Raw genomic sequence first — 243,793 nt, 5'->3', positions numbered from 1 at the left:
CTCACCAACAGAAGTTGGTCCAAAGATATTACGTCACCCATCTTGTTTCCAACATGGTTAAAATAACACTGCAAACATCAACAGAACTGGAAGAATAACTAGCAAAGATTATACACCAATATTTTTAATTTCATTAAGTTTACAGATGTTCAATTTCTCTTCCAGATCCCTAACCAAAGTAAACATGAAAAAAAAATTTGAAAAGCTGTCTTAAAAATGCAAAAAATAAAACCTGACTATTTGAATGGTTGTAATCAAAAAGGCTCCATCAAATGCAATAGGTAATAGAAAGATATACAATATGAATAGCTGTTTTTCTAATGCTAACTTGGCTGTTTGAAAATTACACCATATAAAAAACCTGTTCTCCATGTTGTGAACTGATGATTGTCGAAATTTTATTTCAACAAACAAAACTTTATAGAGTTCAAGACAATGACCTTTATGCGACAACTGCTCCTACTCTGGGATGCATGTGGTGAGGGATTGGTGTAATGTATCATTTTCCAGTTTGAGCCACCAGACATGCTACAAAGGTTCAAATCCTAGGCTCTTGAAGCGACAATTTTTACTGAGTCCGTACTCAGGAAACACTGCCAGTGATTCAATGAGAGTTTTTGCCTGAGTAAGGCCTTTATGATCTGGCCTTAAGTGTTTAGTTATTCTGTCAATAATGAGTGAAGTCTTTTCTGTTCTTGCTGGTGCCTCAGTTCTTTGAAGAAACCAGCACAAAGAGTGATTCCAGCAGACACTTTAGGAGTGAAGGAGAGCAGCTTTCAGGTATTGCTTCCCAGTAATCCCACACAAAGAGTGGGGCATGATTTGAAAATGTTTTGTTTGAAGATGCACTCTGAGGTGGTGACCTAAAAGAATGAATTGAAACCAAAAAACCCAAATGACTTTCTAAACTAAAGGACCAAGAAAGTGAAAGATGATTTGGTTTTCCTGATAACCAGCAAAGGGGAAGAACAGTGAACCCATAAAAAAGATGCCAAAGGTCGTTAGGGCCAATGTCCATGCCAGTTCCATTATTTAATAAAAGAAATGCAGCATCACTTGTTGAAGCAGAGATCTGTTATGAACTGTGCTATGGATGGGTAATTATTTATGTTGGATTGCTATGGTACTTCTTGGCATAACCAAAAACCTGTACCTTCCTGAAATGGAAGCTGTTAAGGTGAATTGGGAAGGGCTAGGACAGAAACGTTTATAACATTGAAAAAGTTACTTGTATGCAAAATTTCAAGATTTCACAGCGTCCCTCGCCCTTCCCATCAGCTCACAAAGTGCAGGCTAAGAAATTGGATGAGTGTCACAGTGTGTCCAAGTAGCTTTACAGCACTAGAAACGGGAAAAGACTTTGAAAGATGCCTGAATGCACAAGAAAAATGCTTAGAAATTCTCCTAAGACCAGGAAAATACAGCTACAGCCTCCCTCTGCTACACTAATCTTTGCATTAGTGCAGAAGCCTATCTAGCTTCTTATACAAGTTTCTACCATGCAGTGCCACAACATGGATGGCATAATGGAAGTCAATGTGAATTTCTACACTGATTTCAAGGACAGCAGGATCAGAGCCAAAATGGACTGTCATATCCAGCACTTTGAATATTCATCTAACTCTTCTATAGTTATGGAATGCTGTGGATGTGCTGTGTGCTATTTTAAACATCCCTACTAATCCCTTTTATCCCTGTTATTCATAACCACACTTGTTCTTATATGGCAAAAGGCACCATGCCTCATTCTGAAGGCATGGCAAGTCTTAAGTCTTTTTGTTTTAAAACATGAAAATGACTTTTTAAATTTTGTACAACGCAATTTAACTTATTGAATCAGAATTCAGGATCTGAGTAAAATTTCCTTTGATCTGAAAACTTTCTTAATAGGCAAGAAGCCTTTTTTTGTTCCTGTCTAGATAACTCCAAAATTGCTGAACTAATTTTTAAGAAACTCCATTAACCCCCTTTTACCTTAAAAAAACACAGAACAAAATACTCCTGGGCAGTAATCATGAGAAATTTTGGACCAAAATCTGAAAACTAGAAGTTTATGAATGACTGAGAATAGCGATTTAAAAAGGAAGTATCATACCAATTTGAATTTGCATATAGAACATCACAACTGATGATTATATATGTACATTATGGTTGAAAAAAATTGTCTCTGTGCAGGGGGCCAGCACAAAGGCCGATGCATTTAAGTCTTAGGTGAGCCCAAAAACAGCCTAAATGGAACTTGAATGATGCATAGGCCATTGTGCTGGCCCTCTGCACAAGGGTGAAATTCATCTTATCTCATACATCTCACTGGTATATACCATTGCAACAGAAATGTTTATATATTTAAATTTAATAAACAATATATATATATTTCCATTTGCTTAAAAAGTTAGTTTTTTCTTTTCTCTTTTTTCCCCATGATTAATTACAATGTGTTAGCTTTGGGTTTGGGAAAGATACAGTACTATACCGCATACCTTTCTCTACTCAAAATTAGATTAGACATATCCAACAAATCCTGTGATTGATGTGCCTGACCATTACTTAATACTCCATCATAGTGGCAGATTGCTGAAGTTGAAGTAGAACTGTACAGTAAATGTATAATGACCTACTTTTCATAATGTAGAGCAGGCGCCTCTTTTGCAAGACCAGAAAATGCTTTGATTTCTATTTGCAGGCAGAAGAAAGAGCACTTGTTGAATTACAGATAATTGCTCCTTCTATCAAAGAAACGTTGTAAGGTTTGTGAACCATGTGCTCTAATGGAATGGTGTAAGGAGAAAAAAAGAAGTAGTTTTTATATGTGAGTGCAGCTCTGGGTGAGCTTTTTCATCTGTACTTAAAGAGAAATCAGTGTGCTATGATTATTACTATGATCAAGATATGTGTCTTCTAATATCAACATTTCCCCCTCTAATTCTCAGCTGATGGAGATTGAACTAACCGTGTCCAGGGTTATAGTGGAAGAGGGTAATGGCCTGCATGGTAGGGGTAATTAATGTATAAGCATCCTGGGGTGAAACTCTCAGTAGAAATTGTTGAAGATACTGTACAGTAGCCATGCTCAGAGAGTTCTTAAGCAGCGCTGTGTGGGTTATAGCTAAGCTTGGAAGGATTAGATTGTTCTTGATAAATGTTGGTAAGTGGCAATTTTACCATACACACACAAACCAAAGAAATATTTTCATCAATAACTGAAATTTACAGAAAGGCAAAGTAAGAAAAATGCTATTTGAAAATTTATCAGTGTTTGAATTAAGGATATTAATTTTGACATGCGATTTTCACAATTTGCGTTTTAACTTTTTGAATCTCAATGTCTACTGTAATTAAATAATTATTGTCTAACCCCCACCCCCATAATTTCCTGCAACTGTGAAAATGTAGAGTTGTATGACACCTTAAAGAAAAACAGAAATGCAAGATAGCTGCTTTTGTGGATGGGACAGAAATTCTTTTGTGAGACTTCTGCAAGAGGGTGATGCTATGTGTTGTTTATTTCCACCCCCTTGGAGGAAACAAGAATTGTGTACATTTGGTAAATAAACAAATTGCCCTGCATCACTGATTTCTGTTCCAAACAGGAAACTGACCTGAATTCTTCTACCACTCAGCAAAGCCACAACACTACATTATATCTGAGACACAGATGTGGTGTCAAACTTACACTGCTGCTACCCATGTGTACCTGTCCAATGGAGAAACAGGACTTCAGTTTCTGAAGGTGTTTGTTAATTTGGTATTTTTCATGAACACAAGACTCAGACACAAACAAAACTAAAAATTATTAGTAAAGTTATAATTAACTTAGAATTGTGAAAAGTAAAGGATGTGTCTAATAAAGCACTAGTCAAAGCCATGTGTGAATATCATACAAACTAACCCCTCATCTATTAGAGATGTCAGTAGTGACTCCATAGGTAAGGTTACAATGAGATTTGCACTTAAGCAGGGCTAAAATCCCTCTTTCACACTTTAATGATTGAAAGTCTCCAAATTTGGCACAATAACTCTCTAGAGCAGTGGTTCCCAAACTTGTTCCGCTGCTTGTGCAGGGAAAGACTGTGGCGGGCTGGGCCGGTTTATCTACTGCGTCCGCAGGTTTGGCCGATTGCGGCTCCCAGTGGCCACGGTTCGCTGCTCCAGGCCAAGGGGAGCTGCTGGAAGCGGCGGCCAGTATGCCAGCCCTGAGCCTCTCCCACACCCAAACCCCTCATCCCCATCCCAGAGCCTGCACCCCCAGCCCAGAGCCCTGATCCCCTCCTACACCTCAACCACCCGCCCCAGCCCAGAGCCCCCTCCACACCCTGAACCCCTCATTCCTGGCTCCACCCCACAGCCCTCACCTCCGCACCCTAAACCTCTGCCCCAGCCCTGAGCCCCCTACCCACACCCTAAACCGCTCATCCCCAGCTCTGTTGCATTGCGGGCATCAACCATTTTATTCAACTGGGTCTCCAGAAAAAGAGCTTGAAAACCACAGTTCTAGATAATACTTAGCTCTGCTATGAGATCAGGGCACTAGGATAAATGACCTCTCGAGGTCCCTTCTAGTCTTATGATTATTTCCATTTTAAGGATGGGGAAGTGAGGCACAAAGAGACTAGATGACTTACCCAAGGTTATACAAAAAGTCTGCAGCAGAAAAGTGAATTGAACCCGAGTCCCAGGCTTGTACTGTCATGAAAGAACCACAGGTGCCTTGTCTCCACTAGGCTTTTACAATGGGATAGTTAACATGTGTTAGTTACAACACTGTAAAAAACCACTTTTTTTGGGTAGAGAAATAGCTCTTAGACTAGAGACTCTGTGAGGAAGGATATTTTTTTACAGCCAGGGAGCTTGTATAGGTCAACACTATACCACTGTCTGTGATTGACCTTGCCTAGTCTACCTCACGAGAAAATTTAGGAAAATTTTACAGGTTTGAAGGGCAGAGAAAGGGGTATAATGAGGGGTTTGAAGGAGAGTCTCATTAAACTTGGAAGGTGTGTGGGGAGCAGCAGGAGGGTCTAGAGGTGACCTGATGAAATTAATAAGCAGCAGGTTTAAAACAAACAAGAGGAAATACTTCATAACATGCACAGTCCACCTGTGGAACTCATTGCCAGGGGATGTTGTGAAGGCCAACAAATATAACTGGGCTCAAAAAAAGAACTAGGCAAGTTCCTAGCGGATCGGTCCAGCAGCAGCTAATAGCCAGGATGGGCAGGGATGCAACCTCATGCTCCCAGCATCCTTTAGTCCTTTAACCTCTGACTGCTGGAGGCTGGGACTGGAGGACCAGCGATGGCTGAGTGAACAGCACGGGTTGCCAACCGCCCACGATTGCCCGGGAGTCTCCAGGAACGAAAGACTGCCGTGTGATGAAATCTCCAGGATCAGTCCAATCAAAATTGGCACCCCGAGAAACAGTCCTGTTCATTCCCGCTGAAGCACCGGGCAGCGGCCACTGTGGGCAGACCGGACACCAGGCTGGACAGGCCGCTGGCCCGAGCCAGCACCGCCGGGCTCCTGAGGGAACAGGGGTCCAGGGGCAGAGGGAGCGGAGCCCCCTGCACCGGGCTGGGAGCGGGAAGGACGAGCCGCTGAGCGGGAAAGGAAAGGGCGAGAGGACGGCGAGTGAGACAACAAGGGCGGGGCGATGCCGTGAGACCTGCGCCCCCTCCCCCGCCCAGAGCCGGCCCGCCTCCGACAGGCAGCAGCATCACGTCATCCCATCCGCTCAGAGCGCACGCGCAGCATTGCGGTTTCTCTCTTCCCCCGCCCCCTCAGGAACAGCTGGGGGCCGTACCCACAATGCCGTGCGGCGCTGCCCGCTCCGCTCCGTCATGGAGGCAGCGGCCGCCGCCGCCGCAGCTGGAACAGCTGGAGCAGCCCGGGCGATGGCCGCCTCCCCCCGGGCGCGCTGAGCCCCCCGCACCCCTCGGGCTCCAGCATGAGCGGAGGCGGCTCCTCGGCACCCGGCCGCTTCGCCGACTACTTCGTGATCTGCGGGCTGGACACCGAGACCGGGCTGGAGCCGGACGAGCTCTCGGGTGAGGGGCGCCGGGGGAGGTGCCTTTGTCCCCAGCGGTGCGCAGCCCCTGCGGGAGGGGATGGCTCGCAGTTGGCCCCGTTCCCCCGGGAGAGGCGCTTCGCCGGGGGGGTTGCTTGCCGTGGTTGTGGAGCGTGTTGCGGGCATTTGCGGTTGCCCTGGAGGATGCCCGGCTCCCGGTGGGGATAAAGCGCGGGGCCGGGGTGCGCTGCGAACCGCTCCCGCGGCTTGCTTCGTGCACACGCTGGATCGGGGGCATAGGGCGTCAGTAAAAGGTCCCTGGAAGCTGCTTTGTTGTGGCAGCAACAGGGCGCCCTGGCGCTGTAAGACCCCGAGTTGCGGCTGCTGGCCCTAGTAGGGGCCGCTGGGGGGGCTGAAATGCTCTGTCGCTCTCCCCTGGCGTAGGACGGAGGGTGGAGGAGGGTGCTGGCGGCAGCTCTGAACAGCTGGAGGGGAGGGCCGCACAGAAACGCCTATCGTGGCCCTTCTCCGGATTAACGGCCTTCTGGCCGCGCTCGTGCTTGGGGAGGTGTGTTTTGTTTCAGGCGATGTAAGCAGTTTAGAAACAACCTCTAAAAAGAGCTGGGCAGCGTAGGGGTGTCTTTCCAAGAAGAAACAACAAATAAAGCCAGGAGGAGCTTTCAAACCTAATGGAAATGTTACACGTATCAGTTATCATAACTAGGGTGCTGGTGAGTATAGGAGTGCAGTAATTAGGCATGTTGGGATGGTACAGTATGTCCCAAACACATTCATAATGGTCAGTATCTTACATCTTAAGGTCACTGTACATAGGAGATCACTGTTCTGGTTTGAGGCCAGGGAATTAACAGGTTCAGTTAGGCATTGAAAATATTCTAGATAAGTACATCACTTTTAAAATTCTTCTGTACATGGCTACACTTTTTTGGAGCTTTTTATCTGTGCTTAAAACAAGGTTAATGCCCTTTTTAAAAGTAGGGTGTGTATACTTACATGTGTGGTGTTGTTATATCTCTACTGTGGCTGCTTCTGTCAATTGATGTGAGATTCCTGGAGGCTTTTAAAATAACGTTTTAAAATAAATTATTAAAATTATGTTTAGAGTTAAAAAAATCATATGCTGCCTTTTTAGAGAGAGATTATATTCTGCATGTTTGTATTATCTTGAGTTACAACAAAAGTTAAGAACAATAAAAATGTTAAGAGAACAGTTTTGTTATTTCTAAGATATTAGTTTATTTCCTTTAACTGGATTCAATAGTGTGTCTTAGAAGCTGTGTCATTCTTATCTGACACATGCATTTTTTTTGGCTTCTGGTTAGGAGGTGTGTCTTACAATATCATTACAATCCTCCTATGCTTATATTAAGTTTACAGGGCCAGATTCTGATATGTTTTTCTCTGGTTTAGTAGCACCTTGCTTCACAAGTAGTTCCATTGACTTCAGTTGGACTATTCATGGAGTAAGACCCTTTTCCGTCCAAACACTGTATCAGAATCTGGCATAACATCACTGAAGTCAGTGGAGTTATTCTGTATATACACTAGTATAGCTGAGCTCAGAATCTGGCCCACAATTTGCATTTTCTTGCTTCCTTAAATGTGTTTCATAATGTGCGGTGGGTGTTACTGTCTTAGTAATATTGACTGGAAATTCTTGACTTTTTTTTTACGTTCGCTGTAGAGTGAAATTTGTATAGAGGAGTACTCATTCTATTGACTAAATTTACATAATTTTGGCTGTGACTGAAACTTTTTCATATTAATCACTTTGGGCCAGATTTTTTCACCCTTACTCATGCAGAGTAACAACTTACTGTATAATGAGTCCTTTTCAATTTCAACAGGAATGACTGTAAAGTACGACATCAGTCTGAATGAGTGAGTAAGGATGGCACAATCTGGTACTTTAAAGTACATTATAAAATTTAGTTTTAAGGATATGAATAGTTAAATGTATTTGGGGTAAAAAGTTTGCTGCTTTAATAAAAGCTAGGAGTGAACAAGACTTGTATGCTGAAAATAGTGGATTCTTCCTAGTGTTATTTTTGTCACTCCTATTATTTTTTGCCTTGTCCTGAATTCCACAAATTGCTGCACAATAGTTCTTCCCTCTGTTGCATGTGAATAGCTCCTCCTCCCATAATAAATGTTACTTTGAGAAACTATCTAATATTTAGGAAACTGAAAGATTGTTGTATGATATTACCTTAATTTTATGTCTGAATTTGAAATAATAAAGACTGGAGTATGCTGTTTTGTACGTCCTTTTCTTGCTAAAGGAAATTTGTGGAAATATAGGCCCCGATCCTCCAGACTGTTCCGTGTGGGTGCCAGGTCTACCTGCGTATAGTAACTTGCAGAATTGGGATCATATTTTGCTAGTGTGATATGCACTCTGTTTAAAGAGATTCTGTATTCCTTGAGGGGAAAAAAAAATGAGGATTTTGGAGCAAAGTGAAACAATTGAGAGGAAAAAACATTTGATATAACTTCACTGAATATAAATTTAACTGGAGTTTCAGTACAGTTGGATGAGTTTAGTGTAAGAAACTAGTATTAGTTATGCATGAAAATGTGTTGGCAGATGTTGCTTTTTAAGTCTTAAGCAGACTCTCTGAACAAACTAAGCTAAGATCCTGATCCAAAGCCCATTGAAGTAAATGGAAATGGCTCTTAAATGTTTTTTGCTTCCTGGAAGATTCATTTATTTGAATGAAAGGAGCATTGTGTAGCTTTTCCTCTTCCTTCTGTATTTAAAAAATCCATTCTGTATTCTTGAACTGTTGAAGCAATTTGCTTAATAAGTGGCCATTGTTGGAACTGAGGCATTGGCACTATTGCTGTGTGCGGTGGAGGGGGAAGCAGAATTCTTAAAATAAAGCAAAGCTAAACACAAACGATCCCTTGATTGGAGCACACTGAGATTCCCTTCAGGGCTTTTCTGCATCAGGTCTGCTTTGAGCAAAGCCCCCAAATGATGTCATAGTAACTTTAAACTTGCTTCAGGAAATTGACAATGGCTGCCAGAACCCCTAGGGATGCTGTAAGCATATTTTGTTATAGCCAAGCTAATGAAATCTGATACTTCAGGTGTTTCACAATAATATTGATCATATAGCATTTTGTTGGAGTTTTGTAAATAAACTATAAACTCACAAACAGTTCGATTTTCTTTCTGATTATTTTTGCTTAAAAGGTGGCTTCTGTTTCCACTTTCCTCTATCTACATAAAAAGTTTACTAAATGTCATAACGTTTTACAAAACTTCATGATTGGCATTTACGCTCAGAGTGGTTTAAGGATAATATATTCTCTACCTCCAAGTTACTTTTTTTGATCCAGAAATTTATACAGCATGGTTATTTGGACTTCAGTGAAGTAATGAAAACTGTTCTTACTGGATGTCTTGGTGACAAGCAGCTAGAAAGTTTTTATTTGCTAGTAGTTGATCGAGTCATACTGTCATATCTTAAAAACTCTCCCTGGGGTGGTTGGAGTGGGGAACAAGTGAGGGAGTGAGATGTGTTTCCATGGGTTCTGTAGAATCCCCAGAAGACTGTGGTAGAATTTTTGTAGTTTAGCAAGTCTGTATTACAAACATTTTTACTTAATAGATGAAATAATGAAGTGCATCTATTACTAAGGGCTAGTTTACACTGGCAGCGCTTTTATGTTGCTTGTGAAGGCACCTCCACGAGGGGTGTGGCTCCCAGCACTGGTGCACTGTCTACATTGGCTCTTCACAGCGCTGAAACTTGCTGCGCTCAGGGGTGTATTTTTTCACACCCCTGAGCGAGAAAGTTGCAGCGCTGTAACGTGCCAATGTAGACAAGCCCTAAGACAAATCTATATTTATAGTGTAACTTACTGTTGCAGCAGTATGGATAGGATTTCTGAATTTAGGTCTCATGTCTGCATCTTGTAAATGTAATGAGAAGTGTGTAGTGCCTCTTATTTTTCAATCAGAGCTATAAATGGGTTTTTCAAAAATAGTCTGAAAACTGGGGCAAAAAACAAACTAGTTTCATCATAAAATTATTAAGTTTGTGGCAATAGTGTATTTTATATTCTTTTACACTAAAGACGTGTATTTTTGTTCTAATTCTTAACTCAGTTTTATTAACAAAATCCTATGGACAGCATTTGTTTACTATATAGTTAAAAACAAAGAATGAATCAGTTTATTGTGTTGCTTAGGTGCAAGATGAGTTGGGGAAATAAGAAACTCACCACTATATAATGTGAAATTGCGGTTTCACAAATCTGATCATCAGTTTATAATCCAATATAGTCTATCACTTACAGAATTTGAGTGTACTTGGAAATAACTTCCATCTCATAATGACAAATAGGTAATGAATGTTTTTCCAAAATTACAGTGTACAATGGAGAAATGCTTAATGGAATGCAAATGTCTAAAATTAACTTGTGCTGTGAAGTAAAGATCCTGATGATTTTACAATAAACCAATAAAAAACAATAGTTGCTCTTTACTATGGTTTGGTTAAACATTTAACTGATGGCATATCTTAGGGATTGATCATGATAGTATTTAAATATTGCTCTGACCACATCACCTTCCTCTTTTAATCTTCACCTGGGCTCCCCATTTTCCACTGTGTCAAATTCAAGCTTCTTGTCCTCACCTTCGATGACTTTTAGCAACTCTGCCCCTCTCTACTTTATTTCCCCTTGTGTTATAGGATCTGATCTGCAAATCACTGAAGTCGATGGAAAGACTCCCACTGACTCTGGATGAAGGTCCATATTGTGTTATCCCTTTGCTCTGTCAAACAAGCCAGGCTTGAATGCCTGCTGTCAGCTTTCTCTGTTAACACCTCTGTACTTTCTTCCATGTTGCCGTGTTATATGTCGAACACCATCCCTGAATGGATGTGTAAGACCTCCTTCCAGAGCCTCCTCAAGACGCACTTATGCTTTGACCCCTGCAAGAAATCATCTAACTAAGGATGGCTAGGTTTTGCAGCAGTCGGGGATAGCTGACTGTTGATTTTGGTTTAGGAAAAAACAACCTCAACTTTCAGATGTATTGGAACCATCAAGTTGAGCAATAAATAACTTGTGTAGTTTGACCTTATTTTTGTAACTCTTTTCTTCTCCCTTCTCCACACTTTTTTGTATCTTGTTTGTAATTGGAGTGTAATTGTGTAGGAGAAGGACTGTGCCCACTCAGGTGTTCATATAACACCTAGCACAATGAGGCCTTGATACTGATTCGGGCTCCTGGCCCCCTACCATACATAATAAATACTTTTATAGTATTGATGCATGAAATCAGAAAGGAAAATAACTAGAATTGGAACAAGTGAAATGACTTACAAATTATGCAAGCTCAATTGCTGTCCTCCCCTGTGTGACACTGTATGTGTTAGCAAGGTAATGGGAAAATAGTGGTCTAAATTAATCCTAATAAAACTCCATTGACTTCAGTGGAGCTACACCTAAATGAGTTTGGCCTATTGTTTCTAGAACCAGAAGTGTTTCTCTTGAGCAATAATGTAGCAATATTGTTTCCCCTCTGTCTCTTTACATTTGGAGGCTCTATTCCTGGCTCCTTCAGTCTTCCAATACACCTGTATTTTTTTTTGTTTCTTAGCATTAAGTTTAGAATAGAAGATGATCTTCACATAGTCCCTGGTTTTAGGGTTTTTCCCCACACAGAACTTCCCTTTTCCTTTTAAGAGGTTTTTAAGTATTATTCAGATAAACTGAAGTACTTGAAGGACTTGTCAGATAAGTCAAGTGATACATTGCTCATTGTATTAGAGCATCAGAAATATAGTTTTCCTTCTTTTTGGTGGCTAATAGAATAATACTGTTGCCAGCAATTGTTTGAATGATGTTGGGCATGACTTTTACACACTAGGAAACTGTTGTAGCCTTTATCTTATTAAAAGGGTATGAGTAAGGTATTTTTTTCTTTTTAATTCTTTAACTAGAAAGTTTGAGGAGGAAAACATTGTAATGCTTAACTTTGATTAATGCTTTCCCTCTTAACTACTGATATTTTCCTTTTGTTTTGTATTTTCTTCCTCTGTGGATGAAGGATGAGCTTGTGATTAAGATACAGGATTGGGAGTCAGACCTGTGGCCTCTTCCTGTAATAGACTTCTGCAGCACACTGTTTACATTTACTCATTGAATAAATAAATGTTCCTTTATCTGTAAGGTGGGGCTAATATGTATCCCTTTTGGCAAAGATGAATGTGTTAGTGGGAGGTGCTGGCTTGACTTCCCCAGAGATTGAAGTAGTGTTGCCTTTTTTTGGGAATAACAGCAGTGCTGGCTTCCCACACTGCCCTGACAGTGTGCCTCTATTCTGACACGAGGATTAATTCTAAAGACGAAAGGGTATTTTGATCTCCTTGGCTTTGCTAACAAAGGTGCTGATTCTGTTATGGGGGCTTGTCTAGTAGGACTTGAACTGAGGCCACTCACTCTGAACAGGCATCAGATGATAACTTTAGGCTGCATTTGAACTGGCCTCTGTGGAAAGCTCTAGGTCTCATTAGCAGTTCCTCTTCCTCCCTCCAATCTTCCTTTCCCCAAGAAGCCTGAGTTGCTTTCTGTGTTTTAGAGTGCCAAAGAGATCTTTTGTGTCATTGGGAACGGAGGCAGACGTGCTGTGGTAGCTGATATACAGAATAAAGAATGGGAGGTCTGATGTAAGGAAAAGCAGCTGTACTCCATTAATAGCATTTGGAGCTACAATTTATTAAGCTGTTTCTATAATACCAAACTTTTGATTGTCATGTCTGTGGTGTAGGTTAAATTACAAGTTGTGTCTTCCAAAATCTCCATTATAGAAAATGAATGACTTCTTTTCCCCCAGTACATTTTTAAAAATCCCTGTCTTAGGTGTTCAACTTCTTTGTAAAGGAAGGAGCATGCTCCATAACAAGGTGCTGGGAGTCAGGGTTTCTAGGTTCTCTTCCAAGTGCTGCAGTGGACTCATGATTTATTTATTTTTAAATTAATATTTTAAAAGTCTAGTTTCTGGAGCCTACTTTAAATAACATGTCATATCATACTCCCCTTCTCTCTACCCTTGCTCCCCTTCCTCCCCCACCAATGTATGAAACATTGTGTAAGTGTGTTTCTGCTCCCTTGTTGATCTTTTTAAGGACCGGCCTTCCTAAAAGCGAGCAATTACAATGCTGTTGTATGCACAAACTAAAACTAAGAGCAAAGGTTATTCTCTTCTAAACTTTCAAACTGTAGCAAACTTGAGGGGAGTTTCTTGTAATGACTGTAGGTACCAAATGTTTGGACAACTATGGCTTTTCAAGTTGGTATTGTCCCTCTTCACTGCTCTTAGGGACTTTTCATATTAGTGCCTTTTAGTTCTCTCTCGCCCACAGGGTTCATGTGGCAGCAATAATGCATATGAAGTGACATTGTCGGAATCAGTTATTTTTTACTGTATACAAAAAGTATTCCTCTGATATTTGTCATAAGAGCTTCCTGGATTTGTGGCTTGCAGTCAAGTTTACAGCTATCTAAAGCAGTGGTCTCCAAACTGGGGTGCGGGAGATGATCCCAGGGGGTGCACGGCAGTAGTAGCACCGCCGGATGGCACTCCGCCGTTTTTCTCTTTGGCGGCAGCTCTGCACGTCTGCAGCAGGTCTTCTGGTCCTCTTCCGTCGGCGGCGTGCCTGTGGCAGATCACCCTGGGGGTGCGTGAGCCAAAAAGTTTGGAGACCACTGATCTAGAGTATGAAATGTTACTAAATACAGAAAAACTGTCTTAACATTGACACAAACGGTCTCAGGTGGGGAATTTGCTTGGAAAGCTGTCACATCAGGCTTATTTCCTCCTCTTTCCAGGGAAGAGCTTTCCCCAGATGGCTATTTCTCGGGTGACTGTCGTTTTATCGGGGTGTATGGCAGGATGGCCTCCACAGCACCCTCTTGTCAACCGCTGTGGCACTATTTACCTAGCCTCGTTTTCTCTCCTGGAGAAACTCTTGCAGCCAGTCGTGTCTCTTGGCACCATCCTGTGAGGTGCTGGTAACAAACAAACAATCGTCACAAGTAGAATATAAACAAAAAGGGGTCTGAAAGTGCTAGAGTGACTTAAGAGCTAGGTCTCCTGGGAAGTCTGTGGGTCTTAGGTTCATAAGTGCCTCAGTAACTTTAGAAAATAGGACATAGGCTCCTAAGTCACTTTTAAGTGTTTTAGAAAATTTGATCCTTTTGTGTTCACATCTGTCTGTAAGGAGAGCGGTGGTGGGAAGTTAAGAGCTACAGAAAAGCAAATTACTGTCAGTGTTGGCTACCATATGGATTTCTGCCTAGCACTGCAGTGGAGTGTGCCACGTAGGCCTAGTGTGCACTGGTTAAATTTCTCCCAGAACTTGAAATGGTTTTAAAACCAGTTCAGCTCAACCATTTTAAACCCATTTGGAACGATAGTATAAACCAGCTGCAGATGGCCTGAACTGATTTCAAAGGCAGCGTCAGCAGAGTTTGAACCAGTCCAGCTGAAATGGTTCAGTTTGCCTGGGCCTTGGGTGGCATTATGGCTGCAACAGGTTTTAAAATTGGATAGGATTCTTGATGCAGCTCCCTCAGGGGCATGTCTACATTACAAAATTAAGTCAACCTAAGTTATGTCTGCATACAGATGCCACAGTAATTATATCGCTTGAGTGTGTCTACACTTTGCTCCTTGTGTTGGCATTGCACATCCTCACTAGGAACCCTCACATCAATTGAACTGTCAGTGTGGGACATTGTAGGATAACTTTTGACAGTCAGCAACAGTTGATGTAAGCAATACAGTGTCCTCACTGACACTACATTGACGCTGACTCTATGCCTCTTGTGGAGGTAGAGTTATTAAGTTGGTGTTACAGGTGAGTTACATCAGTGGAGCAAAATTTTAGTGTAAACACATAGGTTAACACAAGACCTCTTAGGTCAACCTAACTCTGTACTGTAGACCAGGCCTGAGTATTGATCATGCTGTAGAGTGGTGGAGTCTTTTGGGAGGGTTAGAATAAAGAACCAATCTGTGCAGCGTTCACATGGATGGTTTCCCCTGGCTCCTTGCTGTAGAGCTGCTGTTGTCCTAACCTCCATGTGTTGTGAGTTATTTTTGCTGGGATTTTCTGACTCCCTTCCAAACTGCATAGGAAAGGGGAACACCTGAGCCATAGTACTTACAACTTCCCCTCCATTTTCAGCTGGAGATGGTATTCTTCACTTTCTTTCCTAGAAACTCAGTGCTGTTGCTGTCTTAGGATGGCTGCCATATTGCAACTCTGTAGGTGGATGGCTGCTTTACACACTGGGCCTAATCCTGGCGAAGGTGGAAAAGTAAGGACATCAGCCCTTGGATAAGGGGTGAGTCAGACACTGAATGAGTGATCTTGCTTTCTTGTGAGAGTGTAAGCAGGGCCACCAAAGGGAACTGTTTTTCCCTAATTCAGTTTATGAACCAGCCCCAAACTGAGTGGCTATAGTGTGCCTGCCTCTTGGTTATTGCAGAGGCACAGTGACCCCTGCACTGTTTTGCACCATGGAACTGTCCCTGGCGTCTACCATTGTGCCTGATATTATGGTATACCTTGTTCTCTGATACAGCTGAAGGAGGGGTTTAGCTCATAGTCTGTTAGTTCTTTAGGAGGGTAACTGTCATGGCTCTTACCTAGAGGATGCTAGGTTCTTATGGGAAGTGTATTCATACTTTTCTTGTGGTGATGGGGGAGGAGGAGAAAGAGCAGTGAAGTTTAATTATTAATATTTCTGTGGGTAGTTCTGAGTATTTCATCCCTAAAAGCATTTTCCAAATGCTAATCCTTACAAACATCTCTTTGAGGGGGGAGAGACACGTTAACTTCATTGCACAAGCAAGATAACCAAGCTTGAGATTAAGTGGTTTGTCCAAGGCCACAGGGGAATGTCTGTATCAGAGTTAGTAGTGTATTAGAATTTGGCAGTTCCTGGCTCCCAGTCCTATGCTTGGACCAAACCACTTTGAGAAATACAGGACTAGAATGTCCAACTTGCAACTAAGCTCTTACAGGGTCTTCTAAAAATAAACACAGTTTTAAATGCGTGTTTAAAAGAAAAAAAAGTCAGGTAATTCAGTGAGTTTCCTGAAAAAATTATTTTGGGGCCTTACATAACCTCATGACTGACTAAGGCAAAAGTACTCTTATCTTGGTCAAGAGCACTTCCACTTCCCTTTTTAAATACTGAAGTGAAATTGACCTGCTTTGGCTATCTGTGGTGCATTGCAGGTGTGCTAGAGGGACTCAATTGCTGAGATAATCTTATCTGTAACTTTTCTATGTGTTGGGGGCTGGAGATGGGATATTGAAACTGCGGCTCTTGATTGTAGAATTTGTTTCTAACACTGCTCCAACTAAACTGGAGTTTGTTGACCTACATGAAATGCTCCAAGGATTTTCTATTCAGGCTTTTCCTAGGTAAGTAGAGTCCTTTGTGTCTGGGATGGGTAGTTGGAGGATGTCACAGTTTCAGTGTTTACTGCAGCTGTATTCCTCCTCCCTGGTCCCTTAAGGGCACCAGCTTAAGGCTTCCATCTCCCAGAAATCACCTCTCTTGGGTGGAGACATGGGTTCTGTTCTTTCTGGGGTTTTAAAGCTGCACAGCTGCCTGCTTTACATTGATATATCTCCAGTAAGTCTAACCGTCAGCACCTCTGCATTGCTTTCCTTTTGAGGACTATGAACAGCGTATTGCTAGCAGTTACAAGTTACCATGCAGCTTTTTTTAAGCAAAGAGGTAAAAGCATTACAGAGAGAACCTGTTTAGCTCCCCCCCCCCCCCCCCAAAAAAAAACCAATAAGAGTTCCTATATGCCAGCTAAAGAGTTTACCAGCAGTCCTGTGGGGCCCCAGTATGTCAAAACCTTTCTAATCCTTGCCCAAGGGTTGGCACCCCCCTTATACAGAAGGGCCTGTCTGTTTGCTGGATCAGAAAGAAGGCCCTGAATCAGTTTAAACCCAGCCGTTTTATAACAAAGGCCCTTTCTTTGTCTGTTAGTCTTTGGAAAACCCAGTTTGAACCAGTATATTAAAGCCTCTGCAGGGGGCGTACCTCTCCGGAGGAGTGGCAATAAACCTCCCTGCTGGAATTTCATAAAATTCCCGGCCTGCAATGATACACAAGCTTCATACAATATGGTCCCCGAAGATATTACATGCTGTTGCAATAGCTGTCGTTTGCGGGGCGATGACTCACCAGGGCGGGGCCTCCTGTCTGTCATTCTGGGAATTAGCTCTTCCAGCCAGGAACACCCTCTGCAGGCCGGTGTCCCTCCCAGACCCCGGTGCCCTTTTAGATTAGGGTTCTGCCCCTGGCAGTACCCCCTCAGTCTGAGTCTCCCATCCCAGGGGAACCCCCAACCCCCTATCCCTCCCTTGCCTCAGTGGCTACTGTCAGTCATCATCTAGCCCCTGCTCCCTAGGGCAGACTGCAGTCTATGAACCACTCATCATGGGCTGCCACTGCCTATCTCTGGGTTGCCCCTCTGCAGCCCCAGTATCTTTTATAGGCCTTTAACTAGGCCTGCAGTTTTGCTAGGCTGGAGCTCCACAGCTCCCTCTGCCCTTCCCCAGCACTGCTCTAAGCTAGGTACCCTTCTCAGGTCCCTGGCAGCCAGGTCCTTCTCTCCCAAGGAGAGAGAGAGACTGAATCCTTCTTGCCCACTGCCCTCTTATAAGGGTCAGCTGAGCCCTGATTGCACTGGCTACAGCTGTGGCTGCTTTCCCAATTAGCCCAGCTTTCCTTGCTGCAGCTCTCTCTGGGGGTGCTTTATTCCCTTCCAGCAGGAGCAGGGTTACCACCACACTATACTGTCACAGGGGGCACGGGGAAAGTTTTGTACATGCTTAAAAGAATTGTGACACTTACTGTAGATGTGTATAGAAATCATCATTACCTCCAGGAAATGGAAATCAGGTGGTTTCTGTTCTGAAGATATTAACTCTGTTTAACATTGACTGACTTTGGGTTAGTTTGTAGAACTGAGCTAAAAGGAAGGTCTCTAATAGCAGTGCTGATATATTCTTGCCCATAGCTAGGGCTCTACCAAATTCACAGCCATGAAAAATGTGTCACGGACCGTGAAATCTAGTTTTCCCCCCATGAAATCTGGTCTTTTGTATGTTTTTACCCTATTCTATACCAATTTCATGGGGGAGACCAGAGTTTCTCAAATTGAGGGTCGTGACCCAAAAGGGAATTGCAGGGGGCTCACAAGATTATTTTAGGGGGGATTGTGGTATTGCCACCCTTACGTCTGTGCTGTCTTCAGAGCTGGGCAGCCAGAGAGCGGCGGCTGTTGGCCGGGCGCCCAGCTCTGAAGGCAGTGCCTCTGCCAGCAGCAGTGCAGAAGTAGGGTGGCGATCCCGTACCATGCCACCCTTACTTCTGCGCTGCTGCCTGCAGAGCTGGGTGGCCGGAAAGTGGCGGCTGTTGGCTGGGCGCCCAGCTCTGCAGGCAACAGCATAGAAGTAAAGGTGGCAATACCATGCCAGGCCATCCTTACTTCTGTGCTGCTGCTGGCGGTGGTTCTTCCTTCAGAGCTGGGCTCCCGGTCGTCAGTCACCACTCTCCAGCTGCCCAGCTCTGAAAGCAGCACTGCCGTCTGCAGCGGCACAGAAGTAAGGGTAGCAGTATTGCAGACCCCCCTACAATAACCTTGCAACCCCCCACTACTCCTTTTTGGGTCAGGACCCCTACAATTACAGCACTGTGAAATTTCAGATTTAAATAGCTGAAATCATGAAATTTGCTATTTTTAAAATCCTAGCACCATGAAATTGACCAAAATGGATCGTGAATTTGGTAGGGCCCTACCCATAGTGGAGGAAAAAGGATGCCACTATAATCAGAATGTAGAAATGGTAACAGAAGCTGCATACAGTTCTCAGGATTCTTTTGATTTAAAACCCTTTGCCTTGGTAAAGACAGGTTCCAGTGTCTCCATCTAAAGAACTCAAACTTTTAAATCCCTCCCTAAAAATAAACATTTCTACAAAACGTAGATTTTAAGTTTTTAAATTTTTTTTTATAAAAGTGCCCATTCACTGCTGTGGGTGCTGTGCAAGCAATGAAAAACTGTTTCAGAACAACCCACCATCCTCAAAAACATAGTTCTTCATATAGTCGCTCCAGAACCTAGTCAACTTCTTCTTGTTTGCTGACTGGCTGCCTCTCTGTTTCCTTGAAACTATACAGGAAAATGTAACAAAACCCCCTTTTCTGATCTTGTGCTATAAGTAAGCAGATGTGTGTTCTAGTCTAGTCTTTTCTATGTAGATTCTTATACTGTGGTCTTCACTATAGTGTCAGCCTTCCAGTAACATATTAAGCAATGTGAATAACATCTAACATGTTTGTTCTCTCATCCTTTCCCCAGGGGGAGAAGTATGTGCAGGGGTGTGTTTTTTATTTAGGAGGGTTTTTTTATACTGTACACATGTTACTATATGTTTGTTAGAGAAGACAAGGTCAAAGCAATGTCCCTAGCACTTAAAGTGGAAGTTGGTGAGGTTTGTGATGGTCCTTAGTTCTTAGAGGATTTCATTCCACAGTCGTGGGCCGGCTCCTGAGAAAGGTCTGTCTCCCGCACAAATTCACAACTGTATCCTTATAGTAGAGACTTCCGTTGTGTCAGAGGAGTCATGTTGTCAGCCACAGTGATCATCTCTCATCAGGCCAGATTCTGATACCTTTACTTATTCTGCAAGTAATCCTATTGACTTCATTAGGACTATTTGCAGAATGAGTTACCCTGAATCTCAGTTCATAGCATCAGAACAGCATATATTTGTGCCAATTTTTTTTGAAAAAGTCACTTCCTCGAAAAGAAAACTCTCTAGCGATTAAGTAAACAGGTGAAAAAGTATACAAAATCAGTTAAAATGGCAATGATTAATACTTAAAGCTTCAACTTTTCTATTACTCTTAATGTCTGAATTTATGTAACCTCCCTCCAACCACTGAGCCAAAGAGGAAAGGAGCTAGCAGATGTGAATTGTGTGCACTACAGCAAGCATGCTCAATATACTAGAGTCAAGATTCCCTGGTAGTTGGAGGCAGGAGGAGCTGTCAGTCAGTTGGTTGAGCTCTCCCAGAGCCCCGTCATCTTAGAGATCCTTGCAAAGACAGAGGACTAGTTTGGATATATGGGAAAGTATATTTCTGGTTTTGTTTTTATGATCTACTATGAAAGTACTGAAACTTATGACAATGCACTGATTAGCTGTTGAGTTTGAAGTGATTTCTTTGGATCACACTATAGCGGAAAACCTTAACTATGACCTCAGAAATATAGACCAACGTTTAGTCAGTTTCCTAGTATGCAGGTATCCATATTCCAAATTAGCACTCTTGTTGGCTGCACACATAAGGACTATGTTTTAACTTTGGGCTGCTTGGTCAGGGTTAAGTGACAGTGGGGCAGGATTACTATTACAGTCATTAGGATGCAAAAAATTCCAGGTATTAAGTTACAAATATGAGATTCATACAGTAGATGAGACCTTAATAGTCAGTAATAAAACCAAGGCTGTTATAATAAAATGAGTACCTGTGGTCCTTAATAAAATATTCAAATATAAATAATATGTTGCTGTTCTTCTGAAGACTGGGGCTGGAGTTTTTCAAAGAGGCCTAAATCCCAGTCTCGGTACTTAACTAATTGATCTGATTTTATTGTTACCAGTTCAAAGTTTATTAGACTTAATGATTTCCCAAAAGGAGGAATAACTACAAGCATAGAATGTGAGTGTTCTAGGGTAAAAATTGAAAGAATTAGTTTTTTTAGCATGTCCAGGGTGAATGAGAGAGGAGGAGGAAAAAAGTGTTGAATGAAAGATAGATGTGGTTCTGTCTGAGGAGAAAGGGTTGAAGGAAGGAAGGAAACGAGTCATAATTTGGACCCAAAGTTGTCCGTCACTGTAATGGCTCTTCATTTACAGATCTGGCAGCTGCAACTTTGGTTGAATCTTGGTTTTGTTCCATGAATCCTTGTTTAACAGTTGCATTTCTTACTCCAGCTACTGCCAAGCCTTGGATGCTGTTTCCTGTTTTTATAGCTTTCACAATAACATTGCTAAAGAAATAAGCAAAGGATCTTGCTAGTCTTTCAGAAGCAGGTGTGAGCTTGGCTGTGTATCAGTAAGGGCTTCTTCTAACTATAATGCTAGACTGTGTTAAAACACAACCCTGAGGAGTCATTTTAACTAACATGTTAAACTTGACTTTGCAGCCAGTGTAGGCAGGGACCAGTTATGTTTAACATTGTGCCAGCTGGTCATGGTAAACCTGTGCTACCATTAATATGACTCCAAGGTAATGTTTTAGCACAACTTAATTTACTAAAGAAGATAGACCTTAAATGACTTAAACCTTGCTACTGATAGTTTTTTATGTCCACCCTTTTCCCCCCCCGCCCCACAAAAAAAAAAGAGTAACTTGCTGAGTGAATCAAACATATTAGTGACCTGATCATCAGGTTTGAAATGATCATAAAGCCTGGAACCACAGGTTCAAATCCCGTCAGGATCTTCTCTGACTGTTATTCTTCTGAGGGCTGGGCAATACAGATGAACATGGTTTTGTTGTGTGGGACTTTCTGATAAGACCTCTAACAGAGGTACTGTCTGCTTGGGTCTGAGAGAATATGTGTCCTGTTCTGGCCAGAATATCCCTTCTCCTTGTGTAGTGGGCTGTGCCCTTGGGCCCCACCAATTATTGGAAACCTTTTAAAACACACCAAAGGGTGTTTGACAATATCCATACTATACATATATGCTAATTCATAATTCTGGACAAGAACCTCTGAGCTTCTATCTTCAGAGACTTTATCATACAAGGAAGTTAAAATAGTAGAAAGGGTTTGGTGAATATAAAATTATTAGACCTATATTTAGAAATTATTTTCTAATGTAGGGACCTGATCCTATAAAGATTTATGTACATACTTAATCCTACATGAGTAAATCTTATTGAAGTCAGTGGGAGTACTTTGTGCTTAACATTGCACTTTTATGTAGCCCTGTTGACTTGATTGCATAAAATTAAGTCTGTGCATAAGTGTTTTGCAGACTTGGGGCTTAAGTTCCTGCGACATGCCAGGGCACAGTCAAGACCAGTGCGGGCGGTGTCACGCCCACCCAGCAACTTCAGATACCTTACAATGCCTTGCTGAAGTAGCTCCCACCTGGGCTGATCACAAACAGCCTTCCAGCATGCAGGCCACACCCTGAGTGTCTGTGTGTAACTGCAGCGTGCCAGCTACATCCTGGCTCTCAACAGCCTGGGTTATGCTGCAGGGTTACCCCAACACACCCCGAGTGCTGGATCTGTATGTGCTATGCTGCCCAGCTCTCTCCTGAGCAGGACAAATGTATTAAGTCTGTTAAGGGAATAATATGCCAGTTTATTACTTAAATGAAGTTATCCAGACAATTAAACACATTGGATTAGATAAAACAATAAAACAAGTTTATTAACTACAAAGAGATTTTAAGTGAATACAAGTAATGAGGCATAAAAATCAGAAACAGGTACAAGAAAAATAAAGATAAAACACTTACTAGTGTCTAACCTAACTATATCAGATTCAAGCAAAATTTCTTACCACATGCTTTTGGTAAGGTTATTGACCAAACTCTTCATGTCAGGGCCCTACCCAAAGTCCAATGGTTGTTTTCCTTTTTCTTAGGTGCAATGCCAGAGATACAGAGGAGTGAGAGGGGGTGTCTTGGGGTGTTTGCCCCTTCTTTTTATAGTTTCAATCCCCCTCTTGAAAAACATTTCCAACTGGGAACTAGAAGACAGAGTCTGTGTGGAAGGATATTCCCTGAGATTTTTTCCCACGTATTTGAGCTTCCTTTGTTTTTCCTTCCTGGTTGATTACTCTGTTTAAATGTTTAAATGCAAATTAAGAGAAACATACATTCCTTTGTTCAAGACAGGCCTGTTTGATCAGTTTGGTGCTGCGTGAGTTTTGAACATGTACTCTTGACATCATACGGGGGAATCTTAAAACTTCACATTACAGTGTTGCCACACACATTTTATCTGGACAATACAGACCAACAAATTATGAATTTTCAGATGATACCTCACATGGCATACCTTGTACAAAGATTTACAGTAGTGTGTAGGGTGTGAATACAGAGATGTATTCAGTCACAGTTCTTACCTATGCAGAAGTAATGAGTTGAACCTATACATGCTGATCAACAAAACTGAGCTAGAAGGAAGGTTAGCTGGGTCTGTGTTTAAAGAGGGTAACTAGGTGTGCTTTATGCCCTCTGTTGAATTTAGCTTGGATTTACTTGTATCTGAGTGGCTTCTAGTTAGTTTAATGCTCCTTGAAAAATCTTTTCTTATAGACATTCCGATAGATTCAAACAGGCCTGATGCTTGGTTAGCAAAAGCTTGAAAACGAGATACAGGATTTTAAGTATATCTGAAACCTAACATTGGTTGTTCTTTTCGGGGGATTAGAAGAAAACTTTCTGGGGGCTGTCTTTGAAAACACCTGAAAGCGAGTTTTAAATTCACTTAACCAGTTAGCAAAGACAGGACCTATCTTAAACCTGGACTAAACTAGGAAATTAGGTCAGTATAACTACATCACTCCGGGATGTGAAAATCCCCACCCTGTATGACACAGTTAAATCAACCTTACCTCTTGTGTAGACAGCACTATGTAGATGGGAGAATTCTCCCATTGACTTAGCCATCGCCTCTCGGGGAGGTGGAGTACCTACCTTGACAGGAGAAGCCCTTCTGTTGGCATAGGTATTGTCTTCACTGCAGTGTTTTAGGTGTAAACAAGACTTTAGGGTTTTATACTGCTGCCTATCACCATAGCATCTGAGTACCTTTGAGTAAAATCAGTAGCAATTCTGAAGTCCATAGTGGACTTCATGGAGCCTCTGGCAGTCTCCTTTTTGTAGTAAAAAATCAGTTTGGGGATAGGACTTTGTATGTGTTAGATTTTATTAAGTTCCTTTAATATGTTGGCGGGGGGGGGGGGGAGCGGGATTGGTTGGGTTTTTTTTTTTTTGAGTAGAAGTGGGGAGGTGTCATGGGGGGGCATTCTTATGGTTGGGACAGGCTTCTTTGAAGAGGAACATACTACTAGAAAATCTCACATGTTTACAAATTGCATTTGATCCCAAAATTCTTCAAACATATGCAGCACCTCTGAAATCTAACTGCTTCTGGAAGAAAACCAAATAGTACAGCTTACAATTGATTTTTTTTTTAAAGACAAAAATGGACCATTAGATCATCTAGTCTGACCAGCTGTATAATACAGGCCATAGAATTTCATCCAGTTACTTCTGTATTGAGCCCAATAACTTGTTTGAGTAAAGCATATCTTCCAGAAAAGGTATCCCGTTTTGGTTTGAAGACCTTAAGAGACAGAAAATGCACCACTTCCCTTAGCAGTTTGTTCCAATGGTTAATCAACCTTAGTGTTAAACATCTGTGCCTTATTTCCAACTGAACTTGTCTGACTTTAACTTCCAGCCACTGGTTCTTGTTATACCTTTCTCTGCTGGATTAAAGAGCCCTTTAGTACCTGGTATTTTCTCACCATGAAGATTACTTGTATACTGTAGACACTTCTTGGTCTTTTTAATAAACTGGGACTGGATATCTGGAGGGGCCACACTGAAAATGCCACGCTCAGGGCAGACTGCAAGAAATAGGGCAGACAATCCCCCAAAATGGTGGTTTATTCTATAATTAGATTCACCAAGCCAGTAATAAAAGTGCTTCTGCAGTACCACACTGGTTAACCAGAAGCCAAACAGTCCCCTTTTGGCATTCCAGTCCCTGGCTCCCATCTAGGCAAAGAGATCTAACGTAGTGATAGGTTACCGAAAACCCTGTTCACCAGACTTAAAGTTCTGCCAATTCCAAAGCATCAGACGCTTACGTTCAGGTCAATATATTTTTCAGATCTTACCCAAATATTACACTGTCATGCAATCCTTAGGAAACTCACTAGAGATTTATTAAGAAAAGAAAAGAGTTATTGAATGGTTAAGGAATCGTATACATATAAGTGATTTTCATTGTTCATAAATCAGGGTCATAGCAGTAATGTGTTATCTGCTGGCTTGTAAAAGTCTCTTTGGAATTATCCCAACAGTTCAGAATCCAAAGGCAGCTTAGATGTAAAGTCTGTTAGTCTTTCCGTATTTTTTCTAGGGTATTCCAAATAATACTTGGAAGATCTCAATCCCACGGCTTGAACTTTCCCAGTTCAAAGCTCAGCAGATGAGAGATGACAGGATCATGCCCCAGATCCAGTATTTATAGCTCTCTAGCAGGCTGACAAGCCTCCTCACAATAATTGTCACAGCAGGGCTTTCCTCCTCGGAAGAATAGGCAATGCAGATAGTTTGTGGACCTTTGCTTTGAAGTTAATCTTCTATTTCCTATTCATACACAGGTAAACTAGTTACTCATTTACATAGGGCAATTAGCCGGTCCTCCATTATAACAGATAGTTGAGCTGAAGACAGTCTAGATATGGGTACCCGCATGGCCCCACAATATGCCAACATTTTTATGTCTGACTTAGAACAATGCTTCCTCAGTTCTCTTCCCCTAACATCCCTACTCTACTTACGCTACACTGATGACATCATCATCTGTACCCATGGAAAAGAAGCCTTTGAGGAATTCCACCATGATTTCAACAAATTTCCATCCCACCATCAACCTCAGCTTGGACCAGTCCACAAAAGAGATCCACTTCCTGGACACTAAGGTGCTAATAAGCGATGGCCACATAAACACCACCCTGTACTGGAAACCTACTGACCGCTATACTTACCTACATGCCTCCAGCTTTCATCCAGACCACATCACACGATCCGTTGTCTACAGCCAAGCTCTAAGATACAATAGCATTTGCTCCAATCCCTCAGACAGAGACAAACACCTAAAAGAACTCTATCAAGCGTTCTTAAAAATACCCACCTTCTGAAGAAACAGCAGTGAAGAAACAGATTGACAGAGCCAGAAGAATACCCAGAAGTCACCAACTCCAGGACAGGCCCAACAAAGAAAGTAACAGAACGCCACTAGCTGTCACTTTCAGCCCCCAACTAAAACCTCTCCAGTGCATCATCAAGGATCTACAACAGAGGTGGGCAAACTATTGCCCATGGGCCACATCCGGCCCGCGGGATCCTCCTGCCCAGCTCCTGAGCTCCTGGCCCGGGAGGCTCACCCCCAGCCCGTCCCCCGCTGTTCTCCCTCCCCCACAGCCTCAGCGCGCCATGCTGTCGGTGTAGTGTATTAACCTGCTCTGCGTAGGAATGAGATACTGGTAGCAGTTACGGAGAGCAATTTACTACACTACACTGGCGCAATGCTCTGGGCGGCCGGGAACGCTCTGGGCGGTGCAGCTGTAGTGCTGCCAGCCACCGGTGCTCTGTGCTGTGCAGTAAGGGGGCAGGGGGGATTGGATAGAGGGCAGGGGAGTTCAGGGTGGTGGTCAGGGAGTGGGGGTGTGGATGGGGTCAGGGTGGTCAGAGGGTGGGGAATGGGGGCAGGGATCCCGGGGGGGCAGTCAGGATGGGGGGGTTAGATGGGGTGTTGGGGGACAGTCAGGGGACAGGGAGCGTGGGGGTGTGTGTGGATGGGGTGGGAGTCCTGGGGAGGGGGGGCCGTCAGGAGGCGAGAAGCAAGCGGGGGTAGATGGGGGTGGGGGCACAGCCTCCCCTAACCTGCCCTCCATACAATTTCTGAAACCTGATGTGGCCCTCAGGCCAAAAAAAGTTTGCCTGCCCCTGATCTACAACTTATCCTGAAGGACGATCCCTCACTCTCACAGATCTTGGGAGACAGGCCAGTCCTTGCTTATAGACAGCCCCCCAACCTGAAGCAAATACTCACCAGCAACCACACACCGCACAACAGAACCACTATCCCAGGAACCTATCCTTGCAACAAAGCCTGTTGCCAACTGTGTCCACGTATCTATTCACTGGACACCATCATAGGGCCTAATCACATCAGCCACACTATCAGAGGCTCGTTCACCTGCACATCTACCAATGTGATATATGCCATCATGTGCCAGCAATGCCCCTCTGCCATGTACATTGGTCAAACTGGACAGTCTCTATGTAAAAGATTAAATGGACACAAATTGGACGTCAAGAATTATAACATTCAAAAACCAGTGGGAGAACACTTCAGTCTCTCTGGTCACTCAATTACAGACCTAAAAGTCGCAATTCTCCAACAAAAAAACTTCAAAAACAGACTCCAACGAGAGACTGCTGAATTGGAATTAATTTGCAAACTGGACACCATTAAATTAGGCTTGAATAAAGACTAGGAGTGGATGGGTCATTACACAAAGTAAACACTATTTCCCCATGCTAATTTTTTTCCCCTACTGTTACTCACACCTTCTTGTCAACTGTTTGAAATGGGCCATCCTGATGATCACTACAAAAGTTTTTTTTCTCTCCTGCTTATAATAGCCCACCTTAATTGATTAGTCTTGTTACAGTCTGTATGGCAACACCCATTTTTTCATGTTCTCTGTGTATATATATCTTCCTACTGTATTTTCCACTGAATGCATCCAATGAAGTGGGTTTTAGCCCATGAAAGCTTATGCCCAAATAGATTTGTTAGTCTCTAAGGTGCCACAAGTACTCCTTTTTTTTTTGTTTTTGTTTTTTGTTTAGGTAATATTAGTTTTCTGCAGTGTCTCACATCTTTGATTTTCAGGTTAACTGAACACGGTGGCACACAATATAAGGCAATTAAGACAGTAAAAGGATTTAGCATCTAAAAGCTAATTGGATTACATTGGTAAACTTTTCTAACAAGATATAGGTAAACTCAGACAAATACACTTAGCAGCTATTCTTTGATTCTTACCAATACAAAGTGATTGAGTTGGGGATTGCTAGCCTAATGAACATTTCTTTGATGCTCATACATAAGTGGATTGTCTCGATTACAATTGCAATGCCTCATGTTAAATTTTGATGGAGTCATTCATACATTAGTTTATGTGACACTGACAGATCAGCTAACTGAACAGAGTAAAGTCCTTAAATCTTTCACTGTAAAGTGTTTTCTCCAGGTCTTGCATCACTTTTGTGGTTCTTCTCTGCACCCCCTCCATTTTTTCAACATCCTTTTAAAAATGTTGACACCAGAAGTGGATGCAATATTCCAGTATCTGTCTTGCAAGCCATCTGTAACTATATTTGGTCTGTGGATTATAGGGCAGGAGCAGTTTGTAGGTTTATTACTTATAATAATCTTATGGGGTTGCAATTATTCTCCCTTTATGGGAAGAATTTAAGTCTTTTTGTATGTTCTCTGAATTCTATTGTGGGTTGAATCAAGACTCCCACTATCATTCTTGCCTGAAGCTGAATTTAGAATAAGTACTTCATTGTTAACTGCCAGTTACCCATACAATACATTATCTGCATTTTGGAAGTAATTTTGATATTCATATTGGATACCTGTGTGTAATCCTGTTTGACTGTGCAGCATGTTATTATAGAATGCAGTTTCCACCCAAGAACAAGAATTAAGAAATCAGAAGGGAGTTATTTTTATGTTTACTTTCATTTAAATATGTTCATGTACACTGCACTGCAGTTTCTTGGAAGCAGGCTAGAATTAAAGTAGAACATATGATAAATTAGTGTATTTGAAATTATCTTAACTTTTATGAGTAGTATTTGTTTTTATAGATTGCTTTGAATTAATGTGTGCATTGCTGAGAGGTGTTCTCTCTAGCACTCAGACACTAAGGGCTAGCTTGTGACATAAATTGCATGGTGCCATGGGTGAGGAAGACTACCATCCCTACATCCTTGCACAGGTTCCCTGGCCTAGACTTTGGGTTTGGAAATGAAGTAGTAAGTGGGTGTGTAGAGTGTGTAAGGGGAGTTGATGGAGCCTCAGCTCTACTCTGCCAGTGTGCTGGCCAGCACAGCTGAGCCAGCATTAGGGGTGTCATTTGCTGCTGCTGCAGACCACCAGCAAATCACTCCAGGTTCTTGTTTAATTTGTTGCATTATATTTAGTCAAAGCTTAACAGCTAGGGTGGATAACAATCAATGATCTAAAATAATTAAAAAGGCTGATTTTTTTAAATTTAAATTGGATTTTTTTGATAAAAGTTTTTTCCCTCAAAAAGCATATCTAAAGATAGCTACATTATAAATCAAAGATATCTCATCATGGAATAGGGATTATAAATTCTAATTCTATAGTATGAGACAATATATTCATGTAATGTTTAAGAAAAGTTTTGTAAATGAGTTTCAATAGTTCATGGATTAGGGACCCAATTTTATGGGGTTCCACGGGCTTCTGTATAGATTATTTAGGTTAATCTTTCTATCTATCTAGTGGGACTCAGTGCTCAGTCTAGAAGATACTATGCAATGCTTAGTTTTGCAGTTCTCAGACTGTGGATTTGTGTCTCCAGAAGTAACATGCTTAACAGCAAAAATGTTTTTAAATAAAATATATAGAAGTGAGAAGTAACAGACCTCAACTCTATTGTCCCTCTGCAAATTTGTGTACACAGAATCAATCCCTTACCTCTCTCTCTAAAAGTGCAAAGTTTTGAAAAGTTCAATGAATAGAAGATTGTTGGGAGTGGAATAGATCTGGACAAGGAGAAGTCTGGAGATAAATGTGAGAAGCGAGGGACATATGCTTGTTTTGTGAATATATTATATGTTTGCTGTTGAAGAAAAAAAATTCAGAATACGTAATGTTGTTTACTTAAATAAAACATTTCAGAAATGTCTATCTGGTGATGTTCTCCTCCTAATACAGCATGGCAAGAAAATCCTCCAAAATATTAATGATTAACCTGTTGAATTGGAGATATTTATGAAGTCATTGGGAGCTGAACTATCTGCTTCAATTACCTTTGGTAAATGAAATAACCAACCAACCATTCATTTAGCTGTAAAACTAATCTGAAAAGTTTTGCAAATAAATCACTGTTTAAAAATGGTATAGTGTGTACCTTCTAAAAATGAAACCTACATCTATCGCCGAGTTATGAAGAATATGTATTAAGGTTATAACAACCAACAAGAATGTACGTTTATGTAGAAAACCATGATTAAATCAAGTCTTCCCAACTAGTGATTTAAATCACTATTTAAATCAAATCCACCCTGTTAACAGCCTTTAAGATTTTTGCATAGTTAATCTATTTTAATATCTGATGTCTTAATGAGGGGAGCATCGGTCTTTACACCACATAGGATTCATATAAGCATATGTCAAAATATAAACTTGATGTTTCGATAACCTGCTACATTCAGTATGACTTATTAAAAAATGGAGTACATAATGTAAATGTACATCAAGATTGAATGAGGTGGATCAATAATATCCTGTATCATGGCCATTTAAGAAAAGAAATGATGCTTGGCAGATAGCAAAAAGCGACAAATTATTGAATCAAAATCAATATGCTTAGTTTCTGGCTGTCTTTGTAATTGTTTTGAGCAGCTCAGACTCTGTACTGGAGCCAATAAACAAATGAAGGTGGCACTGTTAATGATTCTTTAAGGTCAGTGTATCATGATCAGTCAAATTTGCTTGTATTTTTACAGGCTTCTTTTGGTTAATAAAGGTCTCCTCTCCAAGTTTGCTGTTCCTGCAGTCGGGGGTGACAATGGAGCTTTACGATGCTTCCTCTCATATCCCCTGCAGAGGTTGTTCTGAGTACTATGTTCCTGTGCAGTTTTCACAGTCTTGCACAATTTAAGTACAAGAATAGTAGCTCTGCACTAAAAGGCTTTTATAAATTCCTCAAGGTGGAAATTGTTGACTAACAAGTTGGTTTGTGTGGTTTTTTTAAAGGCAGTTTTCCTGTTTACTTACAAACATTTTTAACGTTTCCTTTCATCCTCACCCTGTTTAAAGACAAATGTGCTCTATGAAAATCGACTATTTTTTATAATATCTAGTGTTGAAAACAGGACCCGAAACCTGCCAGGGTAGCATGTGGGCTGCAAAGATTAAGTAATTGTGGTAAAAGCAGGAAAGAACCCCCTTGCGAACATATTTTCATTTTTTTAAAAAGAAAAACAAATGGTTAGGAAAAAACAGATCCGTAAAACCATAAAGTTTTCCTTGGAAGGGATTGGCACTGGAAAAGGTACAGGTAATAATTCCTGTCCAGATTATAACTGGACCCATATAAGTTACCTAGATGCATTTAATATAATTAGCATGGTTCAGATATACTGTATACAATTTAGGCTTTTCTGCATTATAATTAACTAATTTTGTAACCATCTAGTCACAGGGTTGTCACAAATGAATTGTGCCCATATACAAAATAGTTAATGTACTGTACAGTTAATAATAGTGGCTGCTAACCATGCAAGGTCCTAGCCAATGACTTCCTGTAAATAGGTGGTAACTGGAACTGTTGGAAAAATGAATTGGTGAAAATGTTTGAAGTTTTCCGTTTGCAAGGTTTGAAATAGACTCATTGTCCATTAATGTGATTAAAAAAAGATTAAATTTGTCACTTACCAAAAAAAAATAAAATCCAGTTTTCAGTAAATATGTGGTTTTCAGTAAGCTATTTGACAACTATGTCAATTAAGATTCATGAAACGCGTCATAGAAAATTTGTCACATTGACCATTTTCCCCACAAACTGTGTTTTAGAAAAGTTTTTTTTCTATGATGAAATGTGTGCAAAAGATTTTAATCCATTTTACTTGTAACATTGTTCTTTTGGGGTATAGCTGGGGACCTTTTACTGTGCCTATCTCATTTACTTAGCTGGTATTCCTTCCTCCCAGCTTTTTGTGAAAATAGGACATCTTTTGTGGGATTGTTGATGTAGCTGCAACCTTATATAATTATGGACTCATACTTGAGACTTGCTGATAAGCAGGCCAGGTGGGAGACAGGAAAAAGCCTTCCCCTACAGTATCCAGAGAAGTCCTGAAGGCTCATCAGGACATGATCAGAGAGAACCAATTACTAAAGACTTGAGATCTTTTTCTCTAAGTTACAAATCTAAGGGAAGCTTAGTTGACAGGACTTTACAAAGTACTGAAATGAGGTATCACCTGCAGAACACTTTTTCAAATTGCCTTTGTCATAAATATAAAGGGAAGGGTAAACCCCTTTGAAATCCTTCCTGGTCAGGGGAAAGCTCCTCTCTCCTGTAAAGGGTTAAGAAGCTAAAGGTAACCTCGCTGGCACCTGACCAAAATGACCAATGAGGAGACAAGATACTTTCAAAAGCTGGGAGGAGGGAGAGAAACAAAGGGTCTGTGTGTCTGTCTATATGCTGGTTTTCTGCCGGGGATAGACCAGGAATGGAGTCTTAGAACTTTTAGTAAGTAATCTAGCTAGGTATGTGTTAGATTATGATTTCTTTAAATGGCTGAGAAAAGAATTGTGCTGAATAGAATAACTATTTCTGTCTGTGTATCTTTTTTGTAACTTAAGGTTTTGCCTAGAGGGGTTCTCTATGTTTTTTGAATCTAATTACCCTGTAAGATATCTACCATCCTGATTTTACAGGGGAGATTTCTTTATTTCTATTTACTTCTATTTTTATTAAAAGTCTTCTTGTAAGAAGCTGAATGCTTTTTCATTGTTCTCAGATCCAAGGGTTTGGGTCTGTGGTCACCTATGCAAATAGGTGAGGCTTTTTTATCCAACATTTCCCAGGAAAGGGGGGGTGCAAGTGTTGGGAGGATTGTTCATTGTTCTTAAGATCCAAGGGTCTGGGTCTGTAGTCACCTAGGCAAATTGGTGAGGCTTTTTACCAAACCTTGTCCAGGAAGTGGGGTGCAAGGTTTTGGGAAGTATTTTGGGGGGAAAGATGCGTCCAAACAGCTCTTCCCCAGTAACCACTATTAGTTTGGTGTTGGTAGCGGCCAATCCAAGAACAACGGGTGGAATATTTTGTACCTTGGGGAAGTTTTGACCTAAGCTGGTAAAGATAAGCTTAGGAGGTTTTTCATGCAGGTCCCCACATCTGTACCCTAGAGTTCAGAGTGGGGGAGGAACCTTGACAGCCTTCTTAAGAAGATTACTGTTGTGTGGGTAATTTCATTCCCAAAGAAGACTCAAATCTTGCAATTCTGAGGAGAGTTGCTGAAGGGAAAGGAGTTTATGGGGCCTAAACCTTATTAATCATCTCAATCAGACAGGGCTTAGCTGTAGGCGTCCTCTCCCATTAAGGTGTACCACCCAGGATTACTGTGGGCGAACACAGAGGAGAATCCTAAACGCAAGAGAGGAGATGTGGTTTGGCAGGGGTGCAGGTGACACACATCATAACATGGTCTGCTTCCAACTTTCAAAAGAAACCTTGTGGCTTGTTGTTTGTCAGATTAAATGCAGTTGGTTGTTTGAATATGGGATATTCTAAATACAGCAGTTGTACTGAATGTGCCATGAGTAAATTCAAATAAACAGATGCATGGCTAAGCCCTTAATGCTATCTGAATTGAAGTGCAGTCATTTCATAGTAAGTATAAACAAGATCAGGATTGATTGGCTAGTTCCTTACCTTGTCTTGTGAGTCCATGCAACACAAAGAGTATGTCTTGGTTACTAGAGGTGTGGCATGAAGTCTAATTAGGCTGTGAAAACAAGTTAATTTTATCAGTTATCCACTAGAAATCATGTTAAATTAAAGGGTTCTTGAAACCTGTTTAACTTTGTTCTAGAATGGACAAGTTCTTAGTTTCCTTTACATTTGTAAGGTCTGGTCTCCACTACAGACCTATATTGGTATGACTGTTGCTCAGGGGGTGAAAAAGCACACCTGAGCAGTGATGAGCTGCCAAAATCTGAAGAACCAGTTCCTTCAGTTGCTCCAGGTCTTCGGCGGCACTTCGGCAGCGGGTCCTTCACTTGCTCTGGGTCTTTGGTGGCACTGAGGGACCTGCCACCGAAGTGCCGCCTAAGACGCGGAGTGACTGAAGGACCCGCCGCCAAAGTGTTGCCAAAGACCGGGAGCAAGTAGAGGACCCACCACCAGAGTGCTGCCAAAGACCCGGAGCGCCACCGGGTGAGTAAAAAGGGATTCTCAAGGGGAGCCTTCCCAGCCAGGAGCTGAGGCGGGTCGGACAGGATGGTCCTGCGGGCCAGATGTGGCCTGCAGGCCGGAGTTTGCCCAACCCTTTAACAACCGGTTCTAAACTGGCTTCAAAATTTTTAACAACTGGTTCGCACGAACCGGCTCCAGCTCACCACTGCCCTGAGTGACATTGTTATATTGACCTACCCCCTGTGTAGACAGCTCTGTCAGTGGGAGAGCTTTTCCTGCCAACATAGCTACTGCCTCTCAGGGAGGTGGATTAACTACGCCGATGGGAGAGCTCTCCTGTCATCTTAGAGCGTCTTAATTAAAGCGTTACAGTGGCGCCGATGCAGCATTTTAAGTGTGGACTTGCCCCAAGACAGCTCATCAGCTGAGCTTATTTAAAGCTCAGGCAGAAGGGAGGTATTGAGCAACATCTCGTGAACTGCATCAGTTAATGAGCTCAATATTGAACTTTGATGCTTCCTGCCAGTGTAAGTTTGTATTTGATACTTTTCTGTGATATGCCTCACGGTCGGCATTACGAATGGGGGTGGGAATTGAAATCTTGGGATTCTATCTGTGTGTGCAAAGGATCCTGGGAAGAGGAGGAGATTATAGTAACTTTCTATGTCAGGCAGGTCTTCCCCAAGAATTTTCAATCTAGTTTAAGAGGAGATGCAAGTACCTTTATCAAACAAATAAAAGTAAAGTGTCAAAGGATGGGAACTATAATAAACACAAACTTCACTTGTGTTCCTAACTATTCAAACTTTATATCTTAACCTTATTCCTGCTTACAGTATTTTCATTTAAAACCCACCAATTTCTGTGGCTTCTTTTCCACTTTGTTGATATTGTGGGGACTGTGGAAAAATGGGGAAAAGATAAGGTAGAATGAGGGAAGCATGAAGCATAGTGAGATAAAACAAGTAAACTTTTCCCTCCCTGGCTGCTGTGAGTCCCCCCATCTGTGCTGGGACTCTCTGTGAGAGGAGGAGCTTTTAAGCTATGTCTTCAGAACCTATGTATGGGCTGAATAATTGATTGACAATACCTACCTTGAGTTAAAACTCCAGTGTAGACAAACCCTTTCTGTGTGATGGTTCAATACCTTGCACAGTGGGAGCTCCAATCTCAGCAGGGATCTCCGCATGCTGCTGTAATACAAATAGTAATGTAATACTATAAAATTGGCTCATTATATTGAGGCATGCACCAATATGTTCAGAAATATGCTGGCCTGAAGTAAAATACTGGAAAACAGTGTTGCCAACCCTGAAGATTCAAAAAGTCATGAGACTAAAAATAATAATAAATGTTTTTTGGGGTCTGGTGTTTTTAGTTCTTAACTCCCCTCTCCTCCCGCTGAGTGTGCGCGTGACGGTGTGTGTTGCCTACTCCCACATTTATAGGGTACGGTGATTTTTGGTCACCTCCTGCAGCCGCTCTTTCCCCCAACGCCCAAATCAATCCTGTTCCCTGTCCCCCACCTCAGTTCAGCCCTGTCCCAGCCTCATTTCTGCTCTTCCTGGGGTTCTTCCTCCCTCCCCTACCCCGACCTGTGGGGGTGGCTGCATGGGGGGCAGCTCCATGGATGTTGCTTCCCTCTTCTCCCCATCCACTTCCCAGGCTGAGTGTTGGAGGGAGGGGAGTGGAGGTGCCATCCCATTGCTCACAGGACGGGTAGGGGGAGCAGAGACATCCTGAGCTGCTGGGTTCTTCCTTCATCCTCTTCCCCCCTGCCCCTCCTATGAGAATTGTATCCCCGGAGGGGGAGCAGGGAAGAGCCTTGCCTGGCTCCTGCAGCAGCAGCGATTGGCTGCTCTACCCTAGTGGGCAGGCCAGTGGAGAAAGCAGCCAATCGGGGAGGCTTCCCCTGTGTTTCCCTGCCCCCTGGCAGGGTGAAATTCACTAGACGGCTGGAGCATCTGGACTCATCACAAGATGAACACCAGCCCTGGCTGAAATCTGTCCCTTGGAACAAAAAACAAAATAAAACAGACAAACAAAAAAATCTCAAGAGTTGGCAACACTGAACTTATTGGACACATCAGATTTTTACAGAACTTTTCTTTTCTCTTCCATCCTCATCTTCTTAAGTTTAGAGAAACTGTTACTGGTGTTTTCCAATATTCAATTTACTGTGTCTGTTAAACTTGATCTTCCCTTCTTTATTGAAGCCTTTGAGGTCAGCAGTAAATGAAGAGATATCAAGATGATTTGTTTTCTCCATAAGCCACGTGGTCCTGTAATCTGCCGATTGGCAATGCCAGAAACATAGTTAACACCTTATTTGCTTTTATCTGCACTTTGAGATAAACAATGCCCACAAGCAATATATGATCAAATTTCTCTTTTCCTTGGTAGATGTGTTCAGCAGCACTAAAACCTGCAGTTGTTGAATATCTTCCTTTGGCAGTTACAGGAAAAGTGTGTCTCGGGGGTGGATTTTTGGACTCAAGAGGCCACATCTTGGTTTTCAGCCTGAACTTTGCATTAAGCCTTTTCTACATAACTTGCCTTTTGAAATGTCCTAATGGAACCCACCCGTTTTCTTTTGAAGGCAAGATTGCTCATTCTGAAGGCCCACTTGCCAAGGCTGGTAAGAGACACCTATAAGGTGAAAAGACATACTGTGGTGAAAGGAAAGATGAGCACTGTTAACTTGGAAAGATAATAGGACAAATCTGAAATCAGGAAATAGCATCAGTTCTCCCAGATGCTGATGAAGACTGAGCATGATGGCTGTATGTACAGAAGAACAGTATCAAGGCAATGTTGAACATAGCCTACTCATACAACAGTGGCACATGTGCACTAGTTTGATTTCTGCTAACTTTACAGGATGGTATGTGAGTTTTGTTTTGTATTTCCACCTGGGCCGTGGATTGACTTAAAAGGGAAAAAAACAAAAACTGTTGACTTCTAGGGGTCAAGTCAGTATTTTTGGCTTAACTTTGACAGTGTCATTTTAAAAGGTTTTAACTTGTAGACACAGCTATAACAACCTCTGATTTCACCTATACTGCAGAGCCACACTTTCTTTGCTTGCTGCAGGTTCTTAAATATATTTCAGACAGCTTCTCTTCAGTGATATCACAATGTTACTCTTAATTGCAGAGTTAAAATGGTCTCAGCAAACATGTACTTTGAAATTGATCATCATAATGAAACATCTTGTTAAAAGAAGGTTCCTAACCCAGGGAATATTTGTGTTTTCTTTTCTTTTAAAGATCTGCTGATAATTGTGGTTTTGGGAACCTGGTGATTGAAACCACCTACCACAAAGTATAGGAGAGAAGTTGGCATGCAAGTGTTTACTTCCATCTGAAATACCATGGAAGAAAAACAACAAACTAACTTAGTGAATGTCTATCTTTTTCTGAATTGATTAAAGCTGACATTACATCATTCTAGACTGACACAGTATAGAAAACAGTATGTGTTTTAAATCTCATGACTTGTTTCTAAAAGCCTGTACTACAGAGGTCTCTGGGGTTTTTCCTTGGAGTCTGTGTGAAAGTTGAGAGATCTGGGGTGGATGTGTGGAATGTCATTTATTTTTCTTTGCCCATTTTTGACAGTGGTAGCTTGCATCTAGGACAGTGGTTTTCAAACTTTTTTTTCTGGCTACCCAGTTGAAGAAAATTGTTGATACCCGCGACCCAACAGAGCTGGGGATGAGGGGTTTGGAGTGTGGGAGGGGCTCAGGGCTGGGGCAGAGGGTTGGAGTGCAGGAGGGAGTCAGGGCTGGGGGTGCAGGCTCTGGGGTGGGGCTGGGGATGAGGGGTTCGGCGTGCAGGAGGGGGCTCCGGGTTTGAGGGGGGGCTCAGGGCTGGGGCAAGGGATTGGGGCGTAGGGCTGGGGTGTGGGCTTACCTCCGGCAACTCCTGGTCAGTGGTGCAGCTGGGGTGCAGAGGCAGGCTTCCTGCCTGTCCTGGCACTGCAGATCATGCGGCTCCCCGGAAGCAGCCAGCAGCAGGTCCGACTCTTAAGCAGAGGTGCGCAAGCGGCTCCACATGGCTTTCGTCCACAGGCACCGCTCCTCCAGCTCCCATTGGCTGGTTCCCAGCCAACGGGAGTGCAGAGCTGGTGCTTGGGGTGTGGCCTGTCCCCCCTGCTTAGGAGGTGGGCCTGCTGCTGTCTGCTTCCAGGGCACAGCACAGTGTCAAAACGGGTAGGAACTAGTCTGCCTTAGCCAGGCAGCACTGCCAATGGCCCAGTCGGCGGTGCTGACCAGAACTGCCACGACCCAGTGCTTTCCATTCCGTGACCCATTACTGGGTCGTGAACCACAGTTTGAAAACCACTGGTCTAGGCTGTTGGGTTCACTTTTCGTTTAATTATTTCATTTTAAACTGTTCCATAAATGTCATTGTTACTAAATGGTCCTTTTTGTTGACTCTGACCCTCCAAATGATCTCGTTAGTTACATTTTAGAGGAGTTATATGTGGTCCTTATTTTCTTTTTAATACCCAAATGTTCTATTAATAGATTTCAAATTTTTCCAAATAGGCTCTTGCACAGTAACTAGATATAGCTTATCAGTACCATATAAAGATGTACATAATTACAAAAGCAGCTGAAAAAAGCTGCATGGCGATCAGATACATTTACAGAAAAAAGGTGGATGTGCAAACTAAACTCATGAAAGTGAAAATTGGGGGCTCTTTTTTAAATATGGGGGATTAAATATGTCAGATCCAGCATGGTCTCTGTTAGGTTCTGATTCAGGAAAAAGTCACTGTTCAGTACAGCATTTAAAGATGATTAACTTTGAAGTATGTGCTTAAGTGATTTCCTGAATTGGAGCCCTTGTTAGGGATTTTCACGTTAAGAACCCCATTAAAAGAGTTGGTAGAGTTTGCTGCTGTGTCCCCTCAGAAAGCTATATTTGGGAATGTGGGGACATTTTGCAGAACCTAATGTTGTGCAGCGCAAAGATTTTAAGCTGTTTCAGTCAATATAGAAGTGTAATTTTAAATATGACTGTAGAAGAACAGAACAAACCCAACAAATTCCAAATCAACTTCCTTTGCTGCTTAATTATTATGTACAAGATAATAAATGAGGGGTTGAAATGTGGTGGGGTTTTGTTTTGTTTTTTTTTCCTTTTGCAGGTGTTGCTGAAGTCTCTAGATTTATTTAAAGCATGTGATTTCATGTAATTCTGCCCAATTGTTACAGCAGCTGTTACCAACTGCATGCGTGCTACCACATTCTAGTAAGAAGGCAAAGGTTATTTTGGGAGGCAAATTTTGTTTGCCTTTTAAAAAAAAAACCAAAAACCAAGTATTAAAAATTGCAGTTGGTGAAGTGAGCTACAGCAGCAAGACCCATGATGGTTGAATTTTATACTCTGGAAATTAAATACATTCCAGCACAGAGGCTCCAAATGAGGCTTTATGGGCCATATGGGCTTTAGGCCTCCCATTACTCAATGGGGGAAGTCAGCACCATGTCCATGCACCACTTAAATCTCACTTAAACCCTATTTTGAGGGTTTATGTAGGTCTTAACTGGTGCATAGGTCTTGGCCTGGGCCCTTGCATGGGGTGAATTTCATCATCTCCTCTTAAGGGAATTTTAGAATATGGCTTTTAAAGAAGGCATTAGTTTAACATGTAGTTAATTACCACTGCAGTGGTGTCTTGGCCAAGGAGAACTGTTGTGCAAGAATTCCCGTCCTCTGAAGTGTATTTATTGCTGACATTTCTGATGGCTTATTAATGCTCCATTTTTATAGCTATTAATATGCTTAAGTAGTATGTGTTAGGAAAATATGGAATCAAATCTATTGTGCCGGCTAATTTTGTATGACATATTGTGCATTGGTCACTTCTAGCTGTATAATTACTGAATAGTTCACATTATTAAATTGTAATGCAGTGTTGTTTTTATTTGTTATATAGCACTATGCCAGTATATACAGGCCTCTAAAACCCGAGATGGTGCCGGCTGTTTCATTGCAAGTGCAGTAGAAGGTAAAAGGAAAAAAAAGAAAAACAGCACAGACTTTCTAGCTCTTTCAATATCTTTTGTGCCCTTTGACCTCTTAACTTCCTAGATTCTCTCTTCACAGCTGACTTTTTTTTTTAAGTAGGGGGTGGATTTCCAGACTGTCAGTCTCCAAGAAGAAAATTTGAGGAGATTTTTAAGTGATGTCACTTGTGTCTGTCTCAAGCTCTGTCTTAAGCTTTTCGCTTCACCTTTGCATCTCGTCTATTTGTGCTTTTCATGGGTAATACAATTCAGATTATGTTCTGCAATGTATTCTATTGCTGTGCTCCAAACAGAATTTGAAATAACCCAAATGCAGCTTCTACAGTTGCTGCTAAAAAATAAAGACAAAACAGTAACTGTAGACTGCCTCTAGCATATTCACGTTTCAAGAAAAGCACAGATAAATAATGGTGTATAAATGTTACCAGTGCTAATACTTTTCAGTCTAATTATATGCTATCTTGCATTTTCTGTTTCTGTTAAAGGGAATGTCTGTACTTAATCCACTTATCTTCACGTTTGCCTACTGACATTTTGCTTTCTGGCCTTACGTGAAAGAGCTTGGAAAGAGAATGAAATGATTGATTTGATATTTTTTTCACTTTTTCAGGTGAAAATTTTGAACAGACTCCATTAAGACGCACATTTAAGTCCAAAGTTCTTGCTCGTTATCCTGAGAATGTAGAATGGAATCCTTTTGACCAGGATGCAGTGGGAATGGTCAGTATGACCTAAGGTGCTCTTTGTTTTTGTTGGGTTTTTAAGACTAGTGCTCCCTTTACTATAATTGCCCAACTGGATTCTTTCAAGAAATTATCTTTTGATAATGGCAAAATAAAAAGCTGTAGTACAAAATGTTAAATACTGATTGACAGGTTGCTCTAAATTTTGCAGATTAGTTTAAATGAAACAATTCCCATTTGATTTTATACTTGGAGAATATAAAAAAGGCTTTTTCCCCTAAAATAACTGATTTTCATATTATCATGCAATTTTAGGGCCAGAAGTGACCTCAGGAGGTCATCTAGTTCATCCCCCTGTGCTGAGGCAGGACTCATGATGAATAATTTTTTTACCCTTATGCTGCAGTATGCCAAAGAGTAGACTGTTGGAGTAGAAGTGAGGGAAAATTAGTCTTTTGTGGTTAATGATTAGTTGTTCCGTCTACATCTATTTTTCTTTTTCAGGGAATGGAATTTAACTTCTTACCTCACCTTGTATTTTTACTGTGCTTTAAATAAAACATATGTTCTTCTTTTAAAAGCAAAAATCATGATCAAAACATTTTTTCTTCCACTATTTTTGTAGTGTGTAATTCTGTTCATATGAAGCCAGTGATAAAGTTTCCTGTGAACTTCAGTGAAAAATCAGATGTGGGCCTTATGCTGCATGCCTTTGTTCTGTGTAATAACTCTTAGTTTTAATGTGTTTGTGTTTAAGACACTACCTAATGTAATAATGTCTTACAAAATCTATTTAGAGAGAAATGAAATGTAATGTCAGTCCTCAGCATTCTCAAATGCTGTCTGTTATTGCCAAAAAATTTGAAAGAAGCAAAATGTAATTTAGTATTTATTTAACTTTTCCCACTTTTTTTGTTTTCTTTTATAGCTGTGTATGCCTAAAGGGCTTGCTTTCAAGACCCAATCTGATTCCAGAGACCCTCAGTTCCATTCGTTTATAATCACCCGTGAAGATGGCTCGCGGACATTTGGGTTTTCTCTCACATTTTATGAGGAAGTTACAAGCAAGCAAATCTGTAGTGCAATGCAGACATTATATCATATGCACAATGCTGAATATGACATTCTGCATATTCCACCCACAAATGACAAAGATAGCTGTAGCAGCATGGAAGACTGTAATGTAACTTCTGTATCAAAGCTACAGCGTTTTAACTCCTATGATATTAGCAGAGACACACTGTATGTCTCTAAGTGCATTTGTCTGATTACCCCAATGTCTTTCATGAAGGCTTGTAAGAAAGTACTTGAGCAACTTCACCAAGCTGTAACTTCTCTTCAACCGCCACCGTTACCTTTGGAAAGTTACATCTACAATATTCTCTATGAGGTTCCTCTTCCTCCGGCAGGGAGATCCTTAAAATTTTCAGGTGTTTATGGACCAATTATCTGCCAGAGACCAAGCACCAGTGAACTGCCATTATTTGACTTTCCAGTTAAAGAAGTTTTTGAATTACTTGGAGTGGAAAATGTGGTTCAGCTCTTTACTTGTGCTCTTCTGGAATTCCAGATACTGCTTTATTCACAGCGTGAGTACTCTTGTTTTGTCCTGTGTAACTAATGGCATGAGTTTTTTTTAATAGAGATTAAAAAAAATAAATAGCTGTAATAAACTACTATTGGCATGTCACTGCTGTCAGTGTGTTGCTGCTGTCAGAGTGATTTAAATCAGACCTCACTGGAAAGTGAAGGCCCTCAGCAACTCTGAAAATCATAGTACCTAACTTCAGGCACTTGAGTTTGAAAATGTTGGCCTTACTTTAATATTCTGTATGCATATAATGACATGAGACAGGACAAGAAAGCTGGCCGTCTTCTTTCTTTGCAAAATCACCATTAATTAGGGGAGTAAATGGATGGTTTCTCCCTAGCTTGCTGAATTCCTGCTCTGCCTTCACTCAACGAGGGGCATCTTAGGTGTGGTCTACACATAAATTAGGTCAACACAGCTATGGCACTCGGTGGTATAAAAAATTCACAGCCCTGAGCGCTGTAGTTGTGCTGACCTAATCTCTGATATAGATGCAGCTAGGTCGATGGAAGAATGCTTCTGTCAGCCTTGCTGCTGCCTTTCCTTGGAGATGTGTAGTTCCTACACTGATGGAAAAAGCTCTTCTGTCATTGTAGGAAGTGTCCACGCTACAGAGCTACAGCAGCACAGCTATGGTGCTATAGCTATGTCACTAGACTGCCTATAATGTAGTATATACAGTTGTAAACAGGGTGGATTAAAAAAAATCCATGATTTAAAAAAAAAATCAATTTTTTAAATTTAAATCTGTTTTTTTATAAAGGTATTTTTAATTAAGATCCATGATGCGATATAATGTAATAGGGATTATACATTCTCATTCTATAGTCTGAGACAATATATTCATGTAATGTTTAATAGTTCATGGATTAGGAACCCAATCTCATGGGGTTCCAGGGCTTCTGTATAGATTATTTAGGTTAATCTTTCTATCTACCTAATGGGACTCAGTGCTCAGTCTAGAAGATATCAGAGATGCTTAGTTTTTCAATTCTCAAACTGTGGATTTGTGTCTTCAGAGATAACATGCTTGTTAATAGCAAAAAATGTTTTAAAATAAATTAAGTATATAGAGGTGAGAAATAACAGACCTCAACCCTATTGTCCCTCTGCAAGTTTGTGTTCACAGTCAATCCCTTACCTCTCTCTAAAGGTGCAAAGTTTCAAAAAGTTCAATGAATGGAAGATTGGTGGGGGCGGAATAGTTCTGGACAAGGAGAAGAAGTCTGGAGATAAATATGAGAAGGGAGGGACAGGCAGTAGAAACAAATGTGAAACTGTTTGAGCAGCATATTTCAGAAGTCTTGAGGTCTTTCTGAGTGTAGCCTTCATTGGTTTGAGATCTACCATACCATTCTCTCATTAGAAGGGAAAACCTATAACGGCAGCAGGCCGTAACAGAGACCCAGAGAAATATTTTAATGAAGTTTCTCTACCTGTGGGTAAGACAGGCATGCGTGCAAAATGCAAATAGTGCAACAAAGAAATGCAAGGCCTGGTTTCATAGAATATCAGGGTTGGAAGGGACTTCAGGAGGTCATCTAGTCCAACCCCTTGCTCAAAGCAGGACCAATCCCCAATTTTTGCCCTCAATCCCTAAATGGCCCCCTCCAGGACTGAACTCACAACCCTGGGTTTAGCAGGCCAATGCTCAAACCACTGAGCTGTCCCTCCCCCTAAATTGTTGTTTCCTGAATGAAACAACATCATGAGAAGTGTTCCTTCTTTGGAGGAAGCTGCGTTGAAGATGATGAAAGGAACATGACTGAACATGCAGGATCTTCAGGTTGGTAAACTTTATTTTATACTTCTTTCTTAAGGACTGCCTGTCTTCCTTCTGGACTATTCTTGAATTCTCATGTTTGAGCAAAAAAATACAGTTGTTACTCTATGGTACTATCAATTTAGATGCAGTTGTGATAAAAAAAATAGCTGAAATAGGCAGATCTTCCTTTTACAATTTCACCTTTAAAGTAGTACCAAGTGTCAGTGAATGCAATGACTAATACTAAATGAGCAGTATGGTAATAATAAATAAATAACTGCATTGACTTACTTTGCTTAGGAGAATCTGTCCTCAACATACAGGATTCTGAAGACGATCCACCTTCCAGATCACCATCATTTTCTATAGTTTCAGCATTATCTGCCAGTGATAGTGTTCCAGTCACACCATGTATGTCACATAGCCACAGTATATCACTTGTAGCAAAAAGAAAAAAAATCTCCATCATCCAGAAACAACCATAGATAAGTTTGTGTTAAGAACCAGCAGATTACAAAAAGAGGTAATTGATGAAAAAATTGCCTGGTTTGTTTATACAACAAACTCTCCTTTCCACATGATTGAGCGCCCACACTTCATTATCATGGTTCAGTCATTAAGACCAGGATACAGTCCACCCAACAGAGCAGATGTCTCAGGCAAATTGCTGGATAAAGTGTATGAAAGAGAAATTGAGAAGTGTGCCAAAGGTCTAGAGGATGAAATTGTTAACCTGAGTCTTGGTGGGTGGAGCAACGTCCACAGTGATCCTGTTGTATGTGCTTGTGTGACAACAGAAGAGAATGTCTTCCTTACAGAAACAATTGATGCATCAGGAAATACACACACAGCAGAATACTTACAAGAAGTAGCAGTAAAAGCTATAACAAACTGTGGGGAAAAAATTCAAATGTCTAGTACGCAGCTTGGTCACAGACAAGGTTGCAAAAGTATCCAAGATGAGAAGAAATTATTTAGAAGAGAGTCCCAAGCTAATAACATACGGTTGCAGTGCTCATTTGATGCACCTCCTAGCCAAAGACTTCAGTGTTCCAGAAATAAAGGCTAATGTTGTTGAAATTGCAAAATACTTCCGTAACAACCGCTTTGCAGCAGCTGCTCTGAAAAAAGTGGGAAGAACCAAGCTAACTCTCCCACAAGAAATGTGATGGAACTTAGTAGTGGACTGTTTTGAGCACTATAGCAAGAACTGGCCTAATCTGATGATAGTTTGTGAACAAAATCGTGAAAAAATAGATGGCACTGTCACAGCCAAAGTTCTCAACACTGGGCTTAAGAGAAATGCTGAACACATGCTGAGTACCCTGAAGCCCATTTCTGAAGCCTTGAACAAAATGCAGGGAAATAGCTGTTTTATTGCTGATGCTGTTAAAATTTGGAAGGAACTGAGTGAGATCTTAAAAAGAGAGATATGCAATGACAGAGTTAAATTACAAGCATTAAAAAACGAATGGGACAAGCACTATCTCCAGCTCATTTTCTTGCAAATATTCTCCATACTCGGTACCAGGGTCAAATCTTAACTCCTGAAGAAGAGGAGTTGGCTACGACATGGACATCCAGCAATCATCCCTCCATAATGCCAACTACAATAAACTTCAGCGCTAAAGGTGAACCATTCAAGAAATATATGTTTGCTGATGATGTTTTAAAGAAAGTCACACCTGTGAACTGGTGGAAGTCACTTAAGCCCTTGGATTCAGAGACTGTTGAAGTGATAATCTCACTTTTAACAGCAGTAGCTTCTTCTGCCAGCATAGAAAGAATATTTTCTTCCTTTGGACTAATTCATTCCAAATTGAGAAATCGTTTGGGACCTGAAAAAGCAGGAAAGCTTGTTTTCTTTTTCCAGATTATGAGCAAACAGGAAAACAAAGGTGAAGACGACTTCTGAGTTAGCTGCAGAAGCCAATATTTTAAGTTTCTCATGTTGACCTGGCTGACATAGTCTATTTAATTTTTGTTTTGTTAATTATTTCATTTAACTATTTTAGTTTAAAAACATTTTAACAAAAACAAACCTGATTTTAAACAACTTGAACGTTTAACTAAATTCAAAAACTCATATGTTTTGATAAAATATTATGTTTGCTGTTGAAGAAAAAAATCCAGAATACATAACGTTGTTGTTTTAGTTACATAAAACAATTTAAATGTCTCTCTGGTGGTGATCTCCTCCTAATACAGCATGGCAAGAAAATCCTCCAAATATTAATGATTAACCTGTTGAAATGGAGATAGTTCACCTCCCAATGACTTCATAAATATCTGCTTCAATTATCTTTGGTAAATGAAATAACCAAACAATCATTCATGTTCTGATATAGCTGTAAAACTAATCTGAAAAGTTTTCAAAATAAATCACTTTACAAATGTATAGTGTGTACCTTCTAAAAATGAAACCTACGTCTGAGCTGTGAAGCGTAACGGGTTGTTAACTCACCACCATGGTGCCCCCTGCTGGTTGCTCCGGGAATTAGCTCTATCCAGCTGTGGAGTGCCCTCTGCAGGTGGTGTCCTGCCCATCGCTGTGCTCTGCAGTGCTGTCTGGGACCTGCATTGCTCCCTGGCTTGTGGCGTCCTCTTCTGGACACAGCTCTCCGGCTGTGCCCCACTCAGTTTTCTCCCCTTCCAGGGGTATCTGCAGTCCTCAGTCTCCACCTGCCCTTGTGACCAGCTGCAGCCCAAAGTCCCTTCCCTCAGGGCAAGCCACAGTCTGTATCAGGCCAGGCTCCTCCACGGCCAGGTGCATGGAAGAGGGGGACCTAGGCCCACCCACTACTCTGGGTCCCTGCCCAGGGTCCCTCTGGCAGCAGCCATGTCCTGCCCTCCTTCTCTCCCATCTACTGCTCGTGCTCCCTGGGCCACTTCCCCTTTGGCCCTTGCACCTTCTCAGCCCTTTCTTTCACGGGCCTCAGCCTGGCAGGTATCAGGCTGGAGCTTTCCCTCCATTCTCCTGAGGCTGCTCTATCTAAGGTGCTATCCCTGGGAGCCTGTCCTCCTCCCTTGCTTGTCAGGGAGAGATTCCTGTCTCCTCTGCTTTGTAGCCTTTATATGGAGCTCAGCCTGGCCCTGTTTGGCTGCTTCTAAGCCTTCTGTGATTGGCCGGGTTCTGCGCAGCCGCTCCAAGGGCTGCTATTAACCCTTTGTCTGCCAAAGTGGGGCAACTGCCCCACTACATGAAGAATATGTATTAAGGTTATTACAACCAACAAGAATGCACTTTTATGTAGAAATACATGATTGAGTTGAGTCTTCCTAAATCAGATCCACCCTGGTTGTAAACATACAATGAACTGTATGCCCCAGGTTGTATTTCAAGAGGCATTGTTCCCTTAATTCCCTTCAAGTTCTTTACCCAGAAGTATCTTATGTCCAACCATTGTTTGGTTTCCTCCTTACTCCTTGTATCAGACCCTTTTGATTTAATTCCCTTTAGCCAGTCTTAACAGTATCAAGTAGGTAAAATGAGGTACACATAATATTTATAAAAATGATTCTCTCCTGTTCTTCACATATAGGTATATCTGTTCACTAACAAAAGAAGCTTTATATAGAAGCTTGTTAACTTCTTTGATTGTAGTTGTCCTGTAGTGTTTTAGTTTGCCTCAAGTGGTCATACTAAATTGCTAACATAAGTTGCTACTTGACTTTGCTAGAGTTGCCAATGGTCCAGGAGATTGCACTGGTTCCTTTCTGTTCTATTAAAATGCTCCAGACACAACTGAACTTTCTTTGATATTTGTCTTGAAAAGGAACTGGGAAGTACTTTGAAGTAATTTGAAAGTTTGCTTTATTTTATTCTAGCTCCTGTGAGTGCTCCTGTATCGTTTGGTGAAATGCTCTTTTTTTAAAATTTACTACAGCAAAACCTCTAGGAAAATTGCAACAGATATCCCTACTCTGTTTCTAGCATCAGCATAGTTAATAATGTTTGTTTTTCCTCTTTCAGAAGGGGAAGAACACCGCTGTAATAAAACTGTGGCCACTTATTTTGGTACTTACAATGACACACTCAATCTAAAAATTGTCTGAAGTTTTTTTATATAATCAAAGATGTTACTGGTAACATTTACCACTGGGACTAGAGAAAAAGTTTTTTTTTTTTTTTCCAGCTTGTTTACTTTATATACTTAACTATACCTTGTATATAATTTTCACTGTTTCCCATATATGATCAGTTTGATTTCCTGTTTTGCTTATGTGGGGTTTTTCAAACAGCAAAAAGGGAAAACACTTTTAAAACAGGGAAGTTTGATTAAAAAACCTCAAAATTTGGCAGGGGAACTCCGAGGCAAATAGAATGTGAAATCATTTTAACTAATTTTTAGCATGGTCTAGATTTTGTTGACAGTTGTGTCTGAGCATGGATCTAGGTGCTGAACTTTAAACACCCAAATTTGAAATTTTTGCTCTAAAAACTTAACTTTTTTTTTAAATCAGTCATGAAACCTGATTTTTCCAATTATGTGACAACGTAATTGGTTAGAACAATTTCTTTTATGCTCTTTGGGTCAGATCAGATCACTGTACTAGTTCAGTAGAGCTTGACTAACAAGCATACAGATCTGAAAATCTAAAAAGTTAGGGTGCTTGTCTACACAGGATGCTATGTTGCTTTAACTTCAGTTTTCAGAGTAGCAGCCGTGTTAGTCTGTATTCGCAAAAAGAAAAGGAGTACTTGTGGCACCTTAGAGGCTAACCAATTTATTTGAGCATAAGCACCTTAACTTCAGTTTGTTCACCTAGCCTTGTGTCTAGACGTGAACTTTTTAAAAATTAAATTATTTCGCATCTTAAATTGCAGTAAGTCATCCTCCCTGGAACAGGAGTAAGTCCACTTCCCAGTGAGTTTGTTTACTTTAAAGTTTGCATGGACTAATTAAGTACTTCACTTCTGACAGTCCTCCAACTAGTATCCCACACTGCATTTATTCACTCCTGGATTGGCCTGTCTTCGTACCTTTGTGCCCTCTACTGCTCTGGGTCATCTTGATTGGATGTCACGTCTCTGTTTAAATGCTGTATCAGGTAGTGGTAGTGAGTTCCCATGCCGAGAGTAATGTACCCATTATAGCAGCCGGGGTGCTCCAGGCTTCCACATGGATCTCTTTAGAGATCCTGGACTTGTTTGCCCTCTCTGGAGAGCTGTGTGTCTAGCCCCATCTAGAGAAGAGTCACCAGAATGTAGAAACCTGCAAAAGCAAATGAAGGTGAAGGGGTGCTGGCCAAGTCAAAGCTAAGGTGCTATAGCAGAACTCCCTGAAGAAAATGAAGGACATGTTCAAGGAACTTGTGACTGCATCCCAAGAGAGGACTGCTAAGGCAAAAGTGTGGAGGGATGATTTCCTGGATAACTCTCAAAGGTTTGTAAGTGAGCGCATAGCCCTGGAGAAGGACATAATGCAGACAGTACAAACAGCTGTGATAGAGCAGGTTTTGTTATGAAGATCCTGCATTGCGTGCCAACCTTACAATAGCCTGCAAACTATGGAGAACGCACCATACTGGGACCATCATTTCCATCATCCTAATTACAGGCCTTTCCCACAACAGTCAATTATATTGGAGATGGAGAACACTTTTGAGCACATCGCATACAGGAGTTTGAACGCTTCATGGTTTGGCCATGCCTTGGTTCCTTTAGTTTTAAGCTTTCGCTAAGTTCTTGGTTAACTATGTACTTGGTTAACACAATAAAAATCTTTGTTAAACTTGGCTGCAGAACTTCATTGAGGTATAGTTCCACCTATACATTACGTAACATTTCCCCAAGTGGTATCAGTTCCTAATCAAATAAAAATACACAAACACATTTCAGTCATTTCCTTGACTACAGTACATTCATTACTCACAACTATTGGCTTCAGAGTAGGAGTACAATGCATCCCTGATCCTGTCTTGTTGGCTGCTGGGGTCATTTTTCAGAGATGCCACCTCTGGCTGTCCATAAAATTCAGAAAGTTTCTTCATCCCTTCCTCTCACCCACCCGCCATGTGCTCTCATTGCTCTCAGATGTTTTGCAAAATATCATAGTACTTATTACATGTGGATGAGAAGCATCCAGCCTTGTCATGTAGCACCCTCCACCTTCATTTCCTTCTTCCAAATGCACACTCCTCTATCATTCTGCAGCTAATCGGGGTATAGTTAAACAGGTCTTTTCTCTTATCCAAGTGTCCAGTAAAAGGCTTCAAAAGCCAGGAAAACAGAGGGTAAGCTGGTCTCCCAGAATAACTCCATTAATGTCCAGGGTGGTATGGGGAGCAAAAACTCTCTTGCTTGCTTCAGAAACAGGCCAGAGTTTCTAAAGATCCTGGCATGATGGACCTTTCCAGATCACACCACACTAGTATTTGTGAACCTTCCGCAGTGATCAACCAGGCCTTGCAGCACCATGGAGAAATACCCTTTCCTGTTTATAAAGTCTCAGACCTGGTGTGGAGGGCAAAGAAAAGGCATGAGAGTCCCATCAGTAGCTCCAAAACAGTTCAGGAACCTTATCCATGGAAAACTGTCAATAACCTCTCCTGTACTGCAACACTTTGTGACCCAGCATAGCTGCACCCCCTGAATAGCATTACAAACTTCCATGAGGTCAGCACTGACAACTGATCTACCAATACCAAACTGGTTAGCTGCTGACTAGTAGCAATCAGGGGTGGCAAGCTTCCAGATGGTGATGGCCTCTCACTTCTAGCCTAGATGAACCTACTACCAGGATGCACAACTGGGTGGAAAACTGTACTCAGAGTAGTTATCAGTGGTTCAGAGTCAAACTGGAAGGGCGTATTGAGTAGGGTCCCACAGGAATCTCTCCTGAGTCTGATTCTATTCGGTATCTTCATAAATGATTTGGATAATGGCATAGACAGTACATGTATAAAGTCTGTGGATGATACAAAGCTGGGAGGGTTTGCAAGCGCTTTGAAGAATAGGATTAGAGTTCACAATCATCTTGCCAAACTGGAGAAATGGTTGGAATTAATTAGGATGAAATTTAGTAAGGACAGATGCGAATTACTGCACTTAGGAGGGAATAATCAGTTGCACAAATACAAAATAGGAAATAATTGCCTACGAAGGAGTACTGCAGATAAAGATCTGGCAGTTGTATTGGATCACAAACTAAATGAGTCAACAATGTAATACTGTTAGGAGCCCCTGGCTGCCCTAGCCAGGGGCTCCAAGCTACTAGTCCCGGCTGGGCTGGGGAGGCACAGGATTTGCTCTTCCCCTGCACGGCTGCGCCTGGGGGGAGATCAGACCCACTTCCACCTCTGGCAACCTCCTGTTAACTCATTTAGTTTGTGTCAACAATGTAATACATAAGTCAATAATGTAATACTGTTGGGGGGAATGTATTAGCAGGAGTGTTGTAAGCAAGACACAAAATGTAATTCTTTCACTCTACTTAGCACTGATAAGGCCTCAACTGGATTACTGTGTCTAGTTCAGGGACCATGCTTCAGGAAACATGTAGACGAATTGGAGAGAGCCCAGAGGAGAGCAACAAAATTAATTAAAGGGATAGTAAACATGACCTATGAGGAAAGATTAAAAAAAAAAAAAAGCCGGGGGGGGGGGCGTTGGTTTTGTCTGGAGAAGAGAAGACCGGGGGTGGGAAGGGTGGAGGGGTAGAGGGAGTACAGGGGATACATGATAGTAGTCTTCAAGTATGTAAAAGGTTGTTATAAAAAAGAGGGTGATAAATTGTTCTCCTTATCCACCGACGAGAGGACTAGAAGTAATGGGATTAAGTTACAGCAAGGGAGATTTAAGTTAGGTGCTAGAAAAAACTTCCTAACTATAAGGGCAGTTAAACACTGGCACAAATTACCTAGGGAGGTTGTGGAATCTCCATGATTGGAGGTTTGTAAGAGCAGGTTAGACAAACACCTGTCAGGGAAGGTCTAGATGATACTTAGTTCTCCCTGAGTGCAGGGGACTGGACTAGATGACCTAACAGTGTTCCTTCAAGTCCTGCATCTCTGTGATTCTCCATGCTGAGGGGAACTCATGTTGGTGTTCTGCTGTTGCAGGTCCAGGGTGAGTTCTGCGCTGCTTTCTGGGAAAGCAGTCTGTGTCGTCCCTGTTCTAATCACCGCTCTCTCCTGCCACTCATTGCAAGGTGACCGAGCCCAGAAGCAGTACTCTGCTGAGTCAAACTGCTCCAGATAAATGCCCTGCAGAAGTAACTGTTCAACTTCCTCCTCCTCTTGTAGTCATATTCCTACAGCATCCAAATCCGTACAGTTGGAAGACTGCCAATACACGTGCGTTATCCTGTTCCTTTTAATGACTGCCATGATGGTGGCGCTCATCAGGCCCTCCCTGGTGCCTCACAGCAGTTCGAAAACAGCACTGACAAAATACAGATGTATTAAGGGAAGCCAGGAGAGGAATTACATGAGTTTTTAGACTCCACGTCCCAAAATTCCTGTAGGTTCCAGTATGCATCTCTGCCCAATGCACTGCAAGAAAAAGTAGACCACAGAGCTGAGTGGCAGAACATTGCACCATGAGATCTGCCCAGAATGCTGTGTACTTGATTTGAAAAAGCACAGAGCCATGTGGATGCTATGAGTAACAAGGAAACTACCTGCTAGCTGGCATTACAAAACAGTGTGGATGCACTTCTGTTTGATATAGTTAAATGGCTGCACATAGGGCAAACAAACTAATCTGATTGATCATCGTCATGTAGACAAAACTTTAAAGTATAAAAACATTCAAGTGATCAAAAAATATAACAAGTTAGTTTTTTAAGTCCGAATGCTTGCTTTTTCTGTTTGCCAGAAGCTGGGAATGGGTGACGGGATGAATCACTTGATGATTACCTGTTCTGTTCATTCCTTCTGAGGCACCTGGCATTGGCCACCATCAGAAGACAGGATACTGGGCTAGAGGAACCTTTGGTCTGACCCAGTATTGCCATTCTTATGTTCTTAAATACAAAATAACACCCTTGTATTTGTTGATAATTGTTGCCTCAATTCATGTTTGTTAGAAGATATATTTTTATTCAATGACTGGAGCAGTTATTTTTTCTTCAGATATTGTCAGTAAATTCTTAGCTTGAGTCAAAAATAATCAGTAACTATTGAAAAAGGTTTGTCCAACACTACTGTTCAGATGAGGCCTAGAAATGACTTTTTAAAAAAATGACGACAAGGTGGGTGAGTTAGTATCTTTTATTGGACCATCTTCTGTTAATGCAAGATAAGCTTTTGAGGTATGCAGAGCTTTTCTTCAGGTCTGGAAAAGGTATTCAGTATGTCACAGCTAAATGCAAGGTGGAACAGATTGTTTAGTATAGGTAGTTAACACTTTCTAGGAGACCATTCTAGGTGAAGTGGCTTTTTAACGTGTCTGCAGTCATAGGACAAAAAAGGGGGATTAGTGGGTTACAGATTATTGTAATAAGCCATAAATACCATGTCTTTGAGACCAGGATTTTTAGTGTCCAGCGAAGTTAGGAATTTAAGCTCACAGGCTCATCTTTTGAAGGTGTTGTGCAGGTTTTCTTTGAAGATGAGGACTAAGAGGTCAGGTATGGAGTGCTTGTTCTGTGAAGCGTTCGCCCGCAGGTGACATGAGGTTTTCGTGTCTCATCATTTTTCTGGGAGAGAGACTGGAGTGATTGTCTGACTTCACCCTGGGGTCGGTTTGTGGGAGATGAGGTTGTAAAGTTTCTCTTGGAGTTGCTTGGGGAAAGATTTGATGATATCCTTAAATTCCTGAGTGAATTGTGGCGTGGGATGCTCTTTGAGTTCTTTGAGTTCTAGGTGTAAGTTGGCTGGCCTTGTTGATGTAGTCATCATGGTTGAGAACTATGATGGCATCCCCTTTGTCTGCTGGTTTGATGGTTATCGGGTGATTGGATATCAGAGATCATATAGGTGTCCTCTCAGCAGTGGAAAGGTTGTGGTGGATGTGATGTTTAGGGATTTCAAGTCCAAAACAACTTACTCAAGTTTTTAAGTAAGGATAAGCTACATCAGTGCCAGTCACTTCTTTTTCTACCCAGTGCAGTGCATCTATGCTAGGATGTGCTACACTGGTGAAATAAAAATCTCTGTGTAGCAACGCCTTTCCACAACTTTTTGTTTAGTACTGTGAGTATGCTTGGTATTCCAGATTTTTCTTCGTTTGGTGTGTGCTCTTTGGAAACTTTTCACCAGAAAATGGAGGAAGGTGATGGGAAGTGATGCAAATGTCAAATACTTCCCTCTTCCACAAACGTATTTTTTATGTATCTGGTTGAATGAATTAATAAGTTACATGCCACTTATGCAGAAAGCGTACCAAATACATATTTATGAATCACTGCATGTATGATGTGGAATATGGCAGAGATTTTTTCCCCCCCTCACTCAATTTTTTTAGACCAACTTTAGTCTATCTAAACCTCTTCTTTTTCATCTTTCTTCTGGCATAATTGATAAACAGAAATAATTAACAAAGGTAAATGGGTTTTTGGTTACATGCAAGTCCTGTAAATAGTTTAGTCCACTAAACAGTAAATAAAGTAAAAACCATACAAAAGTAATACCTTCGGGTTAGGGCTTTTCCACAATGCGTCTGTCAGTCAGGCTATGGGAAAGCAGAGCCAAGTGTGGAAGATATACTAGCAGGGTTGATTTAAACATCCTCTTAATTAAATTTAGAGATCAAAGGGGAAATATGTAAAAATAATATGAAACAGATGTAGATTGGAGTTTCTGTTCTGTGGCAGCTCATTGTGGATTACTATTTATAGGAATAATATCAGTTTCCAGATAAAAATATTGAAGACATGTAAAAAAGGTCAGTTATTTATGGGATGAAAAGAGATGCACAAAATATTGCATTTGTTAAACAAATACGATAGGCCAAATTCAGCCTTGCATAAGTGTGTGCAACTCTACTGAAGTCACTGAAGACTGAATTTCACCCTGGAAAGTCAGGAAATAACAATCTTTTAAAAAGCCATACATTTTGGAAAATGTACAGTTAGGGTTACAGAACCATTTTAATTATGCAGTCAGCACACCTGCAAGATATATCAGTTGTGATCCTCACAACTTGATCTCTGGTTGCAGGCTTCTTAAATCCAATATTTTTTGGAGGTAGCTCTAACTTAGTGAAGCCTGGAGCATGTGGCTGCAGTTACTTGAAGATATGAACAGTACTACAGTTTAAGTAGCTAGGAATAGCTTGACTATCCAGGATGAAAGGTGACTGCATCCCTAGGTATCTAGGCAGCTGTGGCTGCTAAAGAAATAAAAATATTAACTATGGAGATACTGGTGTGTCTCCATAGTTAAACTAATTGGGAAGGTGAATGCTAAGCATCAGGTAACAGAGAGAAAACCCACTTAATTAAGCAGCAAGATTTTTTTATAGACTCATTATTTTGTATATTAGGAAATCAATGTTTTTAATTTGAGACTTGTTCTTTCAGATTAACATTCCCTCTCTGCAACTGCTGGACTCTTCAGTATATATGTGCCTGGCTGCTTTTAAAAATTCCCTTTAAAATGCAAAACATTAAATGGTAGAATGAAGTGGGGGTTTTTTGGGTTTTTTTTTCCAAACCCTCTCCCCGCCCATCTCTTGGTCACTACCTATTTGTCACTCTCCCTTGCAGTGAAGGTTTGATTAAGGTAAAGATCTGCAAGTAACTTTGTGCAGGCAGACAGACCCCAGTACCCAGACAGAAGCTGCAGAATCAGTATCTAAGATAGTAAAAAATGCATTACATTTCCCTTGTAATCATGGAATGCACAATTAAGTCAGCAACTTTGTCCTTAACATACATCACAAGTTTTGCTTAGGAATCACATTGGTCTTTAAGCAGCTTTATATTCTGCAGTTTGAACATTGAATAGGGCTGATAAGGATGGAATTGCAGCCATAACTTTGAATGCATCCGATGAAGTGAGCTGTAGCTCATGAAAGCTTATGTTCAAATAAATTTGTTAGTCTCTAAGGTGCCACTAGTCCTCCTTTTCTTTTTGCGAATACAGACTAACACAGCTGCTACTCTGAAACCTTGAATTTATGGACACTCAGTGTCTTAAAAAAAAAAAAAAAAGATTCTTACTCTCTCCCTTTTGCCAGCTCCTTCCTCAACATAATGAGACTTGACACAGTGTGTAGCAATTTTTGAAACCATAATGATGGGCTGTGTATTCAGATGCATTTCAAAATTTATATTTACTAGGTTTTGTAAACAGGTTGAGAAGAAGAAAAACCTCTTCTCTGAGGTTGGGGGGAAGAGAGAACTATTTTTTCCTCTTTCCTCATTATTCATTTTTTAAAATGCAGCTTCTGGCTAGAATCAGACATTGCTGAGGTGCCTTGAGAAGACTATTCTTGTGTTTCCAGCTTGACTGGAAGTGAGGATTATCTTAAGTCTTGAAAGCTTGTTGGTGCAGTCTTTGCCAGCCCAGTTTACAGAGCAAGAAGTTTAGACAGATCAGCTAAACCATCTGAACTTTCCGATGCTTATCTGCGTTGAACCACTGGACCTTCTGAGATTCTTCCATTGCTAATACCTGATCAGTTGTGTAAGGGTTTCAGAGCTATTAGGAATGATTAAAATCTCTTCCGTAAAAAGTATTTGCTTTGGCACAGTTTTGTAGTATGAATGCTTAATAACTGTCTAGTAAAAAATCCTTTAGAAATAGCTGTCAACAGCAGCATACTGGACATGTGTGGTTAATCACCTTTTAAAATCTCTCAGCCTTGAATGTTTAACTTAAACTTCTGGCAAGAACTAGTGCTATATAATAATCAGCTGCAAATTCAAATGAAGCTGTTCCTGATCTCTGACCCAATTATTTGTTCACCATCAATGTTGTGCTTCTTGCTGTGCAAAATGGATTGCAGCAGTTTTTAATGAACACATTTAAAAAAAGAAAGTTGTTGCAGAGATACCAAGTATGTTGGGTTTCAGCCTGGTGCTAGCTTTTATAGTGAAGTTATAGACCCACAGCAGGTGGGAATTCGACTGGAAATACTGGAAATATTTGACTGGACTGGAAATATCTTATCCTGCAGTAAAACTACTTCCGTGCTCAAAGTGGTGTCCTGGTATCTGCCATTTTGGTTTCAATAGCAGAGAGTGACGAGATGAATGCCAGGACCAGCTTTTCTCATTGCTGTATGACTTTTAGCAGGACCAACATTTTTGTGTTAAGCCCTTTCTTAATCAACCATGTTGAACTCGTATCTGCAGAATGCACTGAGGTACAGAAGAATCTGTGCATTAGCATAAGAACTTGTGTAGATCAGTGATACTCAGACTGAAACTCAGGAGCTGCAAGTGGCTCTTTAATGTGCCTCCTGCGTCTCACGTGATATACAATCACCATGTGATTTATTTATTAACCAATCTTAAGTTATTAACCAAACAGGATGCTTTTACTCTGTTATTAACCAATTGCAGAATACTTGGTCAGTTATTTTGCTGTGAGAATTATTTATATAGAATACACACAAAGGCACACACACACATTTATACATAGAGAAGGAAATAATGAATTTAACCTCTGAACCACTGAGGGCCGAGTATCACTGGTGTAGATAATACACTGTGGGCTCTATGTGTCACCTTTTAGACAAACTGTTACACTTGGACTTTCTAATTCAAACTATATAGCATCCCATCAATTTGTTGCCTTGAGTTTAAGTGTATTTCTTTCACAAACATCTTTCTTTATTGTTTGACTTTTAGATTACCAGAGATTGATGACTGTGGCAGAGACCATCACAGCTCTAATGTTTCCATTCCAATGGCAGCACGTATATGTTCCCATCCTGCCAGCCTCTCTCCTTCATTTCCTAGATGCCCCTGTCCCTTATTTGATGGGCTTGCACTCCAATGGACTGGATGACAGGTCTAAGCTGGAACTGCCTCAAGAGGTGAGAGAAACATGGCTGGATTGATAGATATTTTACAGGGCTACTAGGTTATTTTGGTAGAAGTGAGAGAGAAACTGAGTGAACAATGAAATCTGTAATAGGGAGTGTAAGGTGGAAACACACATTATGGGCATTCCTATTTGCACTGACCTGGTGGATTTCATTGGGGATATCAGATAAAATCCATTCCAATGAAAGAGAGAAGTAAAACTCACTGTTTTGGGAACTTTCTTCTGTAGTAAAGTTAAACCTTGTAATCTACCAGCTATAGTGTATTAATGCAGTAAAGGTACTTGAAGAAAAAATACAATTTGACCTACAGAAAAGTCCATGTTTATTTGTTGCTAGTTGACAGTAATTGTGTGGTAGACACTATACAGTCACAGAACAAAAAAGATGATCCCTACCCAAAGGAGATGACAGTCTAAATATGGATTTGGGGCCGCACAAATGGCTGCATTACATTTATTTTGTCCCCTTTACCCGCCTACCACCAGTTTACAAGCTCAACAGGAAAGGGTGGCATGGCTGGCTGTAGAAATCAGGGTGTGCTGTGACAGGATGGCCTTAAAAACTGTCTGAGACAGCACAGGGGAATGGCTGCAGGAGCAGGTAGCTGTCATCCTGAGGCTCCTAAACCAAATAGGAGCAGAGCTCCACTTCTGGTAGACTTGAACTTAACATACAGCAGGTACCTTCCCATGCTGTTCAATTCCAAAATCCTCAAGGGGATCTCCACCTCTGAGGTGTGGGAGAGCACCAGCCTGGCCGATGTCTGCTCCAGCTTGGGAGCCGTGTTGCATATTGGATCATATTTTAATCAATTAGTGCCATATAATTCATTCTCAAAAGTACTGGGAGTTTTGAACCCTAAAACTACATGCAAGGTGGTTCCAGAAAGTGTTTGGCCATCCATCCTGCTCTCATATGACTAATATATGGAAGCAATATGGAAGTCTGAACATATTGGCACGCGAGAGCACGTTACAGTAAAATAGAGACTTTCCAGCATTAATGAAAGTGTCTAAATGTCTTCTTAAATCATCTTGGTTTGGATGAACTGATTTTGGAAAAAGGCCTTGTGGCAGGGCAGGGGTAAAACCCCTTGAATGCCCTGCCAAAATGCTGGCTATGCCCTGCTTTCTGGTAGGGAAGCCAGGTGCAGGAGCCCAGGCAGTCAGCAGAGAGCCCAGCTGCAAGCCCTAACCAGGGCCTGCTCACAGCAATGACTTGAGCTAAGTAGCGGCAGCTGGGCTGAGGAAGGGAAGGGCTATAAAAGCCCCGGAAAAAGCTCAGTCAGGAGGCTAGCCTAGGAGGAGGTAGAAGGCTTACAGCTCTGTCTCCTCACCAAAGGCAAGGAGCCGTATGGGCCAGGAGACCCTGGGAAGGGTCTGAATTGGGATAGCTGTTGGGGGAATAAAAGGGACTACACGTTTGCACTGTAAATAAAGACACGAGGGTGAAGCACCAAAGAAGGCGTTGGGACTCTTTATTTGGCCGGCCAACACAGGGCACAGGCACGAGGAGGTGGAAGCCTGTGCGGACCCTGTGACAAGGCCTATTGATGTAAGAACATTTCGTTGTTTTATTCGTGCGATTTCTTTACCCTTTTGCTAACAATGACCATCAATATTTTCTTTAGTGATAGAGGCATCTAGCCTTTTTCAGTAGACTGTTGCTTTCAGAATTAATACCTGTGAAGTGCAACTTGGACACTATGATCCAACTGGTGTTTAAATGCTAGTGTAGGCAGGACAAATCCATCCTCAACACTAGCTGAGTAGGGAATAGAAAAACACTGGTTATGGAATATTAATGATGAACAAAGAAAAGGGCCACGAGTTTATGGACATCTAGCTGCCTCTTTCTATTTTCATTTTAACTTACGTTTTTTCAACATGATAAAAGAGAAATCAGCAAGAATTTGGCAGAAAAATGCATGCTTTTCATTATCCATCAGTGCAGAAACACAGCTTGGCATAGAAAACTTCCTAAAAAGGCCTCTTGATATTCGAGGGGCGATTCTTCTGTAAATCTCCACTTCAGTCACCATGCCAACCCTTTGTTATTTTTATTCAAATCCATATGTCAACTAGTGTTTATAATAGTTTATTTTCAGTTGTTTATCTTAGGAACTGAAAAGTTAAATCTTTCCCTTCAGATACTGTCACATTCTTTTTAATAAACATTGAGTGATTTGTGTTTTTTTTCTAGTACAGCTAAGCCTATATTGATCTGTCTATTTTTGTTTACTCCTTGTTTATGCATCAGCATCATTAATGACACCAGCAGGAACATGCAGAACTTTGAGAATGGTCAATTACTTCAGCTTACTTCTGCTAGCAGATGTTGCTCTTGGTTTTGTTGGGCCCAATGAATATAGCTAATACTGATTTTTTTTTCTTTTAGTTTTTTTTAGCTGCCAGCTGGAGTGAAATGAATGTGTGAGTCTGCATATGTGTATTAGTAATATATATTATTTATTAGTACATGGACTTTTTATTTATACAATAACCTAAAAGTCAATGGTCCATAACAGGTGAAAAAAATATAGTCCCTTCACAATAGAGGAGGAGAGCTTGTCTTTAGAATCTGGAGAAAATTTCCCAACAACTTAACGTTAATAATTTTTAATTTCACATTTTGAATCTAAACTGTTTGACAAGTAAATGGCTTTCTGAAGGGCTTTCTCAATATTCCTAAAAGACCTAAATAGGAATATATCCACTCCCTATATGCTCAAAGTAATCCTTCTAGCACCTACATTTGGGAAGTTTTGTTACAAATAACTTTTGCAGAATTAAAAGTTGGTTTTCTATAGCAGCTCATAGATAAAACAGAATCTTCTGAGGAAAATGTAGTGTTGAAAGGGGTGCTCCAATGTAATTAAACCAGAGTTTGGAATAGCCTGGACTAAAACCTGGCTCCTCTGAAGCTTAAATGGTTCAAATTCTTGTTCACTCTTACACCCAATGAATGGACAGTACTTCATTCTGAGAAGTCCCACTGTGGAAGTACAGATAGACTGAATCTGAACTGAGTTTTATCACTTTGCCTCTACTGCTTCACTAGTTAGCTAATATTTTCTTAGCAGAAAGGAAGTTATGCCTCATCGGATGACTGGAACAAGTCAGTGTGGTCTCCACATTCCAAAAATATTTTTTCCAAATTAAGAAAAGCTGCAGTCAGTCCCAAAGTATGGCAGGTTTCCTCACCTCTTCTCCTGTTTAGCTGTGAGGCAGTACCATGTGGATATTTATAGGATTTTTGATATTCAGGTTCCATCTGAGAGTTTGGCTGCCTTTACAATTGTATTTTTAACTGCTCTGTCTGCAATCAAAATGTTCTCAGGTTTAAAAGAGGAAATAGATTTTTCTTGAAGGTAAACTGCTGGCAGATAGGAGGGAAGCTGAGGGGCCAAAACACTTTAGCCTTAAATATTTTTGCAGCTTCCTTCCTCCACGTTCTCCATTTCCCTCTCCCCCTAGCAAACCATAAATTGGAGCTTCTTATTTTGTTCTCTGACTGTTTCCTCTTATTTTGGAAAAGCTTTGTTTCCAGCTGTCCTGCCCTGTGGCTTTATGTTCAAGGTTTGTAACATGAGTGGCCACTCCAAGTAATTGACTGGAAATATTTTCTGCGTTACTTTCAATACTATCGTGAGTTTTTTACATCACTGTTTTTCTAATGTACTAGATCTAGTGCTCACCTCTGGTGATTTCGTACTTTAGGTCTTACAGGGTTGCTCCCCATCCAGGGTTGGCTGTGCTGCTCCATGTATGGAATCTAACTTCTGTAGTTTGCAAGAAGGCTTTTTATTTTGAGACTTGTTTTGGAGCTTGTTTGGGTTTTTCCTGAATTACCAGGAGTATTCTAAAGGTACTGCAAACTTCTATGGTACAAATATACAACAGATAATATGAGTTGGGGGAAAGTAAACCAAGTTATACTCAGGTGGACCTGCAGAGCTCAATAACATGCATCTGTGTCCTCTCCCACTTGTTATGAATGAACGCTACATATAAAAGCAAACCTTGGTCTTTGGGTACAATGTAGTTTTGATGTGCCCCAAACTGGGGAAAGAGCTACCCATGTATGTGAGTGAATTTGGAGATCTGCCAAGGTAAATCTACAGAATAACCTTATTCTGTATGAATACATGTGCCTGCCCAAGAGGTGAAATTGAGAAGAAAAAGAGATCCATACTAAGGGTATGTCTACACTATGAAATTAGGTCGATTTTATAGAAGTCGATTTTTCAGAAGCAGTTTTATACAGTCGATTGCGTGCGTCCCCACTAAGTGCATTAAGTCGGCGGAGTGCGTCTACAGTACCGTGGATAGCGTAGACTTTCGAAGCAGTGCACTGTGGGTAGCTATCCCACAGTTTCCGCAGTCTCCATTGCCCATTGGAGTTCTGGGTTGAACTCCCAATGCCTGATGGGCCAAAAACATTGTTGCAGGTGGTTTTGGGTACATGTTGTCAGTCGCCCCTCCCCCTCTCCCTCCCTCCATGAAAGCAACGGCAGACAATCGTTTCACAGCTTTTTTTCCTGGGTTAACCGCCCAGACGCCATAGCACTGCAAGTGGGAGCCCACTCAGCTCACCGTCACCACTGCTGTTGTGGGCAAGTCTACTGTGAGGGCTGCTGTGATCCAAGTAGCCAATGCAATCATTGACATTCTGTTACCAAGGGTAGTGACTCTGGGAAATGTGCAGGCCTTTTTAGATTTTAGGTGCATCATATTCCTGTCCTTTGTCACTGGTGAAGAAGTCTTGCAGGCGCACATTCCACAGGAAACAGCTCCAGGGCTCTTGCTCTTTTGCCTTGGCCAAACAGCAGCAGCTCCTGGGTGCCTTCACATCAATGGTGAACAGCTCCACTGCTTCCGCTGCAACTCTGCAGCAGATAGTGCAGTAGGGCTGCTAGCCGTCCTCATCAATGGTCTTTTGCTCGCTCCACCGCTTCCGCTGCAACTCTGCTATCCTGATCTCCTGTGAGCTGGAGGCTTCTGCCTCAGGCTGCTCTCCCAACCGGCAGCACCATGCAGTTTCACCTACCCCAGCCTACTCCTTGCTCCCATGGCTCATGAAGCCTGGACAGTAGTAAGGAGCAGTTCAACTGTAGGCTGAGCAAGTGCAGAATGGTGGTAGAATATGCCTTTGAACGTTTAAAAGCTCGCTGGTGTTGTTGGTCAGACCCGAGCGCAACCAACATTCCCATTGTTATTGCTGCTTGCTGTGTGCTTCATAATATCTGTGAGAGTAAGGGGGGGACATTTATGGCAGGGTGGGAGGTTGAGGCAAATTGCCTGGCATCCGATTTTGAGCAGCCAGACACTGATTAGAAGAGCACAGCAAGGCACACTGCATATCACAAGAGACTTTGAAAACTAGTTTTGTGACTGGCCAGGCTACGGTGTGACAGTTGTGCGTTTCTCCTTGATGTAAACCCGCCCCCTTTGTTGATTTTAATTCCCTGTAAGCCAACCACCCTCCCCCCTTCAAAATCAAGTAACTATTGTTTTGAAAACATGCATTCTTTATTAATTAAAAAAAATTGAGATAACAGACAAGGAAACCGCCAGTGGTTTTGGGTACATGTCATCAGTGACCATTCCCTTGCTCCCTCCCTCCGTGAAAGCAATGGCAGACAATAATTTCTCACCCTGTTTCCTGGATTGCCCGCGCATATGCCATAGCATGGCAAGTGGGAGCCCACTCCATTCACCACTGCAATTGTGAGCATTGTAAACATCTCACATTTGCCCTTGGAGATTTTGGCATATATATTGGCATTACGTCTTTTGGAACGGAGTTCTGATAGCACGGATTCGTCTCCCCATACAGCGATCAGATCCAGTTCCCCCTGCTTTCGGGGGACTGCATGGTCACCTGTGCTGATGAGCTCGCCATGCTGGCCAAACAGGAAATGAAATTCAAAAGCTCCCGGGGCTTTTCCTGTGTACCTGACTAGTGCATCTGAGTTGAAAGTGCTGTCCAGAGTGGTCACAATGGAGCACTCTGGGATAGCTCCCAGAGGCCAATACCATTGAATTGCGTCCACACTACCCCAAATTCGACCCAGTGATGTCGATTTTAGCGCTAATCCCCTTGTTGGGGAGGAGTACCAAAATCGATTTGGAGCCCTTTAAGTCAACAAAAATCGCTTCATCATGTGGACGGGTGCAGGGTTAAATCGACCTAATGCTGCTAAATTTGACCTAAACTCGTAGTGTAGACCAGGGCTAAGAAAATGTTCATGCAGCTTAATGTGATCATTTATTTTGGAGTTTCTCGCCTATTTTTAAAATGTGTTGTCATTTTCTGTTTGGCACAGCAGGTGAGAGTTTTTTGCCATGGATTCTATTAATTCAATCACAAAGATCAGTATCTGTTATCAGTATTTTTGGTACCAGTAATACCAGCAGTCAGCTTTAATATATTTGGAAATGCAGCTGCAGGCTGATATCAAAACTATGCTTTACTGTGAACATATACTGTCCAATATGCTCAGTTTTAAAACAAATAAAATAAAAAATACTTCTGCTTTTCAGTTCATACAACAGTGGAAACGTAAAGCAACTAAAAAATGGCACCATGCAGCAATACAAAAAGCCTTGTAGGTCCCAATTGTTGTATTGCGGCAAAAGCAAACTATTAATATCAGTAACAAAAGCAGTGGTGTAGCATCATCTGTTAGCTCAAAGTTTGGAACACTTTTCATATTGTACAGAGATCAGAATGATTACATCTAGGAGCTTATTTCCAAATCCTGCCTTTCCTTGACTTTTGAGAGTAGAAATCAAAATTTGTCTTACACCATGTGTGAGTCAAGAGGCGTCTTACCCATTCATCAATTCATTGTTTTTTGAGTTGATCACAAAAAACAGATTGACACACAGTTTGTGGAATTACAAGACTCAGCCTTTTATCTCTAACTCTTTTACCCATAGAAAGAGAGAGTTCAGGTAAGAAATATGAAGTACCTAATTTAGACAATGGAAGAGAACTGAGTTTTAAGAACTAGCTAGTCAGTGGTTTTCAAATGGAGGACATTTAAGAATAGAATCTTGCTATTGTAAACACAGTAGGAATGTCTACACTGGAGTTTTGAACTCTAGATTTCAGTTGTTTTCAACACTTCTGTGTCCAGGCTGGAACAGATGTTTGTGGAGTGTCCAGACTAGTGTTTACAAACATATTGGCTAACTCAAGTTAATTGGCAGTTAGCTTGAGTTAAGTCTAAAGGAGACAGACCTTGAAGATTATATTGGTATAGTTAAAGCAGTATAGCCCCCAGCTTTGTTCCAATATAGCTATTCTCGTACAGAGGTGCCAGTATAAATGTGCCCACTTTAGAACTTTTACTGGTTTAACTATTTTAGTTATTAAATCACAGTCCTAACTGCAGTAGTTTCAGTAGTACACAACTGGTGTGTAGACAAGGCCTTGGGTACATTGGAAAGTCAGCTGCAGAGGGTGAAATTCATTCAAGTTCCATAGGGTCTTGAAAGAGCCTGAATTCAGCAAAATCAAATAAAAGGAATTAAGGCTTTGAAGCTGTGTATATGGGGCTTAGACCAGCAATGTGCCAATAGTGCTATGCAGTTGCATAAAGCTGAGCATATGTGCTTAAATATTTTGCTTTATTGGAGACAGAGTGCTCAGCATTTTTGCAGGATTGTGCCCATGGTGGGGGCATGGCGCTAGTGGTTGCATCACAGGCCTCTAAGGAAACCAGAGAAGGAAAGGGGAGGGGCTGTACAGGAAGACGCTTCTAAAAATTGAAGTGGAGGGAAGGACAATCCAGTTTACTGTAAATATTTTTACTGTTAGTGCTAAGAGTGTGGTTTGTTTATCAGTAATGTAGATCAGAGTGCTGGCTACACAAGCAAATCATAAAAACCTAGCATGCAAAAGCATCTGAATGTTTTCTGTGTTTCCTTTAATTTATCTTTTAAAGTAATTTGCTTGCTCAGCTAAATTGTGAGAATATTGCAAGAGTTTATCTGGGGCATTTCATAGTACAGGCTTAATTTGTATATTTCTTTCTGTGAAAAGAAATGCAGGGTGGAAAAGCACAGTGGCCATTCAAATAGTAATCATTTTGAAATTTCTGATGAGGTTGAGCAGGGCTGTTCAGTAAGTGCTGGGAGAGTCAAACACAAGTAGTGTTTGCTAAAACGCTTGTTTGGAATGATGTGGTGGTCCCTGTGATCTTGGGCAGATGTCGTTTCCTTTTCTGGTCATGTCAGAATGCGGAAAAGAAGATGACATTTTCACATTTGAAGGTGAAGTTGTGCCTTAGGCCAAAGCTTCTCCCTCCGCCGCCGGTGTAATGCTTGTGTCCATCGGCATTTAATCCCAACCATTGCAAAAATCTCACTTCTCAAACTGGATCTTAACAAGGGCCTTGTTTTGTTTTTTGTTTTTGTTTTACCATTCCAAAACAAAGCTCTTTGTTTCTATGAATTCCAACACATTAGATCATCTTGACCAAGAGCATTACTTTGAATGCTAATGGCTGCTTTGTGTGTTTTTCCTATTCATTGATCGGATGATTTCTTGAGGATGCTGCACATTCATTTAGGACCCTGATTAGGTTGTGATGATGACCAATTTAAAGTCATTCCTTCCTCTCAGCTTTAAGACAGCCATTTGCAGAGTTAATTTCTTCAAGCTGCTGCCACCAGTAATTTTCCCCTGCAGATTCTGATTTGGCATAAAGAGCAGCAGCACTGTGAATCAGTGTAAATGGTCATCATGGATACTTGCAGGAATGGAAGAGAAACTTTCCTTGAAGCATAGAACCCATAAAAATGTTCTCTAGGCAAGACAACCTTTATGGGGCCAAGTTCTGCCCTCAGTCATACCATTGCAGTTAGCCTTTTAAATGGCTTCCCTTGTGTTGTAAGCATATTCAGTCTCTCTCATGTCTATGCAGAGACACCTGGGTGTAAGTGGCCTGATCTTGCATCTGCTATGCATGTGCTTAGTTCCATTGACTTGGGTGCATAAGGCTAAGCACATGAGTTTTTGCAGGATAGAGACCTTGGATACCAAGGTGAGAGGTGCCTTAAAAATGCTTCAGGCTACTCCTTCTGAACTTTCTTCATACTGTAACCCCATGTTGCCACAGAAGTATTTTTTTTGGACCTTCTTCCTATCTAGCCACAATAGGAGGGGGCAAAGCAAATCTCTGAAGCCTGCTTGTGACCTCCCCTCCCCTCTTCCCTTGAGAGCCTGTGTTAGACAGATCCCCTGCTGTACACAGGCTTTGACTCTGTTTTATGTAGATACAGGAGAGGAGTCTGAGTAACATATGCACATTGTATGAAATGTTCAAAATAGAAGTATTTTTTTCTACTTTCAGCATAATGACAGGGTGGGAAGTTACTAATTGTTAAGTGAATGAGCTATTTTCTCTGCCTTTTAAGTGTCTTTTTAGGAAACATTGATGCATTTTCCTCCTCTGTTTTTAAATGAAACTGAAGGAAAGATATAGGCTTGATGCAGGAATTACTGAGTGAGATTTTTGGCTTGTATTCTATAGAAGAACAGTGGTCCCTCCTGGTTTTAAAATGAGTTTTGCCATTTACTTAATGAGGCTAGGATTTCACCATATGAATCTATGAAAATTGATTTACCCATCACACTCATAAGATTAATAGACTTGAAGCCCTATTTATTTTGGTCCATAAAAGTTTGATTACACTGTAGGCTGGACATTAAACTATAACATTCAAACCATATAACATTTTAGTGCTTCAGAGCATAGTATGATTGATTACTGCAGGAGGCTGGGAAGAACCTTTTTATTGGACAGTTGGGTGCAACGTTGGGTATGATGAAAAAAACCATGGCACTGAATCTCAGAGCCTGGGTTAGCTGACTCAGGCTCATAGGGCTTGGGCTTCAGGGCTAAAAATTGCAGTGTAGACTTTTGGGTTCAGGCTGGAGCCTGGGCTCTGAGACGCTCCTCCTAGTGAGACTAGAATCTGGGCTCTGGGACCTGAGGCCAAATTACGCTGCCATGTTGTATCCTTTGGAGCCAGCCGTGGCCATGCCAGGGGTCTTTTTATTGTAATGTAGACGTACCCTAAGTGAGCTTTTTTTTTTTAGTTGTCTTTTGAAGCATGAGGTAGTGGCTGAAGCTAGAGGCAAGATACTTGACAAAATAAACCAATAGTATGGCAAAGTAAATATGTTTGTGTGCTTAGTCTCTGAAAGCAGAGACTAACTTTGTGATGCCCTGTCAACAATTTTGCTAAGACAGATAATATCTTTCCATTATTTAAACTGAACTTCTAAAAGTTAGTTTTGACTTTAGAAGTACATGTGTGCGTGTGTGTGTATGTGTGCATAGCAAAGCAAGAGATGGCCCATGCATTAATTTCTGGAGGCTGGCATTGTTCACAACCCAGTCAGGCTATGCTCCCATGAGTAGGTCATCAGAGCTCTTTGAATGAATGGTGAAAACCTCTGTACACTTTTTAATTTTTCATTCTATAGAACATATCCAACTCTTAATGCACGTATAATTAAAAAAAGGGGGAAATCAAGTAACTACAAATGGATACAATGTCAGTTAATGGACTCACTGCCTCTTCTCTCCCACACCCTTACAAATTGAAAAATCAGCACTTTGCTAAAGATCCTACAAATGCATCAGTCTTGCAACACAGGGTGGATTGATTTAAATAAAGACAATTGAAGTCAGGAAGTGAAAAGTCTTGATTTTAATCATCGATTTTTAATCAACTTTTCCATTTGTATTTCTGTTACTTTCTAAAGGTGCATTCTCATTGGTTGATGAAATAAGAAGCGATGGAATGGGTAAGACAGAGTCCCTCTGGGCAAAAATTACATTGGGCAAGAAAGCTATTGGAGCCTCCCCTGGGATAGTGCTTGGGGTGTGCTATAGACCGCCGGGATCTAATTTGGATATGGATAGAGCCCTTTTTAATGTTTTTAATAAAGTAAATACTAACGGAAACTGTGTGATCATGGGAGAGTTTAACTTCCCAGATATAGACTGGAGGACGAGTGCAAGTAATAATAATAATAGGGCTCAGATTTTCCTAGATGCGATAGCTGATGGATTCCTTCATCAAGTAGCTGCTGAACCGACTAGAGGGGATGCCATTTTAGATTTGGTTTTGGTGAGTAGTGAGGACTTTATAGAAGAAATGATTGTAGGGGATAATCTTGGCTCAAGTGATCATGAGCTAATTCAATTCAACCTGAAAGGAAGGATTAACAAAAATAAATCTACAACTAGGGTTTTTGATTTCAAAAGGGCTGACTTTCAAAAATTAAGGAAATTAGTTAGGGAAGAGGATTGGACTGAAGAATGTATGGATCTAAAGGTAGAGGAGGCCTGGGATTATTTTAAATCAAAGCTACATAAGCTATTGGAAGCCTGCATCCCAAGATCCGGGAAAAAATTCATAGGCAGGAGTTGTAGACCAAGCTGGATGAGCAAGCATCTCAGAGAGGTGATTAAGAAAAAGCAGAAAGCATACAGGGAGTGGAAGAAGGGAGGGATCAGCAAGGAAAGCTACTTTATTGAGGTCAGAACATGTAGGGATAAAGTGAGACAGGCTAAAAGTCAAGTAGAGTTGGACCTTGCAAAGGGAATTAAAACCAATAGTAAACGGTTCTATAACCATATAAATAAGAAGAAAACAAAGAAAGAAGAAGTGGGACCGCTAAACACTGAGGATGGAGTGGAGGTCAAGGATAATCTAGGCATGGCCCAATATCTAAACAAATACTTTGCCTCAGTCTTTAATAAGACTAAAGAGGATCTTAGGGATAATGGTAGCATGACAAATGGGAATGGGGATATGGAGGTAGATATTACCATATCTGAGGTAGAAGTGAAACTCAAACAGCTTAATGGGACTAAATCGGGGGGCCCAGATAATCTTCATCCAAGAATATTAAAAGAATTGGCACATGAAATTGCAAGCCCATTAGCAAGAATTTTTAATGAATCTGTAAACTCAGGGGTTGTACTGTATGATTGGAGAATTGCTAACATAGTTCCCATTTTTAAGAAAGGGAAAAAAAGTGATCTGGGTAACTATAGGCCTGTTAGTTTGACATCTGTAGTATGCAAGGTCTTGGAAAAAATTTTGAAGGAGAAGGTAGTTAAGGACATTGAAGTCAATGGTAAATGGGACAAAATACAACGTGGTTTTACTAAAGGTAGATCGTGCCAAACCAACCTGATCTCCTTCTTTGAGAAAGTAACAGATTTTTTAGACAAAGGAAACGCAGTGGATCTAATTTAACTAGATTTCAGTAAGGCATTTGATACCGTGCCACATGGGGAATTATTAGTTACATTGGATAAGATATGGATCAATAGGAAAATTGAAAGGTGGATAAGGAATTGGTTAAAGGGGAGACTACAATGAGTCCTACTAAAAGGTGAACTGTCAGGCTGGAGGGAGGTTACCAGTGGAGTTCCTCAAGGATCGGTTTTGGGACCAATCTTATTTAATCTTTTTAGTACTGACCTCGGCACAAAAAGTGGGAGTGTGCTAATAAAGGTTGCAGATGGTACAAAGCTGGGAGGTATTGCCAATTTAGAGAAGGACTGGGATATCCTACAGGAGGATCTGGATGACCTTGTAAACTGGAGTAACAGTAAGGGATGAAATTTAATAGTGAGAAGTGTAAAGTCATGCATTTAGGGGTTAATAACAAGAATTTTAGTTATAAGCTGAGGATGTATCGATTAGAAGTAATGGAGGAGGAGAAGAACCTTGGAGTATTGGTTGATCATAGGATGACTGTGAGCCGCCAATGTGATATGGCCGTGAAAAAAGCTAATGCGGTCTTGGGATGCATCAGGAGAGAGATTTCCAGTAGGGATAAGGAGGTTTTAGTACTGTTATACAAGGCACTGGTGTGACCTCACCTGGAATACTGTGTGCAGTTCTGGTCTCCCATGTTTAAGAAGGATGAATTCAAACTGGAACAGGTACAGAGAAGGGCTACTAGGATGATCCGAGGAATGGAAAACTTGTCTTATGAAAGGAGACTCAAGGAGCTTGGCTTGTTTAGCCTAACTAAAAGAAGGTTGAGGGGAGATATGATTGCCCTCTATAAATATATCAGAGGGATAAATACCGGAGAGGGAGAGGAATTATTTAAGCTCAGTACCAATGTGGACACAAGAACAAAAGGATGTAAACTGGCCACCAGGAAGTTTAGACTTGAAATTAGATGAAGGTTTCTAACCATCAGAGGAGTGAAGTTTTGGAATAGTCTTCCAAGGGAAGCAGTGGGGGCAAAAGATCTATCTGGCTTTAAGATTAAACTCGATAAGTTTATGGAGGAGATGGTATGATGGGATAACATGATTTTGGTAATTAAATATTCATGGTAAATAGGCCCAATGGCCTGTGATGAGATATTAGATGGGATGGGATCTGAGTTACCCAGGAAAGAATTTTCTGTAGTATCTGGCTGGTGAATCTTGCCCATATGCTCAGGGTTTAGCTGATGGCCATATTTGAGGTCGGGAAGGAATTTTTCTCCAGGGCAGATAGGAAGAGGCCCTGGAGGTTTTTCGCCTTCCTCTGTAGCATGGGGCTTGGGTCACTTGCTGGAGGATTCTCTGCTCCTTGAAGTCTTTAAACAATGATTTGAGGACTTCAATAGCTCAGACATAGATGAGAGGTTTTTTGCAGGAGTGGCTGGGTGAAATTCTGTGGCCTGCGTTGTGCAGGAGGTCAGACTAGATGATCATAATGGTCCCTTCTGACCTTAGTATCTATGAATCTATGAACATGTTTTAATGGTTATAACTAAATTTGCGCTAGATTTGGTACATCTTTTTGCTACTACATTATATCTATATAATTACTGAAGCCATTTTATAGTTTAATATTTTCAGACTCTAACTGTACATTTTTAGTGTAAAGCGTAAAGCTTGACCTAAAAGATTAGATGTTTTTCCCTGATTGTTTCTTTATATGGAAAAGCAGCCTTTAACTGAAAAGGTTTAAAAGAAGCTCATGGATTCAGCATATCTATTTTTTGTTTTTATGGTTAAGAGATTATAAGTCTAGGCCTTAGTGTATTTTTAAAAATAATCTAAAAAAGTATTGTTAAAATATCCATAAAAATCAGATTTAAATAAAAATTCAAATTTTTCACTTTGATTTTTACCCATCCTATTGCAACATGATCTGAAGACTGCTTGAGGCTATTATACCTACCTTGATTCTGGCATATGACAGTTTTTTCAATTTCTAGCTATTTTCTTTCTGCAGTGAAATTTGAATCTAGTATCTTTAAAAGGCTTTTAAAATAGGGAAAACTGCCTTTCCTGTTTACTTTGAGGAATATGGCTCTGATTCCGGAAGGCATCCCTGTATAAGAAGGGCTCTTAACCAGTTGTTTAACTTGAAGCCTGTGTTCAAGTCTCCTTGATTTCAATGACACGTAAGTGCTATCCTGAATGAGGACCTAAATTACTACTACTTATTACTTGCATTGCTGTAGCACCTGGGAGCATTGTTCATTAATCAGGACCCCATTGTGCTAGAAGCTGGAGAGAAACAGAACAAAAATCGGGAGAAATATTTGTTCCCTTTGAATAGAGTAATGCAAATATTATACAACGCATGTTTAAGCATGAGCAAGCAGAAGTACTAGTATGGTAAATATTAAATGGCATAGTAACAACTGGTTGTGTGATAACCAGCCACCTCTGTGGCTTGCATGTAGGCTGTGTGTATAGTACTCTGAAGAGAGCCTAATTTCTATACAGCAGTTTGACTAGAAGAAGAAAATGTTTGCGAGATGAGCCAAACACTGGGCTTCCCTTGTGAAGAAAACTTCACATCTGGTTTGGCTTTTCCTTTATTGGCAAAAGGTTTTATTTTCTGGATTATGCAGGCACTCTGGTCTCTCTGTAATTAGGCTGAAGCTAGCAGTCCATTATAAACCAAATATTTGTCCAATTCTCCTCCAAATACCCCAAATAAATCTTTCCCATACTGAACCAAGCCAATGTAAATGTCACATAGAGAATCTTTTGCTAGGGTGAAATATTGCTGAGAAGCGTAAGGAAAATTGGATGAGGCTTTTGTGAAATGAGGGGTAAAAGAAAAAAGTATTATTTTTTGTAAGTGGCTTCTCACTGATTAAACAACTTGACAGAAATTAAATATTTTTTGTTCTGTTGTCCTGAGCAATTACAGGTAAAGTGGACTGGTTCTGAGGTTTAATTATTTGTTCAGTACCCTGTGTTGCAAATACTTGTACTCTGCTTGGTAGGTATTTGCAGGATCGGGCCTTTAGTTGTTAAAACCTCTGATGCATATATGAGGATCACTGGGAAATTCCTAAATTCAGTCTTCTACTTAAAATACAAGAGCTTCCTAAATAATGCATCTGGGCCATGCTACATGGTTTCAAAGAAGCACATGGGAGCTGCTCTGCTGTCTACCCCTTCGGATGTAAACAGCTGCAGTTTGCATGTGTCTTAAGGCTAGCACTGGAGGCACTGTAGTGTGCACACCTAACGTTTATTGTGTTAAAACGACATTGGTACTGAACATAAGTCCAAACCAACACATGTGCCATTTAAAAATTGCTTTTAAGGGCTGGAGGATGAACCCACACTAAACTTCATGGTACTCAGTTTATTTACTGCAGAATAACTATTTTGAGTCCATTGAAACACAAAAATCTTTATTGTGGAATCAAAGTGAGGGATCCTGACCATTACCCTGTGCACCTCTCACTGAAGATGGGATCTTAATTCCTTAACAACTCAAGTGTTAGAAAACCAGAAAATGTGGAGTTAGGGGTTCTCCACATACCCATTCTTTGTTTTATTATTTGTTAGGTAGGACTTAGGGGCCAAATGAGAATGGAAACCAATTATGCTAAGCTCTGTTCAAACCTAGGATAATACAGTCCTAGCCTCAAAGAGCTTACCTCTTAGAAGAAGGTTAGTTTACAATATAAAAAACCCTACAAATGTTTTAAAAAAAAATCCAGGAAATAAGAAACATTTCCTTCATAACATAACCACACAAACTTAACTCTGTCCCATGGATGTCAAGAGGAACTGGGACTATCATAGTACGGAAGGGACAGCATTAATTCACGTGATTGGGATCAGTGCGTGAGCAGCCACTATGCAAAGCCACACATGAGTTAGTGTCCTCACTGGTGTGTCGCCAGGACTTCTCAGGGCACATACTATGGCCATCTTGTCAAAAGCTTGGGAAACCATGCCTTGCAGTGTGCTCTTAAGGCCAACAGATTCAGGCTGTGTTAACCCAAGGAGTGTATGTGGAGTAGAGGTACATTTAAGAGTCCATATACAATATGTAAAATGTATCTTTATAAAACATTTAAATTCCATGTTTGAAGCTTAATGTTATGCTATCCTGACTTAATTTTGCAGGCTAACCTGTGTTTTGTGGACGTAGACAACCATTTCATTGAGCTTCCAGAGGATTTGCCCCAATTCCCTAATAAACTCGAATTCATTCAGGAAATCTCTGAGATCCTAATGGCATTTGGAATTCCACCTGAGGGAAACCTGCACTGTAGTGAAAGTGCCTCAAAGATGAAAAACCTCCGAGCATGTGACATAGTTTCTGATAAAAGAAATGGGAACATAGCAGGATCACCTTTAAATTCATATGAACTGCTAAAGGAAAATGAGACCATAGCAAGGCTTCAAGCACTTGTTAAAAGAACGGGTGTGAGCCTAGAAAAGGTAAGTTATGGAATTGCATATAATCTCTTTGGGAGTTGTATTACAGAATTGCAGTATCTGCTGAGTGAGTGAAAGATTTACGGAGTGGTGGTCTGAATGCTTGGGCCTTACCCTCACTAGAAAAAAGTGTATTTTTAATACGTGTTTGCTAACCCATATTAACATGGTAGTATAGACAAAGGCAAGTTGTTGTGGTTTGGTCGAGGTTAATCCCTTGGCTCCACCTAGTGTTTATTTTTCTCTGTTGACATGTTAAAAATACTTGCTTTGCCTACACTAGGGTCTTAACTTATGTTAGATAATCAGTGTTTTAAAAACATACTTTTATTTTTCTTATGTAGACATGGCAAGAACTGGCATACAGTTATTTGTGGAGATTAATCTTAGCTTTCACATAAATTGGTGTGTTGGCATTTTTCTGTCTCAGTTTCTCCACCTGTTGAATGTGGAAAATAATGTGCCCGCCTCAGCGATGCTGTGAGGCTTTATTCGTTAATGTTTGTAAAGTGTTTAGGGCCTGGTTTTCAGAGATACTGAGCACATATGGCTTTCTTTGTTCTCAACTGTGGGTTCTCAGCACCTTTGAAAATTGGGCCCTACCTGCATAAGTGGGGTTATTGAAAGTTCTCCAAGGTTTGTTTTACATTTCTAATATGGAGGGAAGATTTTCTCAAAAAGGTTTGCTTGTTTGTCTTGGATGTTTGTTTGCCTTGCATGTTTAAATTGCTCCCCACAGACCTCCCCTTTGGTAAGGCTGATTCTTGCTTGTTTTGCCGAAGTTAGTGCTACAAGAGGGGAGATTAAATGAAGGAACTGACTTACTGCTCTAGGGAGTAGAGCTGCTTTAAGGAAAGAAAACTGTGTGAGGATAGTAAGGGTGAGCATTCAGTTACTAGATATGAGACTCTCTCAAATCAACTGTGTTTCTTTTAGGCTTTTCTTTTGCATTGTTTTCTTTCTCTTCAGAGGGAAATTGGGAAGAAGCTTTTGTTTTGCTTATTGCATTAGAAAATAGTGGGGAGAAATACAGGTGTCTGTCTCCTGTGAGTTTCTATGCACTCTGGCCTCTCTGCACTCTCCTCCATTTTAGATTAGAAAACAGTTTCCAAACTCCCCTTTATTAACTTTCTGTAGAAATGTCTGTGATTGTGTATGTGGACAGGGCATAACTTTGTTAGGTTTTTGGGTTTTTTTTAAACTGTTTGAGAAAAGAAAACTGCTCCTGAAGTAGCTATCCTTTAGTGCCTGGCTCTGAAGCTAGAAGTAATTTGAAAATTTGAAACACTACCTGTCTAGGATAGAGTTGGAAAGAACTGTTGAATGTTGCAGCTGTCTGCACTGGAGAGAAGTCATTGTAGAATCCATGGGTACAGCTGGTTCTTGGCTAAGGCCTTTGTACCAGGCACTGCAGCCAGCTAGTATAACCAATGTGGCTTAAAATGCATTGGTTAGCTGTTGTGTGTGGGTGCAAGTCATGAAGCATATGTGGAAAGCTCAAGATATTGCATCCAATTACTTTTTTCAGTGGCATGTCCCATAATTGAGGCAGGAGATATGAATATGCACCATTTTGGATATTTTACATAGTTAATTATGGCTGAGATTTTCATAGCTACCTAATGAACTGGACACCCAATTCCTGTTAAAATTAATAGGAACCAAACATCCAGATCCTCTGTGTAGCTTTGAAAACCTCAGTCCACGTCCTTTTTAAAATTACATTTTAAAGCATTGTTTTGGCTGTTTAGAGAAGTGTGTGGTTTTTAAATAAAGCTTGCCACTGAGGACTTCTGATCTTGGAAGAATGCCTACTCTACTTGGATAGCAACTTTCTTTTGATTATGCACATCGATATTAATATGAATGTCAATACATAATGACTTGGAACAGTAATAAATATGGATTTATGATACACCTGAGAGAAAAGCATATTCACCTAGTGTGCCTGAATAGTAAAGTCTCTTGTGACCTCATAAACGTGTTGTTTTTTTGTTTGTTTAAGGACCAAAGAAAGTAAATGGTGTCTCTGTGTATTCTATATATTATCTATCTTTTAAAAAATGCCTATTTTTAGTGTCCTGAATATCCAGTTTATTATTGGAGCTGTAATCTCTTATAGGAACAGTCTTTTCAGCTGAGTTATTAAATGCTGCTCTCCGTGATAGTGCTGTGAAACCTTGTGGGTTATAGGTTAGAATGTTGATTAGAGGAATGACAATTGGATAACAAACAGGGCCTGAATGTGGGCCTACATTCCCTGTGTACTTAAACCTCCCATAAAGGAAGGGACACATTTGGTTCTAGTATGTTCCCTTACTCTCTCAGCTGGAAGTGCGAGAGGAGACCAGTAGCAACAAGGATCTCAAAGTTCAGTGCGACGAAGAAGAGTTCCGGGTTTATCAGCTGAACATTCAAATCCGAGAAGCTTTTGCCAACCGTTTTACGCAGATGTTCGCAGACTATGAAGTATTTGTCATTCAGCCAAGTCAGGACAAGGAGTCTTGGTTTACCAACAGGGAGCAGATGCAGAACTTTGATAAAGTAAGTTTGAAAAGAAGTGCAAAACTGAGTCATGTTTGTTTAAATAATTACTAATCAAACCTGAAAGTACAAGTTATCAGAGGTGGTCAGAAAATGGAGGTGGGGTGGAGAAGGAATGTTGTGAAAATTTTAATTTCTTCTTTGAAACCTTCCAATCAGTTGTAAAAGAGATGCATATTATTATACATATAGTGATATTTATATTTGAAGACATTCTAGTGCTTGTGGTAGAGAACAAAATTATGTAGATGACAATAGGCTCTCCCCCGACGTCCCTTCAGGCTCAGATCCAGAGAACCAGCCCATGCTACAGTATCTGCACAGCTGTTTTTAGAGCCGTAGCATGAGACTGTGTCTGTCGACTTGGGCTCAAAGGCTCGCTGCTGTGGGCTGTGAAGACATACCTTCTGGGACTGATCCAACACCCACTGAAGTCAGTGAAAAGACTCCTGTTGACTTCAGTGCGCTTTGGATCTGACCATAAGTACATAATGTGTATATCGAGTGTTGTTTTTGCCACTGGGGGAGCTTAGCTGAGCTAAAATTTCAAAATGTTGGGTTTTTCTAAAGTCCTTTATATTTTTTTGTTTATAAATGAAGTGCTAAAAATAGTTGATTGCCAGGCAAACTAAAAAGTTTGCATAGTATATTTTTCAAGATGGAGTTGACATCCACAGTAAAATGAAATGTTGTTTGCAAAAAAACCAACCTCCCCCAAAAACAGAAGGCTTTGGATCTCTCTAAAACTCTTCAATATGTCCGTGGTTAGAAATACTTCCACTTTGCTATAGTTCTGTATATAGTTAAGGCATTATATAGACTTTATATAAAGTCACTTGTCTATTTGTTCACTAGGCATCTTTCTTGTCGGACCAGCCTGAACCTTACTTGCCTTTTCTCTCAAGATTTCTGGAGACACAGATGTTTGCATCTTTTATCGACAATAAGATTATGTGCCATGACGAAGATGACAAAGACCCAATTTTGAGAGTGTTTGATTCTAGAGTAGATAAAATTAGACTGTTAAATGTTAGGACACCAACTCTGCGCACATCTATGTATCAAAAGTGCACTACCATTGATGAGGCAGGTAAGAGTAACAAGAACATTTCTTTCAGATGTAATGAGTTATAGCCGTTGTCACCAGCACCTTCAAAGTTAGACTACTTGTTCAAATAAGATATTTTACCAGCCATAACATGAATCTAAATGTCTTAGTGTTTCAAAAACAAATTAGAAGAGCTGGAAATTGAGGCTCTGGTGGAGAAATAAATTCTATACTGGAAAGGGCAGTGCAAGAATCTGAGACAGTGAGCTAACTCTGTGAGATATCTGTAAAAGGGAATTCCGCTCAGCTCTCCTCTTCACCTGCCTGAGGGTGGGACGTTCCAGATAAGATGAGCATCTTGCTGCCATTGGTAGCAGTCCTTGGATACAGTACAGACTTGTACATAAGCCTCCCTGTTCAGATATTGGTCAATATGGGGATTCCCCTATCCCCTTAAATTACAGATTTGGTGGGTTTGGTGGGTTTTTGTTTTTTTTAGTATATATGGTAACTTGAAAAAGGAAGGTTATCTGCAGTGCTTAAAGTGGTTTGAAAAGTGCGTGTGTGTGTGTGTGTGTGTGTGTAGAGGTGTCTGTCATAATCTGGGAGAAGCAGCTTTGGTAAGGCAGTGCTTATAGTGCACCTCTCAGTGACCCAACTTGATTAAAACTTCTCCCCCACCCCTACACTTAGCGCACTGGTTATCTGTAAAGTTACATGCTTAAGAGAGTTTTTTTTTTTTTTAAACATTCAGAGAAAGCTATTGAATTAAGGCTTGTAAAAATAGATCACACTGCAATCCACCCACACTTATTAGATATGAAGATTGGACAAGGGAAGTATGAACTTGGGTTTTTCCCCAAGCTTCAGTCTGACGTACTCTCCATAGGACCAGCAAGCAACAAGTGAGTACACAAACTTCATTGTGCATTATGGAGTGGCACTGGATCTTGGTGAGATCTAAAGCATAAGACCAAATTTGTGATGTCAAAATGCAAATTTAAACACTTCTAAATGACACTTTAGAATGTGGTGGACTCTTAAGGATTCTTTTAGTAACAAAGTGAAGCAAGGAGGCCAGTATTGCAATGGGGACAGAGTTAAGGTTTTTGAGTGACTTTATTTGATACTGGTTAAAAGAGAGAGCCCTGTGCCAGAGGTCAGTTAAGAGGTAATGGCTTAAAATAATGGACCACCTTGTAAAAAGTGGGAGGAAAGAGGAAGAAGAGGATAGTAGCTGCAAAGGTGACTAAGAAGCCGAAAAGATGTGGAAACTAGAAACCAAGTGCACGAGATTGTGTTTTTGCTTTTTTTCCTAAGAACTATGGACAGATTTTCCAGACAGATTTTATTTTCAAACAGTACAGGCTCTCTGCTTACAAAGAGATGCTAAACAAGTCAAGTGTTACACAAGTGTTCTTGCAGCTAACTCGTGTTTGGCACTGGTTTTGGCTCATCTGTTGTCAGTGGGTGTTTTTTGTAATGTGGGCAGGCCCTGTGACCAATCCAAGATGGAAACCTTTGCTCCTGCTTTTCGCTCCTCTTCAGCTGACTCTTGGTATCTAATGAATAATCTTGTTTGATCTGTAGATGGACAAAGAGAAATGCACCTGCGCAGTGGAGGCGGAAAGACAGACAAAAACAACACACAGAGCACCTGCGTCTTGACAATGATCAGAGAGAGGTGAAAGCTGTTCAGTAACTGTAGAATATGATTTTCATTACAGAAATCACACTGTCTTCCCTACAAAATGTCAAATCAGTTATTCCACAGTAAACCTCAGCTGTTCCTTACTCTGGCCTTTCAAAAATAAAGAGCAGATCCTCAGCTAGTGTAAAATGTCATAGATCCATTGACGTTAAAGGAGCTATGCCAGTCAGGATCTGTCTCAGGAGTGTGAAACCAATGGTAAAAAAAGGTAACTAAGTTGCAGTGTTTAAATGTGCCAAAAGTCAGATACCAGTATGCAGGTAGACATGCGCTGTCTGATCTGAGTATTGGGCTGCGCTTGAAGGCTGAATTGTTCAAAGTGCTGATTTTCAGCTCTAAATCTACTATGGATCCTATATGCTTTGGGAGGATTCAAAATAGTTCCTTTTGTAAAAAGTGATGTTCCTTTGATAAGTATACATCTGTGTTTTGAGGAGGGGGCCTGGCTAGAAAGAAAGAAAAACTCCAAGAATCCCCATGTGAACCTTTTAAAGTGACATTAGTTGGGTCATATGATGCCAGCTACTTTGCAGTTACTTAAGCAAGAACAAAATGGTGGGTTAGTTCTCTGACCATCCATTGCACAAAAAATATAGTGGTTAAATGTAATATGAGAATCATTTTTCCAGTGTTCTGATTTCTTTTTAAAATATTTGAATGGATATGTGCTTATATATAAACAAAAAATAAAGCTTTGGGATACATTATTTTATGTTTGGGTGAAGAATCTTTTAACCTTGTTCTCTTTAAAGTTTATACCAAGATGCTTGCAGGAAATTTTTTTTGAAATATATTTTCTTGTTCATTCATTCCATCATTATATGTGAACAATGATATAAAAGGTTGAACTGCACTTTCCATTGTAAACCCTATTTTCCAGGATTTTGTGACTTGGTTGTAAAAATTGTAGTTGGAGATAAAATTAGATGTCATCTCTTTTGTAACTATATTAAAAAAGAAAAAGGGGTTTGTGCACTTTGATTGTACAAATAAGGAACATTTACTTCTTTCACATGCTCTTTATGGTGCTGTGTCTCAGTAACATCTTCCATTTAGGAGAAGAAAGAGAAAGTGAGTAGTAGTTAGTCAATAATCTGACATTGTTTTTGACAAATATGGTGCTAGCAGGTGTGAACCGTTGAGGTATCAAACTGTAATTATACATGTAAATAGTCACTTTCCATTTTTCAGAAAGATTTTTTTTAACGAAAGCTGAATATACTTAGCAAATGGTTAATTATTGGAGAGCAGCTACCTTAGTATGTGAGGTAAATAATATATCTTATGAACCATATTGCAAAAATGTGTTCAGCAGATGGAGCTATTCTTGTCCGTAGGGTTAACTTATTTTAGATATTTATTTAGAGTGGTACCAAAATCTGTTGGGTACTTTATCCACGGGGAACCCCACCCACATAATTCCAGATTTTCCCCATTAGTCTGTCACAGCTGTAAGGGAGTAATTTTGAGGGTTTTTGAGTGGAGAAGTGAAAATCCTTGTGGCTGGTAGGCAGGGATTGGTAAAAATAAAAATTAAATTGATGGTCTGAGGCAATTGTCTAGAACAGTGGTTCGCAAACTTGTTCCGCTGCTTGTGCAGGGAAAGCCCCTGGCGGGCTGGGCCAGTTTGTTTACCTGCCGTGTCTGTAGATTCAGCCGATCGCGGCTTTTACTGGCCGCGGTTCACTGCTCCAGGCCAATGGGAGCTGCTGGAAGCAGCCCGGGCCGAGGGATGTACTGGCCACTGCTTCCAGCAGCTCCCATTGGTCAGGCACAGCAAACCGCGGCCACTGGGAGCCATGATCAGCCGAACCTGCAGACATGGCAGGTAAACAAACTGGCTCGGCCCGCAAGGGGCTTTCCCTGCACAAGGGGCAGAACAAGTCTGGGAACCACTGGTCTAGAAAGAAACTTTGAAGTTGAGATTTGACAACTCTTAAGACTCTTGTGAAATTTTATCACAAGTATGCAGTAAAGGACATAGTTCATTTTAATTCTTTGTTTAATCTCATCACAATTATAGTGTTTAAATGCTTTATTTGCTCTTTCCTTTATATAAGCTTTCATTATTTACGGGTTTTATGTTGCATATTTATTTATTAGTCTGAGCTTTAAATGGCATTGAGTTCTGTCTTAATTGTTTTCTTTTCTGTTTTTGCATGCACGCTTTTATCATATCTGCTTACCGTACTTTTGCTTAACATGGGCTGTCTGATTGTTTGCTACAAACCTCTCCTGCCAGCATCTGGATTTTTCCTTGCCAGAGCTTCATTTGCGATTATATTTAGACTGGGACCAGCATGACTGGCTTTTCAGACCCTCTATAAAATCTGTGTCAGAGCTTTACCTGGTATGTCATATGTATAACATGACCTGTAGTCATGACATCAAAGATGCATAGTTAAATATATGTACTTCATAGTTCTTTAGACTGTTTCAGAAGGCAGATAAAGCGTGGATTTTTTGGTTTTTTTTTTTTTTTGGCAAAAGATGAACACTTTATTCATTATGATGTAGCAAGAGTAGGATTTCAGTCAGTCACAATCCAGAACAATCAAATGCTGCCCTCTCACAAGTGTCACTGAAATACATATTGATCCATCCATCAGAATGCAGCAACATTAGCAGCACAGATCTTTCATGAGTCAAGGAAATCATTTTTCCTCTAAAATGTTGATGGTTCTTTTTTAGATTTGTAATATTGGAGCCTATTCACAATAAACTGCTGCTTCAGTTATCACACTCCTTCGCTTAGCTTCTGTCTTTAATCACCTGACAAAGCCATTTAGGGTATGTATGCATTGCAGTTAGATGCCCGCAGCTGGTCTGTGCCAGCTGGCTTGGACTCGGGCTAATGGGCTAATTAAGTGCCATGTAGATGTTCAGGCTCAGGCAGACTGTACTCTGGGACCCTCTCTCGGTGCAGCCCGAGCCAAAATGTCTACATTGCGGGTAAACAGCCCCTTAGCCCAAGCCAGCTGGCACGGGCCAGCTGCAGGTGTCTGATTGCAGTAGAGACATACCTTTACTGTCACACTTGTTCCTCCACCAAAAGCGTCATTACTTACCTGCAAAATAATCACATTTGGAAGGACTGTTTCACTTTGACAGTAATATCAGGTATGTATAGCTATAATTACACGCCTTTTTTAGAGGAGAAAAAGGAAAGACTCTGTAGTAGTGGAGGGAGAAATGAAAACTCTATGCATCCAAACGGGTTTGTGTTTGTGTTAATCAAAGACTCAACTGCATGCTGATGCTAGCTGGACAGTTTATATGGGATCTTAACTCAGTTAAATAATACAGTAAATCTCTTTATCCTTTTTAAAGGAGCATTCTTTTGAAAGATTGTGTGATCTTTTTCCCTTCTGGGCATGGGGGCAGCAAAGACAGATTGTTTGACACTGTGATTCGTAGCTACTGTATACCATTTTGTCACTCTTGTTTTTGGGTACATTTGTTTTTTCTATCTTTGTACAGAAGTATATCCAAGAAGCCAGGAATCTGGGCAGCACCATTCGTCAGCCTAAGCTGTCTAACCTCTCTCCATCGGTAATTGCACAAACAAACTGGAAATTTGTTGAAGGCTTACTGAAGGAATGCCGAAATAAGGTAACGTAGAGAACATGACTTCTCATCCCCACACCTTGCTGGTCTATAGTTAGTAAAACTAAACTCACTTTTTATACACACACGCGCACACCCTCAGATGTATGCATAATCTGAAACTGGTCTACACTGTCTCTTTTGGGGATTGTATGTCCCTTTAATAAATAAATGGATGTGGTTTAGATATCCTGAAAAGATTGGAGACTTTTCCTGTTTGGAGACGTACTATAAAAACAAAATTATAGAAGTAAGAAAGATCAGATGCTCTGGTAGGTCTCTGTTTTCCTGCCAGTCTAGGATTGTTCCCAGCCATACATTTTCTGGTGTATTGTCCAATCTAGTTTTGAATGGTTCATTCTGAGAATATTTTTAAAATGTCCTACAAGAGAGAAAATACAGTGAAAATCTAGACACTGTATTTAATTGTTAAAATGAAGTGAGTTAACGAACTGCAGAAAACACCTTTTTCCTAAGAAATCTGGTCCCAGTTTGTAGAATTATTTTGACTGATATATTTGAGTAAACATCATCAAAGTTGCTTTGCTGTTTCATATAACATTAAAGAGAATAACTCTTCCATAAACTCTTACTTAAATTCTTCCCTGAAGTCAGAGTTAATTTGGACTATCATATATAATGCCTGGTAAAATCTATACATTTTCGTTATTCTGACTTACAAAAACAGAAATTGTGAATATGTAGGCACTCCAGATAATCTGTCTCTGTGCTTTGTTCTTTGTAGACCTTCACTTGGTATAAACTGGCATATCTCCATTGAAATAAATGGAAATACATTGATTTACACCAGCTGAGGATATGGCCCTTTGATTTTAACTCTTCCATTATGGGAGTAAGGCACCATTGGATGTGAAAAGTTTGCAAGTAATAGAGATGTTGTTAGAGTGTCCGGGAAAGAGGGGGGAAATGTATGAATCATAGAATCATAGAATATCAGGGTTGGAAGGGACCCCTGAAGGTCATCTAGTCCAACCCCCTGCTCGAAGCAGGACCAATTCCCAGTTAAATCATCCCAGCCAGGGCTTTGTCAAGCCTGACCTTAAAAACTTCCAAGGAAGGAGATTCCACCACCTCCCTAGGCAACGCATTCCAGTGTTTCACCACCCTCTTAGTGAAAAAGTTTTTCCTAATATCCAATCTAAACCTCCCCCACTGCAACTTGAGGCCATTACTCCTCGTTCTGTCATCTGCTACCATTGAGAACAGTCTAGAGCCATCCTCTTTGGAACCCCCTTTCAGGTAGTTGAAAGCAGCTATCAGATCCCCCCTCATTCTTCTCTTCTGCAGGCTAAACAATCCCAGCTCCCTCAGCCTCTCCTCATAAGTCATGTGTTCTAGACCCCTAATCATTTTTGTTGCCCTTCGCTGGACTCTCTCCAATTTATCCACATCCTTCTTGTAGTGTGGGGCCCAAAACTGGACACAGTACTCCAGATGAGGCCTCACCAATGTCGAATAGAGGGGGACGATCACGTCCCTCGATCTGCTCGCTATGCCCCTACTTATACATCCCAAAATGCCATTGGCCTTCTTGGCAACAAGGGCACACTGCTGACTCATATCCAGCTTCTCGTCCACTGTCACCCCTAGGTCCTTTTCCGCAGAACTGCTGCCTAGCCATTCGGTCCCTAGTCTGTAGCGGTGCATTGGATTCTTCCGTCCTAAGTGCAGGACCCTGCACTTATCCTTATTGAACCTCATCAGATTTCTTTTGGCCCAATCCTCCAATTTGTCTAGGTCCTTCTGTATCCTATCCCTCCCCTCCAGCGTATCTACCACTCCTCCCAGTTTAGTATCGTCCGCAAATTTGCTGAGAGTGCAATCCACACCATCCTCCAGATCATTTATGAAGATATTGAACAAAACCGGCCCCAGGACAGACCCCTGGGGCACTCCACTTGACACCGGCTGCCAACTAGACATGGAGCCATTGATCACTACCCGTTGAGCCCGACAATCTAGCCAGCTTTCTACCCACCCTATAGTGCATTCATCCAGCCCATACTTCCTTAACTTGCTGACAAGAATACTGTGGGAGACCGTGTCAAAAGCTTTGCTAAAGTCAAGAAACAATACATCCACTGCTTTCCCTTCATCCACAGAACCAGTAATCTCATGATAAAAGGTGATTAGATTAGTCAGGCATGACCTTCCCTTGGTGAATCCATGCTGGCTGTTCCTGATCACTTTCCTCTCATGCAAGTACTTCAAGATTGATTCTTTGAGGACCTGCTCCATGATTTTTCCAGGGACTGAGGTGAGGCTGACTGGCCTGTAGTTCCCAGGATCCTCCTTCTTCCCTTTTTTAAAGATTGGCACTACATTAGCCTTTTTCCAGTCATCCGGGACTTCCCCGGTTCGCCACGAGTTTTCAAAGATAATGGCCAATGGCTCTGCAATCACAGCCGCCAATTCCTTCAGCACTCTCGGATGCAACTCGTCCGGCCCCATGGACTTGTGCACGTCCAGCTTTTCTAAATAGTCCCTAACCACCTCTATCTCCACAGAGGGCTGGCCATCTCTTCCCCATTTTGAGATGCTTATGACTGTTGGCATGAGATACTTGCAACATTTCAGATGAGCCCATTAATTAGCTCTCCTTAGACATGGATGAATTAGAAAGATGCTTAAGAATAGCAGCAAAAATTATGAAAAATGATCTACGGTAAGAGATTAGGAGAAATGGATACATCCATAGAGAAAAGATGACATAAGAAGCATATGGTAAATGTCAGTGCTTGGGAGGTCATAACATAAAAAGGGTGAGGACTTTTCTGAAGGTGGTTAAGGACAGTGTATAAAGAAGTGATAGTTTGAAACTAAAAATAGAAAATGTAATTTGGTTTATTAGGATTGATTTTTAGCTGCTGTTGCATTGTTGGTATGTGCCCTGTGAATAATAGCAGTGAGGTCAATTAGACAATGAAATAACTTGCACTGGGCATACTGAGAGGATAACTTGGCAATACCAGGTCACTGACAAACCATTTTCAGAGAGGTTCAAAAACAGACTATGGTAGATAAAACAGATTAATGTAATATACTGTTACATCAAATGGATTAGATACCTAGAGCTGAAAAGTGATGCCTAGTTTCTAGGATGTGACAGGATTACGGTAGTTCCCAAGGTCAGTTTGAAGCAGGTAATGAAAATTAAAGCATGGCTTTACTCTGCAAAGTGACTGTGTAAAAATGGCACTTCTCTTTTATTCAATAGATCTGTTCCTTTCGAATATTTGGTTATCCGATTTCTTTTTAACTGCACTGGATTCTATTTTATCTTTTGCATCATCAACATACTTGTTAAGAGCCAGATTGTGGACTCTCAGTCATGAATAAAAATTTAGTTAATTACTGTGCTCATTTAGTCTAATACACAGTCTGTTGAAATCCATCGAAAAGCTCTCACTGATTTCAGTAGGTTTTGGATCAGGCCTGTTCTTCCACTGACTGCAATGGGACTATATGCAGCTTATGGTACTGCTCTTCATGATAGACTGCCCCTAAATTCCATTCGTTTACACCTGTGTAAACCCTTGGAAGGAAAGAGTTGCCTAGATAACGCTGAGGACATAAGTCAAAGACCATGGCGTTGCCCAGGTGTAAATGAGGGCCTAATTTGGTCTGCAGAACTTGATTACTTGAAAAGGTGCATGAGCTAGAAAAGAGACAACTAGAGTCTCAGATCTCTGGACAAGTTTTTCGTAGGAGGTATTTTCAAAAGCACTTATTAAAACTCGCTGACTTTCAAAGTGGATTTTCAGGGGCGCTTGTGTAACTAAGAGACTTATGTACTTTTAAAAATCCCACTCTCAATATTTTTATGATTGAACGGAGAACATTTGATACATGAATCACTGAGAGGCAATAAATATGGATGCTTATATTTTATAAATGCATATAAAATACTTAGCTTTTATCATCTCTAGCTCTCACTCAAAGCACTGTCAAACCTGGCTAAATTATTATCTCTGCTTTATAGATAGGCAGATTGAGGAAGTGAGAAATTTAAGTGACTTTCCCACAGTCTCACTAAATCTGACAGATCTAGAAATAGAAACCAGGAGAGCTGGGTTCTAATATTCTATCCACAAGGCTACACAATGTTCGGCATATACATATTCTAAAGTACAGCCTCTCATATAACTCTGTTCTAGCCTATTGCAGTGAATAAATTATCCATTGCAAGGACTGTCTCATTATTTATGACTGTCATAGAACCCAGCACAGGGGCCCTGATCCTGACTGGCGACTTCGGAAGCTACCATAGTTCAAACGTTTAATAATAAACCTGTTTAAAAACCTGTTCATGAGGACAACTTCATATAGATATTGTTAGAATGGTAAAGTAAACCTGTTACAAGAATACATCTTTTCTGTGATGTGGCTGCCACCTGGCTGGATGAATGTGAGTTGTCTTCATCTGCTTGTGCCTCTATCCCTGCATCCACAGACAGCAGGTTCATTCTGACCCCTCCCCACCACTGCTATATCAGACGGAACTGCCGTTATCAGTCCATAGCAAGGGCAGGAGTGGCTGTGAACCTGGTCACTGCAGGGGAGACAGCAGCATGCATGACACCCACAGACCACTACAGCAGCCACCTGCAGACTCCAGGGACAAGTAGGACAGATTATATGTCCTCCTGGATACCCAGGAAAGGATTCCTCTTGGAAAAACAACATTCAGATGGGGGCTCACAGGAACAGCATGCTGACGGTAGGGTGTTCCCAAGTCTTTCTCAGCTTCACCCAGAGGAGACATAGCCTGGATAAATAGGACCATTCCTGTCTATCACAGAGAGTCCTTACAGCAGGGGTGGCCAACATGAGCCTGAGAAGGAGCCAGAATTTACCAATGTACATTGCCAAAGAGCCACAGTAATATGTCAGCAGCCCCATGTTAGCTCCCCCCTCCCCTGCTCCCAGCGCCTCCCACCCACCGATCAGCACCTGCCCGCACCTCCCAATCAGCTGTTTTGTGGGGTGCAGGAGGCTCTGGCAGGGATGGGGGAGGAACGAGGGCACAGCAGGCTCAGGGGAGGGGGCGGGAAGGGATGGAGTGGGGACAGGGCCTGTGGCAGAGCCAGGGGTGGAGCAATGAGCACCCCCCAGCACATTGGAAAATTGGAGCCTGTCGCTCTAGCCCCAGAGTCGGTGCTTATACAAGGAGCCGCATATTAACCTCTGAAGAGCTGCATGTGGCTCCGGAGCCAGAGGTTGGCCACCCCTGCCTTACACCTTCCTTTCTCAGTGAGAGGGCTCCCTGGCTACCTTCTCTGTTTTAGGGGACTGTGCCACAGCTAGAGGGTAGCAAGAGCCTCATTCTTTTCACTGTCTCCATTTCAGATAGGGAGCTTTCTGAAGAGAACAAGCTAATTTTGAATCTGGACTAGTTTGCTCTTCCCTGTCCACCTTGCTACTGCTCAGGAACCCCCAGGAGGGTCACTCTAGAGGAATAGGATTACTTAAAGGCTGTCAGGTGATCAATACTGGTGATGCCACATAATGGAGGACTATTAGTGAAATAAGAGAAATGTGTTTCGGCACTAGCTTGTCAAGGGTACAGTATAAGCCCAATTGTATTATCACTCTGTTACTATTGTAAAGGAATTTAAAGACTGTGAAGGATCGTAGCAGTTCCTGGTGTGTAAGAATAACTTTTTTTTGCCATCTTCTTTTCAAGACCAAGAGGATGCTGGTTGAAAAAATGGGTCGAGAAGCTGTGGAACTAGGTCATGGTGAGGTGAACATCACAGGTGTAGAAGAGAATACGTTAATAGCCAGTCTTTGTGATCTCTTAGAAAGGATATGGAGTCATGGTCTACAGGTCAAACAGGTAAATAATGGTATTTCACAGAATTTACAACTTTACAGCCATTTTTTCACTGTTTCTTTTTTAATTTAATTTTTTTCAATTCTATTCTATACTCTTAAAATTCAACAATTCTGGTACCGAGCTAATCCCCCCCTGCTCAAAGTATAGTATACAATTGTACTCTCAGGGATGACTTTCTGAATGCCTGCTTACTATTTTATTTGTCTGTTTACAGAATAATAGTTTTTATCTATTTATCTATCCATTTTTAATGTTCTCTCTTACTGTAGCTGTGCGGACTTAAGAGCTTGCAGTTTGTCATGCTATTAACTGGTTATGTGATGTGGGGATTTGTCCTCAAGCACGGTAGCTTAATTTACAAAACTATAAACCCCCTTTTTTCCCCTTTCTTTTGTTTGTTCTCACTAAGCATGGTACATATTTAGAGGTGGTCAATTGACGTTTACAAGGCCTCTAGCTAGCCACTTTCCTTTTATTATAGAGCTCCAGCTGTTTGGGCTCTCCTGTGAGAGTAGACAGCATGGGAGATGTTGTTTCTTCCTCCTTTCCCCTGTGTGTGTGGGGAGGGGGAAAGGGACTTGAATGCTGATTTGTTTAAAGGAAGTATTTTGCAGAGTAAATACGTTTAATCCAGGCAGCCTTAATCCAATTGCTCTGTCCTCTGCATCCGTGCCGCCATTGCCTAAATCTGCTCTCATTCAGACTATAACAGTAGTTTCTCTATGTGAAGGTATATCGTCTGACTCTCCCCTTCCCTCTTGTATACTACTTAGGATAGAAGCTGTACTACTTTCATCCTAGAAGACAGAGCATCAGTATACTCTGCTTCAACTCAGATTTGGGCCTTTCAGACAACCAGGCGGCCAACCCCACATAAGGTTAATGCTTTGGATTGATTGCAGATGTTGGCAAACAGTGCTGAACGGTCTGTTGTGGTAGAATAATTGGAGGTCTGATGCAGGAAGTGCAGTGCATCTAACGCTGTGATCCAAAGTAAAAAGCACTACTAATCCGACATGTACTCTGGCCTCTATTAAAATTGTGAAAGTCTATTTATAAATTGATTTGTCCAATAATGAGCCAATTCCTTCTCAGCAGACCATAGTAATGAAGATGGCTTCCCTCCCCCACCCCATGCTTTTGCCTGTTTCCCTGCTGATCGATCTGTTTCGTTCCACATAGCTACCAACTGGTTCTTTCATGTGTTGTTAAACTCTACACCCATCAACTGACCAAAGCCCACCTCCTGCCTCAACTGATCCAGTATGATCATGCAATGTAGGATCTAGTGACCTTGTCAGTCTGGTCCAGCCTAAACGTATATGAAGACCTTGATTTTTTCCCCTCCTTCCTTTGTGCTGTCTCCTTCTCCTCTTTATACTTGTAACTTGCATCATCATTACTCTCCTCTAACTGTCCAAATAGTAACGTGCTGGTGAAAGAAACAGGCAGATGCGTACAGTATGATTTCTTCTCAGTACTCACTGGTATTGCTGTTTCCATATTCTGTAGAGACCTTTGCTTATTTGCCTTCTTCAGAGGTGTTCCAGCACTGGGAGCATATGCTATCCTCGGCAGTTGCTGTACTGAGTTGCCAGAACGTATCTGAGTATGCATTTGTTTCCCCCCAGAAATAGTATTTTGGCTGTGACCATCTCCCTGAATGATTTTCATACCCGTCCTTTTGCAAGGCCCATTGTACATTTCGGTTTCCACAATGGACCTTCCAGATACACTAATGAGAAAACAGACTTCTTGGGGGCAGGGGGAGGAAGGGATGACTTTTTGTTACGTTCTCAGGAAACACATTTTTGAAAGCAGATTTCCTTACACTGTCATAACTGAGACATATTTACTGCTTTATATTTTAGAAACCTACCACCATAATTTGTGTGGGAATAATACCTTGGAATAAATCCCTTGTAGGTCTGTATATCAGAGACACTAATTCTCCCTGTCCACATTACTTGCAGAACTGAACAAGTTGGGCTAGATTTTTAAAGTCGACTTTTCTTTTTGCACCTGCAGAATTCACCCCTCAATTATTTGCACCCTGACAATAAGCTGTTTAGATGTTTTAAATGACATCAGTGGTGCCTACTCACTGCAGGTGCAAATAGGTAACCCCCCAATAAAGCCAAGGTTTGACAGCCCTTTTGCTGTACAAACAGCTTCTCTTTTTGAACAACAATAATATCCTTATAAATATGCAAAAAACTTTCTAATCTACTCATTTAGCAGAAACATATGATTCCCAATCCTTTCCTGGAATTCCCAATTAACTGTTAGCTTCCTAAAGGAATCTGTTACTTACAAATCATTTACTGAGGAAGTGCATCCAATCAATGTACTGGATAGTCCCTATTTGGTTATTGGTGCCTTCTGTGACTTCAGTAGCACTTGATTTGTCATTCACAAATAGCTTTAGGGTGAACTTGAGAATCTCTGTTTGTGATGAGTCTGTGATAAATCTCACCACCTCATCTTTTAGCGTTTCCTGACCCTTTTTAGGAAGCCAGCATATTGACTAAAAGTATATATTTTACCTTTGGCTTACAGTGTCCTAAATACTGCATTCTGAATGTTGTCCTTTAAAATTTCTTTACTATCTATAAAAACAGCTTCAAACTTTATTTGAAATTCTTTATTTTCCTGCATGTGGGGTTTTGTTTTGTTTTGTTTTGTTTGTTTTTACATTTGTGATGAGGCCCTTCGCTCTCTTTGCTAGAGGAACTTGGAAAAATCTTTGGAGGATCTGAAAAAGTAGCTTTCAAACTCCACCATCAGCTTGGGTAGACTGTTGTAGACTCAGGGCTGCGGTAGACTGAAAAGTTCCACTGGTATAGCTACATCTCTCAGGGATGTGAAAAATTTACACCCCTGCGAGACGTATCTATGCCCACCTAGCCCCTGGTGTAGACAGCACTAGGTTGATGGAAAAAATCTTCCTTTGACCTAGCTATTGTTTCTTGGGGTGGTTGGTTAACTACAGTGACGGAAGGGTTCTCCCGTTGCGGTAGTGAGTGTCTACACTGAATAGCTATGGCAGTGCAACTGCAGCTGTGCTGCTGTAGTGTTTTAAGTGTAGACATAGCCAAAGAGTCTGCCCTGTCCGATTGTGCATCTCTTCCCCATTCGGTGGGTGAGATAGCTACAAACTCAGGTTACAGGGTCATGAGACATCACTCTGTAGTACACATCACTTTGTAGTATGTATTTAAATAAATGTTTTGGTCACATCTTGATAAACAATGAGAAGTGACGCTCAGCTGATTTGTTCAGTTACCGGAATCTGTAGGTCCAGCTAGTTTCTTTCTTTAAAAAAACACCAAGAGCGGATATGCAGGACAGTTCCTTTTACAAATCATTTACACTTCTCCTTTTGTTCTACTGTCCTTTTTCCAGCTTTTTACCTCCTCCTACCTCTTTGGTTTCTTGTTTTTTTTTCTTTTTTATCAATGATATCGATAGGGAAAACAAAACATCTTTAGAACAAACTGTTGTTGTAAATGTTACTTTTAGTGTTTTTTAATTTTCAGTTTTTATTAAACTCAACAGACATTCATTTATTTGCATTGTTAAATACAATGTTACCAATCAATTTTTTTTTAATTTTAGGGAAAATCCGCTTTGTGGTCTCACTTATTACATTACCAAGAAAATAGGCAGAGAAAGCCCACTTCAGGTAGCTTCAGTACCTCAGGTAACGTTGGCTTATATTACAGAAGGGTTTTCAGAAGTACTAGTTGAACACCTCTAAAAATGGTCAAAATGTCCAAATTACTAGGTTTTAGTCTCTTCAAACCAATTCCAAATTATGCACATCAAGCAGAATACTATAATTCTCCACTGCTCCAGGTTTTAGAGGATGAGATTTACTATGATGATGATGTCATTTTCACATAACTGTTGAGACTGATTTGTTGACTGCAGTATTTACATGGGGTAGACTTGTTTTCCAATTGTTTTGTGTAGGATTTCTTGTTCAAGACTGGTATCCTGTTAACTGGTGCTTGGTGTCCTACCAATACATGATGTTTCAGAGACAGGCCAAAAATAAATCTGTTTGATACACCTAGCCAATCATGCAGTGATGTACATAAGGTGGAAGATCCCTTTCTAACCCATGAAATAGTCATCCTCTGCTGTGAAGCATGATTTTTCTTTACCCCTTCTTAAACATGCGTAGATTCATTACTGAGTATGAAATTATCCATCCTGTTTTAAAATCCAAACACAACATAAATAGGGTTTCAGTAATATGCTGTATGTATAACTTTTACTGGTGGTACCTAATATGTAGTTAAATATAATTAACTATACTTATAGGTAGGAACACATGGGAAGCTTATAATTTCTTTCATATTAATAGAGTGGGGAACTAAGTATTTCTTCCTCTACAACGGGTGTTCTCAACTGGGGGTCGGGACCCCTCTGGGGGTCACAAGGGTATTACATGGTGGGGCGCGAGCTGTCAGCCTCCACCCTAAACCCTGCTTTGGCTCCAGCATTTATAATGGTGTTAAGTTTATAAACCAGTGTTTTTAATTTATAAGGGGGGGGTGCACTCAGAGGCTTGCTATGTGAAAGGGGTCACCAGTACAATAGTTTGAGGACCACTGCTCTACAATATAAGTTCCCTTATGCAGTGTAAATACCCTCCATTTAGTGTAAAATTTGCTTTCATCAAACAGGTGTCTTTTGAAAAAAAAAAAAGAGAAAGTACAATAATACACTTAAGTCAGTGCATTACAAATGTGGGTAAAGCTCTTTAGTTACCATTTTACCGAAGGAGAAACTGAGGCACAGACAGCTGTTAGGGCCAAATTCTTTGCCCAAATTCAGTCGGTATGCCAGCAGAGAATTTGACCCTTAGTAACCCGTCCGTGCATGGTCATTCAGGTAGTCAAAGGCAGAGCAGTGAATAGAACCTAGGTCTCCTGATTCCCATTCTGGTGCCCTGGGTTCGAAAGTAACTGCTGATCCTGTGCTCTCCAGCTTGAGACTGAGAGCAGGTGATTGCTCACAGTATAGTGTTTGAAGTATGATATAGAGGTGGCATTGTTTGTTTAGCATTTAAATTGCAGATTTTTGGGTTCTTGTATTACCCATTTCTGTGTTTTAAGACTGTGATGCATTGGATATATTGTATGCATATCATTTAACCCCGAATTCTCCAATGTCAATAATGCCAACTTGTTTTAGCTCATTTGGGAAGGAAGTGAAGAACTCGTTTTAGAAAATAATACTTCAGTGATAAATAGTCTGTTTAGATCCCACTCTTTGGTCTCACGCCAATCCTGGATATGTCAAAGCTTATTAATATGTCCTAGTGCTGAGCATATTATGAGTTGCCTGAACATCTCAGTATACAGACAGTCAATGTTTTTCCATGGATTTAATATACTGCCATAGTCAGCACTGATTTGTGCCATATTGTTTTCACAAAACCATGTGTCACTGACAACAGAAAAGTATGCGGCCAGGTACCATTTCTGGATTCGAGGGAAAACCATTTCTCTCAAGATGTTATTAAATACTTCCGTTGTGTTACGGGCACAAAGTGTTGTTTAAATATTACTTTTAAATCTTTGAATTATTTTTCCATTGATTAAAAAAATATTCTGCTCGCTTTAGGAGTACTTCTCGATTCAGAAAGGAGGAAGTCGGATGCCAGCCCAGCCATGTCGCCCCTGAGGATCTCTCTCATTCAGGATATGAGGTTAGTGTGGGGCAGAAAAAGAAATCCTAAATATCTGTGTGTTCATTCCTATGTAAGTAACTAGTGTAAAAGGTTTACTTCAATAACATTGGAAGAAAGTATAATTCTGAATGGCTCATGTGAGTTTTGTATGGTCACTATCTTCATTCTGAGTGAACCTGAGCTCTGCCACAAAATAGGCTCAATTAATGTAAATAATGAAAATCACCCTCTCTTATTGTCCTCCATAAAGTCTGTTATGAAAGAAAAGGGGATGAAAGGACTTTCATCAATAATCCTTGGAAAGACTAAGATAATTTCATGATATGAAGAACTGTGGATTATAAAGGCCAACTTTGGTATATCAAGGCTCAAACTTGCTTGGTTGTAGTTCCTGGTTGTGCAGTTGATGTGTTTTAACTGGAAGAGATGCTTGCTCAACTGGAAAAGCAATGTGCTTCAGCTGGAAGAAATTGCTAAGTTATTTACCAAAGATTATAGTGAAACCCTTTCAATGGCCTGAGTGAAAACTTGCTTCACACTGAGGGAACCATACGCCTACAGTATCTCCACTGTAATACTCATTGGCTTATAACTATAGCTGGACACTTTTTAAAAAATCTCCTTCCTTGTCTGTCTTCTGAGCTGTCTCTGTGGTATCTTATCTCTGAGATCGGGGGACAGGGTCATATCTACCCAATCACTATGGAACTGGTTGGGCAGTTCTGAACTCCTCCCTATTTCCTGATGAACCTCAACAACCTCTGAACCTTAGAGTGTTTTGGCTGGGCATTGGCCATTGCATGTACTTAGAGTGTGAAAGCCAGTGCCAGAAAAATATGAAACTCAAAACTGAAAATACATCTTTTTTGTACTTGCCATTTTCTAGTAACAGACACCTTTTCAGACTTGAAGATGGATTAATTCTGAGGCCTGGTAGCTCTATCGATTTCCTCTGTGGTGTTGGCAGATAACTTAGCTTCTCTGTGTCTGTGTATCCCTCTCTGTAAAATTGGTATGATCCCTACCACAGAGTTCTAGGAGTTAGTTGTTTGATCTCTTCAGTTGAAAAGCATGATGTAATGCAGATTCCCATAATTTCTTCTCTTAATCATGATTAGTTCAAAGTCTCCACTGCACTTGCACCTGATTCATACTTGAATATTTTCAGTTTAAATTTATCAGCGTGCAATGCTAATGCATAAGGCTTATTGAACAACTGAAATGGACTAAATACTTTGGAACAGGGTCTATAAAATATGGGAGATAATTTTGCAATTAATAAATCTAGTGACAGGAGTTGTGTATTTAAGCAAATAATAAGGTTTTACATTTTTAATATAGATATTTATAGTTTCCTCTGGACTGTTTAAAGAAAAAAAAAAGTTTGAAACCTGGATTGACCAGCAATCAGAAGATGCTCTTTAATAAAGCTGCATGGATTGGATGTTTCTGTGAAATGCTATTTGTCTGACTGCAGCTCATACTGTTTTTTTTTCTTTTTAAACAAAACAAAACTTTAATTTATTCATTTTTTTTTAAAGGTTTTCCTTTCCTTGGAGTTTTTCCAGGTTAACCTTAACATTTTGGAGAGGGGGAAGTAAACTGAATTTATTCAAGGAACGTGATCTTACCTGTAATATGTATGTAAAATATGGGCACAAAGCATTGTGACTGCAGTTTTAGAGGACAAGCTGAAACTCTCTTCAGAGTTTGCCCTGAAGTTATTTATTTTTTTGTGTTGTGGTAGCACCTAGAGTCTCCAGTCAGGATCAAGACTGCATTGTGCCAGGCTCTGTAGGTGAGGCATGGGTCACTTGCAGGTTTAAACTAGTATAAATGGTGAATTCTTTCTGAAGTCTTTAAACCATGATTTGAGAATGGCAGTAACTCAGCCAGAGGTTATGAGTCTATTACAGGAGTGGTGTGCAGGAGGTCAGACTAGATGATCAAGAGGGGGGAGGGATAGCTCAGTGGTTTGAGCATTGGCCTGCTAAACCCAGGGTTGTGAGTTCAATCCCTGAGGGGACCATTTAGGGATCTGGGCCAAAAATTGGGGATTGGTCTTGCTTTGAGCAGGAGGTTGGACTAGATGACTTCCTGAGGTCCATTCCAACCCTGATATTCTATGGTTCTTCTGACCTTAAAGTCTGAGTCTGTAAGGACAGGAGTGAGCCTTAAATCATTGTGAGGTAATGGGATGGTCTAGAATCCTGAAAATAGGCCACTGCAGTACAGATACTTCTCTTTCTGTCTTGCATTCCTCTTTAACCAGAGGACTTAGATAATGAATTATATTAATTTATGGCCCTCTCTTTTTTCCAGCAGTTGTCAAGATATGAAATATTGTAAGGCAAAATTCCTTCCCCAGCCCTGCTTGATGTGAAAAATCTGAAAGGATGATGTGGAGATACTATTAATCAACATCTGATTATCTTTGTTTTCCTTTTTAGGCATATCCAGAATATTGGTGAGATCAAAACAGACGTTGGCAAGGCGAGGGCCTGGGTTCGACTGTCCATGGAAAAGAAGTTACTCTCCAGACATTTAAAGCAGCTTCTTTCAGATCTTGAACTTACAAAGTAAGTCTACTTATCCTAAATAGAACTTTTAAAAATCAAACCTGTTTTATAATTGTTCAGCTTTAAAAACGCAAACTTGTCCAGACTCGTATCTGTTTAACAGTGCAATCAGGTGTTACAGTGATGGAGCTAACAAGCCATTCATAGCACCAGACATGTTTTGAGAGGAAGGAAGGTCTGTGGCTAAGGCCCTGGACTGGGACTTAGGAGAGCTGCGTGCAGTTCTCAGCTCTGCTATAGACTTCCTGTGACCTTAGACAGTCACTTAGGCCACGGTCTCCAAATGTAACTAGTGATTTTGGGTGCCCAACCTGAGACATCCTGAGTGGTTAAATCAATTGGGACTCAAGTGTGTGCTTCAGTTTGTTAAGGTGCTTTGATTCAGGGCCTTTAAGTGTTGGGTCTTTGTACATCAGCCCTCACATGTGTAAAACTGGAATATTTCCTTTTTCCCCAAGGATTCTCGCTCTGTGTCTATACAGAGCCTGGCACAATGCAGCCTTGATCTTGACTAGGGACTCTAGGTGCTACCACAATACAAAAAAATAAATAACTTCAGGGCAAACTCTGAAGAGAGTTTCAGCTTGTCCTCTAAAACTGCAGTCACAACGCTGTGTGCCCATGTTTTTCACATCCTAGTTATGCAGTTATTCAGTATTAGCATGGGATTGAATAAACTGTTTGGACTCTGAAGGAAGATAGAAGTGGTGGGTGGAAATTGGTACTGTGGGTTACAGTACAGGTTTGTGCCTTGACACTACCCCTTTTCAGAGAGAGCCAACGTGGCTGCCACAGTTAAGGGATGAGGGGGAAATAAAACACACAAACACACACACATTAAAGGAGAAACTAAGTATAGTATTTAAGTATAACAAGCACCAGGATTTCATTAATCAGTATCACTTATTTAGAGAAAATGTGTGTAGGTAAGCCCTTGCAGTTGGGAGTCATGGTGCAATGCTAAGGACCAGAGCTGAATACATTAGTGCTTGATGTGTAGGCATGGCCTGATTCCCTGACATCAAAGTAATTTGTTAAACCTGGCAACATTTATCCATGTGGAACAAGTAACAGGATTTAAAAGAAGATGCTCAAAAGCACTTGCCTATGTGTTGCTTCTTAGTGAAACAGATACTAATTTTCTAGATGTAGCTCAAAATGAGAGAAACAAAAATACAAATATGTACTCAAAATGGAGAGTGACGTGCAGATGAACTGCTTACATATAGACAGGTTTCAGAGTAACAGCCGCGTTAGTCTGTATTCGCAAAAAGAAAAGGAGTACTTGTAGCACCTTAGAGACTAACCAATTTATTTGAGCATAAGCTTTCGTGAGCTACAGCTCACTTCATCGGATGCATACTGTGGAAACTGCAGAAGACATTATATACACAGATACCATGAAACAATACCTCCTCCTACCCCATTCTCCTGCTGGTAATAGCTTATCTAAAGTGATCACTCTCCTTACAATGTGTATGATAATCAAGGTGGGCCATTTCCAGCATAAATCCAAGTTTAACCAGAACGTCGGGGGGAGAGGGGGGGTAGGAAAAAACAAGGGGAAATAGGCTACCTTGCATAATGACTTAGCCACTCCCCAGTCTCTATTTAAGCCTAAATTAATAGTATACAATTTGCAAATGAATTCCAATTCAGCAGTTTCTCGCTGGAGTCTGAATTTGAAGTTTTTTTGTTTTAAGTTAGCGACCTTCATGTCTGTAATTGCATGACCAGAGAGATTGAAACCTGGAAATCCTGGGCGCCCCATCATCTCAGGCATTGGCACCCTGACAGCAGGATTGTCTGGCTATGTAGACTCCCTCCTCAGGCCATACACTACCAGCACTCCCAGCTACCTTCGAGACACCACTGACTTACTGAGGAAACTACAGTCCATCGGTGATCTTCCTGATAACACCATCCTGGCCACTATGGATGTAGAAGCCCTCTACACCAACATTCCACACAAAGATGGACTACAAGCCGTCAAGAACACTATCCCCAATAATGTCACGGCTAACCTGGTGGCTGAACTTTGTGACTTTGTCCTTACCCATAACTATTTTACATTTGGGGACAATGTATACCTTCAGATCAGCGGCACTGCTATGGGTACCCGCATGGCCCCACAGTATGCCAACATTTTTATGGCTGATTTAGAACAACACTTCCTCAGCTCTCGTCCCCTAACGCCCCTACTCTACTTGTGCTATATTGATGACATCTTCATCATCTGGACCCATGGAAAAGAAGCCCTTGAGGAATTCCACCATGATTTCAACAATTTCCATCCCACCATCAACCTCAGCCTGGTGCAGTCCACACAAGAGATCCACTTCCTGGACACTACAGTGCTAATAAACAATGGTCACATAAACACCACTTATACCGGAAACCTACTGACCGCTATTCCTACCTACATGCCTCCAGCTTTCACCCTGACCACACCACACGATCCATCGTCTACAGCCAAGCTCTGCGATACAACCGCATTTGCTCCAACCCCTCAGACAGAGACAAACACCTACAAGATCTCTATCAAGCATTCTTAGAACTACAATACCCACCTGCGGAAGTGAAGAAACAGATTGAGAGAGCCAGAAGAGTTCCCAGAAGTCACCTACTACAGGACAGGCCTAACAAGGAAAATAACAGAACCCCACTAGCCGTCACCTTCAGCCCCCAACTAAAACCCCTCCAACACAGTATTAAGGATCTACAACCTATCCTGAAGGATGACCCAACACTCTCACAAATCTTGGGAGACAGGCCAGTCCTTGCCTACAGACAGCCCCCCTAACCTGAAGCAAATACTCACCAACCACATACCACACAACAGAACCACTAACCCAGGAACCTATCCTTGCAACAAAGCTCGTTGCCAACTGTGCCCACATATCTATTCAGGGGACACCATCACAGGGCCTAATAACATCAGCCACACTATCAGAGGCTCGTTCACCTGCACATCCACCAATGTGATATATGCCATCATGTGCCAGCAATGCCCCTCTGCCATGTACATTGGTCAAACTGGACAGTCTCTATGTAAAAGAATAAATGGACACAAATCAGATGTCAAGAATTATAACATTCATAAACCAGTCGGAGAACACTTCAATCTCTCTGGTCACGCAATTACAGACATGAAGGTCGCTATCTTAAAACAAAAAAACTTCAAATCCAGACTCCAGCGAGAAACTGCTGAATTGGAATTCATTTGCAAATTGTATACTATTAATTTAGGCTTAAATAGAGACTGGGAGTGGCTAAGTCATTATGCAAGGTAGCCTATTTCCCCTTGTTTTTTCCTCCCCCCCCCCCCCCCCCCCCGAGACGTTCTGGTTAAACTTGGATTTATGCTGGAAATGGCCCACCTTGATTATCATACACATTGTAAAGAGAGTGGTCACTTTGGATGGGCTATTACCAGCAGGAGAGTGAGTTTGGGGGGGTGGGGGGGAGGGGGGCAGAGGGTGAGAACCTGGATTTGTGCTAGAAATGGCCCAACTTGATTATCATACACATTGTAAGGAGAGTGGTCACTTTGGATAAGCTATTACCAGCAGGAGAGTGGGGTGGGAGGAGGTATTGTTTCATGGTCTCTGTATATATAATGTCTTCTGCAGTTTCCACAGTATGCATCTGATGAAGTGAGCTGTAGCTCACGAAAGCTTATGCTCAAATAAATTGGTTAGTCTCTAAGGTGCCACAAGTACTCCTTTTCTTTTTGCTTACATATAAGCAGGCATTAGTAGTAAGTAATCTTGAGTGCCTGTTTGTACATTTTTAGATGCTCTAGTTAGAGAAGGATTAGAGCATTCCAGTCAGCACAGATGAGCAGTGTGTTAAACAAGGCCATTTCAGCTCTTTAGAGGGGGGACTTCCATGTGAATTGCTGCACTGAACATAACCATGCAATGTGACAGGTTTCAGAGTAGCAGCCATGTTAGTCTGTATTCGCAAAAAGAAAAGGAGTACTTGTGGCACCTTAGAAACTAACAAATTTATTTGAGCATAAGCTTTTGTGAGCTACAGCTCACTACATCAGATGCATGCAGTGGAAAATACAGTGTGAAGATTTATATACATAGAGAACATGAAACAATGGGTGTTACCATACACACGGTAACAAAAGTGATCACTTAAGGTGAGCTATTACCAGCAGGAGAGCGGGCGGGGGGGGGGGGGACACCTTTTGTAGTGATAATCAAGGTGGGCCATTTCCAGCAGTTGACAAGAACGTCTGAGGAACAGTGGGAGGTGGGGTGGGGAATAAACATGGGGAAATAGTTTTACTTTGTGTAATGACCCATCCACTCCCAGTCTCTATTCAAGCCTAAGTTAATTGTATCCAGTTTGCAAATTAATTCCAATTTAGCAGTCTCTCGTTGGAGTCTGTTTTTGAAGTTTTTTTGTTGAAGAATTGCCACTTTTAGGTCTGTAATTAAGTGACCAAAGAGATTGAAGTGTTCTTCGACAGGTTTTTGAATGTTATAATTCTTGACGTCTGATTTGTGTCCATTTATTCTTTTACGTAGAGTCTGTCCAGTTTGGCCAATGTACATGGCAGAGGGGCATTGCTGGCACATGATGGCATATAACACATTGGTAGATGTGCAGGTGAACGAGCCTCTGATAGTGTGGCTGATGTGATTAGGCCCTATGATGGTGTCCGGAAAATAGATATGTGGACACAGTTGGCAACGGGCTTTGTTGCAAGGATAGGTTCCTGGGTTAGTGGTTCTGTTGTGTGGTATGTGGTTGCTGGTGAGTATTTGCTTCAGGTTGGAGGGCTGTCTGTAAACAAGGACTGGCCTGTCTCCTAAGATCTGTGAGAGTGATGGGTCATCCTTCAGGATAGGTTGTAGATCCTTGATGATGCGTTGGAGAGGTTTTAGTTGGGGGCTGAAGGTGATGGCTATTGGCATTCTGTTATTTTCTTTGTTGGGCCTGTCCTGTAGTAGGTGACTTCTAGGTACTCTTCTGGCTCTGTCAATCTGTTTCTTCACTTCAGCAGGTGGGTACTGTAGTTGTAAGAATGCTTGATAGAGATCTTGTAGGTGTTTGTCTCTGTCTGAGGGGTTGGAGCAAATGCAGTTGTATCATAGAGCTTGGCTGTAGACAATGGATCGTGTGGTGTGGTCTGGATGAAAGCTGGAGGCATGTAGGTAGGAATAGCAGTCAGTAGGTTTCCGGTATAAGGTGATGTTTATGTGACCATCGCTTATTAGCACCGTAGTGTCCAGGAAGTAGATCTCTTGTGTGGACTGGTCCAGGCTGAGGTTGATGATGGGATGGAAATTGTTGAAATCATGGTGGAATTCCTCAAGGGCTTCTTTTCCATGGGTCCAGATGATGAAGGTGTCATGAGTGTAGCGCAAGTAGAGTAGGGGCTTTAGGGGACGAGAGCTGAGGAAGCATTGTTCTAAGTCAGCCATAAAAATGTTGGCATACTGTGGGGCCATGCGGGTACCCATAGCAGTGCCGCTGATTTGAAGGTATACATTGTCCCCAAATGTGAAATAGTTATGGGTGAGGACAAAGTCACAAAATTCAGCCACCAGGTTAGCCGTGACATTATTGGGGATAGTGTTCCTGACGGCTTGTAGTCCATCTTTGTGTGGAATGTTGGTGTAGAGGGCTTCTACATCCATAGTGGCCAGGATGGTGTTTTCAGGAAGATCCCCAATGGATTGTAGTTTCCTCAGGAAGTCAGTGGTGTCTCGAAGATAGCTGGGAGTGCTGGTAGCGTAGGGCCTGAGGAGGGAGTCTACATAGCCAGACAATCCTGCTGTCAGGGTGCCAATGCCTGAGATGATGGGGCATCCAGGATTTCCAGGTTTATGGAACTTGGGTAGCAGATAGAATACCCCAGGTCAGGGATCCAGGGGTGTGTCTGTGCGGATTTATTCTTGTGCTTTTTCAGGGAGTTTCTTGAGCAAATGGTGTAGTTTCTTTTGGTAACCCTCAGTGGGATCAGAGGGTAATGGCTTGTAGAAAGTGGTGTTGGAGAGCTGCCTAGCAGCCTCTTGTTCTTATTCCGACCTATTCATGATGACGACAGCACCTCCTTTGTCAGCCTTTTTGATTATGATGTCAGAGTTGTTTCTGAGGCTGTGGATGACATTGTGTTCTGCACGGCTGAGGTTAGGGGGAAGTGATGCTGCTTTTCCACAATTATAACTATGCAATGTGTCTCATTCTCCAATGCATTTTCCAAGCAACTGCTGTAGTTAGCAATATTAAAGGGATGGGTTTTGCCCTGTGTGACAGACATACTGAGACATATATTCAGTCTGAAAAAGGAACATAATGAGGACTGGGGGGAAAGCCCTTGGCTACATTTCCTTACTGTCCTTGTAATAATGACTGCACACTTCTGGCAATTTTTATCTGCTGCTTCTTAAGAAAAAGTGAGGCCTAGAAAATGGAAAAAGTCCTGGATCAGGAATTGGCCAGTTAGTTTTGTATCCGCCTAGTCACTATTCTTTATTGCAGTGGAAGGTTATGCAGAATGATTTAGATCTCTAAGGCCATTTTTTAAAATATGGAAGAAGCTTTATGTCCACATTAATCCAGAATGAAAAATCAGTCTTGATCATTGTAGTAATTTCTGCCAGTTCCAGGAAATTCTGTGGGATCAGTCTCTTCACAAACCAGAATTGTGGACAATGAAAGTAAGAGAATTCCAAAGACACTGGTGAGCCTAAATTTCAAATGTGCTTCTGGATGCTGATACCAGTATGTTCCCATTTTACATGACTAAAGGCTGAATTGTATATTCACACGCAGGAGCAGGAACTATTGAAGCACCTTACTTTTGAAAAAAGGGCTCGGAGTTGTAAATCTTGCGTGTTGAGATAACTTAGTGATTGGAATAATACAATACAGTGAAAGTGGCTAATGTAATAGCATATGAAAACTAAGAGGGAGTGAGAGCTGTGTTATACCAATACTTTTAAAGTGTCCATTCTGAGTAAATAAAGAATAAAAATGTTCAGAAGTTGGTTGAAACACCATCAGAAATTTTCAAAAGGTGAAATACAAACAGGCGAAGGTCCCCAGCGACATTTAGCCTCTTGGATAGGTTGTCTAAACACACAATTCAAGTTATACAAGTGAAACATGGACTCATTGACCCATTAGGTGCTCAGAGGTCTACTGCTCATGTGGCTCAGGGCTAGTTCAGTTGATTTAAAACTGTGGAGCTTTATTTCCAGTGAAACATTTTTCTGTGTGACATGTATTATTGGTTTGGTGGTTATATAAATGAGGATGTTGTATATGTTAATTATTGATTTGTTTTGTAAATTTTTGGCCTGTGATCCACTTGACAGCTTTTCCTATGTACTCTCTGAGATTGATGCAGGTTGTCAGGAGGTCTGCCTAGAAGGAACAATCTGTCCATAATACACTTGGTTGCGATAGAAATTTTATACTGCTCTTACATCTTTTCTGTTTAAATATTCTTATGTCCTTAATAAGAATGGGTTGAGCTGGTTTGATTTGTCTTTGCATGCTCGTCTTTTGTGGATATTCATTAATGCTGATTTCTTTAGTTGTGATACTGCAGAAGAGAGAAGTTTTTTTGCTTAGTTGCTCTTCATTTCTGGATGTCTCTTGTAATTCTGTATTGTGTAGTCATCCATAAAAATAATATTGTAATCAATAAATAGAAAGTGAACACGTCTGTTCTGTGGCTTTTTGGCTGCAGCTGCATCAACCTAACAAAAATAATGATTACCGCTATGTACTAGTGAATAATATCAGGCCAGGGTTTGTTCCAACTCGGATTTTGATTTGTAAAGATAGAGATTGTAAGTTCTCCTTTTGGGTCCTGTACAGTGTCCAAGCACAAGGTGGTGTTTAGAAAATAAATAATGCTGATCACTATACACAATTGCTTCCCTTTGTCTACATTTGATTCCTCTGTAGAGGGAATGGCTTCTCTAAACTACCAATCCTGGGATGCTCCAGGGACTACTTAAACAGTCCTGGGGACCTGTGTAAGGGTATATCTAAACTGGAGCTGGAAGGTATAATTTTCAGCTTGCAGAGACATTCCTGCGCTTGCTCTGATTGAGCTAGCATGTTAAAAATAGAAGTGTAGCTGCAGTGGCATGAATGGTGGGAGGGGCTAGCTGCCCCAAAAACATACCTAGGGTCTTGAACAGGATTGTACTTGGGCAGCGAGCTCCTGGTGCCTCAGAAGCTATGCTTCTCTTTTTAGCATGTCTGCTCGATCAAACTTAGCGCACGCGTGTCTCCATGAGCTGGAAACTACACCTCCAGGTCACAGTACAGATGTAGCCTCAATTACAGCAGCCTCTCTGGGCCGCACCATAGCTGTCCAGAATCTCTGCAGTGCTGTGGCCCCATTGACAATGCTGCCTACTCAGGGAACAATCTTACAGCTGTTATCTACTGGGCTTGCCCCAGCAGGATCCTCACCTAGCTGGTTATGGGGCTTTTAAGGCTACTTTACCTCACTCCAGTATTTTTACACAGCATAAATGGGCCAGAGCAAGCGTGAGGATCTTACCCCAAAAGGTAAAATCCCCTTCTGCATATACACAGTGAGATCTTTTATTCTAATGAACTGTATCCTAAATTAAGTTCAGAGGGTGTGGTGCTCTCTGAACTTTCTGCAGCTCTCTAAGATGGCAAAAGGGGTTGAGAATAGCACAACAAACTGAATTGACACATTCCAGAACGAACAGACTTGCAGGATGCCTACGTGTCTTGGCTGATTTAAATGCTCTCAGCACCCATACTTCTTGTCATTTGTAATTGCTTGCATATTCTTCACAGTTCTACCTAATATAATAGAAAACATACGACTGAAAAGATCTTGTTACTGTCATAGCTTATTTTTGTTTTGTCAGAAAACTGTACAAGCGTTATGCCTTTCTCCGCTGTGATGATGAGAAAGAACAGTTCCTCTATCATCTCCTGTCATTTAATGCTGTCGATTACTTTTGCTTTACCAATGTTTTCACAACAATCTGTAAGTACCCGTTTTCCCTGCCATGCTGCTCTTCCCAGCTTTCAGTTGCTTCTCCTTATGCAAGTTTCTAAGCTGTTTTGATATGTTCTTTCACAGAGCTGCATTAATTTCCTGTTCACATTCAGATATGTACAACTATGTCACTGTCATTTTTAATATAATTCCTGAGAGGTGGTAATACCTATCCTTCTATTGCTAAGGGGTTTGTGTTACTCTCAGTGTGTGAGCACTATGATCAATAGGAGTTGCCTGTGTGAAACATGAAACTAATAAAGCTATCAATAATGTTGCTTAATTCCCACTTTATAGTGTGAACTGAATATCGCTACCCTATAAATGAAGAATTTCAGAGCAACCTCATTTAGCCAAATCATTGGCTGAGGGACATAATTTGTTTGGTTTTAAATGAAAAATGTGTCAGTACAACAGATCTTACTAAGGAGAAATACTGTCCAACACTAAGTTCTTGTTTTGGATACTGCTAAGCTATCACTAACGCTGCAATTAACAATACATCGCGGGGGTGGCGGGGGAATGAAAAGGAGAAGGGTTTTAACAGTTTTAAAGGTCATGGGCACCAAGCGTTTAAGAAAATCCAGTACCAAATGCTTTCTTGAGGCCACTGTCAGATGAGGTGATGTTGAGAGAGAAATATATTAATTGCTTCAGCTGAACAGCCTTCACAATAAGCCATTTATACATTACAAAACCACGTAAATTGCCAAAGAACACAGTGACCATTCACATAATTGAATTCTCTATAAAAGCAGTTTGGTAAATAGAGGCCATGCACTAGAGTTCTACACCATAATGTTAGGCAGTTGAGTAATACTTGTATTTTTTCAGTGTTCTCGAGTCAGAGGAGCCATAACCCAGCTTCTCTGCTCATACGTGAAATGCTAAGAAAATAAGTGCTTGATGCCCAAACTCAATTTTTTTAAAAAACACTTTTATTAATAGTTTATTACTTGGTCCTTGAATTTTTTTTTTTTTTTACTTTTTACATTCAGATTAATGCAATATGTGGTACAGCCAGGTGCACAGTGCTATAGTACGTACTATCTAGAATTGGACAGCTACAGCGTTTATCATCTTAAAATGTAATAGCTTTGTTGCAGTAAATATTGGCAACAAACAAGCCTAACAAGTTGAAGTTTCAGTGTGTGATTCAGTCCGAATTAAGGCACCTGGCAAAGCCTGCTCTGAGTGCATGTGTGTTTATATAACAAAAATATAGGCACAGAGCTAGATAAAATAACTGGCTTTTAATCCCAGTTCTCCTACAGACTCCCTGCATAACCATCAGCAAGCCATTTAACCTGGGTGCCTTCGTTTTCCTAAATGTAAAATGGGGATGGTAACCATCTTAATGATGTGATTTTTTTAAGATCTCCAGATGCAAAAGGACTAAATTAATGCAAACACATTATTTAAAGTACATTTTTATTCTTTTTTATGGTGTTTGCCATCAACTCTACTTTTAATATACTGCAGCATTTATTTTAGCATCAGTTGCATATTCCTGATCACTCACTATGTACAAATATTTTTGTGTGCTTCTAAATTTGCCATTCAATTCTTTGGCATTTGATAACAGATTAAATTATTATTAAACATAAAGAGGAAAAGATAGTGTAACAGAAAAGGCGTAACTTACTATTTTACATGATTATTCTTTTTGGAGGGTATTCTTTAAGTGAGTTACTTCTTGTATTTGCAGTGATCCCATACCATATATTGATTGTTCCTAGCAAGAAACTTGGTGGCTCAATGTTCACTGCCAACCCTTGGATCTGTATCTCAGGAGAGTTGGGTGAAACAGGAGTCCTACAGATTCCCAGGAATATATTGGAGATGACATTTGAGGTTCGTATTATTGACACAAGGAAATATTTTGTTGGTAAAACATTCTTTGTTCAATTTAAATTCATATTTTTTGTAATGTTTCATCAGTGTTGTAGTCACAAATGTTATCTATGCCTGTACCGATCAAACTACACCTGTATTTAAGCAGTATGCAGAGAAGAATGATTGGTAAAATAAGCTTAAGTGAGGAGGGTGAGACTTCTGGCTTAATATTAATTTTGTCTAAGACTTTTACATCATCACCTCACCCTACATTGTGGCTTCTTTTTCATCTGTAGGGTAAGTTTTTTGGTGACTTGTCAGTTCTTTTTTTAGATTAGTTCTCTTTGTGTTTAGTGAGCAAACCTTATTTCCTCTAAATATCAAGGTACCTAATATCCTGTCTAATTTTAATACCAAACATTTCTAAAATGTTGTGGAGGTTGCAGGTTCCCACGGTATTGTAAACGGGGGAGGAAAGCTTACCTTTTCCAGATCCTGCCACTAAGCAAAAGGAAAGAGCTTTAAGACAGACATATGAGTTTCTTGTTCTTTTTTTTCATGGTAGACTCCACAGTGTATAGGTGTTAATAGTGCATTATTCTTTGATATTGTTATTTTTAGTGCAGTAGTACCTAGGCATCCCAACAGAGATTGCTGTACACTTGTAGTAAATGCTATACAAACACATATTAATTGACAGTCCCTGCCCAAAGATCTTATGGTCCAAATAGACAAGACAGAGGAGAACCAGAGGCATGGAGAGTTAAAGGGATTTGCCCAGGGTCACATAGCAGGTCAGTGGCAGAGCAGGGATTAGAACTCAGGTTTCCCAACTCCTCTCCCAGCACCCTCTCCCCCTGGACTACACTGCTTCAGCCAATGTCAATTTCTCTTTGTTTCAACATAACAGATAACTTGTTTAATTTGCAGTGCCAGAACCTGGGAAAACTCACCACAGTACAAATAGGACATGATAATTCAGGGCTGTACGCCAAGTGGCTAGTGGAATATGTTATGGTCAGAAACGAAATAACAGGGCATACTTACAAGTAAGTATCATCCTGGCATTTTAAATTGGGTAAGTAGAATTTTTGCAGGGATTTAGCATAACAGACCTGTCTGTTCATCAGTGCTCCTCTTCTCAGACTACATCTTCAGATGTTGATGCCCAAGGGGTTGGAGGGTCACTGGATTTCTGGTATTGAGCAGGATTAAGATTTTTTGGAAAATAAACTGAGTTTCATTTACGGATGGTTCATATTTAGCCACCCAAACAAATAAACCAGGTGCAGACATAGAGGGAGGGGGGGTAAGCATCTCAAAAGGAAACTGCCTTGAGACCAAACAAATAGCCAGTTAGAACTTGCTACTTATCAAGTACAGATAATGTGCACCAATAAATGCACAGATCTGAAAAGCTCTATGAAATTATCAGAGGAACTCTGATTTTTGGGGACATGTCAGAATGAAAGTGGGTGAGGGCTGCGTGAGAAGGGTAAGAGGAGTTTGATAATTCTTACTGCAGATATGATGTATGTTGTTTGCAGTGTGATTTGGTGCCTATCTCTTGCTTATATAAGCTATGACAGCCTTCTGTCAGTGAGAAGACAGCTGTAAATCCTTTCAGTTCACAATATCAGCTTGTTTGGCATGAAGCAAAGGGATAGGATTCTGTTTTTGGATATTGGTTTGCTTTCCTAATTGAGCTTGTTCGATTTGAGCCAACTTGGCTTCCTGGTGTCTGGGCTACCAAATATCTATATTTCAGTGGATTGGTCAGTGATTTGGAAACTGTGGCATACAGAGTTGTTTGTAGGTAGCCCGCTGTGAAAGTATTCATAGATGCTTCAAAGAAGCCATGTGACCATATAAGAGCTTAAATGTTTAACATGTCAGGTTAAATAAGCAATTGAGCAGCGAACCAATGTGCTAACTTCTTTTTGACTATCGCATACAAATTTGACAGAGGTGCTTCCAATGTTGGAAGTTAAAGGTATCACCTGATTGCTACCATGCTGATATGGGGGGGAAGGGGAGAAGGGAGAAATCCTCCCAAACCAAATATCCTGTGTATGGAGCAGAAGACAGGAAGGCTGCTACTTGTTTTACTTTGTGTATCTGCATAATCTATTACCCTGTACAGCACAAATCTGGAATAAGACTATTTAACTTATGTTCCCTCTGCTGGCTAAAAGAGCCAAAAATAAATAGAATTGATTTGTTTGCCACTGTGTCAGTAAGAAAGTAAAATAATTTTTGAAGTCAGTCAGGATATCCAGAAGCCAGAATATTTGCAGTCCCCAATTCTAAGCCTTTATGTCTTTAGGTTTCCATGTGGGAGGTGGCTTGGAAAGGGGATGGATGACGGCAGTTTAGAGAGGATCCTGGTGGGAGAGTTACTAACTTCACATACCGAGGCAGATGAAAGGCAGTGCAGGACCCCACCACTGCAGCAGTCACCAAGTATGATCAGAAGATTTGTCACGATATCGCCAAATAACAAACCAAGTAAGTCATGAGGGACATGCTCCATTGTTTGAAATTATCTGTTGCCAGTAAAGGCCCCTCCCAAAAATATATCTCTTGCATTATTTTTGTGCCTTCCGTGTCCTCTTCTGTTTGACTGTGCAGTGGAGGCGATGAGTGAGACATAATGTCTACACTTTAATTAGACACCTGTGGCTGACCCGTGACAGCTGACTCAGGGCTCGGGCTAAGTGGCTGTGTCCGTGTGGTGTAGACGCTTGGCTCTGGGACCTTCCCACCTCGCAGAGCCCTAGAGCCTGGGCTGCAGCTTGAGCTGGAACATCTACACTGCAGTTAAAAAGCCCCTTAGCCAGAGTCAGCTGACACAGGCCAGCCATGGGTTTTTTATTGCAGTGTATACGTGCCCACAGAGATTTACCTTCAGCTCTCTCCTGGGTCTCCCATGGGTATAGACTGCAAATTATATCTGGTTACATGCAAAGGTTTTCTGTTAAAGGTGCTCTGGCTTGTCTTGTCATGTCATTCCTGGCAAACCTTTCTCTTCTCAAGCTCACCCCGATTTGTAGCAATACTACCCCTGTAATACAACTTCGACAACTCCTATATTTGGTGCACGCACCCACCCATACAGCCCAAAATACATTTTTTTCTTTTGTTTCAAACCCTAATCTGAAAATCTGCATAACTAAGTGTAAAACTGTGTCCATACTATTTTTGGATTGAAACATCACAGTCAGTTTAGGTCTACACCTTCAACTTTAAAAGAAAAAAAAATTTAAACTTTATATGAGTGTGAAAAAGTACTGGCAATCCAGCACCACCAATCCAAGATACACCACAGATAACGACTGTGCTGGTTTCTCTCACCCTGCCCTAGAAGCCCTGGTCTGCAGGTACCACCTCAAACCTTTATGAAGTAAATGAAAATGGTTTCTTATTTTTCACAGAGTTAAACACAGGTCAGATACAGGAAGCTATTGGTGAAGCAGTGAATGGCATTGTCAAACATTTCCACAAACCAGAAAAGGAGGTGAGAATTTCTTTTGCCAGCTACTCCTTTGTTATTTTTCTGATGCTTATGAGTCTACAACCTGGAATTGCACACCTCCAAGTACATCACTTTTGCTGCTAACTGTACTATTGTATGTTCTTGGTCCATGGCCATCATCCTGGTAGCTGAACCCACAGTAAGGGCCAGATTCTGCCTAGGATTCATCTGTTTGGCTCTCAAGTGTCTTATATGTTTTTTTTAATGTGGTTGCATAAATCTTCTCATGTTTTAGTTATTCACTGTGAGACAAAAGCCAAGCATTTGATGAAGAGCCCCTATAAATGAGCCGTCAGTTGATTTATATTTTCCAAAACTGGGGGTGGCTTAATAGTTCTCACTTATACAGTTTGGAGCATGCAGATAGGCATGGTCAGCAGCACAGAATACTACACTTGTCTGACTCGTGCTTTAGCTGTTATGTTTTCCCATCCTCTTCCGTCTCCTAGAGATAAGAAATGTATGAGTATGTTCCCCCTTTCTTTGCATCCCCACTTACTATGGGAATTATTAGAAGGTAGCTGAGTATCTTAACATCCCTTTTGACCTCACTCTTCTCATAGAAAGCTGCATGTTGGGATATACTCAAGTGTGTTTTTCAGCTGTCTCTTTCATTTATCCTGTGATGGCCTTACAAGAGCAGCATGTGCTTTTGTGTCCATGAGGCTTTTATTGTGATACTGAGAGCAGGGCATCTGCTTCCTATATAGCTTGCTCTGAAGGAAGCAGCATGTTTGCTTACTGGTTGCACTATCGGTTATTCTATTATGCCGACCCCGGCATTCCTTGCTTTGACTGCCTACAGCATGGGAAGTGTTGGGCAACTGAGCTGCTTTGTCATGATAAGACCCACAGCTCTGTTGCAGCGGTATCTCAGCCTGCCTGCAGCTTTGGGGCAGGACCACACCTGCCCATCACTGGCAGCAGGGGCATGCCCCAACCTGCTGAAGTTCCTCCATTTTTTTTCTCCACAAGGGCCAGTGACTCAGCCAGCCCGTCCTGCCTGCAGAGCTTTTCTGAGGGGAAATTCCAGTTTTTATTCCAAAACCTGTAGACTACATTTCAGCTTAATAATGTGTCAGCTTAATAATGTGTCTAACTCCCAGCTGTGCCCCAGGGCTGTGTTTGATTTTTAAGGAGATTGTCCCTTTAGCTCTGCTTTCCGTTCTGAGGCATTTGCAGTGACAGGTGCTGCCAGGGAGTGAGCAAAGCCAGAGACAAAAGGAAGGGTCTGTGTCTCCTGCTCCCGCCTTAGCAAGTGTCTCACTGGGGAGCTCAACCAGCTCCATCTCACTGCCCCATCTGGGTGGGGTCACCTCATAATTTCCCCTACCCTGCTGCTGCCCCTCCCTGTAGCAGGAGAGAAGACAAGAAGGATTGAAGAGGCTGGCTGTGCTGGACCAGATGCAGCCCAGGCCGGGCAGGGTTATCTCAGCACCCCCTTCCCCTGGCAGGAAAGGAGCCAAGCAGGACCAGAAAACAACTGGTTCTGAGGCAGGCACCCTTCCTCCCCCATCTCCACGAGGGAAGTGAAGTCAAGGACAGCGTGCCAGGTGGAAGATCACATCTAAATTCCTGTAGCCTGCAGAGCTAAGCAGCCGCTGCTTCCCCACGAGTCAGAGGTGCAAGGCACTGGATGCAGCTTGGATGCAGCCAGTGCCAAAGAGTGCTGTGAGAGACTTTTAGGCCCAGCCTTGCCCTGCTGCTGCCACCTCTATAACAGTCCTTCTTTCCACCCACCCAGGATCCCTACTCACAACCCAGGCCGAGACCTCCCGGGGAAGTACAGGCCAAAATGCCCCATGTGAATCCCATGCAGTAGAGAGAGGGGCTTCCTCACTATACAGGTCCTTCACAGGCAGTCAAGTCCAGGCCAGCTTGGTCACAGCCCCCTCCTTTGGGTATGAAAACTCCACTGGCATCAAACCAACAAAAAATAAACAAATCTGAACTGTCATCTGACACCCTAATAGCCTGTGCACACATTCACAAGCAATACTAACGTGGGTGGACAGTATTACAGGTATAATCCCTTTCAACTAGAAATCACATGGCCTAAGAGCTTTTTCCTGAAAAGCGTGGGATTCACACGTGTTTCATGCATAAATATATCGGGTTTTGATCTTTGGGATCATATACTCAGACAGTTCAGTCCCAAGCTAGTTTAGTGATATAATGGGAAACTTTATGGAAAACTGGAGCTATTCAGAGGCATTGGAGAAGTGAATCCTGATTCATTCCAGGCACTATAGAGAGGAATAGAAGTCCTATGGAAAGATGAACTTCTTCAAGAAATACAAAAGGAGAAAATACTTCTTTGCAAGTGGTAGCTAGAGCAAGTGCAAGATCATTGTCTGTCCTCTGTTGCCTCAGGGCTATCTGCATGTCTCCCAGACAGCTCTATTTGGAGTTGAACCCTTGGTTGGTGTCAAGATCTCAGTTTGGAAGCAAAAAGGCTTCTAACAGCTTTGAGCAAATAAGATCACTGAACATTGTCCAGAGAAGGTATCTTCTGGAGCTGTGCAAGAATTTCAAGAACAGCTTTGTCCCAATCCCAGTGTCGGCAACCCATGGAAAGGCCCCTATGTGAATGAAATCACCCAGGATCTACTTCAGCTCAGAGCATTGCAGTCTGCTCCCCATGCTATTTCTAGCCTGAGACAAGCAGAGCATGGCTTTAATCATTGCCGTTGGTCTTACATGTGCTCTCAGGGTTTCTGTCCAGGACCAAGGCAGTAATAATTTTGGCTTTAGATAAGAAAATTCACTTATTTTCCCAAACAATTTTTCTGACCAAGGTCCTGTACGGAGAGAAAGCTGAAGCAAAAAGACCGAGCGGTACAGGTACCAGAAAGAGCGAGCGCAGCATTCACCAACTGGAATACTGTGATTCAGTTGACATCTCAGAGCACTGCTCCTCCATGCTTAACAGACTTGTTTTGGTCATGACAGTCAATCTGTCTGATAAGGCTTTTATAACAACTGGGAAGAATGTGATCAGCCCCATCCCAGATTGAAATTCTCCTGTCCTGGATGAAACAAAGTTTCCAATCTCTATGTGCATTGCCCACCAACGGGGGAGGTGAATATCTAAAGTTATGTGGCAGAAGTTGGATTAGAAAAGTGTTTACTGCACCCAGAAATATGTCATCCTAAATCAGTTCGGTGGACTTGTGATTTACTTCTTTGTATCTTGAAACAGTAAATAAAGTGCCTCATGGCCTCCCTGGGTCAAGACCCAGGATACGAGGTGGTGAATGACATCTTGTAAAGCTGGGCAAGATCCCATCTGTGTCTTTGCTCCGTTTCCACTGCTTCCCAGGCCAGTACAAAAGATAGCAATGAAAGAGTGGCAGTGATACTGTATTTTCTTCCTGGCTGAAGAGACCATGACTCTTAGGCTTGATTTAATCTAGCATTGGATCTTCAGGTGTCTCTGTCTCACTGAAGAATTCTGCTATTGCAAAGCCAATCCTACATCTGGGTCTAGACCAATTTAAAGTCAATACTTGGATGAAATGATTATTGCTCTCATAGACCCCAAAAGTGAAATCAACAAATAGAATTTATTTTTCTGCCTGGTTTAAAGTCTGTAGTTCAACTACAAAGTTAAACCAGTAAAGCATAGCCTTGAATTCCCCCAGGGAGGCTTTTATTAGGTGTGGTAATGTCCAAGCAAAAGGTCAAATGTCTGTAGTACAACATTTTCGGCAGGTTCAAGAAAAAGAAAGTTTTGTACAAATCCCTACATTAAATGCTTTCTTAGTGCATCAATCTTACTTCAACCCTGCAGGGTCAGAGAGAGTGACCTCAGAACCTCATTCTGCTCCTTGCAGCACTATCTAGATTGAATCCCTGCTGGAGGTGGTGTACTTCCTGGTCATTAGAATAGTCTATTGATGGCTGCTGTCCCCAATCAGATTAGATTTTTTTTTTTTAATTTGAAATAGTGAGCTTTTCTGAGACCAGTATTGCACTTACAATTCAGACAGTCCTCACCACTGTGATAGCATTAATTCCCTAAGTAAATTCAAGAAATATTCTGCCTTTGGTTAAGCATCTAAGTCTATTTCTTAGGAGCACTGACAATCTAAGAGCAGTAGCTATGTCTCCTGTATTAAGATTTGCTAGCTGGCCATTTGTCCACCAAATTCTTCATATTGGTCATCCAATCTTGGCCAATTTAATTTCCTTTCTTTTTGCAGAAGTTGTCTCAACACCTTAGTGCCCAAGGGCAGATGCAGGAGATAATTTATGTATAACCTACCTTGTTTTGGGTGTCCATATTTAAACGGTATCCTGCTTCCCACACTGCAAGCATGCTGCTATGCAAATCCCATTGTAATGGGTCTGTGGACCATTTCACACAGAAGAATAGGAAAATTTATTTGTGCTTGCCTGGAAATTTCCTTTCTTTGAAAAGTAAGATCCACAGATCCACCCACCCTGGAGACAAATTGTTCATCCAGAATAGAGATGGAAAATTGGTATCCAAAGATTTGAGTTTGTTGTCATTAGATAGACCTTGATCTGCAGTTGGAGGAGAAATTGTGCTTTTTACTCAAACTATATTTAACACAATTTGTAATGTAGGAAAGTAGATTTGAATTATCCTGGCTGTGGAAGTTATCTCAACTAGTGAGCTTCAGGAGACAAGGCATACCACTGCTGCCAGTGACTGACCACTCTGGTTTGGCTTCCAGTGTGCAAGCAAGATGGGCTACTCATTGAAATGAAGAAAGAAAATTCTCAGATTAGCACAGATAGCTTTTGCTATATAGGGGTCACTAACAGCTCCCACTATAATAAAGAATTGGATTTTCACAGCCTAAACGTTATAGGCCCTGGCCACCCTGAAGACTTCCTTCTTGAGCCTCATTTTGATGGGTGTCAATGTGACGGTGTTAGAAGTCAGCAGGAGCTACTGGATTCTCGTGACGTTTGGAAATCAAACTACATTTTTTGGTGCCTATGTATGGGTTTAGGAGCCTAACTTTAGGCACCCATTTTCAAAAATGTTGGCCATAATAACACACATCATTTACTTTTCTATATAGAAACTGGAAAACTAAAAAGAGAATGTTTTTGTTTGTTTCCATATGTCCTTGGCAGAGAGGTAGTCTCACTCTGTTGCTGTGTGGAGAAAGTGGACTCGTTTCAGCTCTTGAGCAGGTGTTTCAGCATGGATTTAAATCACCCAGGCTCTTCAAAAATGTCTTTATTTGGGACTTTCTAGGTAAGTGTGAGGAAACCATACAGCCAGTGTGTTGCTGTAAAGTACATATATCTGCCTTCTGTAGTGTCATCACCACTTTTGTATGCCAGATTCTCAGCTGGTGTGAATCGCGTACTTCCATTAAATTCACTGAAGCTCTGCCGATTTATACCAGCTAAGGAGCTGATGCAATGCAGTAAGTGTTACATTCTCTTTTCACTTTCAGGGAAGAAGAATCTGTGTTCTATGGATATTAACAGTGGCATTCTCATATATCAAATGTATTGCACTTCAATATTCTGGGGGGTAGGGTGGAGGTGTCAGAATTAAGCATTTTGAATATTTCTTAACGAAATGGTGTTAGAATGAGTTGGTAATGAGGAGGAGGAATTTAATGTAGTTGGAAGCTTGGGTCTGGTAGCCGTATGTTATTTTTAATAGAGCAGTGTGAAAGATATAATGCAAAGCAAAGTTCTGCTGAGCCTTCTTAATACAAACACTAGAAACTACACACGATATCTGTACTCTCAAATTCATAGTCTTTTAAAAAGTGAGTCACTTAAATAGCACTTCATAGTTCTGTTGAGGTATTTACATAGCCCTCATCACCAAACTATCTGATTGCCTCACAGTCTTTAATAGATGTTAATCTTCTCTCCACTCCTATGAGGTAGGAAAGTATATCCCCATTTTACAGATGGGGAACTGAGGTCTAGGGTAGAATAAATAATTTATCCAAAATCACACAGGAGGCCTATGGCTGAAATGGAAATTGAACCCAGGTATCTTGAGTCCTAATCCAGTGCCCCATCTACGAGACCATTCTTATACCTACATAGAGGCTGTCAGCTGAGGGTCTTAAATTGCTTTACAAATGTTCATGTAATTTCAGCACACACATTTGTTGTAGCTGTTATACTGAAGTATATTGAAGTTAACTTTACTGTCTCTCAGCAATAGAACCCAGTAGGGCTGCCTCCCTGATCTCCATTCTCACCACTATTGCATAGCATATTTATGGCTATTGGCATTTTCATTGATCAAACTCCACCATCACCTATCTTTCCCTTTCTTTCAAGAAAAAGCACAAACCTATTATGAGACCCTTGATCAGAACGAGATAGTCCCAGAGGAGAACTGGCAGACTAGAGCCAGGAGTTTTTGTCGCTTTGTCACTGCTATCAACAACACTCCTAGAAACATTGGGAAGGATGGCAAGTTTCAGATGCTGGTGTGCCTTGGAGCCAGGTATAGGGGAACATTTTGAATCATATACATAAGGTTTGAAGGGGATGAGATGAGGTCACAAGGCTGCTTGTGCTGTGAAGATGGACGAATGTTTTGCAAAGTTCTTTGAGATTTTCAGATAGAAGGTGGTGTTTAATAAAACTGGACACTCACATACAACAGAATCTCAATTAGCCTCAAGTCTCAGGAGCACCCAAAATTGGAAAGATCTGAGATTTTGGAGAATGGGTACAATGTGAAAAACCAAAACAATGAGCAGCAAGCCAGGAGAACAGGGTGGGAGCTCGGTTGGCTCTGCCTAAGCGTAGTGGACTGCCTAGCAGAAGACTGCTCCCCTTTCCTACACAGCCAACCAGGAGAGTGGGCATGCGGGGGGTGTGTTGGGGGGAAGCTGAGATTGAACAGCCAGTTAGGGCTCCTTGATCATCTGCCTCAGCTCAGGTGAGAACAGCAACTCCCTCTCCTCTTCCCACTGGAACCATTGTGGGGAGGGAGGTGTAGGATCCAGCCCTATGCCAACTTGGGAATCCCCAGCAGCTGACTTGTGAGTGGGTTCTGCTTCCTTGCACTGTCTGTGTGGTGCAAAGGAGGAGCTGCTGAGAGAATCTGTCCATAAGTATTGTGGCTTCTTACCCTTGAAATAATGTGCTTGACCTTCGGGCTGAGAAGGTTGGACACTTCTGCCCTAGATTATAGTTCTCTCTACTTATAAAGTTGTCATGTATCACTACAGTATTATTCCTCCTTCCCCAGTTTATCTGGAGAAAGTGGTACATTTCTTTAAAAGATTGAAAATATAATTTCATTAAAAGTGAGTTGTTAACTTGGTTTTTGTTTTTGTTTTCAAATTCTGAAATGTGACTTTCTCAGAGACCACCTCTTACACCATTGGATCGCCTTGCTTGCAGACTGTCCAATCACAGCACAGATGTATGAGGATATAGCATTGATTAAGGATCATACCCTTGTTAATTCCTTGATTCGAGTGTTGCAGACCTTGCAGGAGTTCAACATTACACTGGAGGCTTCCCTCGTCAAAGGAATAGACATCTGATGTGTCTCACCGCAGACACTAAAAAAAAGCAACAAGGAACAAATCTTAGTATGCAAAGGTTCTTTCTGCTAATACGTTGTATTGTGAACTTGTTCATGGCCACAAAACACAACTTTGACTTTTCTTGAAGGAATCTCAAAAAATAGTGCAGAAAAATGGACAGAAGCTGTAAACTCAATGTTAAAAGGGAAAAAAAAGGAGGATTTTTGGTATAAATCTATTTTAGAGTTTATTTGCTGATTTGCTTTTTACACACTTTCATGTGAAAGAGAGAGAGATGACTATTTGTGCAGCTTATTTTAAAGCTGCAGTATTTCCTTGCCATAGATAACGTGCAGTGAGCCTTTCAGCATTCTCTGAATTTGTCTTCAGATTTGCTGTATGTTGTAAGCCCTAATGTACACCCTCCATTTCTGCTAAGAAGGTCATTCTAGAGTTTTTAAACTAATATTTTGTATATTAACATTATTACCAATGTTTGATTTTTCTTTAAACTAAATTGGGTCACTGCTGTGCTGCAAGGGAAACGACAAATTCTGGTGTGAGCTTTTTTTAATAGCCTCAGAGCACTGATTTGTCAGCAAATCACTTTTCTTTATTTTTGTTGTCAGTATTACTTTTAGTGGGTTCCAGGAGACAGAACCATGCAAATGGACAGAGATGAAAGTAATATTTTTCATATTGGTACATAATTGCACAGAAGAAATTGTAAGTGTGTTGTATTTTTAACTGATATTTTTATTTATTTAACCTATCGTGTTTTTGTAAGATTTTGTTTTTTAAAAAACCTTATACAGTATAACTGGCTATATTATGTTTGCAATTCAAAATTCACAGTTCAGTCCACTTAAATAAAAAGCCTGGATAAGAGTGTATCTGCTAGCAAAAATGGTTGTGTGCACCAGCCTTTCAAATTAGAATTTATCTTGGTGTGGAACACCCTTAAATTGTTAACAGCTAAAGAAATAGTTCCTAACCCCATGTGCTTTGATTTATATTCTAATGCAAAGGGGACAGTAGCTAAGCAGAGGTCAGTGCCACGGTGAAGTAATGATGCCACTCATAAACCTAATTCCATGTTTCTATTTCAAATAACTTTCTGTGGTGATCTCACCTGACAAGCATAGACTGCACATAGGATTTACCGTTGCAATACCAAGCTCTCTTATGTGCTAACTTTGCAAGCTGCTGGATTCTGGGATGCTTGTGTATTTTAAGTAAAAAGGCTTTAGCCCACATTCATAAATTATAACTTTCAGACTGCTCGGATTTTGTTGAAATACAGATCTTGGGATTTGGTGAGTGCATAGAGGCAGCTCTGTTCCTTTTAATTCTCTGATAAAATCCCTTTGAAATGCAGACCTGATTTGAGAGAGAAACCTGGTCAGCATAATGAATTTCTGTTCAGTACTTCTGGGCTCTGTAATTAAGTGGTCTCCACTGTATAAACTTCCCGGCAATATCTCCCTTACTATAAAGAACAGAAGGTTGTTCTTGGTTGTCAGTCCGTTGAATATTGTGGCACCTTTTCTTTATTCTCTTCGTTTTAGTGACATCTTGTGATAGCTTTATTTCCGTAATTTAAAGGTATAGCACATGTATTAAATTTTTGACTATTTTTACTTTTGTCCTATTTATTTCATTATTAAATGGAGAAGTTTCTTTGTCACTCTTATATTTTCTTTTATCCGCACGAGGTCCTGCCTTCAATGCCTATTAGCGTTGGAAAAATGAGTGGGCAGTGTCCAGACCACACGCACATTCTCTTCACACTGGATCGATGAATGTACTTTCACAGTTTGGAGTTCACATCATTGTTCATGGAACGATTTTTCCCTGTTAATTTTGGAAGGTAAAGGATTAGAATGCAGTGTATATGTGCTTAAAGAATAACTTATTCAACCTGAACGATGTAACAGAGAGAAGCCTTCTAGACTCACCACTAAACCCCAGATTTAATCAGACATCTTACTATTTTTCATTCAACACTCCAGACTGCAGTAGGCTTGTATATTTTACAATACAGTGGGTACATGTATATTAGGAAAAGAGATTGGGGTTAATTAACGTGTTTTCGCTGACCCTGACCTAACTTCAAACTCTTCTCTCATATAGATGAAGGGTAATGCTGTTTACCTTGATTTAGTTGGCCAAAGTAGACCCCAGGCAGAAAAGTATTAGGTCAGAGTTAGCCAAAATGTGTTAGCTAACCTCAACTTCTTTTCCTGACATAGAGTTAGACATTATGGCAAATGAGTGTGGTTTGGTGGCTTGTTTGTTTTTTACTTCATTGTTCATGGTAAATGGTTTGAGATGCTCACTTGCAGGATGCAAGGACACAAGTGAAGTATCTCTGACCTCTGAGTGGCGGTTGCTTTGGATAACACATCAGGCAGATAAAATTGTTTTTCTTTAGATCATGTTACTTCCTAGTGAGCTAGTCATTGTTCAAACATGGAGGGAAATGGCAGAGCATAATCTAAATCATGTTTTTTCACCTACAGTACTATGTCATGATGGGCCATTCCTGTCCCCTTTCACAGTCAATGAGCTCCATCTGGGTCCTATTGAAATCCAAGGCAGTTTTTCCGTGGACTTCAGTGGAATAAATCCTTACAGGCCTGAAGGGCTGTAAGAGGTTTCAAGTGCAGCTGAACCAGTGTGGGCACAGAGGGAATGGTGGAGGACTGTGTTATGCATCTTAGCTCTGTGGCAGTCTTTGTAAGCAAGCCAACACACGAGGGATTAAGGAGTAGAGTTTGGCTACGAGGCTACAACGGCAGTTCCCTTGGTCAAAGGCTACTGGTAAGGGCCACAATACTGAACCCTAAGGCTGCAGTAGCAATCATGCTCATTTCAACTCTTCTTGTAGTTTGTCTTGTAGTTCCTGTTTCACACAATCTGCTTGCTTGAACTATATAGATCAGGAGTCAGCACAAAGGAAGCAGGTTTGGGCCCAAAGTTAGCCGCTTCCATAGCAGTCACTTCTGATTGGCAGAATCAAATGAAACAGTTCCATGCAACTTCCTTCCATGAGTCACCTCTGCTAACGTTGTAGGGAAAGAATCATGGTCACTGAATCAGAGTATTCCATATGACAATAGCAGGTGTGACCTGTTATGCCACTAGATAGAATTTGGTAAAATAATTCTGCCTTTTCAAAGATGCTGTTCCAGAATGAGAGATGTACGGATTTACTACAGCTACTGGGACGAATGCTGGTTGCCAATCTGAGCACTGATTGGGTAATGCTGTTACTATACACATTTACTGTAGGCTTTGAAAAATTTATGACCAAAAATGTGCCAGTTATATTAAACTGAAGTTAAAAATGCTGTTTTCATGTTAGCACCTTCTTTGAGATGTGAGAGAAAACAATGGACAAAAATATCACCTCTTAAATTTCCTTTATGTATTAATCCTAGCATATTCAATACTATGAGACTGGTACACACTCACAGCAAATAGCCACGGCTGTTTTTGTTGTTTCACATTTAATGTAAAAAGGTAATGGTTTGTTTTAAATTGTTGGATTTAAAATTAATATATACAGGGAAATTAATCTTTCTATTATGTTCTGTAGCTGAAAGCATATTGTTCATGAACTGAAAACCATTCTTCTACCATTTCCATTGTGAAGAGTATTTTTAAATTTTAAGAATTGTATATCTGGGACCTAATAATTAAAAGCTCCATATATTTTGGTGTGGTATTTGAATTTATGCCTATATAAAGGCTTTGCTTCTGCAGTGAAGCTTTCAGCAAGAGTTAACTGTCATTCTGTATAGTGACAAAAGATTTTTGTCACAATAGTGCAAGATACTGTAGGAGACTTGAAAATACTTGAAGTTATTGTACATGTACTTCTCATCTTTGTAGATCTTTTCCTTTTATATCTAGAGACTGGCTGTCACTCCAATTAAGATGCAGCATCAATTACAGTAAATTATATATTTTAATATGCGGAGAATTTACTGGCATTTTTTTAAGAGTGTGCATTGAAGTTTACATTATGATGTCTGAGAGCAGGTAACCCAGGTACTGTACTCCTTTTTTGTAACCCTTAGGTCAGTCAAGCATTACTGTAACTTGGAAATATGAAATAGTTTTGCAGATGTAGCTTATTTGCTGAATTGCAATAAAACTACCTTCTAACATGAGGAACAGCATTAATTTAGTGTGCCATTTTTGGCAGCTTCTTTATTCCAATCAGGCTAGTTATCGTCCCCTTTGTGTCCCAAAAACAGGTACGTATCGCTCCATTTTTCATGTCTCAAAGATAGAAGGCCACTGTTTCAACTTCGGATGGAATTGGTTAGAAGCATTAATTTCATTATGTTACGTGTACACTGTAAGGACTTAAACTATTGAAAATACCAAAATTAACGTGTGTAAATGATGACATGTTTCCACACCTGCTTTCTTAGTGTTTTGAAAAAAAGTTGTTTCCCTTTTAAGCTTTTCGCTGTAGCAATCAAGCCTGAAAAGTATGTTGTAATGTGCTATCATGTTTGTCACTCACTAGCAAAATATTTACTAGAGATGGGCCTGAAGTTCAGAGTTCTGATCCAGTTCTGATCTTCCTCTGTGTTTGAGGATATTTTGAATCTGGAGGTTTGATTTGGCCCTGTCTCTAATATTCACCTAGTTTCCCTTCCCTTTCCTTCCCCCATATGACCCCTAGTTCTTCTTTCCTGCGTTGGGCCTTCAGTTCAAGCCCTTCAGGAGCTTCTGCTGCTTACTGTTGGAATTATAGCATTGCGTGCAATGAGTTAACCACTGATCGAGGGATGCTACCCCGCATTTGTGTTTCTTCTCCATATGATGAAACCACTAAACACTAGTTCTCTTCTGGGGGACCGAAGACTGTCTAAGGGGTCTGTGAAAGGTTGTCATTACCATAGAACAGTAGTTTTCAACCTTTCGTCGGTGGACCCTTGGGGGTCCGCAGACTAAGATTTCCAAAGGGATCTGCACGTCCATTTGAAATTTTTTAGGGGTTCGCAAATGAAAAAGGGTTGAAAACCACTGCCTTGGTGATACTCAGAAGAGTATATGAGAGAATATGGCCAAGTATACATACACATTAGTACATCCCATGTAGGTGAAATCAGAATTGGGCCCTTAACTTATAAAAGTCATGAGTGGTGTGGAGAAAGTGAATAAGGAAAAGTTATTTACGTGTTCCCATAATATAAGAACGAGGGGCCACCAAATGAAATTAATGGGCAGCAGATTTAAAACAAATAAAAGGAAGTTCTTCTTCACACAGCGCACAGTCAACCTGTGGAACTCTTTGCCTGAGGAGGTTGTGAAGGCTAGGACTGTAACAGGGTTTAAAAGAGAACTGGATAAATTCATGGAGGTTAAGTCCATTAATGGCTATTAGCCAGGATGGGTAAGGAATGGTGTCCCTAGCCTCTGTTTGTCAGAGGGTGGAGATGGATGGCAGGAGAGAGATCACTAGATCATTACTTGTTAGGTTCACTCCCTCTGGGGCACCTGGCATTGGCCACTGTCGGTAGACAGGATACTGGACTGTATGGACCTTTGGTCTGACCCAGTATAGCCATTCTTTTATGTTCTTATGTAAGGAATAACCATATTCATAAACAGAGCATAGACTTGGAAAAATGCAGTCGCAGCTGGGAGCAGTACCACAGCAAAGGAGACAGGACAGTCAACTGAATGACAAATTTAATGAGTCGTCAAAGTAATGGTACCAAAAAAAAAAAAAAGGCAAATGCGAACCTGTCTATTACTAGGGGCATTCTGTTTACTGTGAGCAAGGTTCTTCTCTGATCTGCTCAGAACAGGCCACCATTTAGACTAGTGACATCTCGGGGCAGCGCATTTTAAAGTGGTCTTGATTCTTTTTAAAGAGTTCAGAGATGAGCATGAAAAATGCCGAAGGTTTAGAAAACAAAATCTCTGGAGGAAAAGCAAAGAGAACTGGGCATGTCCATGCTGGAGAACAGACAAGGGAGGGCAGGGAGCTATTACCAGGAAAAGGGATGCTGTGAGGAAATCATGGATCAGTTCTGCTTGCTCTCTTCCAGTGGCCCATCCACAAGGATGTCCTTTACTTCATGTCCCAATGCAGGACCTGATCAGAGTGCTGAGACATCACCCCCAGGTTTTCTAGCCTTTTCCATCTTATGGCAGCCCAATCTTGTACAAAATTGGGTTGCGTGGCTGCCTTGCTGATGCATCTTTCTCTGTTCACTGATAAAAAATGATTCGGCTTTACGCTGCTCCTCTCCTGCCTCTCGCCCCTAATCCTACAAGTGTAGGTGGGGAGATTCACTCACCCTCCTAACCAACACTGTTCTGCAAGGGGTGATCCCCAGCTCTGATCAAAAATTGTGGTGCCCAAGCAAATACAAGAGGCCTTTGCATTCTGATCTTGCTCATGCTGGTGTAAATTAGGAGTAACTCCACTGAAATCTATGGAGTTATATCAGTGTGGACCTAGTGTGAGATCAAAACCTGTTTATTAAGCCATAAAAACACAGGAAAGATGAAAATGATCAGAAGCATCTACCCAGTACGTGGAAATGCCCCAGGAACGCTGTGGCTGGGGTATGTGCTATAGCATAATAAGCAATCAGTGGTGGAAGAAAAGAGGACGATACAATGAAGATGAACTTAGTGCAACCCCTCCCCCCAAGCACACAGAAACTGGGGGAAGATGCGTGGCTGCTTGTGCAATAAAAGTAGGCCCTGTTTGCCTCTTCAGTCAGGCCTTTATGGATTGACCCATTTGTAGCCGGTGACTTATTACTTGTTTAGTGTGGCCAACCTGCTTAGCACTGTACAATATACAAAATGGTCCCTGTCTCAGATATATCAGAGATGGGGGGACACTAAAAACCTGGAGGGTAACTTAGAGAACCTCTCTCCATAAGTAATACTAAATTTTGTTTCTTATGAGCACCACAGAAGTGGGCTTTCAGACAGTATTTGAATGAGCAGGTCGTGAATGGGCAAACTGCGGTAGAGACACAATTCCGTGCAGTGAGGGAAGACTGGAGAAATAGAGGGGAGAAGGAAGAGACAACATTGGGGGTGTCAAGACTGGCAACGTTGGTGGGACAGTGGGGGGAATACAAGAAACAAGGGCTGAGATGGAGGCCAGCTCAGAGCTCCGCAGGGCTTTGAAGGACAAGAAGTTCAAATTTTATGTAATGTGCAAGTGGAGAGGGTGCCATAGTTGGGTCAACAGGTGAGGAAGATCTCTGCCCTGAGAGTCCTTGTTGCTGTAGGATCAATCAGATCCAATGCTGCAGGAGAGTCCCTGTAGGACCAATCAGGACCTACAACCAAGCCCCATTCAACAATATGGGAGTGGGAGGAGGACTGGGCCTTAGGCAGCTCCTCCATCTGTATAAAACAATGGCTCCCAAACTTGATTGGTTCATGTGCTGTCTTCTAGACAATTGTCAAGTGAAAGGTTTGGGAGCCTCTGGTATAAATTCCTTCAGTCACACAGCACCTGATTTCCTAGTTCACAAATACGTGTATGCAAGGCCATCATTCAGATCAACAGGTGCCGGATATAGTCTCTGTATCTGTCACATCTTTGCCTACTTGTGGTCTGTATGAAGAATTTCAGTGATCTCCAAACACCAAAAAGATGTAACACAACAAACTCTTACCAAACCAGCTCTTGGGTAAAGGCAATTCAGTTACCTGCACCACTTGCATGAATTATTCACCTGTCTCACTGAGTTATCCCTCTACCCCTCGGGACGCCATAAAGCCAGATCCAAAGACTTCTGAAGTCCATGGAAGTCTTTCTGATGACTTCAGTGGGCTTTGGAACAGGCTGTGCAATACCCATTTTACTATGCCTGACCTCCTTTCATTGTGTTCCTCTCTGCTTTGGGGTTGGGCATATGTGGGCATGAAACGCGAAGATACCAGTACCAGTTATTTTGAAGGTAAAATACATAGTCAAAGATCCACCATCCCTGACTCCAAATTTCCCTCCACATACAGAGACTGGAGAGCTGTGCTCTGCAATACAGAGGTCTTATGGAAACCCCCTGCAAGCTCCATGGATCCTGACCTGCCCTCCCCTGAAGAGCAAAACTGCACCAGTTCTGCCACATGTAGAGCTGCCCTCCCTCACGGGGGCGAGGGCAGGAGTGGCTCCAATATGAGTGTAGTGATTGACTCATTTAAATATATGCAACTGTTAATCTGTCAATATACCTGTTTACAAATGTTGAAATAGATGAGCCTGGGTCCACTTTCATTACTAGCTCTACATTTTTTCTAAGATATTATTTGGACGGCTTGGTTTAACATTTGTGATATTTGCATTAATAAACTAATAGCAACAGGCTTGTATATGACCGATGCAATACCTGATTCCTAGTGAGTGATGTGCATCATAAACAGATGAGTGGGCTTGTCCACGTTCGGATGGTTTTGTCCCCGCCTTAGACTACTGGGTGGAGGAAATAGGAGAGAGGTCACACATTGTAATGTTTATGTCATGGATTCACAGGTCGTGCCCACTCTTGGCCCCATACGGTCCCTGAGGGGAACGCCCTTCAGTGTGACAGCCCTTCTCAGGGGTCCACTCTCTCTCCGGGGTTAAGCCCCTCTGCCTCCTGGAACTGCACCTCTCTGAGCTGTAGCATGCCTGTTTCTCACCATGGGCCTCCTCAGGGAGTCCACTTGCTCTGGACCCCTGGGCCCTCCACTCCCAGAGGGAATAATTCAAGCCTGTTTTCCAGACTGGAATGACTCTCCGCCAGCGCAAATCAGGAGGGTTTATTGAATGTCTGAACACAGCATAGGAAACTCTCAGGGCCCTCAGGCCTGGCCTCCCTCAGCACAGTACATCTAAGTCTCTCCTGCATCCAGGTGGGCTCTGCCTGCTCTCTCTCTCCAGTCCCGAGCCCCCGTGCTTTCCAGCTGGGGATCTGATCCCCAAGCCCCACCTCTGTCCATTGTCTTCTATCCAGGTAAACATGGTTGCCTGGGCCTTCTTTCCTCTCAGCCATCATTTGCACCCCTCTGGCTGGAACTGGCTGGACAGGTCACCGGGGTCCTCTCTTCACAGCCCATTGTCCTTCCACTGGCCAGAACTGTGACTCCCAAGCTGGGCCTCCCGGTCACCAGTTGCTGGGTGTCCGTTCCCCGGGCTTTTGGCTGCAGTCCTCTGTAACAACAAACTCCCTCCCACATCATCTCGTTAAAGCAGTAACACCCAGGGAAACTGCGTCCCACGCCCTCTGCATGCAAGCCATTGAAAAAAACAAGAAAACCCCTATGATAAAACAAAACCAACACTTGTCATGAGTTACCTGTCAGAACAAACCTCTGGGCAGGGAGTGGAATTTAGTTTCAAGATTCCATAGTTACTATAAATGGTGTTTTGGAAGGGGGAATATTTACAAATTATGAAAAATATATTGACCAAAAGATGAAGATAAATGAGTTTATTGATTGTTATATAGGAATTTAATATTCATTATTTGGAATGATTTCTGAGGGTTTTTTCATGGATGAGGATTTTTAACAGCAGCAAACTAAAAACCTACTCTTCGTTCTCCCTGGGCAATGTTCTCCCCATTCCAGAGAGGCTGCACCAAATTTAGCCTAGGGCAGGGGTTCTCAAACTGGGGGTCGGGACCCATCAGGGGGTCACAAGGTTACTACATGGGGGGTGGGGGTCATGAGCTGTCAGCCTCCACCCCAAACCCTGCTTTGCCTCAAACATTTATAATGGTGTTAAATATATAAAAAAGTGGTTTTAATTTATAAGGGGAGGGGGGTTGCACTCAGAGGCTTGCTATGTGAGAGGGGTCACCAGTACAAAAGTTTGAGAATCACTGGCCTAGGGTATCTCATGTCTGTTCTCTGTGGTGGGGTGAGTTTCACCCACAGTGTACAGGGAAATAATCCCTAGTTTGTGAAATGCTTTAACTAGATGGCGCTGTTGACCTGAGTCTTAGTGAGATCTTGGGGCTCCGAAGAACTGAAATATTGTACGTTTCACCATTTGTACTATGGTTTATATATTGGAGACCAAAAATACCAAACCCTTTATGAACTGGGCCTCTAGTCTTCACCCTCTGAGTCTTCAAATGTTAAAACTGATCATCCCAGATTCCTTGTGGGTTCCTACTTCTTAGGATTCCCAACTGGTCAGGTCAGCGGGGACTGGTTAGGTAGAAGGATGTCAGAAAAGCTTTCTTTCTTGAATCTCTTTACAATGAGTCTAAATGCTATCTGCTGCTTCTGCACGCAGATGGCGCAAAAAGAGCAGTAAGGACGGGGTGGAGAGATGTGGATGGAGGGACTGTTGGCTCCACAGCACTTCTCCTTTTACCGCACTGACGCTATTTATGTAGGGGACAATGTCATTAACAAACTTGTAGATCCTGTGTTGCTGCAGAGGTCCAGCACTTCAGTCAGATGAGTAATTCACTATAGAACTGCTTGGTACAGGCATTGTGTGCCTTAAAATCTCATTAAATGCTCTGTGTATATTATTGCATTATACTTTGTTATTGGAGGTGGTGGTTTTAAATACCACTAAAATGTTAGATGGTTAAAAATGTCAAAGTGAAAGCTGCACCGAGCAGATCATTGCCTCTTTAGGCAATATGAAATAATATGAAAATAGCGTCTGTATCCCTGTTGAACGATACTCTCTGCCCTGGGAACCAACTCATGAAGGTAGATGAAATTGAAGTAAATGAAATAGGTGTCCCAGATTCAGCCGTGATGTGAGCAGGTGTAATGCCCATTGACATCAGTGGCAGTGGAATTTATTCCAGAGCTGAATTTATTTCAGGGATCTGCCAATTTTTAAGAATAGCTAAGGGTCCTGATTCTCAGTTACAGTAAAGCCCCTTTATACCACTCTAGCAGTGTAAAGGGACTCGTAGGCAGTGCAAATTACACTTGTACTCACATAAGGCCTTTGACACTGCCAGCATGCACAAGAATTCTCTAAGAATTCAATCCTGCTCAAGATGTGCCAGTGACTTCAGTGGGAGCAGGATCAATCTCCTTTAAATTACAAACTCAACTCTTACTACTGAAGTTCTACCTTCTGGAAGTCCACTTTGTGATCTCACTATGTCAATCTTAATAATCTGGGAGGTGATTAATACTATGATGAATCTCGATACCGATGAAAAATCCTTCAATAGATCAACTCAGATGATCATGCTAATCAAAGCCTGATAATCACACAGGTGAAAAGGTCTAAGATGGTATGGGGATGCGGGCCATGTAAGTACCTATATAGCCTAGTGAAGCTTTGGGAAAATGACGTGTTGAAGAGATTCCCTTCAGTTATCTTTTTTTCTCCCTTGCCCCTCTGTCCTTCTACCTACAGGTATCTTTCTTTTGGTTGTGGTAACCTCAGTTTGCCTCATAAGCAGTGTGTGTCTTCAGGTATGTCTACACTACGAAATTAGGTCGAATTTATAGAAGTCGGTTTTGTAGAAAGCGTTTTTATACAGTCAATTGAGTGTGTCCCCACACAAATGCTCTAAGTGCATGTAGTCGGCAGAGTGTCCACAGTACCGAGGCAACTGTCGACTTCCGGAGCATTGCATTGTGGGTAGCTATCCCACAGTTCCCGCAGTCTCTGCCACCCATTTGAATTCTGGGTAGAAATCCCAGTGCCTGATGGGGCTAAAACATTGTCGTGGGTGGTTCTGGGTACATATCGTCAGGACCTCCCTCCATGAAAGCAACGGCAGACAACCATTTTGTGCCTTTTTTCCTGAGTTACCTGTGCAGATGCCATACCATGGCAAGCATGGAGCCCGCTCAGCTCACCGTCAGCGTATGTCTCCTGGGTGCTGGCAGACGTGGTACTGCATTGCTACACAGCAGCAGTTTATTGCCTTTTGGCAGCAGACTGTGCAGTATGACTGATAGCTGTCGTCGACGTAGTCCTGGGTGCTCTTTTACTGACCTCGATGAGGTCTGGGCGCCTGGGCAAACATGGGAGTGACTCAGCCAGGTCATTTCCCTTTTAAGTTTCGTCTCATGGCGATTGAGTCCTACTGGCAGTGCACTGTCTTTTAATCAGCAGCCAGCAGAAGACTATGGCCAGCAGTCATACTGCACCTTCTTCTGCCGAGCACCCAGGAGAGGATGATGGCTACTGGTCGTACTGCACAGTCTGCTGCCAGCAAGATGTATAAAGATAGATGAAGTGGCTCAAAACAAGAAATAGACCACATTTGTTTTGTATTCACTTTCTCCTCCCTCCCTCTGTGAAATCAACGGCCTGCCAAACCCAGTTTTGAGTTCTATCCTTGAGGTTTTGAGTTCTATCCTTGAGGGGGCCATTCAGTTTCTTGCAAAGCCACCTCATTTGTTGATTTTAATTCCCTGTAAGCCAACCGTGTAAGCCATGTTGTCAGTTGCCCCTCCTTCCGTCAGGGCAATGGCAGACAATCATTCCGCGCCTTTTTTCTGTGCAGACGCCATACCACGGCAAGCATGGAGCCCGCTCAGATCACTTCGGCAATTAGGAGCACGTTAAACACCAGACGCATTGTCCAGCAGTATATGCAGCACCAGAACCTGGCAAAGCAAAACCAGACGAGTAGGCGATGTCAGCGCGATGATGAGAGTGATGAGGACATGGACACAGACTTCTCTCAAAGCACAGGCCCTGGCAATGTGGGCATCATGGTGCTAATGGGGCAGGTTCATGCTGTGGAAAGCCAATTCTGGGCTCGGGAAACAAGCACAGACTGGTGGGACCGCATAGTGTTGCAGGTCTGGGACAATTCTCAGTGGCTGCGAAACTTTCACATGTGTAAGGGCACTTTCATGGAACTTTGTGACTTGCTTTCCCCTGCCCTAAGGCACAAGAATACAAGATGAGAGCAGCCTTCACAGTTGAGAAGTGAGTGGCAATAGTCCTGTGGAAGCTTGCAATGCCAGACTGCTACCGGTCAGTCGGGAATCAATTTGGAGTGGGCAAATCTATTGTGGGGGCTGCTGTGATGCAAGTAGCCAACGCAATCAAAGATCTGCTGATATCAAGGGTAGTGACCCTGGGAAATGTGCAGGTCATAGTGGATGGCTTTGCTGCAATGGGATTCCCTAACTGTGGTGGGGCCATAGATGGAACCCATATCCCTATCTTGGCACCGGAGCACCAAGCTGGCAAGTACATAAACCGCAAGGGGTACTTTTCAATAGTGCTGCAAGCCCTGGTGGATCACAAGGGACGTTTCACCAACATCAACGTGGGATGGCCGGGAAAGGTACATGACGCTCGCATCTTCAGGAACTCTGGTCTGTTTCAAAAGCTGCAGGAAGGGACTTTCTTCCCAGACCAGAAAATAACCATTGGGGATGTTGAAATGCAGATAGTTATCCTTGGGGACCCAGCCTACCCCTTAATGCCATGGCTCATGAAGCCGTACACAGGCAGCCTGGACAGTAGTCAGGAGCTGTTCAACTACAGGCTGAGCAAGTGCGGAATGGTGGTAGAATGTGCATTTGGATGTTTAAAAGCGCGCTGGCGCAGTTTCCTGCCTCTGTTAGACCTCAGCGAAACCAACATTTCCACTGTTATTACTGCTTGCTGTGCGCTCCACAATATCTGTGAGAGTAAGGGGGAGATGTTTATGGCGGGGTGGGAGGTTGAGACAAATCGCCTGGCTGCTGTTACGCACAGCCAGACACCAGGGCGGTTAGAAGAGCACAGGAGGGCGCGGTGCGCATCAGAGAAGCTTTGAAAACCAGTTTCATGACTGGCCAGGCTACGGTGTGAAAGTTCTGTTTGTTTCTCCTTGATGAAACCCCCCGCCCCTTGGTTCACTCTACTTCCCTGTAAGCTAACCACCCTCCCCTTCTCCCTTCGATCACCGCTTGCAGAGGCAATAAAGTCATTGTTGCTTCACATTCGTGCATTCTTTATTAATTCATCACACAAATAGGGGGATAGCTACCAAGGTAGCCCAGGAGGGGTGATGGAGGAGAGAAGCACGGGGAGGGGTGGTGGAGGAGGGAAGGACAAGGCCACACACCACTTTAAAAGTTTAAAACTTTAAAATTTATTGAGTACCAGCCTTCTGTTGCTTGGGAATCCTCTGGGGTGGAGTGGCTGGGTGGCCGGAGGTCCCCCCACCGCGTCCTTGGGCGTCTGGGTGAGGAGGCTATGGAACTTGGGGAGGAGGGTGGTTGGTTACACAGGGGCTGTAGCAGCGGTCTGTGCTCCTGCTGCCTTTCCTCCAGCTCAACCATATGCTGGAGCATATTAGTTTGATCCTCCAGCAGCCTCAGCATTGAATCCTGCCTCCTCTCATCATGCTGCCACCACCTTTCAGCTTCAGCCCTCTCTTCAGCCCGCCACTTACTCTCTTCAGCTCACCACCTCTCCTCCCGGTCATTTTGTGCTTTCCTGCACTCTGACATTGTCTGCCTCCATGCATTCATCTGTGCTCTGTCAGTGTGGGAGGACAGCATGAGCTCAGAGAACATTTCATCGCGAGTGTGTTTTTTTTCACCTTCTAATCTTCGCTAGCCTCTGGGAAGGAGAAGATCCTGTGATCCTTGAAACACATGCAGCTGGTGGAGAAAAAAAAGGGACAGTGGTATTTAAAAAGACACATTTTATAGAACAATGGGTACACTCTTTCACGGTAACCCTTGCTGTTAACATTACATACATAGCACATGAGCTTTCATTCCAAGGTCACATTTTGCCTCCCCCCAGCACGTGGCTAGCCCCTCCCCCCTCCCCGTGGCTAACAGTGGGGAACATTTCTGTTCAGCCCCAGGCAAACAGCCCAGCAGGAATGGGCACCTCTGAATGTCCCCTTAAGAAAAGCACCCTATTTCAACCAGGTGACCATGAATCATATCACTCTCCTGAGGATAACACAGAGAGATAAAGAATGGATGTTGTTTGAACGCCAGCAAACATACACTGCAGTTCTTTGTTCTACAATGATTCCTGAGTATGTGCTACTGGCCTGGAGTGGTAAAGTGTCCTACTATGATGGATGGAATAAGGCTGCCCTCCCCAGAAACCTCTTGCAAAGGTTTTGGGAGTACATCCAGGAGAGCTGCGAATGCCAGGGCAAATTAATCATTAAACATGCTTGCTTTTAAACCATGTATAGTATTTTAAAAGGTACACTCGCCAGAGGTCCCTTCTCCACCTGGCAGGTCCGGGAGGCAGCCTTGGGTGGGTTCGGGGGGTACTGGAAACAGTTCCTGGCTGTCGGGAAAACCGGTTTCTCCGCTTGCTTGCTGTGAGCTATCTACAACCTCATCATCATCATCTTCCTCGTCCCCAAAACCTGCTTCCGTGTTGCCTCCATCTCCATTGAAGGAGTCAAACAACACAGCTGGGGTAGTGGTGGCTGAACCCCCTAAAATGGCATGCAGCTCATCATAGAAGCGGCATGTTTTGGACTCTGACCCGGACCAGCCATTCGCCTTTCTGGTTTTCTGGTAGGCTTGCCTCAGCTCCTTAAATTTCATGCGGCACTGCTTCGGGTCCCTGTTATGGCCTCTGTCCTTCATGCTCTGGGAGATTTTGACAAATGTTTTGGCATTTCAAAAACTGGAACGTAGTTCTGATAGCACGGATTCCTCTCCCCATACAGCGATCAGATCCCATACCTCTCGTTCGGTCCATGCTGGAGCTCTTTTGCGATTCTGGGACTCCATCATGGTCACCTCTGCTGATGAGCTCTGCATAGTCACCTGCAGCTTGCCATGCTGGCCAAACAGGAAATTGAAATTCAAAAGTTCGCGGGCCTTTTCCTGTCTACCTGGCCAGTGCATGTGAGTTGAGAGTGCTGTCCAGAGCGGTCACAATGGAACACTCTGGGATAGCTCACGGAGTCCAATACCAAGCTCACGGAGTCCAATACCATCTAATTGTGTCCACAGTACCCCAAATTCAGCCCAGCAAGGCCGATTTCAGCACTAATCCCCTTGTTGGGGGTGGAGTAAGGAAATTGATTTTAAGAGCCCTTTAAGTCGAAAAAAAGGGCTTCATCGTGTGGACGGGTGCAGGGTTAAATAGATTTAATGCTGCTAAATTCGACCTCAACTCCTAGTGTAGACCAGGGCTAAGAGTCCAATTAAGCTCCAAGTACTAATTAACAAAATGACCCACTATCTCTTTCCCACAGCAGATTCAGTTCTCACTGTTCACTTCTCTGCAATTTACATTTATCCAGATTTCCTTAAAACACTTGGCTGTTATTAAACAAAGAAGACTACAAGAAACGTAGCGTGCAGAGTAGTTTCTAGTCTAAGCTTCCAGACAACTCAGTTCAGCTCAGCCTAGAAGACTGTGTGATGAGTTCCAGGAGTAAAGTTTACCTTTTCATGCTCTAGTGTTGTCATTTTTATGATTGCTTAGCCCACGCTGGAGTTTAAGGAGACCCACAGTGGTGATACTAGGCAGCACAAAGTGTATGTAGTCTGGGAACTGGAGTCAGAGAGAACTTACATGGTCTTGTCTGTGTACATCAACCTCCTGAAAGAATCCCCTTTACCATAATTACAAAGGAACCCTACAGACACAAGGCACTTCTATCCATATCAGCATGGTAGTCACCCATGTGACTGTAGCTTACAGGTATACACTGAGAAAATTAACCATTCAGCTTCAGGATTAAAATACTCTATATACTGTTAGTATATATCTAACAAAAAAAATCAGCAATTGATTTTAGGATCAATATTAAAAAATTCAAGAAAGCAGTCTGGTCATATAGATCTGTCATGCTGGTGTATCAACCACTGGTTTGTAGAACTTTTTTTTTTTTAAAGTCTCTTCACAACTTCTTGATTTCAGAGCAACTTTTAAAAATATAACTTTATGCCTCATTTTTGGAGTAGTTCAATTTCCTCTCACTCCTCGCTCGTATAGTCCACATTCATAAGGCTCTGAACTTCATCAGCTTTGGCCTAACCTTTCTTCCAATAGGAGTTCACCATGCCCAGTGCATGTTCTTTATGGCTCTGGGTCTTAGTCTCCCACTATGATGCTGTATCATACTTTAATAGAATCAGTTATGTCAAAGGAGATTATATAAACTAGTCTGAGTTGAGCTCCTTACTTCAAATTCTATTCAATTTGTGTCCATAAATAAGGATGAGTCAAAGAGGACATGTGTAAAGGGAAACACTCTGGCATTGCTTCTTGATTATCATAATAATATTATATATTTCTATTGCATTATACTTACTCTTCTTTGCAAAACACTGTGAGATCTATGGACAAAAAGTGCTATATACCACCAAAGTTGTTTTAGTATTGGTCTATCTTATTTTGTTTCATAAAGACAAGACCCTTTGTCTTTATTATGCCTTAAAATTTGGCTTGCTTAAGCTTAACATATATGGCTTACACCTGTGTTACCTGTGACTTTATTCTGTCAGTTTCTACCTACCTCTCTACCTCACTGGAGTGATGTGAGACTCAATTCATTAATGTATGTAAAGCACTTTGAAAACCTTGGAAAGAAGATGCTGCAGAAGTGCAAAGCAGTATTTTCTTTTTAAAATTAGATGGTCTATAGTGACGTGTTCCAATAGAAAAGGCCGGTTCTCTGACTTTTAAATTAATGGATGTAAAGCTCTTTGAGATGTTTGGATGGACAACGCTATGGAAACATAAAGCTGTATTATAAATATTGTTTACTCACAAGATCATGGAAACCAGCAGCCACAATGTCCTTTAATTTAATTTCCCACTACTTTCTATTTGGTAAAATAAGCTGGAGGCATCCCTCAAGTATTTAATGGGCAGCTTTATGCATTTATAGATGGGTTTGACTGCAGCTAAAAATGTCCACGACATACAATAGGTTGTTTCTAGCTGGATTTAAAAAGAAAATAACTTTGATCATTTCAAAAGCAATGAAGCCTGATGCTCCAGGGAGAAAGGAAGGCAGTAATTTATGGCTACCATTAAGGAAACAAAGACAAAGACCGAGGGAAAGTTTCACTAAGTGAAGATTTACAAATGTGTATAAAACACCCTTACAACTAGAAACAGCCTGGTATTTCTCCCAGAACAAAACAAAAGGGAAGAGGAGGGGGAAGAAGGGGATACAGCCTGCCCACCTGCCTTCACTGGGCACAAAAAGGTCAAAGGAAGAACAATTTTTTTTAAAGTTATTTTACCAGCTAACATGGCCACTTTGCCTACAGAGGAAACGAGCTGTGGGAAAAACTGTCACAGTAATATCTGGCTTAGGAAAAAGGGCTATGGATGGGTGGTGGCCTTGGTAGTCTCTGTGCACGACAGGGACTCTGCCTCTATTTTGCACAGGGTTGAGCATAGTCAGCACTTAAATAAGAACAATTAACAAAATAGTTGCGAGGGTATCTATGCAGGGGGTGTGTGTTCATGTGTAGTGCTTCTGTATACATATGTAAGTTGAATGTAAATTAATGGATACAGAGTTTGTGTGCACTGCATGTGTGGGATGTTTGCATGGGTTTGACTACATTAGAAATCACCTTTTGGGCCTTACAGCAAATGAACGTCACACAGTTTCTCTCTGTCTACATGTGCAGTTGAAACATTTTCTGCACCAGTTTAGCTGCACCTATTGCTTGGACACCCCTTGTCAAGCCCTATATGGGTGTGAGTGGTGGTTGTGTATGTCTGCAAGGAATGCTTGTCTGCATATGGGGTATTGTGCAGATGTTTGAATACAGGTGGTGTGGGTGTGCGTATAAGTGTCAGGCCTGTGTAGGATGCTGATGTGTGGTGGCTGACTGTGCATGGGTGGGTGTTTCTAGAGGTGGTGGTGCTTGTATGTGTATGTGGGAATATTTGTAGAGGCGCAGAGGTGTTTCTGAGGCAGAATATTTGTGTGTGGTTGGGGCGGGGGGGGGACTTTTATCTATAGCTGTAGGGTGTGTGTTGCTGTGAGAGAATATTTGGCCTTGCCTGGGGCTGCTTGCAGGTGTTGCTGGGGTGGGGTATTTGTGTGTGTGTGGGGGGGGGGGGGTATCTGCAGGTGGGGGACAGTTGTGTCTATGTGTGCCCACAGGGTGTGTGTGTGAGAGACACACACACACACCCCCGTAGGCAGAGCGCTGGGAGGGAGGCAGTGCAGGCTCCTCTCTCAGGGTGACTGGCTGCGGAGTGGCCCATGAGAGGAATGAGGGGGAGACCCCGCGGCCAGCCCCTCTGCGCCCCCTCCCCGCCGCCCCCTCCCCACGGCGCGCGGCAGCAGGAGCGGGGCGCGAGGCGGGCGTCAGTGTCAGTGCCAGGCAGGCTGGGCGCCCGCCGCCACCTCCCCCCCGCTCCTCCTCCTCCTCCTGCGGGACGCGCCAGGCCCCGGCGGCCGCGCGATCGATGGGGTCCGGCCGCCGCTGCTCCGCCGGGGCGGCGCTGCTGCCCCCGCTGCTGCTGCTGCTGCTGCTGCGGGGACAGGTCCGCGCCGCCGGGCTGCTCCTGCCCGGTGAGTGACCCAGCCCAGTGTCCGGGTTCGTTCCGTGCGTGGCCGGGCCCCGCTAACGCAGCCCGGCTGCCCTGCGCCGCCCGGGGCGTCTGATGCTGACAGCAGACGGGTCCTGCTGCCTCCAGACCTGGACAGCGGCGTTCGCTCTTTGCCTCCCCCCGAAACCGGCTGCTGGCCCGGCCTGAGTCCGCAAACACTTGCGCGCCTGCTTAACGTTACTCCCCGGTGGGACATGGGGGGGGGGTGGAATGAGTGGGACTTAACAGGGGTGAGGGAAGTTAAGGCTCAGGCCCCTCGCTGCCAGTGCTCGGCACCTGCGAAGATCAGGGCACTGCTGGAGGGGTTTGTTTCTTAATATTGGCTTTGATCCACTACTTTAAGCCTGTGTGGAGTAGTCCCAGTGACTGCTCACATGTCGAAAGTGACACTTGGATGCAGTGCGGTTGCAGTCCCGTGAGTCCCTGGATGCTGGAGAGACAAGGTGGGTGAAATACTCCCTTTCGTTGGACCAACTTCTGTTATTGTCCCTGGGCATTTAGTGCACTGGATTAGGTATACCAAATTGTGATGGCCGTGTGTAGGATCCATAGATCCTGAAAGGTGTGCTGTGGTGGGAGTGTTGGTTCAATAAAAGATATTATCTCCTCACCCACCTTGTCTCTCTAAAGTTACACTTGCTCTTTCAGTCCTTTGCTGCTTTTGTTTTTAGAAATGGGCTTGAATCGACCTCCAGCTCTAAAGCATCCTTGGAAGATGGGGAGAGTTCAGAAATGGGACTGAACTTCACAGTTATTATTTTTATCTGTAGTGGTTTCAATTGGGAAAAACATAGTTTTATTTTATTTTTAAAAAATCTCTCATTTCTGAACAGGGTGCTGGACAAATCCTAGATGAATACAGTATTTGCATAGCACCACAGAGGTGGCTGGCACTTTTCAAACATATGAGATTATTAAATGAAAAATAATTTATCTGAATTAAAATGTGCAAACTTTGTGAACTGTTAGGTTGCTTTAGTTGGTTTATAAGATGGACAGTGGTAAATATTTCTGTGACTGAACTTTTATTATGATGGTGGTGATTATTTTAAAGTTTTGTTTCCCCACTAGGAATCCTTCAAATAGCAAAATTAATATCAAAGAAATAAAACAGATGTTTAGTGTTTTTGAAAAAATCTAGAAGTACAAGGTTGATATATCACAGTCTAAACAATGTTCTACTAAATGTGGAATAAACCTAATAATTCTTCATGCATCTTCCTCCTCCGCAGCAGTTTCACTGCCAAGTTTAAGACTGCAGCGTTTGCTCTTAGTTTTCTTCCCCAGAGCCTCTCTTTCCAGCTCAGACTACATTCAGTAGGAGCAGAAATCTCACAAATGTGTACAGTAACTTTAAATCAACTTTCATTCTGCAATATACACTAATGCTGCTTTTTCACTCCCATTCTTCATGTGCATTCTGGAGATCAAAGGAATTAATAATAATAATGTTAAAAAACCCTAAAAACCTGAACCAACCACTATGGACAAGGCACAGTATCTGTTTGACATTTATGCATTTTAGTTTTAAGAGAAAAACACTCTTGAGTGTGTCCTCTCTGTGATAGTGCTCTCCATAGACAGGTACATCTACAAACATCCCAGTGTGTAGACAGATACATGGACAAGGAGAGTGGGAGTAGTTACTTTAAGATAATGCATGAACTTAATTTATACACATTTAAGGTTTGTTGACAACTGATCTCCTCCATCCCATACCATTTTTCTGTCTCAGTGCTGTACATCCATATCTAATTGAAGGTCTTCTGGTAATTCCTCTCACCTCCAGAACCTTCTTTGCTGACCACTCCCAAGACTTGAAAGCTTCCCTTGTAATGGTTTTCCTTATCCTGTCCCAAGATCCCACCTTCTGCTAATCTCGCCACCCCAGCATTGGTCTTCCCCTCATTTTCTGATGATCTTGATCAGAGGTATTTGTAGGGCATCCATCACTATTATCTAGACCAAAGATTTGCAATCTCTGTTCAATGGGTCATTGAGGTTCAGCAGCGTATTTGATCATGGCGTGTTGAGCTGGTTGGTCATATGATGCTGGCCTGTTGTCTTGTTCCCTGCTGCTAAACTGCTTTAAAAGAAGCTAAAACCATATTAATATTCTTCCTCATAAGCAATTGCTCTAGTTATTGCGGGATGTGAGGTGATATGTGGAAGGAGAAGGAGATCAGTGCGATTGACTCCTGGGACACCTTCTCTTCCATTCATAATCTCTCTGTTACAATGTGATCCACATTGGGGAGGAAGGAGAAGAAGGGGGAAAGCTTGGGTACTTACGATATAGCCACCAAATACTGTATTAAGACTCAAGGAGGACCTCCGCTTCTGCTGATTTGTCTGCAGTCTCAGATCCTTCCCGTCTATGACTTCCTTTCCTACAGAACTGCCTTTTCCACTGATCTCCTTCCCCTTGACCATCCATGGGAACTCATTCTGTTTGTGCTGATTTGCATCTTTTTCTGCTGCCCTAGAAACTCGTGTTCTGATGATGTCTTCCCCTCCCTGTCACTCTTCTTTGATGGCCATCTACAACTCCTCCTTCATATCCAGGAATTCCTCTTTTGCTGATCTTTCTTATTCCTCGCTCCCCCTGCACTGAAGTTTCCAGCTGGATGTTTTAGCTGTGTACACTTTGTGCTTCTTGAAAGGTGACTGCCTGCTGTGTGTTTCAGCAACATTGCTCACCAGATGTGACTTTCACTTTTTATTTAAAAAAGCTAATTTGGGAGCAATAAAAACACTTGAATAACCATCTGTTTAATGGTAAGTAAAAGTTTGGCGTGTCTGAGGTTGTGATTTTGAAACTCTTGACTGAGTGAGTGTTCATTTTTTGTGAGACCTTTTTGTTAGTTTAAAGAATGTCATGCTTCCTAAGAGTGAGGTCACAGGCTTGAAATGTGATTTTTTTCAATAACTCGTGGTTTGGGGGTCTATAGATTAATGCTGTCTGTATGTGTGTCTGATTCTTAGCTCCATACAGAGACACAGGGTCGTATTTTCTGCTGCTGTTAATACAGTACAGTATGACTCCATGGAGTTACACCGATTTACAGCACCTGAAGATCTTGCCCATAATGTTTAAATGCAGATACTGGTGCAAATGTATGCATATACACAATCACGCAAGCTTGTGCTAATGCACACACATCCACACATACAACCATCATGTCTCGTGTGGGTCTCTTTCTTGCACATGCATGTGCGTGTGCGCATACATGCGCATGACCATTCAGCAACCAACCAAACATTCTCATGTTGCACCTTCTGACATCTCTCATGAATCTGTTTGTTTGTTTTTTTTAAACAGATGTGGATGAGTGTGCCCAAGGGACTGATGACTGTCATCCAGATGCTATTTGTCAAAACATTCCAAAGCTGTACAAGTGCACATGCAAACTGGGTTACAGTGGTGAAGGGAAAACGTGTGAAGGTAAATTGACTGCAGTAATACACACTGCTTCGGCCGTAGCGTGTGTGTGCCAGACACAATCCTATTGCCATTTGCTGGTTAACTCATAGGACTGCAAAAGGGATTCATGGGAACATTTGTGACAAGCTGTTGACTCCTCATGTCATATATGTTGCCCAGGAATCTGATATATTCCAAACTTAATTATATATTTGTGTGAGATTTTAAAAAAACACCATCTTAAAAAGACAACAAATGCAGCCACTACTTCTGTCCAGCTCCTTAGATTTACTTTAGCTATAGAGTTATGGGCAGTATCCTTTTGAAAAGCCCTGGCTTGGAAGAGGCGAGATCGTGCCTTATTTCTACTGTGAATTTGTCTAGCTTCAACTTCTAGCCGTTGAATCTTGTTGTACCTTTGTCTGCTAGTGTGAAGAGCCCTCAATTTCAAAATTGCTGTTCTGCACATAGATACCTATGTACTGTGACCAAGTCACCCCTTAACCTTTTCTTCATTAAACTGAATAGACTGAGCTCCTTGAGTCTATCACTATAGACTCATATGGCATATTTTCCAATCCTTCAGTCCTTCTTGTGGCTCTTTTCTGAACCTTTTCTAATTTATTAACATCCTTCTGGACTTGTGGACACAAGAACTGGACACAGTATTCCAGTAGCAGTTCCAAACACAGAGGTAATATAACCTTCCTACTTAGGGTGACCAGGTGTTCGGTTTTAAACTGGAACACCCGGTTGAAAAGGGATCCTGGTGGCTCCAGTCAGCACAGCTGACCAGGCTGTTGACTGTCCGATTGGGGCTGTCTCGCCACGGGGCTGGCAGGCTCCCTGCTAGCCTCCGCGCCGCGCAGCTCCTGGGAAGCAGCCGGCATGTTCCCCCTCTAGCTCCCACGTGTAGGGGCAGGCAGGGGGTTTCACATGCTGTCTCCGCCCCAGGCACCGCCCCCGCAGCCCCCATTGGCTGGGAATCATGGCCAATGGAAGCTGCCGGTCAGCACCTGCGGATGGGGCAGTGCACAGAGCCGCCTGGCCATGTCTCTGTGTAGGAGCCAGAGGGGGGATATGCTGGCTGCTTCTGGGAGCTGCTTGAGGTAAGCTCTCCCTGGAGCTCACACCCCTGATCCCCTCCCGGGCCACAGCCCCCTGCCCCAACCTTGATCTGCCTCCCACCCTCTGAACCCCTCAATCCCAGCCCGGAGCCCCCTCCCATACTCCAAACCCCTCATCCCTGGCCCCACCACAGAGCCCGCACCCCCAGCCCTCACACCCCCCTGCACCCCAACCCCCTACCCCAGTCCAGAGCCCCCTCCCACATTCTGAATCCCTCAGACCCAGCCCAGAGCCCCCTCCTGCACCCCTCATCCCTGGCCCCACATCAGAGCCCACACCCCCAGACAGAGCCCTCACCTCCTCTGCACTCCAACCCCCTGCCCCAGCCTGGATCCCCCTCCCACACCCCAAACCCCTCATTTCTGGCCCCACTCCAGAACCCGCACCCTCAGCCCAGAGCCAGTACCTCCTCCCACACCCCAACCCTCTGCCTCAGCCCGGAGCCCCCTCTCATACTTCAAACCCGTCATCCCTGGCCCCACCCCAGAGCCTGCAGGCACACCCCCAGCTGGAGCCCTCCCTCCTTCCCACACCCCAACTTCATGAGCGAGTGAGTGATCGTGGGGTGAGCAAGTGACGGGGGGTGGGGGGAAATGGAGTGAGTGGGGGTGGGCCTCAGTGAACGGGCAGGGCATGGGAGGGGCCTCGGAGGAGGGGCGGGGCAGGGGGTGCGGCAGGGGTGTTCAGTTTTGTGCGAGTAGAAAGTTGGCAACCCTATTCCTACTAGAGATTTTCCTGGTCATACATCCAAGGATTGAATTAACCCTTTTGACCATGGCGTCACACTGGGAGTTTGTGTTCAGCTGATTAGCCACCATGACCCCTAAAATCCCTTTTTGGAGTTACTGCTTCCCAAGATAGAGTCTCCCATTGTGTAAGCATGGTCTGCATTCTTTGTTCCTAGATGTATAAGTTCCACCCTGTAAGTTTCAAGGTGTTTACCATAAAAGCAGGCTGGCCATTGACAATACATGGGAACAAATATAGCATTGATTCATTTAAAAGAAGCATTAGTTTCTTGCAGTTAGGGCTAAAGGTTTGTGCCTCAGGCTGAGTTTGAAGCTGGTTTCAGCAATGCATGTGTAAGTTTGAAACTGGGGCAAAATCATGCTTGTCTGAACAATATCACAGAGTTATTAAAGTTCTAGTGAGAAAACGGTTTTGGCCAAGTCTAGGCACAGTAGGGGCCTGATCCAGCTCTGCTTATGTCAGTATGACTCTTTCCATTTTCTTCTATGGTAGCTGGATTGGGTCCATAAAAAGCAGAAACTTTAGCACCTGCTGTATTTCTTTGCTTCTTCTGTTCTATTTATCATATTTCTAAAAAGGGAAACAGTAATAAGAAGCCTAGCTTCAAAGCAGGGAGTCACTTACATTACAGTCATGTGTATGAGGGCCTTAGAAACATAAGAACTGCCAAACTGGATGAAACCAGTGGTCCATCTAATCCAGTATCCTACTTCTGACAGTCGCCCCACCAACTGCTCCAGGGGAAGGGGAAAGAAACCTTGCAATAGACAGAGTTATTTTTTGAATCCTGCTTGGTCTTACTTATGTATTGTGGAAGGAGTTCCACAGGCCAATTGCATGTTATATGAAAATATATTTCTTTGTATTCATTTTGAATTTCATTGAGTATCCCCTTGGTCTTTTGTTCTGAGACAGGGTGAATAGAAGTTCCCAGACTATCTTTTCTATCCCAATTGTTATTTTATATACCTTTTATCATGTCACCTTGTATTCATCTCCTCTTTAAGGCAAACACAACCCAACTTTTCAATTTCTCTTTATGTGTGGGTTTTTCTATATCCCTACTCATTCTTGTCATCTGGCTAGGAACTCACTCTATTTCTTTTATAGCCTTTTTCAGATGGCATGTCCAGAACTGACCATAGTATTCCAGTATGCCATTAATTTAGAGAATGTCATTATAATAGTTTCTTTGTTATTATCGATCCTATTATCAGCCAGCAATATATTGGCAGCATAGCAATGATAACTAGGATGGATCACAAAATCTAAAAAAATTACAAGAAAAATTTCAACGTCATTTTCTGTTTCACACGTTTTCACCCATTTTTTGTTTTCTGTTTTTGAAAAATTTAATCACTTTTTAATTAAAATATTTATCAAAATGTTATCAGAATGGTTAGTGAAATTTTGCATGTACCAAGAAACCTGGATTTTGATAAACAAAAAAAATCTCTGACCAAACTGATGGTTTTGCTTAAAATTTTAATTAAAAATGGTGCAAAAAATATTAACTTTTTCTCACTGTTTTGGGCTTCGCAGTGGGTGAAATCCTGTCTTCCTTGAAGGCAACTGCAAAACTCCCATTAACATCTGTGGAGCCAGGATTTTACATGGCAGTTTTTGGTTTTGGGAAGGAGGGGGGAGAAGAACACACCCACCCACCCTGTGTCCATGACAAATTCATCCCAAGGGGGCACATGTACCTACTGAGTTATTAAGGTATTTTTATAATGAGCAGCTTCTTTAAAACATAGTTAGGCAGTGAAACATTGGGGGCTAAGTCTTAATTCCTGTTGAAGTTCTTAGTGCCTCTCAGAAAGTACAGAATGTGTTTTAGGATTGGGCTTTTGGACCTTAAAATGAGAAAAGCCAACCTGGGCCCCTCAGATGACACAAGGGTGGCAGAGTGCACTTGCTATAGCTAAGGCCAAATTTTTCACCTACAATTAGTCACCTATATCTATATTTGAGCATGTACTAATAAGTGTCCTGATTCCCAAAGGCTTCAGTGAGCACTGTAGATGGTGAGTGCCTTGGAAAACCTGGCTACGGTAGATTTAGGTATGTAAATGTGAATTTAGGGAGCCTTTGTTAGGGACCCATGTTTGAAAAATTTCACCTTAATGTTTTGGGGTAACTGCTACCATAGATGAAGCTCTAGTGGCTAGAGCTCAGGAGACCTGGGTTCTGTTCTTGAATTTGCCACTAACTTACTGTATGACCTTGGGCCGGTATAGTTATAGTGGTACAACCCCTCAGTGTAAATACAATTATATCAGCATAAAGGTGCTTTATACTGTTATGGCTATTGCCTTACAGGGGTTGTACAGGTATAACTGTTATGGTAAAAAAAACAAAACAGACTAACACAAAAAAAAAAAAAAACCCCAAATCCCAGCCCTCACTGTAATAGGTGCACTGGTAAAAAAAACTGTATAAAGACCAGACCTAAATCATTTAGGCGCATGAGTGTTGTGGTCCAAAGTCACTACATTGTTTTTGAAAATCTCATCCTTAGAAATCCTTAGGTGAAAATAACTGTGTAAGCTCTCATAGTATTATTAATAGTGTAACAAGCATCATAGGATGTCTGGGAAAAGCAGAGATTGGTCCAAACCAAAAACCTGGATCCACCCCCCCAAACTTTTATGATGGCAGAGGATTTAGGAATTGAAGCCTGGATCTGAATTTAGCACCAACTCTTTCTCTCTATTTTGGGTCAAACCAGAACCCTAGGATTAAACATACTGAACATTAAGGGATTCAAAATCTGTATCTGGATGTTGTGGCTTTGACCCATCTTTAGTCTAAAAGATGTCTGACTGTAAAAGGCTTTGGGTATTGTCCCTATCTCTTTCCCTCAGTGCCCTAACCATGCAGGTGAAATTCTGCCCTGTGCAAACAGATGGGCAGCAGAAGATGTAGGTACCACCTCAGAGTGTCAGTGGGATTTTGAAGATGTGCACAGGCAAATTTCATTGTATGAGCTGAGTCCCAGATGCACCAATGGTGTTAGGAGTTTTGCTGTTGATTGAAATGGGGAAAAGATCATTCGTTGGTTTGTTTGTGTCTTTTAAATCAAAGCTTCTAGTGTGTGATTAGTTTATTTTGCTTAAGGAGTATTATGCTAGAGATTGTTTTCTAGTACAAACATGAGCAAGATGAAGTCCTACATATTTAGTTTCTTTATTTAGAAAACAAACAAAGTGTTGGTCATTTATCATTTCATTTGAAGTATCAAAAAAAAAAAAGGTGATTTAGGGCCAATGTTTAGATTGGGTGTTAACAGTTTTTAGAAAATATGTCAGATAGAATCGTATGAAAATGTTTTTTAAATTAAAGCTGTTTATTTGGTTTAAACATTCCCTTGCAGTATTTGCAACCTAAGCATTGCAGCTTTATGCTAGTGCTTGAGAATCAGAAGCTAAATTGACTCGTGCGTTTTAATAATCAAAACCGAGTCAAATGCAAAGTGAACAGACAACTTGAAATGGTAAATTAGATAGTTAAAATTCTTTCCATTTTAATAATGAGAGTATTGTGATGAATGCAGGTAAGGAAATTTATCATTTTTTAAAAATATGCAGTTTGATTCTCCCTCAAATTGATTCTATGTCAGTGTGACTTCAATGGATTTAATCCTGATTTACATCAGCATAAAACAGAGGAGAATCAGATCCATGATTTTTAATCTAACATCTTTTTTAATAAGCAGCTTTAGAAAGCTTAAAACTATACTGTAACACTGGTTGGGAATCCTAATGCATCTCGTCATTTTTCAGAAACATTGAACAAATAATGTGTTAAGTATAGTTCATTTGCAAAACAATGATGATTTAAGAGAGCAATTACTGTTCATATTTATACAATCATGTCAGGACCTGTCTATGCCAAACCAAGAAGCATTAATCAGATTGACTTTTGCTTCATCCCTCAGACATTGATGAATGTGATAATGACTTCAATGGAGGCTGTGTACATGAATGTTTCAACATTCCAGGCAATTATCGCTGCACTTGTTATGATGGCTTCATGTTGGCTCACGATGGCCATAATTGTCTCGGTAAGGAACATGCTTGCTAACATTGCAAATATTGATGTTAATATATCCCTTTTTAATTTTGTGAAAGTAAAAAGCCTGTGATTCCTGGATGCTGTGTTAGATAAGATGTCTTAAACAAGAATGATACATATTAGACACAGGAATTCCAGGATTTGACATTTCAGTCTCTGTGTGACTGCTCTGTTGCTCAGTTTCCCCATCTGTAAAATGGGGGATAATACTGACACACTTTTCGTAACCGCTTTGAGTTCTTTGGATTAAAAATTGAAAAGTATCCTTCATTATTCTTTTAACATGTTTCTTTAGGGAAACTTTAATAAATTGATCTGTTTAATACTAAGAACATTTCCTATTTTTTGGAAGTGTTAATTTAGGGTCCATGCCCAGCCATGTGTTGGGGTTGGGAGAAAGGAATCCTTTCTCCAGGTAATGGAGGAGCTATGCCTCACCCTCCCATTTATGTATCTTATATGGGCCCCATTTCTGTACTATCTGAGCACCTCACAATCTCTAATGTATTTGTCCTCACAATACCCATATGAGGTAGGGGAGTCCAATTGGCTCCATCTTACCGTTGGGGAACCAAAGTACAGGAAAGGTAAGTGACTTGCTCAAGGTTATCTGGGAAATCTGTGGTGAAGCAGGGAATTAAACCCAATTTTTCCTGAATCCCAACCATTGCATCACCCTTCTGCTCTGTGGGTTTGGCGGTAACTGTGGCTCCTGCTTGCTGCTACGTGGTGGGCCATGATTGGTGGAACCGTGTAGTGGGTCTCCCTTCACACAAATGTGTGGACCTCTGTGCACCCCCTACAAATACTGCTCATCACTGCCTGAGCAGTGGGGCTATCACTGGGTAAGTTACCTCAGGAGATTTCCACTCCTATTGGGGAAGGGACTTGCCCCCATTGCAGAATTTGAAGACTGTTGTGAGCCTTGCAAGGGTGATGAGATATTTCAGATTACCACGCAGTGTTTTAGTAATGGGACTAGGCCTCTATTAAATATTTAGGGCAAGATCCTCACCTGGTGTAATTTAGCATAGCTGCTTTGTCTTCGTTGGAACTACATCAGTTTACATCAGCTAAGGGTCTGGCCCGTAGACAAAGTCATGTCTGTTGGTGTGTAAATGGGAGAGGATGGGGAAGGCACTAAGTCCCAAGGGCTGCACTACCAAACCTTTGCATATGCCAAAGCTGGGTAGCCATATAGTCTGGGCAGAAGCATCTGAACGATTTATTGATGCTTTTTAATATTAGGAAGAGTGTCTTATCCTCTCTCACACTTATTTAAACACTCAAGTAGAGTTCCATGAGGTTCACATTAAGGATACTCAACTGTGTGAGCACCTGACCTCTTTAATAAGGCAATAAAGGGGCATATTCTCTCTCCATACAAAGAACTCCTCTAGCACATGAATACATCTGATCATATTCTGATCTTAGTAATTTCACTGGAGATACCTTGAATGTACACAGCTATAACTGAGGACAGAAACTGGCCCACTGTTGTGTTAATATAGGGTTTCTCATTATTGCTTGGCTGGTTGTTTTGAAAAGAACAACATTATTGATGCAATGGTTCGGAGGGCGGGGAGCATATAAAGGATAATATGGACTTTAAAACAATGAAGTTCAAATCACAGACCTCCTAATTTTGAGTGTTCCTTTGAAGATCTGATTTAAAATTAAAATAGATATTTTAACATGCAGCAAATTTGGCTTCATTTTCTGTTAAACTGTTTACTTACTTAGTTCATGCCACTTTTTTGTTAACTAAGCCGCATCTGTATTCCTGAAGACATGATATGTGTGGCTGGATTTTAGCTGAACAGACAATTACTTTTTGGAGAGAGAAGACAATATTCCATTATTTTGTCATGATCCACAAAGCAGAAACATTTTCTGGAGTTTCAAATCCACAGTACTGGAGAGTCTTGGTGGTTGTTTCAATACTGATTCCTTAGATTCAGATCACTGTCGAACTACTAAAATTAACTGTTTCTATTAAGACTGAGACATCTAGACCTCTTGGAACATAATTTTTATCTTCATTCTTTTCTATGATCATGTTGCGGTGCTAAATCCATCTTGGTTTAGGTACTCAGATTGGCCCAGTGGTTTCAAGGGAACTTAAATCTATCGCAGTGTTTGATTTCACTTGTTGGTAAGAACACAATGGCTTCTTCCTGTTTTTAGGAACTATTTTATGCAAAAAATGTTAAATACTCATTTAAAAAATCTTAGCCCTAGTACTGTAGCAGTGAGCAGAGTGGGGAGAACATGATGCACCAAATGCGGTTACATAGGAGCAAATGAGAGCAGAATTTTGCCATGACACTTTTATGGCCTGTTTTCCTGGGTGTCGAGCATCCATAACTCCCACTGAAATCAATGAGAGCTGTTGGTGCCCAGTCCTTCTGAAAATCAGACCTGTAAGGTTTATACTATAGCAAGAGGCTACAGAAAGCTTAAATCAGTGATGAGTAAAATTCAAAAGGCTTGGAGGTTGAGATGAAAACTTCAATGTTCAGGGACTTAGCTGGAGCTTTTCTACTCTTTGTATCTCTTGGTTCTGCCAAATTAGATATATATCTGCAAGAACAGACTTTCTCCTGAGGTTCCCCATACTTCCTGCCTCTGGTGAGGCCATAAATGTTACAAGATCAGCATTCCTTAAACTATTTCGGTAACTTTTGCTTCTGTCCCTGGCCACAACCCGGAAATACAGAAGCAGCCACAAAATAAGAGACAATGAGGTGAAATGAGGAGGTGGAGGATAATTAATCAGACATTCTTAAACTTCAGAAAAGACCTAGCATTTGGCTTGTAGTTTGGGTGAAGGTTCCGTGTGATGATGCAAATTGTATCCAAATTGGGTTACCTGTCTCTCGCTTGAACCTGAGCCTGAGGTTTTTAATAATTTTCTCTTCCTCTATCTCTGTCTCAGAATGAAAATCTTCTTTAAATGCCCTGATCTGTAGACCCACTGAGGCTTTGGTCAAACATCTATTTTTAATCTATACTAGTTGCACACTTTGAGATCAACCTCCGGGCACAGATTTATAGCAGTGACAGTAAATGCAGCTGTGCAGATACAAATCCAGTCTCTTTATTTTTCAGATACGGATGAATGCATGTTCAACAACGGTGGTTGCCAGCACCTTTGTGTCAATACCGTGGGGAGCTATGAGTGTCGTTGTAAGGCAGGGTTCTTCCTGAGTGACAACCAGCACACATGCATTCACCATTCCGAAGGTACTGGTTCTTTCCTTCCAAACAGTGAGCAGAAACTTCTTATGGGAGCACATAGCAGACTCTTAAGCATTTTCACAAACATTTAGAGTTCTCTTCAACAAGAGAAGAGGTTCATTGTTTGCCTGCCCCCAGAGGGTATGTCTGCACTGCAACAAGACACCTGTGGCTGGCCCTGGTCAGATGATGGGCTCATGGTGGTTGGACTGTGGGGCTATAAAATTGCAGTGTACATGTTGGGCTGAAGACTGGGTTCTGGTCCCTCCCACCTTGCGGGAATTCTTCAGTCAACGTAGTTATTGCCTCTTGGAGAGGTGGATTACCTACACCAATGGGAGAACTGCTCCTGTCAGCATAAGTAGTGTCTACACTGAAGTGCTACAGTGACACGGCTGTGCTGCTGTAGCATTTTAAGTGTAGACTTACCCAGAATACTCTTGACTTCAGGGGGGCTCTGCAGACAGCCCTCATGCTATCCATTGTAGAATCAGAGCCTGGAACGCTGTCAAATGAGATGACTTTGCCATGGGAGAGAGAGAGTCCATTTTCCTTTGTATTTCCTCACCAAGATGAATGGTTCCTTCCCCCCTCTGAACTCTAGGGTACAGATGTGGGGACCTGCATGAAAACCCCCCTAAGCTTATTTTACCCGCTTAGGTTAAAACTTTCCCAAGGTACAAACTATTTTATCTTTTGCCCCTGGACTTTATAGCTGCCACCACCAAGCGTCTAATAAATATATAAAAGGGAAAGAGCCCGCTTGGAAACGTCTTTCCCCCCAAAATCCTCCCAAACCCTACAACCCCTTTCCTGGGGAAGGCTTGATAAAAATCCTCACCAATTTGCATAGGTGAATACAGACCCAAACCCTTGGATCTTAAGAACAATGAAAAAGCAATCAGGTTCTTAAAAGAAGAATTTTAATTGAAGAAAAAGTAAAAGAATCACCTCTGTAAAATCAGGATGGTAAATACCTTACAGGGTAATCAGATTCAAATTTGGATACTGTCTGATGGATCGAAAGGCAAAATCAGTTGTTTTAACGCATGTCTGTACCTGATCCCTGGTGGAGAGCTCTTCCCTCTTTCTCTGTCTCTTCTTTAGTAAGTCTTGAAAAGAATTCTGCCTTCCCCATTTGTCCTGTTCCAGCAAGAGTAACAACTTCTTTCCCCTCATTCTTCATTGTATCTTTTCCATTTCCTCCCCAAATTCTCTCCCAGGATCCATTGTCTTGCTGCTCTTGTTCTCCTCCGTTTTGCTGTCTCTTTCCCCTTCACCTGCTTCCTCATTTTTGGTTGACTGATTCCCCATATTCCATGACACTAATGCTGGTCAAACATTTGTTGTCAAAACATTTATGTTTGCCAAAAAAGGGTGGTTTTTACCAAAAAGTAATTTTTTTCTGAAAATTTTAATTTTGGTAAACAATTTCTGCTTTTTCATCGAAAAACTGGAAGTGAAAAACCAATACCTTTTCAGTAGAAATTTTCTTTTCAAGTCAAATTTTTCACTTTTGTGGAAACCAATAATTTTTTTTTTTACCAAAAACCTCATATTTTTACCTAAAATGCTTTGAGAATACCAACATTTTTTCAGATTTCAGTTTTTCATTGAAAACCCCAAAAATTTTAAACTGCCTCTCCATGGTTACCTATTTTCCATCTCCCCCTTCTTCTTTTTTTCTTCTACCCCATGATGGAGCCTCACCTCTCTCTTCTTCTGTACATGTAATCTCTTCTGTGCCCATACTTCATTTTATCCCTGTCCCCTATTTCTCTGACCCTCCTCCCATTTCTCTTTCTCTTTCTTCCTCCCCTGACATTTGTACCCACCTCCCTTAGCCTACTTCTATAATAAGGAAAAATAGTCATGTATTTAGGGCACAGGATTCAGATACAGGAGATCTGAGTTCATTTTCCTGCTTTGCCACAGATTTCCTATGTAGTTTTGAGGAAGCACTCAATCTCCCTGTACTTCAGTTTGCCATCTGTAAGAGCACTTCCCTACCTCCTAGGGATGTTCTGAGGATAAATCTGTTGATGTTTGTGGACTCTCTGATTCTGCGGTGATGTGGTTCGTATAAGCAGCTTAACAGAGTAAGGAGGTTGTGGAGGTGGGCAGGAGTCCTGGCCTGTGGATAGAATGAGAAGGCAACTGAGTGGCTATTCTGTTGCTCCAGCTGATTTGCATGTTGAGGTTGACTTGGATTATTAGCTTCCTGGAATCCATCCTCCCTCATCTGCTGTGCTCCACATTGTCTGGCTCAGGTCTGTGAGCTGGAACACTGCACGAGTTTTTAGAGGCAATAGTCAGGTGTGATAGTTATCTACTGTAGTGGGGTGGATCAAGAGCAGTGTGGTGCTCCAGATGGTTCTCTGGCTCTGTTTAAGCCTTGCGTAGGTCAGCTGGGCTCATAACCTCCCATTGAGTTGTGCACAATCATAAGTTTTCCTTGACTACATGCCCTGGATTTATTCCTCTTCAGCTGTAAGCGACAGAACAAATGCTTTGTGAGGACATTGCATCAGTAATAGCGATAAATCACTTGCCTACCTATGGCTTTTCTCTTTGTTGTTTAATTTGCTTCATAATACCTGTTAGGGGGCTTATTCCTTCACCCACTTCCTTCCCTGGTCCTTCTCGCATGAACAGAGAGCAACAATACCCAAAGTCCAAAGGTGCAAACAATTCGATGTTTATTGGGGTGAACTTCCAGCAAGCATGATTCCAGTTTCCTTCCTTAGTGTCCCCCTGCCCAGCTCTGACACCACAGAGCCTTACACCTGTGTCCCTGTTCCCATTCCTGCCCTTAGCCAAACATGATTCCAATTTCCCTACTCCCATTCCCTGTTCCCATTTCCCCCACACCCACACACCCACCCACTCACTTCCTGATTGACTGCAGACTATATAGTAAAACTTGACTTCTGCTTAGCTATGCCTTAACCAATCATTTTCCTGAAATTTAACTTACCAATCCTAACATATTGTAACATGATTATGTAACCAATTATATCCCACCACCTTAATTAGTTTACACCCAGCAAAATTAATTATACAGCAGACAGAAACAATCACAGAACCAGACAGAGATTATACAGACAAACAATAGCAAAGTGGGAACTATAATGACAAAACAATACAGAAGTGAGGATTTCACATCCCAGCTATTGATAAGCGAGTTCTTGCCAGACAGGATGCTATCAAACTAAGTTTCCTTTTATGTTTTCTAGGCCCTTCCCTTTCTCTGGAGGTGATAGGCACTATCAGAACAGGATTGTATTCCTAACAGCCCAATAGCACCTTATTTCAATGTGACTAGTTTTGGAATGTGAGGATGTGACCGGTCGCTTCCCAGCTTATGGCTGCCTCTGTTGCATAGCCAAAGGCCTTAGCCTAAGAACAGGGCCTCAGACTGTCACAGTAAGAGAAGGACCTTACACTGGCAGACAGTGATTTTGATTCTTTCTTTTATACCTCTAACTAGCCAAGTGATAAGAATACACCTAAATTCTTAAAGTACAGGCCTTTGCAGACAGGCCTGAATATCTATATCCTAACAATAGCGAGTTAGCAGATTCCAGGGGATGCCATGCACATGCAGTTTTTACCATAGAAATAAGTGTTGTGACCATGATGTATCCTCTTATTATCATTTCTAGTGATAATCCGTCTCCACTTAGGAATCCATCACAGTCCATCACAGTATGTCACACAAGCCACGGTTATTTACTTCTTTTGGGCCAGAATCAGTGGGCATGAATACGAGCGGCAGGATTTGGCACATTAGGGTTAGATTTAAAGCCATGCCACCTGAAGGCTAGTGCACAGAGGCACCGCATCAGCAGCAACTCCTGGAGACATTTTACCTGTGGAGACCTAGGCAGCCAGAATGTCTCTGGGAGTGGGAAATGCTGCTCCCTTTAACAGGGTAAAGTATGCACTCTACACAGGACCAGTCCCTTTCTCCAGTTTGTTGGAAGGGATGCAGCACTCCAGGGATGTCTAGCTCTGCTAATGGTGCTGGCATTCCCCTGGCTTGTGCTCAGGCAGGGCAGCACCGAGATTCTGGTCGCTCTTTGTAAAGGGACATCCTTTCCCCATACCTCCTTGTGCGCCTGCACAAGACTGTCCAGAATCTGAGCCTGAGTGTTGACAACAGAATGGCAATTATGGTGATGAGTATGACCCGGCCTTGATACAGCACCTTCCCGCAGCACTTAGCAGGGCTTGCTAACTGGGTGTACATCTGGCTGGACAAATACCATCCTGACTTATTCCCTATACAGTTCCACTGATATGACTGCATAAGAATCGAATCACTTTGCTCATTCTCATATCAGGTACAGATACATTGACATTTTTATATATATATATTATGTAATATAAAATGTTCATTGGAGCTGATTTTTAAACAGGCCTGTGAAATAATGTGACTGATTTATAGTAAATAAAATGTTAAAACATTTGTATGCACTTCTCCATAAAATATCCTCTTTTTGGTCAACTAGATTTTGTTTTTATGGTCATGGAAAGCACATTTAACTAGTCAGATCCTGGGTATTTTATTATTAAAATGTAGTTCATTTTGTAAGGTCCATTTTAACTTTTGGTGGAGAAGTGACTGAATTCCACATGCACAGAACTGAGCAATTACCAATTCAGCATTTAAACTATTTGTTCGAGTTCAGTGAACTTTACCAAAGTACCTGGTTTAACAGTTTCTTCTTCAGGAGATGAATGCACACAAAGAAATTACTTTGCTAACAGAAACTAATCCGTTAATTCTCTTAATGCTTTCTTAACACCTCTTAGCTTACAGACAGATCATATTGCATGTTTAAACTTAAAAATATCGCAAAAACACTAGAGTTAATAAGGCTAATTTGTGATCTTATGTGCTGCACAGATCCTTGATTGACACCATAATAGTGGATGTTGGCTTTCATGTGGGGATCTTTGGGCTCTTTTGTATATTCTGTCAGATTTGAGGCATCATTGTCTTGTTAGGCTTCTACAGAGTGGGAAAGGAAAGGAAAGGGAAAAGGGGAAAGGCATCCCACTGTGGGAAAGGAATCAAAAAGCCAATAGAGCAGAATAATCTAAGCAATGTAGCATCCATTCCTTTGTTACTTAAAGCTTTCTTAATAGAGGAAGAATATTGTAGCCTAAAATTGGGATGTCAAAAATATAATATGCGAAGTAACTGCCTGATTAAAATGTAACTGAATGTTTATGAAAGGTTGACCCCAGCTCCCACTACAAAATTTTTTTCCTCATTTAATAATATTCCTTCAAAGAGAGGATATTTTGAAAATGCATAGGTTAAGGAAACCTTTACCTATTTTTTTTACACAATGAGTCTTGTCTCCGATTTTTTTTTTTTTTTTATTCAGGGCCGGATCCTGCTTCCACTGAAGTTAATGGGAGTTATTTCAGTTGGCGCAGGATTGGGCCCTCAATAAGATTAGCCAGCAAGCCTAAATAAACTGACCAGTGTCCTCTTGAAGTGGTTATATTATGTAAAAAGAAAAAGCAGTCAGTCTTTCTCTGCTGCTTCCTGAATTTTAGCAATACAAGAGGATTCAGTAAGGATCTAGAGTATTCTGCTCTGTACTACTAAGCCATATGAGAGAGTTAATAGTTTAAACCCCAACATTTCTGTAATATGGAAATTTGTGTTTTCTTTTGCAGTCACATTCCAGCCAAAAGTTGTGCTGTTGCAAGGGTTGTGTGTGTATGTGTTTTGTATATATTGTAACATGCTAGAACTCTTTGCAGTGTTACGCTTTTTGCAATGTTACGTATTTCTGTGCAGTGTGACACTCGTGATGGATTAGGCTGGAGGCCCATAGTGATGTGTGGACATTTTGCAAGTCATGCCTAAAGCTCTGTCAATGAGCTTCAGCACTGATATCTAGGATTGCTATTACAACAGGCAGCAGCTGCTTGAGAACTACTTCACCATAACAGGTTTCAGAGCAGCAGCTGTGTTAGTCTGTATCCGCAAAAAGAACAGGCGTACTTGTGGCACCTTAGAGACCAACAAATTTATTTGAGCATAAGCTTTCGTGAGCTACAGCTCACTTCATCGGATGCATTCAGTGGAAAATACAGTGGGGAGATTTATACAGGGGACAGGTTTTATACAGGAGATTTATACAGGTTTTTATGAGGTACACTGAAGAGAAGAAAAAGTCAACTAATGTCACATTACTCTATTCATTTGGATCCAGACTGCACTTGCTTGTACTACATTCTATTCAGCAAGTGAGAGACACAGCACAGAGGTGCAGTTGTATATAAAACATCATGATGACTCTCCAGAGGTGTTGTTAAAATGTACGGGTTGGAATTAGAAAGAATCCAGTAGATATCAGAAAAGGTTAAGATGCTCCCAAAACAGCAAATTCTTTGCTGCCCGTGGGTACGGTATGTGTGACTGCTGGGTCCGCTGATAACCACCAAAGAAAATGTGGCTCTGTGACTCTATGGATCAAGGCCAGTAATTTGAAAAGATGTGAGAAGAAGCATTTGAATTTTGTATGTCTCTGAATAAATGAGGACATTCCGTTGCCTCACAACAGCTCATTTTGCTATTTTATGGGGCGACTAAAGGGGAAATGACAGCCTTAGTGCCTGGTCCTACAAGGTACTGATTATCTCTCAATTCCTATTAAAATATGTGGGAGGAAGAGGAGGAGTTATTATTACTAATAAATATTTATATTATGGTAGCACCCAAAGGCCTCAATGAAGGTTGGGGTCTCATTGTACTGGGTGCTGTACAAACACAGAGATGGAAGATCCCTGCCCCGGAGACCTTAAGACACAAACAGACAATGGATTAGGAGCAGGGAAATCACCTTGCAGGCCATTTGCTTAGCCTTTAGCAGTATCAGGTTCTTTTTATTTCTTGTATATCAGCTGATACTTTTTTCCTTTTGTTCAGTTACAGGAAATTCTTTCAAGAGGTACAAGTTGTCTGCTGTTTACTTACAGTTGGGCTAATGTTTGTATTTGAACTGTTACCTGCATCTGAAGACACTGAGGATACTGATGATCTGTGATATTTGTACTGTTTTGCAGATGGCATGAGCTGCATGAATAAAGACCATGGCTGTGCCCATATCTGCAGAGAAGCACCGAAAGGAGGAGTGGCATGTGAATGCAGACCTGGATTTGAACTGGCCAGGAACCAGAGGGACTGCATTTGTATGCAACAAATTCATACTGATCCTTAAAGGGAACAAATAGAATTCTATTATTTCCGCAGTTAATCACTAATTTTGGCAGTTGTATCTATGGATGTGCTAGGATGATACAATATTTAGACTGTATGTTTTTGATGAAGTGAAATATCATATTAAAACAGTGGGTTTTCAGAATGTCATTGTGCAAATCCATCAATTAGTACTGAAAGCTCTAGTTGGGGAGTCATGTTAACATTCACACTTGAGAAGGGTAAATTCAGCCCTGTGCAGTGATCTGAAATTTGAGGCTCCACTGTATGTTTTCTTTCCAGTGACATGCAATCATGGGAATGGTGGGTGTCAGCATACATGTGAGGATGCCGATGATGGGCCCATTTGTGGATGTCACCCAAAGTACGCAGTGCACTCAGATGGGAAAACCTGCCTTGGTCAGTAAGCAGTGGATGAATTCTTTTCTGTTGATGACTCACATGTAAATGAGTTTCAAAATGTTACCATTTCTGCAGAGTAATATGTTCCAGTTATATTGCTGAAAAATTGCATAGAGGCCAAAACGACAAGATCTTTGAAAGCATAGGCCAGATCTATGGGTCTGGCCAACCCGTGCTTGACACAAGACTTGGGTGTGAAGGAAAAGTGGTTCTAGGTCACATTTCTGCTCCCCCCGACTCTGAATTTGGATCCAGTTTGGCCCCTGGCATAACTTAGAGAAACTTTAGGGCTGCTCTAAGTGATGCCTGCAGGAAATCCCTTGCGGAGCATTCTGCTATCTGGGGAGCACTTGAGCACTAGGAAAGGCCAGAAGAAGGTGGTGTAGAGCTGATTGTGCTGGCTTTACATCCCATGGAGGTTACCCTATGTTAATGGACTCTCTACCTTACAGGCTGCTTTCTGATTGCATGAGAAGCACAGAAGAACTGGCCCAGAATGTTAAAGAAAAAAAGAACTTCTGTTTTTAAGTATATTTTGTTCTGGTACCTGTGAAGCATCACACATGCTATTAATCAGGGGACAATTCCTTTCCATTTTCTTAAGTTTTCATAGATTCGTAGAGTCCAAAAGGGACCTCTAGGATCATCTAATTGGACTTCCTGTATAAACCAAGAACTTCACCAAGCAATTCCTGCATCAAACCTATAACATCCGATTGAACTAAAGCATATCTGTTAGAAAGCCATCCATTCTTATGTAAAGAAATGCTTTGGTGGATGAACACAAATGCTTTGATGACCGGTCTCTGACCATTGATTAAAAACAAAAACCCAGCCACAGTTAGTCATCTCTTTCATTAGCCAGTGGCTGATCAGGATGGCAGGACACTGGTATGTAGCATCTGATCTCTGATTAACCCTTTTGTTGTTCTGTTCACGACAGCTACTATGTTTTAAGATTTCTGAGGTGAACACATGGGTCTTTGAAAAGCAAATGAAAACAAAACAAGAAAAAGAGCTATGAGGTTTTTAATTGGGGAGTTTTAATAGGTTTTTTTTGTTTTTAAGTGTTTATTTCTGACTGTTTCTGCTTATGATATATGATTCAACTAATTGTAGAGCTTAGCTTTGTTTTAGAATTGGATTTCAAAAGGAATGTCGTACAAGATAGTTGGCCACTGCATTAGGTACCAACCGTCGCACTACCACTCACTGATTTTTTACCCCCCATGTACTTGCATTACAGAAAGAGAGGAGGCTGTAGCTGAGATCTCTGAGAGCAATGCCACAGCGGGAGCTGATGTGGATAAGCGAGTAAAGCGGCGGCTGATCATGGGTAAAAGTGCCCATCTTGTTTTGCTGTAGGGTTTCTTAACTAGTCTTACATGGTGAACCCTTACTGTATTGGGTAGCTGTCATTGAACATAGCTATTGTGACTATGGGCTGAAGTCTGCCCTTGGAGAGACATGCACTACCCATTGAACTCAATGGATGCTCGCTCACCTGTAAGGAAAGGCTATGTCCCTATAGTATATAAGTAACCATGTATAGTATTCGAGATGTATAGCAGTATGAGCTGAACCAGAGCCAAGAAACCTGCTCTCTACCTATGCTGTCACTACTGAGTTCCCCAGTCTATGACTATTCTGCTATTCAGAGCTTGAATATAAAACTCACCAAACTCCTAGTCAGATGATTTCTTTTAGAGTCAGATTAAATGCAAAACCTTTAAACTCTTTGGTACTGGCCACTTTGATTGGCACAGCGGGATTTAAGGGACTGGCCCAAAGTCCCACTGAAACTTTGGAAACTGACCCTGGGTTTCGTGAGTCCTAGTCCAGTGCTTCAACGAGACTATCCTTCCTACCTCTGAGACATGCACTGTGAACACCCAACTCCTGGTGGAAAGCAGGGTTCTAGTCTCTTTAGATGTTTCCCAGAATGTTAACCACTTTCATATAATTCTTCTTCTTCTCTACTCGGGGTCCCTGACCTTACAGCTCTAGCTAAGTTAGGGACCCAGTCACCATAGAGATAAATTGTAGTGTGGACGGGACCTAGCTCTATCTTTGTATATGGGCTAAAGTTTGCGACTGTCCAAGGTTTTAATTCAGCAATGGGAGCATGGTTAGATTCCATCTATATTACAGTCTTTAACCATGTTGTAAGTAGGTCAATGGTCCTCCAGTATTTTAACTGGTTCCCTGAGGTAGATAGTTACAGCAGTATAAATCTGGTGTATGGAAGACGAGAATCAGGCGCAGTATCCTCTAAACTTGTTTTGTCCCTTTAACAATAAGATTCACTATTTTTCCCCGTGTGTGTCTCTTTGTACTGAAGGGTTAAATGGACTGTAAGGACAGGTTTGTTTGGAGTTGGAGTTCACCCCGATTTTGTAGCTGATAGGGAGTTGGGGGGGGCAGCAAATTCCCACAGTACAACAAGAAATTTCCAGTGCTTCACTTTTTTTCCTCTCCTAGGGAAGTGCCACACATCATCCCTGTCCTGAAATGTTTCAGTACGAACTAAATTTAGTTGTAGTCTGTTTAATGCAAAGGTGTATCCAGGGGACTATGGAACAAGTCCCTGTGATCTCAGTGCGGTTCCGAGTGAACAGATATTTGGGTCACAAAAGCATCTCCACAGCTGGCACTGATCATTTACTATTCCTGCTGGCAGTCTCCTCAAAGTAGTAGAGGCAGAGGTGAAAGCTTTCAAAAATCGGAGACTAAAGTTAGGCTCCGAAATCCATATTTAGGCACCTAAATAAGCAGCCTGATTTTTAAAAGTATTGCGCTCCCAACAGTCCGGTTAAGATCAGTGGGAGATGAGAGAAGTTCATTCCCCACACCCATGCTGTGGAGCTGGCTAGCAGTGGAGAAGGGCGATCTCCTCTGTTCTGTGCTAAGGAGCTTATTATTATTATTTATATTACCGGAACACCTAGGAGCGAACCCCATTGTGATGTGTGTGTTACAAATCCAGAACAAAAAGATGTTCCCTGCCCCAAAGAAATTACAATGTAAGTGTCAGACAAGAGGCAACAGATAGCTAGAGACAAATCAATGGTGGAATACAAGGAAACAATGAGATAAGATGGTAAGTATGATTAGCAATGGTCTGAGCACAACTGTTGTCATGTGGGGTATTTTTTGTTTTTGTCTGTCGGCATCACGGCAAAGGAGAGTTTTGAGGAGGGTTTTGAAGGTTGATGATGAGGTAGCTTTGTAGATGTTTATGGGGAGTTCCTCCCAACTGTCCAGGGCAGCATGGGAGAAAGCACAAAGGTGCTTGTCTGAAAATTCAAGTGGGCGATGGAGATAGGAGTCAACTTTTCGATGCCGAATGAGAGATGAGGGGTAGGGTGGGGACAGGCTGTGACGGGCCTTGAAAGTGAAGACAAACAGTTTATGTTTGATAGAATAGAGATGGGGGAGCCAATGGAAGAATGCAGACAAGGGGGATGACATGGGAAAAGCAATGAGCTAGGAAGATTCTTTGCAGCAGCATTTTGAATGGATGCAAGCAGGGCAAGATTGCATTTGTCAGGGCCAGAGGGAAGGATGTTGCAGTAATTGAGACATGAGATAATGAGAGCTTGGATGAGAATTTTAGCTATGTGAATGGATAGGAAAGACCATATCTTAGAGATGTTCTGCAGGAAGAAATGGCAGGATTAGACATAGCCTGATGTCTTTGACCGGGAGTAGGTGGTTGTGCCTAGTGGTCGGAGTAGATCTAATGATCAGAGCACAAGTCACTCCTAGTGGTTATAACAGGAGTCAGTAGCCAGAAATTGGAGCCCAGGGTGAGAGCTGGACCCAGGAGTCGGAGCCCAGATGCCAGAACCAGGTGCCAGAGCAAAAAGGCAAATCCAAAGTCAGAGGTTAGGAATCAGAGCCAAGGATCAGAACTGAGTTACCTGGAAGGAGGCAAGGCTGCCCAGGAACTGGATCTGCTACAAGCCCTGCTTCCAGACCGACTGCTGCAAACTTTGATTCCTGACAATACTCCCTCCTTGAAGGTGCCTCACAGGGGACTTGGGGCCTGGTTTCTCAGGGTACTTCCAATGGAACTCTCATAATAGGTCCAGGGCATAGATGTTCTTTGTTGCTTCCCAAGACTGCTTGTCCGGAGCGTACCCTTCCCAGTCCACCAAGTACTGGAGCTTTCCCCTCACTTACTGAGAGTTGAGGATCCAGTGGACCAAGTACTTTCCTGTCTGTGGACTTTTGTGGGTGGTGGATTGAAGTGGTTTGGGTATGGGTTCTTGATATAGGGCTTTAAAAGTGAGATCTGAAAGACAGGACGGATCTTTAAGGACTTGGGCATCTATAATCCGAAGGCCACTGGCTTCACCCATTTTATAATCTTGAAGGGGCTCAGGTATTGGTAGTCTAGTTTGGTGGATGGGTGGCTTGATTTAAGTTTCTGGTCAAGAGCCACACTTTGTCCCCTGTAGCCAGATTGGGGTCAGCCTGATAGTCTTCGTCTGCATGGTGTTTATGGGGTTCTTTGGCAGACTGCAGGTGTTCTTCAGCTCCCAGATGCCAGAGCCAACAGTCAGAGCTGAACTCAGGGGTCAGGAATTAGATCCAAGAGTCATAACTTGGTTACCTGGATGAGGTGAGGCAGGAACAGGGCTGGGAACCAGCAGGCACAGGAGCTATTGCAACCATGGAGCAGCCACTGATCTGCTGCTGGTCTTAAAAGTCAATCGATTGATTCTTCCAATCAGTTGGGCCAGCTGTGATCATTTTGTTGGGAGACTGGCTCTGCTGCAGGCCCTGATTGCTGTCACCTAGATTTGTGGAAGTAAAGCAGGGTCAAAGATGATGCCCAGGTTACTGGCCAGACTGACAGGTAGGATGGTGATGTTCTCTACAGGGATTGAGAAAGAAGGCGGCGGAGAGAGTTTTAGGGAGCAGGATTAGGAATTCTTTATCAGCCGTGTTGATTTGAGCTGATGGTATCCATGAGGAGATATTGGAGAAACAGGCCAAGATTTTAATTTGGGCAGAAGGAGACTGGTCTGGAGCAGAGAGAGAGCATAGAGATGGTAGCTTAATTTGTGTTTATGGATGTAATTTCCCAAAGATAAGGTATACAGGGAGAAGAGAAGGACAGACCCTTGAGGAAGCCTCACAGCATAGAATCGTAGAATCATAGAATCATAGAATATCAGGGTTGGAAGGGACCCCTGAAGGTCATCTAGTCCAACCCCCTGCTCGAAGCAGGACCAATTCCCAGTTAAATCATCCCAGCCAGGGCTTTGTCAAGCCTGACCTTAAAAACTTCCAGGGAAGGAGATTCCACCACCTCCCTAGGCAACGCATTCCAGTGTTTCACCACCCTCTTAGTGAAAAAGTTTTTCCTAATATCCAAAGTTGGAGGTGGCTTGGGGAGGGATGATGGTTGCCTATCTCCAGCCAGACATCTTGCTAAAACTGGTACATGCATAAATTAGGCAGACAGGCAAAGATACAAGGAATGTAGATATTTTCTTCCTTCTCTAAATATACAATATAGCTGAATAGAAATGGAGTGGGCCACTGCTAGCACCACATGCTACTTTATTTCCCTTACAACATTTCTGTACAAATGTTAGCTTTATTTTTTCTGTGTTAGAAACATGCGCTGTAAATAATGGTGGATGCGACCGCACTTGCAAAGACACCTCGACTGGAGTTCACTGCAGCTGTCCCATCGGATTTACACTCCAGTTTGATGGGAAGACATGTAAAGGTAGATTTTGCAGTTTTGGAAACATACCTGTATAAACACCTAGCAGCAAGTGCACTAATCTCAAAGGGAAACTAGTTGAAACATTCCTGAGAAAAAGCCAATGTGTATCTACCTGGGCATTGGAGAGCACGAGGGAAACACGGAAGGCAGGGAGAGTTGCACAGTCCCCTTGCACATGGTCCCTGTTGCACCAGACCTAGATATGGAGCATGTGAGTGCAAAGTATCTCTGCTTTGCCTTTGACACCCTTCCGATCTCCAGTATGGCCTCTTTTTCTAATCAGGAGGTAGCAATGCACTGATGGTACAATGGAGGTAAATGTAGCCTCTAGTCCACCAGCCAAGGCATGCATCCAGGCTATTGCAGGCGTATATCTCCATGGAGGATCAGACTGTCAGCCTGATATTATAACAAGCATTTGAAAGGTTTAAATATGAAGATAGGTGTGGAATTATTTATGTTGGGGCAAGCAGATATAACAAGAAATAAAGTGTTGAAAACGAGCAAAGGAGAATGTAAGTCACATGTTAGAATAAAATTCCCAAGAGTGAGGTCTTTTAGACTCATGCCAAGCAAAGTGATGGAGTCCGTTTTGCTTGACTCATTTAGAATTAGACAAAGAACTCAACAATCTGACACGGGCGTGGGCAGGGTAAGGTGACCCAATAGGTCTCTTCTGTCTGTAACTGAAGCACTTTGGGGAGGAGGAAGAGAGAGAATTTTTAAAAAGTTAAGACCTTTAAAGAGAAAAGCTTAGTTTAAGGCTCTAAGGGCTTTCCAGAAGGATGAATGACTTTATCTTCTCTAATCATATGAGATAAGAAAGAGCCCTTCTGTATGTGTGTGCTCAAGTGAATGTGAATTTGATAGCAATATATTAGATTAAAGGAAATAATACAGAAATGGGCCTGAACTGCAAAGATCATTTCTGAATCTGAATTTTCCTGAAGTTCAAGGTGATTTAGTTATTGAATCTTGTTCAGGACTCTCCCTTCAGAGAACATGAACTTTCCAGTCACGTCCAGCTTTTTCATGCATAGAACATGTATATGTCTTTGGGATCTACCAACGAAAGGACACCAAAGATGTTCCTTTTCTTTGCTAATCACTTTTCTATTACAGATATTGATGAATGCCAGGCCAGCAATGGAGGCTGTGATCATTTTTGTAAAAACACTGTTGGCAGTTTTGATTGCAGCTGCAAAAAAGGATTTAAATTATTGACCGATGAGAAGTCTTGTCAAGGTATGTGCATGGGGAGGCAAAAAAAAGTAAAATAAATAAGACTGGCTTGGATACCTACTGAAGTAATGAGGTGCTGGTAGACTCCCGAGTGATTGTCATGCTTTGGATTTCTTCTTTCTAAAGTTGCTGTTAAAAATCAAAGCCTTTGCCATGATATCAGAGTGGGAGATTTGTTTGAAAGGTTGTTCACTGTATGCTGAATGGTTATCTGAAAATAATAGAGATTGGCAGAAAATGGAACTATCAAGAAAGAAACTTCACTCCAGTGTGGGTATTTCTAATCTTTTTTTAGGTCAGACTTAACAGGACAAATATTTATGCAAAGCAAACTTGCCGGAGAAATGTAGGATTTCCAAGATTTCTGATGGAAGTTGTTTATGAATGTATATTTTAAGGATTTATATCTCCTTTTGTCTATGTTTTTTCTGTCACTTCTAGAACATTGTAAACTTGATGTAGCTTGATTTGGGCCTGATGCCTTAAAGAGCAAATTTGGGGTAAGACTCCAATTTTGTTTCCATCTATGTCAATGGGAGTTTTGCCACGGACTTCTATGGGAACAGAATAAGCCTCATCATGTTTAATAATTTTTATAGCAACATAGAGTATTTTTGATGATAATATAATAAACATTTAGGGCCTCTGATCCTGCTGCCCATGGAATCCATGGGAACTTTGCCATTGACTTCAGTGAGAGCAGAACTGGGCCTTTACACTGAATTTGCTTTTTTAGGTAAGATGTACAATATACAAAATGATTAAAATGCCCAGGAAAAATTCAGCTGGATGAAGCAGACATTCTAGCCAGCATTAAAGACAAAGGCTTAAGGCATACAAAGCTTAAGCCCAAGATGTGCAGTGTAATGCATCTATGGCCTACTGATAAATGTATCCAGTGGTGTTCCACAAAGAGAAGAATAGATCCACGTGATGGTCCCTTCAGAGCTGCACTGAGGCACACTGCTTGGGCTGGGTGGAGGAAGCTTCTGCAGAAGCCCATGCTCTGTATAGCAAAGGAGAGCATTTGGGTTTCTAGGGGTACCAGTCTGATGCCTTTCACCTGCGCGAATTCCCAACACTTCCTGTCCTTTATTGCCTTTGGGAGAGGTATTTCAGTTGCTAGGTGAGGGGCCGAACACAGATCTAAAACAAGCACTGCACATGCACAGTTGAGGTAAATATTTGGCCTCCCAGTTTTGTCAAAGGCAGAAGGAAACAGAAAGTTACTTTGAAAATATTTTTCCTGCTGACTCTGTGTTGCCTTTCCTTGCAGAAGCATTTTTTTTTTCCGCCGACAATCTTCTGCAGTGAAGAGAACTTTGCAGATATTTATTTTAAACATTACTATTAAAAATATAACCTCGTTTACTCACTTGCCAAGAAATGTCTTACTTGGCAAACTAACTGCTCGCTTAAAAGTTGTTACTTCAATATGTTACAGACTAATGGCTTTAAAAGAATTCGCTTATGTCATATAAAGCTGTGTGTCTCTACATCCAACTTTGCTAGCTTATAAATGCTTCCTTGACAAGCCAAGAGACACTAACGTATCCTTTTAAAAATTACAGACATTGATGAATGCTCTTTTGAAAGGACATGTGACCATACGTGCATCAATCATCCAGGCTCTTTTGAGTGTAGTTGTAACAAAGGATACACTCTCTATGGCTTCACGCATTGTGGAGGTGAGTATACAAAGATACTCTTGTATATGTTTGTCAGAGTGCAGGAGCAACGCGGAGGTGAGTATAAAAAGATACTAGTGTATATGTTTGTCAGAGTGAAGGAGCAACGCTCATTAACGTCAATGGGATCCATATGTCTAAAACCCTGTACAGCAAATTTATCCTTTGTCTTTTCCAGGCAGTTTTTCAAAAGGGGAGCCCATCCAAAAATGAAACACAATCCTTGACTATGTCTTTTTGCTTAAATGATTTCCCTCCCACCCCCAACCATCTATGTATTGGAAAGCAACAGGGACCATTAGAACAAACAGATGCATTCCACACGTAGATTCTAGGCCATGATCCAACAGTGTTTCCACATGAAAAATTCCCATTGATTTCATGTGGAGTTCTGTACGCTAATTGAAAACTTGTAAGAAAAGGCTTCAAATGAATTATGATGTTAAGTATTTTGCAGGCTTCCTTTAGAATAAATACACATTACCAACAAGCCTAACGGCCAGATCCTCATCTGGTCTAAGATGGCGTAGCTCCACTATAGTCATGGAGTTACACTGGTTTATACCAGCTAAGAATTTGGCCCTAAATTGTTTACTTCTGATTCCAAAGAAACCCTAAGTGAAAGAGACCAATATGTTGACATGGACCTTGATCTGACATCTGAAGCAAGGAAACTTGCAGAACATTCATATGAAGCAGCCTGAGTTATTTGACACTAAATGAAAACAAAGCTATTTTCATGTGAAACATGGGCAAGATCTTATATGACTACATATATGAATTCAGTTCAATGATAGGCATATGTGAATATGAGGCAGAATGTGCAGGATTGACCTTGGGGACCATGATGCAAATACGTTGTCATGTTCACAATTCTTCTTTGCATCATATTGGGTGTTTCTAACCATGGGGATGAATTTAGGCTGAGATTCTCAGGGGAGCCTAAGGGAATTAGATACCCAGCACCCATTTCAATGAGATTTGGGCATCTAACTCCCGAGGTCTCCTTTGAAAATCCCAACCTCATTGCTTATTAATATGAGGGACTAATCACAGTTGGCTTGAGTCTTGTCTAATGAAGGCAGTTGCTGTGCAGACTTCCCCACGCAGTATTGCCATTTTCCCCTCCTGACCTGCAACATCTCTGCCATTCCAGTCCTAGGCCTTGTTTGGGCAGAGACAGATAATCAGTTTTGTGGTAGTTTTGCAATGTGGACAAAAGGACCAAATTAATTTCCCCTTTGTATTTAATGCAGTCTTATATGAACATCCTTCTATTAACATGGGACCTGATTCTGTCACCCCTGTTCATACTGACTGGTAGTAAGGTACCATGCACCTAGGGTGACCAGATAGCAAGTGTGAAAAATTGGGACAAAGAGGGTGGGGGGTCATAGGTGCCTATATAAGAAAAAGTCCCAAATATCAGGCCTGTCCCTATAAAATCGGGACATCTGGTCACCCTACATGCACCCCTGGCTCAGGGTAGGCAGTCACATCATTACCCTGTGGAGTGGGAACAGGGAACACAGGAGAATGGATGAACACTGCTGTTATGGAAACTCACAAAGATGCTGCTCCAGTGAGAGTGGAATCACTTCCAGGAAATAGCTTCATTTGACCATTCACATAGAAACTCCTGTTTATGGGTTTGATCCTGTGCCACTCAAGTCAATGGGAGAAGAATGAAGGCCTAAGAGAAATGTGTTTCATAGGTATGGCATGTGATTCTGCAGTGCGTGTTAGAGATCAGGTGGGAAGACCTGTATTTGCATCGGGCAGAGAAAAAATATATATAGCATTGGGAATAATGACAGTGAGAGCAGCCAGCACAAGGTGAGACTGCCCACCTGGCTTCCTAGGAGCTGCATGCTGCAAACATGCCAATTAAGACTTTTTGGTTTAACATCTTTGAGTGTGGTTGTTCCAACCTCTACCTCTACTGAGCCCAGCTAGAGAGAGACAAAAATGTGACAACATTGCTATCAAAGTTCAGAGCAGTTTCACTTGTATTTCCCCTCTGTGGTCCAGCCAGGGCACTCGCTCTCAGGCTTCCAACTCTGCAGCCATTGCCTCTCTTGAGTGGAGACCTGCATCTCTCTCCCTTCTGATGGGGTACTTCTAGGCCCCAACAGTTCCCTGACTATACTGTGACCTCCCCAGCAAAAGACAGGCTGCCTAAGCAGGCCTGCTTCACTTCTCTCCTCAGAGATGGGACACGGTGTAATCGACACAGTTAAGTTACCACACAGCTCTTTCTAAGCAAGCCCGTTTATTCTTAAGGTAAAAGCATCACAGACAAAACATATTTAAACAATAGAAGAATTTACATGGATGCCAATAAGCTCACCAGAGATCACCCCACACTCCAATAAGAGCTCTGGCTGGTAATGAGTCCTTCCAGTGCCAGATAGGGTTTTTTCCCTGTGGGCATAGGTTCATCACAGCTTTAGCTGAAAACCATCACCCAAGTCTTATGGGGCCTCACTGGGCTCAAATCCTTCCAACCCTTCCCTAAGGATTGGAGATCCTCGTTGGACCGAGGTCCTGTCCATTTGCTGGATCAGAAAGAAGGGCCTGAGTTAGTTTTAATTCAGGCTATTTATCCAAAAATCCTTTTGTCTGCTGCTCTCTGGAGAATCCAGTTTGAACCGTGTGAGTCTCTTGCCAAGTGGTGGTAGCCCTCTGACATGATTCAACCTTTGTGAATTTGCCTGACCATTCCCACTGCTTTTACTTCATGGAGTGCTGTGGTTCCTTCCCCCCATGGAAATGCATACAGTCCCTCAATAGTATGTAATCATTGGCACTTTTAATAGAATAAACTCCTAAAATCAGTGAGTTTTGACTTAATTCAATAAGGTTTGTTCAGGATATTGCAGGATACTGTGTTGTGTCATATGCAGTGAAACCCATTTATGGACAGCAGAATATCAGTCCTCACAAAAGTTCCTCCATATTAACTGTACATCATTATGTGACCACCCATTATAACAGAGAAAAATAGCAGTCCCTTTGGTGTCTGTTACTAAAAGGCTTCCCTGTATATTATTCAGAGTGGTAGCCATGTTAGTCTGTATCAGCGCAAACAATGAGGAGTCCTTGTGGCACCTTAGAGACTAACAAATTTATCTGGGCATAAGCTTTCATGGCCTAAACCCACTTCATGGGATGCATGGAGTGGAACATACAGTAGGGAGATATAAAAACACATCTTTTTCAATATGAAAAGATGGGAGTTGCCTTACCAAGTGGGGGGTTAGTTCAATTAAGGTGGAAGTGGGCTGTTCTCAATAGTTGACAAGAAGGAGTGGAAATCACTTTTGTAGTGCTAATGAGGCCAATGTAAACAAGGGGGCCCATTTCAAACTGTTGACAAGAAGGTGTGAGTATCAGCAGGGGGAAATTAGTTTTTGTAGTGACCCATCCACTCCCAGTCTTTATTCAGGCCTAATTTGATGGTGTCCAGTTTGCAAATTAATTCCAGTTCTGCACTTTCTTGTTGGAGTTTGTTTTTGAAGTTTTTTTGTTGAAGAATTGCCACTTTTAAGTCTATTATTGAGTGTCCAGGGAGACTGAAGTGTTCTACTGGTTTTTGAATGTTATAATTCCTGATGTCAGATTTGTGTCCATTTATTCTTTTGCGTAGAAACTGTCCGGTTTGGCCAATGTACATGGCAGAGGGACATTGCTGGCACATATCACATTGGTACATGTGCAGGTGAACAAGCCCCTGGTGGTGTGGCTGAGTCCTATGATAGTGTCCCCTGAATAGATATGTGGACAGACTTGGCACTGGGGTTTGTTGCAGGGTTTGGTTCCTGGGTTAGTGTTTTTGTTGTGTGGTGTGGTTGCTGGTGAGTTTTTGCTTCAGGTTGGGGGCTGTCTGTAAGCGAGGATGGGGCTGTCTCCCAAGGTCTGTGAGAGTGAGGGATCGTCCTTCAGGATAGGTTGTAGATCTTTGATGATGCACTGGAGAGGTTTTAGTTGGGGGCTGTAGGTGACGGTTAGTGGCGTTCTGTTACTTTCTTTGTTGGGCCTGTCCTGTAGTAGGTGACTTCTGGGTACTATTCTGGCTCTGTCAATCTGTTTCTTCACTTCACCGGTGGGTATTGTAGTTTTAAGAAAGCTTGATAGAGATCCTGTAGGTGTTTGTCTCTGTCTGAGGGGTTGGAGCAAATGCGGTTGTATCTTACAGCTTGGCTGTAGACAATGGATCATGTGGTGTGGTCTGGGTGAAAACTGGAGGCATGTAGGTAAGTATAGCGGTTAGTAGATTTCCGGTATAGGGTGGTGTTTATGTGACCATCGCTTATTAGCACTGTAGTGTCTAGGAAGTGGACCTCTTGTGTGGACTGGTCCAGGCTGAGGTTGATGGTGGGATGGAAATTGTTGAAATCCTGGTGGCAGAAAGCTGCAGCAAGCCCACAGAAAGGGAGTGGGAGAGAAGCAATTGTGAGCATGACCCTGAGAGAGAGCAGAGAGACAGAGCTCCTTGGGACCTGGGTCACACGACTGTCTGGGAATCACGAGTCAGGAAACTGCTTGGTGTTGCACCCAGTGTCTTAGGAACCAGCGTGTAGGCGATCAGACCTTGTGGTCAGAGTGGAGCTGGAGTTGGGAGTTTGCCAAGGATCAGAGCCAGACTCAGAATCAGGAATCGAGTCGGAGTTGGTAGCCAGAAGATGAGCCAGGGTTGGAACTGGGAACTGGTAGCCAATGTTCAGGAGTGAAACATGAGGGCAGGAGCCGAGACAAGGCAAGGATTAGGCATGGAGCAGGAGCAAGGCAGGAACCGAGGACAGGGGCAGGTACAGGAGCAGAGCAGGAGCTGGGAGCGGGAGTTGGATATGGATCACAGGAGACAGGCAACAGCAGAGTCTGAGGCAGCAGCAACAGAGAGAGACTGTGCACAGTGCTCGGACAGCCCATAAAGGTCACTTCCTGGCTTCAGTAGTGGGCGTTAACCAATCAGGCAACCACACACCTTGGGCATTCTGGTAGGTCTTCCTGTGGAGCCTGACCTTTCAGGATCGGTGAGGTATCTTCATCTATCTCCTTTGGTGGTGACAAGGGAGTATTAGAGACCCAGGGCTCCTACAGCTCCAGGTTCTAAACCCACTGAAACTGAGGTCCAACATCCTCCTATCCTTACCCCCTATGTTCAGGAAAACAAGGCTTTGTGTATGTTCTTTATAATTAAACAGGATTGCATGGATACACAAAAACACTACCTGACTTGTACAACTGATTTCTCACCCTAATGGAAGCAACCTGTCAAGGCCCTGAATATTGGCTAAGAACTCAGCCTAAAGGGGTAACGATATGCGGCAGAGTATTGCCCTCGTGTACTCATTAACAGTGAGATAAAATGTATTGCAACATATTTGTGCATCTGAACGTTTAAGAAAAATGGTCAGTGTGAATCTTGTATGTTACTGTCTGATTTTGTTCCAAACTTAATAAATAACCATAAACAATACACTGTTAACTTTTGAAACACATTGCTGAGGCTGGAACATTTGTAACAGTCAATTTGCAGCATATTTAACACACAACTAAACCATTTTGACCAGCCAAAGGGTGGTAGGGAATGCAGACGCATATAGGGTCCGATTTTCAAAAGTTGCCCATAGAATCAGATCCAAATGATACAGAGCAGCGTTTGTATGATTTCAGCACTGTGTGAAAATGATACTAGATTAATATTTTTAAAAGGCCTTTTTCTCCCTCCTCTTTAGATATTAATGAATGTAGCATCAACAATGGAGGCTGCCAGCAGACCTGTGTGAACACACTGGGGGATTATGACTGTCGGTGTCATTCCAGCCACAAATTACACTGGAATAAAAAGGACTGTGTCGGTAAGGTGCATAGAAGACGTATTTATACTTTGGGTGTGCTTGAAAGCTATGCAGCTCAAGGCAATGCTGAAAATCTTGATCCATCCAACAAATCAGCATGGATCGTTATTTCCTTCATTAGATTTCTGCTTTACTTTTTAGTCAGACATGATGGCCATGGTTGAAACAGGTGAAAAACAGGAGATACTCTGAGGGGTTTTGGTGCTTTCTTTTCTGTGCTTTTATCTAGGCTTATTCTTTCGTTCTCTTTTGTGCTTTCCTGCATGAAAAAATATGCTGGGATAGTTTTACGTGAAAGGAAATTACACACGGTGTTTGATCCATGTGTGATTTTTTTTTTTTTTAGTTCCCTCCCACTACTCTCTGTACAGAATGTTAATTGCATGGATGCAGTTTGGTACCAGTTATGTGGCAGATGTAGCTGCAAGTCTGTCTCTCTGTATGGTGGATGCCGATGTTTTACTTCTCCTATGAGTGTTTGTGTTTTATCCTGTTTAGAGATAGAGGGGTCCCTGCCTGATAATATATCACCCAAAGTATTGCTGTCCTGTACAAAGAGTGATAGGAGCGATAAATGCATCTTAAACTGTCCCTCCGAGGTCCATTTGATTTCTGGTAAGTCCAAACAGAACAAAACATGAGGCTGTTCAATATGTGCTGCTATGTAGAGAATTTAAGAATAACAATACTTACTCTTGTAAAAGCCTGTAATAAGTAATGAAAAAAGAGAAACCTTTTCTGTTTATATAGGTATTTTCAGGTCCCTGCCAGAGCCCTAGGAATCCCCCTTTTTCCGACTTGTATAACTACTCTACCCTCAGATCCCCTAGATCATAACCATTGCTTTCTTCAGTGAAGAGGATTTGATAGAAATTCCAGTGCTGTCCGTGGCATTCCACGACTGGCCAACATAGTTCAGGAATGTGAGGCACTTCATCCTCTGCATCTGAGCATGCTGCCTGCATGGCACTCCCAGTCCCTGTGTCTAGGGGAACAGGAAACTAGGACCGGCCTTTGGTTAAGGACCAAGTACAAATAAGAGGGCAAAGCCACATTTATACCTGACCTCTTTTAAAACATTGATTATTTAAAAAGATGCAGGTAGTTACCCCAAGCTCTGACTTTGGAAATTACCTAAGTGTTCCTTTTTAAAAAGGGAATAAAGATCAGCACACTACTAATGTCTTAAAACCTGTGTGGATATCCCCAGTCTGTGTGTATAGCCTGCATCCTGCCTTTAACGTCTGCCTGTATAATCTGTCTGTTAGGAATGCAAGACGCCTACACTCTTACCTGTGGCAGCTCTTCTCAGCTTAAGAAAAAACAGCAAAATACAAATGAATCTACTTGCCTGGGTAATTACTAGACTTACATGCTGCATGACTTGGCTCATCTCTTTCGGTAGGGCAGTGTAAAACAGGGGTATATTATTCAGTTTTTGTGGTGTTCTCTCCATCAGTTTATTACCTTCTTTTTTGCTTCCTCTTCTTTACCCGAGTGAGCACAACACACACACAGTGACCCTGCTCAAAGTCTGCGCGCTGCTTCACCAGCATCTCCTGCATTCCTGAGCCCTGCAAATGAGAATACAGAAAAGGGTCCGTAGCTAAGGTGAACAGCAGGACTGAGGATTTAGGACTGAGGATTTAGACCTCTCTTGAGGCACCCCGGTGGAAATATTTTGGCTATATATAACATATATAGCTTGTTTAGTTGGACAGTAAAATTTATAAAGCATACTACTATAGATAAGCGTAGGGAGACAGATCTTCAGCTAGTGTTAATTGACGTATCTCCTTTGAGTTCAGTGAAGCTGTGGACCTTGCCCTATGGTTGTTATTGTTCCTGGTTTGTTAAATAAAATATATCACAGCTTGTTAACTCCGGTTCTAGTTATGAACTAACTTACCAGCCAAAGAAAACTGGTATCCAGTGATGCCAGCTCTGCACACACAAAAAGCAGCATTTTAGTGATGGATAGTTTTCAGATTATAATGTCATTTTAGTGACCTGCTTGACATTGCCTTAGTATTTTCAGTCTTTTTCTCTTTGAAAGTCACACTTCCTTGTTTCTCTCAGAAGATACCTCAACCATCAAGACAAGTGTAACCTTTAAGTTTAATGAAGGAAAATGTAGTTTGAAAAAGACTGAGATGTTTCAAGAAGGTCTGCAACAGAAAATACCAGGTAAGGATGTATACCTGAAGGTAAGCAGGCTAATGTTGTAATTCAGGGATTCTTAAACATTTTCATGGCATGGACTACATTTTAATAGTCCAAGAACTTTGCAGACTACCTCTCCTTGCCTTGTTGATCCTATGGCCCATGCCTCTTCCCAGTCACATCTCCTGCTTCTTCTGTCTCCGTGGGCCCTGACGTGTATGATCATACTGTGTCCCTGATGCCACATTGAAGAAGCTCCTGGCTTTTCTCCTTCTGGTGACTGTGGTCCCCAAGGTTGGCTCCTGGTTTTCTTCTCTTCCACTTACGCACCAGTAGGTCCTAATGGTCTGGACACAGCGAGACTGGCTCCTCCCACTTGTTTCCAGCTTCTTTCTGGTGGAAGGATGAGCTGGAAACCTGTAAAGGCAACTGGAAACAAGAGGGACGATGCGATCTGCCCACGGGGCACTGTTTGAGATGACTCTGAATATTCTTTATAATGCAAACAAGATGCAGAATGAGGTACTTTTACTTTATTGAATATGAAGAATCAAATCAGCGTGCCAATTTGTTTGGCTTTGAAAGAATAGGAGTGATCATCTGTACTACACACTTAGCAAGAACATATATTTATCCCAGAGCCAAAATGTGCTCCGAATGTTTCCTTAAATTGAACTTGTTTCCTTAGGGAAACTTTAAACAATAGTCTTTGTAAGGCCTGTGCATACTGGGACTAGGCCCAGTTGTGTGGAAAAACTGTGGTAAGCTAGTATAGTTTTCACACACTCTGAGACCAGAGCAGGCAAGAGTTTTTCCATTGAAAAATGTACTAATGACTAACACATTCTGTGCAGGGAATACCATGGTTCTAATATGTTTACACACGCCAAAAAAGATGCATGAGGACCCTGCTAACGGCAGCTACATTTAAGCCATCTGGTAGCGTTGGCAAGGTTCTGATCTCAGTGTGGATAGTACCTTATGCACAGTGAGGCCAGATCCTCAGCTGGTGTAAATTGTTATTGGTCAATTAAAGTCACTGAAGCTACAGCAAAGTACACTAGCCAAGGATCCAGCCCAGTTGCTTGTAGTTTATTAGCATGTGGAGTTAATCATTTAGTCCCCTAGCCGTCTTCATAACAAAATATTTACTGAGCTGTAGTGAATGTCCAGTAACATAATTGGCCAAGCTTTCGCTTCCTTTAATTTTGTTCATACAGATTATCATAACTCAGTAATGGAGAGCTTCTACTATGTAAACCTAAAATGCAGCTCTGGAATGAAAGTTCTCGGCGCCGTCAGCAGACCCACAACAGCTAAAGAAATGTTTATCACGGTGGACTTTGAGCTTGAGACAAACCAACAGGAGGTGACAGGTTGGTTGGAGAACAATCCAAGATGCAACAGAGGGCTTCTTGCAGTTTGATCCTTAATTTCTTTCTTTCACTTTCATCTTTATGCAAAAAATAATAATACAAAAAGTATCTCCTGTTTTGAAGCTTCATTTTACTGGTTTGGAAAGTATGATATATATGCCTAGTTCCTAAGATCATTAAAAATTGTCCGTTTGTTCATTTTCTTCTGGCCTGCTGGTGTTCTCCTTAAAGATTTGACCTCTGCTTCACAGTTTTCATTCTCAGTTGTTTGCATTGACCAGTGTTTTAAACCAAAGATTCTCGCAACTGTCATTTATACTGAAGTTCTCTGCTCCTAATTTTCATCCTTGTTACCTTGTAGACACATGTGATTTAAGCTGTGCTCGAAAAAGGACTGAGAAGAGGCTCCGCAAAACAATTAGAACCTTGCGGAAGGCAATCAACAGGGAGCAATTCCATGTTCGTCTCTCTGGCATGGACCATGAAGTGGCCGAAAAGTCTCCCAGACTCTCGAATCCACAGGAGTTCTGTGGCATGGGACAAATGCGTGTGGATAACAGATGTGGTAAGCCCAGTGTGGAACAAACCTAACTTTGGGACAAACCACTTTGCATCCATTTCAGCGTCTTGCTCAGGATTGGTGAGCACTGAGGAATGGGGAGAGAGTGAGGGAGCTTCACCAGAATAAAAAAGGAAAACAGTATAAGGAGGTGTAAGATATTGTGCACAGTGGGAATTTATGTTGGGCTCAGAGCATGTGTGATTGGGGTAACAAAGTAGAACAAGTACTCTATTCTGCACTCCCTGGTAGATGACATATTGCCTATAAGGAGTTAGGAAGTGGGGATAGTATTGATCTTTAATTGTCCTTGTAGTTTACCAAATATGTTTTTTAATTATGATGTTAATGGGTTTTGCTGTGAGTCTCACTTAGTGTCTGAATATGCAAACATATCATCTTTCTCTAGTCCCCAACCCAAAGCAGATTTTAATGAAATCACATTCTCTGTGCTAGTTGAGGCCTTGTGTGACTCACAGAAAGCAGGGTTTTTATAGGGAAACACCGAGCAAATCTTAATGATCTTGGTACTAGCGGGTGCCACCATAACGCGGCCAGTGATATATGCTTCCAAAGGACAAAGGTTTAGGGAGAAGGGTCAGATGTTATCTTAATAGGGGCCTAATGACCATGACGGCTAATTCAAGTCGCACCGTGTATGCAGTATGTAACTGCTATTGCAAACCAATAAGCCTTTAAAATGCTTGTCAAACTAAATTTGACTTTTTGTTAGTGTGTCTTCCAGCAGCAACCTTTTTTGCTCTGGATGTGCAAACTCTGGAAAACTTGGAAGCATCTCTGAATTTCATATAATTAAGAAAATGTAATTAATGGTTAAACACCTTTATGCAAGGAGGCCGGGTCCAAGGGAGCTGAACATACACAGCACCCAAACTGCTCAGGAATGTCAGAAATGAGCTGGAAGTTTCATTTCATTCTTAGTAGCTTTGTAATAAGGCAGGGCAAAGCTTTGGATACTTCACTGAGTGTGGATATTGAAAAGTTTTCAAGTCTTTCTAGTGGAGAAAGGAGGGAAAGTCCCTTCAAGCCTTCTGGAGTTTGTGGTGCAGCAGAGAGTTGGGGAGGGCATGGGACCTGGAGATGGTTGTTCCCTTCTTCATGTTCCATGCTTGGAGTGAGCGGTTTATGGGCATATCTCATATGGACAAATGATTTAAGGGAAGGCAAAAACTGGCTAAAGATTCCCAATCTGTGAGGTGTTACCAGATAATTACCCTCATCATACCATTTACCAGCCAATCATATGTTTCCTTTCCTCATACCCATTTCACAGATCTCTATCGATATCATATATGATATTTATATGCAACATCCTTCATCCTGCTATATGAACTCCTTTCATACACCAACTCTGAAATGCAGCCACTTTTGCCCGTTGACTGCGGTTAAAGGCAGAAAAAGCAAAAATCATGGTGCTATAAACTATGGCGTTTTGGGTAATAGAGACAAAACATACTTAACTTGGGACAGTATGTCAGCTTCCAAGATGCCTGAATTAATCTGACTGGAAAAAGATAATGGTGCTTAGCTAATATGTTGATGAGCAAACTAGAAATATCATAGGGCAGATTGATTGCACACAAAAAATCAGAACTCATATGGCTAAACTATGTCCTGATTTTCTTGGCAACCATTTTCTGTCATCCAGATCTGTAGTGGCTTAGTTATAAATAGGAACTGGGACATGCAGAACCATGTGAGAGGATGTGTGTAATTATTTTCCTGTAATTTGCAGAGACATTTCTTACTCATTAAAACTCAGGAAGCTTTCCTTCCATTTCTGTGCTAAAAAAGGAGGCTTCTGCAGAGTGGTAAGAAAGATTGTTCTGGCCATGGCTAGCCTCTGTCACATTAACTAAAACAGAGGATGGCCCTGTGAGCACAAACATCAAGAGGAGGAACTCAGATAAGCTGTTCAGTGGTACTGGGAACTGAATTGGTGCTCCATTTTCTCCAGTTACATCGCAAACAAAATACTCAGAGATCTTTGGGCTCCATTCTTTCTGTGCCTCTGCCCTGGGAATCTTTTCAGGGTACTGCATTGTGATCTATTTTCAAATTCATCTATTTTGTCTCTTTAAAACAGTTTTCTGAATCTTTCATAAGTTTAGCAGTGGATGAGTTTAGTTCATTAGTTCTGTCCTCCATAGTGCTGATCCTCTGCCCATCTGCAGTCAGTCCGCCCTTAGTCTCTGCCTGTTACGTCAGAGAGGAACCTAAATGATCAATCTTTGCATTTACTTTATCTTCCATGTACAAGCTGGCTTGCAAAATGTCTGCATTGGGGGCCTGATCCTGCCTCACTGAAGTCAATGGAAGCTTCCGTGTGGGAAGGATAGGCCCTAAAGGGACAGGGTTAGAATCCTCACTAAGGACTATGGCACCATTTTTGGCTGCGCACTCTAAAAATGGCACTGGGACTACTGCTACCTCTCACCACCAGCCAGAAGGAACAAAGCTAAGGAGCGGCTGAAAAAAACAGTAAGAAGAAAGAATTTGGAGTACTGTAGAGAGCAAGACGGGAGTATTAGGGGAAAAAAATAGTTCAGGGATGTAGGTAGGTATGAGATTACGTAGTATGTTGTTTTGCGGTAGTTCCCGAGGGTCCCAAGCTACTGTGCTAGGCACCATAAAGACACATGGAAAAGGAGGCACTTTGAACGCGAGGATGACTATGTAGCAAGAGATAGCAAGTCAGTGAACGGATTCAAGGACATAACAGGAGTAGGAGATAACTTTGGCAACAGGATTTTGAATAGACTGGTTCGAAGAGAAGGGAGCGGCAGAGGGACAGGAGCAGGTAGACTCTTGGCACGGATGGGGCTTTGTGGTGCGGATATTGAGTGAAGGGCAGATTGTGGTTCAGAAATTTCAAATATCCTATTTAGAACAAAATAAATGTCTGGAATCTTAGGAGACTGCCTCTGAATAAAATTCACCTCAGTGCACACAGCCTGCTTTACAGAGTCACAGGGCCTTGTGCTGGCCCTCAATACTTGGATGTATTTATCACCTCTGAGTAGTGTCCAGACTATAAAAGGTGTCCGTTAAGTGGAAGGTAAAGGTGCAGCCTGTGCTGTAACAACTATTGTATTGGGTGCTCCAGTTAAAACTCTGGATTCTCTCATGTAGCTTAACCAGGAGTTGGTTTTGTAGACAGGAGAACTTTATTTAACTTAGTCTCTAAGGTGCCAGAAGTACTCCTGTTCTTTTTGTGAATACAGACTAACACGGCTGCTACTCTGAAAGCTGCTATGGTGTAGACTGGCCCTTACCTTCCATTTAGCAGCAATTCCTGCAATCTGGACATTATTCACATTCCCAGCCTTTTCCTTTCAGTTTTTTCCCTTCTGTTATAGCCTCTTCTGACTTATTTTTCTTTCTCCCTCAGTCTCAATTTTTCCTTTTCATTATTTTCCTCTTTTATATGCACTAATTTCTTTAGAATTAGTTTTTATTCCTTTATTCTGATTTCCCCCTCCAAATTCAATATTTGTTCTCTTTTTCCATAAATGACTCAATCCCTTCTTCACACAGTTGCTATTTTATCTCTTTTCCACTCTTATTTTCCTTGGTTTTCTTCCTTAACATCTCATCTTCCTCAGGATTTTATTGTTTTTATTTATTTGATTACTTCCTTTTCCACGTTGCCTTGTTATTCTTAATTTTTTATCTCCTTTCTCCAGGCGTTGCCCTTATTTCTGTTTTAAATGTCTCCCCATCATTCTTTCCCTAAGCTTTTCTTCCCCCTTCACACTTTTTTGCTGGTGTTTAGAGTGGGGGTTAGAGAGTGGGTTGCTTTCTCCTCTGCAATCCCAGATGATTTCCCCCCCGCTTCTCTTTGATTGTTAGGCAGAAGCTGAAACCTTGCAATGAGCAGGGAGGGATTCTGGAAGCTAATGCTTTAGCTTTATTTCAGATAGACAGATTGGTTGGACAAATATTATGTACAACAAGATAATAAGAGCAGCAATGAAAAAGACATGGCAGAGATTCTACCTACTCCCACACAATTGAATTCAGTTACATAGGCCCTGATTCAGCAAAGTACTTAAATATATGCTGATCTTCTACCATGAGCAGTCCCACGGAAGTTAAAGGCTGAATTAGGGCTATAATCTCTACATACCTGTAACAATCTCTTATTTAGTTGGTCTCCTTTTCAGTGATGGTTTTATTAGATAATATATATTGTTGAAGGGGGTTCCAGTGAAAACTCTTCTGTTATGTTCAGCATTTGATGTCAGGAACCATTTTTTGAAGAAAACATTTTTTTCCTCACCCTTCCTCTTTTAAGCTCCCAAGGTCCAAATTGGAGCACAATATGACATAAAATTCCTAGACTCGGGACATGACAGGCTATAGTAGAAAATCTGTTACTAGTGCAGTCTACCTTTCCTAAAGCTGGATGTTTGCATGTACATTCATGGTACATAGCTGTTGATGCTAAAAGCAAGGCCATCACTAGTTCAGGAGCATGGAATCTTCCATCTAAAGGCTGTCCGTTCAAATCCAGTTCAGGTTGACTGAAAGTTGATCTTTCTGTTCAACAGCTGATGGCTGTTTTGAGGTCTCGGTGCAGTTGAATTTCGTGGTCTTAGCCTGATGGTTCCATTTGTAGATATTGTTAAAGTGTGCTCTGTTAAAGAGATATCTAGACAGTTGTTAGAAAGAATTCAGTCTACTGGCACATAAGAATATGCAGCATTGAGTTAGTAGATTCAATAAAACTGTTGCCTTGCACTGCACATGGCTCCCAGTTTGCAGCTCTGAGAATGTAGCTCCTAAAACTTACCACAAAAAAAAATCCCCATAATTTCCCCTTTATTAGCAATCTTAGGACTTGAACAGGCATGGAGACTGAACTGCTTTCTTGCTCCTAGAGATGATCCTCCCCCACATCAGGCTTACGTCATTGTGCTGAAAGGGATGCGGGTTTGAAAGCTGTAACTTCAAGATGGGGTCATTCAGGGAAACTGGAAATGCCAAATGATCCTTGAGGAGATGGCGATTCATCATCCTGGAAGGTTTTTTGATGGCTTTATCTGCATGTCGAATATACGTCAGGGTGCCTGGTTACAGCAAGACTCTCCACTAATGTGGTTACAAACATTGGTTCTGTAGTGCAGACTGGACTTTCACCATGTTTCACTAAAGCCTTCCTCTGACCAAGATCAAATGTCTAAACATTGACAGTTTCTTATCAGTGCCTAATTTACTTGGAATATTTGTATCGGAGAAGAGGGGGAGCAGTGGCTGACAACATCCATCAAGGGCCTCCTCTCCTACTGGGACATTTCCCAATGAGAGAGGGGAAGCCAACTCTTGACACTTTTTCCATTGCTTTGACAACTGTGCTGCTGATGTATTTTGGCTACATCATTCCAGTAGAGCTGCCTCCTTTGCGTCCAGTGAACATTCTGTGTTGGATGTATGGTAGGTGCGGCACCCTGAACAGCCCAAGTGATGTGCGCAAGGCAAAGGTGACGCAGCAGCTGGCACTGTTCCTTGAATTTCCCATAATGCATCAAGAGTGTCAGCATGCTCTGCTGCCTTGTAGTAACACAATGAAAGAGCATTCCATCTGGGGGTATGTGTGTGTCAGAATTAACAGCAGTCTCTTTAGTGGTCAGTAGGTGTGAATAGCTCTGGTATATTAGGGCCTGATTTGGGGAGGTGCTGAGCACCTCATCTTCTATGGAAGTTCATAACGTTGGTTGCTCAACACCATGCAGGTTTGTCTACACTACGGGGTTAAGTCGAACTAAGTTATGCAACTCCAGCTACGTGAATAATGTAGCTGGAGTCGACGTAGCTTAGGTCAACTTATTGCAGTGTCTACACTGCACTGGGTCAACGGGAAAAACTCTCCCGTCAACTTACCTTACGCTTCTCGTTCCGGTGGAGTACCGGAGTCGATGGGAGAGCGATTGCGGTCCACCTAAGACCCGCTAAATTGAACCCCCCGTTGGATTGATCACTGCAGCGTCGATCCACAGTAAGTGTAGACATGCCCTTAGTTTTGAGAGCGAATCCAAAGCAATAAGAAATCACCATTGAAAACACAGCGGATTCCCATTGTTTGCATGTTCTATGACACTGGGATTCTAAAAGACAAAGTATGAAAAATATGTTTAAAGAGAAACACAAAAGGCCTGTCTGCCTTTTCACTTGTTGCAATTAGTAAATGTATTTTCACACAGCTAAAATCCAACACATTACATTTTTTTTCACTTTTAGAGAGCTGACAGGCAATAAATTCTCAAAGGAGAGAGGAAAGTGCAGTTCATACTGCTAACCTGCTTGCTTTCATGATAATAGACATAAATCCCTAAGACACATCATCTCTCCATGTGACCGAAGTCTGTGAACTGTTAAAAACAATAACTTCAAGGATGCTGCTTAGGCATCAATTTGCATCAGTTATTTGTGATTTTCCTTATAAGTCAAGGCATGAATCTTAGGAAAATGGTTAGATGCTAGATCATGACCTCTTTTATGAAGTTCACTTTAGTCACTGAAATACCAAAGTATTTGTCAATAGAGTCAAATGCTCAAAGAGTAAAATATTGAAAAGAGTGGAAGAGTCTTTAAATGTCTTTGTAGCTAGTAATCCTGGCTCCCTGTGGGGGCTCCCCCCCTTTTTTTCCATCCGAAAAGCTTTCACATATATTTTTTTAAAAACAGCTGCTTGAGATTCAAGAATGGGATTTTAATGGGCATTGAAGACAAACAAAGACAGCAGCTACAAAAATGAAGTCTACTGGAGGCAATTGCTCCTTTTGTTCATTTGAAGAAAAACAAGCAGGTTGCTGGGGGGAGGGGAGGAAGCAAAGAAAGCCAGTGGAATTCTTGATTTTGCCTTGTTTGCAAATCTTTAGACCTTGTTTTAAACCGGGTATTTCCCATATGTCATGGGACACCTTCCATTTTGTGGTTTTGTGAGATGAGAATCAAATTTTTAGCTTTATTTAAACAAACATTGGCACAAAAGAATTTGCGTTTAACATTTTTCTTAGGTTTCCTGCTTAGAGGATTAGTTGTGTCATTCTTACTACACAAATAGTGCCACTGATTTCTCTGGGTGATTTCTGTAGTCAGGTACAACTTGCCATGAGAAAGGAATGTATAATTGAGCCTAAAGAAAGATCTGTGTCCCTTGGATAACAAATCTTTTTGTTTAGCTACATACTCAGTTTGTTAGGCAGCAGATAAGTGACCCACATTTAGATCATCTGTAAATAGGAGATGGGGATGAATATGGGCTATGTCCTCTTAATGATCCATCGTGAATATCTGTGAGATTAAATAGTCTGATACATTGCACCATTTATCCACATAGAGTTATCTGGAATAAATACCCTATGTGTACTCAAGAGGGCTGGGGAACTCTTGCCTTCTAAGCAAGGAGGCATAAATCTTTGGAACCTGTTGGTGCTTCTTTAATTCTAATATTTAGATTTAATAATTAGCAGCTGTCAGATTAATGAATAGCTAAAGATGCATGAAAATGTAATTTTCTGATCATTGCTGTCATAGACAAGCAGGAGCTGTTTCAATCTTCCATCGTACGGCATGTCTCAGAGGAGACAGTGGATAGAAATACAGAGATGAATTTTTCTACAGGCATTGTGAAAAGGTTTTTTAATACTTGGTTTTCCCAAGCTGCGCTTTTTGGGTACGTTTTTACCATTATTGAAACTAACTCCAAGAGGTGCTGAGCACTTTCAGTTCCTAGAGTGTAGTGGATCCTCAGCACCCCTCAGCATCAAGCGCTTTGTTAGCACAAAGGGGTTTGTTAGGTAACCAGCTGTTTCTAGTAACATCAGATATGAATAAGTGTGGAATCCTTGTCCCCTGAGTAAATGGACTTTGCACAGGGCCCGGTTCAGGAGGTGTTGGAGGCAAGATGTGGGTGGCTGTGTAGTTGGGCTTGTCTGTTATTACATTGATAGGTGCCAATATAAGAACATAACCAGCTAAACAGCCACTACCACAGACTACAGGTTGTGAGCCCCCAAAATGAGGTTTATAAGCAGATTTAGGCAGCTTGCAGTTGCAGTGGCAATGCCCCGGCACTCCTAGATGTGTCTACAACCTCCCTTCACGTGGCACTCGGCTCCCTGGTGGGCAGGGGTTGTGGAATCCCCTAGTACAACCCTATACTTCCTTGGCCTGTGTGTAGCAGATCTACAATGATACTGCTGAGCTTCAGGCCTATGTGGCCCCTCTGTGGCTGGAAGGGTTTCACCCCCACGCCGTTTAATTGATGAAAAACTAAGGGATGATGGAGAGTTGAATGATGAAGTTTGTGGCTTGTTTTGTGAAATCTTTATCTCCCCTCCAAAAAGGGCTGAACATTTACTGTTTTCTCTCCATCATACTTAGCAAAACAACCACCAGAATGATAAAATTATGGAGTGGGCAAGGGTTACGAACATAGGTGCAAGGCTGATTTGGGGATGCCATTTTGAAATTAATGCCCCCAATAGCAATGAGTGCCCAGGAAATTACTTCACAGCCTAGATGGTGGGGGGCTAAACTTTGCTCTTGGTTACACACCTGCAGTGAGACTGCAGGGATGTGACCAAAGTAGATTTTGGCTCTTGGTGAGCTACTGCCTGTCCTGTTGTTATTTTAGGGGGAAGGAGTTGATGTTTACAATGTTCCCCTTCTCTTTATGACATATACAATTTAAAAAGCATGTTTGTTAGAGCTGATCATGAATTTTCTCTCAAAATGTTTATTGATGGAAAATGTAGTTTTAGCAAAATTGAAGTTTTTTCCCTGGGAAAAATGCTGACATTTTTTGATTTGCAGTTGGGATATTCAGAGCTAAATATTTTGTTTTGGGTTGGGTCAAGCTGAAATGAAAGAATTTGATTTGTTGAACGGAATCAAAACATTCATTTTGGGTCAGTTTGACATTAATCTGAGTCTCGCGCGCTTCTGTGGTTCTAGTTTGGGTGCCTTGTGCCCCCATTTTTTCTGTGGGGCAGATTCCCTGCCTGGACTACATCTCTTCTGACTCACCACAGTCTCCCCTCTGGTTGAGTCAACATGGTGCCTCATGGAAGTTACATGGTGATGCTGCACCATGGGAGATGTAGTCTGGTGAGCCTAGCCCATAGAGGACAATAGCAACCTCATGAGGCACTTGAATTACACCTCCCATAAGGCACGGCAGCTTTGGGGGGGGGGCACAGTTTAACATAGAACTGAGTTGAAATTAAGCTTTCTGATTCAGTTCAACAAACAGAAATAAACTATTTAAATTTGTACTTCCTCCATTGTCAGCCCTTTGAAGCCTCTCCCCTGGTTTTAAACTGGCTCATGACCTTCTTCCTGATCCAGCACCATTTCTGACAATGGTATCCTTTGGGAGTTTTTTTGCTGGCTTTGTAAGAGGAGACTTAGTGCACTTTGAGGGCCAGATGTACCCTTTCGCTAATGGTGGTTGCAGATAGCTACCCTCACTAGCTTTAGTATGCCAGCTGAGGTAAGATCTCAGGGTGTGTCACAGTGGTACACACACAGCTCCGTGCAGCCACCAATGAGAATTGAGTGAGTTGCCAGGGCCAACTGCGTGCAAACCACCCCCCATGGTTGTGGCCGTCGGCTGTGCAGAGGTACTTCCTGTTGAACTCACCTTGTGCACCCCAGCGGGCACAGTCAGACATGGCATATTGGACTAGATGGACCATGAGTCTGACCCAGTAGGGCAATTCCTATGTTTCAATGTCCCATATCTGTTCTGAAAATCAAAATAGTCTATACAGTCTGATGTGGTCTCTGTCGGTATGCACTATAGTAGAACCATTGGTTTTCTCTTTGTAGGGAACATTTCACTCTGTGCAAAATTCTAGAACATTCCCGCCCCTTGCATTTTCGTGGTTCTATTCTAGTGGGTTTGCCTTAGAGGTACAAGGCGTCAATCTGCAAGTCATTCAGCAACCTGGTACCTGCCAATTTAACTTACTGGCTTTGAAGAACATAAATTGAATTTTGGTCACCAGATGTTTTTTCATGTTGTTAGCTAACTGCAGTGTCGGAACATACTATGATGGGGAACAAGAACTCTGTGTTTTATGCCCTAATGGAACATACCAAGATGAGGAAGGACAAATAACTTGTGAACCTTGCCCAAGTCCTCAGAACCTGGGAAACCAAAAATTAACTGGAGCTCGGGATATATCCAAATGTGGAGGTAAGGTTCTTACACCCTACAGAGCTAGAAAAGGCACAGAAATGATGCCGTCTCTCCTTACTTCACTCACCTTGAAAGTACCATGTGTGCTATATAAGATCACCCAGCACTCAAAGGCCCCGGCAGTACCTGAGAACAACGGGGAAAGTTAAAAATGGAGTGGCAGCTGTGACTCAGAATTTCACTGCTTTTTGTATGTGATTCCAAAATATTGAATTCAAATCAGTTTCCTCCACAGTGGGTTTTACAGCACATAACTACAGATGAAAGTGATTTGTGAAGACAAGTAATGTGCAAATGGCAAAGCTGCTGAGAAAAAGAGACCCAGTGGAGTAGATTTCATTCAGATATATTGTGTGTTCACATAGCTTCTGCCCTTGGATGAGTGCATAAGGCTTCCACTGAGCTCCTTGTGCATATCTAAAGACTGTGTTGGGCTGTTACTTTGTTCAGGGGGTGTATAATGTGAAGCTAGAGATCTAAGAAAAGTCTGGGGGGAAAAGTCGCACCTGATTTAAAAAATAAAATCTAAACCAGTAAAATAACTTCAGCAAAAAAGAAACAGTAAAGGAGAAGCACTTAGGAGGAAAGATGTTCTCACAGTTAGGTCATAGAACTGAGATACAGGAGATCGGGTTCTGTTCCAGATGTCTCTGCCACAGACTTCCTGTGTGATCTTGGCAAGTGACTTAGTCTGACTTTCAAAAGTGGTCATTGATTCTGGGTGCCTAAGTTGGCTACCTGCTTTTCAAAATTAACCTTACTATCCTTAACCTCTTCTGTACCTCATTTTTCTTGTCACTAAAATGAAAGTAGTTTGTGGGGGGTTTTTTAACCTCTTAGGGATGTTCTGAGGCTTAGTTCATTAATATTTGTGGGGCTCACAGACACTACAGAGATGTGTGTGCCATAGAAATACCTATAAAATAAAGAGGGACTTGAAAAGAGCCACGAGCAAATGAATGAGTATTCACAAAGTGCAGAAGGTTGGATAAAAGTGTTTTGTGTTGGAGAAATTAGAGTCAAGAATTAGGATGATATTTTTCTTCATTCAGTTTCAGTATAATGAGCCAGATAACATCACTTTATCTGCTGCCTATAATACACAAAGGAGAAGCTCATTATTAAACTGAATTTGTTAGCCATAAACAAAATTCTTCATCATTGATCATGACCAGTAGTTAATGTCCTTTTTGTTTTTTAGTCAAATATTTTGAAACGAAGCCAAGGCCAATTTAACTCCTTAACAAAACAGCCATTCACGGAATGATTTATTGGAGCTATAAACTAAAACTAACAACCGGTTTATTATCGCAACAGCTCTTTAAAAGGGCAAAATTTCTCAGCATGGCTGAACAACTGCAGCACGATTCTGTGTCATCCAGAGCAGTGTAATTACTTACCACTGTCATTGAAATCAGTTGCTTGCTACAAGTTTTGAAGACAGATTTTATTTCAGAGATTTCCATAAAGGATCCACAGGGTCAATAGAGAATCAGTTCCGTGAGGTAAATCCTACCTTCATACCATAGCAGAGCAAAGCAATTCAGAGTGGAGACAATATCAAAGACCCAGAGTCTGAGGGCAAGAGTATTTTGAGTCACGGACTGTGGTGCAGTATGTGTTTGTATGGAGTTTAGCACAACCCCTGATCTGGATTGGGGTTTCAGGATGATACAGTAATAAAGTGTTTGTTTAATTACTGATTATTAATAATAATCATTGTATAGAATAAAAATAAATTGTTAATTCTACAAAATCTGGGTTTCTGCTACTTATAGTTTCAGTGCTAGGTTAGTTCAGCTGCCTGTTTTATAGACTCTGAGCTCATTAACAAAATGGCAGGAGAGTCTACATAATCTGCAGCTATATGACTTAAAAATGCTATTAGTGGGCTAGCCCCATTGAGACTCTTCTATAATGAAATGTGAAACTCCTCACACCAGGTTCACTGAAGAGTTCACCAATGTTTGTGAACCGGTCAGTGTTCATTTTGATGTTACAATAGGCAACTTCTATGGGGCAGGTGCTGGCTCTTGCTTCCATTTAAATGAGAAAAGCCACAGGCAGCAGGGGAGCAGTGCTGTACTTTAATTGCAGCTACTGGGCCCTAATTCTCGCTCCCTAAAATCTGTGGAGTTCCAGCTCAGCAAGCCTCTCCCCCGTATAGCAGTGGATCAGAGTGGGACTTTGTTTTGGAGTACCTCCTGTGAGTTGTACCGGCAGCCTCCCTTGCTTGATTACTTGTGTCACATGCCCAGAGAGTTGTGTGTAGTGCAGGCAATCAGGGCTGAAAGAAAATGGGTGCAAAATAACACTGCATTTTTCATGCTTTCATTTGTGTTCATTTTGGAGACAAAAGGAAAAAGGGCTGGAATGTTGTCCTACAATTTTGAAGCAACATGTAGCAAAAATAGAACCAATTTTATTCCAAACATCATTGTATTAAAGCCTGTAAATGATTCCAGCCACGTACTTATTAAGATCTTATTTCAACCCATGTTTTGTTTCATAAAATTGGTTTCAGACTTTCATACTCCATACTTATGACCAAATGATTTGCACCAGCTGAGGAGCAGGTGCGTAATATTCTTTCAGCCATGATACAGCTTCCATAAAGTTCAGGTTTATGCTAATGTGTATTTATGTTCTCTAGGTCAGTGCTCACGGGGTGAATATTCCTCTGATGGCTTCAAGCCCTGTCTGCCTTGTCCCTTTGGAACATACCAACCTGAAGCTGGCCGGACAGCCTGCTTTCCATGTGGAGGAGGCCTGACAACAAAATACAGCGGTGCATCAATGTTTCAGGACTGCGAGACGAAAGGTAAGATCAAGAAGAGATACAATGAACTGCAGCGCTTTGAGAGACCAACACTGTCCCTGTTGTTATGAATGCTAAAGTTTAAAAGGGCAAAATATGTCCCCTTTTTAAAGCTATCGTTTCCCAGCATTCTCACACTTGAGTGTCATGCCCCTGGCTCAAGTCATGTGGGAGCTCTCTTACATCTCAAGTTTTTTGGCATTTTGGGACTACCAGATGGTCTGGCAGATATCTTGAACCTGGTCAATGATTTGTCATGATGATCTGTGAAGACAGATAGAAAAGAACATAGGAAAAACCAGGTATTAATCTCAAGGACAAAGGAGAGCTGACTGTCTCTGAGTGATGGCTGGCAGCAAGATGGTCCCCTTAGTACCAGAATGGATGGATGCACAAGGGAGCCACACAATCATAACAACACCAATCCTTTGGGATCACAGAGGCCAAAGTACCCAAACTGGCTATAATGTTAATTATGTGCTGACTGGAAACCACAGAAGCAGCTAAAGGAATCCAGGGTCTGACTAAAGAGCAGTAGGTTCTGAGAGATGGATCCACAACAGTCAGAACCATTGACTAGCTCCTGCAGGAAGGGTGTCCTTTATGACCAAGCTGAAAATGGAATTAGCCAGGATGCTCTGGAGCATGATTAATGGGCATCATGTGGGTCAGAAGCCCCCCTGAAAACTTGAGTTAAGGGAGGTCCCACATAATTGGCACTTGAGCCCCAATGCCTGTGACCTACGATGAGAATCCTGTGGTGATGATATTTTAATCACAAAGGAGTTTCTTGTTAACATTTGCATTAAAAATCATAGGTTTAATGTAAGCAGCATTGTATTTTTTTTTTGCAAACAGTAATCAAAATTGGTTCTAATGGAGATGTATGGGATGTAAGTCCTGTGCAGGATTTTGCCCCACATCCTTACAAGTTCAGGAGTCATATGTAACCAGGGGGCAGGGGTTATAATGCATGATTCTAATATAGATTATTCTATCCCATAATAAGAGTGTTGTTATGAGAGTATAACGTAATATATGCATTAGTCATTGCATAAGACCTGCAAAAACAAGTGTACAGATCATGAAGGGCCAAATCCTCCTCCCCTTAATCATGGTGCGTAGTGCCCTACTAGACAATGAATTTCAGCAAGTCTGTTCAGGTAGTACTGTACTTCTCAGTATAAATAAGTGTGGCAGAATTGTTCCGTTGATATATGAATATACAGTTGATTTGCCATGTGTAAAACTATCCGGGTTGGACCATTTAATGAAATGTTCTTTTTTTCACTATCTGTTATTTACTTCCCCCCCCCCCACCCCCTCGCTCCTCACAGACAGACAGATACACATTCTTTCTCTTTCTTTCTGCTGTTTCTCACTTCTAGACAGGAACTAGCATGTGGCTCTGTGAGCTATATTTGTGGTCTCACAAAAAGAGCTATGATATTGAAAATGCAGTAAGGAGCCTAGTACACCTTCATTTTATTGCTGTAGCTCCACACAAGTATAACATTAGTTATTTACTTAGCTTATAATAAGTCCTATAAAAACATACATAAAGCTACTTTCTAGTGTCATAATCGCTTTTGGTAACTGTACTACATGTTTACAAACCCCTACAGTTCAATGTTCACCTGGTCATTTTTATAATACTACAACTCACCGATGTATTCGCTGCACAGTTGGGACCTACCAACCTGAGTTTGGTCAAAATTATTGTATTTCATGCCCTGGAAACACCACTACTGATTTTGATGGATCAACAAACATAACCCAGTGTAAAAGTAAGTATCACAAATGGATTTCTCAGCCAGTTAGAAATGAAACAGGTCAGAGTCATTAGCATCCAAAATGAGAGTTGTAGGGATCGAATTCAGATTTGGTGCAAGTGGGCATAACCACAGGGAAGTCACAGGAGTTGCACCTGTTTACACCACAAGTGAGTTACGTCCCTAGATGACTTATTGAGGCATCTAGCTCTGTGAATGAGGCTTGTAGTATTGTTGTGCTAACAATCATTAATTTTGCCAGTCTGCACATGAGAACGATCAACCCTGGGAGTGTTGGGCTGCACTTGGGAACTGCTGGTAGATCTTGGCTTTGCCATGTAATGCAAGAGATTTGGTTGGGTTCTTAGTCTCCTTTTCTCTCTCCCTGGGCTAGCAGGGGGAAGGAATGCGGCTCAGGCAACTCACTCTGCTCTCTGGGCTTCTTAACAGTAACCTTTCCAGCTTATTACAGAACAGGCCCAAAGGGAGTCCCTGTTGGTTTCTGAATAATGGTGGCTGCAATGTAGGAAGATGAGGGCATAAAGCAAGGAGAATGAGGGGAAGAGAAAATCCTCTGATGAAACCCTGACTATATATATCTGCTTCTGGTAGCTGCATCTCTTCATAAACGAAGGGCTGCAGTTGTAGGGCATGCCACAGCCTTAACAATATTATAAGGCAGCAAGTGCCCAGACCCGCCCAGGTGCACAAGAAGAGTGTTCAAAACATCCTGCATGGGGGCTAGTCACAATCCCAGTTTTTCCGTATTCGTTTCTGCAAAAGAGGTAGAGAGGGGACTCAAGGTCATGGCCTTGCATCTCCCCGACAGCAGCCAATGGAGCAGGTCTGGTATAGGAGGCATGCACACTGCACCCTCTGAATGGATGGGGCAGAATTCACTCTGTCCTGAGCTGTTGCAGACATTGTGCATCATATATTTGAATTTCCAATACCTTACACCCTGTGTAGTTACTTACCCCTGTGTAAAGCTGAGTATAAAAATGTTACCTTGGATGGGAGTGAGTGGAGAACTCTGACACGGTCGTGTTTTACATCCCCTTTGCAAGCAGCTGTAGCCTCACAGCCACCATATGCCTCTGTGCTAATAGTTAGTTCTGCTCCTAATTTTATTTTTCAGCCTGGATCTCACTATTTAAAGAAACAAAGGCAAAAGCAGGGACCAGTTTGATGTGCAGCTGACAGAGGGGTTCACCTGTTTCATATGCAATCAGAAATGGAATCAGAAATCAGAAATCAGTTCATATGTCTATTGCTTTTGCTGACAATGACTGTAGAGAAGGCTCTAGATATCCCTCTCCTCATTCCCCGGCCCTGGGTGACGTGTTCCTTTTTCAGATAGACACTGTGGAGGTGAACTTGGAGATTTCACTGGATATGTTGAATCCCCAAACTATCCTGGGAATTACCCTGCGAACATTGAATGTACGTGGACTATAAATCCACCTCCTAAGCGCCGCATTCTGATTGTGGTTCCAGAAATATTTCTGCCAATAGAAGATGAATGTGGAGACTACCTGGTGATGCGAAAAAGTTGTAAGTCTGAAATATCTTCCAAACCATATAATGTCTGTCTTTCCAATGGACCTCAGGGTGAAGAACAGAATTCTCCTGCTTATTCCACGCCTGGTGCATAAACTAAAAACCAGTCACCTAAAGCCTAGTTCTAAAGAGTAGAGAAATAGGTTTCATTTGACAATGAATTTGGAAATCCTTTCCAACATCCTTTCCATCATCATGTGGAATTGGGTCCAGATGAATCGAGGGCCTAAAGCTGAAATGTGCCATTGTGAGAAACCTTCATCTAGCATTTGTAAGAGTTGATGAATGGTAAAGAGTTATGGGTACTTTTACCTCTAGGTGAGCCCTGCCCAGGTTGGACTGGATCGAATACTAATACCATCCGGATTGAGACCCATTCCACTTGGACCAATCAACAAGATGGAATTCAATAAAGACAAGTGCAAAATACTACACTTAGGAAGGAAAAATTAAATGCACAATTACAAAATGAGGAATAACTGGTGAGGTGGAGGTACCGCTGAAAAGCATGTGGGGGTTGTAGTAGATCAGAAACTGAACATGAGTCAACACTGTGATGCAGATGAGGAAAGGACTAATATTCTGGGTGTGTTAACAGGATTATCGTATGTAAGACACAGGAGATAATTGTCCCGCTCACCTCTGCACTGGTGAGGCTTCAGTTGGATTGCTGTCCAGTTCTGAGCGCCACACTTTCAGAAAGATGTGAATAAACTGGAGAGAGTCCAAAGGAGAGCAACAAAAATGATAAAAGGTTTAGAAAACCTGACATGTGAGGAAAGGTTTAAAAAAAGCTGGGCCTGTATAGTCTTGAGTTAAAAAAGACCCGGGGAACCTGATAACAGTTTTCAAATATGTTAAAGGTTGTTATAAAGAGGGCGGTGATCAGTTGTTTTCCATGTCCACGAAAGGTGGGACAAGTAGTAATGGGCTTTATCAGCAGCAAGGGAGATTTAGATTAGATATTAGGAAAAGCTTTTTCACTACAAGGGTAGTTATGCTCTTGAATAGGCTTCCAAGGGAGGTTGTGTAATTCCCATCATTGGAGATTTTTAAGAACAGGTTGGACAAACACCTGTCAGGGATGCTTGAGGCTTACTTGGTCCTGCCTCCGGGCAAGGGGCTGGACTTGATGACCTCTCAAGGTCCCTTCCACCCCTGCATTTCTGAGTCTATGATTCTACATGTGCTGTGGAGAAACCATTTCAGTTTCTGGCACTGGCACATTTCACAAGCAATATGTTTTAAGAAGCTAAAAGAAAATAAGAAAAAAATGTTTTATGAAAATAATTATGGAGCCATAAGTTACATGGTCAGGGTATGAGCAAGCCTCCCATTTGCTTCACAGGGATCAAGGTGGCAGAGGCCCTCTTACCAACTGCAGGTCACCTGGCAAAGAAAAAACAGAGCATGCACTGACCAGTCACTCCCTGGATGCCCCCCCCCTCCACAAAGCATTCATTGGACTACTGTAGGGCTGTAGTAACACCTCTCACGCTGCACAGCGCCAGTGGGATAAAGAAGCTTGAACTGAGCACTGATGTGATTCTGTTAAGGGATTGTGGAGATCGGACACGAGCACTCTGTCCACAAACAAAAACTCAATTCCTGCAGCTCTGATTCCCTGGTGCCTGCACTCAGGATATGTCTACGCTGCAGAAGCTGGCTTACCTGAGCTTGGTTGAATACAGCTAGCACAGGTAACAAGCGGTGAACACAGCACAGTGCAGGCTTCTGAGAGAGGAAGTGACCAGAACACCTACCCAGGGTCTGTGCTGCGCTTGTACTACCCATTGCTTGTTACCTGCGCTAGCTGGATTCAAACTAGCTCAGGTAGGCTAGTCCATAAACAGCTTTTTGCTGTGTAGACATACCCTTAGGCACTGGTCTGGGCTGTCTCCTGATTCAGTCAGCCTGCTGCACTGCCAGATAACATGTGGTCTGGGAGATTGCACCTTCCAGAGGCCAGATTAATTTTCTGTGCAAAGAACCCTAAAGTATTCAACTAATAACTGCAGTTGTCCTTTCAATTAGACTCTTGGGGTGGAAGTTGGCCTCCTGTAGCTGAGAGCAGAATTTGGCTCTGGCTATTGCCCAAAACAGTTCAGACTAACAGCAAAATCTTGGCACATTAATGCTTGCAAAATGAGGTGTAAACTGCACTTATTTAACTTGTATTCCTGTTATTCTCCTACCATAAAAGCATTTTTGTCACTATAGGTTAGTGTGTTTTTTAATCACTAAACCAGTAACTGAAGAGTTAAGAACATAAGAACGGTTCTACTGGGTCAGACCAAAGGTCCATCTAGCCCAGTATTCTGTCTTCCGACAGTGGCAAGTGCCAAGTGCCCCAGAGGGAATGAACAGAACAGGTAATCATCAAGTGATCCATCCCCTGTCACTCATTCCCAACTTCTGGCAAACAGAGGCTAGTGACACCATTTCTGCCCATCCTAGCTAATAGCCATTGATGGACCTATCTTCCATGAATTTATCTAGTTCTTTTTTGAACCCTGTTATGGTCTTGGCCTTCACAACATCCTCTGGCAAAGAGTTCCACAGGTTGATGTGCATTGTGTGAAGAAATACTTCCATTTATTTGTTTTAAACCTGCTGCCTATTAAGAGTTGCCTGACAGCTGCGTATTGTACATTTTCTTTGGAAGCTTCCTCCAATTCTGTGACCACATATGAAACCTGCCAAACCTACGAACGCCCTATAGCTTTCACATCTAGGTCTAAAAAACTGTGGATCCACTTCAAGTCAAATGAAGGGAATAGTGCCAAAGGATTCCAGGTGCCTTATGTAACATACGATGGTAAGTGGCTATTAACAGATGATAAGTAATGTAGAATATTACAGTGGGAGCATGAACCTTTCAATCCCTGGAGGGTAGGAGGAGCACATTGTAAAACTGATAGAACTCTCAAAAAATGGAACCCTTGCAGTTTGGGGCATTGATACTTAGTCTATGTTTATTGCTGGTCTAACATGAGGGCCATGAGAATGTTAGCATAGACTGGCTGTTGGCATTTTTACCACTGTATTGTCAAACTCTGCTCAGAGACAGTCTAGACTTGACTAGGTGGCTAAAACGCTTCTGGCTGGTGTATGCTAGTGCTTCCATTCGTGCTATGCTAGCACTGATGGCTCTGCAAAAATGTCAGTGTATACAAAGCCCTAGGCTTGCTTTGCCCTGTTGTTTCACAAACATTTTGGGAGGAGTTTGAGCCCCCCCCTTTTTTTTTTGCATTGAGTTTGACTGACTTTACTTCTGTTAGAGTTTGCTTTTATTTATTTTTAGTGCACTTTTCTTGCATCTAAACATAAAGTTTTTTGCATACTTATATATTGTAATATTAACGTATTTCCAGTGACAAAAAATATGATTCTGTGCTTATCTGGCATTAAATTGACTTAGCTGAATGGTTGGATGAGCAGAGGACTTGTTTATGCGCAATTACATCAACTCCCACCCTGTACTGCAGATTATGACAGTCTGATTGTCAGCTTGTAAAATTTTCCAACAAGAACCTTCATACTTTCTCTTTCACTTCTGTGCATAAACACTTACGCACTGAAATCTTCATCCCTGACATGGCCAAATTTGGTCTTGCTGCACTCAGTGGTATTCATTTCAATGGGTTCTGATCAGCTCTCACTGAAGATAATGGAAGCTGTATCAGGGCCTTTATAATAAGTAGCAGTTTCTATAGCAATGGGCATCCTAGCAATACCATAGTTATAAATTTAGATAGCTTGATAGCTTGAAAATGGACCAGGGGACTTAAGCCTGTTTCCAATAACAGCCCCCAGCGCCGGTAGCTACACCTCTCGTGGAGGTGGGGTTTTTTTAGAGCGCTGGCTCTGCCATGACTAGCGTTGCCAGTGTAGACTAGCCCTGAGTAACTTTACACAGTGACAAGTATCAAAGGGGCAGCCGTGTTAGTCTGGATCTGTGAAAGCGGCAAAGGGTCCCGTGGCACCTTACATACGTATTGGAGCATGAGCTTTCATGGGTGAATACCCACTTCGTCGGATGCATGTAGTGAAAATTTCCAGATATATTTCCAATTTTCAGGTATAAATATGCCAATGAAGCGAGCTGTCGCTCACGAAAGCTTATGCTCAAATAAATTTGTTAGTCGCTAAGGTGCCACAAGTACTCCTGTTCTTTTTGCAGATACAGACTAACAGGGCTGCTACTCTGAAACTTTTCAAAAGGAGAGATTAGGCTTCAGTTTGGCGCAGGTAGCCTGGCTTTTCCTCTCTCTCTATATACAGCATACACCAAACTCCCTGCCCCGCAGAGGGGAATCCATCTGGCAATTGGTCTGTAGCTGTTCCCTTCCCCGAGGGGAATGTTATTAGTGTTTTAAGGTGAAAAGGCGGGAGGGTGTCGCGGGGTGGGGGGAGCGGGGAGAAGCAGCAGCAGGATGAGGAGGGGAGCGGCGACAGCTGCATGGCAGGTGTGTGGGGGCAGGTGGCGGGGAGGGGTCTGTCAGGAGGGTGAGGAGGCGAGCAGCAGCTGGGCGAGCGGCCGGGGGGCGGGGGAGGAAGTGAGCGGAGGGGGGACCTCAGCAGGGGAGCGGCGAGTCAGCGGTGGGCAGAGGTGGGACCTGGGGCAGAGCAGGGGGGTGGAGTGTGGGCGGGGTTGCGGCGGAAAAGGCGGGACGAGCAGCCAGCCTCCCCCGGGGAAAGTTTCCCCCAGCGCCCATGGTGCTGCACGTTCACGCCAGTGCCCTATTAACGCCAAAGCGGGGCTAGACTGGGGACACACGGACGCACGCAGACTGGGGACTGAAGGGAATTACCTGGCGGGAACCCGGCCGAGCTCCGGCTGCGGTGCTGTAGAAAGGCAGCCGACGGTGATTCACGGAGCGTGCAGGGAGCCGGGGACACCTCAGCAGAGGGGAAGGAGGGAGCCGTAGCAGAGGGCAGCGCAGCTGCGGAGCTAAGAGATCCCCTTTGGTGCCGTCTCTCCTGAAGCTCACAGGCTTTGGTGGAGGCTGGCGGGCTGAGGCAGTGGAGTGCTGCAGGTAGCAACACCTCCCCGCCGGCATTTCTGAGGAGGAGGAGGAGAGGTGCTCCCCGTGCCCTTCTCTCCTACCCTGCAATGGAAGATGCACCAGGACTCAGCCCCATCCCAGGGGCTGCCTGCTGTCTCCGTTCCTGTGGCTGTGAGAGGAGGTGGGGGGCACCCTCTTCCTCCCAACAACCTCTCCTGTCAGCAGCCCCTTTCCTTTGGCGGCAGGGATGCACATCCGATGAGCCTCAGGAAGCTGGTCAGGCTGTGCGAGGGACACACTGTCCTGCTCACAGGGCTGGATTTACACTTTCCGTGCCCCTAGGCACAGCATCTTCAGCGCTCCTCCCCCACCCCCGCCTACAGCTGACCTTCGTGTTTTCCCTAAAAAATGAAACCTTTAACCCACTTGTAACTTTTAGGTGCCCCTAGAATGCCGGCGACCCTAGGCACATGCCTACTGTGCCCAATTGGAAATCCGACCCTGGCTGCACGCATTCATCTCCTTCACCCTTAACTCCAGCCTCATGCTTACCCTCGAAACTTCCCAAAGCTCAGCCCTTAACCTGGACCCCAGGGGAGAAATCCCGGCTCCTTTGAAGTCAATGGCAAAAACACACATTGACTTCAGTGGGGCCAGAGCTTCACCCCCCCCCGCCCCCCCAGGGTGTCTCCTCTGCACCTGTGTCACTGTTGGTGAGGTTGGACTTAAGGCTTTGTCATACAGTGTGAGCTAGGTGTAACATTTCCCTGTACCCACTGGTGGGCTGCAGTGTCTCACTTACAGTGAGTAATTCATTGGTTGGGGGAAGACCTCACCCTTAGCTTGGAGTTTCCTTCCTTTTAAGGCTTTTGTTGCCTGGGAGGGTTTTGCCCAGGCTCAACTGTAACTGCCCTTTAAGAAAGTTTTTGATTATAATATGAAAAATCCAGCAAAAGATTCAGAATATTTAAAGATGGATTTTGTGTGGATTTCTTTAGCAACATAATAAGTTTGAAGCATGCCACATGGTTACAATTCATAGAGCTGTCCCCAGGTTGCTGCTTCTTTCTCTTGCCTTTGACAGATTGATGATGAATAGCTCAGCTTGTGTCCTCATAATAAATAGTACAGTGTATTTATAGGTCATTTGAAAAACCAAAGATTGCTAATTTGAGAGCCAGATGTTTGGTGTTACATGTGAACCTACACGCCCACACCCTCCCTGTTGCATCCAGTGGCCAGCAGCTCACTCATGTGTTAAGGGAAGAATGTGGCCCTCATTGATTATGCAGCTGAGTCTAACAGGCAAATGATTATATCATGTGTCCCCAACAGAGGATTACCAGGAGCTAATAGAAGACATAGTTCGGGATGGTAGACTCTATGCATCTGAAAATCATCAAGAAATACTTAAGGTACATTTCCTCTATTAAAGCTTTGGTATGAGAATTAATGGAGAGATTAATACAGAATTGTAAATTACACTTTCTTGTGCTATTGAAGTTACTTCCCCACATGGGATTCACTCCACTGAGGCCCTCTCTTGGACTGTCTGCATGAGCAACATTAATGCCTTCCAAGACCCCTATGCTAGCCCTATAGGTCCAAGCCACTTCAGGGAAGTGCTAAATCGGTGCACACCCCTTCCCAGGCCTCAGCATCAATGAAGCCCCCTGCCTAGATGTGGACAGAGCAGCTGCACAAGGGTGCCTATGCATCTCTTAAGCGCCAGGAAAAGGATCTCCAGGTTGGCTTCACATAGGCCATCTTGGAAGGCTGCAGTGGGAGCAAGCTTGGGAAGGGGGACATAGGCTTACATCTACTTGGATCCAATGCCCTGCACAACTGGCACGGAGAGACAATGGTTGCTATTTCAGCTCACAGAATAGGAGCCTTGAAGGAGGGAGTGAGGGCCCTGCAGTTATTAGCCCTGGATTGGAGAGTCTGATTTCACTTCTCTGACACACATCACACTCCACCTTTTACAGAGCCCAGTACTCAGGTAGGTGGAGTAGATTTCACCCAAAAAGCACGTTTCTCCTGTCAGAACTCAACTCAGTATTCTGCTTTCTGTACATGCTTGGATCTGCCAGTATTGAAATAAAGGCTGGGGTGAAAGCCTGGCTCCACTGAAGTCAGTGGCAAGATTTCACCAGGATTTCACTCCAGCTGTGTAGATCTGAGAGCCCACATTAGTGACTGGAAAGAAAAAAATTCAAGGCCATTGCCTCTATTAAAACAATCTGCTATGGAATCATTGGGGATTAAGTGTTGGTGACTCTGAATGTAACTAGTCTGTTCATTGACAGTAAAAAAATCTGCCTTACCTTTTTCAGGATAAGAAGCTGATAAAGGCATTGTTTGATGTCTTGGCACATCCACAGAACTACTTCAAGTACACAGCACAAGAGTCTAGAGAGATGTTCCCACGATCCTTTATTCGACTGCTGCGCTCTAAAGTTTCCAGATTTTTGAGGCCTTACAAATAACCGGGCCTACGTTTTGAACACTAAACAGCCCCTAATGATGCAGCAGAGCATTGGGATGGATGAGGCTGTGTCTGAGTGTTTTGCACACTGGCAGAGAGACTGCAGGGAAGCTCTCCAATTAGTTCTTTTGCAGAGTATGGCTTTCATAGCTAATATAAATGTTTTTGGTGAACAGAATTTTGATTCCTTTCCAGATGATCCCTTTCGGGTCACAAGATGCTCTCCGGGTTAAATGTTTGTTGGATTAGAGACTGGCAATGTTTTCTGTAATTAAATGATGCCAGGCATGATCTCTTCAGAGCTCTGTCCTGTTGCTGCATCAGTAACACAAAAGCTAATAAATGTGGACGTGCTAAGTACTGCCGTGTGGCTCTGGGCTGTAATTAAGGCTTGTCACCTCCAGAAAGCTGGACTCACATTCAGTCTGGTTGAAAGTGAAAACAAGTTTGATGTCCCTCTCAAACCTTCACTGCCAGGAAATTCAGAGCAGAGGTTGAAATGGTCTTAACCCAAACCAGTGAATCCAAGTTTTGCACAAGATTTTCTCTCTGTGTGTCATACTAGATATAGTACCTATGCATGGCAAAGTAAACTAAGGATGAAATTTCAGCCTGAACTCTATGGAACAGATTTACCACTGCATTGCTCCAGTTTCTGCTGATGTCTGTCTTTTGATTTCAGAGGGGTTATATTAGAGTAAAACGGGAGTACCACAATGATGAATCAGACCTTGATCAAACTGATCCACCAGCCAATTTTCCTTGTGTATATGGATGCAACAGCTCCTGGAGCCCTGAGTTTGAAGAAGTGGCAGAATGGCTATATAACTTCTCTCTGCTAGATCCCAGTATATTTCCCCTTCCACACAGCCCCTGTTCTTAGGTTATGTCCAGGAAAGAGGCTTTGGCCCTTTGAAAATGGAGTGTTATGAATGTTCTTATATGGGCAACTGCAGATTAACTCCCAAGTCCCATTTTAAATATTCACCTCAACATTAACCTCTCACACATCCCTGTTACATCTTTCCATGTTCCCCCATTACCATAGTAACGGGCACCTCACAACACCCCTGTGTTGTAGGGAAGTGCTATTATTCCCATTATACAGATGGCGAGCTGAGGCACAGAGAGACTAAGTGGCTTGCCCAGGGTCACACAAGAAATTTGGCAGAGTAGGGAATTGAACCTAGGTTTTCTGACTCCCAGGCTAATGCCCTAACCACTGCACCATGTTTCCTACAGGCTAGAAAGTTATCCTGAAAGGATTCCCACGGAGAGTTACTCTTGTTTGAACTGTTTGTGCTGTCTGAACGCAGTTCTGGTCAGAGTTTAAATTACTTCATAATCTTGTGGATGTGCACAATCTTCTCAGCAGAAGATGCTCTTGCTGCTCTGTGTAGGAGACTGTGCACAAATCCCTCCAGTCCAGAGATGGCCCCAGTATCTGTCTCTCTAGGAATTAGTCACTGGAAGTGCTGTGAGATGGAAACAGCAAACATTTTTGATCCAAATGATTTACTGTGTGTTTCTTTTTGAAAGGTACAGGACCCTGCAAGCTGAGGTCCTGAAGTGCGATCGTAATGAATGCTATATGTACTTGAGCAGGGGTCAGTAACCTTCGGCACACGGCCCATAAGGGTAATCCGCTGGCAGGCCACGAGACATTTTGTTTACCTTGACTGTCCACAGGCACGCCCCCCCCACCCCCCGCATCTCCCAGTGGCCGCGGTTTGCTGTTCCCAGCCACTGGGAGCTGTGGGAAGAGGTGGCCATCACGTCCCTGCAGCCTGCGCCGGGACTGGGAATGGCAAACCGCAGCCACTGGGAGCTGCGGGGGGCCGTGCCTGCAGACGGTCAACATAAACAAAATGTCTCGTGGCCCGCCAGCAGATTACTCTGATGGGCCGCATGCCAAATGTTGCCGACCCCTGTACTAGAGTTTGGAACCAAGGAATTGCCTGCAAAGACAGTAACACTCTTTTGGCTTCATTGTACTAGCATGGGGTATATAACTATTGTATGAGAATAATACCATGTTCACAGTGGAATGGATGAAACTAATGTACAAAGAGAAGACATTTAAAATCTCTTACTTGCCTTATAAGAGTAAATGAATGTCACTGAAGGGCTGTCTACCCAATTCACAATGCAATAAGAGCTCAGTGCTGTAGTTCTGCAGCATGCAAAACTTCCACTGGTGTCTGTGCACAAAATACCTGTAGTATTAGGTTTCAGTACTCCCCTTGGCTAGCATTCAAGGCCATGCCTGTGCCTCCAGGCCACACTACTCATGCCCATCCAAAGTGACTTTTTTGTGGTTTGGATGTGCTGCTGGGGATATAAACCCAGTTCATACAACTGCTATAGACCTAAGCCGCTGAAACAATTCAACTTTATTTCCCAGAGAGACATCAACCAAAATGATTGATTTAAAAGAGGAACCAAGAATAGAAAGTTCTGAAATGTCCACATGTTGTATTTGTATGTTGGTGAATTTAGTGGGCCGATTCCAGTGTACGCTGGGACAATGGAAAGGCTCCTATTGACTTCAGTGGGCTTTGGAACAGTCCCACTGCTGCTCATGCTGTGTCCAAATTCATTTCTACTTTCACATTATTTCCATATGGCAAATTTCTCCCCTAAAACCCACATAGTGGATATCAAGTCTGATATTCCATTCTCCCAGGTTGTTGTGGTGATTTCCATTGTTGTCAATGGATATTCCCAGTTTGTAGGGAGAGAATAATATTAGAGGCAAAATCTATGTTGCTGAACTGCGTCGAGAATTCTGCCCTTTGTAAAGAAGAATAATTTTTCTCCATGGCGATGTTTGGTTTTGGCAAATGCTCAATAGCAATGTTTGGTTTTACCTTTAGCGTGACCTTTGTACTAAACAGTATGAGCAAAATTCCTCTCTCATCCACACTGTAGATTTCACTATTGATTTGCAGTGTAAAATGACTAGGGGACTCTTACCCTAAGAAATCACTTTTGCCACCTAAAGAGAATGAGAACTGATCACTATTTCAGAGTGGAATAGTGCTTGGAATTTTAACTCCAAAGTGAGGCCAGTAGTTATAGATATAGTTCTGTAGACATTTAATTTGAGTTCTACATCATGTTTGTAGACTGTGACTTTTTTTTTTTCAGCAAGAAAGAATTCAGAAAATTTGTAACCTTATAAAACAGGATTTAACTTTAAAAAGATATTAGCACTAACTGGATGATTTACATCTCTTGTATGAAGTGGATTCATGAGGATTGTTCTCATGACTGTAAATTATCTAAAACGTTTCAGACTGTTACATGATACTCTTAATAAGAGAAATAAATCAGTGACTTTTTATTTGCATGAGAAAAACACTGGATAATGTTTTCAGTTTTCTTTTATTATCAAAACAGTATTTTGCTCAGACTAATGGCTGTATAGCAAGCTATCCCACAAGAGATAAACTTCATGTCCTGGGAACATATGTTACCTTTTATTATATATTCTCTGTAATTAGTGAGTTTTCCCAGTCATACAAAAGTGTACATATTTTTGAAGAACATAAGAACTGTGTTATCTTGGCATTTAGTATTATAATCCAATGAGGAAAATACAGAAGGGTTTATAATCTTGCAATTGACTAATATGTGGATATAAAAAGGAATTGGGTAAACTACTGGTTGCATATGTCAAAGAATGAACTATATGTAACAGCTACAAAGCATTTTGTCAGTTTATGATATAAAATTACAATCACAATAATTACTATAATAATAAAGAACTAACCAGTTTGCACAATTAATTTAAGGCTAAACCCTAGCTTCATTGAAGTGTCTGGAAATTTTAAAAGTGATGTAAATGGATCTAAAGAATCATTTAGATTTAAAAAAAAAAATCTAAACCAGGATTAGGGCAGAAGAAATTATAAATAATGTGGTTGTCTATTACAGTGGTTCTCAAAGCCGGTCCGCCGCTTGTTCAGGGAAAGCCCATGCTACGGCGGACTGGTTTGTTTACCTGTTGCGTCTGCAGCTTCGGCCGATCGTGGCTCCCACTGGCCGCGGTTCACCGCTCCAGGCCAATGGGGCCTGCGGGAAGCAGCGCAGGCCAAGGGACGTGCTGCCTGCCCTTCCCGCAGCCCCCATTGGCCTGGAGTGGCAAATTGCGGCCAATGGGAGCCGCGATCGGCCGAACCTGCGGACATGGCAGGTAAACAAACCGGTCCGGCGCACCAGGGGCTTTCCTTGAACAAGCAGTGGACCTGCTTTGAGAACCACTGGTCTATCACACAATTTAAAACTACTGTTTCTTCCTATTGGTTTCTGTGATGCTGAACTATGAGTATACTTTCTTTACTTGGTTTGTCAAATCCTCTTATAAAAATAATTCCTATACAGGGCCTTCTGCTTAATTCATCCACTGGTAAGTTTGATCCTTAATTTAATTTGATTACAACCACAGGAACTGATTTGTATTAAAATTAGTGTAGACATTTGGACTTTGTTCGTTTTTGGTAAGTGTGACTGGCTACTTCAATCACTATTTGTAGAAAGCTGACCTTTTAATGAAAAGCAGTGTTGTAAAAGAAAGAGAAGAGCATAAAGTCCAGGGAAGGTCTATGATAATAACAGGCCAATTAGAGTGAAAAGTTGAGCTATTCAGATGTGCTTTCTGACATTATAAGCACTATTGTGTGCTAGGTAAACTATATACACTGTGATACAGCACAGCCAGAGGGCAGCAGGAGAGTGTTAGAAGGGAGCCTTATTCCCTGTAAAGAGAAGAAAGTTTGCTATAAATTAATTAAAGCACCTGAAGCCAGTCACATGATAAACCCCCCCGCTTCTGAGACAAGGAGAGGAGTTGAAGCAGAGTGGATTGATGTTGGAGCAGAGAGCAGTTTGGAGGGAAGCAGAGGAGAGTTTGGAGAAGTGGTGCGGTGGGCTAAGAAGACCAAGACCCTAGGTAAAGAGACACCTGGTTTGTGCAGAGGGAGGGCAGGAAGCCCCACAAGCTGAAGGGCAGGAGAGGGAAGTAGCCCAGGGGAAGGAACCACTAATTCTAGTGGTTTACCGCTATCTTAGGGCCCCTGGGCTGGGACCCGGAGTAGAGGGCGGGCCCGGGTCCTCCCTCTCCACTCCCCTCCCCTCCCCTAGGACACTAATGGGGCAGTTACTACCCCAGTTCAGGGGCAAGAAACGGTACCCTGAACCCCCACCCAAGAAGAGAAAGTGCGAGACCCATCATAGTAGTGCCTGCAATTTTCCACAGCACATTGGAGATCAAAAACCCTGTAGGACAGGGATTGTCTCTTTTCAGTATCAGTACATTGCCCAGAACAATGGGGGCCTTTGGGTGCTACCATAATATAAATATTTAGTACTACTAATAATAGTGTAAGATTTGCAGCTTATTTAAATCCAAGTGATAGGAATGGATTTGATCAAAATAAGAGGGAAGGAATGGTACTATAATCTCTGAAAACATAACCCAAGGGTAACAGTTTGCAAATATAAGTAAATTAAATAAACTGTCTGAATTCTTTCAAATGCAGATAAATGGTTTACTGTCTGTGTTAATTACATTCTATAAATGAAGTAACAAAGAAAATGTAAGTTTCCCTAGGTACTCTCCATTTTTTTTATACAGTTCCATTCGTACATCGCTCTTCATTCTGACTACAGCTTTGCCCACACAAGTATTGCTTTTTAATAATTCTGGGCCAAATTCAGACTTGGTGGAAGGAGGTACAACTCTGTTGATATCAATGAAGCTGCATTCTCTTACACCAGGTCTCAGTATGGCCCATTACTGTTGTATGATTCTTTTTGTTTGTAGGCAAACTATTGCTCTTAGATCTGTATGGTGGCGATCAGCACTGGTATTCTGCTCTCCCGTGTAAAGCTCCAGTGGACATTGATGAAAAACCCACATGTGCAGGGAGAACAGAATTATCTGTTCATGAGCTGATGGTATGCATGAATTAAATTCTGCCCTTAGAAGATGAGTACACATGGTTTATCTCAAAATCAATGTTAGCTCTGCATGGCCTTTGATGGTAGAATTTGGAATTATTTTATTAAATGGCCTTTTCAGTCTTAAAGGAAACAAACATTTGCTGTCTAACTGCATCTTTGTGTTCCTGCAGCCATTGCCAAGAGGGTGTTCTGATGAAAGAAATCCAGAATAACAAAAGAATCTGTCAGGTGGTAAGCAAAGTTCTCTGGGCTTCTATGTAGTGAAACCCATTTAGTATGCAATGAAAAATGTGAACCAGTAAAAAAGAAAGTTTCAGCCTTTTTGTGGCCCATGTTTGTGAGCTGAAGTTTCATTTCCTAGTAGAACAACATCCATAGCATGTTTAGGGCAATCCACTATACAGCATAGACACCAAATTTGATCTAACTTAGGGCTGGTCTACACTACAGCTGTAGGTCAACCTAAGTTACACTACTTCAGTTACGTAACTGAAATCAATGTAACTTAGGTCGATTTACTGTCAGGGCCATCCCTACCCATACGCAAAGAATGCAGCTGCGTAGGGTACCAGGAAATTTGGAACACCACATTTCCTGGTGCCCCATGCAGCAGCGTGCTGCTCCGGCCCCTGCTCTGCCTCTTCCCCATGGCCCCTGCCCCGACTCTTCCCGCCCCTGCTCTGCCCAGCCCCGCCCCTGCTCCCCTGAGGACTGCAGCAGGGCTGGGCCTGCGCTCACCAGCAGCGGGACGTGCAACGGCCTGGCCCCAGCTGTGGGTTTGCAGGGGGGCTGCGTAGGGCCCCAGAATAGCTAGGGATGGCCCTGCTTACTGTGGTGTCCACACTGCACTGTGTTGATGGGAGACACTCTCCTGCCGACTTCCCTTTACTCTTCTCAAGGAGCTGGAGTACAGAAGTCGACAGGGGAGCGCTCTGCCATTGACCTAGGGGTCTTCACCAGACCCACTAAATCGACACCACTGCATCGATTGCAGCAGTGCCATCAAGCCCTTACAACTGTTATTATCCGAGGCCCAGTCTCTTTAATGGAAAGTTTGCCTGATTAATGACTGTAGACTTAGGATCCTCGCAGGTAATATTGTCTAGTTTTTAAAAATTTACAATGAAATTTCATTTAAATGACTACCCATGGGGCCAGGATAAATGGTTCATGGTCTAATTGAACTAAAGTAAGGCTAGACTTGTACTGGAAATGATTGTGATATTTTAAAGTGGTCACTTAAGACAGAAGTTGGATTGTTGAAGGTGGTCTGCAGCGTAAGTGTATTTTGTACACAAATACATTTATATGATAGTCAATGGGGATTTTGTGTGCAGAAAAACCGCATGACGGGGTTCACACAAAGTGATTTTGCCTTGTACCCTGTGCATGGCTCTAAAATGGCAAAGGTGGTTGGAATACTGTCCTGACTGTGCTCTCTTCTATGCACTATGGTGGGAGGAAATATGCTGTGAACATAAAGCCTAGGACTAATCGATCAGAGTCTTGACTTTATCCGGGAATCTGCATATGGGATTGAATAAAAAAGATGGAGAATATTGTGGGGCATAGGTTAGAGAGTGTATATTTCATGATGCTAAGATGGTGATGTGAGACTACAGAAGCAGCCTGTAGAGATATAACTGTCATTCAGCTCAAGAGGGAAGAGACTGAAAACTCATTCAGGACTAATAACCTGGGGATATTTAGAATATCTGAAAAGTCATGAAGTGGGTACAGGGGGTAAAGAGCTTTATTGTGAAACAACTTGTTTGTGCAAATTCACTCAGGACACACTGCCTCCATTGGCATAGCTCACATAGTACCACACAGAAGCTCCTCAGATCCTGTCCTGCCAAGGATGGGTGACATTAGCAGTATATAAATCCCCCTAAAGGCAAAACATGTGATTTGGAAAAAAAATTCCGAGTTTTCAGGAGGGATTCTCAATGGGGTGTAGAATCGGGAAAAGCTGTACTGATACTCAAATCAGGTTAGAGTTCGTAAAGCACTTTGAAGATGTAACATGCCACATAAGTGTTAAGTAAAAAAATTTATTAGGAACCTTTAAATACGTGCCAGTATTGTCGCCAAAAGTAAACTAGCAGTGTGTCGAATGCTAATAGTGTAATTTCTGTCGTTTAATATCATGCATACTCAGGAGACACAGATCATGAGACAGCATCAGCTACAGCAACACAGTTGGATGTCAAATGTAGAGGCTTTGTCTAACATATGACTATTGGCCCCACCCAGTGGTAGTAAAGACAAATATGTACAGTACATGCATTGATGCAGATCACACTTCACTTACACAAAGTGTTTGCCATGTCTACAGCAAGTTGAGAGTATAAGAAGATGGAGAACAAGATCTGACAGATTTAATTTCATGGCATATGGTTTGAGTGATTTTTTTTTTGTATGTGATGTTATTAGTATGATTAAGCTGCACAAAAATACATAGGGCCAAATTCTACCTCCACTTCCGCCCAAGCAGCCCTCCCCAAAGCCAAGGGGAGCTGTGTATGGAAAGAACATAATTTGGCTGCAAAGGATTAAAGTTTCAGTGCTTGCTTATTATCAAGGCAATATCCCAGATTCCCAGTGATGTTTGTTCCTGTGTAATCTACATAGTAACAGCTGTGTTCTTTCTCTAACTTGCCTCAAGTCAATGTTATATGTCTTATCGTGGCCAATTGTGAGAATAGAGAGCTTTGACTGAGAGAGGCATTGTAGGATGTTAAACTGCATGAGAGCCAGGGAAGTATTGCAGTGGCGGGGCCTGAGGTTGGATGGGAGACCTTCGAGGTGCTGTAGGGCATGGTAGTGATGGAGCAGAAGGCACTCAGTCAGTGCTGGAGCAGCGTGCCAGGGATGCTATGCTGCTGGAAATGTTGTATTTTGGATTAGAAGTAAAACTGCAGTCCTGACCCCACTGATCATTAAGAAACGTCTGAACGTCATCATGGAACGTCTGACTTGGGTCTGGCTGTGTTACCCTGATGTACTGGCCAAATTCTATATACTGTAACTCCACCCGGCCTCCCCCTGCACTGTCAATCACATACATTCTCCCTCTTCATTTCCTGTCCTAAAGCAGCTGCTGCCTTCTGGCCCAGAGGGGAGTGCACTGCAGTGCTGGGCCAAGCCTGTGAGGCCTGTGTAGGAAGGGAAACACGATCCTGCCACTCCCCTCTGAGTCCCTATGTTGGGAGGCAAGGCAACCAGTATTGCTGTCTGCACTCCCCACGCTGCCCAGCCGGCCCCTGTACTCTGCCCCCAGCTGCTCAGGCAGTGCCCCTCCTGGAATGGAAACCTGAGCAGAGGGCAAACAATGTGGGCCAATTGGCTGCTGAGTTAAAGTCTCCCCTGTTACACACCCCTGGCAGGAGGTGAGGCGTCACCCTGGGACAACTCATCATGTCCCTTCAGTGGAAGAGGGAGGGATGGGGTTATTTTAGGATAGGGGCAGGAGATGGGGTATAGTGAGAGGCACATTGAGGGCAGGCTATGAGGGTGGCATGGTTGGGGGTTTCTAGGCTAGGAAGGAGGGTGGGAGTTTAAGGGCAGGGGATGGGGGATGAGATAGGAGATTGGAGGTGCTAAAGCAGGGAGGAGGGCATGTTAGTGGAGCAGGGGAAGCTGCAGGGCAGGAAGAGTATGGGGGTGTGATAGGGAGAATGGGGTCTTGGGGGAGGGGTCTGAGGATAGGAGTCTCCAGGAGGACATAAGTAGGGGTTACCACCTTTAAAATACAAAACCCTCAGCACTTCTCCTCTCCCACATCACACAAGGCAGTTATGTACATATAACATGGTCACGACTCCCACTGCACACTCCTTGCCTCATTAACTTGTGTTGCTCTGGTGTTAATGTTTTTTGATGTTCTGGTACTGCTTTGGGGGGGAAGTGATGGAAAAGCTGGGATGTTGCAAATCAATCCAAACATGATGGCACGGATGTGGTTGGGTAGCCTGCCTGGCTCGAGCAGTATCATTATTACACTTTCACTCGCATAGGTGCTAATTCTGTCAGCCAACTTACAAAAATAAAGTTGTGAAAAGGCTTTTATCCGCACTGAGAACAGTGGTTTCATTGAGCTTAATAACTAACCTGAACACTAGTAACTGGGCTATTTCTGTGTAGTATTTATTTAATAGAGATCGTAAGTCTGTGCACCTGTGTCTGTAGCATTAGGATGACAGAAGGATGCCACGATATGGAAAACAAAAATACTTATTATCTCATATTTAGTATCCTTTTATAAATCTGTCTGTCTTTGCCATTTGCATCTGGGACAGATAATCAAGGCATAGTTTCTCACCTACTTTCCAACACAGCCCAGCATCCAACATAAATCATCCATAGAACATATGATCTGTGAGAATGTGGCCTTCCCCTGCCCCTAATGTATTATTACATGCAATACTATGGAAGTAAAACTTGGTGTTGACAATAGCATTAGTTAGGGATGGCTATGGCCTGTGCTCAGTCATCTAAACACCTTGATGTAACAGCTTAGACCCTTGTGTGCACCATTGGGAGCTCACAGAGACCATTCTCCCCCGCAGTGCGATTGGGTGTGTGTATAGCTTCATGGGCTGTATAGGGATCAGACACACATGCTGTACAGACGTGTGTACTCTGTCGTTCCCTTATAGCAGGCACACATAGTGGTGCCCTCTCTTACGTAACTACCCCTGCAGGATATTCACAGGTTGTGGCTCTCTGTGGTGGCCATGTTTGCCATGCCATTGAGTCATGCTTTGCATGTGGATCATGGGCCATACTATTGTTCTCCTTAACACATAGTTGTTTCCTGGTGTTTGGCACAGATGTAGCACTTACCACATGGTTTTCCACAAGAGGGCAGCATATGGCCCCTAGTGAAACAGCTATTTAAACAACACATGATGCCAAGCAACAAGAGGTTTTGTTCTATGTCCACTGTAGCGTTCGGCTTCAATCTAAAGGGGATATTGAAACAGTGAGCTTCATTATGGAGGGCCCATTTGTTTCCTGCTGCACAGGTACATTACATGGTACTGATGAAAAATATCTTGTTACGCAGCCATAATTTCTACTTTATATGGTGAAATCTGAATGAAGAAGCTGCTTCCCTCTGATCCAGGCAAGAAAGACTCTAGATCTAAGCAGAGAAAGCATTCAGATAAATAACTCTAACAAAATGGTTCATCCAGTTTTACCGAGGGCACACTTAATAAAATAGCAGGATGATGAAAATGTAAAATCCTGTTATACCATGGGTAGTATTTGTAGCAGCAACCATTACAATCACTGTAACTTTGCTGAATAAACATAATGACTTTAAACAAACTCATATCTTGCATTATTTCATATCCACAAACTGATTTCAAATGACAGAAACAAAATCTGGAAACTGCTGTGAAGCTGTGGAAAATGCATTTTTCCACCTCTTCAGTCGGCAGTGGAAAGAGACCTTTTTTCTGAACGAACCTCCACACTGCCTCCCATCAGGACTGTCGTCTCCACTTTTGAATTCCCCATGCAGAAGAATCCAGGCTGCAAGCTGTGGTTTGCACAGAGAAAACATCCAGCGCATGATGGGAAAAGGTATCCTGGATGGGTAAGACTATGCACAGTTACTATTGTTTGTGCATGAACACCTTAAGTATTTTTGGCAATCTGTTTCAACATGAAAAGTCCCCTCCTTAACGTTGTCCAGTTCTTATACTTGTCATTAGTGACATCTGAAAGTTTAACCCTATCAGTAGAACTATACCTTCCCCCCCTCCCCCCACCATTTTCTTTCTTTTTTCAGAAAAGCACGCTCAAGCTGGATGACAGCTTGACCAATATCCAATGGGCAGGCTCTCTTGGAAGAGTTGAGTTCCTAAGGTAGAGCAGAAGCCTTTTGAAGGAAAGATATTCAATAGCTCAGTATTTCTGATAATTCTCATCAGTGCTGAGCAGACCTAAGCCTGTAGACAGGCTAGCATCCAGGCTTAGCGTAAGTTAAAATACTTAGCAGTTCACTAAACAGGAAGGTGAAGGTATTTAACTAAAACCACAACATGGCAAACACACCTACTCAGTAAAATTACATTCCAGGCCATTTGTGTACTTGACACACGGTTGGCAAATGTGTGCATTTGCAAATATTAGCACTAAATATGCAGTAATGTCTCACTCAATCTTATTGGTTATGAGTTGCTACATTTTTGAATATGTTGTGTGGAGAGAGGGTGTGATATTAATTTGCTTGTATGGCACCACTCGGGAGTTCTGGATGTTTGGCCTCATAAAGTAAACATCACAGCGCCATGTAGGTGAGAGATCCTGTGTTTGATTAGCACTGTGGTGTCTGCTTCTTTTCTATTGCTAGGTAAAGTATTTTTGTCCTAAATGGATACTGTCAAATAGCTCAGGCTCAAATTTTGATTTACCATAAAAATGATTCCAGGCAAATTTCAGGATTCAGAACTTGGGGTTGTTTTTTTCTGCTGGGAAATTGACCCACCCACCCACCCCCATAAAAGTTTGCAAACGACCTACACAAAAATGCTCTCTTTCCCCATCCCCTTTCTGCCCTCTCTGAAGGAGGGATGCTGCTGTAGTAGTTTTGGAGTCCATAAGAAGGAGAAAATATTTGTCAAATAATGTCCTCTCCACAACTGGTCTTAAGAGGCAGAATATTTTCAAATTTTGTTTATAAAAGATATAAATAGTAGTGTTATGGTTTGGAGAACCCACCATCCTTATTTGGTGAGATAAACATCTGGCTGCAGGGTTTTAGCAAAGGACCTGGGAAGTTCCTAGGTTCTAATCCCATTATGTAAACTCGGGCAACTGAGTTGGCAAGCAAATCCACCCAGAAAACTGGCATTAACAAGTAGGATCTCAGTAAAAATCATGAGCTGTATCAGAGCTGAGTTTTCCTAGCTATGTTTCGGAACTGAATGATTATTTTTCTGTAGTTTTTAACTTTGTCACAATATTTCTGTTATGCAGACTGTTAAACATTCTAAATCAGACCTGACAAAACAGCCCTTTCATTCCTCTTCAGAAATCATGTAACAAGCACTCAACAATGTTTGGAAAATGAAAATGACCTTGCAGCTGATTTATAATGGGTAGAAGAAAATTTTTCATATTACAAATACCACACCAACCCCAGCTGGAAGGCAACAAATGTTAAATGGAGTACACGTTCATCGTGTGTGTACAGTTCCTTAAAGGAGGGTCTTTCATATTGGGAGGCACTTTCAAACATATTGGATGTCAGAATTAGAGCTGAGTGAATGAATGATTTTATGAGTTTGTTGGGCAAACTGAAAAATCTGGGGGAAAAATTTGTTTTGGGTCGAACTAAATGCTCTGTTGGACCCGAAACAATGTTTTTCATCTTTTTTGTTTTGTTTTTTGGGTGTGTTACTTTTTTTCTTTAAAAAAAATAAATCTAGCTAAATTTCAGAATGAAACATTATTTGGAAATTAAAAGACAAAGCATTTCAACTCCTCAAAAATATGTTTTCATTATTCTTTTTTGGCCAAAACTCTTGGCTAATTTGGACCCAAATTCATGAATCATTTCAGTGGAGCTGAAACTGCATTTTTCAGCAAATAAACTATTTGTCTGAAAAATTTCACCTACCTCTATTTAAAGTAGTAGGCCAAATTTAGGCCTGCTGTGAGCTGGTACAATGTTACTGAAGTCAATGGAGTTACCACTACTTGTACAGCAGGCCTAAATTCGGCCACCTAACTCTACTTTGTCTTCACACGTATTTTCCCTGTAATGCTTCTGACTGTGTGTTCTTGTTTGCTAATGACCCATTCATGATTAAACAGGGACTTCTCTAGTCTCAGCTGACCTTCTTCTTTCATATGATTCTGGAGTAAAGTCGTCATGCGGTATATGTGACATCAGTCACTTCCATTCTTATGTCACAGACACAGAATTGACTTTACCTCAGAGTCAAGTCAATAAAGAAGCAGGGCTGTGAGGAATTTGCCCTTGTGCTGAGACAAATATCAGTAATAATGGAGATAGAAAATGGAGCACAAACAAAAGGAAGTATTTCTTCACACAACACACAGTCAACCTGTGGAACTCCTTGCCAGAGGATGTTGTGAAGGCCAAGACTATAACAGGGTTAAAAAAAGAACTAGATAAATTCATGGAGGATAGGCCCATCAATGGCTATTAGCCAGGATGGGCAGGGATGCTGTCCCTAGCCTCTGTTTGCCAGAAGCTGGTAATGGGTGACAAGATGGATCACTTGATGATTACCTGTTCTGTTCATTCCCTCTGGGGCACCTGGCATTGGCCACTGTTGGAAGACAGAATACTGGGATAGATGGACCTTTGGTCTGACCCAGTATGGCCGTTCTTATGTTCACGCTTTGAGTTACAAGGGGAAAAGCATTTGGTCAACTTATCCTAGTCTATCGCAGGCATCTGCCTAGCAGCAAAACTATTCTGACTGGAAGTCTTTGTTGGCCTGTTGCAAGTCACAGTTGAAGTGCATTAGCGGAGCTGTGTGGAGGAAGTGTGTACTGTATCTGCCCACAGTGCTAATGTGGCATTGCTATACCATATCAGACCACTTGTCCAGTTGCTTTGGCATTCTCCTTCTGGCAGTGTGCCATACGTAATAGCTGATGCTTTAGAGAGAGGCTAGAAACCCCTATAATACCAGTTGTGCAATGCTGTACTGGTGAGAGGGGGATTTCCTCCCTTACGCACACAGAGAAGACGCTTCTGTCCTGAAGCTTGTTATTGGATTATTCTTATTTTACAGAGCTACAGTTATAGAGCCAAAGCCTTCCTGTCTAGGCCTAGTTAGGGCTTCATCTGGTGAACAGGATATGGCTAAATACAACTTATACAACTTATTTTATTTAATGCTGTGTAGTTGTAACTGTATCGGTTCCAGGACATTAGAGAGACAAGGTTGGGGAGGTAATATCATTTATTGAAGCAACTTCTATTGGTGAGAGAGACAAGCTTTTGAGCCCAACAGAGCTCTTGCCGCAAAATGCAAGGTGGAACAGATTGTTTAGCATAAGTAATTAGCACATATTGTAAAGGACCATTCACGGTAGACTGGCCAGTTAATGCCTCTGCAGTCAGAGGACCAAAAGACAGGGTTAGTGAGTTACAGATTGTTGTAATCAGCCATAAATCCAGTGTGTCTGTTCAGTCCGTGATTACTAGTGTCTAGCAAAGTTATGAATTTAAGCTCCCAGGCTCATCTTTTGAAAATGTTGTGCAGGTTTCCTTTGAGGATAGGTCAGATACAGAGTGATCGCTTTGTGGAGAATGTGTTTACCACAGGTGATATGGTGTGTTTTGCTCAGCTACCCTAGAGAGTTTACAGCGGTGGAGCTGCAGCGATGCAGCTTCTAAAACTGCTCTCCCGTTGGCTTAACTATTCCAGCCGTCCCCCTTCCCAGCCCCCACAGCATAGCATTGTCCTCCCCAATGCTTAGGTCAATGTAACTTACGTCACTTAAGGGGGTGGCTTTTTCATACTCCTGAGTTATACTGAGTTATACTGCATATATACTGTATACTGAGTTATACTGCAGTAAGTGCTTGTGTAGACATAGTCTTTGTCTTTTCTCATTTTCCTGTGTGAATTCATTCTAGGGTGTAGTACTAGATTGTCTAATTTTACCCACATAGTTGTTATTGGGGTGTTTAGTGCACTGGATGAGATACACCACGTTGTGACACGCATGTATAGGATCTTGAAAGGTGTGTTATGGGGGAGTGTTGATCATCGTAGCGGTGGAGATATGTCTACAAGTTTCACATCTGTTATTCTGGCAGGGTCTGGTGCTGCTTTGAGTTGTGTCCTGGTCTGCGGGGAGCTTGCTTCTGATGATGAGCTTGGAGAGGTTGGGGGGTTGTTTGAAGGCCAGAAGTGGGGGTTCAAGAAAGATTTATTTCAGGATGGAGTTCCCATCGAGTATGGGTTGTATTTGTTTGATGATACCCTGTATGGGTTCCAATGTAGGGTGGTAGGTAATAACTAAGGGTGTGTAGTTGGAGGGGGGTTTATTTCTGTACTGAAGCAGGTTCTCTTGGGGTATTTGGGTGGACCACTCCACGATGCGATCTACTTCTCTGGTAGAGTGTCCTTGTTTGGTGAAAGTGGTTTTAAGTGTGTTAAAGTGTGTATCCCAGACTTTCTCCTCAGAGCATATTATGTGGTATCTGAGTGTCTGGCTGTAAATAACAGATTTCTTGGTGTGTTTGGAGTGATTACGGGATCTGTGAAGATAGGTGTGGTGATGCCTGGGTTTCTTGTACATGGTTGTCTGTAGTTTTCCATTGTTGAAGCTGATTGTGGTGTCCAGAAAGCTTATGCTAGTGTGGGAGTGTTCTAAAGAAAGTTGGATGGATGGATGGTGGTTGTCGAAGGTGTGGTGGAAATCTATGAGGGAGTTTAAGCTGGCTGTCCAGGGGATGAAAATATAGCTGAGATATATCAATGGTATCATTGGTTTTGTGGTCTATTTATCCAGAAATTCTTCTTCCAGATGGCCCTTTGAAGAGATTGGCATATTTGGGAGCCATCCTAGTACCCATGGCTATTCTTGTGGTTTGGACAACATGTTTGTTGTTGAATGTAAAAATTGAATGTAAAAAAATTGAATGTAAAATTGTTATGGGTGATGATGAAATGGATGAGTTTGGCAATGTGTTTGGGGTGGATAACTGAGGGTTATCACATCATGAAATGGGCCACCCAAACACCCTGAGTGGTATGTCTATTTTATTTGTCATAGTGTTTCTTTTCTAGTAGTGATTTTTCCACATGTTGATTAGCCTATGTAGATAAAGTAGCATTTTCTCTTATTCAAAATGTACTGTTCTTTAACTTCTTTGAGCGTCTACTTGTAATGAGACAAGTAAAGTGACACTAGATCAGCTCCATATGCCATTCTCTCACAGTTTCATATACCTTCATTGTATCCCCTCTAAGGCCCAGAGCCTGCCTGTGGTTAACTTTCCCATGATGAGAGTTAAGTATGTGCATGTTTACAGGATCAGGGCCTAATTTTTCTTCTTCCCAGTCTGCAAGAATCAGGATTATTTAATCTCATAAGTAAATTCCACATTGCCTTTAACTCTTCTTCTAATTCTGTTCGATCTCCACCTTATTGTAAACTGAGAACAAATTGGACCAAGTACTGCAGTTTGTGCCCTGTTTGTTTATCATTATTACACTGGGTAACTAACAGATGGACAAAGTGTTCAGTAAAAGCTACATAATTGATTCAGTTTGTGGGGCAAATAGAAATGGTTTTCAGTCTTTAAAATATCAGTTTAGAATATTTTATTGTTTAAAATAATAATGTTATTGACATGAAAAGACAGTAAGAAGGAAGCTGTAACCTGTGGTTATATGTTTATGGTAACCTATAGCTAAATATTTATAGCAATTTGCTGCCAAATTAGATTGTTTAATCAATTACATCAGCTACAAAAAGAACCATCAGAAATTGGCATTCTGAGCCAAACACATCCCTAGTGTAACACCAATGATGCTGCATCAAAGATAAATTTGGCTCTCTGGCTTATGACATGAATTAGGTCTGGTCTACACTGGCCGGGGGGGCGGTGTCGATCTAAATTAAGCAACTTCAGCTGGGTGAATAACGTACCTGAAATCAACGTACTTAGATCTACGTACGGAGGTGTCTTCACTGCGGTAAGTCGACAGCTGATGCTCTCCCATCGATGCTGCTTGCGCCTCTCGCCCTGGTGGAGTACTGGAGTTGACGGGAGAGCACTCAGCGGTCGATTTATTGTGTCTAGACTAGATGCAATGAATCGATTGCTGCCCGTCAATCCAGCGGGTAATGTAGACAAACCCTCAGTCATATAGGTCTAAAATCAAACACAATCTCTTCAATTTCCCTAGATTATGTATGCAGTGAGCAATTAATATAAATACCTTTGCTCCAGCATCACATACACTGCAAGTTTTGGTGTAAGCATGTTGCTTCAGACATAGGAACATATACTTGCCAAAATGGGAGGAGACTTTTGCACACAGCTCTTGTAGTCTATAATCCCAACTCAGCAAGACATTTAAGTATGTGCTTAAGTTCACCACTATTCAGCAAAGCTCTTAAGTATATGCTTAATCTTTAGCTGGTGCTTCAGTGCTTTGCTGGATAGACATGGACAGATTGGGCCTTTAATAGGAGAATACCCCCTGCAATGTTCAGAAACTGTTGAGATTTCTAGCTTGTAGACTAGCATACAGCTCTCTAATTATATGTTTCCTAGAGCTTCATCCAACACAGTCTTTGCACTCATGACAACTTTGCCTGTCAGATATGGGAAAATTGCTTATTGGATGATTTAAGAAAAAAAGCAGAGAAATGGGGATCCATCATTATAGGAACAGACTGTAAGTGTCCATTTTTATTTGTGAATGGCTGCATATTGCTATCAATGGTCCTTGGTAGTTGGATTTATTTCACCACCGTCATGTTAAATGGTTTCTTTTTTGTGGATGATGACACCTGAAGTGTCAGAGATCACCTCTCGTGGGTGACCTTTTCAGTGAAGAATGCAGCCTTGGAAGGGGGGAAGTGGGATGCCTCAGGGAAATATGAACTTAAATTTAAATATGAAATAAAATTTCTCTTTTTGGGAAATATGGTCACCATGCAGCTTCAAGCGGTCGTGGATGGAGGGGGAACCCCACAGCTCCTGGCCACTATGGTGGCGGGGGAAACCATGGAGCTGCAGCAACAAAAGTCACAGACAGGTTACAGCTTCTGTGAATTCTTGTTTATTGGCCACAACCTGTCTGTGACTTCTACTAAAAATAACCATGACAAAATCTTAGCCTTAATTATTATGAATAATAGTAATTAGGAGAAGTGCTTTTCAGTCTGCATCAATCAAGAAAATAAAGGTAAGGAAGCTTTGGTGATACTAGTCATTTTAAGCCATATTTGAATCATAGAACTGGAAGGGACCTCGAGAGGTCATCTAGTCCAGTCCCCTGCACTCAGAGCAGAACGAAGTATTATCAGACCATTCCTGACAGGCGTTTGTCTAACCTGCTCTTAAAAATCTCCAGTGATGAAGATTCTTCAACCTCCCTAGGCAATTTATTCCAGTGCTTAACCAACCTGACAGTTAGGACGTTTTTCCTAATGTCCAACCTAAATCTCCCTTGCTGCAATTTAAGCCCATTGCTTCTTGTCCTATCCTCAGAGGTTAAGAAGAACAATTTTTCTTCCTCTTCCTTGTAACAATCTTTTACATACTTGAAAACTGTTATGTCCCCTCTCAGTCTTCTCTTTTCCAAACTAAACAAACCCAATTTTTTCAATCTTCCCTCATAGGTCATGTTTTCTAGACCTTTAATCATTTTTGTCGCTCTTCTGGACTATCTCCAATTTGTCCACATCTTTCCTGAAACGTGGCACCCAGAACTGGACACAATACTCCAGTTGAGGCCTAATCAGTGCAGAGTAGAGCGGAAGAATTACTTCTCGTGTCTTGTTTACGGCACTCCTGCTAATACATCCCAGAACGATCTTCGCTTTTTTTGAAACAGCGTTACACTGTTGACTCATATTTAGTTTGTGGTCCACAATGACCCCCAGATTGCTTTCTGCAGTACTCCTTCCTAGGCAGTCATGTACCATTTTATATGTGTGCAACTGATTGTTCCTTCCTAAATGGAGTACTTTGCATTTGTCCTTATTGAATTTCATCCTATTTGCTTCAGACCATTTCTTCAGTTTGCCCAGAAATCATTTTGAATTTTAATCCTATCTTCCAAAGCACTTGCAACCCCTTCCAGCTTGGTATTGTCCACAAACTTTATAAGTGTACTCTCTATGCCATTATCTAAATCATTGATGAAGATATTGAACAGAATCAGACCCAGAACCGATCTCTGTGGGACCCCACTTGTTATGCCCTTCCAGCATGACTGTGAAACACTGATAACTACTCTCTGGGAATGGTTTTCCAACCTGTTTTGTGCCCCCTTATAGTAGCTCAATCTAGGTTGCATTTCCCTAGTTTGTTTATGAGAAGGTCATGCGAGACTGTAACAAAAGCTTTACTGAAGTCAAGATACATCACAACTACCGCTTCCCCCTTATCCACAAGGCTTGCTACCCTTTCAAAGAAAGTTATCAGGCTAGTTTGACACAATTTGTTTTTGACAAATCCATGCTGACTGTTACTTATCACCTTATTATCTTCTAGATGTTTGTAAATTGATTGCTTAATTATTTGCTCCATTATCTTTCTGGGTACAGAAGTTAAGCTGACTAGTCTGTAATTCCTAGGGTTGTCCTTATTTTCCTTTTTATATATTGGCACTATATTTGCCCTTTTCCAGTCTTCTGGAATCTCTCCCATCTTCCATGACTTTTCAAAGATAATCGCTAATGGCTCAGATATCTCCTCCGTGAGCTCCTTGAGTATTCTAGGATGCATTTCATCAGGCCCTGGTGACTTGAAGACATCTAATTTTGGCCAAGTAATTTTTAACTTGTTCTTTCACTATTTTAACTTCTTCTGATCCTATCTTATTTTCACTGACATTCACTATGTTAGACGTCCAATCACCACCAGCCTTCTTGGTGAAAACTGAAACAAAGAAGTTATTAAGCACCTTTGCCATTTCCACATTTTCTGTTATTTCTCTCCCCTCATTGAGTAATGGGCCTACCCTGTCCTTGGTTTTCCTTTTGCTTCTAAAGTATTTGTAGAATATTTTCTTGTTACCCTTTATGTCTCTAGCAGTTTGATCTTGTTTTGTGCTTTGGCCTTTCTTATTTTGTCCCTGCATACTTGTGTTATTTGTTTATATTCATCCTTTGTAATTTGACCTAGTTTCCATTTTTTGTAGGACTCTCTTTTGATTTTTAGATCATTGAAGATCTTCTGGTTAAGCCAGGGTGGTCTCTTGCTACACTTCCTATCTTTCCTACAGAGTGGGATAGTTTGCTCTTGTGCTCTTAATAATGTCTCTTTGAAAAACTGCCAACTGTCTTCTATTGTTTTTCCCCTGAGACTTGCTTCTCATGCGACCTTACCTACCAATTCCCTGAGTTTGCTAAAGTCTGCCTTCTTGAAATCCATTGTCTTTATTGGGCTGTTCTCCCTCCTACCATTCCTTAAAATCATGCACTCTATGCTTCTGCTTCCATGATTGGCTTTTTAAAAACTGAAAATATCAACTATCTTTCTGTGTTGTATGTCAAATGAACTAGGAAGATGAGCAAAGCCTATACCTGTGCAAGGATCTGCACTGTATCTGGTTCCTGTGCCAGTTTTCATTAATTGCTCAGTGGCTTACCAAACTCCAGTCATATCCTCTAATGTTCCATATAAAAGACATGGAGAGAAGGCTCCAATTGTGTCAAAGATAAATGGGCAAATCTGCCATTAGGAACAGTTATCTTGACAGGGATGTTCATATTTGTGAATGAGCTCTTTAGCCCGGTTCTGGAAGCTTCTTTATCTGTTTATCCACTGAAACTTCAGGTAGTGACACATGGCTACTGGCTGGAAACACCTAAACAGGAATTCTTAATCTTGAGAGCCACAAGCCTGATGCTGCTTATACCTTGCTATGGTATAGCATTTTCCATCTCCATAGATGTTTTTAGTTCTTGACATAAATAATCAACTCTATTACTACTTGATTAAAAAAACAACTAAAATTTTAAGAACATTTGTAACAAATCCACATAGAAAATACATAGAATCATAGAATATCAGGGTTGGAAGGGACCCCAGAAGGTCATCTAGTCCAACCCCCTGCTCGAAGCAGGACCAATTCCCAGTTAAATCATCCCAGCCAGGGCTTTGTCAAGCCTGACCTTAAAAACCTCTAAGGAAGGAGATTCTACCACCTCCCTAGGTAACGCATTCCAGTGTTTCACCACCCTCCTAGTGAAAAAGTTTTTCCTAATATCCAATCTAAACCTCCCCCACTGCAACTTGAGACCATTACTCCTCGTTCTGTCATCTGCTACCATTGAGAACAGTCTAGAGCCATCCCCTTTGGAACCCCCTTTCAGGTAGTTGAAAGCAGCTATCAAATCCCCCCTCATTCTTCTCTTCTGCAGACTAAACAATCCCAGCTCCCTCAGCCTCTCCTCATAAGTCATGTGTTCTAGACCCCTAATCATTTTTGTTGCCCTTCGCTGGACTCTCTCCAATTTATCCACATCCTTCTTGTAGTGTGGGGCCCAAAACTGGACACAGTACTCCAGATGAGGCCTCACCAATGTCGAATAGAGGGGAACGATCACGTCCCTCGACCTGCTCGCTATGCCCCTACTTATACATCCCAAAATGCCATTGGCCTTCTTGGCAACAAGGGCACACTGCTGACTCATATCCAGCTTCTCATCCACTGTCACCCCTAGGTCCTTTTCCGCAGAACTGCTGCCTAGCCATTCGGCCCCTAGTCTGTAGCGGTGCATTGGATTCTTCCGTCCTAAGTGCAGGACCCTGCACTTATCCTTATTGAACCTCATCAGATTTCTTTTGGCCCAATCCTCCAATTTGTCTAGGTCCTTCTGTATCCTATCCCTCCCCTCCAGCGTATCTACCACTCCTCGCAGTTTAGTATCATCCGCTAATTTGCTGAGAGTGCAATCTACACCATCCTCCAGATCATTTATGAAGATATTGAACAAAACCGGCCCCAGGACCAACCCCTGGGGCACTCCACTTGACACCGGCTGCCAACTAGACATGGAGCCATTGATCACTACCCATTGAGCCCGACAATCTAGCCAGCTTTCTACCCACCTTATAGTGCATTCATCCAGCCCATACTTCTTTAACTTGCTGACAAGAATACTGTGGGAGACCGTGTCAAAAGCTTTGCTAAAGTCAAGAAACAATACATCCACTGCTTTCCCTTCATCCGCAGAACCAGTAATCTCATCATAAAAGGCGATTAGATTAGTCAGGCATGACCTTCCCTTGGTGAATCCATGCTGGCTGTTCCTGATCACTTTCCTCTCATGCAAGTGCTTCAGGATTGATTCTTTGAGGACCTGCTCCATGATTTTTCCAGGGACTGAGGTGAGGCTCACTGGCCTGTAGTTCCCAGGATCCTCCTTCTTCCCTTTTTTAAAGATTGGCACTACATTAGCCTTTTTCCAGTCATCCGGGACTTCCCCCGTTCACCACGAGTTTTCAAAGATAATGGCCAATGGCTCTGCAATCACAGCCGCCAATTCCTTCAGCACTCTCGGATGCAACTCGTCCGGCCCCATGGACTTGTGCACGTCCAGCTTTTCTAAATAGTCCCTAACCACCTCTATCTCCACAGAGGGCTGGCCATCTCTTCCCCATTTTGTGTTGCCCAGCGCAGCAGTCTGGGAGCTGACCTTGTTAGTGAAGACAGAGGCAAAAAAAGCATTGAGTACATTAGCTTTTTCCACATCCTCTGTCACTAGGTTGCCTCCCTCATTCAGTAAGGGGCCCACACTTTCCTTGGCTTTCTTCTTGTTGCCAACATACCTGAAGAAACCCTTCTTGTTACTCTTGACATCTCTTGCTAGCTGCAGCTCCAGGTGCGATTTGGCCCTCCTGATATCATTCCTACATGCCCGAGCAATATTTTTATACTCTTCCCTGGTCATATGTCCAACTTTCCACTTCTTGTAAGCTTCTTTTTTATGTTTAAGATCCGCTAGGATTTCACCATTAAGCCAAGCTGGTCGCCTGCCATATTTACTATTCTTTCGACTCATCGGGATGGTTTGTCCCTGTAACCTCAACAGGGATTCCTTGAAATACAGCCAGCTCTCCTGGACTCCTTTCCCCTTCATGTTAGTCCCCCAGGGGATCCTGGCCATCCGTTCCCTGAGGGAGTCGAAGTCTGCTTTCCTGAAGTCCAGGGTCCGTATCCTGCTGCTTACCTTTCTTCCCTGCGTCAGGATCCTGAACTCAACCAACTCATGGTCGCTGCCTCCCAGATTCCCATCCACTTTTGCTTCCCCCACTAATTCTACGGTTTGTGAGCAGCAGGTCAAGAAAAGCGCCCCCCCCTAGTTGGCTCCTCTAGCACTTGCGCCAGGAAATTGTCCCCTACGCTTTCCAAAAACTTCCTGGATTGTCTATGCACTGCTGTATTGCTCTCCCAGCAGATATCAGGAAAATTAAAGTCACCCATGAGAATCAGGGCGATCTAGTAGCTTCCGTGAGCTGCCGGAAGAAAGCCTCATCTACCTCATCCCCCTGGTCCGGTGGTCTATAGCAGACTCCCACCACTACATCACTCTTGTTGCACACACTTCTAAACTTAATCCAGAGACACTCAGGTTTTTCTACAGTTTCGTACCGGAGCTCTGAGCAGTCATACTGCTCCCTTACATACAGTGCTACTCCCCCACCTTTTCTGCCCTGCCTGTCCTTCCTGAACAGTTTATAACCATCCATGACAGTACTCCAGTCATGTGAGTTATCCCACCAAGTCTCTGTTATTCCAATCACGTCATAGTTCCTTGACATCACCAGGACCTCCAGTTCTCCCTGCTTGTTTCCAAGGCTTTGTGCATTCGTATATAAGCACTTGAGATAACCTGTTGATTGCCCCTCATTCCCAGTATGAGGCAGGAGCCCTCCCCTCACAGACATTCCTGCCTGTGCTTCCTCCTGGTATCCCGCTTTCCCACTTACCTCATGGCTTTGGTCTCCTTCCCCCGGTGAACCTAGTTTAAAGCCCTCCTCACTAGGTTAGCCAGCCTGCTGGCAAAGATGCTCTTCCCTCTTTCAAAGATGCTCTTCCCTCCTTTCTAATCTTTGAATTACCTCAGTTGTTGGAGTGATTACACTGCATCTGACCCTTTTCTGTCTCAGACAGAATAATTTATTTCTCCAGTTCATCTGATTACACTTTGTGGAGTTCCATAGTCTTTACTCTGAGCTCTATCTCCTTCTATGAAATTTGTCTTCATTTCATGAGTAAATTGCTCTTTCTGGGACTCCAATCTACCTTCACTTCAATTTCCAATAGCATAAACTACTCTGTCCCTTTCTTGTTTACAGTGCCTGGATTCTTCTGTTTCCTGCAGCATTTTATCTTGACAAGAGTCACTTTAAGATATAGCTGTTACTAACACTCTGTTTCTTAAAGGAGAGATGAAAAATCATATGAAGACCAAGCACCCTTTCTGTCCATTTTTTACTTGCCACTGGGAGGGGAGATGAAAGTGTCTGTGTGAAGCTCCCCAGCCTTTCTTCCGCAATGTGAGCTATAAATCACAGGTGCAAATTAAACCAATATAAGACAGTTTTAAACTGATGCGTAGCATTGCACTGGTTTAACAAAATCGGTTTAACATCTCACATGGTGAAACGTCTGTGTTTAGACAAGCCCTGAGTGAAACATACTCAGTCTGGTTTAAATTCCCTTTTCAGCAAGGAATGCAAACAACATGCAACTTGATTATTCTCATACCCATCTAACCTCCTAATCTGGAAGAATTGGGACAAACAATCTCAGGACATCAGAAGCATGACAGTGAAGTTGACACTGAAAAGAAGAGAGCAAGGGTCTCTCATGCTTTTCCCCATGGGACTGGCTTGGGAACTGGGGGCAGAGGTGTTGCACTTTGATTTTGCAAATCTGGCCAATGTGTTGGGTGCGGGAGAGAGCACAGGTGCTTCTCCCCATATCAGATGTTTGAAGCATCACTAGCAGCCTGTCTTTGCTCTTCAGCACATGCTGTCTCCAGCATATGAAGCCTGTCTACGTCTGCAGCTATGACTCTCCCAGATTTCGAGCTGAGGTTTAGATATAGGCTGTGATGTGAAATTACTTTTTCTTTGTTTTCTGACAGCTGCCATTGCTTGAGGAAAATCAAAGTTTCGGCCTCCAATCTTCTCTTACTGCGCCCTTAGCAGCTCCTTTCAAAAACCCCCAACAGAGAAAATGAGTCAGAAGAAAGACTGTTGTCAAACACTGGGAAAACTACACACGTCAACAATCCATGCTCAAATGGAAGTACCTGCTGCTGCAAGTGCTGGAGCTGGATTCACAGAGCTGTGTGGGGCACTTACATTCACATTTGCAAATGGAGAAAAATATTTAATTAGGAAGGAGGTAGCCTAGTTGCAAGGATCCTTCCCTCCCCCTCTAAAAACAGCCCATAATCAATGTTAGGGGGCTTGTCAACCTCCACACCATACAAAGGCACATGTTGTTTTGGCCAGATTTTCTTGCACCTTCATGGAAGATGGGACGAACTTCTCCAAAATTAGAAGAGAACGTGTTTGATAGCAGCCTGGTTCAAGTCTCCTGATGATGGCAGCCTTGGTTTCATGCCACTTTGGAGTCAGGAAACATGGAGAAAGATCTTGATGAACTTTGGGTATGTCTACACTGCAAAAAAAAAACAAAAAAAACCAACCACCCAAAACAAAAACCAATCCCACTTCAGCAAGTCACGGAGCCCAGGTCTACAGATGCGCTAAAAATAGTAGATGTTCTGGCTTGGGCTCTGAAGCCTGAGGAGGGACATCCAGCCTGAGCCAGAACATCTTTTTTTTAGCACCATAGCACAAGCCCGAGTTTGTAGATCCGGGCTCTGAGAGATGCTGCTGCAGGATTTTGTTTTTGTTTGCAGTGGAGACGTACCCTTTGAGGCCTTACTTCAATAAAAGCTTCCATGGAAACACCTTTGTCCAGCAGAAGGAGACTTTTGCTAAAGTCTTTTCTGATTTAAACATTCCAAACTTGGAAGAAGGAATACATTTGGCTAATCTGAGTTGATCGTTTGTTTGTTACAAAAGTTAAGTGGTGTGTTAAAAATACAGAGAAGAACTGATGTACTGCTCTGGATACAGCATATTTTGATTGCATAGATTTGTTGCTTTTTCCTCCTCTTTAACACCTAGGATAGGGGGTCAATCTGAAGACCTTTTCTATCTTATAAATTGCCTTTAAGCACAAAGATTTAATCCTATTGGGCACATTTTCTGCTTATCTGTTGGCGTAAGGTATATTTATAACGTGTGGATGATGTAAGTGAATTTGCGGGACTTGTTTTTTTGCCAGATTAATACATAAACTGTACCTTGGAGCTGTAGTAGAAGCTTTTAGTTTAGTACTCCACCTGATATCTCTGCTTTGATGCAGATGCTCTTCTTGCTGTGAGTCAGAGCTAACAGGGCATTTGCTAATACAGCTAGACACAGAATGTTTCTGCAGTGTGGCTCCTGTAATATAGAATTGACACACTGCTTTTAATATGAGTATTTGTTTTATTGTACCTTCTCTTGCCTTAGGGATGCCATAGAGATAATTAAAACATCTTTATTTAATCGGCTGGCTGAGTGCCAAATATTTCTTAAGGTGAAAAATAAGGTGCTTTTATCCTCATCCATGTTCAAGCTGTTTTGGGGATGTTTTGGTTGTTATCTTTCAGCACAGACACAGAATTGCTGAATGCTCAGGTCTGTTCCCACTTCAATGGCCTTTTCAGTCAAGACTGGGAAAGAACAGCCTTGCACGTCAGAGCATTCTGCATTCTATTTCCCCTTCTTCAGGAGCACGGGGCCATGGTATAAAGTGGCTTAGGTAGGATGACTGTGTAGCTGCACGCTGTACTAGATTGGTTACAAAGCTCAGAGGCCTGAACTTTTCTAAGGGGCTCCTCCTCTCGAGCATCAGCACAGAGCAGTGGTGTACGCTGACGTCGGCAGCATGCCTCCAGGAGACTCTCAACGTCAGTGTAACTCTTTGTCTTGGAAGAGAGGTGATGTCTTTGGAACCAGCGGATCTGTGTACTGTCTGAATCATATGGCTTATGGAATGTCAGTGGGGCCGGGGGGGGTGGGGGGTGGGTTGATGTAAATGTTTGAATAATTTCTCACTCTATCGTAAGTCACAGTCAGTCTTCCTGTCATCATCGGCTGGGAGCTATTCTGAATGAATGGTCTCCTGTTAGCCTTCAGCACCTTCCTAGCAGTGAAACTGTATTAAGGTTTAAATGTGCTAATATAAATTAATATGAGATTAATGCTGCGTTGCTGCAAACGGACGGATTATATGAGGGGATGGGTCTAAGTGAGGAGGGATAGGTGACTGCTGCTCCCACTCTGGCTCACCGTGAGCCACATTCTGATCCCCTTCCTCTCATTATGTAGCATCTTCCTGCATTTACTGTAATAAGACTACTTGTGGAGTGAGGTACTATTCAGCGGGAACACTGGGAAGAGAATCTGGCCCTATGTAATTTACAGCCAGTTTGCCTACCTGCCTTTTTGTTTTTTTCTTTAAAAAAAATAATCAGCTCAGTTTCTTCAAGAGGAGATAAATTTGTCTTTCCTTGTTGGTCAGTTTTTTTTACTTCTTAACCCCATCTCCACTTATTTTTGGTCACTTTCTGGGGCATTTTTCCCTGTCTGCCCCATTCCTTTTTGTGGCTAAACAGTGACAGACAGAAACTTGTGAAACCCCTATGAAGCCTACATAAAAATCTGCGTTATGAGCTGTGTCCCTGGTGAGAGACTGAAGCCCTGTGTGTGACCCAAGGGAGCTAAGGCTCTGTTTAGGGGGAAGATCCTGGCCTACAATGTGTGGAACCCATGCAGACTGTTCTAAATATTCAGACATGCGTGTCATAAGCATCAGCCCTGCCTTGTGCTTTCTGTGCGTGTACAGGCATTATTTTTATTACTGAGTAAAAAATGACCTTTGGTCAAAACCGTGCAAATATCTCTCTTTCCTCCTTATGTACAATCCAACCAGAAAACCTACTCATGTTTTCAAACATAAAATATTATTTTAATTAAAAAATGATTCTTGTCTTCATCCTCTGTTCTGTGCAATGTAAACTGCATGGGTGGCTAAGCTGTAGTATTCAAATGTTCAGGCTCTTTTGATAATAAACACATTGTCTTTCTTCAGCAAGCAAAATCTCATGTCAAACCCCTTGGATATACTGAAACAAATCTACATATAGTGATGGTCCTTAAAATCTTCCCAGTTTCACATAAAATGAATGGATACAGATAAGCTGGCCTCAGTACCTGTGGTATTACCATGACACACTATCAGTGCTGCAGATATTTAGCATATCAGATTACAGATAGTTAAGAACCAGGGTCTAATGGCTGCACAGGGAGTAAGGCCAGGCCACAAACCCCAGCATGGCCACATGAGACCTACCCAGATCACGACGCCAGGTACAGGTGGGAAAGCAGGGGACTGTGTGCCCATATTTTCCCTCCAACCCCCCACTACCTGGGCAGGGGTGGGAGGGCTCTTCCCCACATGGTGTCAATCAGCAGTCACCTGTAAAGGGCTGTAGCAGATTCCACCCCTCACTCAGTACAGGAAGGGAGTGGTTATGCCTCAGGAGGTGTCATTGAATCACAGTGTCTCCTAGGGCTACTTCTGGGTAGTGCAGTTGTCACATCACCCCTTGCACAGGGCAGTGCCTAAAGCCATAATGTGACCCTTAGTTATCGAAGGCACCTGGCAAGCTTTTAAGAGCCACCCCTATATTGCTTATTGCACACATCTCTGCTTTATTTTTGTTTGAAGACCCACATCTGTTTTATTAGAAAACAAACTGGTTCCACTTGCAAACTCTTGTAGCTCACGAAAGCTTACGCTCAAATAAATTTCTTAGTTTCTAAGGTGCCACAAGTACTCCTTTTCTTTTTGTCTCATTTTGTGAAACGTGTTTTTTTTTTTTTTTTAGACAACCCACCCGGAGTCACCCAGCAGTGTGAAGTGTGAAAGGCAGGTAGCCTATGGCTAATGTTCCTTTGCCGTTCCAGTTCTCCCTTGCAGAGGAGCCAATGAGGAGTAAGCGTGCGGATTATTCCTCTAGACCGAGTCTGAACTAACCCATGTTGTTTGTGCAGCATATTGCAATGTGCCTAACCCCGCCTTTACTACATTGCACTGGCTGGAGTACCTGCTGGTCTCAAACGTCATGAGGCTTCAGTTATAAGTGCAGACAATAGATAATTTCATTGCTCATTTTTATATAGGAGTGTAACGTCTTCAGAGAGAAAGAGAGTGAGAGGCACACAGACTGAAAGATGTTCTATTCAGGTATCCTCACCGAGCCTAGTCGGAAGGAAGTGGAGATGAGGGAAGCTGCATCTCTCCGACAACAGAGGAGAATGAAGCAGGCAGTGCAGTTTATTCACAAGGATTCAGCTGATCTGTTACCTCTGGATGGACTGAAGAAACTGGGGACTTCCAAAGACACTGTAAGATTTTTTTTAATTCATGAGGAAAAGATTATATTTAGGAGGCTAGCATGCATTGCTCTTCCCTCCCCCCCCCCCTTCTTGTTGCTGTTTAGATATGTTTTTATGTTAAGAGGATAATGAACTTGGTTGCCTGTGGAAGCAGAGGTAAATCAGCATGACCATGAGGCTCTTGTATATCGAAAAAGGAAGTGGAAATATGATTTTAGTTGCTCCTGATGAGGTTGTTAGCCTTTTCACTACTAACCTCATTTACAGGTCTGTATCTCAGACCTCAAAACAATTTTAACAAAATAGATGCAATTTTACCAGTACAGAATGCTTTCTTTGTATTGGAGTACATCAAAATGGCTTCACATATAATATATATATAAATTTGGTAAAACATAGAATCCCTTTGGTATTTAAAAAATGTAAAATTGTTGACATTAAACTTTGCTCAATGTTTTCTGTCTATGCAGTTTAATTTCCTTTCATTGAGATTTCATATTCAGGCTATAAATACATATTTGTGATCCGTGTTATCTGGTAAATGGTGTACAGTATAGAATGGTGTACAGTATACAGTATAGTATCACCTCCCATTTCCAGAAGAACTGGCTTCCTTCTAAAAGCTAATAAATAAAAACTTCCTTGCTTTCTTTGAATAGGAATAAAGATAAAATAGAACATTTAAGGTTCTGATGTAAATGAACAAAATCCCCAACATGTAATGTAAAAGTTGAATATCACTTCCCCATTGAGTCTAGATCTTGGAGTATATAACATACAGTATGTCTGACTGCTGTAATATCTCACACTAGGTTAACTGAAGGAGCTGAACTTTCTTACTATTTTGGCAAATTAATTTCGTTCTAACCTGGTCTTTTTGCTTGGAAACTTTGCCTTAGATCTATACATAAGTAACCAGTGGAATGAGTTTGGTGTTCTCTGCATTGTGCATAACAGAGATTTGTCTGACATCATAGAATTCACACTTGGGCACAACTCAGGGTGACTAGAAATTCTTGCCTAAGGGGTACACTTGGGTCCAGACTTGGAAAGTACTTTTCAAGTCAACATTGAATTGTGTTATTATTTATAAAGAGCCTAACACTGTGTGGTATTATTATTAGTATTACAATAGAGTCTAGAAACCCCAGCCGAGATTAGACCCCTGTAATGGTAGGCACTGAGAGACAGTCCCTGCCCTGAAGAGTTTACAGTCTAAACTGACTACAGAGACAAAGGGGGGGATGGGAGATAAAGGCACTGAGAAACTGACTGTGGCTCTTAATGAGCAGGTTAGCAGCGGAGCCAAGGATCAAACCCAGGTGTGCTGACTCCTGTGTCTAGTGCCATGTCTATCAGTGCCTGTCAGTGTTTGAAATGTGTAACCGGTGAAAGATTCAGGCCTTTTAGAGGCATTTGAGGTATCCTGGTCTGGAAATCTTTTTGATACATACAGTAGCAATTGTAATAACTTGATATATAAAAGAAGGAAAAATATTGCTCTTTGAAAGTATTCTTGTCTAGTGATGACAAGTCATTGTTGTCAGGGCTGGATTAGCAGCATCCAGAGTGTGGCAATGAACTCCCTTTGACATAGGGAAATTTCCTCCCTTCATTTCAAACCATCGCTATATCTGTCATGCTGGCTTCAACAGGGGCTTTCACTCCTTCTCTTCAGCAAGCACTAACAATTCACCCACAGCCATCTATCTCTTACTACTGTAAATGGTGACTGAATGGCAAGCAATAAATGCATGGGTTGATGACCTAATATATCATAACAATACAGATTGTATGTTTGTGATGTCACCAGAGCCTCAAGTTACACGAGCAGGACTAACAAGTGGAGTTGTCCTCATCAGATGAGAGAGTGGGAGCAACTATCTATGCTAGTTTCTCGTTCATCAGCAATGGAAGCATCTAAGAGTCCAAAACCTTTTCAGAGGCTGAAAAAGAGGCACAGTGCTACTGTCATCTGTCCCCCTCCCCTGCTGCCCTTGAGAACGGCTGAGCTCCAACCCGGGATGGAAAATGAGAGAGTTGGAGTAGTGAGGGACACCATGCTCCAGAATCACCTCATCCTCAAGCCAGAGCTGGGACAGACTCGCCCAAGGTGCACCCGGCTGCCTGGATCTGATTTTGTGTATGGACTAACCCTTCGTGGGACCGATGGGGGAGTTCCTGAAGCAATAGGCCACTGGAACTCAGTGAAACACATTAGCAAGGCCACAAAGGAACTGCCGCGTGATTTTGTTGCCATGAACCGTGGAGCAGTCATAGCTGGTCTTGTCACAACAAAGGAACACTACCGGTACCGCCAAACCCATGACATCCGCCGTGCGGAAGATGAAGAGCGTCACTTTAAAAGGGACCCGCCGCGCCTCCCTGATGCCATGATCTATGGAATGCCAGCTCGCCCATCCACCCCCATCATAGATGTTTTTCAGCACAAGTACAAGGAGCTTTGGATGGAGGGACAACGAGCAGCAGCCCAGGCTCATCATAAGGCAAAACAGAAAATAATGCAGCGGGGAAAAGTATATGAAACATATTCCACTATGCTAAAGAAATACAAACAGCCCATGAAGCCAGACCCACTTTGGCATTTGCCCCACTTTCAGAAAGTCGGTCGTCATCTCGATACCTTCCCAAGCCAAGGAGATCGGGAGAAGGCTTTCAAAGTCCACCAGTCAGAAGCTGGAGTACGATGTGGAGTATTTGCCCAGGGCGTTTATACAAGCAGCTGAAAACTCAATAGGTTAAATTATTATAAATTGTGTAATAAAATAGAATATTCTCATTTCAGTTCTGAAAGAGAACAGTGGCAGTAACCAAACATATCAATCATAGACTTTAAGGTCAGAAGGGACCATCGTGATCGTCTAGTCTGACCTCTTGCACAACGCAGGCCACAGAATCTCACCCACGCACTCCTGTAACAAACCCCTGACCTATGTCTGAGCTACTGAAGTCCTCAAATTGTGGTTTAAAGACTTCAAAGTGCACAGAATCCTCCAGCAAGTGACCGCTGCCCCACGTGGCAAAGGAAGGTGAAAAACCCCCAGGGCCTCTGCCAATCTGCTCTGGAGGAAAATTCCTTCCCGACCCAAAATATGGCGATCAGCTAAACCCTGAGCATGTGGGCAAGACTCACCAGCCAGACACCCACGAAAGAATTCTCTGTAGTAACTCAGATCCCACCCTATCTAGTGTCCCATCACAGGCCATTGGGCACATCTACTGCAAATAGTCAGAGGTCAATTAATTGCCAAATTTAGGCTATACCATCGTACCATCCCCTCCATAAACTTATCAAGCTTCGTCTTGAAGCCAGATATGTCTTTTGCCTCTACTGCTCCCCTTGGAAGGCTATTGGAAGGTCTTGGAAGCTTCACTCCTCTGATAGTTAGAAACCTTTGTCTAATTTCAAGTCTAAACTTCCTGATAGCCAGTTTATATCCATTTGTTCTTGTGTCCACATTGGTACTGAGCTTAAATAATTCCTCTCCCTCCCTGGTATTTATCCTTCTGATATATTTATAGAGAGCAATCATATCTCCTCTCAGCCTTCTTTTGGTCAGGCTAAACAAGCCAAGCTCTTTGAGTCTCCTTTCATAGAGCCTGATTTTCAGAGGTGCTGAGCACATGTGAAAATCAGGTCAGTAGTGTCTTGCCATCCTAATTTTGACTGCTGTCAGAAAGCTTTTCCGGCCATGTTTATTACATAACATTGTTTTGTAATACTTACACTGACGATGCCAGGTTTCAAAGCAGCAGCTGTGTTAGTCTGTATTCGCAAAAAGAAAAGGAGGACTTGTGGCACCTTAGAGACTAACACATTTATTTGAGCGTAAGCTTTTGTGAGATTTCCACTGTATTTTCCACTGACTGCATCCAATGAAGTGAGCTGTAGCTCACAAAAGCTTATGCTCAAATAAATGTGTTAGTCTCTAAGATGCTACAAGTCCTCCTTTTCTTTCTACTGACGATGCAGCAGCCTCTTTCTTCCTTTATAGAGGAGTTTGATATGCACAAATAATAACTGTTTTAATTCTTGATATTCTTCCTCAAATATTTTTCAGTGTATTCTTTTGTTTGAATTAACTCCTTTTAGCCCAAATTACTTCTTGTAGGACTGTGAAACCGCCCCCTGGGCAATGTTTATTAGTGTCTTTAATAAATTACTAGCACCCTGAAGTATTGCCAACCTGTAAATCTTTCAAGCTGCTTTTGCCTTCTTAAGGTGCCTTAAGAATCCCAACACCTGTAACATGCATGAACTCAGAATGGGCCTGCTTCTAACAGATGATAGTATTACCTACAGGAAATCACTGAATAATAGGCTTGAATAAAGACTGGGAGTGGATGGGTCATTACACAAAATAAAACTATGTCCCCATGTTTATCCCCCCCCTTCTTCCCCCCACCCTGGCTGTTCCTCAGATGTTCTTGTCAACTGCTGGAAATGGCCCACCTTGATTATCACTACAAAAGGTTCTGCCCTCCCCGCCCCTGCTGGTAATAGCTCACGTTACCTGATAACTCTCCTTACAGTGTGTATGGTAACACCTATTGTTTCATGTTCTCTGGGTATATAAATCTCCCCACTGTATTTTCCACTGAATGCATCCGATGAAGTGAGCTGTAGCTCACGAAAGCTTATGCTCAAATAAATGTGTTAGTCTCTAAGGTGCCACAAGTCCTCCTTTTCTTTTTGCGGATACAGACTAACATGGCTGCTACTCTGAAAACTGAATAATAGGTGGAAGTGATTTTAATCTGATATCTGCAAGTGTGTTAGAAGAATATGGATTTCTTCTCTGTGTTTTTCCCTTCACATACAGTCAAAGCTCATTTATCTGGACCTTCATTATTCAATAGCAAGTATCAAATACAGTGAAAAATGTCCATTTACTGGCAGCTGCTAGCCATTGAATCCAAATTATTTTTGTATCCTCCTTTTCATTTGTATAACAGAAAGTTAACTGTATCTTAGCACATATTGGATTTTGGCAGATATATTTAAATGTAATGTTATAAGTATTAGTTTATTTGCCAGTAATACATTGTCATCATCTCTCTGATCGAAAGCCTGAAGATTGACAGGAAACCTTCATGAATTGGGTGGTTTTCTTCCCAAACAGCTGAATTATGACTCATAATCCAAAAGTTATTGTGCACCGCCTCTTCAGTTTTACCCTCTGACTTCTCTCCTTCTCTTAACAACCGTACAGCAAGAATCCTTGCTAGCACCAAAAGTCCATCTGTGAAAGCTGACCAACAGACTGGTATCTTGACCACACACACACCTGACCATAAAGTCCTGAGAACAGCATGTGGAGCAGAGCAGTGGTTCCCAGACTTTTCACTAAGCTGACCCAGCAGCTGCATTTTGTCTTTTTTTGTGATCCACCATTACCTATATGGCCCCTCCACCACCTCACTCCTAATCCTGCCTGGTGCAGACGGGAGGCTGCAGTAGCTGGAGAACGAGCCCATCCTGCACCCACCTTGCAGCAGTGGCTCCCTGCTCTGGGCATCGTGACCTCATGAGGGGGTCGCAGCGCCACTCAGGTTTGGCCCAGTTGCCCCTCTGCTGCCGGGCCAAACCTGAGTGGCGCTGCGACCAGTGTTCCCTGTAATTTTGTATGTCCACGTGTGGAATGAATTTTGTTATGTGCACCAATATGGAGGTGATGTGTGGTGGGGGTGGGGCCGAGGGGTTCGGAGTGTGGGAGGGGGCTCAGGGCTGGGGCAGAGGGTTGGGGTGAGGGCTCTGGCTGGGGGTGTGGGAGGAGGCTTAGGGCTAGGGAAGAGGATTGGGGTGTGGGAAGTTGAGCGCTCTGGCTAGGGGTGCGGGCTCTGGAGTGGGGCTGGGAATGAAGGGTTTAGGGTGCAGGAGGGGGTTCAGGGCTGGGGCAGAGTGTTGGATGAGGGCTCTGGTTAGAGGTGAAGGCTCTGGGGTGAGGCCGGGGATGAGGGGTTCAGGGTGAGGGAGGGGGCTCAGGCCTTGGGCAGAGGGTTGGGGTGCGGGGGGGTGAGGGCTCTGGATTAGGGCTGGAGTTGAGGGGTTTAGGGTGGGGGAGGGGGCTCAGGGCTGGGGCAGAGGGTTTGGGTGAGGGCTGAGGGGTGTCGATGGGGATGAAAGGTTCATGGTGCAGGAGGGGGCTTAGGGCTGGGGCATAGGGTTGGGGTGCAGGGGCATGAGGGCTCTGGCTGGGGGTATGGGCTCTAGGGTTGGGTCAGGGATGAAGGGTTTGGGGGGCAGGCTTCCCCGGGGCTGCGGCAGGGAGAGAGGACTCCCCTCAGCCCTCTCTCGATGGAGAAGCTTGGGACTGGGTGAGAGGTGCCTCTCCCTAGCTGCAGCAGTTCTGGCTGGGCTGGGCCGGGGAGAGTCACCTGTTGGGTAATTTGGACCCTGTTGAATAAATAAGATGCTAGGCAAGGGTGGAAATTTCTATAATTAAGTTCCCTAGCTTTTTCCTACTCTAGCCTCAGGGATAGAACAGCACTAAAAATATTTCCCTGATCCTTATTATTATTTGTCATGTGCTTCAGTATGCTAAATCCTGTGAAAGGATACAAAGCGACACAGGCCTTGTCTCCAGGAGAGTGCAATCTAGTTCAATCACGGGCAAAACAGTTCAGATCGAGATGATATACTAGCTGATGGTATAGGCTTGCGGTGATGAAGAAAGGATGGAGTCTTGCAGATGCTGTCCATGAAAGGCTGTGAGGGAGAAGAGCATTTGAAGGAGAGGGGACAGGGTTTGATGCAGAGAAAAGGTAGTTGAGTCCAAGCGGAAGGGGGGAAGGTGTGAAGATGACCGTGCCAGAAGAGCACAAAGGGGCTGTCTAAGGGGAGGCACGGGTGGAGCAGGAGGAGGAGTTGGAGGCAAAGAGAGCACAAATGTACATTTTGGAGGGGCCTCGTTTAGTTCCAAATAAATATACCAGCAGCATTCAACAACAGTGGGCTTCCGTGTATGGAAAGGGATTGGTGAAGGGAGACCTGCATTATAGCATCAAAAGGGAATAGATTCAGTAGCTATTCCCAAGGGGATTGATTCCATGAGGGGCCACATATAGAAGTGAGAGGGCTATAAAGGGCAGTTAGAAGCCAAATACAGTTGGGGAAATTGGGAAGCGAAAAGTGAAGAAATAAAAACGTACATCCATTCCTCTGGCACCTCATCAGAGCTTAGCCCTGGGCCATATTCCTTCCAGCAGGCCTTTCTCTGCCCTGCATAGGGGACAGTGCACTCCGGAGATTTTTGTTTTTGCAGTTACCTCTCAATTGTTTCATCTGGGATAGGGTTTCCATCCCCAGAAATAGTCAGGGTGTTCAGACTTATGCATCAGTAGCCAAGGCTATCCGCTTACAGATCCAGGGCTTCACACGGCATCCTGTCCCCCACGGGAGCATGATTCCCTCCAGAACTGTACTCTGAGACTTCTGATCTGTTGCCCCCAAGCACAGCACTTGTGTGTGTGTGTGTGTGTGTGGTTTGATTTTCCTGTAGTATAGCTATTCCACCTGCCCTCCCTGGCTGGTCCCTTTGCAATCCACAGAGCCTATTCTTTGCTGTGCTCCCCACCCCAGGATTACAGTAAATGGAGATTGTGCTGTTGAACTAGCATGCTGGATGTCCCCCAAACCCAGTGTGAATTGAGGGGACAACTGGGCCTTTTGTTTGGTAGAACTGCTTGCTTGATTGGATGCTCTCTAGAGATCGAGATGTGACAGGCAGGCCAGAAATGTGAGCGGGGTTGTTTGTGTTGCATAAATTGGTTAGTCTCTAAGGTGCCACAAGTACTCCTTTTCTTTTTGCAAATACAGACTAAAACAGCTGCTACTCTGAAACCTGTCATAAAATACTATAGAGGCTGAAGCGTCACATTTAGAGTCTTGTTTGTAATTTTCCTGCTATTTGCTTTATATGAATGTTTGGATCCAAAGGTTCCTTTGGTTTCTTTGTTTATTTCTCAGTTCTATTCTGTTGCAGCCTCACCTACCTGATGAAAGATGACATTTAGCAAATTCATTTTGTAGTTATTTGGTCATATTTTTATTTTCTTCTTCTTTAATAAACTTTCCTTCCTTCAGCTACCTAGACACTCAATCGCTCTTTGACTGCTTGGCTGATACTTTGAACAAGCAGAAACAATGGTTCTCAGGCTTGTACAGTGTCAGAACTATGAATGACAGAACTTTATCTGTTCTGCTTAGTGGTTAATAGTTAGGCAATGTATGTACACTGGAGGCGGTCTGTGACTTGTTAGCAAATCCTCAGGAGGGAGGAGAAAGGTGACCTACTTTGTGATATTTCCAAGAAAGGCTGGCTTATGAAGTACCTCCGTCTGATCACATATTTTACAGTAGTGTTTAGGCCCCAGCTAGGTGTCCTTGTGCTAGACACTGTCTCTGCCCTAAGAGGTTTACATTCTAAAGGGACAAGACAGACAGAGGAAGTGCTATCATCTCCATTTGACAGAAGCAGAACTGAGACATTAAATGCCTTGGTCACACAGGCAGCCTGTGGCAAAGCCAGGAATTAAACCCAGATGTCCTGCCATCCCTGTCTTGGGCTGTAACCACAAGACCATCCTTCCTCTCTGTTGAGGGCCTAATTCTGAGAGATATTGAGCACTTGCTGGTACGTTTCTCTTTGGCTTGGCTGGAGGGTTGTAGTGGCCAGTGTAGTATAGAGCAGTGCTTCTCAAGCTGTCTGATGTGGGGGACTCAGTAGGTCACGTAGTCCTCTGCATATTAAACAAGGCACTTAGTCAAAGGCCAAATTATTATCAGTTAAACTTCCAGATAGTTGAAGAATCAAATATATCTTCTCAAGTCTTTCTGAAGTCTGTTCTGATTCCAATGTTAATATCATGCCCTCAACTTGGCTATCCTCTTGGAAGGGGAAATAATGCTCTCCAAATACTATTTTGATGTCATGGAGTTTTCCCTTGGCTAATACATTTATACTTCTTTTGGTCTAGGAATTCCTATTGAATGTAGCTGAAGTCAGGTAGGTTATTTAGCCTTTGCTGTCTATATAAAAGACTTGTTGAGACTCAAATCACCGACGAACGGAGCCCAACAGTAGTATTATAATTTTATAATTGTATTATTATTTTTTGTTTTGTTTTAAAGCAGCCACATAACATTCTGCAAAGACGCTTAATGGAGACAAATTTATCAAAATTACGAAACAACCGAGGGACATGGACTCCAAAGAATGACATCTCAGCACAGACCAATAAGCTGAATCAAACCAAGCCAGACAACCCAAAGAAAAAGGAGGAAGAAGACTTAATATTAGTGTGCTGTCAGGTAATGCTTCCTCCATGTCTTCGCTAGCTTTTCCTAAATCCTTTTATCAGCAGTGCAGGAGGAATTGAACCCACCCATATAATAAAGGTACAACTAGGCTCCTTGTATTCCAGGGTTAGTGTTATGACACCCAATGTTTTTGCTGATGGGATATTATTTTTGACAGCTGTCTGTTTTCCTTCATACAAGGAAATGGACAATTTGACAGCCCTGAAAAAATGCATTGTTACTTTCCAGCTAACTGTTCTCTCTCATATGATGGATATAATAGCAGTTCTGCAAAGCAAAGGCTCCAGTAACTTAAAAACGCAGCTGTTATGCTGGGTGAGCCAAACATAAGTCTCCTGGGGCTTCGGAGTTCCTGTGCTCCTGAGATGCCCAGTACATTAATCTTTCCATCATCATCATCATCACCACTAACTTCCCTTCAGTGAAGGCAGCCTGAGTGTGGTAGAACTGTGTGTGTCAAACTCTAAAGCCTTTCTGTCTAGGCAGGCAAGGGTCTGTCTGTGTGGGAATGCTCCAGGGAATGTCCTGACTGCCATTCCCTTTGACATTGGAGCATATAGGATAGCAGATCTGGGGTATATTTATTTTAAAAGTTGGGATAATTTTGTTTTGTGATTAAACCCCCCTACCCTCAGTGTCCCCTGTATCTTAGTCCCCTCAGGTCCCATCTCTCTTTCCATAAGGCTCCCACTTCCTGCCATCTCCTAATATTGGATCTAGCAGAAGATGCTTATTTACAGAGCCAACAGGATGCTCAGTGCTGTATATATGTCCAGATCCTCAGATGCTGTAACGTAGCTCCACTGAAGTCCGTATAGTGACATTGTTTAGGATCAGCTGAGGAACCAGGCCTGTAACTTTTAAAGGGGATAGGGAAGTTTTGATTGCCAGCATGTGGCCTCCAGTCAGCACAATGACTTTATCACTCTATCGAGAAGCTATGCCAGCCAAGGAATGGGATCTGAGACCTTTGGGGAAAGGGCAATCCCAGGACACCACAATAGGGACTATTTTTTTAGATATCTGACTGGCCCAATAGCTACAGATAAAGGTTCAATGGAAGTTGCAGGTGCTCAGCACCTCACAGGATCCAACCCTACATTTTCATTCTTCTGTAGAGGAGTTTCATTTAAACATTAGTCTGAAATCCTCACGTGCGCTAAGCCACAGTTGAGAGCCTGAGGGAAATAGAAAAGAAAGTGCTGGAACACTGAAACCTCAGTGGTGACATAGCAGGTGCTGTAGGAGTGCTGTGTTCCATGTACGTGGACCTTAGCACAGATGCAGCTAACATTGGATTTCTTTCTTACATTCTGTTGTTCCTTTCCAACGCTCTTGTTTTCTCCTTGCAGTGTGCTGGAAAGGACTTGAAAGCTGTGATTGACACCAGTTGTCAGTATAATCTCATATCCTCTGCATGTGTGGATAGGCTGGGGTAAGTGGCCTGTTTAAACCTAACGCATGGTACAAGGCAGCATGTTGAGTACTCATACATGGTATCATTGCTTCTGTACAAACAAGGAAAGCTTTCAGAATTTCCACATTATTTCTGAAATGGTATTTAGGGGCCTTTTCTTGTGCCCACTGACATCAGTAGCAAAATTTCTCCCCATCAAAAAGAAAGGAAATAGGTTTAACAATATTAGAAGACTGACTTACAATAATGTATGGCAAAACTCCCATTGACTTCAATGGAGCAGGGTAAAGCCATTGGTGTTGATATTTCCCCCCCAGCAACATTGAGGTTTCAAGATCAGTTTACCATGATTATGCAAACAATTGTAATTGTTCCCTACGCACACACCACTAGGTAAATAATGACCATTTTCCGTAAAGTCTGTTATTTATTTGCACACGTCTTTAATGGCTGCAAAGCAGCTGCACCTGCTATGAACAAGGAAGTAAATCACAAGCATCCGACACTGACAAGTGATGATTATGCATTTAGGGCTCAGTCCTGGAAGGTGCTGAGCACTCCTGAGAGGAGAGAAGAATTCTCAACTCCCAGTGAAGCCAATGGAAGTTGACAATGCTCAGTATCTCTCCACAGTGAGCCTTTACACACCAGACCAGAATGGCGCCCGATGTGTCTGTTCTTGTCCATTTACATGTCAGACTTGATTCTTGTACT

The 243,793-nt window shown here is 42.2% G+C and overlaps 3 protein-coding genes and 1 pseudogene across 6 annotated transcripts in view; all 4 read left to right on the top strand.

Moving 5' to 3' along the window:
- The first annotated feature begins 5,806 nt into the window (after positions 1-5,806).
- Positions 5,807-121,520, top strand: DENND5A (DENN domain containing 5A). 4 transcript variants are annotated; one of them, XM_077818390.1, is made up of 24 exons: positions 5,807-6,044; positions 40,065-40,136; positions 40,766-40,875; positions 41,767-42,427; positions 57,940-58,127; positions 74,572-74,889; positions 77,215-77,430; positions 78,286-78,520; positions 79,233-79,383; positions 80,069-80,162; positions 83,670-83,801; positions 89,503-89,655; positions 90,429-90,533; positions 93,274-93,358; positions 95,293-95,377; positions 97,810-97,938; positions 106,830-106,951; positions 108,672-108,817; positions 109,730-109,848; positions 111,126-111,307; positions 112,234-112,316; positions 117,447-117,570; positions 118,629-118,797; positions 119,668-121,520. In XM_077818390.1, the coding sequence occupies exons 1-24, from the start codon at positions 5,945-5,947 to the stop codon at positions 119,849-119,851; spliced, it is 3,963 nt and encodes a 1,320-aa protein (XP_077674516.1). In that variant the 5' UTR covers positions 5,807-5,944; the 3' UTR covers positions 119,852-121,520. The 4 variants fall into 4 exon arrangements, with proteins under 4 accessions (XP_077674516.1, XP_077674520.1, XP_077674517.1 ...); XM_077818393.1 differs by lacking the exon at positions 5,807-6,044 and adding an exon at positions 37,483-37,589; XM_077818394.1 differs by lacking the exon at positions 74,572-74,889.
- A 17,467-nt stretch (positions 121,521-138,987) lies between these two features.
- On the top strand, positions 138,988-202,480 carry SCUBE2 (signal peptide, CUB domain and EGF like domain containing 2). Its single transcript, XM_077820092.1, is given in 24 exon segments — positions 138,988-139,041; positions 139,044-139,299; positions 142,660-142,782; positions 148,580-148,705; positions 151,828-151,962; positions 159,049-159,174; positions 159,485-159,601; positions 160,851-160,940; positions 165,234-165,350; positions 166,473-166,595; positions 168,164-168,280; positions 174,022-174,144; positions 174,643-174,759; positions 175,413-175,499; positions 176,224-176,331; positions 177,528-177,683; positions 178,045-178,248; positions 188,300-188,470; positions 191,127-191,294; positions 192,917-193,078; positions 194,420-194,617; positions 197,289-197,441; positions 200,968-201,047; positions 201,969-202,480. Coding segments are annotated over 24 exon segments (3,264 nt in total). The 3' UTR covers positions 202,122-202,480.
- A 29,674-nt stretch (positions 202,481-232,154) lies between these two features.
- Positions 232,155-243,793, top strand: part of NRIP3 (nuclear receptor interacting protein 3) — a 16,753-nt gene continuing 5,114 nt past the window's right edge. The window contains exons 1-3 of the mRNA XM_077819955.1: positions 232,155-232,328; positions 241,474-241,653; positions 243,015-243,097. Of these exons, the coding sequence (XP_077676081.1) occupies positions 232,155-232,328; positions 241,474-241,653; positions 243,015-243,097 (437 nt within the window). The remainder of the gene's footprint in view (positions 232,329-241,473; positions 241,654-243,014; positions 243,098-243,793) is intronic.
- On the top strand, positions 234,206-235,066 carry LOC144265579 (cilia- and flagella-associated protein 77 pseudogene; annotated as a pseudogene).

Source organism: Eretmochelys imbricata, chromosome 6 (genome assembly GCF_965152235.1).
Source record: "Eretmochelys imbricata isolate rEreImb1 chromosome 6, rEreImb1.hap1, whole genome shotgun sequence".
Lineage (NCBI taxonomy): Eukaryota > Metazoa > Chordata > Testudines > Cheloniidae > Eretmochelys > Eretmochelys imbricata.
The sequence above is the reverse complement of the archived record's forward strand: the minus strand, read 5'-3'. Positions and strand labels throughout refer to the sequence as shown.

Bases quoted from the DNA above. Each gene is read 5' to 3' on its own strand.
- DENND5A (XM_077818390.1), top strand. From the start codon at position 5,945: ATGAGCGGAGGCGGCTCCTCGGCACCCGGCCGCTTCGCCGACTACTTC. The intron at 78,521-79,232 runs GTAAGAGTAACA...TTAAACATTCAG, and splicing joins CACTACCATTGATGAGGCAG to AGAAAGCTATTGAATTAAGG. The intron at 80,163-83,669 runs GTGAAAGCTGTT...ATCTTTGTACAG, and splicing joins TTGACAATGATCAGAGAGAG to AAGTATATCCAAGAAGCCAG.